The 256,315-nt window shown below is 43.4% G+C and overlaps 1 protein-coding gene and 1 non-coding gene across 6 annotated transcripts; one reads left to right on the forward strand and one right to left on the reverse strand.

Moving 5' to 3' along the window:
- Positions 1 to 57,151: 57,151 nt before the first annotated feature.
- MYOF (myoferlin) lies at positions 57,152 to 236,090 on the reverse strand. 5 transcript variants are annotated; one of them, XM_061402819.1, is made up of 55 exons: positions 235,760 to 236,086; positions 207,677 to 207,732; positions 205,197 to 205,288; positions 184,466 to 184,574; positions 181,585 to 181,672; positions 162,495 to 162,658; positions 161,515 to 161,643; positions 157,508 to 157,570; positions 157,376 to 157,426; positions 156,192 to 156,222; positions 155,605 to 155,720; positions 154,852 to 154,978; positions 152,756 to 152,859; positions 150,176 to 150,244; positions 150,038 to 150,081; positions 147,477 to 147,559; positions 144,242 to 144,280; positions 142,107 to 142,231; positions 139,248 to 139,364; positions 126,501 to 126,678; positions 125,222 to 125,346; positions 122,943 to 123,049; positions 120,393 to 120,585; positions 118,730 to 118,885; positions 115,899 to 116,030; positions 113,841 to 114,004; positions 111,233 to 111,347; positions 109,505 to 109,610; positions 107,963 to 108,108; positions 105,400 to 105,573; positions 104,296 to 104,404; positions 102,895 to 102,972; positions 100,267 to 100,448; positions 100,015 to 100,173; positions 99,791 to 99,889; positions 98,687 to 98,848; positions 96,619 to 96,784; positions 93,196 to 93,272; positions 91,253 to 91,309; positions 89,864 to 89,875; positions 87,599 to 87,697; positions 85,733 to 85,858; positions 83,437 to 83,592; positions 82,935 to 83,026; positions 78,946 to 79,116; positions 77,842 to 77,990; positions 75,555 to 75,694; positions 72,935 to 73,023; positions 72,749 to 72,844; positions 69,100 to 69,241; positions 66,526 to 66,625; positions 62,831 to 63,021; positions 60,622 to 60,731; positions 60,118 to 60,265; positions 57,152 to 57,700 (listed from the first exon to the last, which is right to left on the reverse strand). In XM_061402819.1, the coding sequence occupies exons 1-55, from the start codon at positions 235,845 to 235,847 to the stop codon at positions 57,662 to 57,664; spliced, it is 6,240 nt and encodes a 2,079-aa protein (XP_061258803.1). In that variant the 5' UTR covers positions 235,848 to 236,086; the 3' UTR covers positions 57,152 to 57,661. The 5 variants fall into 5 exon arrangements, with proteins under 5 accessions (XP_061258803.1, XP_061258804.1, XP_061258805.1 ...); XM_061402820.1 differs by lacking the exon at positions 144,242 to 144,280; XM_061402821.1 differs by lacking the exon at positions 91,253 to 91,309 and having other exon boundaries at positions 235,760 to 236,085.
- On the forward strand, positions 136,815 to 136,887 carry TRNAE-UUC (transfer RNA glutamic acid (anticodon UUC)). Its single transcript has one exon. It is a non-coding gene; the product is annotated as a tRNA-Glu (tRNA).
- Positions 236,091 to 256,315: the final 20,225 nt, after the last annotated feature.

The raw sequence follows: 256,315 nt of genomic DNA on the forward strand, positions 1-256,315 counted from the left end.
ATGAACTCCTTATTGCCAAATTCAGACTTAAATTGAAGAAAGTAGGGAAAACCACTGGACTATACAGGTATGACCTAAATCAAATCCCTTATGATTATACAATGGAAGTGAGAAATAGATTTAAGGGCCTAGATCTGATAGATAGAGTACCTGATGAACTATGGAATGAGGTTCGTGACATTGTACAGGAGACAGGGATCAAGACCATCCCCGTGGAAAAGAAATGCAGAAGAGCAAAATGGCTGTCTGGGGAGGCCTTACAAATAGCTGTGAAAAGAAGAAAAGTGAAAAGCAAAGGAGCAAAGGAAAGATATAAGCATCTGAATGCAGAGTTCCAAAGAATAGCAAGAAGAGATAAGAAAGCCTTCTTCAGCGATCAATGCAAAGAAATAGAGGAAAACAACACAATGGGAAAGACTAGAGATCTCTTCAAGAAAATTAGAGATACCAAAGGAACATTTCATGCAAAGATGGGCTCGATAAAGGACAGAAATGGTATGGACCTAACAGAAGCAGAAGATATTAAGAAGAGATGGCAAGAATACACAGAAGAACTGTGCAAAAAGATCTTCATGACCCAGATAATCACGATGGTGTGATCACTGACCTAGAGCCAGACATCCTGGAATGTGAAGTCAAGTGGGCCTTAGAAAGCATCACTACAAACAAAGCTAGTGGAGGTGATGGAATTCCAGTTGAGCTATTTCAAATCCTGAAATATGATGCTGTGAAAGTGCTACACTCAATATGCCAGCAAGTTTGGAAGACTCAGCAGTGGCCACAGGACTGGAAAAGGTCAGTTTTAATTCCAATCCCAAAGAAAGGCAATGCCAAAGAATACTCAAACTACCACACAATTGCACTCATCTCACACGCTAGTAAAGTAATGCTCAGAATTCCCCAAGCCAGGCTTCAGCAATATGTGAACTGTGAACTTCCTGATGTGCAAGCTGGTTTTAGAAAAGGCAGAGGAACCAGAGAGCAAATTGCCAACACCCGCTGGATCATGGGAAAAGCAAGAGAGTTCCAGAAAAACTTCTATTTCTGCTTTATTGACTATGCCAAAGCCTTTGACTGTGTGGATCACAATAAACTGTGGAAAATTCTGAAAGAGATGGGCATACCAGACCACCTGATCTGCCTCTTGAGAAACCTGTATGCAGGTCAGGAAGCAACAGTTAGAACTGGACATGGAACAACAGACTGGTTCCAAATAGGAAAAGGCTGTATATTGTCACCCTGGTTATTTAACTTACATGCAGAGTACATCATGAGAAACGCTGGACTGGAAGAAACACAAGCTGGAATCAAGATTGCTGGGAGAAATATCAATAACCTCAGATATGCAGATGACACCACCCTTATGGCAGAAAGTGAAGAGGAACTCAAAAGCCTCTTGATGAAAGTGAAAGTGGAGAGTGAAAAAGTTGGCTTAAAGCTCAACATTCAGAAAATGAAGATCATGGCATCTGGTCCCATCACTTCATGGCAAATAGATGGGGAAACAGTGGAAACAGTGTCAGACTTTATTTTTCTGGGCTCCAAAATCACTGCAGATGGTGACTGCAGCCATGAAATTAAAAGACGCTTACTCCTTGGAAGGAAAGTTATGACCAACCTAGATAGCATATTCAAAAGCAGAGACATTACTTTGCCAACAAAGGTCTGTCTAGTCAAGGCTATGGTTTTTCCTGTGGTCATGTATGGATGTGAGAGTTGGACTGTGAAGAAGGCTGAGTGCTGAAGAATTGATGCCTTTGAACTGTGGTGTTGGAGAAGACTCTTGAGAATCCCTTGGACTGCAAGGAGATCCAACCAGTCCATTCTGAAGGAGATCAGCCCTGGGATTTCTTTGGAAGGAATGATGCTAAAGCTGAAACTCCAGTCCTTTGGCCACCTCATGCAAAGAGTTGACTCACTGGAAAAGACTCTGATGCTGTGAGGGATTGGGGGCAGGAGGAGAAGGGGACGACAGAGGATGAGATGGCTGGATGGCATCACTGACTCGATGGACGTGAGTCTGGGTGAGCTCTGGGAGTTGGTGATGGACAGGGAGGCCTGGTGTGCTGCGATTCATAGGGACGCAGAGTCGGACACGACTGAGCGACTGATCTGAACTGAACTGAACGATGACCCTATATACAAGACAGCAAAAGAGATACAGATGTAAAGAACAGACTTTTGGACTCTGTAAGGTGAGGGTGGGATGACTTGAGAAAATAGCATTAAAACGTGTATATTATCGTATATGAAACAGATCACCAGTCCAGGTTTGATGCATGAGACAGGGTGCTCAGGGCTGGTGCACTGGGGTGACCCTGAGGGATGGGATGGGGAGGGATGTGGGAGGGGGATTCAGGATGGGGAACACATGTATACTCATGGCTGATTCATGTGAATGTATGGCAAAAATCACCACAATATTGTAAAGTAATTTAGCCTCCAATTAAATAAATTTTTAAAAAAGTTGTAGAAAAGCTACATATAGCATGATACATTTTTTATAAACTCAAAATCAAACCAGATAGAACAGTATATTGCTTAAAGATAAATCTATATAATAAAGTTATTTTTAAAAGATAGTAAGAAGCAGTGTTATTCATAATAGCCAAAAGGTGGAAACAAGGCAACTGTCTTTCAACTGATACAGTGTATCTATACAATGAAATATTATTTGGTAATTTTAAAAAACAAAGTCCTGATACACGCAACAGCATGGATGAATTTTGAAAACATTATACTAAGTTGAAGAAGCCAGTCACAATGATTTCATTTATATGAAGTTCCAGAATAAATAAATCCATGATAGTAGAAAGTAGGTTGCTGGTTTCCTAAGGGCTAGGTGGAAGATACTTCGAGGGAATAAGAGAGTGACTACTGATGAGTATAGAGCTTCTCATGGGATTAATGAAAATGTTCTAAGATTGATCGTAAGATTGTAATAGTTGTACAATTCTATGAGCATAGCAAAAGCCATAGAGTTGTATACTTTAAATGGGTGAATTCTATGGTGTTTGAATTATATCTCAATAAAGTTGATATAAAAAGTAGCAAGAGTATAGCACAGAGAACTCTGCTCAATGCTATGTGGCAGCCTGGATGGGAGAGGACTTTGGGGGGGAATGAATGTATGTATATGTATGGCTAAGTCCCTTTGCAGTTCACCTGAAATTATTATATTACAGCATTATTAATCAGTTATACTCCAATAAAAAATAGTTTTACTGCAGTGTATTGATAATTTACATAACATAGAACTGACCTGTTTTTAGTGTATAATTCAATGAATGTGAGCATATTTACAGAACTTTACAAACATTACAGCAATCTAATTTTAGAACATTCAGTAACTCTAAAGATAAACCTCATGCAGACTTACAGTCTTTCTCCATCTCCAATCTCAAGCAACAGCTAATCTCTTTTCTGTCTCTACGTATTTGCTCTTGTGGGATATTCTACATAAATGGAATCATACATGTTCTTTTGTGACTGGCTTCTTTCACTTTTTGAGATTATCAGTATCGTACTTTTATCAGTACCTTATTCCTTTTTGGGCTTCCCTTGTGGCTCAGTTGGTAAAGAATCCACCTGCAATGCAGGAGACCTCGGTTCTATCCCTGGGTTGGGAAGATCCCTGGAGACGGGAAAGGCTACCCACTCCAGTATTCTGGCCTGGAGAATTCCGTGGACTATACAGTCCACAGGGTCACAAAGAGTCAGACACGACTGAGCAACTTTCACGTCACTTCACTATTCCTTTTAATTGGCAAATAATATTCCATTGTATGGATATATAATATTTTGTTTATCCTTTCATCAGTTGATGGGAATTTTGGGTTGTTTCCACTTTGGGGTCATTATGAATAAGGCTGCCATTACATTTTTAAAAAACTATTAATTTTTGGCTGTGCTGTGTCTTTGTTACTGTTAGTTATCTCTGGTTGCAGAGCAGTGACTGCTCTCTAGATGTGGTGTGCAGGCTTGTCATTGTGGTGGCTTCTCTTGTGCACTCTAGGGCACGTGGGCTTCAGAAGTTGCAGCTTCTGGGCTCTAGAGCATGGGCTCACCAGTTGTGGCCCATGGGCTTAGTTGCTTCACAGCATGTGGGATCTTTCCGGATCAGGGATCAAACCTGTGTCTCCTTCGTTGGCAGGCAGATGCTTTACCACTGAGCCACCAGGGGAGCCCATGTGTTTCATTTTTAAAGACACTTCCATATTGTTTTCTAAACAAATTTGCTTTAAGGGGGAAAGTCAATTTGCATATCATATGGGTGTTCTTGGCTTGTATTTATTTTTCTCCGGAATAAAAATCGCTCAGAAATTTCTTGATCCAAAACAAAAAAAAAGTAGCAAGAGAATAATAGGCATGAAATTTAGGAAAGTGATGCTTGTGGAGGAAGAGGGGATCTAAGAATTGGGTAGAGGAGGACCCCACATGTGTCCTTTATGTAGCTGAAAATATTCTAGTGGAGAAGTACACTCTCCGGGGGGATTTACAGGTATTTTTTATTTTAAAAAATTATAACATAACTTACATAGGTGTTACACATATTCTTTTGTAGATATCAAATAATCCATAATAAAAATTTAATACAAAATGCACAAAAATGCATATAGTAAGAGTAGACACGATTCCCTTTGCCCAGGTTGGAGGGCAGCTGCTGCTCTCTGTTTATTCTGTGTCCTTCCAGAGAATCTGTGTGTTTACAAACATGATTCCTGTGTACATAACCAGAAATGACTGCATGTTCTCACACTGCCTTACACATTGGTTCAGAGAGAAACTTGGAGAGCCTCCCCAGCCTGTACACAGAGTGGCCACAGTGTTACTGACTCAGAGGCTTTCAGTCCTCTTAGGGAAGAAGCGGTGGAGTGCTTCTGGAGTTGTACTGCCCTGGGTGAGCCTGTGCTGCCGCTCCATGCAGACCCGTGAAATAGAAAGGCCCCCTCACCTGAAAGGGCAGCCTGCCATCATCCTCTGTCCACTACCCTGTGTTGTTATTCCTCTCAGTACAACTTGTCTGCATGTGTATAGTTTACACTTCATCTCCCGACTAGACAGCAAGAACTCTGTCCCATTGTCACACCAGGTGCATTGCCGTAGACACACAGTAAATATTGATTGACGGCCAAACTAATAAACACGTGGATGAATGAATGAATGAATGAATGCCTGGTTTGAAATTCCAGCTCCATCTGTACTAAAAATCTCAGGTAACTTACTAAATCTCTTTGCTTCAGGTTCCTCATCGGTATAATAGTATAATAATAGCCATGAAGATGAAATAAATTTATGCCTTCAAAACACTTAGAACAGAGCCTGGCACTTGTAACATTCATTTTATGTTGGTTCTTACTATTAGAGTATCCCGATGTAGGGATGTACAATCATCATTTCTACTGAGACTATTTCCAAACAGGGTTGTACTGCAGAACTTTGTGCATCATATGACGTTTGGCCTCTGAAAGTGAAAGTGTTAGTGGCTTAGTTGTGTCCAACTCTTGCGACCCCATGGGCTGTAGCCCGCCAGGCTCCCCTGTCCATGGGATTCTCCAGGCCAGAATACTGGAGTGCGTTACCATTCCCTTCACCAGGGTGTCTTCCCGACTCAGGGATCGAACCCAGGTCTCCCGCATTACAGGCAGAGTCTTTACCATCTGAGCCACCAGGGAAGCCCATTTCGCCTCTAGGCAAGTCTTATGGTTGGATGAATTTCTAGAAGTGGGGGTTTCTGGGTCCAAGAGTGCCTGCATTTGTGATTCTGAGAGATGATGCGGACTTGATGAGATCAGTAATAGTGAGCAAAACAGGACCACAGTGAAGGATGCTGCTCCTTCACTAGATGTGCTTATGTAGTCCCTAGGCTTTGCGACTGGCTCTCAGGGATGTGGTGGCAACAATTCTTTCTGCCGATGGGAGGTCAGGCTCTGAGTCTGCAGAGTCCCTGCAGATCTGGAACAGAGTAGTGTGTCCCTAAGGATTATTGGCTAAATGCCAGACATATTTGTAACAGAAAAATGCAAAGCTAAAATGTTCCATTTTATGTCCAGTTGGTGGCAAGGGAAAAAATACTCTGTTAACTTATTTTTAAACTAAGAGCCAATTTTTGATTCACATTGTAGTGTTTGTTTTTTTGCAGGGAAAGAAGGTTTGTTTTATTTTTGGACCTTTTTGAAGATATTTGGTGTAAAAAAAAATTTTTAAACGTCCATATATCTTTTTAAAAAATGTGTGGTCAACTATTTGAACTTTCCCCATACAAATTAAATTTTTATATAATGATTAGGGTGGGGGTGGGTCAAGAAATATTGTATTTCTTTAAAAAAAAAAAACTTTATTCGTTTTTTTTTTTTTTTGCCCTGTTGAGTCTAGTCAATAATCCACATTCTCCAGCCACTCAAATGTCAAAATGTTTCAAAAACATAAAAAAATAAAGAAATGAATAGAAGCGTCCTTGTTCTTTAAATTATTTCTGTGTTACCCTGAACTGTAAGTGAACTCTCCTTGCTTATAAAAGAAGCAGCTGTTCATGCAATTGAAACCATGGTTCATTACAAGCTGACCTCGGATTCAGGAGTAAAACTTCCTCTATTTTACTACGACTATTCAGACAGGGACTGGAGATAAACAATAATCAAAATCAGGATGGAACTTGACTGGGAAACCCTCTATGTTCTTTGGCAGAATTATAGCAGCTCTCGAATTGCCAGGAATGAGGCAATGTGAAATGACCCTCAAACATTCCCTTCTGAAATGCAGTGGGTCCAGGCTGCCAGCTCTGAGCAGACAAAGGCCGATTGTAACGACTTCTTAAGCATATACTTATAGAAACATTAATTATCACCAACCCTATTTTAAACATTTATAGAAAGTCAAGATGAAAGGGCCCTTTTATATCCATTTTTATAATTCCCCCTTGCAAGAAACTATGATTACAGTATTTTCCCTCCCTCTGTCTCTTGTTGGAGTTCTCACTTCTAGGTCTTATTCTTAAAAGACTAATTTTGGTTTGAAGCGTATGTGCTCATCAAGTTAGATATGAGAGGATGCAGGGAAATGAAATGTGTTAGTGGGTGTGATGAGGGAGGGGACTAGCTGCAGTGTGGGAGGTAGGGACACCTGGGGTGCCGAAATGACCTGTTTTGGAAAGGTGGACGTTCAGTTCGCTAAGGTGCCAGTGGAAGCCAAATTGAGGTCAAATTAGCTCAGCAATTGGGTCTAAACTAGTGATTCTCAAACACAGGAGTTCATCAGAATCTCAGGGAAGGGCTCCTTTCACAATGACCATCATCGGAGTCCCACCCCTCAGAGATGTTGGTTCAGTGTGTCCCAGCCGTGTGTCCTCCAAGACTCCTGGTAACTCGGATGCAAGTGGCTTGAGGTGATACTTTGAGAGGAAACTGACTTGAAGATTAATTATACCCAGCCTATCCCTCACCTCCAGCCATTATGTCTACTCAACCTGCTTGAATCCAATTTACTGTCCCCCTCCCAGGTCCCCTCCATGGCACATGGCATTACATGCTATAGACTTGGCTTCAAAAATGGTGTGTGGCAGCTGTGTGCAAGGGTGTTCTTGGCTGAGGCTGTCCTTAAGAATGCTTTGACCTCTTAAAGTCAATCGTAATTCTTTATAGAGTCACGAAAAGAAAAGAGAGACAAAAGAGAGATCACAGGCCACACTGTCCACTAATTGGGAGCAGATATCCTTGGCATGCAGAAGGCTGACCCAGGCATGATGGGGTAGTGGAGAGATCTGAACTTGCCTGCAGAGCTGGCAGTGCAGTGAATGCAGTATAGATGTGGGGACCTATACCAAGAGCCAGGCTGTTTGTTTGGAGGAATCATGGGGCTGTATGAATTCCACTGAGGCTACAGAATGAGACTTGGTTCTCCTCTGGTTTCCCAGTGCCCACTCTCTCCTCTCTCCCTCCTTCTCCTGCACTCCCATCCCTAGGCCAAGAGAACATGCGTCTGTGACTACTTCACCTTCTCATCCTCTGCTCCGTGCATGAGAACATGAACTGGAAATCCCAAATGGGGTTTCAGGAGGCCAGGACTTTGCCTTCCATTGGGTCCAATTCTGTAGTGTCTTGAGAAAAAGCTGCTGGACCAGGGCTAGCATTGACTGTGGCCCTTCTCTTCTAGCTTCCTGCTGGTGATATGGGTCTTCCATCAGATAGGAACCAGTGATTCATTCAGAACACTCTTTTCCAAGATGGCCAAAGCAAGGGGTTCCAATGTAGGACTGAGAGAGGGGACTGTTATTTATTAGGTGCCTACTGCATGCCAAGTGCTTTGCATCTTTATTGCATTTACTCCTCACTGTAACCCTGGGTGGCGTTATCTTGTGGCAAGTGGGAAATGGGCTGAGGATTCTCCAGCTTGTCCAAGATTGCACACAGAGGGCTAGAATGTGCGAGGCATAGAGAGGGCTTTTTGCTTTCTGGTTCTTGTTGCTTTAATGATTTGTCTAGTTCTGAAGCATTTACTGTAGCTGTACTTCATGCTCACCTAGAAGGCAGTATGGACTTCCCTGGTGGTTCAGTGGTAAAGAATTCATTTCCCAGTGCAGGAGACATGGGTTCGATCCCTAGGTCAGGAAGAACCCCTGGAGAAAGAAATGACAACCCACTCCAGTATTCTTGCTTGGGAAATCCCATGGACAAGGGAACCTAGAGGGCTATACTGCATAGGGTCACAAAGAATTAGACCTGACTGAGCAACTAAACAGCAGCAACAGGAGGCCGTATAGTAGAGAGGTTAGGGGCTCTGCAGACAGACTGCCGAGGGTTCTACCACTCATTAACTATGTTCTATCCTTCAACTCTCTTGGGATAACAAGAATAATGATAATATAATACTTCTTCGAGATTTGAAAATTAAAAAAGGTAATAAGATGCTTAGCCCAGGGCCTGGTATAGTGTCAGTGCCTCAGCTAATGACTGATTGTTATCATTACCATCACCACCACCATCATCATCTTTGCAAGTCGCTTTATACATGTGTATGGGATATGAATGCATGATAGACAAACAGCCAAGTGGTGGCTGGGTGAATTCATGAAAGACGCTTGAATGAAAAAAGAGAGTAAAGTTGGATGGTGAGAGGGAGGGCTGGGTCATAGGATGACTAAGGTGAAGCTGAATCTTGGCCCTCAGTGACCTGCTGACCCATTTTGTGGCCTGAGGAACTCCCCACCCCCTAATGGCCCAGGCAGGTGATCCAGGGTAGAACAACACTGGTGGCCATTAATTACTTCCCAGCTGTGCTGCTGTTGCTGGGTGGGTGGAGGTAGGGTGTTTCTGAGATGTTAAAGAGGTGGCATTTCCAACTGCCCAGCTGGTCAGGTCCTTGATCAGTTTTGATGGTCCCAGCCCTGAGACTGGAGTGTGCATCCCGGCCTGGGCACCCTGGTAGGAACTCTGGGACTGGATTGAGGAGAGAGATCCTGAGGAGCTGATTAGACCAAGTCCAGAAGGTAGAGGTTCTTCCCAAGAGAAGGGTTGGGGAGGGTTGACCAAAGATACCCATGGTCGGTCCTCATTGTCCAGTTGGTAAGTCAGAGGTTAGAAAAGGAAGTTATTTACCCGTGCGTGAACTCAGAGGTTGAGGGCACTTAGAAGGAAGGCCTTGCTTCCAGGGGGTGGGGAGGCATCCTAATACTTGCTTAGTGTGCATCATGAGCTGTGATAACCATCAAAGGAGTGATAACTATTTCTCTGTCCTCATCTTTCATATCTCCAGTATTTATTGTGAGCCCATGAGCCAGGTAAATTCTTATTACGTCTATGGTTCTGTGGGGAAATACACATTTTCTATCCACATCCTGAAGATATTTATTGTCCAAGAATAATACCTATAGTAAGAATAAAACTACTACCGCTTACTTAATATCTGCTATGTATCAGGCATTTTATGATCTTTAGTTCACTGAGTTGTGGCCACAGCTGTCATGGAGTGGCTATTTGTCAGCCTGTTTTATGTATAAAGAAACTGAGATTCAGGGAGGTTAAGTAGCTTGCTCTCCATCAAGGACATAGAACTGTGGGTCAGTGCCAAGGCCAAGGTTCTGAACCAGACTCTGTCTAACCGCAAAGTCCTTGGTGTTAATTACTGGCCAAAGTGGGGAGTATATTTGCCTGTGAAAGATCACCCACTAATTGAAAGTGGATTTGAAGCCACTCAGTCAGGCAGAGTGATCCGGGAAGGCTTATGGAGGGCCAGGATGAAGGAGGATTCTGCAGGCTGAGGGGAGGGGTCGGTGAGGAAGTGCAGGGACAAAGTGAACGTGAGGACAGTCACGGATGCTACCATCTCCCTTGATCTCCTCCATAGCCAGTGAGGCCCAAGCAACAGGGGTGACCCTTCCATTCTGAAATTGGAAGTTCAAGTCCAGCTACTAAGTGATAGAAATCGGTCCTCAGACTCCTGGACTCCTGCCATTCAATGAGCAGGGACCTATGGAAATTTCATGGGTAGAATATCTTGTATCACTAAAGGTGGAATTTTCATTATTTGTATAACAGCAGCTTTCTTCACATTTTTTTGTGTCACAGACCCCTTTAGCAATCTGATAAAGTCTGCGGATCCCTTTGCCAAATAATTTAAAAATTTTTTAAATTATGGTAAATACATAAAATATATTGTCAGCCACTTCTAAGTGTATAGCACAAGAGCATTAAGTACATTGACTTTGGTGTGCTACCGTCCACAGAACTCTTTTTATCTGTAAAACTGAACCCATTAAATGCTAATTCCTCAGTCCCTCCTTCCCCCACCATTTTGCTTTCTGTCTCCATGAATCTGACTATTCTGTGTACCTCATATAAGTGGAAACATACAGTATTTGTCCTCTTGTGACTGGCTTATTTCACTTAGCATAATGTCCTCAGGGTTTATCCATGTTATAGTGTTTGTCAGAATTTCCTCCCTTTTTAAAGTTGTAAGTCTATACCACTTTTTGTTTATGTTTATCCATCAAGGACACACAAGTTGCTTCTACCTTTGGACTATTGCAAATATGTGTCAAATAATATTTTAAGCATAAATTTATGTTTGTGTGTATATATATATGTATGATGGATATAATTGTGTGTCTATATATAAATTAGATGTAACATGATTATAAAACAGTTATATTGATATACAGTTATCTATATATATTTTAAAGACAAATTGTGTCATAGAAATATGTCATCTTCTTTACTAATGTAGTAAATAAGATCTAGGAGCATGGACTTCCCTGGAGGTCCAATGATTAAGACTCTGTGCTTCCATTGCAGGCGGTGTGAGTTTGTTTCCTGGTTGGGGAACTAAGATCCCACATGCTGCAGGCCAAATGACTCTTAATTTTGAAACAGTGAGGAGTGTAAATGATATGTTGAGATGTGTGCAGTCATTAGAATATGATGTAAATGATTTCAGTGACAGAGTCCCATGTTCTGCCAACATTCGTGTAGTTTGTGGTCTACATTGATCATTAAAGGAAATGCTAGATTTCAGTTAGAGATTCATGAAAGAAAGATGTAATTATTTCCCATAAAAGTCTGGGACCCCCTCTGGAATTCCCTCTGCAGGTCCTAGGAAATTATACCCTCCTGGGGGCTTGATGAGAGTTCTGCTTTAGAGGTGGAAGAAAAGTCTTTTAATCATTCTGGCCTAAAGTGACAGCTCCAACTTCTAACTTTTTGGTGTCAGTGAACTTTTCCTGCCTTGATGCATCTTTGTGAACTTGGACAGGTTATGTAGCTGTTTTGAGTTTCAATTTCTCCAATACGTATGCTACAGAGGTAGCAGCGTCCTATGACTCCTGAGGTTCCTTTAAAAGATAAATAAAACTGGGTGAGCATTTTGGCCCAGATTTATCTAAATCTCAAAATCTCCTTCTCCATCCATGATGGATGACAGGATAACAGGCTTGTTACATCCATGTTTTCCAGAACCTTATTTTCTTCCTGCTGTCTTGGGTAAACAACACAACTAAGCCAGACCCTGACTTGTCCTAGCATCCTAGCCTTTTGGGAGCCAAGATTGGCATCTGTTTTTACAGACTCTAAGTTGTCTAAAACTTTTACAAACCAAGGGTGGTCTGGGATCCTATCAGGGGTCATAAAAGATGATAGCCAGCAAAGATAGGAGCTCAGAAGGGATCATCTTAAACAATTAGCTGGAAAAAGGAAGCCGCAAAGGGAAGTTTATATCCAGGTGTCCAGGCATCCCGGCAATGTGCCTTTAGATGGCCAGGTCCCCAGCCGGGGATGACAGATGGCGATTCACTGCATCTGCTGCTTGTTGGATAGGCCTGCTCATTTTCTGCTTTAATACTGAGCATCTCCTACTGTAATCCTTGAAATGGGATAATGCTAGCTAGTTCCCAAGACTGCAGACAGATTGAGATCATGTGTATGAAAGCTGCTGCCCAGGTTGAGCTGGAGCTGAGCCACAGCTGCGAAGGGAGCAGGGGCCCCCCCTCACCCTAAGGCTTGTTTGTATGAGTTGATGTGCACAGCAGTTTAGTTCTTGGTCGACAGAGGAGGGTGGAGGGTCTTCTCCATTGCTGTATTTTATCTTCGCCTCTGGGGTGCCTGGGAAGAAAGGAAGAAAGGAGGAAGTGACCACTGTTTCTGGCCCCCTGTCACGGATACGGGTCCTCAGCAGTGGGGAAGGAGCTGTGTTTATAGACTTTTGGAGACTGTGCCCAAGCACTGTTGGTTCAGAGCCTAAGGGACAGAATGTTACCTGATCAGGGAGAGAGGGCCCATCTCCCCCATACTCTTCCCTTTCACCCAGACTGCGGGGCAGCACAGCAGACCCATGGGGGCCACCAGCAGAGTCCCTGTAAGGGCAGTGGCTTGGTGGGGATAGGGCACAGTGCCTCACAGAGGCAGGAGACCATGAGCAGACTGCTTGCTGTGCCCATCGAGAATTCTGGAAAACAAGTGTTAGGAGAGAAGGGAGATGTCAAACAAGGTCAGATTTGATGAGCTGATGGGGCTGGAAGCTAGCAAGGGTCAACTCTTTACCACGTTTGCACTACTTCTATTTTGAGCCTGGGTCATAATAAGTCAGACCTCGTCCTCATAAAAAACTGAGAAATTCCTTTTTTTATGAGTCTGGGACACAGTAAACTATCACACACATAATTGCTTACTAGTAATGCTGTGGTTGTTAACATATTGCTCTCCCATTAACTATGTAGCAGAAAGGTTAACAGGTCGACCAGCTACTTGCCAAAGAGCTGGGATTCAATCAGGTTTCTCTGCTCATGCTCTTTATTCTAAGATAACTGTTCCCTTTTACCAAAAGTAACTTTGGTAAAAAAAAAAAAAAAAAATCTTCAGTAAATGAAACAGAACTACCTACCATCTGCCCCAGCAGTTCCACTCCTAGGCATAGCCCCAGAAGAATCAAAGGCAGACGATCAAACAAAAACGTGTACATTAATGTTCATAACATCCCTGTTCACAGTAGCCAGAACACATAAATACTTCCAAATATCCACAAAATGACTGGATAAACAAAATGTGGGATACACATACAGTGGAATATTATTCAGTCATAAAAATGAATGCAGTTCTGAAATGTGCCACAACATGGATGAACCAGAAGCACATGATGGTAAATTAAAGAAGTCAGCTGCAAAAGAACACACACGATATGATTCCAAATATACGTTATGTCCAGAATAGGCAAATCCACAGAGACAAAAAGCAGATTCATGGATGTCAGTGGCTGGGAGGTGGGGGAAATGGAAGTGACTGTTCTTGGGGACAGGATTTGTTTGAGAGATGATAAAAATATTTTAGAATTAGATAGCTGTGATGATTGTATAGCAGCTTCCCAGGTGGCTCAGTGGTAAAGGATCTGCCTGCCAATGCAGGAGACACAGGAGTTTGATCCCTGCGTTGGGAAGATCTCTTGGAGGAGGAAATGGCAACTCACTCCAGTATCCTTGCCTGGAAAATCCCATGGACACAGAAGCCTGATGGGCTACAGTCCATAGGATCACAAAAAGTTGGACACCACTGAGCATGCATACACGATGATTGCACAATATTGTGTGCGTATGAAATGCCATGGGATTATGTGCTTTAAAATACCTGTGGCGGATTCATTTCGATGTTTGGCAAAACCAATACAATATTGTAAAGTTTAAAAAAAAATAAAATTAAAAAAAATAAAATAAAATATACTATCCTACAAAAATAAATAAATAAAATAGTTAAAGTGGTGAATTTTGTATTATGTTTATTTTATCCAAATTAGCATAAAAAGAAAACAGCAAGGAACAAATTTTTAAATAGAAAACAACACATTTCAGGTGCATTCTTTTTCAGCAACCTATTTCCTCAAGTTTTAGTACAATAATATTTTTCCCATCTTGAAACTCTTTAGGCAGCCTCACCTCAAGCAGAACCCATTTGAGAATCCGAGGGCAAGCGGCTCTAAGAACCTCTTTCTGTGCCTGTGAGAGGAAGGCCTGAAGGGGGAGCCTGTGAGCTTATTCCATCCAGGTATTAAAACCTAGGACAGGCCTGCATCATGGTGACTCCCTGAGCTGACAAGGATAACCCCACTCTAGGTCTCTGCAATACAATTTAAGCCCTCACGGTTTGCTTTCTGCCTTATTATATAGCAAACTGTGTGTCTTTGATTCATTTCTGAGAACTTCAAAGATTTTAAAGGAGTTTCAGGAATAGACTCAATTTAGTGGCTCAGATGGTAAAGAATCTGTGTGTAATGCAGGAAATTCGGGTTCGATCCCTGGGTCAGGAAGATCCCCCAGAGAAGGGAATGGCTATCCACTCCAGTATTCTTGCCTGGAGTATCCCCATGGACAGAGGAGCCTGGGCGGGCTACAGTGTGGGGTCGCAGAGAGTCGGACTCCACTGAGCAACTAACACTCTCACTCTACATAAGCACACACACATGCATATCCTCCAATGTCCCTGGTTAGAACACAATTCTGAAGCTAAGACCAAGTGCTGAAAGACAAGAGTTTAGCCTAACAGCCACAACAGTTCCAATATGGAGTTTGTCAACTGTAGGGCAACATGGTCTTAACACAGGACTCTTCTGAGAGTCAAGTACAGTTATGTGTGGAAAAGCCTTTTATGAATGATGAGATACTGTACATATGCCAGCTACTAATTATTGTGTTGTCAGCAAGAAGTCCCCATGCTAGCTCACTGCTAATAGTAATAGGTAATGCATACTACACATATGGGCCATCCACAAGGCTAGCATTTCACGCACTGTCTGTATACAGACAGAAGGTAATTTTAGTGCCAGTTAGCAGTGAAGAAACTGACAGAGAGAGGTGGTAAAGGTAAATAACTTATCCACGGTCTCAGAGCCAGTTCATGATGGCGTCAGGATGTGACCACAGCAGGCTGGCTCAGTCTTCACACAGCCTCCTGGGTATATCTCATTCTTCATAAGATGGCAAGGAAGAAGTCAAGCAGAACTGAGGGATGTGTAATCAGCACTTTAAAAAATAGGTATCATTTCATCCAAGGATACTCATCATCACTGGGACCAGCTCAAAGATTGTTGTTAGCATCCCCTTCCAGACTCCACGTTCAATGACACTGATTTCAGTAGTTTAAAATCAACCATGGTGGGAGTAGTTACACCATGGAAATGAGCAAATGCTCTGAACCGGGCATTTTCTTTCCTTTTGAGAGCCTGTTAAATACTGGGTTGGCCAAAAGGTCCGTTCAGGTTTTCCATACCACGTTATGGAAAATCCTGAACAAACTTTTTGGCCAACCCAATATTTGCCAGTGTACCATTGGCTATAACAGTTCCTATTGGCAGAAAGAATTAGTAATAACATCTGATAATGATAATAAAAGAACATGGGGTGCATATATCTTTTTGAGTGTGTCTTTCTGTTTTCTTTGGAAGTGGAGTTGCTGGATTATATGCTAGTTCTATTATGTTTTTGATTTTTTGAGGAACCTCCAGACTGCTTTCCACAGTGGTTGCATGAATTTACCATCCCACCAGCTGTGCACAAGCGTTGTCTTTTCTCTCTGCATTCTTACCAACACTTGTTATTGCTAGTCTTTTTGTTGACAGCCGTTCTGACAGGTATGAGGTGGTATCTCATTGTGGCTTTAATTTGCATTTCCCTAATGATTAGTGATGTTGAGCATCTTTTCATGTACCTGTTGGCCATCTGTATGTCTTCTTTGGAAAAAAGTCTATTCAGATCTCCTTCCCATTTTTTTTTTTTTTGGTGGTTCAGTCGTTCAATCATGTCTGACTTTTTGCAACCCCATGGGCTGTAGCACTCCAGGCTGCCCTGTCCTTCACCATCTCCTGGAGCTTGCTCCAACTTGTGTCCATTGAGTGGGTGATGCCATCCAATCACCTCATCCTCTGTCGTCCCCTTCTCCTCCTGCTGTCAGTCTTTCCCAGCATCAGGGTCTTTTCCAATGAGTTGACACTTCCTGTTTTTTAGTTGGATTTTTTTTTGCGCTATTAAGTTTATGAGTTCTTTTATACGTTTTGGATATTAACCCCTTGTCCTATATATGATTTGCAAACATTTTCTCCCATTCAGTAGGTTGCCTTTTCATTTTGTTGGTCGTTTCCTTTGCTGTGCAGAAGCTTTTTAGTTTGATATATTCCCGCTTGTGTATTTTTGCTTTTGTTGCTTAAATTCTATGAGTAATGCCATTTCACAGATGTGAAACTGAGGCTCACATTTCACAATTAACACTGAACACTGAGTGACACTGCCCTTGGAGTATCAGAATGGGAGGTAAGGAGGGGCTGGGTGGAGCAGGCTGGATGCCACCTGCTGACTTGGAAGAGAAAAGGGGAGAAGGGTGAGGCAGTTTGGGTGCCTACTGCCAAGAGTAAGTGACCCCAGAAAGGCCAGGCTCTGTGGTGGTGCTGAGCTCTGGGTCATCCTTTCTGGGAGATCTTTCCTCACTGCTCCACTGTGTGCCCCCTTTTCCTGTGCTAGCCTGGATTAAGTTGCCCTCATCCTCCCACCTTCCAAACCCCGCATTCCTGCAGCCCCAGTAGGTTACATATCTCTTTAATATTGAGTTAGCCAAAAAGTCCATTGGGGTTTTTCTGTAGGATGGTATGGAAAACCTGAGAGAACTTTTTGGCTAGCCCAGTACACACACTACCTCGCACTAGGCTTGTCTGTCTGGGTTTCTATGTGCCTTTTAAAGGCCAGCAGTCTGATAAACCCTCTAGTCCCAGCACACAGCACTCCTGACTAGAGCTCAGTAATGGCAGTTCCTCCAGGCTAAAGACTCCATTGATGATCAGGAAGAGAGTCAGCATCAGATCTTTCACCGCAAGAAGTTTCACAGGTGAAAGTGCTTATTGAGAAGAGCGAGGGGAGCATCGTGGCCTTTCCTTACTAATATCTAGCATGGAAGCTCATGCTTCTGCTCCATACAGAGAAAGCTGTTACAAAGTTGAGGTCTCTCAACAGGTTTCTTGCTGTACGGGAACCATCCCTCAAAACCATGTGTTTTCACACATCACAAAGTCCAGAGGGGCTGCCTGTTGCCTGGATGGACTGTGATTTTTCTAACCCTGGCAGAATCATGTAGGTTGTTTCCATTTTTACTCTTTCAAGCACTGCTGCCAAGGTCATTTCTGGACCTGCCACCTTGCAGTCTTGTGCAAGTGAATTCCCAGAGGGGAACTGCAGGGTCAAAAGCATTCCCATAAAGGTTGCATCTTAAAAACTCAAATATTAGAAACTGCTCATGCTAATGACAGTTACCTCAGAGGCAAATACCTCGAGTACCTTTCCCATGACGTGTTATTTATCTGTTCTGACTCAACATCAGGGTTCACAACTCTTGGAAGCCAGTTTTCTCTGAGATTGACATTGCAGTAAACAGCAGGAATGCCCAGGAGAATGTGTCAAGAGAAAGGGACGACAGAGTCACGGGCAGCAAGAAAAACAACAGCAAAGAAACTAAAATAGAAAAGACGGCTTGTAACCGAAAGTATGATAAAATCAAAGAAAGAAGGAAGAAAAAGCTAGTCTCTACCTGCAAAAGGATCTTAAAAAAGACTTCCTTTGAAAAAAAAACCACAGTGCTAATAAATAGCAAGACTTTGGTAGGAAAAGCAAGTGGAAAGAGATCCTCACAATTCATCTCGTTAATTTGTAGATGAAGAAACAAGGGTAGAGGGATAAACTGACTTGCTCGAGGACATGTGGCTTTAGTTAGTAGCATTGCCAAGTACCAGAGCCCTTGCTTCTTAGTCATGCTGCATCATGGCTTTTATGTTTCCTTCCATTTTTCTCCACTTATCCCTTTGTAATTACTTTACTTGGGCAATATGGATAATTCATTCAGAGCTGGAACATCATTTTCTCATTTCACTGAGTTTAAATAGAGATGACAGGGCCTATTCTTAATGTTTAACAATCAAAACCAATTATGACTCTTTCTTTCCCTCATGCAAAAAACACACTGCCCTTTTCAGAAGGCAGTGTTTTCATTCTATGGCATAAACAGGCCAATGAGAACAATAACATAGCAAGAAAACCTCCAAAGAAGGTAAATACGAAATATAATCAAGTAAGCCCAGTTAGTCAGGGTTGGGGAAATAATGCCATGGATACAAGATAAAGAATGAAAACAGCTCCAAGGACACTGAACTCATGGGTGTGAGTCAGGGCATACTCATGTGTGTTCAGCCCAGTGATGTGACCAGCACCAACAAGCTCAGTTTCCTTCTAACATGTGGAGGGGACCAGAAAGCCCCTAGGTACTTCCCTGGTGTAGAACTAAATCCCCTAAACTGCCCACGTGATGCTTGACTAGACTAGGGAGACTTCCCACTTTGCCCTGTAACAGGATAACTGAGTCAAGAGCCACCCTTAAACATTAAGTTCAATTAATTACACACCTACTGACCCACCTATCCTTCCCTCCATCCATCCCTCTATTCTTCCATCTAACAATCCATATATGTTGAACTCACACCAAATTGGAGCTCAATTTGTGAATTTTGAAATAGCTTTCTGATTGGAAATAAGAGCCAGGTCTTGACTTCCAGTTCCACAGTATCCCTGGGTGTTTGTTCCTTGTTTATACAAAAAAGTGAAAGAGTTAGTCACGTCTGACTCTTTGTGACCCCATGGACTATAGCCCCACCAGGCTCCTCTGTCCATGGGATTCTCCAGGCAAGAATGCTTGAGTGGGTTGCCATTCCCTTCTTCAGGGGATCTTCCCAACCCAGGGATCAAACCAGGGTCTCCTACATTGTAGGAAGATTCTTTACCATCTGAGCCACCAGGGAAGCAGAGAGACAGCCAGTTTTCTGAGGTTTTTGTCTATCAATATGATTCATATGGATGTGGTTGCTCTTCTTTTTGTCATCCTAAATAGTAGAGCTAGAGAACTGAAGCCAGACCAATAATTAAATGTAAAAAGGAATCCTGTTTTTCTTAGACTCCATCTTGAGGAAGCCATTCATTTGGAAATCCTCGGAAAAATATTGGCAGTAAACCCTTCAAAGAGACAGAAAGAATTCCAGTGCACCCAGGGAAGACAGTCTTTGTTTATGAAAGAAATCCTTTTGGAGGTATTTCCTTTGACACGTATAGATGCTACCAGCTTAATTCAGCATTAGAGGTTTTTGACACCAGTGCCATTGCAAAACTGCATCCTCAAGACATCTAGGGGGCTCTGGCCATGGCACTGTCCTTGTCCCTTTCCTTGGCAAAATGCTGTGTTTCAGGTTTTAAGGGACTGAGAACCCAAACAGAGCCATTGCCTAAGATCCTTGGATAAGTTCATAAAATGTGACTGTCAGAACTTAAAGAGAGGAAAGTCTTAAAGTGAAAGTGTTAGGGTTAGCCTGTCAGGCTCCTCTGTGCATGGGATTTCCCAGGCAAGGATACTGGAGTGGGTAGCGATTCCCTTCTCCGGGGATCTCCCTGACCCAGGGATCAAACCCGGGTCTCCAGCATTGCAGGAAGATTCTTTACCATTTGAGCCACCAGGGAAGCCCCAAAGGAAACTGATGCAAAATGGCTAAGCCACACCACCTCCTTGAGTGTGAGCTCTGTAAGAAAGGAGACTGTATTGACCATATTTGTTGTTTTATCTCTCAGTTCAGTTCAGTTCAGTCGCTCAGTCGTGTCCGACTCTTTTCGACCCCATGAATCGCAGCACGCCAGACCTCCCTGTCCATCACCAACTCCCGGAGTTCACTCAGACTCACGTCCATCGAGTCAGTGATGCCATCCAGCCATCTCATCCTCTGTCGTCCCCTTCTCCTCCTGCCCCCAATCCCTCCCAGCATCAGATTCTTTTCCAGTGAGTCAACTCTTTGCATGTCTGGCAATATGATATTCAGTGCTCAATAAATGGGTTTAATTAATAAAATCATTGTTACAGTCTTCCCAGGAAATCCTGTAGCACTTAAACTACTAAACAATAAAAAGTACATTAGATTAGAAGTAAGAAAGCCCAAGACTGATTTTTGGCATTTCTAGCTTACTCCTTGGAAGGAAAATTATGACCAACCTAGATAGCATAGTCAAAAGCAGAGACATTACTTTGCCAACAAAGGTCCGTCTAGTCAAGGCTATGGTTTTTCCAGTGGTCATGTATGGATGTGAGAGTTGGACTGTGAAGAAGGCTGAGTGCTGAAGAATTGATGTTTTTGAACTGTGGTGTTGGAGAAGACTCTTGAGAGTCCCTTGGACTGCAAGGAGATCCAACCAGTCCATTCTGAAGGAGATCAGCCCTGGGATTTCTTTGGAAGAAATGATGCTAAAGCTGAAACTCCAGTCCTTTGGCCACCTCATGCGAAGAGTTGACTCATTGGAAAAGACTCTGATGCTGGGAGGGATTGGGGGCAGGAGGAGAAGGGGACGACAGAGGATGAGATGGCTGGATGGCATCACTGACTCGATGGACGTGAGTCTGAGTGATCTCCAGGAGCTGGTGATGGACAGGGAGGCCTGGTGTGCTGCGATTCATGGGGTTGCAAAGAGTCAGACACGACTGAGCGACTGAACTGAATTGAACTGAGTAACTATCTGTGAGCATCAGTTTCCATATCTTTAAATGGGTTCAGTAGCATCTAGCTCACAACACTACTGGTAGAGTTAAATGGAACAGCATATTTAAAAGGCTTGAGCACAATACCTGATACAGTAAAGTGTGCTTAATAAATATGGAGTCTGTTAAATAAAATTGGAGGACTGCATACATCTTAGCAAGATGACTACAGTGACTCTAAAAAGGAAGCACCAACTTACAATGTAACCAATGAAAGAGAAGCCAAAATCATGAAATTTCCAGTCTGTCCTAAGGAAGTGTTATAATGACAGAAACATTTGGTGATAAATACAAAGAATATTTTAAAAAGGGAATCAATTGATAAAGTTTTGCCAGTGTTTCTTTGACAGTTTTCGATGCCAACTTTGTTTTCATATGAACAAAACTGCTTTCCTGAGTTGTCTAGTGCCAGCTAACTAAAACTTGCTTTCAAAGTTCTTGCTAAGAAAAAATTATGCAAAATTTGGAAATAAGGCAAAGAAGTTATTGCATATTTTTGTTTCAATGTCATACTAGAAAATTATCTAAAATACTCACTTAAGGATTAGCTGAGGCTCTAGGAAATTATCATTTTGTTTGGCTTACTATTTATTATCTGTTATAGGCTAAATGTTTGTGTGCCCCCAAATTTATATGCTGAAACTCTAATTACTGCTTAAAGTCCAGAGTCTATAACTTCAGCTGTTAACTTGTAGAAATTCAATGTGTCGTTTTCCCACTAGGCATATCAGTGGTTTCTGTTTGTAGAAATGAGAGCCCTAAAGATTACAGTTTTATCAACTGGCAGGGCATTAATCATTTTTATCTAATGTGATCTGAGCCTCAGTTTTCCTGCTCTGTAAAATGGCATTAATGTTTCTCCTGTGCAATTAAATATAATGCATATAGCACTTATAAGGCACTGCCTAACACATAGCAAACTTAATTAAGTGATTCTATGATTATTTAGATCAGAGGTTCACAGCTGTGTTTTGTTGGGTGTGTGTAGTGTTTAAAACTATTGGTGGCCAGTAGGTAAAATTCAGGACATTGCATTTAATATATACATTGATTTTGACTTCTCTTAAAAAATCAAAAGGTCTTACAGTACAAGGCTTAAATGCCTACATGGCAACCAACAGCTCAAAGTGGGTGGCATCTTGTCTTTGGGACGGGCAGGTATTGTCCCACTTGCCATGGCCACACCCAGGTCTCTTTGTTCCTTTCCATTCCCTGCCTGGCCCTTGAGGCTTCAGTCTCTGGTTTAGAGCATCATCTCCTTACTCCTCAATTGCACAGGAGGTCTTCACAGAGCATTGCTTCTTCTCCTCTGTTCACCAGCCCTGCAGGAAGGGCATGGCGTGCTCAGGCTGAGTGCATGGATAGTACGTCTTCCTGAGGTTGTCTGAGATCGTCATGTCCTGCTAGAGACTCTCCACGGCTAGTAGAACAGGCTGAGCGCCAGACTAGCTGATAATGACAGTCAGCAGTCATGTAGAACTCCCACTTATGTCAGCCACTTGATGTGAGTTATCTTGTAGAATCTTCTGGACCGTCTGAAGTCAGCATCACCAGTCCACAGTCTAAAATTTTAGAGCTCTTAAAACCAGAATAATTCTTGTGGTAAAATCTAACTTGAACCAAAATGAAGGTATATACAGCCTTTATTTCCCCGGCCTAATGAAAATACCTCATTTTGCTGCAGAAATACTAATGTGTTTGGTTAGTAGATACTGCCCTAGACCCCACCGGAGGGATGATATTCACCCCATCCTAACTTTCTAAGGTCTGAATACCTGGCTCAAAGGGTTTCAGATACGGTGTGGAGGACATGTGTTATTCCCATATTAAAGACAAAGAAATGGAATTCTTGAGAAGTTAAGAAAAAAATCCATGTAAGTGCTTAATTGTAATGATACTCATCAGATAGTGTTTCCTTGGTGACCTGAAACAAGTCACTTTTGTGGACTTCAGTGACTCCATTTGTATTGGGTTGGCCAAAAAGTCCACGTGGGTTTTTCCATAAGATGGTACAGAAAACCCCGAATGGATTTTTTGGCCAACCCAACAAAATGAAGGCTGGCACTGCTAGCTCTATGCCCACACTTAATAGAGTTTAGGTCTGATGTCCTGTAATGCAGGTGGTGTTGTCATAATCCCCATTTTGCTGATGGAAGGTACTGAAGTTCAGAGAGCTTAAATACCTTGCCCAAGGTCACCTAGCCGGTGCCTGGAGAACTGGCTGGTGAACCAGGTCTGTCTGACTTTGGCATCGCACACCCTTTCATGGAGTTCAGGCGTCCTCTGAGCTGTAAAAAAAAAAGTCCCTCTCTTGTATCCCTATCAGATTTCTTCACTAAAAAAATCATGCCCAGCCCATTTTATCTCTCGTTCCCCACATTCCAGCAGTCATCGGCTTGACGGAGAGGCCAGGAAAGCTTTGAAAATGGTGTTTACTGTTCCCTACCTCCCCCACCCCAGGGGAGACTTCCAGCCATGCCGAAATGTCCACTTTCAGATGATTGCAGGCACTTCCTAGGATCTCATTTTCTAGAACCCAGTGATCTGTCTCTCCCTCTTCCTGCTGTAAAGATTTCTGCAAGTAGGTGCAACTTTTCTCTAGGGACCTTCAGCCCCAATAAGTCTGAGCTCAACAGGCTCAATTCTCCAGCTCCTGTTAATGAGATCCGTCCCTCCTCCTTCCTTCCATCTCTCCTGTATAATTACTGCTCCTCTCACTTAGGGGACACAGGACAAATCATAGGAGCTCCTGGGCTGGGCCGTGCCCGGGGACCTTGGCCTCACTGAACAGGGCTGGGGGGCCTGTGATCTTCCAGCCAGTCCAACTGACCAGGGAAGGTGTGGCTGTTTTCCATAATGTCATGTTTTTCAATATCTGGGTGATAAATACAGTGGCTTGTGAAGTCTGCTGTCGTTAATCGTGGGCTCTGGTAGATTCACTCTCTACCAGAAAAGAGATGCTACATGGAGACAGAAAGCACCAGGGTTTGCTATCTCCCTCATGTTCATTACCCTTCTGGCTTTGGGCAAGACACTTGACTTTACTGAAACTGTTTTATTATCTGGAAAATGGAAATGAAATGATCTAGTTCTGCCTATCCCAAAGGACTACAGAGAACCATAGTGTGAATAGTCATGGATGTGACATCCTGTGCTAACATCACATACAGTCCTCACGTAAACCTGAGAATAGTGGGTGAGATATAGCCAAGGATGAGGAGAGAAGGTCACAGGAGGTCAGATCTACAAAGAGGTGAGATGGAAAGTTCAGTAGACTGAACTCCAACAGACCTGGAGAGATGATCCTGAGCTTCTACACATGAATCCAACATATATTCCTTTCCCCCGCTTCAAAATGATGGCAAGTAATTGGATTTTATGAATGATTGGGAATTTTGTTTTGGCATGTCTTTTAAAGCATCTATATCCCTTAAGATCTTGGGTAGTGGAAGAAATGCAACAGGAGTAAAAATCGAGAGAAACAACATGTAGCAGAAACAAACCTGCACCAACTCTCAGTAGTGAAATTAGACCATAAAATTTATTTATTATATAAATTATAAATTCAAAAATATTTGCAGGGAATCAGTTCAGTTCAGTTCAGTCCCTCAGTCATGTCCGAGTCTTTGCGACCTCATGAACCACAGCACGCCAGGCCTCCCTGTCCATCACCAACTCCCAGAGCCCACCCAAACCCATGCCCATTGAGTCGGTGATGCCATCCAACCATCTCATCCTCTATTGTCCCCTTCTCCTCCTGTGCTCAATCTTTCCCAGCAGCAGGGTCTTTTCAAATGAGTCAGCTCTTCGCATCAGGTGGCCAAAGTATTGGAGTTTCAGCTTCAACATCAGTCCTTCCAATGAACATTCAGGACTGATTCCCTTTAGGATGGACTTGTTGGATCTCCTTGCAGTCCAAGGGATTCTCAAGAGTCTTCTCCAACACCACAGTTCAAAAGCATCAATTCTTCCATGCTCAGCTTTCTTTATAGTCCAACTCTTATATGCATACATGACCACTGGAAAAACCATAACCTCGACTAGATGGACCTTTGTTGACAAAGTAATGTCTCTGCTTTTTAATATGCTATCTAGGTTGGTCATAGCTTTTCTTCCAAGGAGTAAATGTCTTTTAATTTCATGGCTGCAGTCACCATCTGCAGTGATTTTGGAACCCAAGAAAATAAAGTTTCTCACTGTTTCCATTGTTTCCCTATCTATTTGCCAGGAAGTGATGGGACCGGATGCCATGATCTTCGTTTTTTGATTGTTGAGTTTTAAGCCAACTTTTTCACTCTCCTCTTTCACTTTCATCAAGAGGCTCTTTAGTTCCTCTTCACTTTCTGCCATTAGGGTGGTGTCATCTGCATCTCTGAGGTTATTGATATTTCTCCCGGCAATCTTGATTCCTGCTTGTGCTCCTCCAGCCCAGCATTTCTCATGATGTACTCTGCATATAAGTTAAATAAGCAGGGTGACAATATACAGCCTTGATGTATTCCTTTTCCTATTTGGAACCAGTCTGTTGTTCCATGTCCAGTTCTAACTGTTGCTTCCTGATCTGTATACAGGTTTCTCAAGAGGCAGGTCAGGTGGGTCTGGTATTCCCATCTCTTTCAGAATTTTTCAGTATCTTGTGATCCACACAGTCAAAGGCTTTGACATATAAAGCAGAAATAGATGTTTTTCTGGAACTCTCTTGCTTTTTCGATGATCTAGCAGATGTTGGCAATTTGATCTCTGGTTCCTCTGCCTTTTCTAAAACCAGCTTGAACATCTGGAAGTTCACGGTTCATGTATTGCTGAAGCCTGGCTTGGAGAATTTTAAGCATCACTTTACTAGCATGTGAGATGAGTGCAATTGTGCCATAGTTTGAGCATTCTTTGGCATTGCCTTTCTTTGGGATTGGAATGAAAATTGACCTTTTCCAGTCCTGTGGCCACTGCTGAGTTTTCCAAATTTGCTGAGAATGATAAACCCTAAAAAAAATCTAGCAGGTAAAAAAAAAAAAAAAGCCAAATAGAACTTCCAAAACAGAACCTATAGGAACTGAAATTAAACACACCACAGTTTCATAAATGGCTTCTCTGGTGGCTCAGACGGTAAAGAATCTTTGCGCAATGCAGGAGACATGGGTTCAATCCTTGGGTCAGGAAGATCCCTGGGAGAAGGGAATGGCAACCCACTCTAGTATTCTTGCCTGGAGAATTCTATGGACAGAGGAGCCTGGCAGGCTACAGTTCATGGGATTGCAAAGAGTCAGACACGACTGAAGTGACTTAGCATGCACGCACACTAGCTGGGAAAAGATTAGAGGCAAGGCCTCCCATGGAAACGAACAGTAGGCTAGGTGTAACTGGAGTTGTGGGAGGTGGGGGAAAAGAAATATACAAGACCTCTGGAAGCTAGACCTCTCCCTTGACAACAATAGTAGCACCAGCATCAGGGCCAGATTGTCAGGAGCAGAAGCTTGTACTTCTTTGGGAAAAATAGAAAAGGGATGGGAGAGGGAGACATCACCAGCTCTTACCTAGTTGTTCAGAAGTAGGCGATGTCTGTCTGTCATAAATTCTAACTATGATCCAAAACAAGAAAGTGTAATTAGCAAACTCAGGAAGTATTCTTGAACATCAGCACTAATTAAACAAAGGTCATTTGTGTTTTCCAACTGCATAGTCTTAAAATTGAAGCCAGGAATCCAGGTTCATGAAATCTTTTTAGGAGGTGAGACCTCTTAGCAAAGCAAAAGGGTGTAAGAAATGAATGGAAATATACATCAGAGTCCAGAATCCGAAAACTTGGCACTCAGAAGAAACCACAGAATTACAGTGGGGCAATCCCTTTATTCGAAGGAGAGGGAACTAAGCCTTAGAGAGAGTGGCAGCCACGGAGCACACAGTTAACCTCCTAACCTCTACTTTGAAACAAAAGGAATACCACACACCAAAGCAGTCTCCCTTGGCTCAGCTTTCCAGAAGGAAACATTACTGTGGGTGGGATTGTGAACCGGGATTGTGAACCCCGGGTCATCTGGTGAACGGTTGGCCAAATCAGCACACACAAGCTGGTGGAGCACAGGGAGGACAGCTGGTCAGAAAAGGTTGGTGGAGATGAGCTTTGAAGCATACCCTACCGCAGCCCCCTGGCAGGTTGTGCCAGGACTGAAGACACTTAAGTGAAGAAGGAAAAGGTACTTTAGGCCAGGAAACGACATAAGCAAAGGGCCAGAGGTGCGGCTATATGTAGACTGACTTGGTTGATTGATTTACTCAAAAAGCACTTGCTGGGACCTGGTCATGTGTTGAGCTCAGCACAGGCCAACTGGACATGGTCCCTGTTGTCATGGACTTTATGGTCCAGTGGGCTGGGGAGGGAGGGAGAAAGATGAGACAGCCAGCAGGAGTTTGAATGTCAACTGTGGAAGGATTTTTGATACATTCCTGGGGAAAAGAAAGAAACCAGAAAACAAACAACTTCCTAGTTGCCATTATTACTGTTACTGCCAGAATGCCTACCTCTCAGGGTTCTGGTTATTCCAAGCTGTTCCTTCAGGAAGCAGACCAAGCTGAGAACAGTGGGTGTTCCCAGACTGGGGATTTTAGGGGCTTCTGTCTTCTTCCTTGTACTTTTGTATATCTTTCAAACTTTCTCCCTTAAATATGCGCTACTTTGAAAATCAGGAAAATTAAAACAATAAACCCTGTACTTTTTATAAAGTATTTAAATGACTGATATTAACCATAGGTATCAAATATATAGATATGGAAAAAACCCATAATATATTACTGAGTGGAGAAAAAGAGCAAGCAGGTGGCCACAGGGCAAAATATATAAAGTGATTTCATTATTGTTAAAAAAAAAAACTATGTATGTTTGTATTATACATGCATATAATACATATAAATATTATAAATATATATATATACACATACATACATACAAAGTTCTGGAAGAACCTACACAAAATTCCAATGGTGGGGGCAGAGAGTCTTGCTTTCACATTCTTCTGTGATATTTGAATATTTACAGGAAGAATGCTTTAACTCTTGCAATTTTAAAGTCCCAAAATAGATAGCTATAACGTCTCATTTATTGAGGGGCTTCCCTGATGGCTTAGCAGTAAAGAATCTGCTAAGAATCCAGGAGACACTGGAGATGCTGGTTTGATCCCTGGGTCGGGAAGATCCCCCGGAGGAGGATGGCAAGCCACTCCAGTATTCTTACCTGGAAAATCCCATGGACAGGGAAGCCTGGCGGGCTACAGTGCATAATGTTGCCAAGAGTCAGACACAGCTGAGCACACACATCATTTTCTGGGGGTTTTTTTGCTCTAGATATTGTGCTAGCATATTCCTTCTCGCTCCTGGTGGCTTCTACTCTGTCCTACTCTCTGGGCACCATGGAACAACTCACTCAAATCTGTGCCCACCCCTGTCTGAAGACAGATCCTTCAGATGGAATGTATCTTGGGCTCCTTGAATCTTCCCTCTCAGACACTCCTCCAGGGGAGATCGGGCTTTGTGGAGCAGGAAGCCTGCTGGAATTATTTTTCTGCTTCCTCTGTGGAGCTCCTTTGCCTGAGGAGGTGTTTGCAGTGGGGATGGTGACAGGGCAGTGAGCCCAGAAGGTCAATGGAATGAGGATGGGGCCATCTCTGGCTAATCCTGCCCTAAGAGGAGGGGAGGGAGGGAGAAGGAGGGCTAGGGAGGTGTCCCCACCTCCCCACTTGGCACCCACCTGTGGCTGACAGCCTTTCTTCCTTTCACCCTGCCCAGCCCAGGAAGGAGGTTGAAATAATTAGCACCTAAGTGGAAACTCTTTTACAAGGGAGTGTGAACTTCTCCATGATCTGCATTTTAAACCTTCTGTCACTAATTGCGGAACGCAAGCTTTGTCTTCTCTGAAAGGAAAAAAGGCAGTGGAACTCAGGTGAAGAGGGCAGGGGGTCCTTTTTGGGTAGGGCCCCCAAACATTCTCCCTCCAAGCTTGGTGTAGATGAGAAACCCCCGAGTTGGGGGAGGGTGACAGGGAACAGTTGGTTCCCCCCATCCCCAAACGTTCTGGAAATGAGCTTTTCAGTAGCCCAGGCCAGGGTCTGCTGCCCGTCTGTGACCTGGGGCCCAGCCATCTCCTTCCTAAAGTGGGTGAGGCCAGATGAACTGTGTGTAGAAGAAGTTGGGGGCATAGAAATAGGTCTGAGAAGGATTAAAGTGGTAGAGGACTCTAGAGGAGAGTGATTCAGCATGAGCTGGGAGAATTTTTCAAGGGTTGATTAATTTGGTGAATGGGTAGACCATTTAAAGAGTTCAGGAGAGAAAAGTAAGTTTCCCTCTTATCCCTAGCCCCCAAGGTGGCTCTCTCTCTTTATATATCTGTATGTGTGGTGGCGCCAGTGGTAAAGAATCTGCTTGCCGATGCAAGAGACACAGGAGACATGGGTTCGTTCCTTGAGTCAGGAAGATACCCTGGAGTAGGAAATGGTAACTCATTCCACGATTCTTGCCTGGAAAATTCCATGGACAGAGGACCCTGGCGGGCTGCAGTTCCCGTGATCAGAAAGAGTCAGACATGACTGAGCACGCACACACTTATGTGTATTTACATATAATGATTCTCCATGAAACATACTCTTGTTCATCTTTATTTTTTCAGGAAGCAGTACTTTTCGGGCCTACTACTTGCTGTGAGACCTGTTAATGTCATTAATTTCCTTAATGCTCAACTTCCTTCTTTGTAAAATGGGGGATAAGAAGATTACTGACCCCATGGGGCTGTTGTGAGGAATAAATGTGTTAATTCACGTAAAGTCATTAGAGCAGTGCCAGCACACAGCGAGCCCTGTCCCCTGTCGAGCATTAGCTGTTATTATCATCTGGGGCATTGAGAACAAAGACCTTTAGCCTGTGATCACCCCCAAGAACTTGAATCTTTGTCTTTTAAGGTATGTAATGAGCGTGGGGGCAGGGGCGGGGGGAGATCGAGATAAAGAGATGATTCAATGTTACAAGAAAAGAATAGTGATTGGTTCTGGCATTCTGATTCTGGAAACTGAAAATTAACATGAAGAGAAGACAACAACGACAAAAGCTTCTATTCATTACCTGTCTACCGTGTGTCGGATGCTCTCCTGGCCCTGACACACCTTATTTCAGACCTGCAGCAGAGCTTTGAGGGTGGGTATTATTATTCCCAATGCACAGAGTGGGACACTGAGACTTTGGTTAATTTATAACGAGAAAACAAAGTCATGTAAACTTAGCCTTTTGAGTGTCCTGTTTACACCGACCACATAGTAAGGTAGTTGTCGTGTGTTCGTGGGCAGGTCAGCGCCGGTGGTTTTATTCGATTCTACCCTGTGCTCTCTGCTTGGCTCCTGTGGTGTGGTCTGTGCTTAAACCAAATAAGTAAGTAGGTGGGTTCCTGACCTCGAGCCTCATTAGCACCTCACTTATTGATACTCTATGCGATGTGATTGAAGGCCTTCCTTGAAGCTGATTGCTTCCAGGGTAAAACATCATCCTGTTTCTTTCCTGAAACATGCCTGGGAAACTGCATTTGATTCTTCTTTCAATCTGTCCCAGAGGTGTAAGAAATTAAACACCTAAAGCGGTGCATTTTCAAGAATGGCTGGCTTCGAGTGACAGCTTGCTGATGTAATAGCTGATAGTCGTAAGGGTTACAAAACTAGAAAGTCCAGGCCAACAAAGGAAGGGCAGGATGCCTAGGATTTTCGCACGGGTTCATCCTATTGGTGAATTCAAAACATAAGAATGGAGATCACTTCACAGGAAAGGAGGAAACAAGATGTCAGGGAGGGGCCAGCCCATAAAAAGGGAGGGAACAGACCTAGGTGACGTCCTGGAAGATGGTTCACCCCATAATACTCAGCCAATGAGGAACTGAGGGAAGGACTTGTGTGCTAGGGATAACTTGCTCTATGTACTGCCTCTGGGTATGCCTGCTCACCAGACATCCGATTGTGCAAGACTGTCATTAAAGCCTCACTTCCCACTGCACCGCGTGTATCCAAGTCCATTCTTTGAGTTTGGGCTGGTGAGTGTGTTTCTCACAGAGACATCACCTGAGGGTTGCCCTCCACCTGCTGTGCCTTTGACCAGACTTTGTGCCATCAGTTAGCTTCCTGTGGCACAGCCCTGGTCACGTGTCTATCAGGCTGAAAGCAGCAGATGACTGGTCTTGATAGGGTTGTACAGAAAGCCCAGACTGACAAAAGTCAAGAGAATGTCAGTCCCGTGGGGTAAAGAGTGGCAACTCTTGGAGGCATTTTATGCCAACCTTCTGGGTTTTCTGCATTCTAGTTGGTTGGAGTTGCAGAAACCTAAAACCATGATGGGTGATCACAGTCGATACCATGTTTCAGACTCTACTGGGAGCCAAGAATAGTGAGGGAGGAGTTGGCAGAAAGCAGCACCAGTGAATGTCTGATGACATTTAAATCGTGTGGGTTTTGTCTCTTTCTTTGAGTGCAGTGGTCGCCTCCTTCTCCACTCCAGCATGGAGCCCAGGCACCCACGGGAGGGCTGGCAGGAGTTTTGGGCACTGGCAGGGGAGGGAGGTGGCCCCCTGTGTTGTCCTGGCTTTGCAGGCTGTGTTGAGAACTCTTCCCCTTAAAGAGCTGGCTCAGGAAGAACATAAATAACAATGACAATCCTAAGCAAATACATAACTGAAAATTCCACCGATGGAGTTTCTACTGAAAATAAGTCACAATAAAGATTGTTCAGTGAGCTGAAGTGATGCCATTGTAAGTGCTGCCCAGTCACCCTGGGTCTTCTTTCTCTGAGCTGCCTGTTCACCTCTGGCTCCTGTTTTTCTACTGATCTACCCTTACAGATCTTGCTCATTGAAGTGAACTCTTTGTAAAATAGGAAACTAACCTTGTATCAGTGGTCACAGGTTGCAAACAATGTTCTCCAGTGTTATCGATCTTGTTTGTGGCATTTATTTTTGCCATACAGAAATGGTACATTTTTACGTAGTCGGATGCATTTGTCATTTCTTTTAAATTTGGGGTTTCCTGGTCTGCTTGAAAAGTTTTTCTCTACTCTTTTTTTTTCTCTACTCTTAAATTACAAATTTTGTATGCTTTTTGGAGATATTCTATGGTTTCATTTTTAAAATATAAATCTTTGATCCTTCTAGCACATTTTTGGTGTTAATAATTAAGGTAGGGGTCTAACTTCATGATTTTTTTGGTCCCTCCAAATCATTTATTGAATTCTCTCTTTCCTCACTAAATTGAAGTGCCACTTTTATCATAATCTAAACGTCCATGTGTATTTCAATCTATTTTTGGTCCTCTCCTATTCTGTTGCCCTGTTTTTTTATCCACTATAAACCTTTAATTATTGTTGATTCATGATGCATTTTAATATTTAGTGGTTGTGCTAAGTCATTATTTTTCTTTGGATTTTTCCCCAACTATTTTCACATGTTTATTTTTCCAGATAGATTTTAATATCATTTTATAGCCCTCCTTCCTTGGTGGCTCAGCTGATTAAAAATCCACCTGCAATGCAGGAGACCTGGGTTCGATCCCTGGGTTGGGAAGATCCCCTGGAGAAGGGAACAGCTACCTGCTTCAGTATTCTGGCCTGGTGAATTCCATGGACTGTATAGTCCATGGGGTCACAAAGAGTTGAACATGACTGAGTGACTTTCACTTCACTTCACTTCCATCTTCTTGGTATTTTATTTGTAAATGCATGGAGTATACACATTACGTTAGGGAAAATGGCATCCAAAAGAAGCCCATGTCTTCCCATTCAGTTTTCTTTTAGGAACCTCTTTAGAACTTGACACTTTTTTCCTTATGGATCCTATATTTGCTTGGTTAAATTTTATTGCTACGAATGTTTTCTATCGTTACAGTAAATGAAATACGCACTCCTCCTGTTTTCTGAGTGGCTGTGTGACTTTAGGTCATCACTCACCCTCTCTGAGCCTCAGTTCTCTTGCCCATAGAGAAGGGAGCATGTCTCTAAGGCTCTGCATCTCAAACTAGCCAAGGAGTTTATGGAGTAGTCAAGGACTTTGTGCAGGATGCTGGTATTTTCAGGGGCAGCTTTGCCCTCATTGCATTTTCATGAGAAAACCCAGGGTCAGCTAAGTTTCTCTGGTCCCAGCTGTGCAAACAAATGCCTAGGTCAACCCTAATTGGAGCCTCTGTGAGCCTCCTGCCCCCTCCAGGGATTCACCAAGACTCAATTGCACCTCACTCCTCTCGGCCAGCAGGCTGGGCACCCCACAGAACGGGCAGCAGCTTTATCCCACACCAATCTCTCTTTACTGGGCATCTGCCATGTGCCAGGCACTGTGCTAGCCTCTGGACGGGGCCCCTAGCTATTTATCCGATGGGGGCACAACCGCTTTGAATAATTCACACCTCCAAGTGTTGCGGAAAGAGTGACCCCTTCCATGGCCTGAAAGTGGACTCTTACCACACATTGGGAAATGAATTGTCCGAGGAGACACACGTGCTGACAAAGCAAGAGAGTTCGTTGGGAAGCCCCCAGCCCCCACCCACCCCCGTCCCCCGGCAGTGAGCAGGAGGGTAAGGGAACCCAAGAGAACTGCTCTACCACGTAGCTTGAAGTCTCGGATTTTATGATGATGAGATTTGTTTTGGGGTTGTCTCTGGCCAATCATTCTGAAGGAGGAAACAGACAGAGCTGGACTCCATCTTAGGCCAGGCTGCAAACATTAGGCTACATGCATGGCCACCCTCCCAGTGGACTCTGAACGTTGTGCCTGGTGTCTATAGAAATGGCATACCAATGGGAAACCAGGCCCCCGCGGATAAAAGAGCCCCAGAACTTGTACTTGGATTCTCCGTTGCCTAAAAGAATATGCTAATTATCTCTGTAACAGAACAAAGTCATAAATTCCATTATGTTTATCGGGATCTGACCACAGTCCTATTGATAAATGCCCACTGTTTATCTAGTCTTGTGGTACATGAATCACGGGTTAACTTTGATCGTATCTCTCTTTTACCTTGTCCAGACTAGTTTCAAGGAGTTTGGGGAGGTGGGTTTGAGCAAGTACACTTAGGGTATATAAGGTTTTCACAAAAACTGGTCAGGGTCCTTGGCTAAGAGGAGACTCTGCCTTGGGCCCGCCGGTGTAATAAACTGCCCTCCACTATCTGCATTGTCCTTCTGAGTGAGTTTGTTTCCTGAAACACGTGGCTACAACAATTCTGTTTTTAAAATTTATTGATTTTTCACTGAAGGATGATCGCTTTATAGTATTGGTTTGATTTCTGCCATACATCAACATGAATTTGCCATAGGCCTATATATGTGGCCAATCATTTTGACTCAGGGTCCTTCCCAGTGGCGCACACATTGCTCAGCCAAGATGGATTCCAGCAAGGAGGATTCTGGGAGGTGGTAGGACATGTGGTGTCTCCTTTTGACCTTTCTTGAATTCTTTCAGTTGGTAGTGCCTTGTTGAGTCCGTGTTCCTTACCAAGACCTCCTGTCGCAAAATAACTCATACGAGTGGTTACTACTGTGCCCTGCCAGGGTGGGCGGTTTTAGTCAGTGTTCCCCCTAAGCAAGTACAGCTTGCATCTCCCGGCTGATTCTGAGTTGGTTTGGGCTTCCTTGTACCCTGCGGGACTAGATAAGGGCCTTTCCTCCAGGATGTGAAGACAACCCAGCTGGCAGGTGTGGTAATGGTGGGAGAGGATGCTCCGAGAGAGAGCATTTCCTAGAGAGACTGAGAATTGCCGGGCTGGCCAGCCCAGGGGAAGCCAGCTCAGCCTCCCACCCTGCGGTGTGTCTCTTCCACACTTTCCAGCTGCCTCGCACCCCACTGTGCTGGGTGACAGGCTCACACTCCTTGCTAATTCCAGGAGGGACCCATGTGGCACATTTACCATTTAACCTAATTGTTGCTTTAATTGAAAGTCAGCAGATAAGCACAGGTTTCTTTCCCATGCAAAAGAGGTTTGAACTACAAGAAACAAGCCCAGGGCATAAAAAAACAAATGCCAGCTTTAGTCTGACTTGGAGGAAGGAGGGCTTTGTGCCTCTGGTTCTTGCATCATAATGTGTTTGAGTTAATTTGACTGGTAGGGGGGCTTAGTTAGCCAAACACTTTAATAGGATTGAAGTGAGATTGAGGTGGGCGACTTTCAGGCCCTGCCTGGATAAGAATGCGTGGGCTTAAGCCCTCTTTTCTTTAAGGAAACAGCCCCCACACTGGTGCAGGCCAAAATAATTAAGTAATTAGCAAAGGCATTTGTCAAAATGCCCAGTGGGGCTGACGAAAATGACAGCTTTGAGAAGGATGAAGAGCTTGCAAATGGCATTTTCTCCAAGCTTGGGGCTGGGGTCAGGCCTGGAGCCTGTGAGGAATATGCCTGCCTGGGACTCCAGGGTCCCAGCTCAACCTTTGGGGTTCAAGTTCACTTCCCTGTGGCAAAAGCCAAGCTCCTATTTCTAAGGAGGCTTTCTTGAAACATCAAAGGGCTCTTAATACGCAGCAAGCAAGTGAAAAATAAGGGAGTCATTTTCCTTTTCAAAGGATTGAGACTGTTAAACAGCCAAGTCCGTGGTAGAAAAAGCATTTGTGGTTTACTGAAATTAAAAGACTGGAGAAATAGCTGGAGGTTATAAGCCAGTCACCACTGTTGGCAGTGAACTGATCCTGTACCTACTGTGTGCAGGACAAATCCCTGGGTTTTCTTAGGGCCATAAGGATATCTATCCTTAGGTGTATCATATTTGCTGTTGTAAGGATACTCATGTGCCTTCTCTGATGACTCAGTGGTGAAGAATCCCCCTGCAATGCAGGAGACATGGGTTTGATTCCTGGGTTGGGAAGATCCCCTGGAGTAGGAAATGGCAACCCACTTCAGGATTCTTGCCTGGAAGATTCCATGGACAGAGAAGCCTGGCGGGCTACAGTCCATAGGGTTGCAAAGAATCGGACACAACTGAAGCAACTTAGCATGTATGCACAAGTGAACACATAAGTGCATTCACAGTTACAACCACCTAGGAGCCCCTTCGATGTGCCAGGCACATGATACCTCATTCAACACTCACAGCAACCCTATGATGCTGGCATCCATTTTCCTCCTTTAATGGATGGGGAAGGGAGGCTCACTGAAGTTGGGTGACTTACAGCTGAGAAGCAATAGAAAGGAAAGGTTAGGAGCAATGGAGTCACAGGGATGTGGTTTTGATCTCGGGTGGCCTCAACCTGCAGCGGCTCAAAGCAGGATTTCAGTTCTGGCTAGAGACTGAAGTCAGGCCATGGCAGTAAGAGCGCTGAATCTTAACCACTAGATCAGTGGCCAATGACAAGGCTCCTATCCCTTTAGTTTTGCAGAAATGAATTCCCACAAAAACAGAGAGTAGTGAAACAAGTCAAGTGTTTATTAGGAAGAAAAAGAATACGTGTGGATAGATACATGGGCAGACTCATACATGGGCAGAGAGAGTCGTGGCTCATGGTAGTTTAAATCACTTATACAGGGCATTTCTTCTGGGTTTCCTTTGGTCAGTCATCTTGCTTTGCCTGGTTCTGAGTTCGTATTTATATATCTCAGGATCCTCTGATGTACGCGTGCCTACCTCTTAGCCAAGATGGATTCTAGTGAAGACACCTGTGGCTAACCTGGCATCACTCCCTTTTTGACCTCCAAGGAGCCTTTCTGTGCACTCATAGTTGGGAAGGTCTCCTTGACCTCAGGAATGAGGAATATGTGATCTCTATCTTTAGCTGGGCAGGGTTCAGCCTCTCCTATTATTCTCCTGATAAGAAGGCTGAGCTCTGAAGAATTGATGCTTTTGAACAGTGGTGTTGGAGAAGACTCTTGAGAGTCCCTTGGACTGCAAGGAGATCCAACCAGTCCATTCTGAAGGACATCAGCTCTCGGTGTTCTTTGGAAGGAATGATGCTAAAGCTGAAACTCCAGTACTTTGGCCACCTCATGTGAAGAGTTGACTCATTGGAAAAGACTGTGATGCTGGGAAAGATTGAAGGCAGGAAGAGAAGGGGATGACAGAGGATGAGATGGTTGGATGGCATCCCCAACTCAATGGACATGAGTTTGAGCAAGCTCTGGGAGATGGTGAAGGACAGGGAAGCCTGCATGCTACAGTCCATGGGGTCGCCAAGAGTTGGACATGACTGAGCAACTGAACAAGAACAATCTTTATCTTGGAATATCTGTCCATAGGGGACACACTCCAGCTACTCTGCCCAGGGCCCATCTATCTCCTGCCTCAGTTTGACAGCAGATTCAAATGAAACAAGAACAGAGAAGCGATCTTTCAGTTTAGAAGCTAGGAGCTGGTGGTGGCAGGGGAAAGGTGTTTCACTGCAGTGACATGGTTAGTCAGACATGGTGAAAAGAGAGTATGGAAGACTGAGTCTTCCAAAACCAGCCAAAGGAAGAAACATCACCATTGTTGCAGCTGGGGAAGTCGCTCAAGCTAGGGGGAGACGCTACAAGAGAAGGAGAGTTTAAAGATGCTAGGAAGTGAGGGAATATTTGAGAAAGACAGGTTCTTCTGGAGGAGGTGGCCCAGAGAGTGCCAAGAAGCTTAAAGAGAGGGTAGGCTTGTGGAGGTGGGAATGGAGTGGTAGGGAGAAGAGGGATGACTGTCCCTGAGAAGGGGAGAAAATGAAGGAGAGGTTGGATAAACTTATTGTGGCATTTAAGGTTAGAAAGAAGGGAGTGGATTCAGAGGGGCTTTGGGGGGCAGGGGAGGAGAGTGGAGAGGACTTAGGTGGAGAGGAAGTAGCTGATGTGGGTGCTGTCTATGGTGGAAGTCAAATTAGGCCAAGAACCAGTGGGATTGGTGAGAATGGTGATGGGTAGAAGGTTGCAGTCTGAGACAGGAGCTCAAGATCTTGGAGGCAGAGCATTTCCATGAATATAAATGGTGTCAGGGCTGAGGGTTGGAGGTGTCTTGAATGGGAGAGAGATTGAAAGGAGAGGGACTTCCCTGGTGGTCCGGTGACTAAGACTCCATGCTCCCAATGTGAGGTTGGGTGGGGGTGGGTTTAATCTCTGGTCAAGGGGAATTAGATCCCACATGCTGCTACTAAGACTCAGCGCAGCCAAATATATAAATAAATATTGGGCTTCCCTGGTGGCTCAGCTGGTAAAGAATCTGCCTGCAATGAGGGAAACCTGGGTTTGATCCCTGGGTTAGGAGGATCCCTGGAGAAGGAAATGGCAACCCACTCCAGTATTCTGGTCTGAATTCCATGGACTGGATAGTCCATGGAGGTTGCAAAGAGTCGGACACGGCTGAGTGCTTCCACTTTCGTTGGGTTGGCCAAAAATGTTTGTTTGGGTTTTTCCGTAACATCTTACTGAAAGCCCCGAATGAACTTTTGGCCAACCCAATAAATAAAAGATCTTAGAGGGCCAAAAGTCAGGGGGTCATAGGTCTCTCCATGAGTACTAAATGAATGACGACAGGCAAGAGTGTGTCAGGCGCCAAAGTCCTCCAGGAACAGTGCCAAGGAGGGTAGAAGAGATGGTGACAGAGACGAGGTGAGAACTGGACAAGTGGTCATGAGGGCTTCTGGTGGGAAGAGTTGAGGCAGTGGTAGTGCCTGATGGACAAAGAGTAAACATTTGCCTCCTCTTTTTTAGAGGTGGTGAGAAATACTGAGGCTTTTGGGGTCAAGACGAACTTGGCTTCTAATCCTGGCTTTTAGCTTTCTAGTTGTGTGACCTTGGAGACATCACCCCAGATATTTCTGAGTATTCAAGCTCGTCTCTGAAATGGAGGTGCCACTCCTGCTGGTGAGGTGTGAATGAGGATTACCTTATGTTATGACCGTAGAGAATATGGAACTGTACGTGGCATACAGCCAGGGCTCAGTACATGGCAGCAGCAGGAATGTTGGAGCCAGAGGAGCCCTTTAGTCATCTTGGCCAACACACGAGGAAAAGGAAGGCCAGAAAGGCCAGAGATTAGGGACAATGATGGAGTTCCCATGAGATCCAGGACTCTGGTGGAAGTCTCATGGGGGAGGGCATGCAGAACCAGAGGGATTCTGGAATCTGCTAGATCCCCAGCTAGCCGCCAGCTTGGGGTACAGGCTAGGTTGTGTGTGTGTGTGTTAGAGGCAGCAGGGCAGCTCTTTCCAAGGTGAGGAGTGCACAGGGGGATGTAAAGCTTGCCTTCTAAGTGTCTGTGACAGTATCTCCTAATCAGCCAAGTAAGCATGTTGCCTGTAAGAGAAGAAGTATCCTCATCCATTTGCTCTTGATCTAAGCTCTGGGCATTGGCCCCCCTCTTTGGTTGAAGGGATATTCCAGGTTTGTTTATACCTCTGGTCTCTAAGCTTAGACCTGTTATGGCAGCAAGTTCTTTGTGTGGAGATTGTTTTGCGTGTGGCAGTGCTCACCTTTGCACGCCCAGTGTCTGATGGGAGCGGGTGCTCTGCAAATACCAACTGAATCGATGAATGCATAACTTCTTCTTTGTCTTTGGTGATGACACAGCTCTCTGTCCATCTCTGCAGCTGGCTGACTGTGCAGAGATGAAGGACCCAGGTTCAGGAGTTTGACCAATGAGGGTTTAGATCCCATCTTGATCATGTACAACCAGTGACCTTCTCCAAACCAGTTCACTTCCTGGACCCTTGACTTCCTCATCTATAAAGTGAAAACAATATACCTCTTTCACCTCTTCTGGTGATTCATTTGGTGATACATGGCTGTGACCTTAGCATCGTGTCCGCCCGGCCCTCTCAATAACACTGGTTGTTTTTTTAATTGTCATCAGAGCATTGGGTGTGGCAGACACACACGCACATTTATCTTCATTTGTTAAAAAAGCTGAATGCCATGTGCCTGGCTAGCTCAATCGGTAGAGCATGAGACTCTTAAAAAGCTGAATGCCTCTCTTGTCCCACATTCTAGAAGTGCTATGAGGGACTGGAGATATATCCCTGTTTCTCTCCTCCAGACCCCACTTCACGGCCACTGGGTTTAGCACTTCCATGAGAGAAGAGCCAAGCCAAAGGTCCTCGGATACCGTGATTACAACCTTGAGGCACCTTCATCCTCAGGTGGGTTTGCCCCAACGCGGCGGCCAGGCAAAAGCTTGCCGCTAATAGTCCCGGCCTTTTTGGGGTGCTCACCGCCAGCAGGAGAAACATTCTGCATGGAAATTACTTTAATTTGCAGTTGACAAAAGGCAAATTGTTGGCATTTTTTTGCTTGGAGCCTGGAATGTAACCTTGCATGGCTGCCCTAAACATTCCAGGTGACGGCTTCCATTAGACCGGCCCAGATTTCTAGCTTAAAGGAGGGGGAGTAAGCACTTAAGTAATTTTACAGGGGGCAAAACCCCCCATCTGATTGCATTCCCCTACCTTCTATCCCTTGGAATTCCCTCCCACTCTTGGCAGCATACAAAGCGGAGTCAGCGTGACTTCCGACCACGTGCGTGTCTTTCTTCGCGTAACCTTCAGTTGTGTATGTCCACCGTCCACAGGCTTGTCCTTATTAGCTGCGGGGAGACTCCCTCCCATGATCTATCTGTGTGGTTTGTGTGTCAGGTCATGAGAGCAGGGCCTTCTCTGCTTTATTTCTTTGCACAATACCTGGGAGGCAGTAAGGTCTCAGTCAGTACGTATTTGATGAAGGAGTGAATGAATTAATGGGTGGCTTCTAGTTTTTCCCAAGACCAGAGCATCTTTGTCTGTCTAACCATAGACTTCCATAGCATTCCAGAGGAAGGGCATCCTTTAGATGCGGTGCTGGTTGCCTTCCACTTAAAATATGTCCCAGGGATGCCTGTCTCGGGTGGGGTTCCTGGAATGCAGGCTGAATGGAATGCCTTGTAGACCCAGGAGGAAACCGAGGCCGCTGCTGCCATCTTGTGGACAGAATTTGAAACATAAGTGAAGTGGCGGCAAAGTGGCCCTTATGCCCTTCCATTTCTCCCAAAGAAATCTTGGCTAACTCTATGATGGAATAATCTCCTTTGCAATGCAGTATTTCCAGATCTATGCTTAACCTACTTATAGTCTCTGTTGAAATCATCATAATTATAGCAACAGTAATAAATCACATTTATTGAGTTCTAGGCTCTGTGCTAAGTGGGGGGGCAGGGGAGGCCTTCTGATGCCTGTGCTGCTATTACCATCTCTACTGTAGAGAAAGGAAATTGAGACTGCACACCTTGTACCTGGCTAGTAAGTGGGAAGAGAGAACCAAGATTTGACCTCAGCTGACAGTCTCTGGGCCCAACTCTTGGTTGTTATACCAAACTCTTTCCTACTTTCTTTTTAAAGTTCTTCCTCCCTTTCCAACCCTCTGTTTTGACAATACATCAGCACCTGCCATCGTATCAGGTCTTAATGATTTATTTATATGTTTGGTTCCCCAGCAAGAAGACAGTGAGCCCCGTGGGAGTTGGTCAGAGCTGTTGGAAAGGGATTTTATGTATCTCTGAGCAGCAGCTATGCACTGGGACTGCGCTAGATTAAGAGAATAAAAGATCTGTTAAACTAGGGCAAAGACCTTCCTTGCCTGCCAGGGGGTTGCTAAGCCACAGGAAAGACCTGGAGTATGCTCCTGGGATATAGTTTGTAATGGAGATGACAAAGGTAGTGAGTTGGGGTTGGGGGGGGATTAGTCATTTAACCAGTTCTTATGTGTGTGTATTAGTCGCTCAGTCATGTCTGACTCTTTGCAACCCCATGGACTGTAGCCCTCCAGGCTTCTCCACCCAGTTCTTTACAACCTGTTTTTATATGAGCTGGCCCCTGCCCCAGCCTTCTCATGTAAGTCTTTGCAGTATTTCTGGGACGAATAGATAGAAAGGCAGGTCTCAGCTCCTGTTGGGGTTGGCAAATTTCTCAGCTGTAAGTACCAGTGCCCTGTGAAGTGACACCCATTCGTGCTAAAGACATACATACAGGGGATACAGAGAGGAAAGGAGAGCATAAGGGAGAACTGGAAAGGGGAAAGGGGAGAAGCTAAGAAAAGACAGACTCTAGAGGAAGTGATAGGGATCCAGAGGTCTTGGAGGCCCCGTGAAATATACAACCCAGGAGCCTGGATTCAGTCAAACAAGCAAGTGCCCTCTTTGGTCTGTTCCAAAATGCCTGGCGGCAATCGTCTTCCTGTGACTACTGCAAAGACATCTTCCAAGCTTCATGGGTGTCCCCAGCACGGCTGCTTTTCTTCTGAAGTCAGAGGTCTTGTGCAGAAAGTATACCACCATTATTAGTACCTCCACACCATCCTGCTGTCTGAATGTGCCTGCCTTCTCAGGTAGCAGGTGCTGGGTGTGCAACCAGGTCTGGAGGGATGAAGCAGGTGCTTACAGTGGTAACCCAAAGTCAGAGAAAGCCCCCAGAACAAGGAAGATGGTGAGAAACCCTCAGAGCATGCGGCCAGGGCTTGGACCCACTTCCGCAGGGGTGGCGTGGCTTCCATCCAGGTGTGGCTCCTGGATATCACTCCATCTTCATGTGGGACACATGGGGACATCCTGTCCCTAGGCAGTAACAAAGTGGCCTCCTCAAGAGCATGGCTTTGATCTTTTTGCTGTCCTCATCGTCTAGCTTATTATCAAAAGCCTGGTGAAAAGGAAAAAAGACTTGGTCAAGAATTGAAAAGCTGTATGCTTCATAATATTGGGTTGGCCAAAAAATTCGTTTGGGGTTTTCCTTAACAGCTATGGAAAAATCTGAATGAATCTTTTGGCCAACCCAATAGTTGTCTATGTCAGTTGTAAGAGTAGTCTTCACAGGACTGTGCTTTCCTATTGCACTCTGACTTGTATCAGAAGTCATTACAAGAGGTATTTCTGCACTTTACAAATAGTGACAACATAAGTTACCATACAATTGTGGATGTAGCAAATGTCACGAACTGTTCTTAGATCCTGGGGGGGACTTTAAAAAAATTTTTTTTCATTGAAATATGGTTGATTTACAGTGATTCAGGTGTACAACAAAGTGATTCATATATATATGGGCTTCCCCGGTGGCTCAGAGGGTAAAGTATCTGTCCACAATACAGGAGACCTGGGTTCAATCCCTGGGTTGGGAAGATCCCCAGGAGAAGGGAATGGCTACCTATTTTAGTATTCTGGCCTGGGAAGTCCCATGGACAGAGGAGCCTTATGGGCTACAGTCCATGGGGTTGCAAAGAGTTGGACTTGACTGAGTAACACACACACACGCACACACACACACACACATAGGGACTGCACTAGATCAAGAGAATATAAAGATCTGTTAAACTCGGGCAAAGACCTTTCTCGTATATGCCTGCCCGGGGGTTGCTAAGCCACGGGAAAGACCTAGAAGCCTATATATATATGGGCTTCCCTAGTGGCCTAGAGGTAAAGAATCCACCTGCAATGCAGGAGATGCAGGTTCTTCGATCCCTGGGTCAGGAAGATCCCCTAGAGAAGGGCATGGCTACCCACTCCAGTATTCTTGCCTGGAGAATTCCATGGTCAGAGGAGCCTGGTGTGCTACAGTCCACGGGGTCATAAAGAGTCAGACACAACTGAAGAGACTTAGCACGCACATATACATACACACACACACACGCATGTATCTCTGCTGAGTATATATTTATATATGATGTATGTGTTTGTGTATGTATATATACTTCTTCAGATTCTTCTCCACTATAGGATATTACAAGATATTGAATATCTTGTGTATACCCCTGTGCTATACAGTAGGTCCTTGTTGTCTGTTTTATATGGTAGCGTGTCTCTGTTAGTCCCCAGTTGCTAATTTATCCCTTTCCGCATTTCCCCACTGATAACCACTAGTTTGTTTTCTGTGAGTCTGTCTGTGTCTTGTAAATAAGTTCATTTGTATCATTTTTATAAAGATTCCACATGTAAGTGATATCATATGATACTTGTCTTTGGTATGACTTAGTTCACTTAGTAAGATAGTCTCTAGATCCATCCATGTTGCAGCAAATCACATTATTTCATTCTTTTTTATGGCTGAGTAATACTCCATTGTATATATGTACCACATCTTCCTCATCCATTCTTCTGTCGATGCACATTTAGGTTTCTACCATGTCTTGGCTGTTGTAAATAGTGCTGCAGGGAACATTGGGGTGCATGTGTCTTTTCAAACTAGAGTTTCTGTCTTTCTGGATTTATGCCCAGGAGTGGGATTGCTGGATCATATGGTAACACCATATTTAGGTTTTTAAGGAACCTCCATACTGTTATCCATAGGGGCTTATCAATTTACATCCTAGAGAGATGTTTTTATCCCCTTCGGGTGTTAGAAATAAATTGCATTTTTTCTTTGGACCTAGTATGTTTTTATGAAATAGATAAAAGCAGCCACATGAGATTCTTCTAACCTCAGTGTCCTAGACATTCCAAGCCACATTTTAAACCTAAATAAGAGCAACTGTGCTGTCTTAGAATTGACATTATTTTTCTTCTGTTACCTCTGTTTCAACCTCCTGAAAATTTCATTTGCTCGATTCTGCTTTTGTGTGTGTGTGTATGTGTGTGTGTGTGTGAGTTAACTCAAAGCCCCTTCTTCCTCTTTATAAAAAGAACACAAAGAAGTTTAATTTAAAACTTAGTGAGGTTTAAAGATGGACTTAGATCTCAGTTTATTGGTTGGGGACTCTTGCCTAGGTTATTTTAAGCACATTGAGAGTTCTTTAGCAGAATTTACATTTTCTAAGTGAAAAAAAAAAGTCCTTTTCCTGAAGGGTGTTGGAGGATTTTTCTGCCTCTCCAGACACAGAGGGGAGACTCTGTCCTCACAGGAGGTCCTCAGAGAGGACTCACGGCAGCCTTGTTATTAAGCTCTGGCAGCAGCCCCTTCTCCCCACGCTGCTCTAGGGGATGTCCAGCAATCAGGGCTTGGGAAAGGCACCCCATAGGGCTGGAGAGCAGCTCAGGAATGTCTATCAGTTCTGGCTTGAAGCCTCTCAGACTCTGCTGAGAGTGGGGTGGAGCTGTAAATTGGTACTACATTCCAGGAAAGCGATTGGTAATTTGTCTTAAGGGTCTTAAATATGCTTCTGCTTTTTGACTCAAGGATTTCTCTTTTTTAGAGATTTAACTTAAAAAAACTGGCGAGAAATGCATTCATTCATTCATTCAACAATGGCCGCTCTGTGTCATCTACCAGCTTGGGTGAACAAAACAAACACTATCCCGCCTTCATAATGTTAATAGCTTAGTAGATCTAGAGGCCTTGAACTGCACGCAAAGATCTTTGTTGCTTTGTTTAAAGCAACATTACTTAAAATAGCAAGGAATTAGAAGCTACAAATATCCAATGATAGGGGATTCGTTCAATTATAGTAAATACATATCATGGTATTTTAAATGGCCATTATAAATCAAATTTTTCCCTGATGTGGAAGAAAAAGTTTTATGAAATACAGTTTCAAGAAGGGGGAAGAAAAGTAAGCTATAAAACCGGTGTGCTGTGAAGACAAGGCCAGGGAAGTTCTGGGGATGGGATCCCAATTTTATATCTTAAAAAAAAAAAGACTATGTAGAAGGAAGTAATACAAATTATTAATGGTAGTTATCTCATGATAATGAGATTATGGATATTTTTTATGCTTCTTTTGGCATTTCCCAAAGTTTCTACAATGAATATAAATTAATTTAGAAATCTTGAAAGCAATGAAGAGAAAAAGGAAAGTAGTAGGAGATGTGTTCAGCCCTTCTATGCTGCCGGTATATGGAGAGAATTATCTCCCAGACTCTTCTGTCTACAACATTCCTGCCAGAATCTTCCTCCAGGGCCGAGGGAGCTTGTGTCTGAAACCTTCATTATGCTCACTGCATGAACCAGTGGAAACCAGGAGTGGAAACTCATCAAGGACATATGTGAAACTGGTGTAACTGGGAAGGCCAGTTGGTTTCATTCTGGAAGCCCTCCTTTTATTCACTGGGAGAAATGTGTAGGTTTGATGCAATGCAATAAAATGAAAGGTAATGGAATGAAAATTACACAAGAAAAACATAGCCCTTTGGGGAGAAAGACAGTCATTAAATAACTTGTTCTAAAGATTTTGGTCCCTTAGTTTGATGTTGTTATTTCACCTGACCAAAGCCTAAATAGGATCTTAAGGAGTGGGAGCAGCAGAGAAAGTGGGTCTGGAGTAGGACTCTCCAGGTCTAAATCCTGGCTCCACCACTAAATTGCTGTGTGATCTTAGGCTGGTTACTTAACCTCTCTAAGCCTTCCTCATATGTAGAAGAGGAAAAATGTATAACCTACCCAACTAAATTGTTGCAAAGATTAAATAAGAGAGCCCAGACCCAGGAGGCGGGTGCTACAGCTTGTCCCAGTTTGTGCTCAGAGCCATTCTCCACCCTTCCCTGTGCTCGTCTGTACTGCAAGGGGGCAACCTATGCAAGCTCTGTTCCTCGGGCTAGGAGACTGGAGGCAGGAGGAAGGGAAAGACAGGGCACTGTCCCTCTCTTGCTGTGCTTTGGGCAGTGTTGCTGACAGTCCGTGCAATTTCCTCGGAGGAGCCCGCCTCCTCCCTGCCCCTGTCTGCCTCAGGGAAGTCCCCTTTGTAATTATAGTTCCCTCTGCCGAAATCTCTGATGTGGACTCAGTTTTCTGATTAGACCCGGACACTCTTCCAACCTTTGCTGGACTTGATGTTTTGAATGACTGTGATAAACAACTTTTACACAACTTCGTGATCACCTTTGCAATGAGTTTGATTACTTCAAAAAGAATATCTGCTTAACCTTAGCATCCTGTCCAATTGACGTAATCATTTGGGGAGAGGAAACCAATTTAAAAAATTATATATTGGATATGGGGCTTCCCTGATAGCTCAGTTGGTAAAGAATCTGCCTGCAATGCAGGAGACCCTGGTTTGATTCCTGGGTCAGGAAGATCTGCTGGAGAAGGGATGTGTTACCCCCTCTAGTATTCTTGGGCTTCCCTTGTGGCTCAGCTGGTAAAGAATCTGCCTGCAATGCAAGAGAACTTGGTTCAATCCCTGGGTTGGGAAGATCCCCCGGAGAAGGGATCGGCTACCCACTCCAGTATTCTTGAGCTTCCCTTGTGGCTCAGCTAGTAAAGAATCCACCCTGGGTTCAATCCCTGGGTTGGGAAGATCCCCTGGAGAAGGGACCGGCTACCCACTCCAGTATTCTGGCCTGGAGAATTCCATGAACTGTATATCCATGGGGTCGCAAAGAGTCGGACACGACTGAGTGACTTTCACTTTCACTTCTATATTGGATATAAAAGAATATCTTCATAGGATATACGCAATATAAAGAATAATGATACAATGAACAGACCCCCACCCCCTGTATCCATATCTTTGGACTGTATGTCTGGACCAAGATCCCCATATGTCTTTGGACCCTTCTGTGAACTCCGTCCTGATTCCATCACCACCTCCTCATCCTTAACATCTCCACCTTCCTGAGTCTGTCACCCCTTTGCTGTTTGTGGATTTACCGTCTCTACCCCATAAACAATATATTTGTGTGTGTGCACACGCGCATGTGTGTGTACTCAGTTATGTCTGACTCTGCGACCCCATGGACTCTAGCCCACCAGGTTCCTCTGTCCATGGGATTCTCCAGGCAAGAATACTAGAGTGGGTTGTCATACCCTCCTCCAGGGGATCTTCCTGACCCAGGGATGAAACCTGAATCTCTTGCACCTCCTGCAATGGTAGGCAGATTCTTTACCACTGAGCTACCTGGAAAGCCCAAACAATATATTTAGTTTAACATGTTTTTAAATTGTGTATGTGAGAGGTAATGCATGCGCACGTGCTCAGTCACTAAGTTGTTTCTGACTCTTTGCGACCCCATGGACTATAACCCGCCAGGCTCCTCTGTCTGTGGAATTCTCCAGGCAAGAATACTAGAGTGGGCAGTCATTTCCTCCTCCAGGGGATCTTCCTGACCCAGGGATTGAACATGCATCTCCTGCATTGGCAGGCGGATTTTTTTTTTTTACCACCGAACCATCTGGGAAGCCCATAAGAGACGTAATGCCTCAGGTAATCTCCCTCCACTTAGCACTGTTTCTAGGGTTTATTCATGTTGCCATGTGTAGTTGCAGTTCATTCTCTTCACTGCTTTATAGCTTTTTGTGCTGGATCCGTGCATCAGTGTACTGTTCAATTACTGTTCATGGCCACAGGGGTTCCTCCAGTGTTTGCTATTTCAAACATTCTTGAGTCCATCTCCAGTGTGTGGATGTTTCTCTAGGGTAAAAACTGAGGAGCAGAGGATGGGTCACAGAACAGACTGTCACCCTGAGCAGATGCTGCATTCTTTTCCACGGTGGTTTTACCAACTGTACTCCCACCAACTGTGTAGAAAATACGCAACTGTTCACATCCTTTGTGGGTCCTTGATGTCAGGCTTTGAAATTTTTTGCCAATCTGGAGGGTGCAAAATGATCTCTCATTGTGGCTTTACTCTGTATGAGTGAGTTTCCTTGCATATTGGCCATTTGGATTTTTGTTTCTGACTGAAGCCCCTTTGAGAGCAGCTGATCGTATTTCCCTGAACCTTGGGGTCGTGGCTGACCTGGGGCAGCTGGGGAGGTGAGGAGAGCCCAGGAGTGAGGGAGGTGATGACCTGAAGTCCAGGGTGGAACAAGGCAGGGGCTTGGCTGCAGTGGCAGAGACAGGCTGAGAGAGCTCCCCAGCCCGGGGGGCTTACAATTGATCCCATGCCTTGGTGCCTTTGACAACAAAATGTGTATCTGAGTCCCACACTCAGCCTCTCAGAGCTGGGTAAGAAGAGTCCAGGAAGTGAGGGGCATTTGGTAAGGCTGCAGGGGGTGGGGGTGGGGGGGCTCTGCGGTGAATGGGCAGACATGTGACTCCAGCCAGTTTTTGCACTCTGAAGTATTCAGTGAACTTACGATTGGTAGAGAAAAGCTCAAAATATCATTTTTTTAATATGAATTTTTTCCATTTTTTTTTAACACTTGGCAGCTCATTATAAAAAGCCAGTTTGGGCCAAACAAACTGTGTCTGTGGCCACTGGATCTAGTTGTCAGAAGGCCCCTTTGTGATCTGTTTGGTCATGAAACAGGATTTATCCCTTGGTCAGTCGGCAAGTATTATCTGCTGCCTGGGGCCAGGATCCTGAGGGAACAGGTGAAAACTGACTTCCTGGAAGGGGCTGTGTGAGGGGACCTTTCATTCTGTCAGTATTAATCTATGTGTATGTAGATAATATATATATATGTTATATATATATAACAGAACTGACCATTTTTAGGTGTAGATACAGCTCAATGGCATTAAGTACTCTCATGCTGCTGTGTTACCATCATCATCCCCATGGAACGCTCTTCATCTTGCAAAACTGAAACTCTGTACCCATTAAAAACAACTCTCCATCCCCTGCCCCACCCCTACCCCCAGCCTCTGCAACCAACATTCTATACCTTCTGAGTTACGATTTGGCTACTCTAGGAACCTCATGTAAATAGAATGATATTAATATTTGTTCTTTTGTATCTGGCTTATTTTACTTGGCAGAATGTCTTCAGAGTTCAACCATGGTGTAGCATGGATCAGAATTTCCTTATTATAGCTGGTTAATACTCCGCTGTATTTATAGACCACATTGTGTTTATCCATTCATCTGTTGACAGACACTTGGGTTGCTTCCATCTTTTGGCTACTGTAAATAATGGTGTTACCAATTGGGTGTACAAATACCTGTTTGAGTCCCTGCTTTCAATTCTTCGAGGCATATACCCAGAAGTGGAATTTCTAGATTATATAGTAATTCTATATCTAATTTTTTGAGGAACTACCTAGCGTTTTTTGTCTGCTGCTGCTACTAAGTCACTTCAGTCATGTCCGACTCTGTGCGACCCCGTAGACGGCAGCCCACCAGGCTCCCCCGTCCCTGGGATTCTCCAGGCAAGAACACTGGAGTGGGTTGCCATTTCCTTCTCCAATGCGTGAAAGTGAAAAGTGAAAGTGAAGTCGCTCAGTCGTGTCTGACTCTTAGCGACCCCAGGGACTGCAGCCTACCAGGCTCCTCCATCCATGGGATTTTCCAGGCAAGAGTACTGGAGTGGGGTGCCATTGCCTTCTCTGCATTTTTTGTCTACTTTTGTCTAATTAGGAATATGCAGATAGAACTTGAGGGGGAAAATCAGTATCATTTTGGATAGTGGTGATTCACATCCTTTCAAGGATGACATTTTAAAAGCAGAACATGTCTGACACCTTCTGGCCCATAAGTGTTCAGTTGTTCTTGTCTTGTTGATGATGATGATAACTAGAATGTACTGAGTGCTTACTTTGTCCCAAGTTCTGTTCTAAACACTTCTGCATCTCTTAAATCATTTTGTCTTCACAGTCATCCCATGGCAATTAGTATCTCAGTTTTACAGATGAGGAAACAGAGCCGTGGATAAGCAGAACTGTAATTCTGAGTTGGCCAAAGTGCGTTTGAATTTTTCCATAACATCTTATGGAAAAACCCAAATGAACTTTTGGGCCAACCCAGTAAAATTCAAGGTCATTTAGTCCAGTGCTTAGTTTCACTAAAGAGAGAAGGGAGGCTGGAGAGGAGATACACAGAGTCACAGTTACGTTGTGACCAAGCCGGGTGAGCTCATGGGCTTCAAAACATCTGGAACCCCCAAGCCCCATGTTCTTGCCACCCCTAAGACAGGATTCCGTCTATCCATTTTGTTTATCCTGTTGACCCAGGTGAAACCTCATCTGAGAGGCTGCTTTGGAATCCAGCTGGATATTCTGGGTCCTCCTCCTGATAATTGCTGGGGCAGGACTTTGCTGAAATATGATGGGGGGAGGATTACGGGTTTGGCTCTAGGATTTTGTGAAAACACGGGAGTAGCACATTAATATTAGTCAAGGACTAAATGGGCCTTTTTAAGAAATTGAGATAAATTTCAGCAAAATCAGGTTGCCCCCGAGAAGCATTCAATTTACTATGAGGGAGTTGCTCAAAAAGAATTGCGGTTTTTCTCTCGTGTTAAGTTTATTTAAATAGTAAGAGTCTAGAGTTTGCGTCTCCTGCAAAGTTGCACCCCTGAGGTTCTGAGCTTGACCATGCATGTGGCGGGGCTGTGTTTTTCATTATGTTCCCTTACTTGTTAGGCTTTGCACTTAGTCTGAGTTACACGTTTCTCTGGTGTTTTTCTTGAACTTCATGAACTCTGGCATTTCACTTCAGGGATGGATATCCAAGGGAAAAGCAGCCTTTCTTTGATCTTCCTTGGGACCCCATTATGTTTAACCTAAGAAAGATTAGGGAGTTGCCATTCAACGCTGAACAAACACAAACCTCAGCTGCCAAGATGGCGGGTGCTTAATCTATTTACAACATCGACTCCATTATGAACTAATTCCACATCAAGCTGACTTATGAAAGGCATTGTTTAGAATGGAATTCCCATATGCCTTGGGAGGCTATGTGCATATGGTCCACAGTACTAAATGTATTGACCTAATAAAGAAATCTATTTAGCATGAAATATTTAAACTGTAGAGGGTTTTTAAACCTTGAAATTATTGTCATCATTGGTTCCCCATATGGTAGTCAAGTTGTACTTTCTCTGAACTGAACAGCCATTTCTGGAACACACCCTCACCTTTTAGCTGTGTTTGTAATAACATCTGCTCAACGGTGGTAAGACAAGTCAGCTCCAGTCTTTGAACAAACAAAATCCTCTGAGCCTGAGTGAGCTCTGAGGGGCAAGGAGCTGCCACTTGGCCAGCACCTGGAAAGCCAGACTACTCTGCTCCCCTCGGCTTCCTTTCCAAAATGGGTTTCAGAACTCTGCCCATAAATAGCTCTTTAAAGTAACATGCAGGTCTAATTGTGACATTTTTCCCCCCTTCTGAAAATGAGAAAGGAAGAACAAAACAAAATCAAGTGTTAGCCTGTCAGGATTTTCAGTTCCCTGTCACTCTCAAGACATTGATGGAGATTTATTTTCCTAATGAAGGCTCCAGCATTAATGGCGGCACTTGCTAGAATCAGTTAGGACTAAGTGTTATTTAATTCACAGTGAAGCGACAATCTGACTGGACTGTGATTAGTTCCAGCTTTTAGCTATCATTTATAGGTCACCGGGCGGCTAACAACCTCAAATGAGGGACCATTATCTTTTGACAAGATGAAGTGTTTTCTGGGGGGATGGGATGAGGGGGAGGGGTGCTACCCAGAAAGCCCAGCTCAACATTTTCTTTGGGAATTACTCATTCCTGATAGGGTTTTGCCACCAGTTTCTCAAAGGAACTTCACTGGTGGATACCAGTTAGGTGTGCTGAAGGCAGAGGAGGAAAAGCCTATCCTCAAAGCCATTCATGTATCCATTCAGCCTACTTTAGTGAGGCACTATGGGAGAGTGTGTTGGTGGGGGTCCCTGGAAGGAAGGCTAATATTCTGTCTGCACATACTGGTATGGCTGTTCTAGTTTTTTCACGGCCATTTCTCCATTTTTATGGGGTGAAGCATCTGTTCAGATTAGTTGGTGCCAGGGCCATGTGCTGTGCTTAGTCGCTTAGTCGTGTCCGACTCTCTGAGATCCCATGGACTGCAGCCTATCAGGCTCCTATGTCCATAGAATTCTCCAGGCAAGAATACTGGCGTGGGTTGCTATTTCCTTCTCCAGGGGATCGTCCCAACCCAGGGATCAAACCCAGGTCTCCCACATTGCAGGCAGATTCTTTACCGTCTCAGCCACCAGGGAAGCCATAATGATGGTTGCTGCTGCTGCTGCTGCTGCTGCTGCTAAGTCACTTCAGTCGTGTCTGACTCTGTGCGACCCCATAGACAGCAGCCCACCAGGCTCCCCCGTCCCTGGGATTCTCCAGGCAAGAACACTGGAGTGGGTTGCCATTTCCTTCTCTAATGCATGAAAGTGAAAAGTGAAAGTGAAGTCGCTAAGTCGTGTCCAACTCTTAGCGACCCCATGGACTGCAGCCTACCAGGCTCCTCCATCCATGGGATTTTCCAGGCAAGAGTACTGGAGTGCCATTGCCTTCTCTGATAATGATGGTTAAACATTCCAAGTAACAATCTGGTCTGGAACCCTTTTTCATTTTCTTGATGGCTTTCTTTGCTGTGTACTTAGCTTCTTTTAACCACAGTGCTATACCACCAGGGGGAGGGCTGTCAAGAGGAGCATGGACCTGAGATAGTCAAGCAATGAGTGACAGAAAACCCTGTGGCTCCACGCTGAAACCAAGGACAGTTAGTGTGTCTTCTATAACATGTTGAGAACATTGTCCTGTTAATGTATGAGACCGTGGTGAGATCAGCAAACACTTCTATTCAAAGAGCAACACAGAACCAGGGGGGCAAGAAACAGTATGGTAATGCTGATGCTTTGGGACATTTCGAATGTCTTGCAGTGGTGATTGTCTCGGCATTATTGCTGAGTTGTGCATTGTTGGTAAATTGGTGTAGACATTATGGAAAACAGCATGGAGGTTCTTTGTAAAGTTAAAAATAGATTTAAAAAAATTAAAAATAGAACTACCATACTATCTGCCAATTCCACTTCTGGGTATTTGTCCAAAGAAAACAAAAACATTAATGGAAGAAGATATATACAGCCCCCCATGTTCATTGTTCAGAGAAGGCAATGGCACCCCACTCCAGTACTCTTGCCTGGAAAATCCCATGGACGGAGGAACCTGGTGGGCTGCAGTCCATGGGGTCGCTAAGAGTCGGACAGGACTGAGTGACTTCACTTTCACTTTTCACTTTCATGCACTGGAGAAGGAAATGGCAACCCACTCCAGTGTTCTTGCCTGGAAAATCCCAGGGACGGGGAGCCTGGTGGGCTGCTGTCCATGGGGTCGCACAGAGTCAGACACGACTGAAGTGACTCAGCAGCAGCATGTTCATTGTAGCATTTTTCACAAGAGCCAAGCTATTGAAACAATCTAAGTGTCCATTGATGGGCAGATGGATAAAATGTAATACATATACTTAATGGACTATTATTCAGCTATAAGAGTAGAGCCTTGCCATTTGCCACAACATGGATGGACCTTGAAGGCATTATGCTAAATGAAGTCAGAGAAAGACCAATACTGTATGATCTCACTTATATGTGGAATCTGAAGGAAAAAAATGCGAAAGGTCATAAGTAGAGAAAATATATTGGTGGCTGCCAGAAGCGGGAGGGAGGGTGGGAGTGGGTAAAATGGGTACAGGGGGTCAAAGGTACGAACTTCCAGTTACAAAAGTCGTGGGATGCGATGCACAGCACGTGAGTATAGTTAATAATACTGTATTGCCTATTTGAACGTTGCTTCTTTGAAAGTTTCTAACAGAATAGGTCTTTAAAGGTCTCATCACAAGAAAAATATTCTGTAACTATGTATGCTGTCACAGGTTAACTAGACTTATGGTAGTCATTTTGCACTATATACAAATTCAAATCATTATGCTCTATACCTGAAACTAATATAATGTATGTCAGCTATTTCTCAATTTAAAAAAAGGCTGCTGCTAAGTCATTTCAGTCGTGTCTGACTCTGTGCGATCCCATAGATGGCAGCCCACCAGGCTCCCCCGTCCCTGGGATTCTCCAGGCAAGAACACTGGAGTGGGTTGCCCTTTCCTTCTCCAATGCATGAAAGTGAAAAGTCAAAGTGAAGTCGCTCAGTCGTGTCCGACCCTCAGCGACCCCATAGACTGCAGCCCACCAGACTCCTCTGTCCCTGGGATTCTTCAGGCAAGAACACTGGAGTGGGTTGCCATTTCCTTCTCCAATGCATGAAAGTGAAAAGTGAAGTTGCTCAGTCGTTTCCGACCCTCAGCGACCCCATGGACTGCAGCCTTCCAGGCTCCTCCGTCCATGGGATTTTCCAGGCAAGAGTACTGGAGTGGGGTGCCATTGCCTTCTCCATTAAAAAAGGCAAATACATACAAATACTGAAGTGAACTGTCCAGACCCATCACCCCCCTGCCCAAAAAAAGATGAAAAGAATCCATACTGCCTAGGTTCAAATTCTAGCTCTTTGATTTATTAGTTGTGTGACCTCAAGTGAGTTACTTATTCTCTTTATGCCTCAATTTCTTTAGAAAATCTTTTATTGTGTTAGTTTCTGCTGTACCACAATGTGAATCAGCTCAAGTATACAGATTTCCCCTTCTAAATTTTTTTGAATTCTAATTTTTGTAATTGAAGTCTAATTGATTTACAGTGTTAATTCCTACTGTACAGCAGTGATTCAGTTATTCATATATGTACATTCTTTTTTTAGAAAAGATTCTTTTCCCTTATGGTTTATCATAGGAAATTGAATATAGTTCTGTTATACAGTAGGACCTTGTTGTCTACCCATTCTGTATATAAAAGGTGACATCTTATGGCAGAGACCACTACAATATTGTAAAATAATTAGCCTCCAATTAAAATAAATAATTAAAAAAAAAAAAAGCTGACATCTGCTAACCCCAACCTCTGACTCCATTCCTCCACCAACCTCCTTCCCCATGACAACCACCAGTCTGTTCTGTGTCCATGATTCTGTTTCTGTTTTAGCTTCATTTATGTCATATTTTGGGAGAAGGCAATGGCACCCCACTCCAGTAATGTCTGGAAAATCCCATGGATGGAGGAGCCTGGTGGGATGCAGTCCATGGGGTCGCTTAGAGTTGGACACGACTGAGCGACTTCACTTTCACTTTTCACTTTCATGCATTGGAGAAGGAAATGGCAACCCACTCCAGTCTTCTTGCCTGGAGAATCCCAGGGACGGAGAAGCCTGGTGGGCTGCAGTCCATGGGGTCGCACAGAGTCGGACACGACTAAAGCGACTTAGTAGTAGTATGTCATATTTTAGGTTATGCATGTAAGGGATATCATATGGTATTTGTCTTTCCCTTTCTGACTTAGTATGCTCATCTCTAGATACATCCATGTTGCTGCAAATGGCATGACTTCACTCTCTTTATGGCTGAGTAGCATTGTGTTGTAATATGTACCACGTGTTCTCCATTCATCTGTCAGTGGACATTTAGGTTGTTTCCATGTCCTGACTATTGTGAACAGTGCTGCTATGAACATTGGGGTGCGTGTATTCTTTGACTATATGAATTCAAAGAATATACAAATATATATTCTTTGAATATATGCCCAAGAGCGGGACTGCTGGGTCATATGGCTAGTCTATTTTTAGTTTTCTGAGGAACCTCCATACCATTTTCCATAGTGGCTGCATCAATTTACATCCCCACAAACAGTGCACGAGGGTTCCCTTTTCTCCACACCTTCTCCAGCATCTGTTATTTGTAGACTTCGTAATAATGGCCACTCTGGTGTGAGGTGGTACCTCACTGTAGTTTTGACTTGCATTTCTGTAATAATTAGTGATGTTGAACATCTTTTCATGTGCCTATTGGCCATCTATATGTCTTCTCTGGAGAAATGTCTCTAGGTCTTCTGCCCATTTTTGGATTGGGTTGACTGTTCTGTTGTTGCTGAGTTGTGTGAGCTGTTCATATATTTTGGAAATTAAGCACTTGTTGATCACATCATTTGTAAATATTTCTCCCATTCTGTAGACTGTCTTTTTGGTTTGTTTATGGTTTCCTTTGCTGTGCAAAAGCTTTTAAGTTTGATTAGGTCCTGTTTGTTTTTATTTCTATTGAACATTGGTACTATTTATGTCAGAGAATGTTTTTCCTGTGTTCTCTTCTAGAATTTTTATGGTGTCATGTCTTATGTTTAAGTCTTTAAGCCATTTTGAGTTTGTTTTTGTGTATGGTGAGAGAATGTGTTCTAACGTCATTGATTTTCATGCACATATCTCAATTTCTTCAGCTGCAAGATGGGGTTAATAATGTTACCTACCTTTTACTGGATTACCTTGAGGCCTAAGTTAGTTAATATGTATAAAGCATTAGAACAATAGTGTGCATAGAATAAATGTTAATTTATTATATTGGCAAGATTTGGCAATATGCTTATAAAGGAATTATAGCTAACTGCCAGGGCATACCATTCTATCCACTGACACCCAGACTAGAAGTTGCCTCTTTCTCAGTTTGGCCCACAGCTGCAACAAACCAGTATATGCTGAAGGTGAAATGTTTTTATTTGGGTTCATCACAGAGGTTGAATACACTCTTAAGACATTTATCCATACAAAATATAGCAATGGTTGCAAGCATAAATAACAATTCCTCTAACTATTCTACTATTTTATAATGCACAGCCCTTTTTGTGGACTACAGGTAAGAAGTATATGAAATCACAATGCAGAAATTCTCATGTTTGATTTCAGCAATTTACAAATTGAATTATAGAAGGAGGACACATAAAAAAAGATTTTTAAATGGAACCAGCCACCTTGAAAATTACTATGAAAAAACATGGTGAAAACTTTTAATACTTCAAAAGGTAAGATAAAAATGTTGCCTGTTAGCCTGACCTGGAACCTAGACGCTCTGGGAAGTGATGGGGCTCTGTGAAGTAGTGTAATATCCTCTGCAGTGTAGTCTCAGACACAGACTCATTCTTGGTTTTGTTCTGTTAATAGAGACAGGATTCTCTCGTTGCTGGATGACTCTTGAAGACTTTGCTTCTGTTATGCATTTGGTTTCACAATCTTCATTGACAAATAGTTCTGGAAAGGAAACAGAAACAGGGTTATATATATATATATACATACACACATATCTTAGGGATTATATAACTTAGGGATTCTTCATCATGGTACCATTGACACTTAGGACCAGATGATGCTTGTTGGACACTGCATTGCAGGATGTTTAGCAGCATCCTTGGCCTCTACCCGCTAGATTCCAGCATCACCCCCAGTTGTGACAACCAGATGTCTCCAAGCATCCAAATGTCCTGGGGGGCAAGATTGCTCCCAGTTGAGAACCACTGCTTTAAATCAACAGAGTCTAACTCAAGAAGAATAACTATAAGGGGTTTTCTAAATGGTCAAGACATATTGAGCTACCTACAATAAGAAAATATTGGGTTGGCCAAGAAGTTCATTCAGGTTTTGCCATAAGATCTTACAGAAAAATCCAAATGAACTTTTTGGCCAAGCCAGTAGTATGCATGTACTCACAGTTAACAAGCTGAAAGTATCTGCTGGGGGAAAAGGAAGACCCCAACTCCCTGCTCTTGGGGTTGTGTGACTATGCTGCTGCTGCTGCTAAGTCACTTCAGTCGTGTCCGACTCTGTGCGACCCCATAGACAGCAGCCCACCAGGCTCCCCCGTCCCTGGGATTCTCCAGGCAAGAACACTGGAGTGGATTGCCATTTCCTTCTCCAATGCATGAAAGTGAAAAGTGAGAGTGAAGTCGCTCAGTCGTGTCCGACTCTTAGCAACCCCATGGACTGCAGCCCACCAGGCTCCTCCGTCCATGGGATTTTCCAGGCAAGAGTACTGGAGTGGGCTGCCATTGCCTTCTCCGTGACTATGCTACTAAACACAAAATAATCTGTATTATTAATATGAACTGAAGGAGTGGTTTCTGAATGGTTGGACTCTCACTTCTCCACTGGGCAAACTAAGCTTAAACGCCCCCTCTTTGGTACAACCATCCTCAGCAATGGGGTCTGATGGTCATTTTTTCATACCTCTGGGCCAGCCTGCCTTTCATAGTAATTTACTTGTTCATATCCTGCAGACAAGCAGATCCGTGATTTGCTTGTGGGCAGAAGTCCTGCCTCGGGCATCTCTGTATTCTGATTTCTACCCTACAGCAGATGCTCAACTAATTCCTTGATTCTCAGAGGAATGAAGGCACTACTTCCAGGCACCCTGACAAACCTGCCATTTGAACTCCCTTTATGACTGTGGAGATTAAGGGGGATGTTATGTGATGTGGGCCTTAAAGAATGAGGGAGCTTTTAACAGACAGAACACAGGTAAAGGAACAGTCTTGGGAAAGGCATCCTGGCAGGTTAGGGCAATACTTGTTCGGGGAGGCCAACTCAATTTGGATGGAGTTCAAGGGTGTGTGGTAAGTCCCTCTAGTTGTGTCCAACTCCTTGCAACACTGTAGACCATAGCCTCTCAGGCTCCTCTGTCCATGGGATTCTCCAGGCAAGAATACTGCATTGGGTTGCCATCCCCTCCTCCAGGGGATTTTCCCAATTCAGGAATTGAACCTGTGTCTCCTACATTGGCAGGCGAGTTCTTTACCGCTGGTGCCACTTGGGAAGCCCCCAGAGTTCAAGGGTGGTGTAGGCTTCTAATGAGCCCAGGATGCATGAAAGGTCAAGAGTTAGGATGTAGGATGGTTTGGAACAAAAAGTCTGAAGGCAGAAAGATCCATCAGAAATGCTGGCTCTGGTTCAGACCCACAGTGATAAAGGCCTGAGGGATTTCTTCTAGAATTCCTGAGACCAAAGTTTTGTTTTGTTTTTAATAGACCCTGAAGTTCTACCTGTAATTCATAAAACCTGGAGAATGTAATTCACAGAACATAGTACTTTAAACTTTCCTAAAGCTGACAGGTTGTAATACCACAACTGCTATGTAGGTCATTTTTGTTGTTGTTTAGTTGCTAAGTCATATCCTACTGTTTTGTGACCCCATGGGCTTCCCTGGTGGCTCAGATGGTAAAGAATCTGCCTGCAATGCAGGAGACCTGGGTTCCATCCCTGGATTGGGAAGATCCCCTAGAAGGGGGCATGGCAACCCATTCCAGTATTCTTGCCTGGAGAATTCTCATGGATGGAGGGGCCTGGCAGGTTACAGTCCATGGGGTCACAAAGAGTTGGACATGACTGAGCGACTAAGCATAGCACAGACTATAGCCCACCAGGCTCCGCTGTTCATGGGATTTCCTGGGCAAGAATACTGGAGTGGGTTGCCATTTCCTTCTCTAGGAGATCTTCCCAACCCAGGAATCAAACCTGAGTCTCCTGCATTGACAGGTGGATTCTTTACCACTGAGCCACCAGGGAAGCCCCAAGGTAGGTCATTTTACTGAACAGCAAAAAAGGCAAGTACCAACTGAGATGACCAGCCATAATTCACACCCAGAAAGCCAAGACAAGAGGCCAAGGACTCATACCGGTAAGGAATACAGAAACACAGCCACAAAGAACAGCAGGATCAGCAGGATCAGCAGGGCAATGATGACCCACTTAAATCGGCGCCACACGATGAACTTCATGGTCTTGCACGGGTTGGTGAACCAGAGGAAGGAGGTTTCTGGTCGGCTGCATTGCAAAGAAATGGTTTTACCTACCCAACTCAGGAGGGACAGATATTTTACATCTCAGAGCGTAACACAGTTTAAAGAATAATTAATAATGTTTTACAAAGCCAAGGAAAGATATTATTCCCCTTAGTTGGCTGAGAGAGTCTTTAACCTTTTATGACTTCTAAAGTTGCTGAAGACACACTGGACTTTGGTTTCACGGAAAGGAGAATGGTTAAAATGAAGCCAGATCATCCCCCATCCCGCCTGTTCAGTACAAAATTAAGACAACAGCTAATCCATTGCATTAAGTCAAGTGGAGGGGGGCTTTCAGACTGCAGGTGTTTGGGGATCAGAACAAAGAGGGCCTCTCACTTTGGTGGGTCCAGCTTGGGGTTCATGTTGGGTTCATCCCGTCCCTTCCCAGCTGGCCTCTCGTCGGCCTCCTTCTCATTGAGGACTTCCAGCGTCATCTCCACTTTCCCCTTCAGTAAAGCAGAACACGTTAAACACATGACATCACGTTTCACAAATATTTTCACTTCGACCCAAGGCATATTCCCCGAGCAGTGATTTTTATTCTTGTAAAACAATCCTGAGATCGCCTTAAATCTTCCTCAAGAGATCTCATCACATTTCCTCTTCCATGTGTTTCTGAACTGACTCCTTGTGGGAAACTGAGAGGACAAATTGCTTTCCCTCCTCCCTGCTTTCCAGTCTTCTCGGATCCCCATCATTCTAACTTTCTCACATCCATCTCCTGGCCTGCTCACATTATCTCCCTTTGTAACTGTGCTTGGACCCAGATTAATTTGAATACTGCTAATGACAACAGCTAACACTGAGCATTTGTTGTGGGCTCCAGGAGAGCCTCCGTGCTTCATGGGACCCCTACTGTATGGAGCAGTGCTGGCACTTAGTGAGCATCCACTGTGTACCTGCAGAACAAAGGCATAAGTGAATGAATGAATGCTCCTCCCTGCTCACAGGTGCCTGAGTGGTGCCCTGGGCACTGCTTAAGCCTTTTACAGGGACACTCTCGTGTGATGCTCAGGACAGTCCTAGAAGTCAGGTACTGCTGTGATCCTCCTATGCACACGAGGACACTGAGGCTCCAAGAGCTCTAGAAACTTGCCCTCTCTGATAACCAGGCTTAACCGGGGTGGCAACAGGCTTTCTAGAACCCTGGAACCCACAAAGTCACCAGCAATTTGAGAACTTCTGATGTTGATGCTCATTAGGTGATGAAGCACAGATGCCTCCTCAGTCGACACGTCAAAGATGGGTATCTGTCTATGGCAGTGAAGTTGTTCAGTCATGTCTGACTCTTTGCGACCCCATGGACTATACAGTCCATGGAATTCTTTAGGCCAAAATACTGGTGTGGGTATCCTTTCCCTTCTCCAGGGGATCTTCCCAACCCACGGATCAAACCCAGGGTGGATTCTTTACTAGCTGAGCCATAAAGGAAGCCCAAGAATACTGGAGTGGGTAGCCTATCCCTTCTCCAGGGGATCTTCCTGACTCAAGAATTGAACTGGGGTCTCCTGCATTGCAGGTGGATTCTTTGCCAGCTGAGCTATCAGGAAAGTCTGTCTATGGCAAGGTAGTTCTTATTTCTAAGCCTGTTCTTTCAAATCTATAAAATGGATTCTGCTTCATGGGGTTATCAGAACTAAATGAGATTATGTACAACCTGCTCTAGAGTGGCAGGAAGCTACGCCAGGGACAGAGGAAGTGATAGACTGCAAAGGGCACAAGGAAACCTCTGGGGATAATGGGAATGCTCTGGAGCTTGATTATGGTGGTGGTTTCAGGAGCATATACATCCGTCAAAACTCAAATTGTGCACTTTTGTTGTCTTTTGTTTTAAGCTGAGTGCAGTTTACTTTATGTATTGGGTTGGCCAAAAAGTTCATTTGGGTACAGAAAAATCCGAATGAACTTTTTGGCCAACCCAATAAATTTTAAAGTTGTTTTAAAACACAAGATTATGAATGTAAGACATTTAGTATGTTGTCTAGTTTGTAATAAGTAGTATAAAAATGTTTATTATTAGTAATACACAATGAATTAAGAATTAAGTAGCCTTTTTGTGACAGGGCATGGCAATTCGCATTATTGCTTCTATGTTGAAATTATCTTGAGTTTCCCAAATGTGCTCATAACTTATGGCCTTAAAGTTCAATGGATGCTCACACTCCTTGCTTCTTCCATCTTTAAATTTTAATTTTTTCAAGATGAGAACAGCTTAAATTTGAAGTTGCTTTTTCTGTACTGAATTGTACTGGAAGCTCAGCGTAAATTAGCATTTCTGGTGAAAGAGAGTCCCACAAAAATATAGTATAATCACATGCACTCCCAGTTTTTTGACAATTCCAATCCTTCTATCTTCCACTCAACCCCAAACATATGTTCGCAGCATCTGCCACCTTCTCCTATAATCTCAGGTACAACCTGTTCCCAAAACTTAAAAGTACCACCAATTCAACCTTCCTTATCTGGAGCAAATCTACTCACAAAGGGCAAAACCTAAAGAAGAAAAGGAATAAACAACCCCCAAGCAGGAAATACTCATACATACAGCCATCACACGGGAGCCATCTTTCTCTGTGTAGCAAGGCCACCATCCTTTCATGGACTTCTGCTCAAAGAGAGAGGCAGTTTTCACTTTCAGGGGGTTCATGGCTTTGAGGTCTGGAATCATGTTCAAACTGCATTTCTCTGGTGACTTTGCTGGAATGATGGTATGATGCAAATCAAGTTCCAGGAAACCTAGCCAAGGAAACATTAAACCCAAATAAATTTCAAGTGGATCAGGCGATGTTCACAAGTAAACAGAATGTACTTGTCAGAAGAGAGGTCTAGACTGGGACTCTGAACAGGCGACAGGTGAGTTAGAGAAATGGAGCCTGGTAGACAGCTAAAGTTCTTTCCAGATAGGATGGAAAGTGCAAAAGCATCTGTCCTCTGCTCTGCGTCTCACAGAGGACTACCTGCTTTACTTCTCAGAGACAGGAGCATAAATAGAGTTCTTCTCCAAGCTCAAACTAATTAAACATCTAGGAACACAATTTCCACTGAACTTGGAATTTGCTCATGTTGGTTGTAAACTTCCCCGAACATTGTCATTTGGCTTTGGGTAAAGATAACTGGTACTTGGAACATGGGAAGCGCCATCGAACAGTCAAGTTCAAGTCTCTCCTAGTGTAACCTCAGAAATAAGAATTTGAAAAGGAACATTGAATTCTCATCAGAAAATTCTTCCCAGGAACTAGGAAGCCCAGCTCAGGGTGCCCAGAGAAGCACAGGTTTTCTTCCATGATGTGAGGTGTGAACTCTCTTGTAGTTAAAGACCATCTTTGATTGTCTTTGGGGCTTGGGAACCCCCGGGACCCCTCTCCTTCAGATAATTGTCTGGGTATGCTGGGTCAAGTCTATGAATTACTTACTGGGACAAAAGGTGGTCTTCAACAGGGATAGCAAAGAGCACCAGGGAGGTGGTGACAGGTTCTCTATAAACTTTTGGACTCAGAAACTGTCCTTCATCTTAATGTATCCATAGCCACAAGCCTTTCTGGAGTTTATGCCTGTTTTTATCTTGCCTCTCTCCGTTTGGTAATAACTGCAACCATTTACCCACTAGTTATCAGAGATACAGTCATCTCCTTATTTGTTGTCAGACTGTTTAGTTTCAAGGGAAAACTCTCTCCTGTTCTTCATGCAAATTAGCACACTCCTGTGAACAGGGAACACTGCCCGGCCTTCCAGTAAACAAAGTGCCACCCATTATCCCAGTTCTACAAGGGTCAGGACCCTAGTCGCTGCAGCCCCCACCTGAGTCTGTGACCCAAGGGGGATTCAAGATGCAGGGGGAAGCATTCTGACCTTTGGGTCTGGCTCTGGCTAGCTAAGATCCATATCTAAGGCAAAATTTCAATAGGTCCAGGATCTTGTATCTCTCCAAACATAGCAAAGCACTAAAATCATTAACTTGAGATATCTGTTCTTTGTGATTAGGCGTAATCTTTTGATGTTTGCCTGTTTTTTTCTTCCCCCCAGCCAAAACCTCTTCTATCCTGGCTCCTCAGAGCTCTCTGAGAGGTGGTGTCCTAGGTTGCAGTCCTCGGTAAGATGCCTGGACTCACAACTTTTAGATTGTACGTTTTTCTTCAGTTCAACACTTTTATACTCACTTGTCTGTTCAATTCTTTTTTTTTTGTACAAATCCATGTACTTTTTTTGTTTATTTTAATATTTTCTTTTTTTAATAATTTTATTTTTAAACTTTACAATATTGTATTGGTTTTGACAACATCAAAATGAATCCGCCACAGGTATACATGTGTTCCCCATCCTGAACCCTCCTCCCTCCCCATACCATCCCTCTGGGTCGTCCCAGTGCACCAGCCCCAAGCATCCAGTATCATGCATCGAACTTGGACTGGTGACTCATTCCATATATGATATTATACATATTTCAATGCCATTCTCCCAAATCATCCCACCCTCTCCCTCTCCCACAGAGTCCAAAAGACTGTTCTATACATCAGTGTCTCTTTTGCTGTCTCGTATACAGGGTTATTCTTACCATCTTTCTAAATTCCATATATACGCGTTAGTATACTGTATTGGTGTTTGTCTTTCTGGCTTACTTCACTCTGTATAATAGGCTCCAGTTTCATCCATCTCATTAGAACTGATTCAAATGTATTCTTTTTAATGGCTGAGTAATACTCCATTGTGTATATGTACCACCGCTTTCTTATCCATTCATCTGCTGATGGACATCTAGGTTGCTTCCACGTCCTGGCTATTATAAACAGTGCTGCGATGAACATTGGGGTACACGTGTCTCTTTCAATTCTGGTTTCCTCAGTGTGTATGCCCAGCAGTGGGATTGCTGGGTCATAAGGCAGTTCTATTTCCAGTTTTTTAAGGGATCTCCACACCATTAATTCTTATTAAGAACCAACTAAGCCAAAGCCACTGCACTCTGTGTTGTGAAGGGCAGAGGGATGAACAAGATGTAGCCACTGGCCACCGTGGGCTTCTCCTCTGCCAGGAAAGATGCTCTAGAGGCAGGGAAATGAGTTCAGGGCTTCTGTAATGCTGGCTTCGAGAAAGTTACGTCTGAATTGGCAAGTAGCAGAGATCATAGAAATAAGAAAGTAAATGAGCGTGATACAGCAGGTTACATTGTTTAGGAAAGAGGGAGGAAAGGAGAGGATGGCTTCAGAGGACTCTGGGTGTTTCGGCCTGAGCTACTGGGAGAGGCTGCGAGCAGGTATGAGGTCAGGGAAGAGAGGCTGAGTTTGATCTTAGTCACGATAAATTTGAGGTGCCAGCTGAACATACAGGTAAAAGGTTCCGGTGGGGAGTGGGGAATAATCATCGTGTGTCTTTTTTTCAAACTGAGACATAAATGACATACAGCACTGTGTAATGTAAGATGTATAGTGTGTTGATTTGATACACTGCATACAGCAGTCAGTGTGAGTCATCCCAGTATTTCTTGTTACTGTACGGCAGGCACCATGGCGGCCAGGCTGCACCTCCAGGTCTAGGAGTCATACCTTGCACAAAGCGAGAATGGAAGCTTTGCCTTCAACAGAGGAGAGGGTTGGTAAGTCACTGAGAGAGCCTGGGGAGGATCCACAAAACCCTAGGAGAACAAAGGCCTGTGTTTAAAGAGTGAGAGGAAGAAACAGAGTGGGCCAGTGAGACACCCAAGGCCTGGGAGAGAGAAAATCTGGACTGTGTGCTTTGCAGGGACTGGGGAGAGGGCTCGGAAATGGAGGGGCCCGCAGTGCAGGGAGGGTGCTTAACAAGGGCCTTTTACCACAGAGAAGGGTGGGGAGGAACAAGGGCTGGGATATTAGAGGACTGCAGTGACTTCAAGCCAATTCTGAGGTGTTGATGGGAGGGAGAAGAAGAGAGAGGGAGAAAAGGAAAGAGGTTTGGAAGTGAACGCAAGGCTGAGGCATACTTGAAAACAAAATTTGTGTCTTCATAACATGTCAGAAGCTGGGGCAAGAGCCTACACCAGGACCCTGAGGGTGGATGGGGCCCACACAAGGGGTGCCATTCACTGTGCCCACTTCTCAGAAGACCTGGGATAGTGCCCGGCAGGCCACAGTGCCCAGAGGCCATCCAGGCAGTGAATATGACCCCAGCCCCACAGGACTGAAGATTTAAATAACTGATTCCAAGTTCTAGTTGATTTAACTAATTTCAAGTACAATATCTTAGAGAAAAGTATCCACATGTCAGCCTTACCCAAGTAGTCATCCAGAGAAAACTTGTCATTGTCCCATATCTGAATGACCAGTCTGGGTGGGACCCGAAATTCAGTTTGGTCAATACTCCAGAAATGCTCCTAAAATGCCAAGAGGAACAGACAAGCCAAAATGACACAGATTACTGGACTCTTAAAACCCTCCCCTGGGGGGAGCCAGGTGGGCGTGTGGAAAACGCAGCCTCCTGGAATTGGGGGGGCGAGGCTTCCCCTGTCCCCAGCCCTCCCCCAACTCTCCCCCGCCCTCCAGTCCGTCTCTGGGACTGCTGCGCTGAGCAGCTTGGAACGTGGCAGTGGCGGCGGCGCACTTTCCCGGGCTGTGGCTGGATCAGCGTTGTGGTGTGTGCGCCCGGACCGGTTGACTGAGGGAGAGTGGGAGGGATAATAATTAAAAAAAAAAAAAAAAAAACCCTCCCCTGGGGCCTCTTGAAAATGCAACATCAAGGCACAGGACCTCTTGTCTCCTTTGCATCCCCACCCAAAACCCCATCTTCTAGCCTGCTGCCCCCGTTCCATGTGTATTATGTAAGGCAGGCAAGCACCCCAGGAAATCTCAAGACCACCAGCTGGGCGACAAAAAGGTTGTCCGAGGCAGTTCCCAAACAGAAGGTTTCCCCACCGCGTTTCTATCAGTGTGACTTCCTGCTGCCACTCCTGGGGTTTGGGGGTGGTGGGGAGGGTAATTCTGTCTCCTAAACACCACGGCCTAGTTAGATTATCCTCCCAAAGCCAAGCTGTTCTAGGCCAGACTGAAATATCCCCTGCTGGGGTGTTACTTCTGCCCAGCAATCTCCCCGCCCCACCCGCAACCGTCCCAAGGATGTCTGAGCACACTCCACATGGGGATGAGAGATGGCGGCCCACATTTCACTCTTATCAGTGCAGATTTTAAATTCCTGGCAGTTTTGGTTTTTGAAAAATACTGCTAGTTTTACATACTGTAAAACTAAGACCCTCTGATCCTTCAGACTCGAGTTAGGTGCACAGAGGACGGGGTGAGGTTCCTCCAGGTTCTCACCTCTGGTCCCTGCCTCTGCTCAGACAGTATCAGCCCAAGGATCATGACACCTCCAAGGCCTGATTACACCTAAGTTCCTCTGGCTCCAGAAGAAAGGGAATTCCCCCAATGCTTCATGAATTTGAAGGAAGATTATTGGGTTGTTGGTTTTTCAGATGACAGTCTGAGATGTTTCCCTTTGCAGGACTTAGAGGGCCTGGCTCTGAGGAGCCGAGAAGCCCGCTCTACCATTGTCTGGCCTCACCCAACTGTCCTGTGTGGGGTTACTCAGGATGCTGAGAGGTCCAGCTTAGATGTGAATAAATAGGAAAGGACACTTTACCTAAAGGCCTACCTGACCCCAAGCCTCTCACCTTCCCCCGGTCTGTCTCAACATTTGAAAGTATGCATAAGCACCAGGATGAGCCTCTGCATCTTTAAAAAGTGCCCTTGGAAGGCATGCATCTCACCTAAATGGAAAAAGTGCTCATTAGAGCATCAGCAGCGGGTAGGGCCTGGCCTGCGGGGACAGAAGGGGCTGCATCCTGATCCAGGTGTAGGGGAAGAGGTGACTGGGACAGAGCTAGGAAAAGTTTATGGAATGTGGTTGGGAGGGGAAATGGGACAAGGGCCTATAAAAGACAGCAGTTATTCTTACCGGCCCCACAGATTTTTCTTAGAGATTCTATTCCTCCAGTCCATGCAGTTTGGGGAGGACTGACGTTACCCTTAACTCTAGAGCTGCACCACTGGCTGGCTCAGAGAGGGGCACTCGGCCTCAGACAGGCCAACTCTAGGGTCCAATCTCAGAACCCTGGTTGGCGCCTTTGGGGACTTGATCTCTCTCTACTGAGACCTGCTGGTAGCCATCCTACCTCCACCAGGGAGTGAGGCTCATGGGTGAAGGCAGAGCAGAGGGGTGGAGGAGGTGACTGCAGTTTCTAAAGACATCAGTTCAACCTGGGCTCCAGGCGTTCCTTAAGCCAGTCAACCCTGGCCTTTTTAGTAATGTGAACCAATAAATCACATTTTTGGTACAAGCCAGTTTGAGTTCAGTTCTGTAACCCAGAGTCTTATAAATTAAGACCAGGAGGGCCCTGAACCCTCATGGAAGTGCTCCTAAAGGAAGGAAGGCAGATGCTTAAGTTTAATAAGGAAGATAAGTGGGAAATTGCACCTACATTAATATTTTGTCTCTGGCTAGCTAGTCCAACAAATCTCTTTATCAGGGGAAGAAATCGGTCTCCCGTGACATAAATACATACTTAGGTTGGGGTATGTATGGACACAGGGGGTCTTTAACCAGATCCTTCCCCCAGCTGCCAACATGTCAGGGAAGAAAAGCTGTGTTCCTTTTACTCCTAACTACACAAATACCTACCAGAGTTGTGTGACCTTGGGCAAGTATCTGCACCACTGGGGTCTCTGAATCCCCACCTCACCAAGAGGGAGCTGGACCCATGACCCCCAAGGTGCTGAGCACCTCCGACCTTTTCTCAGTGTCCACATTAAGAAAGACCATGACGTCCCTGCCCCACTGGCACATTTCAGAACTCACTTTTTTAGCAACGAGACAGAGCTGTTCAGCTGGGAGGTAGTCAAAAGGGAAGACGAATCTCCAGTTAAAGTTCCCTACGCCATCCAAGGACCTGTAATGGACATCTGTTTTCTGTTTGTTTTCTTCATTGCCAGGAATCCAGCTGAAAAGCAGAAGCAAACAGATTTAGCTCCATGTGATTGACAAGTAATCTAGCCGCAAAATCGTGCAGTGATTAGGAGAGTGAAGGGCAGGAGAATTAATGCACTTTTCTTGGGCAGGTTCCAGTTATCTACAGAGATGGGGAGGCTGGGGGTGGTGATTTATGAAGGGGAGGCACTCTGGTGCATCCGACACAGGTTGTAGCCAAATAAAATAGAATTCCTCTAAAACCAGTGCAGGAAACCCTTTAGACTTCAGTTAACAGGGATAAGGTGAAATTTTCTGGAAAATATCAACAACTTAGCTGCTATTTTGGGAATGGTGAAGCTTGCCGGTTATGATTTTAGTCTCCCTAACTATAACTCATTGCTGTCTGTCATCACCGCTGATAGGCTCAATGAATGTGGGTTAGTTCAAAATTTCAGCATTTCCTTTTCCATGTTTTACTTAAGCAAACAAAACAGGCACGACTCAAGTAATCTTACAGCTTCCTTTTTAAATTCTTCTTAAATGTACTATGATCACATTAATTGAGACGAGCAAGGGAGATGTAAGCTGCTGCATCCATATTCCTATCTATGAAAATTCATTTCTACCAACAAGTGAACATCTTAACTTTTGACACTTGGAAAGTTCTCTTTGGCCTGTGCCTGGCAGATGGGTTAGAGGGATGAATGAGCATGTCTGGGAGAAAGTGTTACCACATCCACCAACTATGGGGAAGACTTCTTTCTGGTTTGGAACCAGAGGCACACGAGATTTGAGACGGCAAAAGTGGTGGAATGCACGGATCTCAGTACCGACTACACATTGGCATCAACTGGAGCAGCTTTCAGAAATACTGCTGCCTGGACCCCCTAGATAGAGACTGTCAGTAGGAGGCAGGCCTGGCTGTGAACCTGCTCTGCTACTGACTCTCTGAGCTTCATTTCCCATCTGTAAAACGAGGCTAATGATACATGCTTCCTTCACATGGTCAGCCTGAGGACAAAATGAGAAAGGCCAGAGTGGGAAGAGGGAGATCCTTAACACATGTTAAGGATCAGCTACTATGAACCAGGTATATAGCATGCCTTCTTTTATTCTTTTCAACTGATAACTAGCTCCGTCTCACAGATGAGGAAACTGAGGTTCAGAGAGGATCTACGTCTCATATATCCAGTAAGGGGTAGAATTAAGTATAACTCCCAGGTCTATCTGACTCCTAAGTACAGGACTATTACTCTGCCTCAAAGGACCATGGAGACTAGAAACTCATGTGCTAATACTGGGTCCTATTATTAGTAGTGGTATTAATAGCAGTCGACTGGTAATTTTACTTTTTCTCGTCAACTGACTAACCAAGTAACTGAGTTGAAATACTCCTTTTGACAATTAACACTTAAGCTTTTGAACTAGCTCAATGAAGAGAGACCACACTTTTTGGCTATGACCGTGGTAGCTTCAGCTTATAACCCAACCCTATTGGCACCATCATCCTTCCCCAGATGGCTCACCCCTGTAGCTCTTCCCTCTCCTTTCTTATGAATCTTTTCACATTTTAATTTGAAAACAAGGTAAACAGCCACTCTCGGCGTATGTACTTGGATGTAATACCCATGTGTGTACAGTGCTAGGCATGTTATTTGTGCATTATTCATCCTTTCACATACAGTATTTTGACTTTTCATTCCAAATGTGACATGGTACTTTAAGTTTTTTTTTTAATATTTTGGCCATACCATGCAGCCTGTGGGATCCCAGTTCGCTGACCAGGGATTGAACCCATGACCCCCTGCTTTGGAAGCATGGAGTCCCAACCACTGGACCACCAGGAAGTCCTGACATGGTACTTTAGGTTGTATTTTATTCTTTGATTACCAGAGTTATCTCAGTCCAGTATTACTTGAGTTTGTTTCCCTGATTGGAAAAAAAATGCTTATGATAGTCAAATAAATTTGCATATATATAATTAGCCAGAATTAGTTTTCCTTGGGGAATGGTAATAATATCCTGAAATGAGAAAGAATAATGAAGTACTTGATGAAACATTCCCTGTGTAGAGTGAACCTAAATGACAATAATTATGTCTTTAACAAAGGTTTGATTGAAGGCCACTTGGGATCATAAGTGAAACTTTATTCTCACTTTATGAATATATTAAGTTTCAACAAGTCTTATCTTTTACATATCAAGGAACCAAACTCAATTCATGTGGAATAGTAAGTTTATGGTGTGACTGTTAATTTTATGTGTCAACATGACTGGCCGTGGGGTGCCCAGATTAAACATTATTTTGGGGTGTGTCTATGAGAATGTTTCTGGATGAGACTAGAATTTGAATCGATGGACTGGATAAAGTAGATGGCCCTCCCAAATGTAGGTGGCATCATCCAGTCTATTGGGGACCTAAATAGAACAAAAAAACAGAGGAAGGAGGAAGTTACCTCCTTTTGCTGTCTCACTGATTGAACCAAGACATCTCACGTCATCTCCTCCTGACCTTAGACTGGGATATATACCATGGGCTTCCCTGATTCTGAGGCTTTGAACTCAGGCTGAGTGACATCTCCAGCTTTCCTGGGTCTCTAGCTTGCAGGTGACCGGTTGTGGGACTTTTTAGCCTCCATAACAACTCTCTCTCTCCCTGTCTTTGTTTCTCTCTTTCCCTCTTTCTACACACACGTGCCTCCTACTTGTCCTTTTTCCTGGCGAATCCTGGTTAATGCACATAGTGGTTACTATCTGCCAGGTGTTATCCTAAATGCAATCTTCTGAATATTCCAGAGTGGTGGATACTGTCATTATCTCCATTTTACAGATGAAGAATAGTGAGCTTGCTAACTTGCCCAGCTAGTAGGGAAACCACCAGATTTCAATCCAGCTAATTTGAATCCAGAGTCTGAATTCTTAATCCTTGGGTTCTGTATGCATCAGTGTGTAACACAAAACTGACACCAACATGGATTATTTGGAATTGAATTATGCAAGTAACAGAATAATGAACACCTATGACACTTTACACATTGGATGTAGGCTCTCAGTAAATGTTGCTGGAATAAATGTTTTTAAAAAAGCTCTAATGTTTCTTCTTGTCCATGGATGTTAATAACTTCAGGTAATATAATAATAAAAAAAAAACACCTTGGGAGCTCTACTTCTGTCTCTAAGGCTTGTTACTCAAAGTATCAAAAAGGAATAAAAATGAACTGCATGACTCAAAAGTCTCATAAATAAAAAGTCTGCTTAATAAATGAAATAAAACTTTTCTTATAGGTATCAGATGCCGCTGCTCATAAATAACCTCCATACAGGCTTTTCTTTGTTCTCTCTCTCTGTCTCCCTGGAGCTTTCTTCCTAAGCAATGGCAGGCGGGTTCTTTACCACTAGCACCACCTGGGAATCCCAGTAAGACATAGTATCTTCAATAATCAAGATCCTGTAATGGACACCCTATAATGCAACACTCATGAAGGAGCGTCTGCTTTGTTCTCTGAGTCTGTCAGAGGCTCTTGCATGCCAGCCTTACCCTTTCACATAGATGTCGCTCATTTCCTCTCCTGTGATGCTTTTCTCGTCCAGGACAACATCCTTGGTGTTCCAGATAATCACACGCAGGTAGTATCTACGAGAAGCACATTTTGAAGGTGTTTTATCCTCTCAGGTCCTGAACCAAGACCCCAGTGAGACACAGCAGGGTCTCAAGATTACTTACTTCTTGGCTTTCCGGGGTGTGATGTTGAAAGGAGGGCCTGGTGGCCCCAGATTCTTGGGGAAAACATCCACCCACATCTGAAGTCTTCCCTAAGCCATTCAAAAATGAAAAGAGAAATGAAGTTACATTATGGGTGGTAGAGACTACAATCTTCTTTCAACTATCTTCAGTGAAACTACTGCGGGTCTCCTAATTTATTAGTCCATATGGAAGGCAAGAAAAATGGAGTAAAAGAGCAAATTGAGATGAATCTTCTACCTTCAGTGTCACGTAGGCCATCCACCCTCCGTTCTCTCCCAGGAGTCTCTACATGTGCCTACTTTATCAAAATCTGAGTCTTCCCTGGTTAATGAAATGAGGGGCTTGCCATCACTAACACAACCCCAAACACACATACTCCCTCTTACAGTGACTCTCAAAACAGTTTTCACACCATCTCTCGTCCATCATCAGACTGTCTACTTGCTATCAGTGCCAGTTTTGTGACACCCAAGGGTTTCTCCACTTACCTTGAGAGAGAAAATCAAAATAATGTAAAAATGTACTTAATTTTGTAAAAGACAGCCTGGCACTTTCAAAGCAGAGACTCAATGACAAAAACATTACCATTCACCAAAGGGAGGGCTCCCTGCATTGGCTTGCTAGGGCCCACCACCTGGAAGGGGGCTTGCAGGAACTTGGAGGGTGAAAGCCTGGACTGACGCCTGTGCCGCCATCTTGGTGAGCTCCCCTCACCTCCCTTTATATCTCTGACGGCTACAGACCAGGCCCATGTATCTGACTGGAATATTCTTCCAGACAGCCTAGGAATGCTGTTAACACACTGTATCAACCATACAAACCAATTTAAGTTCCCCAGACTGTTTCTGGATGTTCTGTATACTCTGCCTTCATGACAAAAACAGACTTAAAACTTCTTAAAGACGGTTGCCAAGGAAACCACTAGGTTGGCTTCCTAATGCATTGTGATCAAAATGAATTAACCGGGGCTCTTGGAAAGGGATATATTTTACTGTGATCCTTATTCTCTTCCAACTAATCTCGAGGGCTCAAGGGTCTAGCATACATCTAGCACACTGCAGAAATTAGCCATCTCCTAATTAGCAGTGTCTCCTAAGACCCAGCCAGTCTGTCCAATGTGGTAGGTAGAGGTGATGGAAGTATCGTGGATGCCCAGGGAGAAATCTTCCTTGCTTTGTTATGTTTTAAGACTATTCAGTTGAGAGGTGGGAGGGGAAAGAGGAGGAGGAATGGGCTCTTTGAGGGGAAGGAAGAATAATGAGAGAAGGAAGATACGAAAATAGGGAACAGAATAAAAGTGAGTGACAAAATAATCTAGTAAGCCCAGCCCACTTGTACTCACTTCTTAAGAGACCACGGTTCTGCTATCCGTATCAACAATATTTGCACCCATTATATTAATATTTCTTAAAGTGCGATTTCCTAACCATCTGCATCAGAACCTTTCTAGATACTTGTTACAAATTCAGATTCCTGGCCCCACCCCAGACTTACTGAATCTCTGCAGGCATGGTCTGGGAATCTTCATTCTAACAAGCTTCCACTTAGACTGCTACTGCTAAATCACTTCAGTTGTGTCCGACTCTGTGCGACCCCATAGACGGCAGCCTGCCAGGCTCCGCCGTCCCTGGGATTCTCCAGGCAAGAACACCGGAGTGGGTTGCCATTTCCTTCTCCAATGCATGAAAGTGAAAGGTGAAAGTGAAGTCGCTCAGTCGTGTCCGACTCTTAGCGACCCCATGGACTGCAGCCTACCAGGCTCCTCCGTCCATGGGATTTTCCAAGCAAGAGTACTGGAGTGGGGTGCCATTGCCTTCTCCACTTAGACTATTTTGTCATTTTCCGTGTCTCCCCTTGCTTCTCTGGGAACTGACCTTCCCCGTCACTATCCACATGGTGCCTGTGATGATCCATCCTGTGCACTGTACTCTGTCCTCCTGGCTAGAGCTTAGTGGTCTAGTGGTGGATGAAGGGACCAAGTTAGGGCAGCCCATCCTTTCCACATTTGGAAGCAGGTGGGGCTGCATTATAATATACAAAACCCAGAAACCGTCCACAATATTCTGACACATGGGAAAGTGCTCACAGGAAAACTGCAGGCTAAAGGAGACTCAGAAATAGACAAAAGACAGGGCAAGATCCTGGCCCAAGTTTGTTCTGAGTCACTATCACTCTCCTGTCTGGATTTAGTGAGTTACCTGAAAATTCTTACAATAAATCCCCCTAGTGTATGCATGGACGTGTGCTCTCAGTCACCTCAATCGTGCCCAACTCTTTGCAACCCCAGGGACTGTAGCCCACCAGGCTCCTCTCTCCATGGGATTCTCTAGACAAGAATACTGGAGTTGGTTGCCATTTCCTTCTCCAGGGGATCTTCCCGACCCAGGGATCGAACCTGCATCTCCTAGGTCTCCTGCATTGGCAGGCGGATTCTTTACCCACTAAATTCCCCTTGGGAATGAAGACAATCTGAGCTTCATTTCTATTTCTCGTATAGTTTAAAGTATCCAAAAGAGATAAACAAGGCAAGTCTGTGTCAGCTACTGCCACCACCTTTGGGGTGTGGATGATGCATGTTCAAAGGTGGAGGGTGCTTTACCTGGGAGATGTTAGGCTGGAAGCTGCTGTGCAAAGTCCTCGTTTCCACGTGTTCAGGAACCAGCCCCTGAGTCCTGAGGATGTAGAGGGCAAGGCGCTCCTCGGGGGGCCCAAGGTGCTGGTGCAGGATTTTGTTTGCTTCTGCAATATATATATATATTTTTTTTAAAAGGACAGTGAAACAGGGACAGAGATCCAGAAACAGTTCAGCCTTGAGGGATTCTCAGCACTTCGGCCCAGACTTTGCAGACACAGTCAGGCAGTGCCAGCATGTGAACTGTAGCCTGTGAAAAAGCTGTTGACAGAAACAGCCCCTGACCAGAAGCCCTGCCCAACCAAGTTCATTCCTGACTTGTGGAGACCGAAAACACTCCAAACTGCGTAAGAGCAACCCCCATTTGTGTTGGTGTCAGGGGCTCACGGCCGGACTCCTGTGCAGTTAGGTGTGGCCACGCGAACAAGGCAGGCTAGACGGTAACATAGGTGGAAGTGACAGGCGTGTCCTTCAAGGTCCAGCTCGTAATACCCTCTCATGTAGGATCACCTCTGGCACCTTCTCTTCTGGATGCAGTGACCTTAGACACCTGAGGTGATGACGGGCAGAGTTGCAAGGTGAAAGAGTCTGGTCCATGAAGGACTATTTGGAAGAGGGCCACCCACCTGTAGGAGTACCTGTTTTGAATTTATGAGAAATAAACTTCTATTGTGTTAAACCACTAACATTTTTAAGCTTAACTGTTACAGTAGCTAGTATCACTGTGGCATTTAAAAAACACAGACTCCCAAATTTTCTGTCACTCCTCCCATTGAGAGGTGGGGGTCTAAGTCCTCTCCTTTGAATCTGCAGACATATTTGATCACTAAAGAAAGGATGCTGTGTGACTTTTAAGGCTAAGCATGAAGGACCACACTGGTCTTCCTGGATCACTTGCTCTGAGGGAAGCCGGCAGCCATGTAAGGAGCCTGGGCGCCCAGACAGTGCCCTATGGGAAAGGCCTGGGTAGGTGCTCTGGTCATCAGTCCCAGGCGAGCTCCCAGCCAAGGGCCATCCTGGACATCAAGCCTTTGGGTGACTGCAGCCCCAGCCAACATCTGACAACAATCAACTGCCACTCAAGTGAGAAGTGCGCAGGTGAGCCCTTCCTGAATGGCTAACCCCCAAGACTGTGAGCAAAACAAAATGGTCGCTATATGGGGAAAGACTCTAAAAAAGAGTGGATATACATACATAACTGGTTCACTTTGCTGTACAGCAGAAACGAACACAACATTGTAAATCAAATACGGCAATAAAACTTTTAAAAAACATAAAATGGTTTTTTTTCAGCAGCTAAGTTTTGGGATGATTTGTTATGGGGCCAAAGTAATGGGAACAACCCTGACTGATACAGCTTTTGGAGGGTGTTGTTTGATTGCTGGGGTAGTTGTCTCCATCAGGCCATGTTGCTTGCTAGTTTATTTCCAATGCCCTTTGCAAGTTCTGATGTAAACAGCATCATTTGTTAAATATCTAATAATCCCTGATATTGACAAAGTCTTCAAGTCTTCTTTCAGATAGAAAGACAAACACGGTTTCTTACAATGCCAGGAATAAACAGTTGAGGATCAGGAAGCACTTTGATTCCCATGTATCTTTGTTCAGCTTTCTCTAGATATCCCATGTGCCCTCAAAGCCGGCCCCATGCCAGCCCCACCGGGAAGCCCTCTTCCCTACAAAACACTGAATCATGTGACAACTCGAACGTTCTATTAAGCTGATTTCAGTCTATGTCATAATGCAGTTAGCTGTGTATGTGTCAGGACAGACTGCCTTATAAATTACTGCTCAGGAAAGAGCAAGACCCCAAGTTCGGACATGAGCCAGATGTGAACTCAGCAGATTCTTCAAAGTAGCCCCCAGCATCCCTGAGCCTTCCCAGAGAGGGTTGGGAGAATGATGGAATAATATTGGAGGAGAAATTCTTGCACTACCATCTGAGCACTTCTGAGCTAATTATACATCACATGGAAATAAGTTAATTATTAGAACTTTGTGTTCAGAGCTCAAATGGCTATGACCTAAAAAGGTCAAGTGAAACATAAGACAGACAAGAAAACGTGTCCATTTTGACACCTGACATGTCTGCAAAACCCTAGTATAATGGGGCTTTTGTTAGACAGTCACGTGTATGAATTCCCTACGGTTTTAGGGTACGACTCTGCCCACACCCCTCCGTAACGCAAACCCAGCAGCATAGACGTGTTGCTGTGCCTTGCAACCAGCCTGCAATCCATGGCGGTGTGCTTACCAAATTCATCTAGGCTGTAGTCTTTTCCTCCATATCTGATGCTACTTCCATCTTCAGAAAGAACGGGCGGTGGGAAGCCTTTGAATCTGGCCACATTTTGAAGCAACTGTGTTGGTTTCAATTGATCTCGCCAGGTGTTTACTCCAGAACTGTGAATAATAATGCCACACTCAGAGTTACCGCAGGGCACACACGTTCTTCTTAGGTTTATACACACACATACTTAAAGGCACGTTCATGTAATGGGGGAACGGGGAATGCACTCTAGACACTGGCTTTTGCCTAGAAATCTATTTAGGATTTAGAGACTTAAAATCCACAGGTATTTTGGCCTCAGCCAACTGGTCCTCCCCTTCTCTGCTGCTGCTAAGTCGCTTCAGTCGTGTCCGACTCTGTGCGACACCATAGACGGCAGCCCACCAGGCTCCCCCGCCTCTTCTCTGGCCTTCTGTAAATAATGAGTTTGAGATCACCATAATCATAATAGGCAAACATAAATTAGAAATCACAAGCTATATCTCACTGGATAATACAGAGAGACACTGTTTAGCACTTAAGGAAAGAGGAACATCACAAAACTGATCAGCTTGTGGGCAGGGGCAGGGAATTCCCACCATCAAACATTGCTAGCTCTCAGTCCCTGGCATCACGGAGGAAGGGGGAGAAAGAAGGGGAGGGGAGGGACTGGCTCCCCAGGCTTTGCCACCTCACTAAGTGCCATCCTCACTGAGCACCACACTGCCTCAGGGGCCAGTGCGGTACACAGATGCAATGTGAATAGCGCCCCCTGGAGTCGTGCAGTGCTATAGCCCTGCTTCTTCCTAAGTGTTAGTCACTCAGTCGTGTCTGACTCTCTGTGACCTCACAGGCTGAAGCACACCAGGCTCCTCTGTCCATGGTATTCTCCAGGCAAGAATACTAGAGTGGGTAGCCATTCCCTTCCACAGGGGATCTTTACCATCTGAACCACCAGGGAAGCCCAATTCTCCCTCCTGACTTAAAGGGTCCGAGGCTCAATGAAGACAGGCCTGAGGTAGAGCAACAAAGCTTTCCCAGTACTAATGTTAGATGGAACAGCCAACGTTTACATCCCAAGCCACTTACACGCAGTACTGCTCAGGAATGCCACAGTGGGACCCAAACCGGGAAAGGAATCGGTTTTCTAGGTCAATGATCGTTTCTCCTACTTTTTCATCACGGGTAAAGGTGTCATAATCGTAGACAGAAATTTTCAGGTCCTTTTCTTGAGGTAAGTAGCAGCTCAGTTCATACATTCTGAATAAATGAAAGTGAGGTTAGAATTGCATGATCCCCCTTCCCCCTGATTATCTTGCACACTCTATAGCTCTGCACAGACTCCTTGGGCCATGGGAGGAGGCTGTCATGGCCAGGATAGCTAGGTGGGTGGTGGGCAGTGAGCGGCAGGTGCTTGAGAAGTACTACACGTTAGTAATAAGAACATCAGCAGAGTATATACTTGCTCAGGAGAAGATCTGGGGCTTTAAGTGCCTAAGGAAAATCCCAGTTTTGCTGCTTACTAGCTGTGGGACCCTAGGGCAACTACTTAAAGTCTCTGTGCTCTGTTTTCTCATCTGTAAAATGGGGATAATAATCCCTACCAGCTCATGTTGTTGTTGTAAGGGTCAAAGGAATAAATGTTTAGAAAGCATTTGGTATGAGGGCATTACTCAAAATCCACCAGCAATAATAATATTATTATTATACATTAAATAATACTTATTGTTAAGAATTATACCAAATGCTTTCTAAACATTTATTCCCTTGACTCTTACAACAACATGAGCTGGTAGGGATTATTATCCCCATTTTACAGACCATGGAACATCCTGGGCTAACCCCACGGGAGCATGGGGATCTGGAGGAGGGCAATGGAAAGCTGCCCAGAAGGCTCCCTCTCTCCTCCCAGGCTCTCTGGCTCTCCACTGATTCTCGAAGGCTTTCCTATAGTATCTGTATGAAAACACAAACCCTTCTGAGAGACCACGAGATAATCAAACAGTAGTTTCTGTGGCAGGTGAGCAATGTGGCACCACTTCTGAGAGGGTAATGACTGTATGGCATGAATGCAGATGGGTGAGGTTTGGGTCTGTACCTGCACACAGAGGGGCGGGTCCCCTAGGAGGTGCTCAACAAACTCTGGACCACAAACTGTGAGCAGCCCCTCAAATCTCTCCTCTCCCCCTGTGCCTCTGCCCCTCCTCCTGTCACTCTGGTGTGTGGTCCGGTTCTTGCCTAAAGAGCCAGAACTACTAAGCTCTGGAATAAAAGGGTGTACATCAGTGGGGCTCTGGATACAAGCTTCCAGGGGTCTCCTAGACACATCTCAGTGACTTCCCCAGACTTCTGCAGCCAGGCGGGGCCTGCAAAAGGCAGGCATCCCAGGAGAGAAGGGGCTATAGTCCTGACCAGACCCTATCCACACATGCCCCCAAATTCTATTACTGAATCCCAAGGGACAGGTAATATGTGTCTGTTGAGAAAAAATTCTTTGCTCAAATAAGGCTGAGAATCACTTCTTCCAGTGTTCCTCTGGGCAAACTGAGGGCTCTGAGAAATCCTGCAGTTATCTTTTTAACCCAGGCATCCTGGTTTGATGAAGAAATATGCTTTTCCTTGGAACACCAATTAACATCTTTTTGGCAGACTAACATTCCATTGAATGTGATGTGATAACAGTGCCATGCATATAGGAAAGGTTGCTCTTTCCTGAATCTCTGTCCCAGAATTCCTGAGTCTCCGCTGAGAAGAAAGTCACCCAGTAAGACTGAGGCCAGGGCCTGGAGCCTAGGAGGGGTTGTGGAGCTGGGGTCTCCCTGGCTCCACCCTGCTGGATGGAGCCAAGTCTGAGTTCACTGGACGGGGACTGGCCACATGGAGCCTGATGGCATCACTTCCTCCTGAGGTGGCTTGACCAAGACTTTTCCTGACACTTAATTAAGCTTGTGCTTGGCTTCTCCAAGACAGTGATGTAGGCAGTGCTGCTTTTCTCCCATAAAAGCTGGCTTTCCCTGCTTCCCTGTCTCCCTCGCATGGGGCCCTCCTTCCTGCACTGCATGCCTTTTCCTGTCTAGACCTCAGGGCTGGATCAGCGGAAGAAAAGGAAAACGATCATATTGCCATGCCAGAGGATTATTTCCACTGCCTGGCTCCAGCACATGGCTCCGGGATGTGCAGCACAAAGGGTGTGTATGGGGGCGGGGGGGAATGGGGGTGGGGGAGTGTGTATGTGTGTGAGGGGGTATGTGTGGGGTGTGTGGGGATGTGGGTGTGTAGCTGTGTGTGTGTGTGTGTGTGGCTGTGGGTGTGTGTGTATATGGCTGTGTGTGTGTGTGGGGTGTGTGTGTGTGTTCGCATGTGGGTGGATGTGGGTGTGCGCGCACACTCACACGTGAGAGAGGGAAGGAATGTGTAAGGGTTCCATCCACCACACATGAGAAGCAGCAGATGGGCACGATAATAAAGCCAGAAATTAAGATACCAGCCACACATCAAATAAGAACAAGGTGTTCTCCTCGCTAGTGTTCTGGGGAAAACAATGCAAATGTTTTTAGCCAAGAACATTTTTCTACAGGTGATGTGAAAGCTGCTCAGTCATGTCCAACTCTGTGACCCCATGTACTATAGCCGCCAGGCTTCCCTGTCCATGGGATTCTCCAGGCAGGTAGCCGTTCCCTTCTCCAGGGGATCTTCCCAACCCAGGGACTGAACCTGGGTCTCCTTCATTGCAGGCAGATTCTTTACTGTCTGAGCCACCAGGAAGCCCTGCAGGTGATGGCTTGGCTATAAGCACGAAGCAGTACTAAGTTGGTTGGGAAAGCCTGGGGCTTGGTCAGGATTTCTGCCCAAGTTTAGGCTTCCCGTGCACGCAGCTCGGGTGCCGTTTCCCTCACTGTGACGTGGGGCTGAGACCCCCTGCCCTGCCGGCTGCAGGGTCTGACACGGAGGTGAATATCAGATGGCGGCGGCTGCACAGAGTGCAGCATGGCAGCCATGCAGACCCTGCAGTCAGGTGGCCGGGGCATGGGCCCCGGTTCTGCCACTCCCCAGCGGGGTGAGCTGGGTGTTCATTCCCTTTGTGCCTCAGTTTCCTCTTTGTCAGTAGCCCCTCAGAGTGGTGGGATTCTTGAGATGTTTTCTATGAAGGGCTCACTATAGTGCAAGCCCTCAGTAAAAGCTTAGCAAATAGTTTAGTTGCTCAGTCGTGTCCGACTCTTTGTGACCCCACGGACCATAGCTCGCTGGGCTCCTCTGTCCATGGGATTTCCTAGACAAGAATACTGGAGTGGGTTGCCATTTCCTTCTCCAGGGGATCTTCCCAACCCAGAGATCAAACCCGCATCTCCTGCATCAGCAGGCAGATTCTTTACCACTGAGCCACCAGGAAAGCTTGTAATAGTAGCTATTATTAAATGTGGAAGAAGTTTATAGCTGACAAAACTAGTCCTCTTTAGAGGTCACTTGGGTTTGCCTTATCCTTGAGAAGGTTCTGATGAGATCAGTGTAACCATGCAGAAACAAACGTCAGATGGCAAGGATGAAGATAGTAATGCTATTTCAAGAATCTTCTTGAGCAGAAGACAGAGAGCAGGACATCTGATGCCATCATGTTCTTCTCCCTTCCCTGTTTTTGGTAACAGAGTCAACAACATTGGCTCAAAACAATGGAATCAAAGCATCCCAGATAAGAGAGCTCAACAGGATCGGGGTGTGAGAACCACCCTGTCACTCCACGGAAGTCACTGCCTATTCTTCTTGTCTAGAAGCCACAAATTCTCTGGACTTCTGGGCCTCCTACCATCCACGTCCTGTTACCCTTGCCCCCCCAGGTCTTAGGGCAGGTCTCGCAGACTTGGTTTTATTTTCTTCATGGCACTTTTTGCTTTCATGAAATGCTTTTATTTATGTATCTACATATTCATTATCCGCCCCACTGACTTGGATATCTGAATAGTTCATAGACATGGTTTCACAGCTTCTGGGCCTAGAGCAAAGCATGGCGGCACGTACTGCATCCTTAGCATGGAGGCCATGGAGGAAAAAAACACAGAAAAATGTTAGGAAATAGCTGTTACCTGCCGAACACCGGGTTGAGAGTGTTGGGGATGTAGTTGTCTCGGTCTTCAATTACTTTTTTGCCCAGTGTTATTTTTATGTAAGGGTCACACTGTGGGGACAAAACAGAGGACAGGTTATGTCACTGTGGGGTGCCAACTTCAGTCAGTGTCTGGGACAGACTCGGGGCGGCCTCAGATCAGGTCTGGGTAGTGCTCCCTCTTGGCGCCATGCACCCAGCGCGCCTTTGGAGGAGAGGCGGTGGCCGGGAGCGGTGACAAAGCAGTTCTCTGAGGTCACATCTGTAAAATGAGAAGGATGATCCAGAGGCTCCAAAGCCCCTTCCCTTCAAGCTCTTAGGTAAATCCCCATTGGGACCGTCCTCCTGAACAGATTGTTTTGATAGAGTATCTTTCCCCTCGAGAGATAACAGACGCCCAGAAAGAAGGAACATGACAATTATGGTGGTTGAAGACTGTAATTATCTTGCTACAGGAGAAGGCCCCACACCCAGACTCTTACCAGGCCATTGTTGTCCTGGGGCTGGAGCTCTAAGCCTCGAACAATGTAAATCCTAACCGTGCATTCCTGCGGGACGCTGTCAGGTAACTCCCGAAACTGCCGGGGAGGGGCCGGCACGCTGGGGTCATCCGGCAGTGGGTAGATTCGGAAGGAGCCCTATAGGAGAGAGACACACAGATGGAGCCCAGGGCCCTGGGTGACCAGAGCAGAGGGCCCAGGGCAGTGGCGTCCCCCCAGGACATGAGGGACAGCCACAGAGGGCTGTGGGATTGGGGGAGGAAGGACCACTTTTGTGAAAGAAAGCTATGGTGCGCTTTGCAAGTTTCTGATGGGGAAAGTGAATGATGATAAAGTAACTAATAGATCACAGGAGAGAAGGAAGGGCAGGGCAGAAGCTGGGAGGCCTGGCAAAAACCCAGGGGAGACATGGAAGTGGCTTGGACCAATACGATGGCAAAGGAGGTGGTAGGAGTGAAATTCTGCACATTTTTTGAAGACAGGAATAAAAATGATTATTTTTAAAACCCAATAAAATACTAAGGTGATTTCTCTTTTTTTTTGCATTACTGCATAAATCCCCTTCCACTCCCAGGCAAACTCCTGTTCACCCTTCAGGTCTCAGTTGAAAAGTGTCACTTCTTCCATGAAGCCTCCCTGACTGCCCCCGGATTGGATAAGTTTCCTAACATTGTCTAACACCACATTCATCCATATTGCAGCAATGACATCTGCTTCACTAAAAGTCACTCAGTCGTGTCTGACTCTGCGCCCCATGGACCATACAGTCCATGGAATTCTCCAGGCCAGAATACTGGAATGGGTAGCCTTTCCCTTCTCCAGGGGATCTTCCCAACCCAAGGATCAAACCCAGGTCTCCCACATTTCAGGCAGATTCTTTACAGCTAAGCCACAAGGGAAGGCCAAGAATACTGGAATGGGTAGCCTCTCCCTTCTCCAGTGGATCTTCCTGACCCAGGAATCAGTCTTCTGCATTGCAGATGGATTCTTTACCAACTGAGCTGTCGGAGCGTCATTCCTATTTATTGTCTATATTCCTCACTAGACTGAGCTTCCTGAAGGGGGGAAATATTTCTTGTTTGTCACTGTCTCCAGGACCTAACACGGGGCTGGGCGTGAAGCTGGGCACAGTAAGTGGTTTTTGAATGAGTGAGTCATCAGGTCAGCTTGAGAGGCTTTATATTTTATCTTGAAACCAGCTTATGTACAAGAGTAAGCACTAAAGTTGGATTCAGAATACATGGGTCTTAGGATCCAGCTACTTTCATTCAGTAAAGCAGCATGAAGTGAGGACCTACCATGTGCCAGGTACTGGGGGCCCAAAAATGAACTCAAGGAATCCAGTCTGGCACAGGGATGACTCTCATGCTATCTTCAGTCAATGGAGTGGAAGCTCTAATGACAAGGATTTTGAGGCCAAAATAGGGTAAACTGGTCTGATTGATTAGTAATGTCTGCTATTGAAAGGATTAGAAGTAACATAGATTTGCTACCTGTGGTTGGGGGGAGGTGCAGTCGTGAAAGCAGATACTTATGATGTGAAAGGCGCTTTACTAGTGGTGGGGACCCAGGGAGCCTGGAGCAGGAGTGAGTCACCCTGCCAGGAGCAATCAGGGAGCACTTCACAAAGCATTTGACATTGGAGCTGGCATTGAAAAGAATGAGTAGGAGTTTGTCAGACCACAGAGCAGGAAGGAAGGGCATCCAGGGAATGAAAAGCTTGTCCCAAGGCTCCAAGTTGTGAGAGGACAGCATGTGTTTGGGGCTTGGAGAGGGTGTGGTGGCAGGGGAGACAAGAAGCTTGTGAAAGGCCAGCTCCACCCTAGGAAGGAGTTGAGACTTGACCAAGTGGAAACTCAAGCAATGCCTTTAAGTGGTCAAGAAACATGATCGTATTTGGTTGTATGGAGGATGGACTGGATCGTGAATGAGAAAGGGAACAAGGACAATGGATTGGGAAGGTGTTGTACTGATGATCCAGCTGAAAGCCTGGGAGGGGGTGGGGGACGTACGTGTGTGCACGCACGTGTGTGGTGGTGCGGGGTAGGACTTAGAGAGGCTGACTCTACAAGATTCAAGGCTGGTTGGCATCAGCTTGGAAGACTGGCTTTGAGGATTCTGCCCCCAATCCCACTGCCCTTTTCCTTGTTAGCATTTCCGAGCATCCTTCAGGTGTCAGAGGATAGGTCTCTGACCCAGAGACTGGTGGTCCTTTATCCTAGGTCTATAATGAAAATAAATATGAATTTTAAACAGGATGGACATACATTTTACTCACCTTAAACTCCCCTACCACAGAAGGGTCTTCATTCTCATCTGATTTGCCTCGAAACAGCTTGAAAGTATCTGAGAAGTCCGTCAGGCCCTCGAATTCCTCTACATCCTCTAGTTCACAATCATATATCTGCAAACCATCAACAGATTCTTAATTTCTCATTATAACACAGGTGGGATCTAAAATCAAAATGACTGACAATACCAAAGGCGCACGAGATGTGGATGGAGCAACTGGAACTCTCACATTGCCAGCTGGAGTGCATAACGATAAAAACACTTTGTCAAAGTGGCAATTTGAAGTTGAATATCCAGCTACACTGTGATACAGAAGTTGAATTCCTAGGTTTTCATCCAAGAGACATGAACACATGTCTGCATGGTATAAGAATGTCCACAGCAGCTTCATCATCAGAGAACGGATAAACAAGTCATGATACATCCATGCAATGGAATATGACTCAGCAATAAAAAGGGGCAAAGTACTGATATATGACAAACTACTGATATATGACAACCTGACTGATCTCAAAACTACTGTCTTGGACTACAGAAGCCACACACACAAAAATACACACACACAAATACGTATTGTATGAGTCCACTTATACGCAGTATGAAAACAGGCAAACCTGATCTGTGATGATGAAATCAGATCAGCTGTCAAAGAGGGTTGGAAGGTTGTTAGGAATTGACTGGAAAGAGGTACACAAAGGAGTTTTCTGGGGAGAGGGGAATGTTTGTTGCCTTGTTTTGGTAGTGGTTTATGTAGGTATATGTATATAATCATAACTCACTGAATGAATCACTTTACTGTATATAAATTATACCTTGATAAAGAGCTAGAAGAAGAGGAGGAGAAGCAAGGAAGGAAAGAGGGAGAGACGGAGGATGGACTATGGGGCTGATCCACCAGACTAGTCTATTTCTCTAAATGAGAGGTTCTTTACATGCTGGTGTTTCTTAAGCTACATTGAGACGTGATGACAATCACATGCAAGAATGTGGATTTTCCCACTTTGATGGAGAAAAACATTTTTTTAACTTTTAATTAGTATTGGGGGTATGGCCAACTAATAATGTTGTGACAGTTTCAGGCGAGCAGCAAAGGGACTCAGCCACACATATACATGTCTCCATTCTCCCCCAAACTCCCCTCCCATCCAGGATGCCACATAACACTGAGCAGAGTTCCATGTGAGATGATTACTTTAATGGCCTGATATTTCTCATTTTAAAGTTTCTCTTTCTGCTATGCATTGTTCTGAAAATGTTAGCCTTCGCTTTAGCTTTACTACTGGAAAACTGAATAAAGAACTAGAAAACTAAAAAAAAAAAAAAGAACTAGAAAACTCAAACCCTTAACAGAAAGATCATCCATAACCAGATCTGCCTAGTGCAAAAGCTCATCTCCCTCCTGGACACCCAGTTGTGACTGTATGCTGCATGCATGTAAAAGAATCAACTGCTCAGCTAGTAAAACTGAGGCCCAGAATGGAGGACAGAATGAAGCATGCTGATGTTTCATGCTGTTTTGCAAGAGCACCATGACTTCTAAGGTCTCCCTTGGTCAAATTGGACAGCTGTTTACGGCTCTAATTAGTGCAGTGCCAACCCAATCCAGCCCTCACTCAGCCAGATGTCCTAAGCCCCAAAGTGGCAGTCACAAAAACCATAAATCAACAGCTGTTCTCAAGCCCTGGAAATCTCAGCAAAGCCAAAATCCATCACAAGACGGCTCCCCTAGAGGTGCTCCTGGCCCCTCCCCTTCAACCCCTACCATCGACCTTTCAGGTTTTCACTCAGCTCGGCATGCAACCAGTCTTAACGCATGTTCATCCCCCACCCACAGTTGCACAGGCCTAGGTACCTTGAGTTTGGAATAACCTTTCTGAATATATTGTCCACATTTTTCATGTTCCCCTGTGGAAGCATAAAATTTACTCCACCAGTCAACAATTTCTTCCTCCTAAAGAAAGACACAACAAAATGGCAAAACCTTAGTGATGACCTGGATTTCCAATCATTGCAGGAAAACTATGTAATAGAAAAGAGAAACAGGTACTTCTGAACCTGAAAGAAGTAAGATTATGTGACTTTTGTTTACATGAACCAAAGCAATAAGAATTCTTTCACCTGGAAGCTGGAGGTGAGGTGATGATCCTTGGCCAATGAAATGTGTGTGGCTTTAATGGCCACAGCTATACTGGGTGATTTTCTAACATTCTATGGATACAGTCTATTCATTTGACTGTTTTTACTCTTTTATCCTGTTGATATTTACATACCAGCCTTATGTATGCAGGGTGAAGAAGAACTAAAGAGCCTCTTGATGAAAGTGAAAGAGAAGAATGAAAAAGTTGGCTTAAAGCTCAACATTCAGAAAACTAAGATCATGGCATCTGGTCCCATCACTTCATGGGAAATGAAGATGGGGAAACAGTGGTGACTTTATTTTTCTGGGCTCCAAAATCACTGCAGATGGTGATTTCAGCCATGAAATTAAAAGATGCTCACTCCTTGGAAGGAAAGTTATGACCTACCTAGATAGTATATTCAAAAGCAGAGACATTACTTTGCCAACAAAGGTCCATCTAGTCAAGGCTATGGTTTTTCCAGTGGTCATGTATGGATGTGAGAGTTGGACTATAAAGAAAGCTGAGTGCAGAAGAATTGATGCTTTTGAACTGTGGTGTTGGAGAAGACTCTTGAGAGTCCCTTGGACTGCAAGGAGATTCAACCAGTCCATCCTAAAGGAAATCAGTCCTTAATATTCATTGGAAAGACTGATGTTGAAGCTGAAACTTCAATACTTTGGCCACTTGATGCAAAGAGCTGACTCATTTGAAAAGACCCTGATGCTGGGAAAGATTGAGGGCAGGAGGAGAAGGGGACCGATGAGATGATTGGATGGCATCACCAACTCAATGGACATGGGTTTGGTTGAACTCCTGGAGTTGGTGATGGACAGGGAGGCCTGGCGTGCTGTGGTTCATGGGGCTGCAAAGAGTCAGACACGACAGAGCAACTAAACTGAACTGATTTACATACACAAAGGAGAAGAGGGCAAAAGAGGATGAGATGGTTAGACAGCATCACATCCATGGACATGATTTGAGCAAACTCTGGGAGATAATGAAGGACAGGGAAGCCTGTATGCTGCAGTCCATGGGGTCGCCAACAGTGCGACTCAACAACATTTGCGTACACAGGTAAAGTGAAAAAACAACCCTGTAGTATGTGTTGACTGTTCCATCCTCCAGTATGTGTTTTCCTACTATTTCATTTTCTTAGCCTTTTGAGCCAGCAACACATTGCAAAACAAAGCTCACTAAGCTAAGCATGGGAGAAACTGTTTCTAACTCAAGTTCTATCCTTTACATTATAAGCCATACCCTTAAGTTACAAACCACGCTGCATTAGATATGCTGTTTAAAATCTCTGAGCAACATTTTCTTCATCCACTGAATTGGCTAACACTGTCCTTCCACATCATTCTCATAGGGTTGTTCTGGACATCAAAGAAGATGATTAGGAGGAGGAACTTTGGTTATAAAATATGAAGCAAGAGTACGGAGGCATTATGCTTTGTTCAGACCAGTGGCTCCCAATCTATTCTTGAAAATTCTAATTCAATCAGCCTGGAGTGAGACCTGGCGTCCAGGATGCTTTCAAAAGTTCCCCAGGCAATGTGCAGCCAGAGTTGAGAACCTTTGGTGGTTCTTTGGGCGGAAGGGATGGCATTTGGAATCACTTGTGAAATATTCTCAAACTCCAGAAGGCTGTAGTTTATAGTAGGCTATGACTATAAATTCCATTCAGATTTATAACAAGAATAGATCCTCATCAGACCCACCTGCATCTTAATCCACCTAGTAAAGAGGTTGCCCAAAATAGTATGTCATCGGCAACACAGCTCCTATTTCATCAGGGGGTAAGACAGAAGAAATACTCAAGAAAAGCTACTTCTTCTCTGTGTATAGTACACATATGTTTACACATATAGTTATTTCCCCTCTGTGGATCAGTAAACCCAATCCTGGATTTAAAAACAGTTTTTTGTTTTTTTTTTTACATATCAGCCATAGGAAAAATACATGAATTATAAATCTAGCAAATTGTATAAAACAGTTACCTTTTCTGTTAGCTGTTCATCACATATATGGCCAGGAAGAAGGCAAAACATGTATAGGTCACCCGGAGGTAGAGAACCATGAGCATTAGGTTGAACAAGAAAGAGAAAAAGAGACATTATTTTCAACCATCATTTATATTATCAACATTTTGATGGTTTATTTATTCAAGATGATCTCATTATTAAACACATCTTTTTGGTTTCTTCTCTGAAAATGTGCAAAAGAGTTACAAACAGTATTAAAACAAAAGGCTTGGAGGTAGTCACCCACATCCCATTTTAATAGAGTTAGACAATCTCTGTCCACCAGCACAGTGATTACATATGGCATTGGGGGATTAGCAGGGTATAGTTGTTCTCCTTCCTGCCCCAAACCTTTCATTCCATTTAGCTTTTAAAGTATATTCCCAGCTGGCTTAATTCTCATCTCTCCAAAAACTCCTGTTGCAAGATGTTTATACCCAGCATGATTGCAATATCATTATTAATAAGCATCTTTTCTTGCTTTTTCCCCATGTTGATGTTAAAGTACCAAATACATATCCATCCATCAAAGTTGTTCTATGATGTCAAGTCTCTCACTGACCAAATCCTTCCCTTTTGAGTTTTCGCATGGAGAATCTACCAGGAGATGAAAGAATTGACAGCTAGGATGTTGGGGTTTCACTTTTCTCTTGGTACCTCCTGGAACATTAGCCAAGCTCGCCCTCAGGGCAGTTTGAAGAATTGTGGCCTCCTAACTTCATTTCCAATATAAGGGAACTGTGATTACTTACTACAGGCACTTCCTGCAGGGAGTGCGGGATGGCTATGAGGCTTCTTTTGCAAGTGCCCCTCAGCATTTTCCAGATCAACTTTTGTTCAGCACACAGAATTGCCAAGAGAAGCAGAGAGGCAGATGTAACAATTCTATTAGATTAGTATCAAAGTGCGATTAAGAGTTAAATTATCACAACTGAAATGAGATTTTGGAGAGAGGGATTTTATACCAAAAGTGTTTGCACATTCTGAATTCAGATTTTTAGAATCTTTTTATTCACATCTATTTTCATCTATCCGAAATCTTTTCAAAGAAATGAGCAGTTCATGATTTAAAAAGCATTTTCAAAACAGATTGCTGATGTTAAAATCTAGAATACAGGAAAATATATTCACGTCCACTTGCTCATAACTTCACATGAAAAAGTAACTGAAGCAACTTGAAGTAACTTGCTTCATTACATCCACAGGGCACAGCAGATTCTCCCCTGAAGCTTCAAACAATCACATTTGTTTAAAGATCATCTTTCGCTCCAAAATCTAGAAAGAATCTGAAAAGGAGAATTCAAGCCTCTAGAGCGAAGTCCCTGCAGCCCCAGGCAGCTCCGTGCGTTTTCTTATCATACATACATGCACTGTCCTTGGAGAAGCCATTTTGCTGAGTGCTGTTGACATACTGCTTAAGCACTGGAATTGGAAGGTAATCGTTGAAACGGCCATGTAGGAATGTCCATGACACCCAGCTAGCACTTAGTGATCCCCCCACCCCGCCCCGTGTGTATTTCCCACTTTACTTGTGGTGGTGCTGAGCCCATCGCACGAGAGCTCTCAGTCACCACAGGGTGGTGGTGTGAGTTTCTGTGAGCATGAGGCTGTCACCTGAAGCCACAGCCTCCAGCTTCCATCCTCAGCACAGTGTTGACCCAGTCCCTCCATTTACCCACATAAGAGGATCGAACTGAGTTAGTGGTAATAGACGTTCATCACACACACAAAGCATGTACATGTAACATACACAACACACACATTACATGCGTGTATGTGTGTTACATGTGTGGACATATTTTACATGTACATATAACCCAGGACATCAGCAAGCTGGTCATTGGTTCTTCCAGAGCTCAACTTTGCTCATTTGACTTTGCATAGATGAGCCCTGTCTTCCCCAATGAACAGATGGAATCAGACTTTCAGAGGCCATTCTGAATAGTCTTTCTTATCAACCCAGTATACATCCACTAGGTGTTAGGAGAGCGGCTGATTAAAGTGATATACAGTATGTGAGAATGATACGACCTTCCTCAATCCCACTGGGCTGCAACTTAAAATATGCTGTAAATTCAGCTTTCACTGTGTGTTGCTACAGCAGCCTCATCTCTTAACTACTGGGAAGAAATGAGTGAGATTGGCGCATAGGTGACTTTATTCTTTTTCTTGATCCTCCACACCTGGGGCAACCGGGTATACAGAAGGCACAAAGACCTGATTGGCAATGGAATCTGGAGGCAGATCACAGGGTAGTATCTTAAACTGGCTTTTTCCAGAGTAGTTGTGAAAATGTACTTAAAAGATCTTAAGTATATTATACTTCTCCCTGGGCTACTACTGTTTTATTGAGAGTATCTGGGGTTGTTTATAAAGTAAACACAGTGGTTTTGCAAATTTGATATTGTCATTTCTGACTGCAGAGGGTTCTCAGGGAATAGAATCAAACGCACTGCTAGCGGTGCTGGCTGTGGAGCCCACATTTAATATGGTCCAATTGTTAGTGAGTTTAATGCAGTGGGAAGAAAGTCGATTTCTTTAAAGGCACTGTTTATGGATCTAACACATTAAAGTGCAATCATGTGTACTTTCTGGCCAGTTTGCACATTAAAACATGCTGTGAAAGTCCATCATGAATGCCAACAGAAACAGGGAGATATTTGATGTTTTCTTTTTTCTGGGCTGAGAACTCCCTCCCGCCAACCCTTTCCTTCTTGTCAAACTGGATGGAATGGTTTTAAAATAGGGTCCTGAGTGAGCATTTCCACCAATGTCTTCATTTCAAAACCACAGTGAATACAAAAGTCAGGGATATCCCATACACTGACAAATAGAGTCATTAAAAATCCATGACTCCTCTGTTTCATTTAGGGGGAAAAGAACTGGTGAGTCAGTCCATGAATCTCTCTTCTGAATGTTGTGATGCTTGTATATGTGGTCCTGAGATTGCTCTTGCAAATGATACCACTCAGACCATCCACATCAACGGTTCTCACACCTGCCTGCACGTTAGAATCACTTGGGGAGATTTTAAAACTTATTGCTGTCTAGATTCCCCTCCCTCGTGCAGAGTGCAGCACGGTTCCAACTATTATTTTAAGTATCCTTGGTGACTGAGGGGAGAGGACAGGAGTTCACACAATGTCACCAAAGCTACTGATGAATGTAAGAGCCAGGTTCTTTACCGTGATAAGTTCGTTTGTTATCTTTAGTCGCATTGAATGGTTGTTCGACTGAATTCATCTAATGCTTAGATACCTAGAAGATAAAGCCAACATCATTCAATGAACGATCAATTCTAAGCCTACCTTTGAAGCTAGTAATGGCTTGGTGTCCTCTATTTCAATAACAATGTCCCGGCGGGGTGGGGTAGACAAAAAGGAGGCTGCAAGACAGACAATTTCATAATCTCAGATACTTACAAAAATATAGTGGTAAGCTTTCTATTTCAAGTTTAACAGCCACACAGTGGATGGTAGAGTTTGCTCCTGGATGAGACTTACTAAATGGAGAAGACCACACCGGACTGTAGAAAAATAACCCAACCATTCATCACTTTTCCCAAAATATGATTGGTTTGAGACATTTTAAGGGGATTATCTGGCCTGTTTTTTTTTCCTTTCACCTTAGTTAGCCCAATGCCTGTAGATAGGGAATGCTCAAAAAAAGCATTTTATCAACACATGTCTTTAGAGGATACAGGAGTGATATTGGGGCCCTGGGGGGCTACAGAAAAGGAGCCTCCTTTTCATGGGATCTGTTCTAAGACACAGAAAAGCAAAGCAGGGTGAATAGGCACATTTCACGGCTGAAGTTGCAGCGGCCTCTTTCAGCCCCAGTTCTTACAGTATGCTGCTGCTACTAAGTCGCTTCAGTCATGTCTAACTCTGTGCGACCCCACAGACGGCAGCCCACCAGGCTCCCCCGTCCCTGGGATTTTCTAGGCAAGAACACTGGAGTGGGTTGTCCTTTCCTTCTCCAATGCATGAAAGTGAAAAGTGAAAGTGAAGTCCCTCAGTCGTGTCCGACGCTTAGCGACCCCATGGACTGAAGCCTACCAGGCTCCTCCATCCACGGGATTTTCCAGGCAAGATTACTGGAGTGGAGTGCCATTGCCTTCTCCCTCTTACAGTATATGTAGAGGGAAAAGGCACCCATCCTGACTTTAAATAATTCCCAGAATATGTGTGGCTCTAGAGTCTGGGGTTAGAGCGAGGGCTCATGAGTAGCCTCCCAGGGCTCACCAGATTTGGTTCAGCTGAATGGGGTGCCAAAGCTTCAGCTTGGGGCAGGATGGAGTGAGAAGTACAGATGCGCTTTATGAATGAAGACATCAGGCAGACAGACATTCATCAGAAAGCCAGAACCCAGACAGAACAAACTCTGCCAAGGCAAAAGAACATTTTATTTGACCCAGCAATTGATGCATAGGACATACAGGAGGGAAAACACATTCTTTAAGCACCTGCCATGTGCTGGGCAGTGGGCTAAACTCTTTACATACATGATCTCATTTAACCCCTCAAAAATCTTGTAGAATAAGTGCATATGTGGCATTATACCCATTATAGAGATTAAAAACAAACAGACTGAGGCTCAGAGAAAGCAAGTCTGCTTCAGGTTGATCAATCACAAGTGCAAGTAAGTAACCTAGGGCTCTCTGACGTTAATGCTTGTGTTTTAACTGTCATACCAGAGTACAGAGCAAAGCATGCCCTTTGTAAATGTCAAAGAAACGATCAGGGGAACACTGGGGAAGCAGAGGAGACTGACACTGAGAATCTATGATGCACCAGTTGCTATGCTGTTGCTAGGTGGTTGAGTATCCATGTGGCACACCCAGATCTATCAGCAGTCTCTATGCTTCCAAGATAGCTTCCCCCAACTCCTAACAATTGCAGCAGCACAGAAGGGTGAGTGGGCAGGCATGCTGGAAAACCGCACGGGGGATCCTTTCTATATCATCAGTTCTCCACGTCACAGTCCTCATGTCAACAACACCTTGGGGATGGGAGGTGTGTGCCTCCCCCACCAGACCAACCGAGCATATCCCCGCACTCTTACCTCAACTTGGTTTAAACAAAGTATCAGGTGGATCTAAAATAACAGCTTCTGGTCTTGGGAACACTGTGTTCCCCATTCACCCATTCCCACACACCTTAATGTGTTCCCCATTTCCTCTTCAGTGACTCTCTGAAGCCTTGAGTTAACTCCATAGAATTATGAACCAGGAGGCCTCTGTCTGCCCCTGACCTACTGACATACATAGGTCCACTCAGATTCTGAGGCCAGAGAAAATGTGCATCTATACCTTCCTAATGATTTCACATATTTGTGTCAAAGAGTGTTCCCTCATGAAAGCAGTAGAAAACACACCAGGGAAACACTTTCTCTCCATTATATAATCCCAGATCAAAGAACGCCTGCAGTTACGTGAATCCTTGATATAAAAATGTTGCTGTTTAGGCACCATCTATTCAGCACAAAATGCATTTCACGGGAAATGTGTGGATAAACACATGTAGGGTTTGGCTCAAGTGTGACTGTGGATTTTTTTCTCTCTTCTCTGAATCAGGGATTCAGGATGCTCAGACCCACAATGCAGATAAGTTTCAGAGGCTCTGTAAAATCAATACCAAACCTTATGGAAGATTACACAGAACCAGTTAGCAGCACAGCTGCTCAAACAGAAGACATCTGTTTCAGTTTTGAGGCCATCAGCGATCAGCTGAATGGGTGACAGTTCTCCGCTGGGTCTAATCTCACAAGCCTAGGGATCTTGCTCATGGGTGGGATCCAGTCCCCAGCCCCTAACACAGTCTCTGGCACATGGTAAACTAAAAAACAAGTAATTCTTGAATAAACAAGTGCAAAATGCTATCCATATAGTTATTCTTTCATACAGAACCCTAGGATAATGCTATAGCCTGCTCTAACACTTACACATTAATTATGTGACCTAAAGCCAGGAATTAAACTCAGCAGGTATTATTTTTTCCTCCAAGGGTAACAATGAAATCATATGTTTCAAATCACATCATAAGGATGTTGTGATGCATTAATGAGGTGGAACAATAGATAGAAAGCAATTTAAAAATTCCCTGCTCCTTCAGTGCTCACAGAGGGGCCCCTGTATCTCCCATCAAAATATTTATCATGGCAAACAGCAACCACCCATTGTCCCGTTTGATTTTTCTGCTGGACAACACAAAAAAGAAATGTTTTTTCCCAGGAGCAGGATATTTCAGAAGGTAGCAGTTTGAGCACTGGGCCCCTCCAAACAAGGCCAGGATTCAAGGGGCGCTCTGCCACTTACTAACTGCATCACCTTGGGAAGGTTACATAGCATGCTGTCAATCAAACTGTTCCCTCATCTGCAGAACCTGGAGAATAAGTACTTGCACCTTGAGAAGTTGGTGAAGATGAAATCAGCTCAACATGAAAAGATCCAAGATGTTATTTAGAGACTTGGATTTCCCTTTTTTAAAATTTGGAGGATAATTGCTTTACAGTGTTGTGTTAGTTTCTGCTGTACAACGTGACTCAGCTGTAAGTATACATATATGCCCTCCCTCTCGAGCCTCCCTCCCACCTCCCCATCCCCCCCTTCTAGGTCATCGCTGAGCTCTAAGCTGAGCTTCCTGTGCTAAACAGCAGCTTCACATTATCTGTTTTACACATGGTTGTGTAATTATGTCAATGCTACTTTCTCAGTCATCTCTCGCATTTACCTTTTAGCTGTGGCACGATGTCCTCCTTTCCTGCATAAGGGTCACAGCGAAAGCGGTCCAGGCGATCAATGGTGCACTGGCCCACAACGGGCTTGCGCCCGAACTGCCGGTGGTCGATGACCTTGATCACCAGTGGAGGCATGTATAGTTCCTCCTTGGGCAAGAACTGGGGAGGGAGGTGGGTCACAGAGGTAGGTGTCACTTCTCTCTACAAGTCCTGACAAGGGCAGCTTTGCCAATTAACCCCCACCAAAGGGACCATCTCAGGCTCTCTCTGCCCATTTGGCATAGGCTCAGGGCCCCACAGTGAGCAGCTAGCAGCCTAGAGACGAAGGGCCTGAGCTCTGAACCAGATGCCTGGGGTCAAATCCCCGCTCTGCCACTGATAGCTGCACGGCATGATCTTAGGGAACCTTTCTGTGTCCCAGGGATCTCAATAACAGTCGGGTTGCTGAACTAATGAACGAGAAGTGCCTAAAAGTGTACCTTAGTCCCTGGCTCTGCTCTGTTAACAGGGTGTGAAGTCAGCACTTTGTTAGAATTAGTTAAAATCTAGAAATGATTGAGATAAAACTGAACCTTCACAGGAAGTAACTGTAGCTTGGGAGTCTTTCAGCCCTGGAAGTTCAATGCCAAAATAGGACGCTCTTTTCTCATTGTCTCCTGGTTCCTCTATGTACAATCTGGTGACCTTGGTGACACTGTCTGATTGAGGAATCATGGGCTGGTCTCAGGTCTGCCTGGTGTGTGGTTCAGATTATTTCCACCTCTGTCCTTGCACAGGAATAGAAGTTGGGGTCAACTGAGAGGCTTTCCTCACTTCTGCTGACCAAGGCTAGATCCCAGACTAGAGCCTGGGAGTCAGGGGAGGGAGCTGGCGAGAAGACAAGGATGGGCAGAGTGGCCCCGGGATCACTCTGGGATTCTGGCTTGGAGCCTCCAGGGGGTGCTCACTGGTAGCATGGGCTTTGAAGCTGGAGGGACCTTAAGTCTGAACTCTAGCCACCCACTTGCTAGCTGTGTCTCTTTGTGTAAATCACTTAACCTTTCAGTTTTCTCCAAAGCACACTTGAGAGGGATGAAAATGCCTGCCCTGCAAGCTTGAAGACCGATGCAGGGAGTGTGAACGCAGCCAGCACTGGGCTCTATGTAGCTGCTGCTGTAGTCTTGACAGAGTCTCTGAGCACAGCAGGCCGCACCTGGCACTGGTTATGGAACTTGCAGAGGGCGTTTTTCCCTCCAAGCCTTGGTTTCCTTATCCGTAAGAGGAGGAGTTAAGCCACATGACCCTAGAGTTCAAGAGCCGTGTGTTGGAGGCCCCAACGTCAGAAAAATGACTGGGGTGGGAAAAGGAATGGGAAGGTCCTGGAACTTCCACCCCATCAAAACTGAGGAAATGCCTTTGTATCTGTTTTTATAGTAGAGTATTAAAAGAAAGGTTTTTCCATTTTAAAAAGTTAAGGATTTAACTGCTTTAAAGATAGAAAAATGGAGTAGCCTCTTCTTGCTCCAGAGTATTATGGGGTCTGCAGTCGAGGACTGTGAACCAGATCTAAGGCTGCCAAACTTCTAATAACCAGAGGGGAACATCGATGGAGCAAAAGTGGGCACCATCCCTAGGGGCGCCTGGAGGCAGGGCAAGCGCCATCACCTCATTACTCTGCAGCTCCCTCTGCAGCTCCCTTTCCCAGCCAGCCAGTCACTATGGGGGATTCTGGTTCACACACCTACAGGGGCATGCCTGGGGGTTAATATTCTGTTCCTGGAGGACTAAGAGCTTGTCATAGAGAGCTGACTAGATGGAAGTTTTCTGGAGAAATACCTTAGGATTGCTCATAGATACTTGTGCGTCACTGGGGCTCTTTGAAGCTTTAAGGAACTATCGCTACAGTGTGAGAAGATAAGGGAGGAGAGCCACTGACAAGCAGACTAAGGCAGGGTTTTTCTATTTGTTGTCGGACTTTAGAACTATATTAATATATAATGTATGGATTTGTATATATTCATTTTTCAAGTACAAGTCAGCAATTCAATACACATGGACTAATATGGAGTCTTGATACAGTACCACTCTCATGAAGAGAACAGAACTTGGGAAGTTGGGTGTCTTCTTCAGGTTTTTGATCACCACTGACTCGACCCTTTCCCCTCCACACTCCACAATGAGACTGGGGGAGGTGACAGAAGCCATCTGGTAATTCTTCATATTTCTTAAGCCCCAAGCTAGAATCTAAGAGAACAATATAAAGAGAAGGGAAGAAAACCCAGCATATTAAAAATATTCAAAAGGAAACACTCTTTCTTAATAACTGGTAAATTCTTTAAGATGGACTTGTAACCGATTTGCCTCAAATCTCTGAGAATGTTATCCTAGAAAGCCTGGAGGTCAGACAGAGAAAGTGTCTTTGCCCATTTTCTTCCCTTATCTGAGCGGATAAACAGCAGAGCAGATAAGAGCGCAGGGATCAAATCCTGGCTGCACCACAGCTCTAACTCTGGCAAGTTAGTAACCCCTCTGGCTCAGCTACAAAAGGAGCTGAGAGTATTCCCCATCATAGGGTTATTCTGGGGATCAAGTGTAAAATTCTTAACACAGAGTCTGACCTGCAGGCATTTATTCAAAAATAAGAGCTGTAGTTTAAAGTCATCTGTCTCAGTCTTATTAGCAAGACAGCCCGAGGATGGAAACCTCCAAGTAACAGCTTGTTGACTGGACAAACAGGGAGCCCTCACTAGTAGGCAGGATGCCGTCCATCAAGTTCCCTCCACCTGTATCTGCTCAGACTGCCCGACACGTCACCATTTCCCATTCTTCCCACCCCTCCCCTCCACCTCCCCCCTCAGGTCCCCTTTTCTCAGCGCACACACAGACATGCTGCTCTGAGTCCATCTCCTCTCTCCCAGTTCTCCAGTTGACCCGGGAAACTTAGAAATCCACTGGCTCCCAGTAAATGGGAATTCTAAATTCCCTCAGCAATATTGGGATTGACTTGTTTTTATTGCTTTGATGAGTATTCTATTTTCCATGAATATTTCTGTTTTGTGGACAAATTCTAAAGGAAGTTGGAGATAGCAAGAAAAGACACAGCAAGGTTCCATGTCTATACAAAAGATTCCAGTTGGGTGGCCACATCCATTTGATCTGACCAATGAAACAGGGCAAGCAGCATACCTCAATAGCAGTGAGCTGAACCACAGGCCTGATGCCCTGGGGGACCATGTACAGATTTGGTGCCCTTTGCGAGGGAAGAATGGGAAGGTTGGAGCCATCCTGTGAAACAAACAAGGCAAAGTCAATGCCTCCCTTTGGTTCAAGTAAACAGTGCCTGGAGTTGTTAACAAGTGTTTTAATTGGCTACTCTGAAAAAAATGTATGAGTGAGAACTCAGTAAGTACCTTGTGCCTCAGAATCAACTCTGCAGTTACAAGGACATCCCCACAGGTTTTGTCTCCATTCATCACTGGGTACCAGAGAAGTTTGGGAGTGATGTCCATTTCTGAGTCTAGTTTCACCAGAGGAGAGCACATGCTTCGTCCTAAAAATTCATCTTTGCCCTAGAGAAACAAGCAATCCTGAAATTCTCTGACAAACAACCTTATAGAGCTCCATCATTCCCTAAATCATCTTAGAAATGCTAAATTACCTACCACTTGGTCATTGTCAAAAAGTTCGATGATAACCTTGGGTGGGTTCTGTAGGATGGTTTGGGGTTCCCCATAAATTTCAATTTCATCGAATATAATCGTTTGGTCCCATGTCGGGTTCAGAGTTGAGTGGATGATCTCGGTGGTTTTACTTCGATGAAGGAAGGAGACATGAGCATATGGATCTAAAACAGAAAAAGAGAGTAACAGTGGGCCATGGCTGAGGTCTGAAGCCATAAAACTCCTGGAAGAAAACACAGGGGTAGGCTCCTTGACATTGACTTGGCCTGGTTTTTTAATTTGACACAACAAAAGCAACAGAAGCAAAAATAAACAAATGGAACTACCTCAAACTAAAAAGGTTTCAGTGCAGCAAGGTGAATCACCAACAAAATGAAAGGCAAACTATAAATGAATGAAGAAAAAATATCCATCTATATAGGTAGATACATACATACAATAACATATAATTCAGCCTTAAAAAAGAAGGAAATTTTGCCATTTGTGACACCATGCATGAACCTGGAGGGCTTAAGTGAAATAAGCCAGACACAGAAAGACAAATACTACAGGGTATCATTTATATGTGAAACAAACAAAAAAATCTTAACTCAGAGAAACAGAGAGGAAAATGGTGGTCCCTGCGGTGGCTGAGGGCAGGGGAAATGATGTGAATTAAAGAGTATAAACTTCACCTGCAAGATGAATAAGGTCTGAGGATCCAGTGGATAACATGATGACTACAGTTAATACTTTTCGTATAACTGAAATCTGCTAAGAAAGTACAACTTAAGTGTTTGCACCAACTCACAAAATGTAAATTTGAGAGACGATGAATATGTTCACTCAATTGTGGGAATCTTTTCACAAGGTGTACATATGTCAAATCATCATGTTGTTCACTTTAAACTTTGTCAACTATGCCTCAGTACTGCTGAAAACAGCTAAGAAAAAAAAAGTAACCCACTTCTCTATGCTTAATAATTTCACTAAACCTTTTTACAACTGCTTGGGAGCTGACCTCTGTGAGCAATACCCTGCTGTCTAACTTGAAGCTTTTGCACAAGCTGACAGGATGCCTGGCTTTTAGCATTGCAGCATCTCATGAATGGGATTCCTTGCTTTTACCCTGATGGTATATCTTCTGTATCAAACTGCAAGGCATGTGCTTTAGTCAAGAAATTAACTTTGACTTGCAATGATTGGGTGCCCCCTGGTGGTGAATATTCAAAAATGTCTTCAAAAACCATTCTGGAGCGGTATTAGAGATAACCTTAAATCTGCCTTAATTTGTCAGAGAAGGAAACCATTCACAAATGTTGGTTAATATTAGTGCTCGGAACACACCTCACAACTGATGTGAGCATGCCAGAGTGTCAGGCAACTGGTCCTAGAGCTGGTTCCATAAGGGACACTCTGCTGGCCTGCAGGTCCTAAAGTGGAATGCTCCTCCTATAGCTCAGGGAAATTAAAAGATGCTTGCTCCTTGGAAGAAAAGCTATGAAAAACCTAGACAGAGTATTAAAAAGCAGAGACATCCCTTTGCCTACAAAAGTCCCTATAGTCAAAACTATGGTTTTTCAAGTAGTCATGTACAGATATCAGAGCTGGACCATAAAAGAAGGCTGAGCACTAAAGAATTGATGCTTTCTAATTGTGGTGCTGGAGAAGACTCTTAAGAGTCCCTTGGACAGCAAGGAAATCAAAGCAGCCAATCCTAAAGGAAATTAACCCTGAATATTCATTGGAAGGACTGATGTTGAAGGTGAAGCCATCTGATGTGAAGAGCCGACTCATGGGAAAAGACCCTGATGCTGGGAAAAATTGAGGACAGGAGGAGAAGGGGGGACACAGGATGAGATGGTTGGGTGGCATCATCAACACAATGCACGTGAGTTTGAGCAAACTCCGGCATATAGTGAAGGAGAGGGAAGCCGGATGTGCTGCTGTCCATGAGGTCACAAAATGTGGGACAGGACTGAGCAACTCAACAACAACAACACTAGCCCAGGGAGACCAGGAACTGGTTACATCAGCAACAGCACACAAATTCCCAAGCAGCAGGCGCCCAGAACCTTCCTCTGAGAACCAGTCCAAAGGCAGCAAAACTAGGGTGTCAGTGTGAGGGGTGATGAAGTCTCATGGTTTGTTGGTGCTGGAAATTTGAGGAGCAGGCAGCAGAGGAGGTCAAGATGGACTCCAAAGTAGGGAAATGGGTGAACTGGTGGTAATCATTTTGTCAACTTAGAGAGTTACAAAAAATATTTATATTTACATAAATGTGCTGACTTGCCAATCAACCCAAGAGTTCTGGGGTAAAAAGAGTATAAGTATAAACAAGAGAGCAGAAACTACTTTTCTTCTTGGTGATTTTCATCACTTAATCCCTTAATGATTATTAGTATTAAAAGACCATATATCTTCTTCGTCACTCAGCAACTGTGCTCGACAGACTCAGCCATTGTCTAATGACTGAGCCCTTGACTTCATGCATATCAAACTACTTACTCTCAATAAGGAAAAGCTTTCTGTTGTTGTGCAAAATAACTCAAAGCATCCACTCGATGAAAAGTAGAATCAAGCTAGCCTGCTGTGTAATAACATGTGAGATGGAGTTTTTTTTTCTTTTACCTGAAAAGCTATCCTTGTCTAGAGCCATGAGGTTTCTGGCTTGATAGATGTAGCAGCGCAGGTGGTAAATGTAGACTCCTAAAAAGAACAGGATGCAGGTTACTTGCAAGAAACGGAACACCGTAAACTCCTATTTTTCTATTGGACATAACATGTTTCAGATAAATGGGTTACCCAAATCCATTTCCCCACAATTTATATTGTATATACAGAAGGTATACAACGGTGACGATGTGTCTTCCAAGTGTTTCCTGCAAAATGAAGCATTGTAAAAATGCCACAGGAAGTTCATTGCAAGTGTATCAGTCAGGAGAGCATACTCCTGGTATAAACTTCCTGGATTTAGGGTACTGCTTGTCATTGCCGACCTTTAAAATGACACCGGGTCTCTAGGAGTTACTGAAATAGGGCTTTCTATACCATTTCAGCACCAGATCTAAGAAACAGTTATCTGTTAAGTTTTTCTTTGGTATTTCAAAGACTTTATACTTCTCATTATTATTTTAATACATAAACGACCCTCCCCACCACACTGCTACCCCATCCTGCCCCTGCAAACACACATAATTTGAGAAGCGGTAGAGTACTGTGATTCACTACACAAATTCTGGGCTTCTCTGGTGGCTCAGACAGTAAAGAATCTGCTTGCAATACAGGAGACCCAGGTTCAATCCGTGGGTCGGAAAGATTCCCTGGAGAAGGAAAGGGCTACCCACTCCAGTATTCTTGCATGGAGAATTCCATGGACAGAGGAACCTGGGCGGCTACAGTCCATGGGATTCCAAAGCGTCAGACCAAACTGAGCGACTAACACTTTCAGAGTATTGTGATTCACTATGCAAATGCTAGGAACCAGGATACTTCAGTTCAAATTTTATCTCTAGTGCCTACAAGCTACAAAATCTTGGTCAAATAATTTAATCTTTCTGTACTTGATTTCTTCCTGTGAAATTGGGAACGATAATGGTACCTCCCTTCTAGGGTTGTTATAAAAATTAAATGAGATAATATATGCACAGTACCTGGCACATACTAAGACTAATGTAAGTATTTGCTATTATTATTATAGAGTAGGTCTGCTTCATTCCAAAATTCCTGAAGGGTATCACTAAAACCAACCTTAACTTTCTGAACTTTTTCAGTAATTAAAATAATCTTTGGAGGGCTCTTGATAGAATGAGTAAATATCAGACAGATTATGTTAAGATTAAATATCTGACCATACTCTACCCCAAATATAGTTATTAAAACTGCATTTTAAAAAATCACATTCATGATATGATGAAAATGCAAGTCACATTTACATAAAAGGATTTTTAAAAAATCACATTTGGTGAGTCATAGTTATCCTGAGATAAAAGTCACAGAAGTGAAATTCACAAATCCACGTTTAAAACTTACTGTCAAAATTACAGGAAACAATGGGAGTGTTTGCTCCAAATACAGTGGTGGCGCTGTGCTTCTGCTTTTCTGCGCTCTTTTCCTCTCCATCGTCGGTAGTGTCTGCGCCCTAAAATAAGAGGCAGGAAAACCAATCAGTAATGCCTAAAAATGAAGAGGTAAGAATTAGAAACAAATGGAATGGTCAGTTTTAAGAGCTTTTCTTAATTCAATCATTCCATTTTTAAAAATGAATGACGCTCAGCATAGTGACAGAGTGGGAAGCTAGAGCCAGCCTTTCTATCTCAAGTCTAGGCTTACCAAACCCCTACCCCTTGAGGGTGGAGGGGTGGGGGAAAGAAAAGTGAAAGTCACTCAGTCTGATTCTTTACGACCCCATGGACTGTACAGTCCATGGACTTTTCCAGGCCAGAATACTGGAGGGATCGAACCCAGGTCTCCCACATTACAGGTGGATTCTTTATCATCTGAGCCACCAGGGAAGCTCTGGGAGGTGGGGGGAGGAAAGCATAAAGGATACATAAGAGTATTAGGAGGAAGGGAGGAAGAACAGAGAAAGGTTAGTGTGTAGAAATATAAAAATAGGTTGTGTCCAAACACAAATTTCCAAAAATGGTCCCTGACCACCTCACTGATTTAAATCAACCACCACCATTTTCTTAATTCATTCCTTCTGCCATTCTGCTTTTTTCCTCCCTGCCTTTCTATTGTGCTTGCATGTGAATCGTTCTCTGACTTTGCGAGCCAATCTTCTGTTTTCCTTCCCCTCACACCTGTATATTTAACTTTCTTGGCTTGCTGAACAGTTGTAGTTTCCAGAGTATGATCCAAAGAATCTAAGCTTGGAATGTTAACAGATGTCACCCACAGCAAAGGCTTTTGAACACTTGAAGAAACAGTTAGGTGAGCCAATATTAAACGGGCTTCTTAGAACCTTCCACGTGTCAATGGTCTATTTATTCCACATTGCTGAACACCTATGATGTGTGGCTTTCTACCAAATTAGGTGCAATCTTTCAGTAGTGGAGTCGGTGGCCTTATGTCCAACACGCATGTGTCTTCCCTCTGTGAATATAATTTGAATTTTGGCTATTCATTACTTACAAGGGCCCCTTCAAGTTTAAAGATGGCAGCTGCACCATGTGTTTCTGAAGGAGCCATTTTTCTCCTCCAGCGTCTGCGGCGAAACGTATCTGAACTACGCTGTTTCCAGTGAAATTTCCAGCCAATTAGAGAAGCGTATTCCCAGCCCTCCCGGTCTTCAAATTCTGCCATGGCCTAAAACAGAGGTAAAACATTTAACGATAATCATCACCATAACAATGTTCCTTATATTGATAAAGCAGTTTACCTGATCAATCAACAAATACGTACCAAAAGTCTACTCTGGGCCAAAGCACCGTGCTAGAATCCAGGGTACAACAGAGAACAAAATAGAGTCTCAGGACTTCCCTGGTGGTCCAGTGGTTAAGAATCTGCCTTGAAATGCAGAGGATGTGGGTTCAATCCCTGGTTGGGGAACTAGGATCCCACATGCCACAGAGCAACTGAGCCTGTGTGCCCTTGTGTGCCACAACAAAAGATCCTGCATGACTCAACTAAGAATCGACACAGCCAGATAAATAAATAAAATACTAAAAAAATAACAGACAGGTTCTCTGCCCTTGCAGAGGTGATGGACTCTGGGGATGCAGAGAGAACAGCAGCAACTGAAGTGAAATGAGATTTTTGCCAAGGTGATGGCTATACCATCAGGAGGAGCCCCTTATTTAGACTTGGTAGCAGGGATGGGTTGGGGCATGAGGTCAGGGGTAAACCAAATGGATTCTTTTGCAAATTGCTTTCTATTTTCTCACTTCACTAGCTCATAAGCACACTGCTATTGTGATATAGTTTGGAAAACATTATTATCTCCACTTTACATATGGAGGGAAGAAATGATGCCACCCTCCCCAGGGCTTAAGTGTTTAAGATAAAAACTTCTATAGCTAATAAGTAAATCAGGGTATACTACTTCTAGAATAACTACTATAATGACTAAGGTAGCTTTTATCGTAAAATCTATTTCTATTTAATTATCTCAGTTTTCAATGTTTTCTTCAATTCGTTCAGCAAATATAAGTGCCTACCATGCAGCACTGGGTTAAGAGCTGAGGAAGCAGTGAAGAAAGAGACAGGGTCCTTGCCCTCCTGTAGCTGACATTTCAGTGGTAGAAACTTTACATAAATATCTTAAAAGTATGACTAGATTTAGTAGTTGTAAAATAATACTGAATAATATTCATGATTTCAGAAATAAGAGCTTCACGTAGGTTATTAATGTAGGGGCTATTTTTTTCAACTTTGAATAAACAGAAAATCCAGGTCAAGGAAGATCTTGTAATTAACCCTCTAGCAGTCACTAGTGGCATCGAAAGAGTTCATGAAGCCAGGAGTGAGGCAGGTTGGGGAGCGTGATCAAAGTCTCTCGACAATACTCTTTGTAGAACTGGGCCACGCTTCCGGCCTTCTGACGTGTCGCTCAGTGATCTTTCCACCTCTCCTTGGCACTCTCATGTGGAAGAACGGAGTCAAAGTGCCTCTAGAAACTTCTCACCCCATCAGAATAGGGCTGATTGCAAAACAAATATTCATTCATCAGCTCATTCATTCTACTCCATTATTAATTAGGAACAAGGTCCTAAGCTAGCAGAAAAGATATGATAAGAGGATGAGAATAGTTCCATCTTTGGAAGCATAGAAGAACTGAGAAGCTCACTGGCTAATTAAAAATCACTTCATCACATCTACTGTAAGCTGGGCAGTTTGTGGAATAGAAAGAATTCCTATTTAGAATGAGCTTAGCCTGAGTTCACTCTATCACTTACTAGACATATGGTGGTGGTTTAGTTGCTAAGTTGTGTCTGACTCCTGTGAACCCATGGACTATAGACCGCCAGGCTCCTTTGTCCATGGGATTTTCCAGGCAAGAATACTGGAGTGGGTTGTCATTTCCTTCTCCACAGGATTTTTCCTGACCTAGGAATCGAACCCGGGTCTCCTGCATTGCAGGCAGATTCTTTACCAACTGAGCTACGTGGGTAGCCTGAAGCAAATCCATTTAACCTCTGTGAGGACTGTCTGTACAATGAGAATGAAACGCAGATTTTGTGGGTTGGAGATGATATATATTCAGTACTTACCATCATAGAAGGAACACAAAACATACCATTTACTATTGTTATTAGGATTATTGTTCCACTCAATTTATTATTATTCCATTTAAGCTTATAATACTCTAAGTAGATGCATGATATTATACCCATTTTGCAGATGAGAAAGGAGACGAAGCCCAGATTTGAATCCTTAGATGTCTTGTTCAAAGTCTTGAGCTACTTCCACTACTACAATATGCTACCAAAATAATTTCTGCTTCTATCAGTGCCTCTTGAGTGGTTCTCATTATTTAGCCTGCTTCAGAATCACCTGGAAGACTTAGTTGTTGAAACATAGAATGCTGGGCTTACCCCCAGAGTTCCTCATTCAGTAGGTCAGAGGTTCGGGCACACTTTTAGAACCCTTGAGCAGGGTCTCAGGTAAATGGTTTCTGTAGAAACAGCTGGATTAACTGTGATTCTCAGTGATCTAGAAGAAAGAGCCACCTGCTCCCTCCCACTGCTCCTCTTACCCTTGCGGTACTCGAAGTGGATTGTGTTAAATCTTTCTTGCGTTTTCGGACCAGCCTTCGGCGTCTATGAGTATGATACATTTTTTCTGCTGCAACCCAGGATTTGGGCTTATTATCAGGAGGAATGGTAATTCCATATTCCCAGCCTGGAATAGAGTTGGTGAATGGTTATCCAAAAGAGATGCACTTGCCAGATTGCCAAATAAAGTTCAGCAATAAAGTTAAATAAAGTTCCAGGAAACACTCAGTCACTCTCTGCCCCCTCCCAACATTCTCCACTGTCCTGACTGAATGCCATTGCTCCTTTCACTCTTGTGCAATCAGCCAAACAGAATAAAGCCCTGTTCCCCTGGATTCTTCCTCAAGAAGCTTCCTTTGTGGCCATGGGGTTCACCTCCATGTTTATACTTTCCAACATTCATGGAAATTGAATGTATGTAAGAATAAAGTGGGGCTTCCCAGGTGGCTCAGTAGTAAAGAACCCACCTGCCAATGCAAGGAGACAGAGGAGACGCAGGTTCGACCCCTGGGTTGGGAAGATCCCTGGAGGAGGGCATGGCAACCCATTCCAGTATTCTTGCCTGGAGACTCCCAAGTCTGACCCAAGGACAGAGGAGCCTGGTGGGCTATAGTCCATGGGGTTGGCAAAGAGTCAGACACGACTGAGCATGCCCTCACACAAGAATAAAGCCAACTATGAGAGGCATTTGGGAACAGTGATAGAGGGCATGGCCTGCGTAGTAACAGACTGGGTTCAAATCCCAGCATCTCCTCATGTGGACTGTTTACTTAAAAAGTTTCTTGCAAGTTGGTAAATCTGCTGGGGACCAAATGTCCCCAGCATAAAGGTAAAATATACCTTTTTCAAAAGAATTAATCAAAATAATGCAAGCAAAGCACGAGGACCATGATCAGCACACAGTTTGCACTCTAACAATGTTAACTAGTATTAGAAGGGCTGGTGTGTGCATCCAGATCAAGAAACTTATAATCTATTTGAAATCTTCCTTATTAATGGTAGTTCTTTCTGCATACTAGTTCTTCAGAAGAAATTTAAAAATCAAAGTTTCTATTTGGACAATTCTAAATGTTTTAGTTCCATTTAATGTTAGATTTCTAGCCATAGGAAAGGATAAGCATCATTACCAGAAGCTATGTCAATAATCTGCCTTACTGCTGAATAGGATGACTTTTAAGGCATTCTGCAGTTCTTCTTTCCGAGGTAGGGGGCTCCTGAGTTAGTGTGATGTTCCCAGGGAGGGTATGGCATGGTTAGAACAGAGAAACTCGAAACTCCAATCCCCTCCCAAATTCTCACTGGATCCCTGGCATCTTGAAGTCCAGCTACCCGCGAGCCTGTCACCTTGTATCTTGAGAGCCTACCACCCTGCCCTTGTCCAAGCACCTGCTTGTCTTCCAAACACCTGACCCGCCTCCTGTCTTAGACCAGAAGACGGGAAACTCTTCCCTCCAAAGGCAACTTGACTTTAACCAAGGCATTGCTGGAGAGCCCCTGGTCAGGTAATAGGTCTGAAATGTTACCTCTCTCATCCACTGCACGATTAATGTCATAGACCCATGCATCATCCTCCCATTCCCAGCCTGGAGGGCAAGTGAGCTCGCTTGGTGATGCTGCTTTATCGCCGTTCTTTACAAAAAACAAACAAACAAAAACAACAAAGAGAAAGAAGCCACAGTGTTACATAAGAGGCAAATGTGAGATAGGATTCCTCACACTTAACTATAGATTCACATACTAATTTGATACCTTCATAGGCAATCTTTTCAGAAAAATTCCTAATCTATACACAATTGCCAAACAGTAACTCGTTGTTAAAAGAATACTTTCTGTTTCTACTATTAAGGGATATGTTATGCTAAACCACGGGAAACTGTTTTTTGTAAGTTAAAAATGGTCAAAGATCAGCAATTTCATATGGTTCAACTTAGTATTATGAAATGATGCAACTCTTACGAGGGGTTATATTGCAGAGAACCCATCAGAGATGGACAGAGCATGAAAAATAGGTGTTTTCAAATAGGCGGTAATGCTACAGGAAGCTGTAGATGCGAATCATGTAAGACTGAGCAAAGTTTATGTGAAAATATTGACAAGTTCTGTATTAAAACTGATAGAAGTATGAAAAAGAAGTACATAGTAAAAGAAATAAAGGAGATAAACAGAAAAATAGTTTCACTTTAAGAGTGTGAATATTGATCAACAGGAGACCATCTGTTCATGTACTGACACAGATGTGGGATGGTGTGTGTCTACAAAAAAAAGTCCTCTCTTCTGTTGCTGGAAATATAAATTTGTACAGCCTCTTTGAAAGTGATTTGCCAATATTTGTCAAAATTTTATATGCACTGAAACCTTGACCAAGCTAGGGACCTCTCCTACAGGCAAACTTTCCTAAATGAATAAGAATGTATGTAAAAAAAAAAAAAAAAAAAGAATGTATGTAGAAGGATGTTCATTGTCACATTACTTATAAAAAACAAAGACTGTAAAAAAAAAAACAAAACAACCTAAATGTCAAAAAGAGGATCAGTTAAATTATAGAGGGGTGCATATAATCAAACACTCTGCAGAAATGTTTTAAAAAACTCAAGATGAAAAAAAAAAAAAACTCAAGATGTCCAAGACACATTATAATGAAAATACAAGTGAAAAATACAAGTTGTGGAACTGTGCCTTTGACACCATTCTATTCAGGGGGGTAAAAAAAGAAGTTATTGTATAGGAACAGAAAACTGCTATCTTTGGTTCAATGGTTATCTCAAAGTGGGGGGTATGGATCAAGGAAAATAATTACTTTTCATTTCCTTTTATGCTGTTTGACTATTCCAAAGACACGAGAATTCAATTTATGATTTTAAAAGCTAGTTACATAATACAGTAAAAAAAAAAAAAAAAAAAAAAAAACCCTGCACAACCCAGACTTTGAAAGTGACAGTCACTCAGTCATCAACTCTTTGGACGCCACTGACTCCATGGAATTTTCCAGGCCAGAATGCTGGAGTGGGTAGACTTTCCCTTCTCCAGGGGATCTTCCCAAACCAGGGATCGAACCCAGGTCTCCGTGTCCCAGTACCTAGTTAAAATAGGCTCCATGTATTCTCTATAGGAAATAGTTATGGATGTGCTCTGGAGGCTTAAGTTATAAAGGAAGGACTGTTCAGAACGTGCAATGGGGCAGAAGAGCCGGGGAGCCCCGCCTTGTGCTTGGTGACGGTTTCTCGGAGCTGACACGGGAGAGGCGCTCTCACCGCATCGGTGTAGGTGTCCTCCGCCGGCTTCCACTCGCCCCCGGGGTAGCGACTCTCGTTCTGGTACACTTCATCTGTGAACTCTGTGTGACCCGCATCCGCCTCGGTCAGCAAGCTGTGTGGGAAGAGGCTCGTGTTACCAAAGGAGAAACCTTTACCAAAGGTGGTCGCTGACCACCCCGGCTATTTCCAATGGCCGGAAAACATCTACACCCCTGGGGTGGCCCCCTGTTCCTTCCTCGCCCTTACCCTATTGGGTTCCCCACTCCAAACTCCTTTTAGTACTAATAGCTTTTGACATTCCTTTGAAGAAGGGCGGCTGGAACAAGGAGACCTAAATTACAGAGAACGTCTCAAATTAGCAGCGTTGCTTCTGCTCAGTAATTAGGGTGGGACTGGGAAAACTGCCGTTGTGGGCAGCTCCTTCTAGGGACCTGGCTTCTGTTTCTGGGTCAGGTCAGGGCCCTTCAGCTTTTTCTCAGCCTGACTCTTGGCTAACAGTTCAAAAGAACAGAGAGTCATCTTCCCTCTTTCCTCCTATTTTAAAAATGGAATGGAGACGGTCTCATGGGCCAAGTGTGGAAACCTTTCTCTCGGGGTTTGCTTGGTCTAGGTAACACAAACTGAAGGGAGGGGTTTACATTTTCTGGATAGTTCCTTGGTAGGAATGGCAGCCAAACCAGGTCATTTTAGACTCTATGGTCTATTTGGCCAGTTGAGAAATCTATATTGCCTCCCTGTCATGCCAACTTTCCTCCTGGATTTGGAACAACCCACAGAGGAAAGTACAGAGGTTCCAACTTTGGCTTAAGTTTTCTGCCAGGTATCTGCTCAACTGGGGTTTCTTTTTTCCTTTTACTGTCTCTACATCTTTGCCCTGCTGTATCCTCCCCTAGAATCAAGTGCTGGAGGGAAATCAGAAAACAAAAAGTTCCCACCCTTGGTATAAGCTGGGCTTCTCCATCGCTTCTCTGACTGCTGCTTCTGGGGTCCCATCCAGCTCTGACAGGCTCTGACCTTCAGCTTTTCCAGTTCCCCTGACCTTTTCTAGTCCTCACTAACCTTCCTTCCTTCCTTCTAATTCAAATCCCATTTCCTTTCTTCTCACCAGCAACCCCAATTCTACCCCAAAAAAGGCCATCTTAGGTTAAAAGTGAAAGTCCCTCAGTCGTGTCTGACTCTTTGCGACACCATGGACTATATATACAGTTCATGGAATTCTCCAGGCCAGAATACTGGAGTGGGTAGCCTTTCCCTTCTCCAAGAGATCTTCCCAACCCAGGGTTCAAACCCAGTTCTCCCACAATCCAGGCAGACTCTTTACCAGCTGAGCCACAAGGGAAGACCGTCAAAGGTTAAAAGTAATTGTATGCAAATACTTAACAGACCAGACCCAGCACACTTCTTTCCCATTCTTCCCTAATCCTGTGTGCTTATAGGAAGCAAATGTGGACAAAAACAACAAACTCTAGCTTGAGGTCTTCAACTCCAACTTCACAAGCTTGTTTCCTCCAAAAGTAAGTACGCTGTCCTGAGGTGGAAAAAAGAGGGTGTTCTGGCTCCAAAGCTTTTGGCAACACTCAGAAACCACCCTTTGGTTTCCTCCAGACTCCAGGGGACACATACTTGCCCCCTCTACTGTTTCTTTTGAATAATAGCCTTTGAGATGTAACGCATAGACCATCCAACTCATCCATTTAAAGAGGGCCATCTGTTTTCTGCAGACCTTCCAGCATATTGGTTTAGAACTGCTTTTGGCACCCAGGCTAGACTTGGCTTCCAGCCCTGTCTATACCACTCAGCCACAGGCTGTATGCCTTTGGACAAGTGACTTGGTCTCTCCATGTCTGTTTCATCTTTAAAGTGGAGATAACACTGTTTTTTTTGTTGGGAGATCATTCTTTGTGTGTCTTGCATTTCTAAACATAGGCTCCATAACTTTTGTTACAAACTATCTTTTCAAGGATGTTTATATGAGGAACAAAGTCAAAAGACACAGTGTTTCTCTCCAGAGCAAAGGGCCAGCGTGCTTACTACACATTATAAATGATTTGGGTGCCCTAAGCTCAGGATTCCTGTTGCACAATCCTCTTCATGTTCAAGTGTCACCTGGCCCTTTTTTATCGCCCTCTAGGAATTGGGGCTCGGAGAATGAGAGCAAATATTGATACTCTGGTACTGCTCTTTGCAGTGGGTCCTTTGTCTCTGGCTTTGGGAGTCTAAAGTCTCCTGCCAACATCCACAAAATTGTGGCAGATGACTTGCTAGCTTGCAAGGAAGATAAAAAAATCTCAAGCTCTTCATGATTTTTGACACTACCTATCTTGTAAGATTGCAATCCAGATTTTTTAAAAATGACACATTGCTTGACACATTTGCATGTAATACATTCTCAGCTATATTGGTACCAAGTGCTTTTTAATATTTTGTTGTTTTATTATGAGACATTGATGACATCATTCAAGCTTCTATGCATTTCTGTGGATTACTTCTGCTCAGCGAGTGTTATATAAATTTGATCAAGAATGATGATGGAGAAGATTCATTTATCAGTTTCTCAGGAAAGACCCCATTACCATCCTTTTTTCTCAGAAAATAGAAAACTTACCTTCTTTCAGGATCAACTATCCAGTCTCCTTCCCATTCCCAGCCTTTTGGAGGCAAAAAGAATTCCCTCTTGAGTTTTATTTTTCCTGTGACATCGGAAAATTTATGACGACCCACTAATCCGGAAGTGCCCCATTTTCCAAACATGAGAGCTTGATTTTCATACTATTAAAAAGAAATTGGAGAAACATAATCAGGGAGCAAGAAATAAAGCCAACATATAAATTTTTAGGTCCATCTAGGACTTAGGCTAAACAATGAGAAGTGAAAAAGCTTTATATTCAGAAGGTATGGACCTAAATCGGACTATTACTGATTTTGCAACCTTGGGTAAATCATTCATCTTTCTAAGACTCAGTGTTCTCATCTGTAAACTGAGGATAACACTCCCTTTCTCATAGGATTATTCTGAAGTTCAGGTGTACAAATGATTGTAAGAGTGCTTCATAAACATTGATATATCATGCTAGTTGTTTCCACTGTTATTTTGAATGGCTCCAAATAGTTCTCTGAACCTAATCTTTTAGATACCTACAAAAATCCTCAATTTATGAACATGTAGTCTTCTAAAGTTTGTTTATAAGTCGGCTGCCTAAAACATGGGGCACGTTTCCCCACAGAAACAATATTAGAATTAATGGTATATATTTCTAGGCAGCACAAAGGACCCATCTGAAACATGAAGGTCCTTTAGTACCCAGCCTCTATGTGGTCAAAAAGTTCTGAGCCCTCATTGCTTCTTGAGTATGGTGAGTAGGCCAAGACCTTTCTGGAAGCAGGTTTTGTGGCAATGGCAGATCCAGGTTTATAGGGCATTCCTTTCTAAGTCAGGATTTATAGATCTACAGTCTGGTCGGTTTTGCACTATGCAAACCATAAAGAGGGCTGAGATTTGCCAGTGGTGAGAGTCTCTGTGTCCGAGCCGACATCTCCATTTGTTGCTGATGAGCTCACTGAGAACATGATTTACATAAGTAGCTGGGGACTTTTTGGCTAAAGAAGGATGGAAGACATTTGAGTAGGGGCCTGATGAGGGACCTGGTTCGATTCCTGGGTCGGGAAGATCCTCTGGAGAAGGGATAGGCTACCCACTCCAGTATTGTTGGGCTTCCCTTGTGGCTCAGCTGGTAAAGAATCTGCCTGCAATGAAGGAGACCTCGGTTCGATCTCTGGGTTGGGAATGTACCCTGGAGAAGGGAAAGGCTACCCACTCCAGTATCCTGGCCTGAAGAATTCCATGGACTGCATAGTCCATGGGGTCGCAAAGAGCTGGACATGATTGTGCGACTTTCACTTTCATTTTCAGGAGCCTACTATGTGCCAGGTAAAGAAAAGCAAAACTAAAAGATGGCCATGGGTTTTCTTGCCCAGCAAGAAGATCAGAGCTATAATCCTGAACCAGCAGTCAGGTATAGATAGTAGAAACACAATTACAATTTAGCTAGAATGAAGATAGTCTTCTCCTCAATTATTTGAGCATGAAGGCCCATCTGTAAAAGAATGGAATTCATCTGAAAATTGTCAGAAGACATCCACTGACTATATCTAATACATTTATATCAATAAGCACTTTGAATAAAAGAAATACAACTAACTCCACTTTTAGATGTAACAGTTTGTGAAAATTGTTTTCAAGGGTTTAACTCTAATGAGACCTTGGATAAACTAAGTGGATTTTTAACCCAGTGAAGGATTTACAAATTATCTCTTACTGTTTTTAAAGTATTTTCTTTGCATTTTCTTTGCCCTTGGGCACACCCCTCTGAGGAATGAGTCTTCTGTGTTTTAAAGACTCCAGACACTTTGCTATACGGCAGAAAAGAGACCCCAAGCAGGTTCTCGAGGTTGGCACCTCTCAAGCATTCTTCACTCCTGGGGTGCTTGTGTGTGAATCACACTGGGGTGTCCCAACAAAGACCTCCAGTCAATCATTCCCAACCCCCTTAGTGAAGGGCCGTTGGATGGAATTTTAGTTAGCGATTATGCTGGTGGTTGATTTGACATCTGAACTGAAAACATAACAGTGCTCCCCCACAAAAAGGAAAAGATAATCAAGTACCATTTCAGCAAAGACGGTGAATGTTCCTTCTGCGAAGCTATTGAACTTCTTCTCAACAGCACTTAAGCCCAGCCAGATGTTCACACGCAACTCCACGGGCACCTTCGGTCCGTTGTTTTTTTCTTGTGGATACTGAGAGATGTATAATAACATGAGCCGTTATGCCAGGCACAGCACAGACTGTGATATTAAGCTGAAAACAAAAGTGGACTGAACATCTAATCATTGTTTTCAACAGTCTAATTTTGTTTGTGCAGCTAAAATATTTCCAAATGACCCGTCTACAAAGAGTAAAATAACAACTAAATCAGGAACGCCTGGGTGTCCCTGAGATCTTTCCAGGAGGCTCATGAGGTCAAAATTATTTTCCTAATAATACTAGGATGCTACTTGCTTTTTTCACTGTACTGACATTTGCACTGATGGTGAAAAAAAAAAGCAAGCGTGGATAAGACTCCAACCTCTGTGGCAGGAATCAAGGCAGCAACACCAAACCGCACTGGTAATAATAGTTTTCTTCATCACTCTCAATGAAAAAAACAAAATGCCAGTTTCACTTATGAATTCCTTTGATAAAGCAGTAAAAATGGCTAATCCTAAATCATGATATCCAAATACATGTCTTTTGTATGATGAAATTCTGCTGTGTATTTGTATCTATTTTGAGAAAAGATTCTTATCCAATCAAGCTGTGAATTGAACTAGACTTTTTTAAAAATGAAATATCTTTTCTTTCTGAAACAGCAATTGGCTGCCCAGTATGGTTATTCATGCTTGGATATGGGGCAGATGTTTTCTTGAACAAAAACAAGTGAGCTTGTCACGTCAAGGACAATAAGGGACTGTATTTTGTTGCCAATGATCAAATTCAAGGTTTCAAGTTAAAAATTAGAATTTTGGAAAGTTAGTTTCTGCCTCAGTGGGTGAACCGGATAGCGTCCCAATACATAAGAGCTTTTATTGTAAGTGATGTTAATGTGACTTTTTATTCTATGATGAAACGTGTCAACATTAGGAAGATTTGCCTAACTCAGGGAACGAATATTTTCCAAATGATGAAAGCTTTCTATTACTAAAATCAGGCATGGGTAAAAGAGCCATTCAAAGTACAAGGTAGACCAATGGATTTTAATGTAGCAGAGAATGGAAAGTTCACCGATATGGTTTCAGGTTCCATATGGCAATTAATCTTTTAAAAGCTACCACTTGAATTTGGTGTTGTATCAAAGATAAGTACCCACAATTATCTGTAAAAGTTATTCAAATACTCCACCCTTTTCCAAATACGTATAATATGTGAGGTCAGATTCTTTTCATACACTTCAACCAAGCAACTCAGAGCATCAGACTAAATGTAGAAGCAATTTTGAGAATTTAGTTATATTTCTGTGAAGCCAGGTTTGCAAAAGTGCAAAACAGTATCACTCAGCATTCTGATTTTTAAAAGGAAATACAGTTATATTTTATAAAAATACATAGTTTGTTAAAATATAATGGATTTATTATAGTTATCTTAAAATAGATAAATACTTTTTAATGTCAGTTTTAATTTCTATTACAGTAAACATTGATAGATAGAACCATGTACACAAATGCGTTTGGGGTCTCCAGTGATTTTTTTTTTTTTTTGAGAGTGAAGAGAGGTCGCAAGACCAACAACAACAACAAAAAAAAACACTGACTTAAATGACTACCTAAACTAGATAATGAGTATTATCAATACATATATTGATATATGTATGTACATATATATACATATCAATACATATATACAACATTCTCTTAAAAGCATTTTGCTGTTTATGCACTGAGTTCTAAAACCCAATACAGAGAATACCACTCTGCCTCCTCTCCCACCCGCTGTGAAGTTTTACTTATTAATCAGTTTGCTTCCATGCAGTGCTGAGGTCAATTATAATTGTGGTTCTATCTTAAGTAAAATTTATTCCACCAAGAGACACTTGAAAGAAGATAATCACCTTGGTTCTATTTTCACCCTCTTGATTAAAGAGCAAAGAGTGCATTTATTAAAAGTTAGCAGATATCTCCCTGTTTTAATGGAACATTCTCCCGTGACTGCTTTTCTCTCTCTCGATTTTTCCCCCATTCCTGATATTCTAAGGAACTCAGGAGGAGTCTGGAAGGGAGAGGGATGTCAAACTTGTATCTGACAACTATTTGGATCTCTTTATTTCCATCCCCAGCCTCCTCTGGTTCTTCTTATGCACACAAGGGAAGTTCTTAATCCAGGGTCCTGGGATGAATTGATGGGTTCTACAAAGCCCCTGAATCATATGCAGAATGTTGGAGACATCTGAGATGTGTGTTATTTTGGAAGACAGAGCCAATAGCTTTCATCAGACTCTTAAAGGAGTCCGTGTCTCCAAATATGTTCAGAACCCCAACCCTAAAGTAGTAATTCTCAAAGTTTTTTCAATCTGAGGACCCATTTGATTAGAGCATAGATTGCATGGACTACCTATGTTACCTTTGTTTTTTTCTGCTTCCCACTCACTCACTAGTAGGGAAGGCAAGAGTGGCATTGCCTCACAAGAGACATTAGAAGTGGAAAAATTCATGCCAGAAAGCAAAGCATTCACAATGCCATATTAATATTAGTGTCACAGAGACCTCTACGGAAGTGTCCTTGATTGAAGCCAGCAGACCTCAGGGCACTCTGGTAATTACCACCCTAGAGGAAGGACCAGAAGAAGCTGAAATGGATCAGATCACCCTCGCCATTCAATGGCAGGCAAATTATAAAACAGCCCTTCCTGGGAACATGGGGTTTGCACTCAAGTACTTCACGTTGCACAGTGAGGAAGCCATACCTTCAGAAAGATGGTCTGGGTTTTCCCACAGTACTTCCCAGACGCATCCCCGCCGCTGGTGGAGTATAAAACCTGATGCGCGGGAATGCGTGCGTAGGCCAATCTCTTCTCTCCCCGGATCATCCAGATGATGATGTCAGGCATGCTGTTCTGAGGCTGCTCACAGGAGGGGATGGAACAGGAAGCAAAGCTAGAGTCAGTTCAAATGCAGAAAGGCCACAGAGCCTGCAGGCTGGACCCTCAGGGCTCCATTTATCGAAGAAACAATGTGGTTAGGGCGCTGCCGAAATTTCCTCTGAGGCTCTTGGCTTCCAGGACCACAGGTTGTTGGCCTGTGACTGGCCAAAGGGAACAGAGGGCCTTCACTTGCCAAAGACCCTTTCGGCAGAGAAACTGTGTGAAGTACCCCCTTTACCTCTCCCATCATTTGAAGACAGACATCCACAGCAGTCAAGGGGTTACGGGCTTCATCTATTTCACAGGGCATAGACAGAGCATCTCTACCTCACAATCCGACATTTTCCAAATGTGCAATATTAACTTAGTTATTTAAAACCTCTTTTTTTCTGATTTTAAAGCTGATATAAGCTCACCATAAAAAACTTGGAAAGTAACAAAAAACAAAAAAACTTGGAAAGTAACAAAGCATAGAAAGTGAAAAACAAAAATGCCCTGGCATCACATGTGTTTTTCAAATGTACCTCTACTCACAAACGTATTACACCTTGCCCTCCACCTCCCCATCTGTGAAGGTCAGGAGGGAGGGGGCTCCTGCTCCCTTGTTCTTCCAACCCACAGAGGTCAGTGGCAGCCGACAGTAATCCAGCACTCGCTGGGTGCCCCACACCAGGCTAAGGCCTTTTCATTCTTCATCTTCTTTAACTTCGTTAAGCAGTGCTGGAAACTGAGTACTACTTCTCTCCCCATTTATTTATCTATTTTAAATATGTCTTTCTTTTATTTTTGGTTGCGCTGGGTCTTCATTGCCACATGCAGGCTTTTCTCTAGTTGGGGCGAGTAGGGGCTGCTCTTTGTTGTGGTGGGTGGTCTTCTCATTGTGCTGGCTTCTCTTGTGCTGTTGGGGAGCATGGGGTCTAGAGTGCATAGGCTTCAGGGGTTGTGGCACTCAGGCTCAGTAGCTGTGGAGTATGGGCTTAGCTGCTCTGAAGCCTGTGGAATCTTCCTGGACCGGGGATCGAACCCATGTCCCCGTGGCAGGTGGATTCTTAACCACTAAACCACCAGGGAAATTCTCTTCATTTAATCTATGGGAAAACTGACGCTTAGAGAGATTGAATACTTTGCCCAAAGCTACGCATGGTAGATCCAGGATTCAAAGCCAGGTCTTCTTGATCCCAACCAAAGGTACTACACAGATTTGCTACTGTGTCACTCTAAGTGAAATGTTCTCTGGTTGTACCACGACAATGACAGCGTGTCCATTATGAAGACCTTTCCAGGACAACCAACTCGAAATTCTTCTACCCTGACCTCAGTGATGTTTGTCCATTAGCATCTCAGTCCAGTAACTCCTTGATTTCATCATCCATCAGGTCTGCTCAATGTCTAAGATAATGTACTAGATTTTCCCAACACCATCTCTACCCCTGGTGCCATTCTGCAGAATCCCACTTCCATACCAGATGAAGTTTAAAAGCCCTACCTCCTCAGTCAGCTGCATTAATTTATCGAGCCAGTCCTCAATTTCCACCAATGTGGACTTGACGTCTGGGACCTCAGACTGCATCCTCACAGCTGCCTCATGTATCTGAGAGAGAGCTCTGGATCGCAACTTTCGGATCTGAGTATCGAGAACCGTGACATTAGCTTTTCCTTCTGTGAGAGGCAACGTGTATCTAAAACGGGAAAACAGAATATGCAGAATGGCTTATTGGGTTTCAGAACTATCAAATTCATTTATAATTGGTTTCAATCTTGCAAACCACACCAATTTCCTAACAGACTCTACAAGAGTTACCACATTAAAGCTGAAGGTGAATGTACGTGGCTTTGGCAGAGCAGACCTGCCAGACAGACATGGGCATGCAGGGGGATGAAAATTCCAAAGCAATTCCTTGGGTTTGACCCAAGACCTGTGGAATCACTGGGAAGAAGATGAAAACAGAAGCGACAGCTGGAAAGAACTGGCCTTCCCTTTTTTTGCTTCCTATGATCACTGTACAGACCCACAAAATGAAGAAGGAAGGGACATTTGGAGATTATTTAGCGGAAGACTTCTTAACCTAGGGCCCATGCACCCCTAGGTAGTCTTCAGGAGGCCTCTGGAAGTCTGTTGACTCCCTGAAACTTACAAAGAAAAGTGTCTGTCTGGGTTGGCATGCAGTGTGACATCATGATAAAGATGGCATCATGATGAAAACCAGAGGCTTTAGAGAAGAATATCTGGGTACAAGTCCTGACTCCATCATTTACTACTTTTGTGATGTTGACCAGTTACTGAATCTTTTGTTTTCCTATCAAGTGTGGAAAAATGATATCTACCTTTAGAGTTGTGGTGAGAAGTAAGTAAATTAACATATGGCGAGCCTTTAGAGCAATGTCTACTGCAGAGTATGGCAACCCACTCCAGCATTCTTGCAAGGAGAATTCCATAGACAGAGAAGCCTGGTGGGCTACAGTCTGTGGAGTTTCAAAGAGTTGGACACGACCGAGAGTGTGCGCACACACACACAGTCTAAATGATGTTGCCATCATCACTGTCATCTCATCAGATAATCATAGGGGCCCATTCCCTCCTAAAAAAGCAAGAACCCTTTGTATAGGTCAAGCTCCCACTAGAACAGCTGAGCTGGAGCCAGAATTAGCCTTTTTCTGCCAGGGCCTCCCTCTCACCAGGGCTACTGATGGGGTCAAAGTGAAGTTGTCACCTGTTCCAGGAAATTCTACTCTCACTGTTTCTACCTAGAACTTTCATTGGTTAGAATTTCACCCAGACTCTTAAGGAAATCCTAGCTGACTTCCCTAAACATAAATTTCCGAAAATTAAAACACATCCAATTTGATTCTTCAAAAAAAAAGTATAAATAAATATTTTTGTGTTTTGCTCAACAAGCCTTGAAATTCATAGGCATTTTCTACATGAAAGGTATTACCAAATGTTATTGTTTGGCTTCACTGGTAATTATGGCAATACATTAGAAGGGTGAAGTCCCTGAAATGATTCTTTGAGGCAAAAACATCAATGGAAGCTGTAGTTCAAAGGCCACACATAAGATGTTCAATAAATAGATACAGCAGTGGGAACCACGTGGTAGGAAAAGAAGTTAATAAACCCAACTCCGGGCCTCAGATGAGTCACTTCACCTCCTTGGGCTTCTGTTTGTTGGGCCTCTTTTGTAGACAAAATAAGAAGATTGGAAGAGATGACCTCTTAGGACCCAGATATAAATTCTCTGCATTTAAACAAGCTCCCCGAGGCGCTTTAATCTCAGCTGCATCACAATTACCTAGCCAAACCACTAGAGGGCGCAAGGAGACTGGGAGACAGTGTTAAGGCATTCGCTCAGAGGCAAGGAGGGTGGCGGGGGTGGGTGGACAGCCCTGGTTCTTACTAGTAGTGTAAGTTCTGAAATACTCAATATGCTTTTCTTTGGGGACTTCCCTGACCTCTGCTTTATTGGCCAACATTTAAAATGAGTTCAGAATGATCACTAATGCCCAGAGATCTGAACAGTTTCCCCAAGTCATAAAGGTTCTCCAGCTTCACCTAAGGAAGGCTTGGCCAGGGGACTCATTAGCCATCTGACAGTAAAGTAAAACCGCTGTTTCTGAAAATGTGTTTATGAATTAAGAACGCTGTTCTAAATGGCTCTAAAATTAATGCCCCACCATCAGATCCCATTCTCTGTGGGAGCCAGGAGTCACCTTTCCTGGGGTGGTGGGCACACCAGGGCTGCCTGGAGGCAGAGGCCAGACAGACCAGCCCTCCCTGCTGCCCAACCCTTCCCCTGCGGCTGCACCCGGCCGACTTCCTGGAGGGGGCCCCAGCCTCCCTCCTCTGCTTTGCAATTGGCACCAGCAGAAAGCAGAGCTTTTCCTGCTGGTGATTCAGACTCTTCCCTTTTGAGAAACTTGGCTGATTCAAATTATTTTTCTGGCAAATGCTAGAAAATTCTAGAGACTCTTCTGGTCTTACAGTTTAAGAGAGGGGAGCACAGCTGGGGATTCTAGAGTACAAGTAAGATCACTGTACCTTGTGTCTTCGATAACTTCATCCATGAGCTTATGCCACATTTTTGCCAGTTCGTTCGAAGGAATTTTACCTTGTATCCCTGCTTTTAGAGCCTCTATGTTTGATTGCTGAAGAATATGGAGAGGGGAGAAAGAATTGGTAATTGTGCATTATACCCAACAAAGGTTTAACTTTTATTTTCAAGAAAAATACACAAAAGGATTTAACAGAAAAATGAATTTTTTTCCTTCATTTAACATGTTCCCCACAAATTAACACTATTTTTCCTCAAAATGAAACCAACACCAATATATAAAGTAATAAGACAACCTTTTCCTGTAACTTTGACCTTTGAAATGAAGCAAATTTTATATATTCAGAAAGTAAATAAAAGAAAAACCAACAAGGATGGGGGAAGGAACCCTAAAATGGAATGTAGAACACGAACAAGTGAACCTAACTATATTCCACATGAATAACATAATACACTGAATTAGCCCAAGTAACTTTTGAGCACAATGATTCCCTCAGTTTGAAGGAAGGAAAGAACTGTAAGTATATCAAACTCTAATTAGATCTGTTTTATCCCAGTACTTTACCTATGAAGAACTAAACAAATGAGTAAATATACTGACGATAATGGAAGCTGGAGAAGGGAGCTATAAATATGGAAACAGGGAAGACTAGAATAAACCCCGTAATACTATCAATAAAATGGAATTGAAGTCATCCTTATAAACTCATTGCATTCAGTATACTGACAGATATAAAACATACATGTGTATACACACATACGGGTTTGTCTGCTGACAAGGCCTAGAAGCAAAGGCGTCTCAGTAGTAGTGAACACTCCAGGACCCTACCAGATATTCTTCTTTACATTCCTCTCCCACTCAAAGGAACCAGGGCTCCTTAGAGCAAGTGTGCTTCCAGAGCTGGGCCACAGAAAGTATAAGATAAACCCAGCACGTATTACTGTGTCACTTTGAGCATCTACCAACAGAGAGCTTGAGGGAGAGCCCACCATGGTCCCCAGAAGTCTGACCATGGAAATCCACCCTCCTGTCCAGATTATTATGGAATTAGGACAGTGAAGAGAGCTGATGAAAAGACTGAAGATGAAAAAGGCTGGAAATACCCAAAACATAATTAGAATAGAGGTGTGACCAATTCCCACGAAGTCCCTTGAGATGGAAACTTGGAAATTAACACCACAACCACACTGTGCATCAATTGTAACTTTGTTATGTGGACAATTATGCCTAAGTTAAATGTACAGTTCTCTTCAATATTGTCTTTGAAGCATAAAACAACATTTTCAGATTTTGCCGTGGGGTCTTAGCTCAAGTATATTCCAGGACCCCTCTGCACCGTGATACAAGGCTGACAGAGGCTGGAACACCTTAGAGAAATTAATACTCATAGAATTTGGAAATCAAAACACTAATCCCAGATGGATTCTATCAGTACCTGACAGAAATAACTTAGCATCTTTGACTTGATTAGAAATATCCCAACCATGTTTTCCTCCTCTCATTAACATCAACCAGATGGATAACCACAGATGTCACATCTATGCAAGTTCCCACCAGAGGGACTCTCCCACCTCCAACAAGAAAGTCCTCTGAACCCACTTCTTCCACAGTAGGGATTTTTACTGCTTTGACAGCAAAGCTCTAAGGGGCGCAACATTTCTATTGGAATGAACCATTCTCCACACCATATTCCACATACAAATTATGGAACAAAGTGTGAGCTGTCCTTCTACTTCAACATCCATCCTCTCTTTTCCGCAGTAACTGAACTTGCGCCTGGACACACGCCTGTGCAGGCCTGAGACTGCATTTCCCACTCTCTTGCAGTAAAATGTGGTTGCATGACTGGATTCTGGCCAGTGGGAAGTGAGGAGAAGTCAAGTGTGTGACTTCTGGGTCTTTCCCTTGAAGGGAGAGCCTGGGTCATCTTCTCCCCTTCTTTCCCCTTCCTTCCGACTGAAGGGGTGGTGTAGTGGTGAGCTGCTTCTCCCTTGCAAACAACGACAATGCCATAGTGATAGCAGAGCAACAAGGTGGAGGGGGCAAGAGCCTGGGTACCCCAGAACCACTGAACCTCCATACCAGCCTTGGATTACCTACCTCCACTGTTACTAAGGAAATAGTGTTCACCTTGCTTACCATTACATTCTGAGGTCTTGTGGTACCTCAGATACCACCTCAGTAGCCTAACTGCATTCTAACCCGCATTCTAACTAATACATAATTCACCCTTTGGTGAAAAGGAAATGTAGAAAAGAAACTCACCAGCCTTTCTGCCATGACTAGGAGCGTGTTCACAGCATCCAGGCGATGACTAATATCCTCCCAGTAGGAAGTCAGTGTAACAACTGGCTTCGTGTGGGCCCAAGGCAAGTAGTAATAGTAATTTCCTGGTGTAGAATATTGAGGGTCAGTGAACACTGGACACGTAACATATTTATTGAAGAGATGTACAAACTGGACTGCTTGGTTAATCATAGGCCTGGGGGTGTGGTTCGGAGTAGTCTGATGCTTTCATTTTATTTAATTAAGCAACTGAGGGATAAATAAAAAGTCCGTATTCGTGCAGCCTGCTTTGAAAAATCTCTCTAAAAGGCCCTGGTAAACCTAGCACAATGATCTCAGGATCTTTTGGTGATTTGGGACCATGCATCTGAGCATCACTGATAATTACATAACAGGGTAGCAGAAAACAGAGCATAAGAGATTAGATTATATGTATTTGTCCCTGAAAATGGTTATCCTAAGCAAATATTTTTTTGGAATGGGACAAGAAAAAAAAGAATTTCCTGTTTTTTGAAAACCTTAGTTGGATACATGGAATTTGGTATTGCTCAGAGCCTTATAAAGATTAGCCCACATTTGCTAGCTTAACACAACTTGCATAAAAATTAGCTAAAAACTGTGGCAACGCTGTTGAGACATTGGATCAGAATTTCTTCCTCCCTTCTCTTTACTCTCCAACCATTTGTCTGTATCTTTATTAGGGCATTCTCATACTCTGACTTCTATTACGATTTATTTTATACTCTAGAATGTAAGTTCTATAAAAGCAGGGACTATTTTCCATCCATCTTGGTTTGAATATAGCTATCTAATCCTCATGGCAACTCTAGAGAAGATGAGGGATAGAATGAAGTGATGTGCTAAGGTCATAGTGCTGGGGAGAAACAGAGCGATGACCAGAAGCTGATTTTCCATCCACTTCAACTACTCAAACTAAAAGCAACTTGGGGCCAGGCAGGGCAGAGGCGGGCAGGGGCAGGAGCTGTTTTAGGGGAGGCTCAGTGTTCAGCTAGCTGCCATCTTATGACTTTACAAAACAGAGCCAGTGTCAAAATTGCGCATGGGAGAAGCCTCGAGATGCAGCCCCTGGAAAAGGGTCTGCGTCTAAACTCCAGCCACCTCTCTTCCCCATTCCACCATTCTACCACGCATATGCTGGGAATACCACCTGCCGGAGAGAGAATGCACTGCGTGTCTCTCATCGCGTGGTGCGCCCCCTGTAAACGTGTGCAGGAGGGACAGCCAGCGTCAGTCTTACCATCAAATACAGCACGGCTATACTGAGTGGTTGATGCCAGAGGCTTACAAGTCGTGTCAAACTTGTTGCCGTAGTTCCCGATGCTGACTTCAAACTGAATGGCCTCGCCAATGTCTTGCAACATGGTGGCTGAATGGAACACAGCAGACAGGCTGTACTTCCGCCTTCGCTGATATTTCTGCAAAGCACCAGCAGACACAAGGCTCAGAGAAACTCCTTTTGCTCTTATTTACACATGGAACTCTAGCAGATATGGTTCTAACCCTAATAATTAGTGCTGAGTTAAATGCCAGGGGATACTGGCTCAGTGGTAAAGAATCCACCTGCCAATGCAAGAGACTTGGGTTCAGTCCCTGAGTTGGGAAGATCCTTCGGAGGAAGGCATGGCAGCCCACTTCAGTATTCTTGTCTGGAGAATCCCATAGACAGCGGAGCCTGGTTATAGTCCATGGGGTTGCAAAAGAGTCAGACAGGACTGAGTGACTAAGCACAAGTAAAAAATGACAGTGGAGAATGTTCTTGGATGTAGCAGTTCCCCTCGTACTCACACAGAGGGCAGAGATAGAAATACCAGGATGTTCTTTGCAGAGTTGATTGAAATAGAGGAAAAAAAATGAAAACAATACAAATGTTTAACAACAGGCCACTGGATAAGCAAATTATGTTACATCTGTGAAAGAAAGTGAACATTGCTCAGTCGTGTCTGACTCTTTGCAACCCCATGGACTATATTATAGTCCATGGAATTCTCCAGGCCAGAATACTGGAGTGGGTAGCCAGTCCCTTTTCCAGGGGATCTTCCCAACCCAGGGATCGAACCCAGCTCTCCTGCACTGCAGGTGCATTCTTTACCAGCTGAGCCATGAGGGAAGCCCACGCATACTAGACTGGGTAGCCAATCCCTTCTCCAGTGGATCTTCCCAACCCAGGAACTGACCAGGGTCTCCTGCACTACAGGTGGATTCTTTACAAACTGAGCTATCAACATCCATGCAATGGAGCAAAAGTTCATAAAAGGACTTAGGTAGATACATATGCACAAACATGGGAAAAAAGGTGTATTTTTAAAGAAAAGAAAGTGAAGTTGCTCAGGCGTGTCCGACTCTTTGTGACCCCATGGACTGTAGCCCACCAGGCTCCTCCATCCAGGGGATTCTCCAGGCAAGAATACTGGAGTGGGTTGCCATTTCCTTCTCCAGGGGATCTTCCCGACCCAGGGATCGAACCCAGGTCTCCTGCATTGCAGGCAGACTCTTTAACCTCTGAGCCACCACATTAGATTCTTAAGTGAACCCAATAAATATATATTTTAATACTGTCATATACAAATAATATGCAAATAAAGAATATAAATCAAGTTGTTAACAGTAGTTACGTTCGGGAAGGTAGAGAGATTATGGTTAACATTACTATCTAACTTACACATTTCTAATGATTTGAATTGTTAGGTATTCTGTAGTCACAAATGATAAGACTTTCACTGTCAGTCTCTTCAGCAAGTGGTGTTGGGAAAGCTGGACAGTCACATGCTGGAAAGCATGCACATCAATGAAGTTAGAACACACCCTCACACCATAAATTGAACACGGCCTAAAGGCTTATATATATAAGACATGACACCAAAAAACTCCTAGAAAAGAACATATGCAAAACATCTCTGACATAAATCCCAGCACTGTTTTCTTCAGTCAGTCTCCCAGGACAATAGAAATAAAAGCAAAAGTAAACAAATGAAGCCTAATCAAACTTATGAACTTTTGCACAGCTAAGGAAGCTGGATCCTATGGCAGTTCTAATTTTAGGAGGACCCACCATGCTATTTTCCATAGTAATTGTGCCAATTTACATTTCTACCAACAGTACATGAGGTTTCCCTTTTCTCTGCATCCTTGCCAACATTTGTTTTATTTGCTGCTTGTTTTATTACTGGCTTACTGAGTGAGGGAGTTGAAACAGGGCCAACAATGACCACGTGGAGTATCAATCAGCCTAGCAGAAATGACCATGAGCCCTTCAGGCCTTCCTTCATTAGGGTACATACAGTCTCTTGAATCCCCATCCTGCCCTAAATCCTTGCTCAGATAGCATCTCGCCTTCTTTATGGATCATATTACCACTGATCTTCAGACACTTTTTTTTTTTTTTTCAGTCAAAGAGACATGAAATGGTTTAAGTTGCTGTGCTTCATTATGTCTTGAGCTTTCTGCCATTTAATTTTGTCCACATCCAGAGTCTGTTCTGGGTTCTTACTGGAACTCAGTCTCTATATACTTGCTCAGCTTGGAGATGAGAACATGTGTTTACTATAGAGTAACCACATTGGCTGTGTGCTCCACTGGGAAATGTGTGGGACCTACAAATGGTAATATTCAAATTGCTTAAAAAATTTCTCAACATAGCAAGTTTTGTTCAAAAACCTCTAAAGACGGAACTCCCAGTTCCGTAGTCCTTTGCGTTTTGGAGGTCACATAGCTATCTTACTTTGACAACTGGTGACTTTGTTGTTGTTGCGCTTTTTCCCTATGACTTCTCTACCAATTCGTGTACCACCATCTAAGTAGCAGAAGAGTGACGACTTTCACTTCTAAAAAGCTAATAAAAATTATTTCACGCCTGAAGGATATTTACTAACTGATTTTCCTTCCCTTGTTATTCACTCATACCATGCATGACCTTAATTCTGTAAAATGAATCACCACCATGGGTGGGTCTTCTGCCCAGTATGATGCAAGAATGCAGAAATTCATTTGCAGAAGTACTTAACCAACTATTTCTAAAACTTTAAAAAAATTATGGTAAAACACACATAATGTAATCCAACATCTTAACTGTTTTTCAGTGCACAGTTCCATGGCATTGAGTACATTCATGTTGTTGTGCTACCATTACCACCATCCATCCACAAGAACTTTTTCATCTTACAAAACAAACTCTATCCTTTCAATATTAATTTCCCATTTCTACCTACTTTCTGTCTCTGTGAGCTTAACAACTCTGGAGTACTTCATGTAAGTGGAATCAAACAGTACTGTCCTTTCGTGACTGGTTTATTTCACTTAGCATAATGTCCTCAAGGTTTAGCCATGGTGTAGCATGTATCAGAATTCCCTTCCTTTTTAAGGCTGAATAATACTTCATTGTATTATTGAATGATAAGCTGAGACATATTAAAAGACTTAAGTGTTTATGTAAGCAAACATCCATTGGAATTGGCAGCAAAAACTGGAATTGCTTACGAGCACTCCAGGACAGGAGTGAAGAAAAAACCTTTTACAGCACACAGGCAGAAGGAAGGCAAGGAGATTATTTGATTGGCTATAGCTTAAGTGGTTGCATTATTTGGGAAAGCCCACTTGGATATTTCTGGTTTGTTGTCCTTTGATTTCTTAATCTCGAAATATTGCCAAACCTCAGTTTTGGTTTGCTTAATGTAGGTTGCCAAGACATCAGAGCCACCTCTGTCTAATGGCCTCCTTGTTTGGTGGCTTAGTCGCTAAGTCATGTCTAACTCTTGCAACCCCATGGACTATAGCCTGCCAGGCTCCTCTGTCCATGGGATTCTCCAGGCAAGGATACTGGAGTGGGTTGCTGTTTCCTTCTCCAGGGGATCTTCCTGACCCAGGAATCGAACCTGGGTCTATTACATTGTAGGAAGATTCTTTATGGACTGAGTTACAAGGGAAGTCCTAGCCTCCTTGTTTAATTAATAAAATAGTATGTATATACCACATTTTGTTCATTCGTTCATAAATTTATGAATTCATGGATGCTTCCACCTTCAGCTACTGTGAATAATGCTGCTATCCATTTGCTGTACAAATATCCACTTGAGCTCCTGCTTTTGATTCTTTTGAGTATATAACCAGCAGTGAATTCCTGGATCATATGGGCTTCCCTGGTAGCTCAGCTGGTAAAGAATCCACCTGAAATGCAGGAGACCCCGGTTCAATTCCTGGGTCAGGAATATCCCCTGGAGAAGGGATAGGCTACCCACTCCAGTATTCCTGGGCTTCCCTAGTGGTTCAGCTGGTGAAGAATACGCCTGCAATGCGGGAGACCTGGGTTTGATCCCTGAATTGGAAAGATCCCCTGGAGGAGGGTAGAGCAACCCAAGGTAGAGTATCCTTGCCTGGAGAATCCCCATGGACAGAGGAGCCTGGCGGGCTACAGTCCATGGGGTCACAGAGTTGGACATGACTGAGCAACTAGGCACAGCACAGCACAGCCATGGTAATTCTATTTTACACTTCTTGAGTACCATTTTAAAAACATCTGACAGTGACTGCAGTTTGCTGTCTTAAAGAAACTTGGGTAGACTGATCAAGATGGCAGAGTAGTAGGCCATGACGCTCACCTCCAAGATATATAAAAAATGCATCTACGTGAGGAACAATTCCAACAGAGTATCTACTGAATGCTGGCAGATCTCAGACTCTGAAAGGGCAAGAAAATCCCCATGTAACCAGGTAGGACAAAGGGAAAAAGGGGGAAATAGAAGAAAGTAAGAAGGGAACCAGGAGGGGAATGTGCCAACAATGGGAGAAAGTCTTTTCAGCAACTGTTGGTGCTGGGAAAGCTGGACAGCTGCATGTAAATTGATAAATCTGGAACACACCCTCTCATCATACACAAAAATAAACTTAAAATGGCTTAAAGACTTAAAAGTAAGACATAACACTGTAAAACTAGAAGAAATCACAGGCAAAACATTCTCTGACATAAATCATACCAGTGTTTTCTTACCAATGCCTTCAGTCTCCCAAGGCAACAAAAATGAACAAATGGGACCTAATCAAACTTAAAAACTTTTGCACAGCAAAGGAAACCATAAAAACAGAAAAATAAAAAGATAAGCTATAGGAGAAAATATCTGCAAATGATGCAATCAATAAGGGCTTAATTTCCAAAATATACAGACATATCATACAACATGACTACAATAAACAACCCAATAGAAAAATGGGCAGAAGACCTAGACATTTCTCCAAAGAAGAAATAAAAATGGAAGAAAAACAAAGAAATACAACTGACCAATGAGAACATGAAAAGATGCTCACCATCACTAATCATTAGAGAAATGCAAATCAAAACTGCAGTGAGGTACTACCTCACACTGGTCAGAGTGGCCATCAGTAAAAGCTCTACAAATAAAAAATAAATAAAAAAATAAAAGCTCTACAAATAACAAATGCTGGAGAGGATGTGGAGAAATGGAACCCCTTACATTGTTTATGGGAATCTAAGTTGGTACAGCCACTATGGAAAACAGTATGGAGGCTCCTTATAAAACTAAAAATAGAATTACCATATGATTCTGCAATCCCACTCTTGGACAGATATCTAGAAAAAACCCACATTCAAAAAGATACATGCACCCCTTGTTCACAGCAACACTATTCACAATAGTCAAGACATGGACACAACCTAGACGTCCATCAACAGAGGAAGGGATAAGGAAGATGTGGTACACACGTACAATGGAATACCACTCAGCCATGAAAAGGAAGGAAATTGGGTCATTTGTAGAGATGTGGATGAACCTACAGACTTCCATAGAGACAAGTCAGTCAGAAAGAGAAAAACAAATACTATATAATGTCACCTATATGTGGAATGTAAAATAGTACACAAATGAACCCATCTACAAAACACAGACTCATGGACATAGAGAATAGACTCGTCGTTACCAAGGGGGAGAGGGTTGGGGGTGGACTGGGAGGTTAGCAGATGTAAGCTATTACACATGGACTGCATAAACAGCATAAATATATGTCCTATGGTATAGCACAGAGAATTATATTCAGTATTCTATGATGGAAAATAATATTTTTAAAAAGAATGTATATAAATATATGTATAAATGAATCACTTGGCTGTACATAGGTAATTAGACAACATTATAAATCAACTATACTTTCAAAAAACAAAACAAAAAACCCTTGGGACATCCCACTATTACAAAACCTCCATTTTGGTTCAAGAAATTTTTGACATGGTATAACTGAAACATCCCAAAGTATTTCATTAGAAACCCCTCTGAGTCTCAAACTTTTCTGAAAGCCTTTCTAAAACATTGGTTTGCAACCTTAGCTACATATTGAAAGACACCTGAAGAGCTTTAAATTATACTTATAGCTGGGCCCCATCTTCTGGAGCTTATGCTTTAAAAGCTTCTCTACCTGAGTCCACTTTCACTTTGGTAGAGAGGGGACTGGAAGACTTTTGTCCCTTATCAGGAGTTTCCTTAAATACCTACAACTAAGTCCCCTGAAAAATCTATGGTTCCAAAGTGCTGTGGAAATTCTAGGTTTGGTTTAAATTGCATGAAAATTAAAAGTAGGAAGTTATTTGTATTAGTCAGACCTTGTATATATACAGCATGACTTGTTCTTTGTAAACCATCTAGGATCCTATCAGAGAAGGGAAGGAACAAAAATATGAAACATAATTTGGAGCCTAGGTCAGGGCTCAGAAAGAATGATCAGTATTAAGCTGGAGCCACCTGTTACTGCTCTAGCTTAAATAGACAGGAAAAAAATGTAAACAGTGATAGACTTTATTTTCTTAGGCTCCAAAACCACTGTGGACGGTGACTGCAGCCATGAAATTAAAAAGACACTTGCATCTTGGAAGAAAAGCTATGACAAACCTAAACAGCATATTAAAAAGCAGAGACATTACTTTGCCAACAAAGGTCCATATAGTCAAAGCTATGGTTTTTCCCATAGTCATGTATGGATATGAGATTTGGACCATAAAGAAGGCTGAGCACTGAAGAATTGATGCTTTCAAACTGTGGTGTTGGAGAAGACTCTTGAGAGTCCCTTGGACTGTAAGGAGATCAAACCAGTCAACTCAACACTAAAGGAAATCAATACTGAATATTCATTGGAAGGACTCATGCTGAAGCTCCAATACTTTGGCCACCTGATGCAAAAAACTGACTCCTTAGAAAAGACTCTAATACTGAGAAAGACTGAGGGCATGAGGAGAAGGGGATGACAGAGGAGGAGATGGTTGGATGGCAACACTGACTCAATGGACATGGGTTTGAGCAAACTGTCAAGGACAGGGAAGCCTGTTGTGCTGCAGTCCATGCGGTCATGAAGAGTTGGATATAATTGAACAACAATAACTTGTTACTGCAGAGAAAAGAGAAGTTAAAAGGGGAGGTGCTGCAAAGAGGTGGGGACACCACCTCTGGTCCAGCTGGCTCTGCCCTGCGCATCTCTCATGGCCAGGATTCCATTAGCTCTCTCTGGATTTTCCTGTGCAGAACTCACAGTCACCTACAGAACCCTGATTGGATCCTCACCCTGGAGGGTCTGAGCTCTAAGACAATAACGGGTTTCTGGCCATCACAACTCCTAACAGAGCAGGTTCTCACTCTGAGCAAGATTCCTGGGCCACTGTGCAAGTCAGAGTCCATGAGGGGTGCCCAGACCATCTGCTCACCTGCCCAGAGCCCTGGGGTCCTGGAGGAACAGTGAGGCTGAGAATTCTCTCCTTCCCCCAGTCCTTTCCCACTTCCCCTGTGTTCTTAGAGCACAAAGAGGTGTAAGAAATAACCAGCAACAGTTTAGACCAGTCTGTAAGCCTCAGCTTCTGTTCCCTGTCCTTAGTAGCCTTGGGGAAAAACCTCCTATAACAGGGCAAGTTGAAGAACATAAATTATAGTCTATTGACTATCTCCTGATGGGTGTTTAACTTTGCAGGGCCTTCGGGCTTTCTGATTATCCATGATCAGTGTGAGCCAGTCCTGTCTGACTCGTTGTGACCCCATGAACTGCAGCACACCAGACTTTCCTGTCCTTCACTATCTCCTAAAGTTTGCTCAAACTCATGTTCATTGAGTTGGTGAGAACATCCAACCATCTGATCCTCTGTTGTCCCCTTCTCCTCCTGTCCTTAATCTTTCCCAGCATCAGGGTCTTTTCCAAGGGATGCAAGGGACTCTCAAGAAGTATAAGGTACAGTTTTAGAAGTAAATTCGGGGAAGGGGATTGTCAAGCAGAATACCTGATAAGAGGGAGAAAGTTAACAAGCTCTTAAAAGTGGCTGTGGGCCCAGGAGACATTAAAGGACAGGGGACATTAAAGGACAAAGACAAGGAGACTGTGCCAAAGAAAACTGACAGCTCGCCACCTTTGATCTAAAGGAGCTAATGGATGAATCTCAACGTACTTACTCAAGCAATACTTACTGACACTTAACGTGAGCCAGACCTATGGGAGAGCTAAGGCTGAGGATGCAACAGCGGATCTTTGACCTGCCTGATTGCCTAGGAAAATACCCAGGCTACATCCTTCTACCTATCTTTGTAGGGTCTCTTGACCAAGCCCATCTGGAGCACCACATCAGCTTCTGCTCTAGAAAGATGGGAAACCGGGATTTTTGGCAACTGAATAGGAAAAACTCACGCTTCCTCCTGTGTGTCTCCTTTACTCTCACACTACAATCACACAGTTAATACTTCTGATGCCAGATGTGCATCTCTGCACTAAATCACTTCAGTCATGTCTGGCTCTTTGTGATCCTGTGTACTATAGCCTGCCAGGCTGCTCTGTCCCTGGGATTCTCCAAGCAAGAATACAGGAGTGGATTGCCATACCCTCCTCCAGGGGATCTTCCTGACCCAGGGATCGAACCCACAACTCTTACATCTCCCGCATTGGTAGATGGGTTATCACTAGTGCCACCTGGGAAGCCCAACTCTAGGTGGGTATCCTAAAGTTTAACTCAATCCTGACTCTATCCACTTGGAGATAGTATCAGATCTCACAGGGTAAAAGGCTCAGTCCCATAACTCTACCCCCATCCACTTCCTCTGTGCTTTTGACCTATCAACTACAAATTGGAGGTTCCCATAATCCCTTCTTTGGGTTAGATTAATTTGCTGGAGCAGCTCAGGAAAACAGTTTAATTACTGTATATGTGCTGTGTGCTTTGTCACTCAGTCATGTCCGACTCTTTGTGACCCCATGGAATGTAGCCTGCCAGGCTCCTCTGTCCATGGGGATTCTCCAGGCAAGAATACTGGAGTAGGTTGCCATGCCCCCCTCCAGGAGATCTTCCCAACCCAGGGATTGAACCCACGTCTTCTGCACTACAGGCGGATTTTTTCCCATCTGAGCCACCAGGGAAGCCCACTTACTGTATATGGGTTAGTATAAAAGGATACGATAAATGATGCAGAGGAACATCAAGATGGAAGAGATGCACAGGGCAAGGTCTGTGGGAAGGAGCTCTCTTTGAACACACCACTCTCCCAGCACTTCCATGAGTTCATCAACCCATGTACCCCTCCATAAAATCCCCGAACCCTGTACTCTGGGGATTTTATGGAGGCTTCATACTACAGGCACGATCAACAATTAACCCAATTTCTAGCCCCTCTCTGAAAGATGTGGAGGGGTCGGGCTGAAAGTTCCAAGCTACTAATGATGGCTTGGTGAGCAGCCCCCATTCAGGAGCCCACCAAGTCACCTCATTAGAACAAAAGACTTTATCACCCAGGAAAGCCAAGAGATTCAGGAACTCTATGTCAGGAATCAAAGACTAAATATGAGAACAAAAGATGCTCACAAGTGCTCTTATCACTTAGAAAATCACAAAGGTTTTAGGAGTTCTGTGTCAGGAACCAGAGACAAATATATATTATATTATTTCAGGGCTTCCCTAGTAGCTCAGCCAAGAGATTTAGGAACTCTATGTCAGGAATCAAAGACCAAATATGAGAACAAAAGATGCTCACAAGTGCTCTTATCACTTAGAAAATCACATAGGTTTTAGGAGTTCTGTGTCAGGAACCAGAGACAAATATATATTATTTCAGGGCTTCCCTGGTAGCTCAGACAATAAAGAATCTACCTGCAATGCAGGAGGCCTGGGTTTGATCCCTGAGTCAGAAAGTTCCCCTGGAGAAGGAAATGGCAACCCATCCAGTATTCTTGCCTAGAGAATTCCATGGACAGAGGAACCTGGTGGGCTATAATCCATGGGGTCGCAAAGAGTTGGACAAGACTGAGTGAATAACACTTATTTCACAGGGACCAAGTTGCCCTTTTGTTGAAGCCTCTTCAACTCTACCAGAAAGTTTCATCACTTGTAAATAAATCACAAGATCTTTTTAGGTGTGACAAAGGTCATGATTACATTCCAGGCTGACCACTGTCATGAAAGGATCCTCCCAGCAATTGCACAGATCTGCTCATCTCACTCTCTTTCTGGACTCCTGGTAGCTTGAAGAGTGAGTGTATCCTTGGAATCTCAGCTCCTCTCCTGCTTTTTAATATTGTTGGGACGTGGGGGACTTCCCTGGTAGTCCAGTGGTTAAGACTCTGCACTTTCACTTCAGGGGACCCAGGTTTAATCCCTGGGCAGGGAACTAAGGTCCTGCATTCCTCAAGGTATAACCAAAAATAAATAAATAAATAAAAATCTAAAAAAGGCAAAAACAAAACTCATTGACTGGGCATGAAACAAACTCCCATAATTTGGGAGTTTTAAATATTTTGGGGATTTGGGTTCATGTAGGTCATTTTTATTTTTATTACATTTATGTAATATTTTATTTATTTATTTAAAATATAAATAAATATTTATTTATAAAATTTTATTAAAAATTTTGTGAGCTGGGGAGGAGGTTGGATGGGGTGGTATGTGTGTTAAGTGTTAGTCCCTTATTATTTAATACTAATTAAATTATTGTTTAATTATTATTGATTTAATAATAATTAAATTACTATTTAATTAAATCCAGGTCTCCTGCAATGGAGGCAGATCCTTTACCATCTGAGCCATCAGGGAATGGGTGGTAGAACCCAGCAGAGAGGCCTGAGGGTGGGGGTGGACATCAATGAGCTGGCTGCTCTGAGAAACAATTCAGATTTCTAGAACATGTACTGACCCACCCACGAGTCTTAGAAATAATCAGAGAAGAGATGGCATATATATATGTATGTATCCACACACACACACATAATGCAGTATTACTCAGGCACAAGAAGGAAGAAAATTCTCTATTTGCCTAACAACACGGATGAACCTTGAGGGCATTATGCTAAGTAGGGTAGACTGAGAAAGACAGATACTGTGTGATACACATACATGTAGAATCTAAAAATGCTGAACTCCTAGAAGCAGAGAGTAGAATGGTCATTACTAGGGGCTGGGAAAATTGAGGAGATGTTGGTCAAAGGGTACAGAGCTGCATTTAGAAGATGAGTAAGTTCTGGAGATCTAATGCACAGCATTGTAATACTACATTATATACTTCAAAGTTGCTAAGAGACTAGATCTTAAATGTTCTCACCACAAAATATGATAGTTCTATGACACGAGAGAAGTGTTAGCTAACAGTAAGGTGCTATTCATACTGAATGTATGGGCTTCACAGGTGGCACTAAATGCATCAAACCAGCACACTGTACATCTTAAACTTCCATAATGTTATATGTTAGATAATATTTTTAAAGTTCAAAACCAAAAAAGTAGACTACCATGATTTATCAAAAACAAAAAACAAAAAACCAGCAACAGTCATAATAATGGTATAGAATGTACTAGAAACAATTCAGTGAGTAACAGAGACAGGGTTAATTTAACATTGAGCTATCACACATGCTAACAAATCTGTACTGCATATGGCAATTAGTTTACAAGGAAAATTGACCATTTAATTGTTTCATGATGGGAATGTTTTTCTTTGTATTTATTGCCTTGAATTAATTACACTATTTGAATTTACTAGGAAAAAAAATCACATCTGTGGCTCTCTGTCTTGCGAATCATGGGTGTTACGCAGAAGTGTCTCCATACTGGGGAAGGAGCTGATTTATAGAAAGAAAAAGAAATAAGGACTGGGTACTTCCCTAGCGGTCCAGTTGCTAAGACTCTGCGCTCCTAATGTACGGGACTTGGTTTCACCCCTGGCCAGGGAACTAGATCCCACACATTGCAAATAAAGATCCCACATAGCATAACTAAAAGAACCCGCATGCTGCAACTAAGGCCCGGCACAGCCACTGAAATAAATAAATATTAAAAAACAAGGACCTATTGTATAGCACAGGGAACTATACTCAACACTTTTATAATAACCTATAAGGGAAAAGAATCTGAAAAAGAATATATATAACTGAATCCCTGTGCTAGACACCTGAAACCAACACAGCACTGGAAATCAAACATACTTCAATTAAAAAAAATTTTTTTAAGAAAAAAGGAAAAATATAAGAGTGGAAAAGGTGAGCTTGGAAGACTTCCTGTCTTTGAGAAGGACTGGGGGCTCAATGTCTACTGTAATGTGGGCATTAATATAAACATGGCCTCACATGCTACAAAGCCTGAGATATGGTAGTTACTTCTGAAGATGGAAGTGACTTTTAATGGCTGCTATACCATCTGGAATGGCTCTTGCGGCCACGTCCCCATGACACACCCAAGCCCAATTAGCACACAAGGCATTCTGTTTGGGGGGTATCACTGCATTTGCCAGCTTTCAGCAGGGTATTAACATCTCAAAGCAAGTCTCATCACCCCCATAGGCTATGATAGACAGACCAAGAGGGTGTTGAGGGGCTCTTGTTATGACTCCTGTCTCTCCCCCTCTGCCACAGCTGACCCTCCAGTCCCTGGACATCCCCTTCAGACCTGCTGACTAAGGCAGGCCAACACTAGCCCTCCACCACCCTCTCTCTACAATATCCTTTCCATACCACATGCTATTCACACACCAACATTTACCTCAACAACCAGCAGGTCATCATGCGAAATGGACTCAAGCTTTTTATCTGGTGGTGTCTTTTCAAGTAAAGTGCTTAATTCAACCAAGATTCTGCCTCTGTAGGCAACTCCTTCCCCCTGAAAGGCAACAGTGCAGGATTATTCTTCCAGGCATGAACAACAATCAAAAGCTCTCTCTAGCGGGCTAACCTAGCTACAACTTCAAATTTCTCCTTTCCAAAATGAACCAGTCAGTAACTCTCTCAGCTGGTCTTTGTTATCTGAGAGAAGAACCAATGACTTCAGGAAGGATCCCAGAGACAGCCAGGGTAGTCAGGGCTAAAAGGGATTTTAGTCATGGCTGGGGTCAGAGGCTTTCAAGCCTTGCTTAGATCTGAAAGGGGTTCCCAGGGGCTGAGGTGGGAGTGGAAGGGGCTTGAAATCTCCCTCACTCTACTTCAGGTCTGCATTTGTCTGCATTAACTTGGCTCCTTTTCTCAGAATAGGGAGGCAGCCATGTTGGCAATCAGGGCAAGTCTCAGAGGAGTCAGGAAATAAAAGAGGAAGATGTTCTGGGTGTGGTGGAGTGTGAGGATGAATTGCGGATACTCCTTCCAACACACTCAGTAGTGTTAGCAGGAGAACCCTCTGTAGAGGAAGGGAAGGCTTCCACCTCCACTGCCAGCCCTCTACCCCCACCTTCACCCCCAGGGCTTTCTCTCTACCCTAGTTCCCTTCTTGGGCTTTGGCAGCTAACCAAAAGACAGTACTTGGGCTTCTAACGTGGTGGAAAGACCACCTCCCACCTCTGGGCCTCCATGTCTTCATCTAGAAGATGAAGAGGTTGGATAACATCAGGGATAGCAATATCAAGCATGTCACTTTCAATCTTTCAGCAAATTCCTAGAATATGGCATTCGACAGAATTCTGAGATAGCACTTTTGCTTTTTGGAAAGAGTCAACATTGATTACTGACATCTGCCCTAAGTCTAGGAAGGGGGAATGGCCATGCTCAGTTCAGTTGCTCAGTCGTGTCCGACTCTTTGTGACCCATGAACCACAGTATGTCAGGCCTCCCTGTCCATCACCAGCTCCCAGAGTCTACCCAAACCCATGTTCACTGAGTCAGTGATGCCATCCAACCATCTCATCCTCTGCCGTCCCCTTCTCCTCCTGCCCTCAATCTTTCCCAGCATAGGGTCTTTTCAAATGAGTCAGCTCTCCACATCAGATGGCCAAAGTATTGGAGTTTCAGCTTCAACATCAGTCCTTCCAACGAACTCCCAGAACTGATCTCCTTTAGGATGGACTGGTTGGATCTCCTTGCAGTCCAAGGGACTCTCAAGAGTCTTCTCCAACACCACAGTTCTAAAGCATCAATTCTTTGGCGCTCAGCTTTCTTTATCGTCCAACTATCACATCCATACATGACCACAGGAAAAACCATAGCCTTGACTAGACAGACCTTTGTTGACAAAGTAATATCTCTGCTTTTGAATATGCTATCTAGGTTGGTCATAACTTTTCTTCCAAGGAGTAAGCATCTTTTAATTTCATGGCGGCAATCACCGTCTGCAATGATTTTGGAGCCCCCCAAAATAGAGTCTGACACTGTTTCCCCATCTATTTGCCATGAAGTGATGGGACCAGATGCCATGATCTTCGTTTTCTGAATGTTGAGCTTTAAGCCAACATTTTTACTCTCCACTTTCACTTTCATCAAGAGGCTCTTTAGTTCCTCTTCACTTTCTGCCATAAAAGTGGTGTCATCTGCATATCTGAGGTTATTGATATTTCTCCCAGCAATCTTGATTCCAGTTTGTGCTTCTTCCAGCCCAGCGTTTCTCATAATGTACTCTGCATATACATTAAATAAGCAGGGTGACAACATACAGCCTCGACGTACTCCTTTTCCTATTTGGAACCAGTCTGTTGTTCCATGTCCAGTTCTAATTGTTGCTTCCTGACCTGCATACAGGTTTCTCAAGAGGCAGGTCAGGTGGTCTGGTATTCCCATCTCTTTCAGAATTTTCCACAGTTTATTGTGATCCACACAGTCAAAGACTTTGGCATGGTCAATAAAGCAGAAATAGATGTTTTTCTGGAACTCTCTTTGCTTTTTTGATGATCTAGAGAATGTTGGCAATTTGATCTGGTTCCTCTGCCTTTTCTAAAACCAGCTTGAACATCTGGAAATTCATGGTTCATGTATTGCTGAAGTCTGACTTGAAGAATTTTGAGCATTACTTTACTAGTGTGTGAGATGAATATTTTTGTGCAGCAGTTTGAACATTCTTTGGCATTGCCTTTCTTTGGGATTGGAATGAAAACTGACCTTTTCCAGTCCTGTGGCCACTGCTGAGTTTTCCAAATTTGCTGGCATATTGAGTGCAGCACTTTCACAGCATCATCTTTTAGGATTTGAAATAGCTCAACTGGAATTCCATCACCTCCACTAGCTTTGTTCGTAGTGATGCTTCCTTCCTAAGGCCATGCTATGCGTTTGCAACTGCTATGTGAGATGACCTCAGGATCCTTGCCTATCCTGCATTCTAAGACTTGAGGAACATGAGATTTCCATCCTTCAACACTTAATCAGAGACTTCCCTGGTGGTCCAGCTGTTAAGACATCTTGTTTCTACTGCAGGGGACACAGGTTCGATCCCTAGTCAGGGAACTAAGATCCCACATGCCAGGAGGCCAAAAAATAGAAAACAAAACCAAAACCAAGAAACAACCACAAAAAAACACCCTACTGGTCATCTGGTGGGCCTCTGAGGGTAGGGAGGTCTCCTAAATATGAGACGTAATGATAACCATTAGAAAAAGGAATTTGGAATCAGTGCTCATTAATAACACACCTTAATTGAAGAACTAACCTTTCCAGAATTTAGCTCATCATAGGGATCTGGGAATCCCGTGTACTCTCGGGGGCTTCCATAAAGGTTCAGATAACATGGTCCAAAAGTTGGAACAAAGCCCACCTCTGTTTCTCCTGTATTCGCTGAGAAATAACATCATCGTTAGTATTTTAGGCTTTTAACACCATTCTGTTGAAATAAATATTAGTTATTAGTTAGCTGGGTGAGACAGTTTTCCTCCTTTTTGTGTTAGTTGTATTAGCGCAAATTGTAAACGCTTGTGAGACTTGCCATATTTCTCTTATCACTATAAAACACTAAATAAAAAACATTGAGGGGATAGTTCAGGTAAACATAAAGGTGATACTATTCAAATGAAAGAAGTTGATCTTCACATTTTTTGCAAGTTTATAATTGGCAATTGTAGCAAGCATGTCACTGACAACTGGGGTAGAGTATATTGTTTCAGGAAGTCATTTAAATGACTATCAGATTAATTTTATTTGTTCCTCCAAAATATCATTTAGTCTCAAGTAGTTAGTATAAATCTGGCAGATGATTTTAAAAATACAAGACATTTAAAATTTTTATATATAATAGTGAACTGTCTGCTTATGGTTATGGCCCTATGATATTCATAAGCAATGTGAAATTTCCATTCATGACATTCTATCTCTGATGAGGATCCAATATGCTTCTTATTTCTGCTACCTCGTCTCAGCAAGACTACTCCCCAGTGAAGGGCACTGAAGGCAATGTAAGAAATAGTGGAGTCAGAGAGACTGCAGGTGAAGACAGGGAAACACAAGAGCTGCCTTCAGCCATCCGAATGGCTCCCACATGGAAGAGGGATGGACCTGCTTCCAATAAGCAGGGGAAGGACCACTATTGGGAGCTACAAGGCGGCCAACGGTGGTTCACTCGATGTAAGGGTGATCTTTCTATGAATTAGTAGTGTCACACAGTGGGACAGATTGCATTGGGAGCAGAGGAAATATTAAGGCCAAGAGTTGTATTTTATCTTTCAGGATATAGTCAAAACTCTTCCTCTGTGGATGAGAGGTTGACCAGATCAACTCTATGGCCCTTTCCAACTCTATGTTTAAAACTAAGGCAGAAGGATAAATGTCAAGTAGTAGGTGAGTGGAGTACCTACTCAAACAGTTGAGCAAACTGTATACACTTGTAGTTAGCAATCTTTTTCACCTTTTTGAGGCTCTTTTGCATTTTGGACTTCTATTAAGTTGTCACTTTATATTTCCATTTTTAAACTTTAAATAGCTGCTATGTCTGTGACTACACTATAAATTCCTTTGGTGGGTGGGTAAGAATCAAGTGTGTTTTATTCTGAATCCTTAAACTCTTAGTCCTAGTTCTATCTTGGAGTACTACCACATAAATATTTTTTGATTGGTTGAATGAAGTATGATCAAATCTGCCATGTTTGTTACACACCTAAAGACCACTTAATAGTCATATAAAGTATGACTATAAGATAATGAAGTTGGATTTTTATAAACAAACAATAATGAGGCATTGTGCCAATAATATAAAGGCAGATGATAATACCTTAATTTTGCAGTTTGCAAGCTTTCTTGTATGCAATCCCTTTTTCCCCTCTCACTACAACCTTGGGTGGTTAGAATGGCAGGGAGTATCAGGGTTTGTTTTTTTTTTTTTTGAAAGAAGGCAAATTTCTCTAAATCACAAAGTCTTCATCTATTAGGGAAACAACATCTGCTGTAAGAGGGTTGTAAGGTCAAGTGTGAGCACATTGAGCAAACTTGCAAAGAATGGCAAATGTTGTGCAAACCAAGGACATGCTATGATCCCACAGAGTTGGAAGATGACTCTTCAAGGTACAAAGTGGGAAAAAAAATGTTATACAATTATTTACAGTGAAGCCAGGAGGGTATATATCTAGGTGAAAACATGAGGCATGTAGCAAAGCCCAGTTAGCCCATTTGCTTAAACTCAGCTTTGCAGGACAACCATACAACAGTAATACAAAAATTGTTACTCTAACACAACTATATTTAAGACAATAAAATGTAAGTAAAAAAAAAAGTGCTAAAGCAATCAGTTGATAAGTTCTGAATAAGATAATAATAAACAGAAAGATCTAGAAGATAGCAAAATTACAAAGCATAAACCTGTATACGATGCAGCCCCAGATCCCGAGGATGAGAAATCTATGTAGTAAAAATACCATTGGTTAAACAATAAGAGAAACACAGGCATTATAAAGAGACATTGAAAAAGTTAATCAAATCCAACAATAGGTAAGCGGTTTAGCAACACCAGGAAAATCCCAAATCCAGACTCAAATCACATGACCCTTTTGTCATTTATACAAATATCACCAGCAGTTAAATACAAAATGGCTCGAGACTCTGACACCCGGTAGCATGGCCACACAGGAAATAGCCCAACCTCATCAGCCCCAAAGCAGTGAAGCATCTGAGAGCCAGCTTCCCACCATCATAGGAGGCCTGGGGAAGTTACCAACATTCCATAATTTTAATAAAACATTTACATGTCTCATCTCTGACTTAGCTAGGACTAAGACCAGACAACCCAAGTTAATTTAGTAGAAGGCTGTGTAAACAAAGGCCTATAGTTACCAATACATTATCCTGTTTCTTGGCAGGGAATGGCTACTGCTCACTGTTACTCTGAGACCCTATCATAGACTGTCTTGTAGGGCCTGCAGTGAAAGAAGGTCTCAGAGACAGAGGCTGGCACTGCTTGTAACAATTCATTTGTAGTTCTTCTGGATATTACCATCATACCACTAAGGCAAATGTTTATTCCATTATTTCTTGGATAATTATTTTTAGGTGATATTTAATGACTTCCTGCTAATGATAAATGAGTTAAAGTGATTTTTACGCTTCCTCCCATAGACTTCATAGCGTGATTTTAATTACTCTATTGGTTGCCTTTGACCAATAAATTCCATCTAATCTTTAACCAGTTTATCTACCCAATATTTAATCTAACCTTTAAAAACTTTTTTAATTGGAGGATAATTGCTTTAACAATATCGTGTTAGTTTCTGCCATACATCAACAGGAATCAGCCATAAGTAAACACATGTCCCCTCCCTCCTGAACCTCCCTCCCATCTCCTACAGCATCCCACCCTTCTAGGTTGTCACAGAGCACCAGGTTTGAGCTCCCTGCATCTACAGAAAATTCCCACTATCCCACTACTACATATAGTAGTGTATATGTTTCAGTGTCATTCTTTCAATTCATCCCTCCCTCTCTCCCACTGTGTCCACAAGTCTGCTCTCAGTGTCTACAACTCCACTGCTGCTCTGTACATAGGTTCATCCGTACCATCTTTCTCGATTCCATACATATGCATTAATATGTGATATTTTTCTCTTTCTGACTTACTTTACTCTGTATAATAGGCTCTAGGTTCATCCACCTCATTAGAACTGACTCCAATGTGTTCCTTTATATGGTTGAGTAATATTCCATTGTGTATACGAACCAGCGTTTCTTTATCCACTCATCTGTCTAATCTAACCTTTACATCTGGATCCTTCACTTGATAAGAAGTTAATAGCATGCCCACCCTCTCCAACCTTCCACTTCTTTTCACTTCTAAGCTCTATCTCCTGTACTTTTACATTGTAAGAGGTGCTATTTACCTTCTCTTTAGAGCTTTGACTACAAGTTTTTTTTTTAATTTTTTAACTTTACAATATTGTATTGGTTTTGCCATATATCAATATGAATCTGCCACAGGTATACACATGTTCCCCACCCTGAACCCCCCTCCTTCCTCCCTCCCTGTACCATCCCTCTGGGTCGTCCCAGTGCACCAGCCCCAAGCATCTAGTATCGTGCATTGAACCTGGACTGGCGACTCGTTTCATATATGATATTAGACATGTTTCAACGCTTTGACTACAAGTTTAACAAAAATATTTTAGAGACAATGAATAGTGCTCACATTATAACAACCACATAAGTATTCTCTGCAGTGAAAAGAAGAATTGTAATTACATTTCTTTTGTTACAGGTCCAGCAACATGGTCCCCTATGCCACTTAGCAGACAATGCTTAGATGGACTGTCTGTCTCACCTTCTACCAGTTGCTTAAAATAATGCTATACCTGACTTTATATTTGGACTATTATCTTCTTGGTTCAACTCTTTATTTCTCTCAAAATTTCTAATGCCTTTTTCTTCTTCTTGAGAAAGAAAATCTATATCTTTTTCATCAAGTCTCTATTATATTTCAGATTCTTTTTCATATTATCTATTGCTTGGCTTACAGTGTCTTTTTTAAAAAACCTATAATGCAGGAAACCTGGGTTCAATCCCTGGGTCAGGACGATCCCCTGGAGGAGAAGGGCATGGCAACCCACTCCAATATTCTCGCCTGGAGAATCCCCATGGACAGAGGAATCTGATGGGCTACAGTTCACGGGGTCGCAAAGAGCTGGACATGACTGAGTGACTAAGAACATAAAGTCCTCTCTTAAACAAGATGAGGATAAGAGAAATCTTAAGTTCTCTAAAACAAAAATTTGCCTCAAATTTTCTCATTTTATTCAATATGTTTAATCAAGTGATAATTATAGGAATTTTTGTTATTTTTATTTTAGTAACGAACAATAAGCTGCTGATGATAGTAATGGGTTAACACTAAATTTTTCTGATCATCTTAATTTATTCCTTCATTCCCTATTACAGTTTCACACATATGCACAGAACTAGAATACCAGGTATAGGCAATTAGTTCTCAATACATAAAACAACAAAAAGAAAAGTATATTGGTTATCAATGCTTGTTAGCATAAAATGTATGAAAACGAAATACACAATATCTAGAGTGGAGATTACACGGTTCAAATGCCATCTGACCTCACTCCTGCCTAGGAATATTGTTATATATATGGGTGGACTGATGTCAATGCCACTTGAAAAGAAAAAAAAAAAGGTGCTCTTTATATTGACACTCAAAAATCTGCAAAACACCTACTGGGAAAGTTTTTGGATTGAAGTAAGAAAGTTAAAATTTTTAAACTCAAATCATTGATGTCTTGTCTTAGTCACTCATTGTGTGGGACTCTTTGTGACCCCACGGACTGCAGCCCGCCAGGCTCCTCTGTCCATGGGGACTCTCCAGGCAAGAATACTGGAATGGGTTGCCATTTCCTTCTCCACAAATAGTTGATCGTTACCCCAGTTATTAATTACTAATCTATTATTTTGCTGATCACCATCAAAACATCACTGAAATGGTTCACTAGACTCATCTCATTTGGCTTTTAAGAAACCAGGTCTGTTGCCAGGTGGCTGCCCAGTTCATTCTCTCTCCAGAAGTTCTCCGCCCTGTCCCATTCCTGCTCCCTGTGTGACTCACCTTCCACTTCCCCACCAGAGGCAGCAATTTTAGAGAGGTGCAGATACGTTGTTCCAACAACATCATTTTTGGTAAGACGGTCCCTGTGTTAAAAAAACAGGTTAAGACCTCCACCTATGAAGACAGATCTTTGTTTCAACAATAGATCTGGAAAAGACCCTAGATCTCAGAAATCACCCTGTCCAGTGGGCCTCAGGCGTCACTGCACTTTAAAATCACCTGGAAACCACCACTGCTCCCCTGGCCCCCACCCCACACCACCTCTAATTTCCTATTGAAGCTTTGACTCAATGAAAGCAGAGATGAAGAACAAGAGTTTGCATTTATAACAAGTATATATCCCAACTTATTCTTACACAGATGGTCCTCCAACAACCCTCTGAGAAATGTTGATCTAACCGGACAACTAATTTCAGCTGGAAACAGATTTTTATAGAGGCCCAGGAATTTGCCTATGGTCACACTCAGTACTGTTGTCATGAAGTGAATGGGTCAGTTATAGGCACCTAACATGATGAGGGTAATAAAAATCTCACTACACAGAATAAGTGTTTGTATCTTATTTTATCACGTTCATACTGATTACTATGATGGTTTAAAAATTACAACAGGCTTTTCTAAGGGTCCCTCATAGGGGAAAAAATTCCCTTTCAATTCAATTCAAATATTTCTTGATTATCTACTGTGTGACTTCATTTGCTTGTCTATAACCTAAATCTTATCTATGTTGTTGGATAAGTTTGCTCACTGTAAGTACATGCAACTTTGTGTATCTGTCTGTATCGTAGAGAGTTCGTGAGCCTAACTCGTGAAGTGGTCTCTAGCTGGGCACACAGTAAGTGTAACAAACAGGTTTATATTAATAACATCTTCTGTTTAATTTCTTCTCTTTATTTCATCTAGTGTCATACTCACTCTGAAGTTTAGAACTCCACAGAAGGGAGGAAAGTTTGACTCAGTATTTTGAGGAAAGATTATACTATAGTATATTATTATATATTATAGCAATACTATGTTATATATATTATATGGTTTAATAAAATTAGGTTACAGAAAGTGACTAACAACAGTATACATGAGGAAAAAAAGTTATTATTTGGGGGTTATTAAGCCACATGTGTGGAACTTGCATCCTCTCAGTCCGTCCAGAAGCCTCTAGACTACATTTCAAGAATCCTTAGCTTTCCCTCAGTTGTGCAAACACCTATAGGGTATATAATGAAAGATCTGGATCCAAGGAGTCCCCAGTTAAACAGGGTCTCTCTGCACATCTGAATCTACCATTGCTTTGGAGAGGGCCGACTAGATCAGGGAAAAACCCACATCTGCTGTGACCATGGGGGACTCTAGGATGACTCAGCCAGCGATCCTCCCACTCTGGCATCAGCAGGCTGGAGTGGTCGTCTGCGCTATATAGGGCTCAAACACACTCTGGAGAGTTCTGGAGGCCCCTGGAGCACCTTTGGGGTGTCAACTGAGGGTCCAAGTGACTTAAAACAAGCTCACACTCATTGAAAGGGGCATTTTGTCCTCAGACCCCTTTATGGACTTCAATGAACTATGCTGTGGCTACTGAACAAAATAAAGCCTTCTCCCCTCCTCCCAATGTGTCCTGTTACCATAGTGCCAAGAGGGAACTAACATGGAAGTCAAATACATTTAGCCAAAGGAAAAATCAGGGCCAGACAGGTTGGGAACCCAGCTGAGTCACTGAGTGACTGTGGGCAAGTCACCTGACCTCTCTGAGCCTCAGTCTTCATCTGCAAAATGAACTAATAATAGTCTCCATTCCATAGGGTTCCTCTAAAGAGTAAATGGAATAGTGTAGGGAAGGCAAGAGGCCAGCACCTGCTACTAGTAGTGCTCAGAACAAGCGGCTGACATCATAGCAAACACTGATGATGGTGGTGCTGTCGTGATGGTGCCAGCACCAGTAATGATGCCAGCACCAGCGATGGTGCCAGCATCAGTGATGGTGCTATTTATCTTTTCTACTCTCGGGGAGCTAAGCGCTGCCAACTGAATGCCCCATCCAACTAGAATACACCCAAGAATCGCCTCATTACGGCTGATCGTTGCTAGGATGTTGGTCTAGTATAAAGTCCATCAGAAACTTTCAACAAATTTTCTCTGCATTCGATCACATAGGAAGCTCTGTCCAATTTCCCTTCTAACAATGACAGAGAACAGCTCTCAATGTTTTGATTAATTCGTCCCTAGAAATAGTTTACTCCATTTCTGAAGTCTATTTTGGACAGCCCAATAGTATTTAAAGCCTTAATTTCTTATCTTGGGGTATATTCAGATCACTTTTCCTTCCTTTTGTTCATGAGCAGTTGAACCAAGATATCCAAAGCTTTTCTGCAACAGCTACTGTTACTATTTTTACTGTTACTATTTTTAAAGAAAACACCTGATTCAAGGAGCAGTGTACCACTTCTGTCTGGAAGAAAAGCAAATGTCCTGAAAAGTAAGGGTTAGACCATCTAAAGTAAAGTTTCTTCAAATCCAAATATTTACCTCTCCAATTTGCAATTAGACACAAGTCTTTTTTAACTCACCAGTCATATATTGTCAGTTTTATTTTTTCACACACTGAAGGAAACTGTTAAAAGAGAAAAAAAAAGTAGTTATTTCTCAACTTATTCAGTACCTACTAGGGTATCCTTACTTTTTTCTAAAAGAAAAGAAAGCCAAACCTTGATCTGAAGATTAACGACTTGATTCCACTCAGGGTTTGCATTTTTCTCAATTATGTTCGTGCAAACCTGTAAAATCATCAAAACAGAGTAGGTATTCAAATTTCTAATTTTGGAAAGTTTATAATATATGCACAGTGGATTATGATTCTAGCATACTTATGTTATAGACTTGGTCACTCAGTCGTGTCCAACTCTTTGCAACCCCATGGAATATACAGTCCATGGAATTGTCCAGGCCAGAATACTGAAGTGGGTAGCCGTCCCCTTCCCAGGGGATCTTCCCGACCCAGGAATTGAACCCAGGTCCCACACGTTGCAGGCAGATTCTTTACCAGCTGAGCCACCAGGGAAGCCCATAGACTTGGTAACTGCATTAAAGTTTTCTTAATGACAATTTGGTAAAATAGGACATGGATTTAGTATACTGATCTTTGCCTCTTCTATGCACTAAGAGCTAGTTTCTAATTGCCAAATTTTAATATTGGATTAGTGTAATGATGCAACAGTTGCTATTTAGTGAGCCCTTGTTCTTTAGTTGTTAAGTGGTACCCAGCTCTTTTGCAACCCCACAGATTGTAGTCCGCCAGGCTCCTCTGTCCATGGGATTTCCCAGCCAAGAAAACTGCCGTGGGTTGCTGTTTCCTTCTCCAGGGGATCTTCCCAACCCAGGGATCGAACCCAGGTCTCCTGCATTGGCAGGTGGACACTTGCTACATACTGCCTGATACACATCTCTTCACTAAAATGTCCAAACATATCTTTTGATCCTGCCCACCAGCCCTTCTCCCTGCTCCCCAAACTAGCTGCTGTCTTTCCATTGTTGTTCGCAAGGGTGTTCAGATTTGAACCAGAATCAGTCACAACCCCTCTCTTTCCTTCACGTGCCTCATCCAATCCATCAGAAAATGCTGACATCCCTATTTTCATCTGGTCTTGCCCCAGATGCCTGTGGTTGGTTCCCATCTGGATGCCCACTTCCTCTCCTGCCTCCTCACTTTCATGTCATTCCCCGTGTAGCATCATCAGTCAGTTCCCAGGGGTACTTAGGATACTAAGTCCTGATTCATCCTCTGCCTGATAAAACCCTGCCTGCCCACCTCACCTCATCTTTCTGAGCTCATCTCTTGGTTTCGTCCCTTTCTTGCTCCACCCCAGCCATGTTGGCATTCATCCACTGTGAACATATCTCCTCCCTGGGGTCTTTACATCTGCTCTTCTTTCTGCCTGGAAGCCCTCCCCCTGCCAATATCTCTGCATTTTCCAGGCCTCTGTTCAAATGTCACTTCCTCCAAGATATCCCACTTGATAAACTAACTGGAAACCCCTCCAAACACCCTGCACCCATCACTTCTTGTCCCCTGCTTTATTTTCTGCTTAGTACTCAGCACTAACCGAAATTACACAACTTTTTATTTGCTTGCTTATTGTTGTCCCTTCTCTCACACAGTAAGCTCCATGAGAGTAAAGACTGCTCCACTCACTTCTCTATCTCCAAAGGGAGGGACAGTGTCTGATACTTAGCAGGCTCCTGCTGTTTACTTCCTGAATTAATTAACTCTTTCAACAATCCTATGAGATTATCCTTATCCTCATATATAATTCAGGAAATTGAGACTCAGAGGTTAAAGAATTTGACTTCACTTGCTATGGAGTGAGGTGAAGTCTGAATTTAAATCTGGCCTCGTTTAGCTCTAGAACTGAGACTTTTTCTGCCATCTCCCACTGACTCTCCTGGGACATAACTCTGTGTGTGTGTGTGTGTGTGTGTGTGTGTGTGTGTGTGTGTTGCCTTCACATACACTTGGTTCCAATATGTAGTAAATGGTACTTCCTCACACCTAGAACTGATTGTGGTACATCGTTATTCTACTATGGAATCCCACTCTACAATCTTTGACCATTTTTGTAGGTAAAAGTGGTAGTTACATGTGTTCCTACAACAAGAGTCCCTCAGCTCTTATTAGAGGACTGAGATGGGTTCCCCTGCCAGACTCTCCAGTTTCTGCAGCTCATTGGAACATGGTGAGTAATAAACATGATAGAAATGGGTACCCGGGTACTGGAGGCTCTCCTCTACACAGCGGTCCCTAATCTTTTTGGCATCAGGGACCAGTTTTGTAAAAGACAATTTTCCCATGGACAGGGGATGGAGGTGGCTTCAGGATGATTCAAGTGCATTACATTTATTATGCACTTTTTTCTGTTGTTATTACATCAGCTCCACTTCAGATCGCCAGGCATTAGATTTCAGAGGGTGGGAACTCCTGCCACATTGACCAGGGATCACTGTTGCTGGTTAGGGACTTTACCTAGGAGTAAGATAACGCTGGGGCCTGGGAATTGTTTCTACTCTTACAAAAGACCACGTCTTTCTAACCTGAGTCTGGCATACTTTCCACTCCAAAATAAACCTCTAAGATGACTGACATGCTCAGAGTCTGATAATCTGTGTTCCTGCACAGTGCCCAGCTCATCAGGGGGCTACTTAAAAAAGATTAAGCAGGAAATCAGTCAAAGAAAGCATGGTGGTTTAAATACATGTTTCTAGAGGCATCGACACTGAGGTCACATACAAACCTTTTTTCCGGCAAAGGAAACTTCTACAAAAGGGTCCACTAGGTTCTTCTTATCAGCGACGCCTCCAAATATTTCCTTCACTGTCTGTGAGAAGGCATCATCCACTGGAAAGGAACACGTCACAGAAGAAATCAAATCTGATTCTCTTAAGAGAACAGAAATCACTCAGCAAAATTAAAAATTGTCTCCTGTATGGAAAAACCATTGCAACGAGAATCATTCTGAAAAGTGGCAAGTACCAGTGGCACTGGATTGCAGAAATCCTTTGTCTTAGTTGAGAGAAAGAGAAAACATGTTCTCCCCACAAAATTTAAAAATTAACAGGAGCGTCTCAGAAAAAACAAATCAATAAATTACTATGTTGAGAATCAATCACTTACTGAGGAAACCAACAGAATAAAAAAGTCCATCCAAACAGGGTAATTAAAAACTGAGGCCTAGTTGTGATTTGGAAAATGTTCTTTAGGTCAACATATAGGCTTTATCTTTTCTTGAGTAACTCCAGGAAATTTAGCATAATCGTAATGTGTTTAATCACCTACAAACAACAGAACTCTGTTTTAACAAACTTAGAAGTGAATAGATCTTGCACTGTTGGTGGGAATGTAAATTGATACAGCCACTATGGAGAAGAGTAAGGAAGTTGCTTATAAAACTAAAAACAGAACTACCATATGACCCAGCAACCCTACTACTGGGCATATACCCTGAAGAAAACCATAATTCAAAAAGATACATGTACCCCAAAGTTTACTGCAGCACTATTTACAATAGCCAGGACATGGAAGCAACCTAGATGTCCACTGACAGATGAATGGATAAAGAAGATGTGGTACATGTATACAATGGAATATTCCTCAGCCATAAAAAGAAAAGAAATTGGGTCATTTCTAGTGATGTGGATGAACCTAGTGTCTGTCAGAGCTAAGTAAGTCAGAAGAAGAAAAACAACTATCATATATTGACACATACATATGGAATCTAGAAAAATGATACTGATAAACCTATTTGCAGGCAGGACTAGAGATGCAGACGTAGAGAATGGACTTGCGGACACAGCAGAGGAAGGGGAGGGTGGGTCAGAGAATAGCACTGATGTGCATACACTACCACGTGTAAAATAGCCAGTGGGAAGCTGCTGTATAGCACAGGGAACTCAGCTCAGTGCGCTATGAGGACCTAGAGGGGTGGGGGGAGGGGGAGGGAGGCACAGAGGGAGGGGGTGTATGTACACAGACAACTGATTCACTTTGTTATATGGCAGAAACTAACACAACATTGGAAAGTAATTATACTCCAATTTAAAAAAGTCAACAGAGTTCAGTTGAACAGGCCCAGCAGGTATTATAATGTGAGGTTTAATTTATTTACTTCATTTAAGATATTTCCAAGGGAAGGATGCTCTGGGGAGTCATTAGAGGGGAGGGGTTCCTGGAAAAGTAGCAAATCCTGAAGAGTTCCATGGCCTGTACAGTGGTGCTCCCTCCTGAGGATGGGGAGAGGGTCCTATGTCCCAGGGCCCAGCAGGAAGCAGGCACACCAGGCAAGGCAGAGAGGATGCCAGGTCCTTAGCAAGGACAGGCGAGCGACTAGATTAGCCTCTATGAATGGAAGCACTCTAAGTAATTCTCTTAAATGCACCCAATCTCTTAACACACTAGTGACAGACTTCTAGTTATTGGCACTTGCAACTTTGGCCCAGTCATTTTTAATACTCTGATAGAAAATACATTTATCTGTTTATAGAACTTCAGTTTCATTTGGGATGAAAGGAGTTGGCCATGCTGACTGCTGACCTCTGTTTTGGTATCCTTTAGAATAAGGGGAAAGTGTGGAACCCAGAAGAGAGAAAGAACAGAGATGAACGGGTCAAAGGCTCCATAAGGGCCATGGGTCAGTGACCAACAGGCTTCCCCATGAATCTGCTTAGGTAGTTTTCAATAGGGCCAAAATGAATGAAAATAACTCTATGAAGGCCTTTAAGGAGACAGACATATGGCAGGGAGCACTGACATGATTTGGAGTATGATTACTTTTATCACATGTAATCATGCAGGCAACTGACAATCCTGGGGCTGGATTAAATCAATACATACTCTGGGGGATGTCCTCAGCTCTGTAGATCTTCAGCAGGAAGGTCACCCACCGCAGGGCAATGCCAGCAGGGAGTAACAAGTTACTTTCCACGTCATCGCTGTCATTATCACGATCTTGTTTCTCAGGCTATTGGGGACACACAGTGGCAAATTATACACATAGGAAAGCAGCACTTCAAGAGGCCAAATCTGGGATAAAACCCATCATAACTGTTTTCATTAGGATTTCCTGTGTTTTGAGCTTAAGAGTTTGGCACCAATTCAACCTCAAAACTGCCCTACAAAATCAATGCTCATGTTTCTTTGACCAATACACGACAAGAAAATAATGCGTCCTTTTTAATCTTCTGAGCGCTAAATAGAGAGACAGTTACTGAAGCTCTTTTACTTTCTTTGTGGCTACTGGCTTGCTGCCCAATTTTCTAGAATAACAACCATCCTCTTAGGTAGCAATGCCTGATTCTGCAATGGAGCCAGGTTCTGTAGAGGCAGTGATGTGGGGAACTCTTAAAAACACACATATCTTTACTGAATGAAAGACCTGCTCACAGACACAAGGAAGGAGCTAAGTGAGCTGGAATAATAATTCTGTTGTGAAGAGAGTAACAAATTCCAGAAAGTTGGAGGAATTGGAGGATTGGGGTTGCTGATTGGAAGCTCTGCTCCATTTCACAATGACTGGTGCCCACTTGCTTAACTCTGGGTCCTCTTTCTTAGTGAAAAAACAGAGAGGACAGAGAATTTGGAGCTTACAGGAGGCTCGTCTCCAGTTCCCAGGACGAACATGCTGACTTTCAGGTAGCCTTTAGCACCCGAGCTGGTATCTTCAGGGTCATTGAGGAGAAGCCATTTCCTCATGACAGCATGACCTAAAATAAAGAAGGCGTAAAAGGACAGGAATACTCTAGAGAGAAGCTGACAAGTCCATGATTCCATCTGCAGTAAGATAACCAAGTATTTCCTCCAATGTGTCTTCATGACGGGCCATACTCCCCAGATGAGGCTCCCTTTTAATGCTCTCTCCTTCACACTGACTCTCCACCCACATCCTGCCCTGGGGTGACTGAATAAGACTCTCTAAGCTCTAGTCACTGATTCTATAATTTGATTTTGATAAGGTTAAAGTAGCCTCACAGAACAGAGAAATTATCTATTTGTTTCTCTTAGGATGATTGCCATTAGATTATTAAAAAAGACACCCATACTAAACTGCTGTCATCATTCCCACTGGGTATAGCCGTTCTTTTTCTCAGTCAAGAAAAACATCATTCTTTATTCTTTCATCCCTCAAATTTTCTTGATTCCCAGAGTCTTCCAGTTCATGGGAAAACGTTACTTACCAGGTTCATCATAAACAAATCCAACATCGATCTGGGAAAAGATAATTTAAAATAGTTCAAACAAATTTTACAATCAGTTCAGTCACTTCTAGAATCTATCATTATTATCACACTTAAAAAAATAAGGCTTTTGACTACTTGCTTTAAGATCCACCATTTCCATCTTACTGTCTCTGTATATCTGATGCCTCCTCTGAGGTGTGATACATAGAAGGCTCTCAATCCATCATTTTGAATGAATGAGCCAGTCTCACAGCTGGAACAGACACAGTGACCAATGTGGCCTGGTTTACTTGGGACTTTTCCAGTAGCATAGAAAGTCTCACATTCTGAGGAAACCCTCAGACCCTAGCAAACCCGGACCATGGCCACCATATGGGACTTCTTACTGAGTATTCCTCCACCTTTTCCTCCAATTAATTCTAATACTAACATTAATAGACCCTTTGATCGGGCACTCCAATGTGCCAAGAGCTAGGTGCTTTATATATTGTATCTCACCTCATTTTCACAATAATCCCATCTTACAGATGAAGAAACTAAGCACCAAAGAGGTTTACAAGTGGCTAGTTAATGGCAGACAGAGTATGAATTGACCCAAATCATCTTCTAAGACTCGCTTCAAGAAGCAGCCCATTCCATGTGGAATCGCTAAGCAGGCACAAGAAGTCTTTATCAGTAAGTCCAGTGTGAACTGCTCGGAAAAGCACCTTGATCCTCTTCCCTGGTTTGGCTTGCCTGTCATACACCAGATTTATAATAACTGACTTAGTAGATAGAACTCTGGGCTACTGACAAGTGGAGCGGGGTAACGGGCTTCTTGCCACAGGCAAGTACTCTTCCCTCTGTAGCAGCACTGGGCTTCCAGCCACAACAGGCACTCTGTGAAGGGCCCTGGTATGGCAGCTCCCAGGCATCTTGCTCTCGGACTAAGTGCGGGACTAAGTGCTAAGTGCTGTACTTTGGAAGTTGACTAGACTCCAGCCAGAGGACACTCAACTGGCTTCTTGACCCCACAGCATTTGTGTCCAGCTCTCAGCAATGATCATGGCATCAATGCCTTACATATAACCTTCTGATGTCACCAAGATGGGTACCCTGAGTCCTGGCCAGGAACCAGATTCCTCATCATGAAAGTGCCCATGTTTGACCTAAGTTGAATGAAACAGACAGTGGACACCCACCTTAAACTCCCCCATCAGAGAATCTGCCCGCAGAGAATGGGAATTGTAAACCTGGAAGAAAGGAGAGTGGTGAGATTACCGGCTTCATCTGGCAGCTAGTGAGCACTACCCTCCTACTCTGTGGCCCCTTACCCGAATGCTGATGATCTCATCCATCAGTTCAGAAGGAGTCAGGTGGACATTGTAGAAAAATAACTGTTGAAACAAAAAGGGAAAATGTTTGAATGTCAACAGGGGTGGAATAAGGTTTAGTGGGATCTGACGCTAGAATTTGAGGGGGCTTCCTAAAAAAAAAATACAAGACACAACCTCAAATCAGGTGTGACTGCATGAACCCACTGTAGGACCTCAGAAAAGGCTCTGAAGCTTAAGCATCATGAGCTTCAAGGTAAACTCTGTATATCAGAAAAAGGGTTAAGTAACAATTATGCATAGTGTTTCTTTAAATAAATATAATTGTTCATTTGGCACCAGATATCTGGTAGCTAGGGCTTCCCAGGTGGTGTTAGTGGTGAAGAACCTGCCTGCCAATGGAGGAGACATAAGAAGACATATGATCCCTGGGTTGGGAAGATCCCCTGGAGGAGGGCATGGCAAACCACTCCAGTATTCTTGCCTGGAGAATCCCATGGACAGAGGAGCCTGGAGGGCTACAGGACATAGGATCACACAAAATTGGAAACGACTAAAGTGATTTAGCCTCTAGTAGCTAACTGACGCAACTTAGCAGCAGCAGCAGCAGCTAACTAAAGATCAAGTTTATTTCATGTGCTTAGAGCTTGGATGATCTGGAAAGTTGAGGTTAATTTTCTTCCATTTTTAGTGCTATTACCTGTAACCAGTCACTAATTTTGCTCTTTCTAACAAAATACTTATAAAGCCAACACTGCATATTAGATACTGTTAGAGCCTCGGTAGAGTCAGTATGGACCACATTTTAACTCATTGTAACAGCTAAGTTTAAGAAGGTTGACTCTTGGAAGATGAAAATTGGGTATGTAGAGGTTTTACCATAAAGTCAAAGTTTTGTGTGCCAATAGACTTTAATCCTAAGAGAGAAAGATGGAGCATTTACTTAAACTGAGACTTTTTTCTCCTACATTTTCCTTAGAAATATTTAAAATTTACAGAGAAAAAATGAAAGAATCATTGCTATAATTTTGTCACACTGGCTTTTGGCTTTATAACTCTTTTTTTTAAACTGAACCATCTGAAAGAAGGTTCTAGATAATACAATACACTCCTTAAAAGTACATTTGCGTATGGCTGAGTCTCTTTACTGTTCACCTGAAACTATCACAACATTATTAATTGGCTATACACCAATATAAAATAAAAAGTTCAAAAAAAATTGTTTTAATAAATAAATAAAACACTCATCAGTGGTAGGGGAGGGGATTATTTCCAAAAAGTAAAAACAATAAAAGATTATTTTCAAAAAGTAAAAAAATTTGCATTCATCTCTGAAGTGCAAAAACATTTTTCTCTATAATGGACTAAGGAGATCAAACCAGTCAATCCTAAAGGAAATTAACCCTGAATATTCATTGGAAGGATAATGCTGAAACTGAAGCTCCAATACTTTGGCCACCTGATGCAAACAGCTGAGTCACTGGAAATGACCCTGATGCTGGGAAAGATCGAAGAAGGCAATGGCACCCCACTCCAGTACTCTTGCCTGGAAAATCCCATGGATGGAGGAGCCTGGTGGGCTGCAGTCCACAGGGTCGCTAAAAGTCGGACACGACTGAGCAACTTCACTTTCACTTTTCACTTTCATGCATTGGAGAAGGAAATGGCAACCCACTCCAGTGTTCTTGCCTGGAGAATCCCAGGGGCTGCCGTCTATGGGGTCGCACAGAGTCGGACACGACTGAAATGACTTGGCAGCGGCAGCGGCTAAGAAAGATTGAAAGCCAAAGGAGAAGGGGATGACAGAGGATGAGATGACTAGATAGCATCTCTGATTCAACAGACATGAATTTGAGCAAACTCCAGGAGACAGTGAAGGACAGGCATGCTGCAGTCGATGGGGTCACAAAGAGTCAGACACAACTTAGTGACTGAACAGCAACAACACTATTATCACACCCCAAAAATTTAACATGTAACACAGTCGATTTTCAAATTCCTACACTTGTTCTGAAAAAAGTTCTTTTTAGCTTTTTTTAAAAAAAATTTTGGATTCACTCGAGGATCTTACATTGTATGTGGTTGTTGTATCTCCTAAGTTTCCTTTTATCTAGAACAGTACTCCTGGCTTATTTTTGTTATTTATTTCTATCAAGACCAGTTGCTTTGCAGAATATCTTACAATCTGGATTTTTGTCAGTGTTTCCTCATTGTTAGATTCAAGTTGACCACTGGACAAGAAACGACACAAGTGATGCTGATTACTCCCATTATATCACATCAGGACACACATGTCCATTTGTCCCTGGTGATGCCAAGTTGAATCACTTGGTTAAAAATGTGTGTGTAAACTAGAGATTTTTTTGTAAAATCTTTTTATTGATTTATGGTCTTTTTAGAAGCTCAGTTACTTGATTCTTCCCTTTAGCTGAGAAATCTAATTTCAAAAGTATTTATTAAAATGGTAAGTTTTGAGGTGGACTTCCTATAGACGTAGTTGAGTAAATGTCCCACATTATAAATGAAGGGTAAGGGAGTTAGAGAAGGCGAGGTTTGGGAAAAAAAGGACACCGCACTTTACAGGAACAGATCATATTTAATGAGGTGAGAAGGGGCAGCAGCCAGATTAGTGAGCTTCTGCACTAACCCAAGAAAAGAGTAAGTATATATAGGCATACATGTGGAAATCTACAGTCTTAAGGGTGCCTGTTCTTCTCCAAGGTTGTCTGGAGTAGTTATCTCTTAAACAGCTGTGGCAAAGAATTCTGGAGATTGGCCAGAGGCTGGACTGGCTGGGAGCTGAGCATAATCAACCTTTATGGCCATTTTTTTTCTCCGGGTGGGAGAGTTCTTTGTTTTCTTAGAACAGTGGGGAGGACTGGGAGGGGAGTTTTAACTCCAGGCTATTTTGAGCCTTATAACTTCCTTCAGTAAACACCTGGATGGGTTCTATGCTCTAGGCATCAAGGGTCCCATACTTTGTCCTTCCTGCAATCCTGTCTTGTCCCCCATCATGACTTTCACCCAGCCTTCCCTAAAGTCCACTTCCAGTGCCCATCTCTGAATGCGCCCGCCTCTCAGGTTAGCTTTGACACTACCTGCCTGTTGGTGTCTATGATTCATCTAAGGAGAAGCCCAAAGTGAGAAGAAAATGGAGCCTCTGAAAAGCTGGGGGCCAAGAAAACACAGGAAAACAACCAGGAGCACCACACAGAAAAAAACCCGTTCCTTTTGTGAACAGAGAAAAAAAGAACCAATACCAGGGCTGGGATTGCAAGCTGTTGGGAACTAAAAGGAACTGTGAGAGGAAGCTGTGGTAGGAAATGCCTGGCCTCAGAGATCAGAGCATGAGGCCCCAGGAATCTCAGAAACGTGGCTTCTCGGCGGAGTAAGGCTGGCATGTGATAAATTCCCCAAATTTATCATTTCTCTTCACAGTCCTAAATGTGGAATTTTGTGGCATTGAAGACAACCGTCAAGGTATTCAGCATTTTTGAAGAGTGTTGCAGAAGAGGTCATCAGAACAGGGTATAATCTCATCATGGAGGAAAAAACCCTTTCTGCTCATAATTGCTTCTTCTAACCTATATTGTTTTTATAGTCAAGTAGGTTTTGACACCTTTATAAAGTTGGGTTACTTAAGTCACATGGAGTCACCCCTCAGAGACATCTGCTAATTAAAAAGCACAAAGGCAGGTCCTAAGTGTTCTGTGTGGACCATAATAAGAGGCGCAAGGACCCATTTGGAAGGGCCCCCTCCAGAAGTTGTTGTAAAACCATCAGAAAGACACCGGGCTTCTCTGAGAACCAATAATGAAGCAGGCCATGTGACTCCAAGACCCAGGGGTTCTTCCACAGAATGTTTAAGGCTAGAACTCTGTCCTCTGTGTACAGTTGAGCCTGCACATGTGTTCCTCTCCCACTTGGGACTGTAGAGAAGTGGGTGGAAGCTGAGAAGGTACACGTAAATAAAACAGACGTGCCAGGACATGCATTTGCCCGTTTACCTCATCAAAAAATGGATTGTTCCCTCGCTTGATTCTTGTTCGGTGCGTCTGGCCACAGATGTGGACTTTGACCACAGGCTTGATGTTGTTGCCACTTAACTGCCGGCCCTCGATCACTCGGACCCGGATCTGCAAGTACAGAAGGGGAGTCGTCACTGAACCTTTCCCAGCATAATGTGTAAGAGAATCCACAGGTGTCACCTTGGCTCATTCGCCCGTAAGGACCACTGAAACCAGGCCAGCGCAGCTTTGCAATGTACTGGGGCTCAAGGACTGGGAGTGTCCACCTGCGCCCATTCTCGTGATGGGAACTGGTATCAGGTTGCCAAAACCAAGAGCGGTCATGGGCTTGCAGTAGTCTAGAACTGGCCTGGGAAAGTGAAGGGCAGGGTGGAGGCTGCTGCCCAGAGTCAGCCTCCTACCTGGTCTTCCTGATCCCTGGGAGGTACTAACACCCTCCATGGCTATCTCCCAAGGAAGCAGCCAGAGCTGTGAGAAAACACAACACCTGTGCTTCCATTCCTTGATTAGCTCTTGGGCTTCCCTAGTGGCTCAGATGGTAAAGAGTCTGCCTGCAGTGTGGGAGATCCAGGTTTGATCCCTGGATTGGGAAGATCCCCTAGAGGAGGGAATGGCAACCCACTCCAGTATTCTTGCCTGGAGAATCCCATGAACAGAGGAGCCTAATGGGCTACAGTCCACGGGGTCACAAAGAGTCAGACATGACTAACTCTCTCACTTCCTACCACAAAAGGGAATTTTATTTCTCTGAAGAGCCTCATCCGGATTGACAACACTTACTGCTGCTTGCAGAAGAAAGATGGGGAGCTCTTCTCATTGAGTTTATGCCCTTACATCCCTTTTTACTGGTTAAGCCACTGCCCACAGGCAGAAGCTCTTCTAACACCACCACAGATGCCAGAAGCTGGACAACACGGTGTTGGTACAACAGGGATGTGGGGCCCTGGGGCTGTTCCTACCTGGAAGTCCTGTGGCTTGTTAGACAGCATGCGGCGGCTGCTCTTCGCTTTCGTGAGCCTCCGGGCAAGGTGAGCTTCCGGCACGGTCCCTCCTGGCCCCCTGGGCCCTGGGCCCCTGACCGTACTGTCCAACATGTCCTCATCACCTCCATCTTCCTCTTCTTCTGAAATACCAAAAAGGGATGCATTCAGAGACAGTCCTCATCCTGTATGAGTCTCAACATTCCAGAGAGTTTTCCATGCTGCTGAGGCAGCAGGTGAGGGAGACGCTTCTTGGTGACAGTGACTTGGGACAAGCTGTGACTCAGATCTAGATTCTTTAGGCACATGTGTTCACGTGCAACACGGCATTCATTTGGGCTGTTTTCAAGGTGACTAGGAGAATGCCAGAGGCCACGGGGAGCTGAGAAGAGGAGATGGTATGGATGGACCCAGCCAGACCACCATCACTCAGTTCTGATCTGGGAACCAGCTTGAGGTCAGGGATCTGCCTGAGGTTAGGACGGTGATGTGTGGAAATGCCGGGGAAATTGGAGACTTGGGGAGACTTCCACTCCACCCTTCCCACTGCAGGTCTTTTCTCTAGAACTTTCCTCGTGAGGTCTTGCACTGTCTCCTTTCTGCCTGAGTTTCCTGATCTCGAATGCCCTCTCCATCCTCATGGTAGGAGAGAAACTGGCCTCCAGTTTCCTGCCAAGCAGACCGAGGTGGTCATCATACTCTCGCTCCACCCTCCCGGTCTGTCACCTCCACACGCAACTGTCCCCTAGCTTCCCTTCACACTCAGTGGGGAAAACACGGTTCGAGTGAACCCCCTCCCATCCCTGAGACCCCACTTTCTTTTGATTCTTTGAGGACCCTCTAAATGGTCCCCCCTTCAAGTACCTCCAGTGGCTCCTTCCCCATAGGGACCTTCCCTCTGCCTTCAAATATGCACGGATCTTTCTCTCCTATCAAAAACAAACATCAACTCCGTCTTCTGTGTTTCTTCCTTTTATTACTCACAAACTTTTTAAAACTTAATGACAAACTTCAGTTATTGTTTTCTTAATACACAGAAAGTTTAAACTCCTGATAACCTGTACAATATAAGACTAGAAGACCAACTAACTCCCTTGTCTAAAAAATACCAGCATTTGTACTCCCTGCCTTTGGATCCTGAACCTCCTCCTTTACTGATGATCCCATATGGAAATGGTAGGAGACAATTTCCATATGGAGTCATCTGCCAGTCACTCACATCATAGTATGAATTAGTTCCATCCAACTGCCCCGTAGCATGGCTCTTAAAGCTTGGGCTTTGGAGTCATGCTGTCTGCGTGGGAATTCCAGTTTTGAGCTATGTGACTCTGAGTAGTCTCTCAATCTGTTTCAGTTTCCTCGTTCATAAAAAGGGGGAACTAATGGGATTTACCAAAAGGTTATTGTAAAGATAAAATTAATCTATACGCAAGGCCTTTAATATAGTGCCTGGCACAAAACAGCTCCCGACAAATTAATCTGTTTTTTTTTCTTTAAACTTTTATTGAGAAGTCCGTTTTATTGGAGCACTTCCTAAAGAGCAGTAATGGGGTAGGGAAGGGAGGCAGTCAGTGAGCAGCATGGGGGACAGGGCGCAGAGTGAGAAACGGACAACCACAAGGAAGTAAAGGGTCTCCCCAGCACTTAGCCCAGGGAGAACATTCCTCCTCACCACCCCTCCATTCATGCTCGTCCCATCCGAGTCTGGCTCCTGTTCCACAAAGACCAACCACGACCTCTCCTCGATAAGCTCAGGACCCTTCCCGAATGCTCGTGCTTCACCTTCCATGGCTTTGGACACTGGGGATCACACAGCCTTCTGTGAGTTGAGAAGCTCTCCTCCTGGCACTTTGCAGGGTCTTCCGAGGCCGCACCCTTCCCAACCCCGTCTCCAGTTCATCGCGCGTGCCTTCCCGCTCTGTTCCTCTGCTCTCTGCTTCTTTGACCCAACATTCTCTGGAGCCACACCTCAGTCTTCCAAGAAGTCACAAACTCACAGAATTTTGACAAGAATGGACCTTAAAGACCTTTGATCCAGAAACTTCCCTGGTGGTTCAGCAGTTAAGAATCTACCTGCCAAAGCAGGGGACACGGGTTCAATCCCTGGCTCAGGAAGATTCCACATCCCATGGAGCAACTAAGACCATACACTGCAACTACTCAGCCTGTGCCCTAAAGCCCGTACTCTGCAACAAGAGAAGTCACCGCAATAAGAAACCCATCCACCACAACTTGAGTGGCCTCTGCTTGCTGCTGAAGGAGGAAACAGAACAAGCTCTATCTTGAAAGCAGGACTCCATTTAGGGCGGGGCTGTGGCCTTTGAGCTATACGCTCAGTATCTATGGAAATGACATACCAACTGGAAAACCAGGCCCCTGGAAAAGCCCCAGGGCTCCTACCTAGACTCTCCATCCCTAAAAGAATACCCTAATTATCTGTGTAACCAAATAGAATCATACATTCTATTATGCTTACTGGGGTATGACCACAGGCCTATTGATAATTGTCCACTGTTAGCTACCTGGGCTTAAGGCATATGAATCACGGGTTAACTTTGATTTTATCTTTCTTTTCCATTGTTCAGACTAGTTTCAGGGAATCTGGGGAGGTGGGTTTGGGCACGTACACTTAGGGTATATAAAGTTTTCACAAAAACTGGTCGGGGGTCCTTGGCTAAGAGGAGACTCTGCCTTGGGCCCGCCGGTGTAATAAACTGCACTCCACTATCTGCATTGTCCTTCTGAGTGAGTTTGTTTCCCGGAACGCGTGGCTACAACACTGCAACTAGAGAAAACTCACACAGCAACAAAGACCCAGCGCAGTCAAAAATAGCTATATAAAAGAAACTAGAAAAATCAAGAGCATAAAGATAAAATTTTTTTTTTTTTTTTCAAAAAAAGATCTTAAATCCAACCTGCCCCTCACCCTGTTTTATAGGTAGAAAAACTGAGGTCCAGAAAGCAGAAACAACTTGTTACATTATTAAGAACTGAGCTAAAACCAAGACCACATCCGCGTTCTCCCTCACTGGTTTATGACTGGATCTAGTAAAGGCAATGCTCTCTTCCTGGTTCCTCAATATCTTTGTCAGGACACCAGAAAACCCCAGAGAAGCCACAGGTGAAGAATGGCTACCTCTGCCACTCCAGTACTCTTGCCTGGAAAATCCCACGGATGGAGGAGTCTGGTAGGCTGCGGTCCATGGGGTCGCTAGGAGTCGGACACGACTGCATGACTTCACTTTCACTTTTCACTTTCATGCATTGGAGAAGGAAATGGCAACCTACTCCAGTGTTCTTGCCTGGAGAATCCCAGGGATGGGGGAGCCTGGTGGGCTGACGTCTATGGGGTTGCACAGAGTCGGACACGACTGAAATGACTTAGCAGCAGCAGCCCTCTACACAATAATCTGGGTCTCTTCTTCCCTATTCTTTTTTTTTTCCTAAAAAACATTTTATTTCTATAATTGCTAATTTTACTGACAATTTTTGGCAACATTAATAAAACAGTAAATTTTATCTGAAAGAACAAGCAAAACAGACAAGGAAACTCACAAAGGGCAATAACAAAACAGTAATCTTAACAGATAATCAACGTACCTGTTAACAAAACAAAGTGACATTGCCTCAAAAAACACAGAGGTTATCAATAGAAAAACAGAACTCCTGAAAGAACTCAACTCGCTATTAACTATCTTTTACTTGCAGGCACAGAAACTGACTCTAGCTAACTCAGTTCTAAGAGAAGCAAAACCCTTGATGATTATCTCTTCCCAGCATTTTGAAACACTGGCCTTGCTTTTTCCTCAAGCAAATTCCATTTCCTCCCAATCCAAAGAATTTGCAACTGCTGTTCTCCTTCCTTAATGCTCTTCCTCTAGGCCTGCAGGGCTTGCTATCTGCTTAATTGTTTGACATTTCCTTTGATCTCTCCAGTTTCAGCACTGTTAATTCACACAATGAAATCTCCAACCCTCTTTTTTTCCTCCTTCTCCTTAAAGGCGCTTTTAAGTTTCCACACTATTCGTCATTCTCCAGTCTAAATTTCCTAGGTTTGGGACTTCCCTGGCAGTCTAGCAGTTAAGACTCTGTGTTCCCAATACAGGGTACATGGGTTTGATCCCTGATCAGGGAACTATGATCTCGCAGTTTGCATAGCGCTGCTGCTGCTGCTGCTAAGTCGCTTCAGTCGTGTCCGACTCTGCGACCCCATAGACGGCAGCCCACCAGGCTCCCCCGTCCCTGGGATTCTCCAGGCAAGAATACTAGAGTGGGTTGCCATTTCCTTCTCCAGTGCAGGAAAGTAAACAGTGAAAGTGAATTCGCTCAGTCGGGTCCAACTCTTCACGACCCCATGGACTAGCCTACCAGGCTCCTCTGTCCATAGGATTTCCCAGGCAAGAGTACTGGAGTGGGTTGCCATTGCCTTCTCCATTGCATAGCACAGCCAAAAGAAATAAAGTAAATTTCCTAGATTTTCTTCTTCTCTGTTCTTAAAGAAGCATCAAAAGAAGGGCTTGCCTGCTGCCTGGATGCAAGTTCTCAGGATGCCTTTCCTACTGTTCTCCACCAGGTGGGCTCCTCACCTCCCTCAAGTTCCAGATGAAACAGTCTTAGTCTGTCCCACCCATCCGCACCAGATGGAAAGAATCCCTTCTCCTGCTAGCACACATAGTTCTATCCTGTCCTCACCACGTGATCTTGCATCTGTTGGACTGTGGGCCTCCTACTACCATCCACTATTCAGAAGCAGGGGGCTTGCCCTTCTCTTCTTTGTACCTGCCCCGTGCTGGACACACTCCCTCCTTGTCCACAATAGGGGCTTGATGAATGTGGAATGAGGACATCCTGACCCTTACTCCAGCTTTCTGGTATCGTTCTCCAGCAGTCTGGCAAAGTTCCCACTGGGAGCTCAGGCAAGAGCACACTGTGGTTAGGGGTTGCCCCTCTCAAACCTGGCTCCAGCCTTAGGGAAGCCCAGAGGGTCAGGCTCCCCTTGTGCAAACCTGTTTCAGACTGGGCAATGGCTGGGCCACATGCTTTAGGTTTCCTCCATCTAAGACAAGGGCTTCCCCGGTGGCTTGGTGGTAAAGTATCCACCTGCCAATGCAGAAGACATGGGAAATGTGGGGTTAACCCCTCGGTTGTGAAGAACCCCTGGAGGAGGAAATGGCAACCTACTCCAGTATTCTTCTGGGAAAAATCCCATGGACAGAGCAGCCTGGTGGGCTCTAGTCCATGGGGTCCCAAAGAGTCAGACAGGACTGTGCACACACAACAACTAAGATGAATGTCCTTGGGCCATTCTCGGCCCAAAAAGGATTTCCTCCCTGCTGTGGACTGTTCCATGTGGGGTTGGTGGTTATTCATGGCAGTTGTTGTTGCTGTTGTTCAGTCGCTCAGTCGTGTCCAACTGTTTGGGACCCCATGGACTGCAGCACGCCAGGTTTCCCTGTCCTTCACTATCTCCCAGAATTTGCTCAAACTCATGTCCACTGAGTTGATGATGCCATCCAACCTTCTTCTCCTGCCCCCAATCTTTCCCAGCATCAGAGTCTTTTCCAATGAGTCAGCTCTTCTCATCAGGGGGCCAAAGTATTGGAGCTTTAGCTTCAGTCCTTCCAATGAATAGTCAGGGTTGATTTCTTTTAGGATTGACTGGTTTGATCTTGCAGTCCAAGGGATGCTCAAGAGTCTTCTCCAGCACTACAGTTTGAAAGCATCAGTTCTTCAGTGCTCAGCCTTCTTTATGGTCCAACTCTTACATCTGCACATGACTACTGGAAAAACCGTAGTTTTGACTATATGAACTTTTGTAGGCAAAATGATGTCTCTGCTTTTTAACAATGCTGTCTCGGTTTGCCATAGCTTTTCTTCCAAAGAGCAAACATCTTAATTTCATGGTTGTGGTCACTGTCTGCAGTGATTTTGGAGCCCAAGAAAATGAAGTCTGTCACTGTTTCCATTGTTTATGGCAGAGGAAGTGGTAAATCATAGCCCTTTGCAGTGCTGGGCTCTGAACAAGCCCTAATCACTAACCTCTTGATGGATGCTCCAGAAAGAGCCTGCAGGAGACAAAGAGCCAGTTTATTCTGCAAACACCTTCTGCTAGTCAGACTTTAGGTTGAAAGGAAGGATCAGCAGGAAACTGCACCAAGTGACCCCTACCACCTGCATCTCCGAGTAGCAGGAGAAAGTTTATTTGGGCAGGAAATCACCCCTTTATGTGGGGGGAAGCTGCACAAGATTAAACAATGCTGACACCCTAAGTGTTCCAAAGAAAGACCAGGGCCCTTAGGGCACTGCCAAACTTCACACAGCACAAGCTGTTTCACTACCCAACTTGAGCCGCTGTGCTGGCGTGCTCTGTACTGAGACCCAGGCGTAAGCTGAAGAACGGCTAAGAGGATCTACAAAGTATGAGTGTTTCATAACCACAGGGAGCAACAGTAAACTAGGAACTGCTGACTGAATAGGAAGTTGCTGGTGGTAATTTATTCCTAGGACTGTTGTAACCAAGTAGCACAAACTGTGCCTGGAAAATCCCATGGAGGGAGGAGCCTGGTGGGCTGCAGTCCATGGGGTCGTTAGGAGTCAGACACAACTGAGCAACTTCACTTTTCACTTTCATGCACTGGAGAAGGAAATGGCAACCCACTCCAGTATTCTTGCCTGGAGAATCCCAGGGATGGGGGAGCCTGGTGGGCTGCCATCTATGGGGTCGCACAGAGTTGGACACAACTGAAGTGACTTAGCATCAGTAGCAGCAGCAGCACAAACTGAGTGGCTTAAAACAACCGAAATTTATTCTGAGAGACCCAAATCCCAAGATTCTAAAACCAAGGTGTTGGCAGGGCCATGCTCCCTCAGAAGCCTTTAGAGAAAAATCCTTCCCTGCCTCTTACTAGTTGGTGGCTCCTGGCCTGTTCCTTGGCTCATGGCTGCATCACTCTAATCTCTGCCTCCTCCCGCACGTATCCATGGGTCCTCACCTTTTCTCACAGGACACCAGTCATTGACCTTCGGGTCCGGTCTATTTAAGGATGACTTCATTTTAACAGATTACATTCTGGAAAGACCCTGTTCCCAAATAGTTCACATTCTGAGGTTCTGTGTAGACTGGAAGTGGGGAGTGGGGGACACTGTTCGACCCACTACACTGGCCATCTTTCAGATCTTTCCAGTTTGGTCCTTCTGGCACTCCAGTCCATAGTCTGCAGCCACACATGCTGCCACAAGCTATGGATCACATCGTGTCCCCACTCCCACTTCCTTCATGTCCTTGCTTTTCTCCCAACCCCTCAGGTTATGGGATCTAACACGGCAACTATGCCTCTAGGTGCCCCTCAATCCCTCCCTTGATCGTATTCACCTGGTTCATTTGACTCTCCACTGACTACACTCATTCACAAAGATAACTGAACTTGGACACACACCTTACTGACTGCTACTGCTAAGTCACTTCAGTCATGTCCGACTCTGTGCGACCCCATAGACGGCAGCCCACCAGGCTCCGCCGTCCCTGGGATTCTCCAGGCAAGAACACTGGAGTGGGGTGCCATTTCCTTCTCCAGTGCATGAAAGTGAAAAGTGAAAGTGAAGTCGCTCAGCTGTGTCTGACTAGTGTCACTTTAATTTCATGATCTCAAACCTTCAGCGGACTCACAGGATTGACCAGGTATCGTACCAAGGCATCTACCTCCAAGTTGTCCTAAATCTTGGTTTGAGATGGCCGTTGATTGGCCAAGACGGTCAAATCCCTCTACCCTTTTGAACTCCCACCTACTTTTACCTTGAAAGTGTCCAATGCTCTGTCCTCCTCACCATGAACTAATGATCTTACTTCTTATTTCACAGAGAAAACAGGCAATCAAGGTGACCAGGACCATCCTGACCAGCAAGCACCTTTATCCAAACACTTCCCATGCCTCTCATCTTTTCCACCTATGCACTTCTTGGGTCACCATCCCAGCTAATCTTCTTTCATTCCTTGATGGAGACTTCTTTCTATATGAATTTTTTTGGGGTCAATATATACTATTTCCTGTTCCTAAACACAGCAACCTTGTTTTTCCAGAGTCCTAGAATGTCAATCTCTGCCTGTGATACTAACTATGCTTCTCATGACAAGGTCTTGTTAAATGGTGGTACTGGTTAAGGCAGAATTTAATTACCCTGGGCCAAAGGTCATGGCAAAATCAGGACCAAGAGTTGGTATGATACAATCAGAGCAAGTTAAAAAGTATGAAGCAGAACAGGAGAGAGTAAATTTATAAGCATGAAAATATTTTGGAGATGACATGCTGATTTATCTGGAATGTTGAATAATAACTTTGCTGGGTTTCTAACATGCTGGAATAAATGTCTGCATTCAAGCATGAGCAATTCATTCTCTCTACTCTGGTTTTTGGGGTAAATCACACTATATGGGCCCTAAGAATCTTATGGAATAGTTCCAATACATTGACCAAAGCAAAGGTACCATAGAAAGGTCTGTAACTGAACAGCGATACAAACATGGGCTTGCAGGGAAAGTCTGGCAGCATCTGCCTTTGATCGATGGACACGGTGAGCCCATCTAGGAAATGCTGCCCAAGAGCTCTGAGTCCGGACAAGATAACATTAACCAGATTAAAATGCTCAGCTCTAGGGCTTCTCAACATGAGCTTCAAATCTGGCCTTCAGGAGCTTCCCTGGTGATCCAGTGGCTAAGACTCCATACTCCCAATGCAGGGGGCCTGGATTCAATCCCAGGTCAGGGAACTAGATCCCACATACTGCAAATAAGAGTTCATAGGCTGCAACTGAAGATCCTGCAAGCCGCAAGGAAGACTGAAGATCCAGAGGGACACAACTAAGAAACGGGGCTGCCAAATAAATTACTGAAATGAATAATATTTAAAAAACAAAAACAACATCAGCCTTCATCAGGATCTCCTGGAAGTTCCTGTTAACCATACAGACTGGAGGGATTGCACTTCAGATCAGTCTCTGAAGCCAGGTGCTGGAAATCTGTACATTTAAAGATTTCCCCTGATGATTTTACTGTGTCTAAAATTTAAGAACCATCTGTGTATTATGATCACTTTGATTTTCCTAAACATCCTCAGTGGGAGAAATAGTCTAATACCATCAATTTGCTGGATAAAGCCAATTAGAGACCCAATCATAGAAAGAGTACCTACAGTTGATGTTCTAACACATTGGTCATGTTTCAGGGCAGCTCTGAACAACAGTCCCTTGTCCAGAACGTTTTCCATGGATCCTCAAGGTCTATTAATCCTCAGTCTGGGGGCTTCCCTGGTGGCTCAGTGGTAAAGAATCCACCGGCCAATGTGAAGCGGTAAAGAATTCACCTCCCTGGTCCAGGAAGATCCCACATGCCACGGAGCAGCTAAGACCATGTACCACACCGACTAAGCCTGAGCTCTACAGAGTCTGGGAGTTGCAGCCACTGAGTCCACTTGCCCTAGAGCCTGTGCTCCGCAACAAGAGAAGCCGCTACAGTGAGAAGCCTGCACACCACAGCTAGCAAGTAGCCCCCACTTGCCACAACTAGAGAAAAACCCAAGCAGCAACAAAGACCCAGCACAGCCAAAAAAAAATCTTTAATTTAAAATAAATATTCCATTGAAAAAAAAACTATCCTCGGTCTGGCACTCCTAGACCTCAGGAACGTGCTTCCCTTTTATTACTCTCTGGATGTATCAGTCACTTTGGCCTGTACTCTGGTGTTCGCCAAAATGCCCTTCTTGAACAAAAATTTAAACCATATATATTGCTCATCCACCATTCACTCATTCATTCATTCACTCAATCAACTGAGCATTTATTGAACAATTATGGTTTTCCAAGTGCTGTACTAAGTAATAAAGATACACAGTTGAAATATAGCCCCAAAAGTATTTTCTCTAAGAAATTGTTTCCCATGTAATAATTAGCTTAGTCTTCCCTTGAGGAATTTATTATATTTAGCTCTGATCTACAATTATGTTTATATCTTACCTCTGTACTGAAACACAAGCTCCTTGGTGGCAAATAATTCCTTTCTCTCTTCTGTATGCTCCACAGACAGGTGTCAGTAAGTGTTTTCTGAACTGGACTAAATTTAATTTCAAGCAAAATGACTTTGGCATCCGTGGAATGGAATGAATTTGAAGCAGCCAAGTCTAGCTACTTTTTTTTTTTTTTGCATTTCTAGAACCAAAGGATATACACTTTAAACAGATTGTTCTTCAAAAATAGATGTGAGATTTTAAAAATAGTTTATTCTGGCCATGGGAATGTAGGTTCCAGTCAAACTAAATGACATCTGGCAAACCAAGTCAGCAAAATAACAAACTTTCAGAATGTCAAGCTTGTGGTCTGAGTCAGCCCACCCCTCTGTCATAGGAACAGTCTCAAGAGGCAAGCAGAGAAAAGTGGACTTTTTGACACCATTCATGTTCAGTTAAGTCACCAAGGCCCCAGGGTATGCAGCCTTTGTCATTTTGACATTAAGAGCTTCAAGGAAGCCTTCCTTAAAAATGAACCTCTTAAAGAATTCCCTGATTGTCCAGTGGCTAAGATTCTGTGCTCCCACTGCAGGGAGCCAGGATTCAATCCCTGATTGGGGAACTAAATCCCACATGTGCAACTAAGAGTTTGCATGCCACAACTAATGATCCCACATGCAGCAATTCATCGAAGATCCCACATGTCACAACTAAGACCCAGTGTAGCCAAATCAATTAAAAAAAAATGAACCCTTTAGATACAACACCAAAGATCTGATCCACAAAAGCCGTCATTGATAAGCTAGGCTTCATTAATATTGAAAACTTCTGTTCTGCGAAATACAATATCCAGATAATTAGAAGACAAGCCAAGACGGTGAGGAAACATTTACAAAAGATACACGTGATAAAGGACTGTTACCCAAAATATACAAAAAACTCTTAAAACTTGACAATCACAAAATAAACAACCTGGTTTAAAAACAGGCCAAAGATCTTAACAGAAACCTCATCAAAGAAGACACACAGTTAGCAAATAAGCATATGAAAAGATGTTCTACATCATACGTCATCAGAGAAATGCAAATTAACACAATGAGATACCACTACACAGATATTAGAATGGTCAAAATCCAAAACACTGATAATACCAAATGTTGATAAGAATACGGAGCAACAGGAACTCTCCTCAATTGCTGGTGAGAATGTAAACTGGTACAGCCACTTTGGATGGCAGTTTGATGGTTTCTTACAAACTACGCATACCTTACCCTGCTGCTGCTGCTAAGTCGCTTCAGTCGTGTCCGACTCTGTGCGACCCCATAGACGGCAGCCCACCAGGCTCCCCCATCCCTGGGATTCTCTAGGCAAGAACACTGGAGTGGGTTGCCATTTCCTTCTCCAATGCATGAAAGTGAAAAGTGAAAGTGAAGTCGCTCAGTCGTGTCCAACTCTTTGCGACCCCATGGACTGCAGCTCACCAGACTCCTCTGTCCATGGGATTTTCCAGGCAGAAGTACTGGAATGGGGTGCCATTGCCTTCTCCGATACCTTACCCTATCATCCAGCAATCATGCCCCTTGGTATTTATCCAAAGGAGTTGAAAACTTATGTCCACACAAAAATCTGCACACGGATATTTATAGCAGCTTTACTTATAACTGCCTTGCAACTTGGAAGCAACCAAGATGTCCTTCAGTAGGTGAATGGGTAAATAAATTATGGTAAATCCAGACAATAGAGTATTATTCAGAAATAAAAAAAAAAGAGCTACCAAGTCAAGAAAAGACATAGAGGAAGCTTAAATGCACATTACTGAGTGAAAGAAACCAATCGGAAAAGACTGTATACTGTATACTGTGACTGATTCCAACTCTATAATATTCTGGAAAAGGCAAAACTATGGAGACAATGAAAACACCAGTGGTTTCCAAAGGTTAGGGGGTGTGGCTGGGGAGAAGATGAATATGCAAAGCACAGAAGATTTTTAGGGCAGTTAAAATATTCTGCATGATACTATAACGACAGATATATATCATTATACGTTTGTCCAAACCTTAGAATGTACAACACCAAATGTGAGCTCTAAGGTAAACTATGGACTTTGGATGATTATGATATGTCAATGAAGGTTCATCCTTTGTAAATTAAAAAAAAGTACATTCTGCTGAGTGACGTTTATAGTGGGGAAAGCCATGCATAGGCAGGGGCAGAGGGTATATGGGAAATCTCTGTATAGTTTGCTCAATTTTGTGGTAAACTAACATTGCTCTGAAAGATGATGCTGTGAAAGTGCTGAACTCAATATGCCAGCAAATTTGGAAAACTCAGCAGTGGCCACAGGACTGGAAAAGGTCAGTTTTCATTCCAATCCCAAAGAAAGGCAATGCCAAAGAATGCTCAAACTACCACACAATTGCACTCATCTCACACACTAGTAAAGTAATGCTCAAAATTCTCCAAGCCAGGCTTCCGCAATATGTGAACCGTGAACTTCCTGATGTTCAAGCTGGTTTTAGAAAAGGCAGAGGAACCAGAGATCAAATTGCCAACATCTGCTGGATCGTGGAAAAAGCAAGAGAGTTCCAGAAAAACATCGATTTCTGCTTTATTGACTATGCCAAAGCCTTTGACTGTGTGGATCACAATAAACTGTGGAAAATTCTGAAAGAGATGGGAATACCAGACCACCTGACCTGCCTCTTGAGAAATTTGTATGCAGATCAGGAAGCAACAGTTAGAACTGGACATGGAACAACAGACTGGTTCCAAATAGGGAAAGGAGTTCGTCAAGGCTGTATACTGTCACCCTGTTTATTTAACTTATGCAGAGTACATCATGAGAAACGCTGGGCTGGAAGAAGCACAAGCTGGAATCAAGATTGCCGTGAGAAATATCAATAACCTCAGATATGCAGATGACACCACCCTTATGGTAGAAAGTGAAGAGGAACTTAAAAGACTCTTGATGAAAGTGAAAGAGGAGAGTGAAAAAGTTGGCTTAAAGCTCAACATTAAGAAAACAAAGATCATGGCATCCGGTCCCATCACTTCATGGGAAATAGATGGGGAAACAGTGGAAACAGTGTCAGACTTTATTTTTCTGGGCTCCAAAATCACTGCAGATGGTGACTGCAGCCATGAAATTAAAAGACGCTTACTCCTTGGAAAGAAAGTTATGACCAACCTAGATAGCATATTCAAAAACAGAGACATTACTTTGCCAACAAAGGTTTGTCTAGTCAAGGCTATGGTTTTTCCTAAGGTCATGTATGGATGTGAGAGTTGGACTGTGGAGAAGGCTGAGCGCCAAAGAATTGATGCTTTTGAACTGTGGTGTTGGAGAAGATTCTTGAGAGTCCCTTGGACTGCAAGGAGATCCAACCAGTCCATTCTGAAGGAGATCAGCCTTGGGATTTCTTTGGAAGGAATGATGCTAAAGCTGAAACTCCAGTACTTTGGCCACCTCATGCGAAGAGTTGACTCACTGGAAAAGACTCTGATGCTGGGAGGGATTGGGGGCAGGAGGAGAAGGGGATGACAGAGGATGAGATGGCTGGATGGCATCAGTGACTCAATGGACGTGAGTCTCAGTGAACTCCGGGAGTTGGTGATGGACAGGGAGGCCTGGCGTGTTGTGATTCATGGGGTCGCAAAGAGTCGGACACGACTGAGCGACTGATCTGATCTGAACATTGCTCTTAAAGAGTATTTAAGAAAAAAAAAAAAAAAAAGCCTCCAGATTGTTTCATTCCCATAATCTATGGTCATAATTAGTTTCTTCAATTTGCAGAGCTGAATTTTTCTGAACGTCTGCACTTCTGTGTTCTATCCTTAATATTTCCAACCACTATGTGGATGGTAACCTTAAAAATCAACATCAGTAGTGGTCGACAGTGGTTACCACAGGAGGGTGGCACTGTGAGAGGTCTGTATGTTCTTATGTCTTATATTCCCTGTGTTTATAATTTTATAAGCAGATACTGCTTTTGAACTGAAAAAACACCCCCAACAAAGTCACATTTTAAACTTTGAAAAGATGTATTTAAATTAGAGGGAGTGGACTCATTACTTTTATATAAAATTGTAACATTTTTTAAAGAGTCAATTTAAGGGAAGTGATGGGACTTTCCTGGCGGGCCAGTGCAGTAGTTAAGACTTTGCCTTTGAATGCAGATGGTGCTGATCTCTAATCAGAGAGCTAAGATCCCCAAAGTCTCATGGTCCAAAAGCAAGACATAAAACAGAAACAATAGTGTAACAGATTAAAGACTTTAAAAGTGGTCCACATAAAAAAAAAAAAAAAAAAAAAACTTAAAAAAAAATTTAAGGGAAGTGGAAAAACCAATTTCTGGGCCTGATCGTCTGTATGTTAAAGTCTGTGATGGCAGGAGGTACGGTTGCCCTGCTGTCATTTCTCTGTCTCACGTTTGTCAGACCTATTTCCTCCAAGACTGTAAGCTGTTGGTTTTTTGTTCCTAGGGTCTTCCCTAGCATTGAGTTGTACTAAGGACTCAAAGATATCCTTGCTTAGTTGAATTGTCATATTAAGACAAAAAGAGTTTTATCTTAACACATCCAGATAATCTAGAACATTCAGAGTTTTTTAAGTGTTGAACAAAAGTTTCTTTTAGCCAGATTATGAAATCAATATTCAGAATGCTACCCTTAACCCAGTCATGGTGAAGGTTACTCTTGTAGAACAAAGGCAGTACTTCCGGATCAAAGAAACCTGTTCATTTTTTGAATAGAGAAATTTCACTCTGTCATTTCACACTTTAACACACAATTGTCCTGTGTACACAGCTCATCAACATTCTTTGTTTGAAATTCAAATAAACAGAACCCAAGTTCTGGCTCATTTCCTATCTTCATCCAGCAGTATCAGATATTAAAAAGAATTTATGAAGCAGATCTTGGCCACCTGCCACAGAACCTGCTGGGAGTCAGCTTCCTAAGAGGATGGGAGACTCAATCCATAAGCATTGCTGGAGCTCCGTGCTACCCAGACAACCCACGAGGAGAAGGAGCCTCGGGCAAAGGGAGTCTGGATGCAAGGGTTTTCTCCCCAGTGAGTTTAAAAGTTCAAGAGTTGATGTTTTTCTCATTGCTAAGGAAGCAGCCTTTGCTCCAGGGAAATGGCATGTTTTCTGACCTTGGGCTCACAAGGGTCTGTCTCAGGAGATGGGACCTCTGCCTGTACTCCCAACAGCTTGGTAAACTGCTTATTCTCAAAATCTTCCTGGTCCACTAAGACACAATCCGTTGTTTTTTTTTTCCTGATATTTAACAAGAAAGCACTTAGTCATCTCAGCGTGACTCAGATCATTCTTTTCTAATAGCTCTCCTTTTTAGAAGAAACAATTTGAATGTTCATAAAGACTGAGGCACTCAACTGAGCTCATGACTACAAGTCATCCAGAATTATTTTTTGTACAAATAAAGACCACATTCATGTAGGACTTACTCTAGGACAGGCACTGGGCTGAGTGCTTTCTATGCATTATCTCATTTAATCTTTCCAGACGATGTCCTACTATGTTCCTCACCTTACAGTAAAAGAAAACAGAGATTCAGAAAGGCTAATGACTTAACCAAGGTCACATGGCTAACTAACAACAGACAGAGAATCCAGCCTGTGGAGGCCGGTCTGACTCCAAAACCCTTGCTGTTATCCATAATGTTATACCTTCAGGAAAAGTCTTGTCTCCAAACCTGGCTGAAAGTTCCTGGAGAGCAGGAGCTGTATCTTAAAGAATTCACCACCCTCAGCACTGCAGCACCAAGCAATGAATCAGAATACCCAACAACCAATTTCTTTACTCCATAAATATTCAATACTAAGAATCTGTGTGGTGCTAGTTCACTGTAAACTATAAGTTTATGCTTTCTACTTGAATGAACCTCAGAGCTATTTTTCCCCCCCCTCTAAAGGCCCAGCTGAAAGGGTATCACAAAAGGGCCCTTTATCCTGGCTCTTGAAATGGAATAAAGACAATGAAACTGCCTTTTATCTACCAGTATACAAGGGCTTCCCTGGTGGCTCAGACAGTGAAGAATCTACTTGCAATGAGGGAGACCCAGGTTCAATCCCTGGGTTGGGAAGATCTGGAGAAGGGAGTGGCTTCACTCCAATATTATGGCTCCACTAAATACTGGCTCTGCTTCTTTATTCTTGCCTGGAGAATTCCACCAACAGAGGAGTCTGCAAAGAGTCAGACTCGACTGAGCGACTTTCACTTTCACTATACAGGGTTGAATAGTGTCCTCTCAAAAGCCATGTCCATCTGTAACCTCAGAATGTGACCTTGTTTGGAATAGGGTCTTGCAGGCATAATCAAGTTAACCGGAGATCACACTGGATTAGGGTGGACTGAATCCAATGCCTGGTGTCCAAATAAGATGAGAAATTTGGTCACGGACATGCAGAGAGCACCATGTGAGACTGAGACACCAGGGAGAACATGATGTGATGACAGAGGTGGGGATGGGAGTGATGCGTCTACAAGCCACGGGACACCAAGAACTGGCAGCAACCCCCAGAAGCTGGGACAGAAACACGGAACAGTCCTTAGAGGGAACCAAGCATTGGACACTTTGACTCCAGACATCTAGGCTCCAGAACTAGAGAGGACACATTTCCATTGGTCGAGCCACTAGTTTCTTATTACCTTATCACAGCAGCCTTAGGAAACTAAGAAACAGGAAACAGGGAGTGGCTTAGGGAAAATATCAGGGTAAGAAAAGGCACCCTGGTTCCCCCAATTCAGTGGCTCCAGCAGACAGCCCACCAGTTGAGGGTGCATTTTTTGGGCCAAAAAGTACCCACTGTCCTTCCCAGGCCAGAGCAAATGCTGATGACTGTAGGCATCGGCGGAGGCGGCAGGAAGGATAGGGTTGGACCACTCGGTCCATCCCCTCATGGAGTGCTGCTCAGGACCCCACTTTCCTCTGTGGTGCATCTGTCATCACTGCTGTGACAGCAAAGGGAGCCACAGATGTTCCTGAGCCATTGCCAGGCCCTTGTGAGGCCGAGAGAGTTAGAGGACCAAGCAGCGTGCCTGAGGTGCCACTGGGAAGAGGGTGAAGGCAGAGGGCATTGCTGGTGTGTTGGTGTCCTTATAAGAGGTAAGGGGCTATGTCAGTCATAACTATCTCTGAGGAGGAAGGAGCCAGGTAACTAATGCTGAACACACAACTTCCGGGTCAATAAATAGGTCCAAACCATAATAGTGAGCCATCTGCAGGGTGGGTGAGTGGGGGCAATGGCTGGGATGAGACTGAGGCAGACAGAAAGTCACACAGGAAGGGGACAGACACTACGAGACAGGAAAGGAGGTGCTGCTGCAGGTGCTGAGAAAACCCGTTAGGTGGTCAAAGCACTGAGTTCTGAGAAATGCAGAGAAGGTAGGTCCTGAGAACCAAGACTGGCAGGAACCAGGGTTACGGCACCCCCCCCAGGAAGGAGAGTGCCCAGGTGGCAGTGAGCATGGCGGGGTGAGTAGGCCCTCCCTTCCTGGGGTGCACGGCAAGGCTGGGGTGACACACCTTCAGGCAGAAGAAGGCACAGAGAGACATGAAGCATCGTGTCACCCTGGAAAGATACCAGGAGGAGGTCGGACTCCGCTGTGTGAAAGGCCTGACTGTCTTATAGATGTCCATCCACCTGCAGCCCCAAATTTACCCTGAGACCCAACCCCATCCAGAGCAGCACCCTGAATGACGCACAGCCCACGTCCAAGAACAAGGAGCACAAGGTGGGTTGTGCAGCCAGAAGCACTTGGTTAAAAGAGAGGGGGGCTGTTGGGAGGTGGGAAGGGGTTGTGGCCAAGGGGGAGAGAGGGGCTTCAACCCGTGAGACAGGAGACTGAGCGCACAGCCTGGTGATGGCACATTTAGGAGGTGCAGACATGTGAAGGGAGAGACCACTCCTGAGACTCACAACCAGCTGACATCGTCCAGGGTGCAAGCTACAAACCCTAAGCAAAGCCTTGCCTGGGATGTCCTGCTGGAGTCTGTGTGCTGGGCGGTCTCATGAGGCTGCTCAATCAGGTACCCAAGCAGGAACCTAGGAGGCTTTCCAGAATAGACGCCCCACTTATGTCCTGCCTTTTGTCTGTATAACAGCTTTAGTCAAAGAACAAATTTCATCAGAGAAGTGAGAACATGCAGAAAGAACAGTAAAGCCAGACAAAATAATAATACTTTAGCTATGAAGCAAAGTCAAAGACCTTTAGTTCTTCAAGGACTATATAGATAATATTCTGAGCCACGTCCTTTGAGCTGTTTTGCAGATACTGGAACCCCAACCAGGAGGAAGAAGCTCACTGTATGCTGCCCACAAGCACATGGACCCCAGACCGGTTGGAACCAGAAGGTCGATGATGCTGACTCCCAATTACCTCACCACCAACCAATCAGAAGAATGTCCACGAGCTGATCACACCCCACTCCTTGAACACTGTGACTCCTCACTACTTCCTCCAGGGTGAGACACACAGTCTTGAGGCATTAGCCAGCTGTGGCCCTTTCGCCTGGCAAAACAATAAAGCTATTTCTTTCTACTTGATCCAAAACTCTTTAATCTAGCACCCATGTACAGAGGCTGAATTTCAGGAACAGCAAGGAACTGTCTCAGTCTCTTCTCCTTTAAAGGGTATTTGGTAGACTCTTGTAATGTCCCAATTCAGGGCAGCTCCACCTGCCTCCCGGGGCCCTGTCTAGCTAGGCAGGGAAGTTTAGAGATTCTGAAAGTGAATAGTGAAAATGTTAGTCACTCAGTCATGTCCAGCTCTTTGCGACTCTATGGAAAGTAGCCCACCAGCCTCCTCTGTCTATGGAATTCTCCAGGCAAGAATACTGGTTTGGGTAGTAATTCCCTTCTCCAGGGGATCTTCCCAACCCAGAGATGGAACCTGGGTCTCCTGCATTGCAGGCAGATTCTTTACTGAGTGAACCACCAGGGAAGCCCATAGTGTCTAGTGACAAGAAAGCTTTCCTGGAGAGTCCTTGTGTCCCTTTAGTAGATTCCCCTACTAAAGGCATAGGCTGGGCCTTCAGGAGAGTCAGCTTACCTCCCGTGCCTGGCACGCTGGTCCCACCGGGGTCATTTGGATGTGGAGCTGAAGGTGGATGATAGCCAATCACCAGGTCAATTGTGGCCTGGGTAGAAAAATTCATTGCAGATAGAATCAGTGCAGGGCATCAAAATGCTTCAGACACAACACAAATCAATTCAGCAGCAGTAACAGTTTTCAAAGGAGTGAGCAGGGGGATAGGAAAGTGAGAAGAGAGAGAGAAGGGTGACACACCCTCCTTGTCTTCCCAAACACGAGCCCAGGTGAACTGGAAACACTTGCAAAAGCAGGTACCGCTACAGGCTGCCAAGTGTATTATTGCTAAGGGGCAGCCTCATAAACCGGAGGAAAGCTATGACAAGCAAGCAAGAACTTGTCACGAGCCTCCTTCCTAGGCTGTAGATGGCCTCCAATCACAGAATGACAGTCCCAGAGGCTCATTCTAAGTGATTAAGGTTTTTGTTCACTCACTGACATCTTTGCTAGTTGCTAAAATTAATTTTTACACTTCTTTCCAAAAAGATTTTTATGTGGCTAACAAAAAGTAATAGAATAATGTGATTCATAAAATGGGGTTCAAAAAGGGGAAACAAGTCTGATGAAAGAGGAAACAAATAGGCAAAATATGAAACTGAACATAAGTACCACTCCTCTTGCATTAAATATGACCCCAAGTTGGCTAGAAGCCAAGGGAAGTAGAAGATCAGAAAATGTTACATAAACTTTCATTATCAGAAAGGAAGAAACATACTAAACTCATTATAGGAAATAAAATTATGTCCATTTAAAAAATCTGAGTTAAATTTCTCATGTGGAGCATTATTTTAGTGCAGAGTTTCCTATACTTTCATATTTAGTGAACTGATAAAATTTCAAAAGAGTTTGCTAGTGGGACTCAACATTGGGTCACTAATTTTATTTTGTCAAACGCATGCCCACAACTACCATCTACTGTTATAAGCATTTCACAAAATAAAGGATCTCAACAGCAAGAATGAGGATGGATAAATCTCAGAATAAAAGATGTCCTTTGAAAATAAGAATGGGGCACACTCACACTCTACCCAGGTTATCAGATAAAATATAGGGCATAAAACTGGGGACATACCTATCCTACAAAATGACTCATTGTTTATCTGAAATTCAAATTTAAATGCCATCTCCCACGCTTTCATTTGCTGCTACTTTTGCTACACCTGGTAAACTCTAACACACACACATTTATTATGTATTGCCCTGCTTTTTCCCACCTGTCTAGTCATCAGTGAATATTCCCACATGGATCAGCACATTCTTTGCCAACTTAGGAACTATAACCTGGGAGACACTGAACAGGAAAGCAAATGATGTCTCTGGCAGCAGTCTCTTGGCAAATACAGAATTGGAAGAACAGTGTCTCATGGCTACAAGTGAACAATAGGAAAACTGAATGCAATGAGGAGCTCAACTGCCAAACTTAATCCAAGAATTCAACCTTCAAACCCTAGAAGAGTCCATGAATGGCTTGACCATCAATGGTTTCCCAATAACCTCAGGATTCTCAGAGGTGCTGAAGGCCCCCTAATAGGGGTGAGATGATACCAGGGGGCCAGGACCTTACACTTCCTTACTCCATTCAGTCACCACAGTTCTGCCATTTCAGGGTTCTACATACACTTGCCTTCTCTGCTTTAAAGAGAAGAAAAATACCCAGAAACATCACTGCCTTGTTACATCTTCCCTTAGTATCATTTCTGACAGTCAGGTTTTGGGTAGACAGATGAGAGCTGACATTCTGAATCCACGTTTTATGATTAAAAGCAAACCTATACGTTTTGGAGACTAGACTAGCAAAACCGACATTCCTAATGGGCATTAACGTATTCTTGCCTACAGGGAGGGCCTCTTTTACTTTAAACTTTCTCCCATTTGCCCAGGCTCCCACGCAAAATAAATTGTTCGGAAAATGAAGGCATCAGAGGTTAACAAGGCAAGCTTTATGAGTGCTTGTTAGTAATCTTAGAAATCTGATTTAACTGGTGGCTCAGTAGCAAAGAGTCCACCTGCCAATGCAGGAGACATGAGTTTGATCCCTGGCCCAGGAAGACCCCATGTGCTGCAGAGCAACTAAACCCATGAGCCACAACTACGAAGCCTGTGCTTTAGAGTCTGAGAAACACAACTACTGAGCCCATGTGTTGCAAGTACTGAAGCCTGGGCACCCTAGAGCCTGAGCTCAGCAAGAAGAGAAGCCACTGCAATGAGAAGCCTGTGTGCCGAACTACAGAATAGCCCGCATAGCAGTGAAGATACAGCACAACCAAAATATAAATAAGTACACTTTTTTTTTTTTAAATCTGAGAGTTGTGATACTTGAGTCAAATTTTTTATAGCACATTTCAGAAAGTCTCTCTCTCTCTGCTGGTCTTATATCAGACAATATCAGTGTATACTTATTTAGAGAGGCTGTGATCAGAAAACATTCAGCTGCCAATACAAGTATAAAAATCATGATATGAACATCTTGATATTCTGGTCTAATATTAATGAATTACCTTCTACAGAATGTTTCAAAGTGTGTCTGACACACGAGCTACACTCACCACACAAATGTTAACACCTAAGTGAATACGCACAGAGCTGTACCAAGCGAGGGTCCCACTCGAGCTATAGGATTCTGCCACAGAAAATCAAGTTTATCTAACCTGCAGTATTGTCAGTAAGAGTATAGGATGAGGCCATATCATTTGCAAATACACCTATTTACCTCAAAAACAATAGGTTTGTATATGTGTGTTTGTGTGTGTAGTGAGCTAATTATAATGTCACACTTATCTTAATGAATCTTTGTGCTTAACCATCTCACTCCAAAGCCATTCAACAAGAGGGAAATGCTCACCCCAGTCTCTTGTCCCCTTTCGTTTAGCAGGGAGACCAGTTTGTAGGGCAGTGATCTGCTCTGGTCACCCATCAGGTCCTTCAGGGCTATGGTGGCCGTGCCAATTAACCTGCAGGGAAAAGAGAAAGTGCAAAGTAAACTACATAAGAGGCGTATTTCCATTTATTCATTGGACCTCCCAATTCTCTTACTGTTCATATGTCATCATTAAAAATCACTCATAATGAAACGTGGGCCATTTTGTGCTCTCCTTAGCAGGATATTTTGACAGCAATCACATATTAGCTATTACTTCTCCATAACAAGCAGTCATTTCAAGAATCACACTATGATGCCTGTGAAATTTCAAGTCACAAATGAAATCAATGGGTGAGAGACAAAGCCCTGAAGAATCCAGGGAGAGAGAAAAATAGGACAAAATTTAGGCATTCTTCTGCAATGGAAATTTCAAAGAACTCATAAAACATTGCCTACTCGAGGGTGGGACGATATGAGAGAATAGCATTAAAACATGTATATTACCATATGTAAAATAGATGACCAGTGCAAGTTCGATGCATGAAGCAGGGCACTCAAAGCTGGTACTCTGGGACAACCCAGAGGAATCGGATGGGGAGGGAGGTGGGTGGAGGTTTCAGGATGGGGGGACACCTGTACACCCGTGGCTGATTCATGTTGATGTATGGAGAAAACCACCACAATATTGTAAAGAAACTAGCCTCCAATTAAAATAAATTAAAACAAAAAACAACAACAACAAAAAACTGCCTACTGTAAAAAACATCCCAAGTTGACCTTCTTGAAGTGTAAATAGGTTGCTAGTTTACTGACGGGGGAGCTTGTTAAGCAAATGCTATGGAGCATCATTCAAAAGTTGGATGTATGTACTTATCTCTCTTCCAAGACCCAAGGGACTATATTCAGCCTCTACCACTTAGCCATCCACCTCTTGTATTTTTTTGTTATATTCATTCATTAGTTTTATTCATTCGTTAGTGATAACATACAGTATATTTGCCTTTTTCTCTCTGACTTTTTTCACTCACTAAGCATAATACCCTCTAGGTCTGTCCATGTTGTGCAAATGACAAAACTGCATTCTCTTTCATGGTTAACATTCCATTGAGTGTGTGTGTGTGTGTGTGTGCGCCACATCTTCTTTAGTCATTCATCGGCTGATGAACACTTAGGTTGCTTCCATATCTTGGCTATTGTAAATAATACTGCTACAAACATGGGGGTGCAGATATCTCATTGAATTAGAGTTTTTCTTTTTTTTGGATATATATCCAAGTAAACTTGCTGGATCCTATGGTCGCTCTATTTCTAGTTTTTTGAGGAACCTCCATGCTGTTCTCCATAGAGCCTGCACCAATTTATAATTACAACAGCGTACTGGGCTTCCCTTTTCTCCAGATCCCTGCCAACACTTGTTACCTGTGATCTTTCTGATGATGGCCATGCTGACAGGTGTTGAGTGATATCTCACTGTGGTTCTGACCATCTACCTCAGTGCACACAGCATACTGGTGCGGAAGTACACCTGTGTTTCTCCTCACCAGAGTAAAGCTCCTCGAAGTGTTTCCTGTTGTTCATTACTCTAACCCCAGAGCTTGGGACATAGTTTTTTTTATTAATAGAAATTTACTGAATGAAGGAAAGAAACATTTTTTGTAGTTAGGACACATGATCAAAAAACAATTTTAGAGAACACACAGCCCCAGGGAGTTAGTCAATACAAAAGTGTAACCTGTGAAATACAGTCTGTAAATTGGAGGTTATAAAGTATTACATGATATAAAAGTGGGTGAATTGAAGGAGATCCTTTCATGAGTGAAAGTCACTCAACTGATTCCAACTCTTTGCAATCTCATAGACTATACAGTCCATAGATTTCTCCAGGCCAGAATACTGGAGTGGGTAGCCTTTCCCTTCTCCAGAGGATCTTCCCAACCCAGCAATCAAACCCAGGTCTCTCGCATTGCAGGCGGATTCTTTACCAGCTGAGCCACAAGGGAAGCCCAAGAATACTGAAGTGGGTAGCCTATCCCTTCTCTAGCGGATCTTCTCGACCCAGGAATTGAACTGAGGTCTCTTGCATTGCAGGCAGATTCTTTACCAACTGAGCTATCAGGGAAGCCCTTTTGTAAAATGTAATCAAAAGCAAAGAGAGTCCAGGGGTGTGCTCTCAGTATAGATACTGAAAAAGGAAAACAGACATAGTAAGAATTTTTAGATGTTATTTACTTATATCTTGTCTATATTTGCAGTGACTTATACCAACCAATAGCAGATATGATAGCATGGAATATCATTAGAATAAATGAGAAAGCTAAACATCAAGTCTTCAAAACAACAGAAGAAATTCCTTATATCGAAAAACCCATTGTGAGGAAACTCTAGTTGAGAATAAAAAAAAACTTTGGGCTTTCAGGCAAAAACAAATTAAAAAATGTTCCCCCTGTGGAGAAATATTCATTGTATTTAAAAATGTAGTACATTTCCTTTTAAAAATCAGGAAGTGAAAGTTGATGTCAACATAGATACATTATTTTTAAACTGACATATATCTGTATTCTCCTCCCCGACTCGGACCTCAGAAATTGGACCAGATTGTAGATATGGGTTCTGTCATCCAACCACATATGTCCAGTGACTCGGAATAAGTGACTTCACTTTCTGTGCATAGGTATATTGTGCTGTGCTTAGTCACTCAGTCGTGTCATATTCTTTGTGACCCCATGGACTGTAGCCCACCTGGCTCCTCTGTCCATGGGATTCTCCAGGCAAGAATACTTGAGTGGGTTGCCATGCCCTCCTCATAGATATACTGCACAAGACCAAAGATTGCGATGGGGCCCTGTATCACAGAATTTACCCAACAATGTGAACCATTTGCACATGGTTTCTTGGAAGAGTGCACCAACTTGGACCAGATACACACACAACATTAAATCAACCATGATGGGTTCTCATCTCTTCTAATATCACAAGTAGAGTCAGTTAATGACAATGGAAAAGAAAAATTTTGCTTCCAGAAGATTAAGAGTGAACTTTTCAGCCCTTTTAGGTCAATATAGAAATTCTCTCTGTTAATGCTGAGAATTGATGGGACCTTTACAGAGTAATTTTTCAGATCAGTATGTTCATTCAGTATGTTAGCTTGCTTTTTTATTTTAACATGAGTATGTTCTCTTCTCACTTGGATTTTTATTTTCCTGATATATTGAGGACAAGAAGCTGTCCAGGACTCCATTTCCACCTGATGAAACAGGGAATCATCACACAAAGTGAGACCACTTGAAAATCTCTTCCACGTCTCCCTCAGCTGCACAGGGTGTGAGTTTTCATGAACTTTTCCCCATATTTTAAGACAGTAGGCCAAGGGGTTGGCCAACTTGTTTTGTTTTTTAAAAACAATAAAAAATTTTGAAAACTTTCTCCAAACATACAATACATACAGATGGCCAACACATGAAAAAAATGCTCAACATTAATTATTAGAGAAATGAAAATTAAAACTACAATGAGGTATCACCTCACAATGGTCAGAATGGCCATCATCAAAAAATCTAAAAACAATAAAAGCTGGAGAGGATGTGGAGAAAAGGGAACCCTCTTGCACTGTTGGGAATGTAAATTGATATAGCCACTATGGAAAGCAGTATAGAGATGCCTTTAAAAACTAGGAATAAAACTACCATATGACCCAGCAATCCCACTAGTAGGCATATACCTCAAGAAAGCCATAATTGAAAAAGACACATGTATCCCAATGTTCACTGTACCCCTAATCGCAATAGCCAGGCCATAGAAGCAACCTAGACATCCAACAGCAGATGAATGGCTAAAGAAGTAGTGGTACATGAATACAAAGGAATATTACTCAGACATAAAAAGGAAAGAATTTGAGTCAGTTGAAATGAAGTGAATGAACTTAGAGCCTGTTGTACAGAAGGAAGCAGATCATAAAAAGAAAAACAAATATCATATATTAACACATACATATGAAATATAGAAAAAAATAGTACTGATGAACCTATTGCAGGGCAGGAATAGAGATGCAGACATAGAAGACAGATTTGTGGACACAGTGGGGGAAGGGGAGGGGAGAACAAATCGAGATAGTAGCACTGACACATATACACCGCTGCTGCTACTGCTGCTAAGTCGCTTCAGTCGTGTCCGACTCTGTGCGACCCCATAGACGGCTGAATAAAATGGGAAACCACTGTATAATGCAGGGAGCTCAATCAGGGGCTCTGTAATGACCTAGAGGGGTGGGATAGGGTGGGTGGCTGGGAGGGAGGCTCAAGATGGATGGAATGTATGTATACTTATGGCTGATTCACATTGTTATATGGCAGAAACCAACACAACACTGTAATTATCCTCCAATTAAAAATAAATTGAAAATAATAGAGCCCAACAATGAGGAATTTGAATAAGAAATTGAAATGTCATTTGTCAAATGTCTGATGGAAAAATCAATCAAGTGGAATTATTTACTTTGGTAGCCAACTGTGATAGCCTGAAAAGATATGTTTTTGTTCCTTCAAAGTAAAATTAAAGTTAGAAAATGTTCAAGTCTAAAAAATGTGACAACTACAAGTTTAAAAGCTATATAACTGGTACTCACCCTGAAAGACATGGAAACAACAATAGATTTTCTTCCTCATGCTTCCATGATTCATAACCTAACTTTATGATTAAAATCGTAATACTGTACATTGAACATGTACTAATCTGCTTTCGCTAAAGCTTAAATGACCTGAATCTTTATTAACAATATATAATTCCCAGAACAAAACAAAAAACACATGATGGACACTGCTGAAGTAGAAAACGGGCTGGTCTGGAGTTGGATGGAAATTTATTAACATCCACCCCAGGTCAGTAGGTGCATAATATGCTACTGGAGATCAGCGAAGAAGTAACTCCAGAAAGAATGAAGGGATGGAGCCAAAGCAAAAACAACACCCAGTTGTGGATGGGACTGGTAATAGAAGCTAGGTTCAATGCTATAAAGAGCAATATTGCATAGGAACCTGGAATGTTAGGTCTATGAATCAAGGCAAATTGGAAGTGGTCAAACAGGAGATGGCAAGAGTTAACATCGACATTCTAGGAATCAAAGAACTAAGACGGACTGGAATGGGTGAATTTAACTCAGATGACCATTATATCTACTATTGTGGGCAGGAATCTCTTAGAAGAAATGGAGTAGCTATCATAGTCAACAAGAGAGTCTGAAATGCAGTACTTGGATGCAATCTCAAAAACGACAGAATGATCTCTGTTCGTTTCCAAGGCAAACCATTTGATATCACGGTATTCCAAGTCTATGCCCCAACCAGTAACACTGAAGAAGCTGAAGTTGAACAGTTCTATGAAGACCTACAAGACCTTCTAGAACTAACAGCCAAAAAAGATGTCCTTTTAATTATAGGGGACTGGAATGCAGAAGTAGGAAGTCAAGAAACACCGCGAGTAACAGGCAAATTTGGCCATGGAATACGGAATGAAGCAGGGCGAAAGCTAATAGAGTTTTGCCAAGAGAATACATGGGTCATAGCAAACACCCTCTTTCAACAACACAAGAGAAGACACTACACATGGACATCACCAGATGGCCAACACCAAAATCAGACTAATTATATTCTTTGCAGCCAAAGATGGAGAAGTTCTATACAGTCAGCAAACACAAGACCAGGAGATGACTGTGGCTCAGATCATGAACTCCTTATTGCCAAATTTAGACTTACATTGAAGGAAGTGGAGAAAACCACTAGACCATTCAGTTCAGTTCAGTTCAGTCTCTCAGTCGTGTCCAACTCTTCGCGTCCCCATGAACTGCAACACACCAGGCCTCCCTGACCATCACCGACTCCCGGAGTTCACTCAGACTCACATCCATCGAGTCAGTGATGCCATCCAGCCATCTCATCCTCTGTCGTCCCCTTCTCCTCCTGCCCCCAATCCCTCCCAGCATCAGAGTCTTTTCCAGTGAGTCAACTCTTCGCATGACATGGCCAAAGTACTGGAGTTTCAGGTATGACCTAAATCAAATCCCTTATGATTATACAGTAGAAGTGAGAAATAGATTTAAGGGACTAGATCTGATAGATAGAGTGCCTGATGAACTATGGATGGAGGTTCGTGACATTGTACAGGAGACAGGAATCAAGACCATCCCCAAGAAAAAGAAATGCAAAAAAGCAAAATGGCTGTCCAAGGAGGCCTTACAAATAGCTGTGAAAAGAAGGGAAGTGAAAAGCAAAGGAGAAAAGGAAAGATATACCCATTTGAATGCAGAGTTCCAAAGAATAGCAAGGAGATATAAAAAAGTCTTCCTCAGTGATCAATGCAAAGAAATAGAGGAAAACAATAGAATGGGAAAGACTAGAGATCTCTTCAAGAAAATTAGAGATACCAAGAGAATATTTCATGCAAAGATGGGCTCAATAAAGAACAGAAATGGTAGGGACCTAACAGAAGCAGAAGATATTAAGAAGAGGTGGCAAGAATACACAGAAGAACTGTACAAAAAAGATCTTCACGACCCAGATAATCACGATGGTGTGATCACTGACCTAGAGCCAGACATCCTGGAATGTGAAGTCAAGTGGGCCTTAGAAAGCATCACTATGAACAAAGGTAGTGGAGGTGATGGAATTCCAGTTGAGCTTTCAAATCCTGAAAGATGATGCTGTGAAAGTGCTGCACTCAATATGCCAGCAAATTTGGAAAACTCAGCAGTGGCCACAGGACTGGAAAAGGTCAGTTTTCATTCCAATTCCAAAGAAAGGCAATGCCAAGGAATGCTCAAACTACCACACAATTGCACTCATCTCACATGCTAGTATGGACAAGGCAATGGCAACCCACTTCAGTATTCTTGCCTGGAAAATTCCATGGACGGAGGAGCCTGGTAGGCTGCAGTCTGTGGAGTCCCTAAGAGTCGGACACAACTGAGTGACTTCGCTTTCACTTTTCACTTTCATGCATTGGAGAAGGAAATGCAACCCACTCCAGTGTTCTTGCCTGGAGAATCCCAGGGACAGGGGAGCCTGGTGGGCTGCCGTCTCTAGGGTTGCACAGAGTCAGACACAACTGAAGCGACTTAGCAGCAGCAGCAGCACATGCTAGTAAAGTGATGCTTAAAATTCTCCAAGCCAGGCTTCAGCAATACGTGAACCCTGAACTTCCAGATGTTCAAGATGGTTTTCGAAAAGGCAGAGGAACCAGAGATCAAATTGCCAACATCTGCTGGATCATCGAAAAAGCAAGAGAGTTCCAGAAAAACATCTATTTCTGCTTTATTGACTATGCCAAAGCCTTTGACTGTGTGGATCACAATAAACTGTGGAAAATTCTGAAAGAGATGGGAATACCAGACCATCTGACCTGCCTCTTGAGAAACTTGTGTGCAGGTCAGGAAGCAACAGTTAGAACTGGACATGGAACAACAGACTGGTTCCAAATAGGAAAAGGAGTATGTCAAGGCTGTATATTGTCACCCTACTTATTTAACTTATATGCAGAGTACATCATGAGAAACGCTGGGCTGGAAGAGGCACAAGCTGGAGTCAAGACTGCCTGGAGAAATATCAATAACCTCAGATACGCAGATGACACCACCCTTATGGCAGAAAGTGAAGAGGAACTAAAAAGCCTCTTGATGAAAGTGAAAGTGGAGAGTGAAAAAGTTGGCTTAAAGCTCAACATTCAGAAAACTAAGATCATGGCATCTGATCCCATCACTTCATGGGAAATAGATGGGGAAACAGTGGCTAATTTTATTTTAGGGGGCTCCAAAATTACTGCAGATGGTGATTGCAGCCATGAAATTAAAAGACGCTTACTCCTTGGAAGGAAAGTTATGACCAACCTAGACAGCATATTAAAAAGCAGAGACATTACTTGGTCAACAAAGGTCCATCTAGTCAAGGCTATGGTTTTTCCAGTGGTCACTCCAGTGTTCTTGCCTGGAGAATCCCAAGGACGGGGGAGCCTGGTGGGCTGCCGTCTATGGGGTCACACAGAGTCAGACACAACTGAAGCGACTTAGCAGCAGCAGCAGCAGCATGTATGGATGTGAGAGTTGGACTATAAAGAAAGCTGAGCACCAAAGAATTGATGCTTTTGAACTGTGGCGTTGGAGAAGACTCTTGAGAGTCCCTTGGACTGCAAAAAGATTAGTCCTGGGTGTTCATCGGAAGGACTGATGTTGAAGCTGAAACTCCAGTACTTTGGCCAACTGATGTGAAGAGCTGACTCATTTGAAAAGCCCCTGATACTGGAAAAGATTGAGGGCAGGAGGAGAAGGGGACAGCAGAGGATGAGATGGTTGGATGGCATCACCGACTCAATGGACATGGGTTTGGGTGAACTCCAGGAGTTGGTAATGGACAGGAAGACCTAGCGTGCTACAGTTCATGGGGTCACAAAGTCGGACATGACTGAGTGACTGAACTGAACTGAATACCACTAACAATTTGAACTAGATATTCTTTGTTTTGGAGAGCTGTCCTGAACCTTGTCAGGTGTTCAGCACCCCTGGCCTCTACCTACTAGAACATGCCTATAACATTGCCAGTTGTCCCCTGGTGAAACATCACAGGTTGAGAATCATTGGATTGGACAAATTTTGTTCTAGACCTAACTCAGTGTCCCAGCTTCCTTTGAGATCTTGGCTAAGTCACCCAAATCTGAGCCCTCTTCATTATCTGCAAATGAGTAGATTGAAATAATTCCTCACACACTTTTTAGCTCTGGAAGTCTACTACTGGCTTACACATCAATGCTCCTAAAGTGAAAGTGAAAAGTGTTAGTTGCTCAGTCCTGTCCAACTCTCAGCAACTCCATGGACTGTAGCTACCAGGCTCCTCTGTCCATGGGATTTCCCAGGGAAGAACACTGGAGCGTGTTGCCATTGCCTCCTCCAGGGGATTTTCTCAACCCAGATCTCCCACATTGCAGGCAGATTCTTTACTGTCTGAGCCACCAGGGAAGCCCCATCAATGTTCTTGTGTATGTCTATTCAGAAGACTATCTCATGTTACATATTTCTCTTAAAGGCTTTGTTGATTTGTACGGGTTGGGGGGGGGGTGGGGGGGGGAATATCTAGAATATCTCCATAATGAACAATCCAGAATAGTAGGCAAGCTTTCTGCCTTCAAAGGTATTGGTCTATAACATTAGGAGTCAAATGTAGATTCCCACAGGGTGTCAGGAGGAAAGGTGAGGCCAATAACAGAAATGTGGAATACAGTGAGTGTTAGGTAAGACAATAAGGAGTGATGGGATTGTGGTTAACTGGGGAGAGCAGGCTTGCCTAAAACACAAAGCCATCTGCTGGCCCTTTATGGCCCTGAAAGGTTTTACAGCCTCCGTTCTGACTCATCCAATATCTGCTCCTTTTCCTTCCCCATGAGAGGGTGTAAAGGGTGGAACACATAACAGACCAGGAATGGAACGAAAATTTAGCAAATCACAAAGTCTGACCACAATTCCTTCCTCCAGGAACCTTTAGTCTCCTTTCTTAAGATTTGCTTTTTCATTATAAAATTCTTAGGTTTGGGGGTCTGGGGGAAGGAGATGTGAAAGAAATCTTACATTTCTTTTTATGCAGTAAAGATGGTGTATGTTTAGATGAAAGCCTAGAAAGAGTTTAATCCCCCAAATATTTTTCACAGTACAGTGAGCCGAAGAAAAACGTAAATGTTTACAACTTCTAAGAGATTTCACTGTAAGTTGAAGAACACATCCCCTATAGTGAGTCTGAACTCTAATAGGACTCTGAAGGCAAGGCTGGCCTGGCCTGTTTTCTATGATGTTGCCTGGATACAAAATACAGTGAGAGACTGGGAAATGATGACTTGGCCTCCTACACAGGGAATAACAGTTCAGTCGGACCACAAGCCAATTTCCTTTAAAGGCGGTGACATTAAACCAAAAGCCCTTTTTCTTTCATATTAGTAATGCTATAAATAAGCTAAAATGTTATGGTGTGACAGTAATGAGGAATCTTTGCCCTGTGTTTTCATAGAACAATACGAGTCTCCCCCATTGACTCCACCCAACACTAAAACAGATGGACCACATCTCAAAAAGAAACTTTATAGTGAAAGAATCTCAAGGCTCTCCCCTTTCCCCGTGGAGTTAATAGACAGCAGATGAATTCTGAAATGAAGAACCAGTCCTGCTCCTATTCCTTCCAGCCCATGATCACTCATATAGTTTGTTGTTGGTTCTCTATGTGACATCAAACTCATTCTAAGCCATAGAAGCGACTACTTCAAAGTTAGATGTTAGGTTTGGGGGAAATGAAGAGTTTAAACCAGTCAACTCAATCATGCAAGTGTTGGTCAAGAACTTTGTTTTCTTTCTTGTTGAAACTGAGTCTAGTGTGTTTAAAAGAGAAATGGAAAACATTCTCCCCCCTGGCCTGAACGCAAATGTTAACAGCCGCATGCCACTGCCGTGAGTAACGGCTTTGCTGGCCGAGTTCTTAATCAGGGGAGCTCACATCTAGCAAGCTGTTCTGTGCACCAGGCCACAGCATAGGAAGGTTTACTGGAAATTCCCTCATGAAGGAAAGGAAAAATAAGTTGGAGGCTGGAAAGTAAATCACACACTGTTTCTGCTCCCTGGGGCTGCAGTACTCCAACTTTCCATCCTCCTAGGGGGAATGACAAGCCCCAGCTCGGCCAGGGACAAACACTTTTCTGAACAGCCCTCTGGTCTCCTGCAGGACCGTGATCTGCCCACCCTCTGAGGCACTGGGCTCTCTGCCAGCTGGCCTTTGTCATGTGAGCCAGGGTGGGAAGGCCAGTGGGGATGCTCAGCTGGGTCTGCTTCCTTCTACACACTTCTCCCCGCCCTGGCCGGTATCAGTCAAGCTCTTCCCTTGGTCCCTGAGCCAAAAGGTGGGACAGCCAAGTCCCACACCTTGCTTTCTACCAGATGGGCAGCCATGGCAGCCAATCCCATCACAGGGAACCCTGGCAAGCTCCTTTGCTTGTGGGGAGCCCTCTGAATTCCCCAGCCAGCCTACCCTTTCCCTCTGGATTAGCCCATAAAACTGTTCCTCAGAGTGTGGCTGCCCTGCAGTAGAGTCAGCAGGGCGGTTACAGATTCCCAGGACCCTGAGTCACACTTTTCCTTTAGTTAATTCTTATAACCAGGAAGTTTGAGGAACAATTGTCTAGAATAGGTGGAGGGGTGGGTGGAGGGCTGGGGGGCAGGGAAGGCAGTGGGCAAAGCCAGATCTGGGGAAAGGGGGACGTGTGCAGTTTTTGTTAAAGTACATCCAGTGTGACCATACAGGTTCACATTTGAGAAATGGACATAGAAATCAATAATTTAACAGAATAAAGTAGGAAGCAGAACTCCATCAAAACCTACTCAGCAGGCCTAGTTACCTGCACCCTCCCATGGCTTCCCCTCCTTACTCCACACTGAGACTGTCTAAGGGCCTTGAGGCCTTTGTCCTGCTCATCACGAGGAGGCAGGGGTTTCAGAAAACCTAGAACCTCCTAGTCCATGCAGTGGTTCCCAAACCTAGCCATGCACAAGCCCTCTGAGTTGGGGTGTAACAAACTCCATGTCCAGATTCTGGAATCACTGACCTAGCCTGGAGGCTGCAGTAAGATTTGCAGGATTCAGGGACAGCCCCTCTGCATCATAGCCCTTGCTACAGACGGTGCCACTTTAACAGGGGAAGGAGCTGAGTAGAAGCCCAACTCTCCTCACCAAAGCCCTCCAGGGCAGAGAGGCTATGAGGCCAGGGGAGGGTTAACTAGCCTAATTCCTGGCGTGTAGAAGATGTCCAAGAGTTACTTCTTGAATAAATGATGTAACTGGCTATTTTGCTATTTGCTCCTGACCAATTCTGCTATTCATTCAGTCCTCAAAGTTCTGACTCTATGCATGCCTGTTCTAGAGTTCAGCAGAACTCCCAGGCTCTGTCTCTAATGCCCTCATCCATTAGAATCAAGGTTGAGTTTTCATTCATTCATCTATCCATCCATTCATTCATTCATCTATCCATCCATTCATTCATTCATCAATCAAGCACTTGGACCTTATAAAGGGGGCCAACATAACATAGTGATTAAGACTGATTCAGACTCATCCTTGTACTACAGATTGTGTAACTTTTCTGAGTCTCAGTTCTTTCATCTGCAAAGTGGGGGTGATGGCAGCTCCTACCTAACAGTGCTGTTATTAGTGATTAAAGGGATGATCTAATAAGTGGTTAACATTGCTATTCATTATTATTTCAGACACTATTCTAGAAAAAGGGATCTTAAAAATCACACGACTCCAAGTCAGTGCTTACAGGGAACGCTTGTCTGAACTCATGCACAGCATAAAGCACAGGGAGGTGGGTTTATCTATGTGGAGTGTGGGCAGGCGGGCATGAAGACATGAATGAACAGATAAAAATCATTTGTAACTGCCCATAGTCATTTCTATACAATCACTGTGCAGAGCTCTTAAAACTAATCCTTTCTCTTATATACATCAAATAGATCCCTCCCCACGCTCAATGCTATATATACTGTGAATCTGCATGGAAAACAATTTTTATTTTCAGGGTTAGACAGGAAGTAAATTTCAACTGTAGCTGAATTCTCATTAAATCCAAATAGTGGAATCAGAATGAATTTTTAAAGCCATAGGTCTCATAAGACGTTTCATTATAAAACAGACCCCGGAACAATCCTTATATAAAAAGCCTTTCTAAACCAGCACATACACACACACACAAACACACTTTACCCTATCTTTTCTCCCTGTTTCCCCTACTTCATTCTTCTTCATCATACTTACAACCATCTGATAAACTATATGTGAATTTATTTTTTATTGTCTGTTCCTTCCACTCAGATGTGAGCCCCATGAAAGGCATGTAGAACCCCAGTACCTAGAGCAGTATCTGACACAGCAGGCATTACCAAACATTTGTTGAATGAATAAACTGATACATCACTGAAGACAGTCCAATGATCTATAGGTTATAAAGCTTCCTCTCCTAAAAGATAGTCCTCCAAGTGCAATTAGGAGATAATTACAACTCTTGGCATTATGAAATGCCTTTCTCTTTCAGTCTCTCTGGGTGATTTTCTCCAGGGCTGTGATCCACCTTTATTTACTTGCAAGATGGTAACGGATGCCAGTAGGGCTGCGGCAGCTACTCAATTGGTCTCCCCAAACAGCGGGTTCAGCCTTTCCAGTACCCAGAGCCGGCCAGCCCAAACCAGCTTTGATCTTTGCATAGCTCTGCCGCTTCACTGAAAACACAGTTTAAAATCAGAATTGGGAATTCTGTTTCAAGTAACATCTGCCTCCAGTTTAGATTTTTACAGAGCCTCAGAAGCTACTCTAGAAGCTACCTGAACCCTTCTCAACAACCACAGTGGGGAAACGAAAAGGTCACGGGGACAGCCTCAATAAATCCCCCTGCCAGGTTTATATGTGGCAACAGCAGAAACTAGGCTCACTATTAGGGGAAATAAAAGTACTGAAAGCTTGAACACAAGGTCTTTTGTACATCAGAAAATAAGAATTTCTCATAAGCAATACCACACTGTCCCATCAAATTAATTTCATTCCAAACTGCAATTCTTCTGTTTTCTCTAAGAAAAAACAACAGAAAACACACACAAAAATACCCTTGCCTAGGGAGTCAGTACATTTCATAGCCCAGGCTTGGCCTTTTTCTAATGCTATAGCCCTAAGTACCACTCTGTGAGTCTGTGTTATTTATGATAGTCACTCACTTTCACACCCTGGCACCCTGGCCCTCACCCAAACACACATACACAGGAAATAAATAAACCTTGGAAAGTCTGAGGTTAAATTCTGGATTTATCAGGTTAAATCCACGTGGTTCCAATTAAAGAGCTGGGTGACTTCAAGAAACTTGGTGAACCTCTCTGAGCCATATTTTCCTCAACTTCAAGATGTCAATAAGCCTGTCTGACTGAAAGTCATTATAAAGATTTAAACCAAATATGTGTGGAGCAGTTTTAACACAATTCCTGGTCCAGGGTAAGCCCACAATAGATATTAGACATTATATTGTTCATCATGAAATTTATGTTTTTCTTAGTTATATTAAAATTTGCCCTTTATTGAGGAAGTAATCCAGCGACCACTATAAAGACTCTTGCCAAAGGCCACCCAACCAGTAGGTAGCAGAGCCAACACCAAACTAATCTCATGATCACACAGCTGACCACTTGTCTCCATCACTTCTTATGCAAGAACTTGGGTAAATTTCCTCTTAGATATATTGTGAAGTTGTTATCTCCTTCTTACACATAAGTAAAACAGATGATTTACTCTCAGATGATGTCTCCAACTTCACTCTGCATTTGTGTGGGGATATATGTGACGGTTTCAAATATACAAGTACACACATATGGAGGGGGAAGAAAAAGAGTACTAGAAATGCAAACTCTTAATTATGGTCATTTTATCTCAGACATTGTAATTTGCATCTCTACCCATTCAATTTGGATTTTTTTTTTTTTTATCTTCCACTTCTCTACTTTACATGCTCAAGCTACCTTCCCAAACCTGTAGAATATGATAATACCTGTTTCACTGTCTATGCCTACTCATAATACCCTAATAATGTGTGTGTTTAATAATGATTTTTCTGTTTTTTTTTTTCTTCACATTACTGAGGTAAAATCCTTCTGAGTACCTTGTTGTGGTTTAGTTGCTAAGTCATGTCTGACTCTTTGAGACCCTAAGGACTGTAGCCCGCCAGGCTCCTCTGTCCATGGGATTTCCCAGGCAAAAACACTGGAGTGGGCTGCCATTTCCTCCCAGACTACTACCTACTGCTCATGAATTAGGAGGTTTTCCCACTCCGGATGGTGGGAATATTAACTGTTCTCAGCCCTCGGGTAGTTGCCTCATTGACTAGTACTCACCTGAAGAGTCAAGAGGAACCCTTTGCAAACCTTAAGAATGGTGTGGGGGGTGTGTGAGTGTTACACGGCTGTGTGTATGACTCTAGACTCCCACCTGTACCTCCTCAATTTGGAAGACAACTAGGATCTGCCCATTTAGCACTGCAGCCTGGAAATACTCTCCAGGCCAGAAGCCGGGTTGCTCGGGGAACTCAGCTCATTCACTCCCCTCCTGGGGATCACTGTCCTGTGCTGCCAGTGCCCAATACCTGAAGCCACTGTGGCATGTATTTCACCTACTTTTTTGATTGTGTCAGCAGAGAGGGCAAGCCTGGTCCCTGCTACATCATCTTGGCATGAGCAGCACACATTTGAAAACTTGTAAAAATCTTTCATTCCTACATTTCCAGGCTCCCGAAGACGATTTTTCTTTAGAAACTCAAGCGGAGTGCCAGCAGGGTCCGGATGTCAAGGGATCAGGGTCTCAGCCTCAACCCTTCTGAGCCTCAGGTCTCATCTCCACTTCTCAAGGTCATTGTGAAGATCACATGAGATGAAATACCTTCTCTGAACTCATCGCGTAGGGAATGAGCTTAAGTGATTATTCAGTAGCATGAAATGACTGCTTAAACTCTTACCTAGGAAGGAGGTACCAATATTCTGATAATGAGTGGGGGTTTCTTTTTTTGGGCAAGATTAGAAAAATTTAAGCTAGGGAGTTCCCTAGTGGTCAGGATTCAGTGCATTCACTCCAGTGGCTCAGATTCAATCCCTGGTCAAGGAACTGAGATTTTGCAAGCCTCACAGTACAGCCATGAAAAGGTAAAAGATAATCATTCCACCTACATTTTGGTTCCTCTAGGTGGTCAGAGGTTCTCAGTATAATGGAAAAATCAAGAGTACAGGTCTGACTATAAAAGTTAAGAATACACCTGACATATACCTGCTGTGTGACCCTGAGCAGATGACTAAACCTCTCTGAGAAAAAATCTGCGTGTGTGTGTGTGTGTGGAACTGGTGGGATAAAGTGTTTGAAGGGTTCATTAAGGGACAGCCACATTGCCTGTCTGCAAAGGGAACTCTCATTCTTCAGCTGCTGGGAAAAGCCTTCCACTCTGACATTTCAGCTAAATATACCAGTTCATGTTCATCATGTGACCAAGGGTTCCTCTGGCTCTTCCCTCACTTTCTTTCAGTTCACAAGGCTGGTTGGATGACTGTAAAATGAGGAAAAACAGAGTCTGCACAGAACAGCCCCACCAGCTCCCTACACCTGGGGAGGAACACTGCTGATGCGCCAGCGCTGTGAGTGCTCAGACTGCCCAGTCCAGTTCCTGTGGGTGTGGGCTCCGAGCTCAGGCAAACCCAGGCAGCCCAGTGCAGTTTGCTTACATGCCTGGGGGCTGCAGACTCTGCAAGAGAGCTCTGTTTACATAGTTGGTCTCCAAGGCAACAGGAAAGTCCACAGGCAGGACATGCCTTACACCTGTAGAAAATTCCTTTGCCCCCACCCAGTGCTTCCAGGTGAAGAAGACGTTCCCATAAGAGCAGTGAACACAGTCCCAAAGCCAGATCTTTAGTAGAAAAGCCTAGCTGAAAACACAAGGCCAAAATACACAAATATTTTGGATAAACAAACCTAAAACATTGCCCTGCTGTCATCCAAGAGGCCCCTGTGTCTTCATCAGGTATAAAATAAATATATAGTGTTCTCCCAGTATTGTTTTCCCTGCTTCCTAACTGATTGCTACATCCAACCTCCCCACAGAAAGCTTAAGCAATATTTTAAAAATGAAAGGTAGATCATACTCAGTACTCTTTAGTGGATTTCCATCCTGCTAGCAATGAAATCCAAAGCTTGCACCATGGCTCAACAAAGCCAGGTATGTTGTGGCTTTGCCGATCTCATCTCCTTCCCTGTCCCAGCCCTCTGACCTCCTGATCTTGCTCCAGTACCCCCAAGGACACTTCTGCCTCAGGGCCTTTGCACGTGTTCTTCTCTCTGCCAAGAATATTCTTTCCCCCAGAAAGCTGCACGGCTCATTCTTTCACTTTATTTAGGTGTCTGCTCAAGTGTCACCTTATTACCACCTCATATAAAACTTTCCCCCACTCTCAATAAACTATCCTTTCACTCTAGTTTTATTCTTGGGCTACGACAGTTTTCTCCATAGATTACAGCACTTCAGATGACCTGATCTATTATATATTTCTTCATATATTTGTCCGGAGAAGGCAATGGCACCCCACTCCAGTACTCATGCCTGGAAAATCCCATGGATGGAGGAGCCTGGTAGGCTGCAGTCCGTGGGGTCGCTAAGAGTCAGACATGACTGAGCGACTTCACTTTCACTTTTCACTTTCATGCATTGGAGAAGGGAATGGCAACCCCCTCCAGTGTTCTTGCCTGGAGAATCCCAGGGACGGGGGAGCTTGGTGGGCTGCCGTCTATGGGGTTGCACAGAGTTGGACAGGACTGAAGCGACTTTGCAGCAGCAGCAGCATATATTTGTCTTTTTGTTTGTTTGTTTCCTGTTTCTCTCTCTCCCCCAAGTATGTAACATTCAGGAAAGCAACAACTTTGTTTGAAACAAATGAGAGCTCTCAGGCCAGCCTGCCAGGCTTTACTGCCATGTTAAAATAAAGGAGGCATCAAGTAACAAGGCCTGAACCAGGCTGGTAGGTGTGACCAGAAGTAAGAAGCACAAGGCACAGCAGAAAGAAAGGAAAGGAAGATCTGGCAAAACAGATTGGATGGGAGGTAAAAGGTAGAAGATCCAGAGAGACCCGACTGAGGTTTTGAGACCAGTGGTCACTCTCCACCACTCTGGTGGCCACCAGCCACAAGTGGTGAGGAAACACTTAAAATGTGGCTAGTCTGGACAGAGATGTGCTGTTGGTGTGAAATACACACTGGATTTCAAAGACTTAATAAGGAAATATGTATGTGAAATGTTTCAATGATTTTTAAAATATAGATTACATATAGAAATGATAATATTGGATATATTCAGTTAAATAAAATATAGCATTAAAATTCTCATCTGTTTCTTTTTGTTTTATAACATGATTGTTAGAAAAAAAAATTTTTTAATGTTTATTTCTTTAGCCGTGTAGGGTCTTGGTTGCAGCACACAGGTTTAGTTGCCCTGCAGCATGTGGGATCTTAGTTCCCCAACCAGGGAACAATCCCAGGTTCCCAGCAGTGGAAGGTGGATTCTTAACCACTGAAACACCAGGGAAATCCAGAAAAATTTTAATTACACATGCAGCCTGCGCATATTTCTATTGGAGAGGGCTGGTCTAGAATACAAACAGTGGTACCACTTGCAGAAAGAGGAGAAGAAAAGAGAAAGGACTGTTCGTACTAATAGATAGAAGGTTATAGTGAGGCTCAACTACTTGCTTTCCTAGAACTTTGAAATGAGTGAAATAAAACTGTCCTCTGGGAGTTGGAGTGAAGCTAGAAAATCACATACTTGCTTCAAAGCTGAGATGTACAGCATAACATTCAAAAGCTAGAATGTTTTTTTGATCTAAGAGAGTAGGGCCAAAACCTGCCAAAATGTATTTATGTACCTTAAGGGGGGAAAAAAAATGCATCGGTCAAAAGAGGCATTGGTTAGCAATGCTACACGGGAGAAAGGAAGGATCTTGTGAAAAGTGACATAGGTACTATCTATCAAAGCACTGTCCGGGCTATCAGTCTGACGCCAGGAAGCAGAAGACCCCAATGACTAGGATGACCATGTATCTCACTGTCCAACCCAAGTCACTGTTGACAGCAAAAGGGACATCATAAATCATTGTGCTGGGATAATAAACCAGGACGATCCAAAGTAAGTCAGAGTATATAGTCACCCTATCTCAACTAATTTATTCTAATTTATTGCTCTCATTGCAGCCTTCTGATCCTACCAAATGTACATGAGGCTAAGACATACATCTGAAAAGAAATTCACATTACTAAACACCGGGATGCTTCTTCAACTGATGTGGGCATTTAGTATCAGGAGTCTTACCCTCTCCCCCAATCCCGTTATTAACAGTACATCTTACAGTCAATGATGTCTTATAACCAAAAATACAGAGTAACTTGGTTTCCTATGTGGTACGACATGAAGGAAAATAGACATTTCTCCAAAGAAGACAAACAGAGGGCCAGAAGGCATGTGAAAAGATGCTCAGTGTCACTAATTATTAGATAAATGCAAATCAAAACTACAATGAGATATCGCTTCACACCAGTCAGAATGGCCATCATCAGAAAGTTTACAAATAACAAACGCTGGAGGGAGTGTGGAGAAAAAGGAAGCCTCCTCCATTGTTGGTGGGAATGTAAACTGGTATAGCCTCTGCAGAGAACAGTTTGGAGTTTCCTTAAAAAAAACAAAAATAGAGCTATCGTATGATCCAGCAGTCCTACTCCAGGGCATACATCTGGAGAAAAGCACACTTTGAAAAGATACATGCACCACAGTGTTCATTGTACAATAGCTAAGACATGGACTCAACCCAGACGTCTACTGACAGGGACAAATGAACACAGCAGATGTGGTACATATATACAGTGGAATATTAGCCATTAAAAAGAAGGAAATAATGCTATTTGCAGCAAGATGGATGGACCTACAGATTATCATACCAAGTTAAGTAAATCAGAGAGATTATTGTATGGTATCACTTAGATGTGGAATCTTAAAAATGATACAAATGAACTTCTTCACAAAACAGAAATAAACTCACAGACTTAGAAAACTTACGGCTACCAAAGAGTAAAGGTGGGAGAAGGGGAGGGATAAATTAGGAGTTTGGGATTAACATATATACACTGCTATATTTAAAACAGATGATCAGCAAAGACCTACTGTATAGCACAGGGAACTCTAGTCAATACTCTGTAATAACCTATATGGGAAAAGTCTGAAAAATAGATATATGTATAACTTAATTATTTTGTTGTGCACTTGAAACTAACATCGTAAATTAACTATAATACCTTAACACTGTAAACCAACTATACCCTAATATATAAAAAATTTTTTAATTTAAATTTATTAATCAGAGAGCAGGAATGCCCTCCTCAACCAGGCAATTAATTTCCACTGGAAAATAACAAGTATTATGATTTTAGAGTTGAACAATTCTTACTGAGCTTAGTTAATTTGAATTGATAACCTAAGATTGCATTCTGAGTCTAAGGCCAGAGTCTAGATCAAGGACTGGGGTGAATTTACTGGGGTCATTCAGTCCCATGGGAACCTCACCTTTACCCAGGAGACAACCTTCTGTACCACTCCTGGGGACTACCACGACTCTTCCCCGTCTGAAACTGGTAGAGGCAGTAAGGCAAGGAATCTGGTTTCAATTTGTGAGACATTAAAATGGAAGCAGTGCTGGAAAGAGAACCTGAATGAGATGCACGTGGGGCACACGTAATCAGAAGAAGAAATGATTTTGTGTCCAATAAAGCTACAGTTTGGATAAACCATCAGTGCCTACATGTAATTAACAAAGAAATTGCAGGAGTGTGAACAGGTTTCTCTGTAAGTACCTGTTGGATACAAATTGGATAGACTAGTGGTGGCTTCATGTTTCCAACCTCTTAGGAATACAGCAATCACAGTGATTGATTAGCTACGTCTGATGTTGGCTCATAAGTGGGAAGGGGGTCAGTGGACAGAATTAAAGCACAATGATACTGAAAACATTATGTTATTAAAGATGTTTTCCTTCAACAAAACAAACAATAGTACAACAATATGTAAAATGACAAAAACAATCAAAATCAACTTACTTATTTTGTCCAATTGTCTCAAAATCTTTCACAACAATCTCAAGGGATGATGAAAAATCCAGCGGTATACCCCGCAAGTCAAACTCCAAAATCTGTCCACAGAAAGGTTATGGAGACAAAAAGTCTGTTAAAAGGATCTGGGAATACAATAAGATGCACCAATACTATTAATAAACACTGGTTCATCTTCACCAATGACAATCTTTTCAAGTCCTCAATTCTACAGTGAGACAGAAGTGATCAAATTCTGAACCTGGAAGCTGCTGAGACTTGTGGGAAAGCACACCAGACTTAGCCTCAGAGGGCCTGGTAGCTACTCCTAGCTCCCTGTTTTCTAGGCTCCTTAGCTTTGAACAAGACCAAATCCATCTCATGGACGGAGATCTAGACTTAACGCCTACCACAACTGTCGCATGAATAGAATGAAATCTGTATATGAAAAATGCTTTAAGGGTTAATTTTAAATCAATCATATTACTAGTGAACAAAGAGATGAATAAATCTAAGAAAACATTTTCTGAATTGCATCAGCCCCTTATTTTTAAGCCCCACCACAGTCAGTGCGGTAGTCAGGCAAGTCTCTCATCTTAAAGCAGTAAATTGCTTTCTAAGGGTAAATATTAAAACAAACAAACAAACAAAAAAAGAAATCCACTTAGCACCACTGATGCCTTTAATTATGTAACAAATGAATTCAATAAAGCAGTTCCTGATTATGTTTGATATGGATGGAGGAGGCATCTCACAGGTCATATTAGAAGATGCCCACCAACCCCAATGGGTTTGGGATTGGCATTTCATTTAGGTTTGGTTTCAGTTATAAAATTTCAATTGGGAAATTTCCTTGATAAACATATATGCATTATAAGGAAAAATGTGTCCGAAACAAAATAGTGTGAGATGGATGATGCCCTGTGGAAAACAACCCCACTCATGTGACCACACTCCTCTCTGCCATTGGCCACATGGATTGAGCACAAACTTAAGTGGTATGCTACCACTAAAAAAAAAATTAAATTATTGGACTTCCCTGGTGGCTCAGATGGTAAAGAACCTGCCTGCAATGCAGGAGACCCAACTTTGATCCCTGGATCAGGAAGATTCCCTGGAGAAGGGAATGGCAACCCAATCCAGTATTCTTGCCTGGAGAATTCCAAGGACAGAGGACCTGGTGGGCTATAGTCCATGGGATTGCAAAGAGTCGGACACAACTAAATGCATACATGTATGTACTTTTTGTTTTAGTCTTGGAGCTGTGTGTGAGGTGCTAGGATCCCATAGTGCCCACAGGGATCAACCCGACAGGCCTCTGCTCTCAGGGAGCTGGTAGTCCAGCTGGCTGTATTCTGGGTTCCAGTGAAACTACAGCAGTGGAATTTCCTCTCAACCTATATGAGACCAGCAGGGCTTTTCAGGAAGGCACCAGGAAACTTTCAGTCTTGGCCTCATCCAATGAGAATGAGTAATCTTTATCTTATAGGGATACTGAAACTAGTTAGGAGGGAACAGGGGAAGAGGTTTGCAGTTGGTGAAGGGGAAGTCTTCATAGCCTGGTAACTTAGCAAAATAACAAAGATATTTATCACTGTACTTTTCCAGAAAGGTTTGACCTAGCTTTTGGAAAAACAATGGGGTGGATGATAGACTTTTCAAAAATTAGTCAGCATAGGAAAATCCTACTCAATGAAAAGAATTTAAAACTTCACATATCTATAAATATATTAAACACTGAACCATTTATAAAATAAAGTCAACAGGCAGAGGAGCTATATAAATTACATTACTTCAATACAATATTACACAAGTAATTAAAAGATTTTCAAATGGAATGAGAAAGGTATATGCTCAGGATATAATAGTAAGAAAAAGATAGGAAACCATACTCACTATATACTTATTTGCTGATTTTAAAACATAATAAATATATTCACTCAATAACATTTATTGATACCTCTGAGATGTTATCAACAGTCACTTCTGGATAGTAGGGTCAAAGGTAATTTTTTAAAGCTGAAGTTTTCAAAATTTCTACATTAAGTATGTATTACTTTTATCAACATAAAAAAAATGACTTCCAGACACTCCAAGTATCATGGATTACACTCAATTAACCACATGCAGATATGGTTTTAATTACTGAGCTTCCCTTCTGGGGCTCTGGAGAGGATCTAATCCCACCCCCTGCTCTAATTTGCAGCATAACTGGAAAAGGTCACACAGCAAGTTCATGGCTGCACCAAGCTAGAACCCCAGCCTCCTCACCCTATCCAGGCTCCACTCGCCACACCACCACTGTGCAGACGTCACTGTTATGTCTCCTTGAACTGCTCTGCTGTCTTTGGGCCACAAAGGGAGATGGAGGGGGTGAGGGCGAAAGGGCAGAGATTCTCCTTCCAAATGGAAGGGTTAACCTCTGACCAAAGATGAGCAATCAGAGGTAGCTTATCCAGTGAAACAAAATTGTAAAATAACGAAGATACCTCATTCCAGACAGGGTTGAGTTCATTATCGACTTTCTTTGTTTTCTTTTTCTCATCTGCAAATAAAAAATAAGAGATAGCAATCAATTAGAAGTATCTGAAGATCCAACACTTTGGCCACCTGATGCAAAGAGCCAACTAATTGGAAAAGACCCTGATGCTGGGAAAGACTGAGGGCTGGAGAAGGGGGCGACAGAGGATGAGATGGTTGGATGGCATCATCACCTCTAAGGACATGAGTTTGAAACAACAACAGAATCAGTGTCATTCACTCATTCATTCAAAGAACCTTCCCTGAGGGAAGGTACAATGCCTACATTTTACCTTCCTCTGACTAGGGTGGGGACTACCTGAATCAGTTTGCCAAAGTGAACAGCATTTTTGGCCTAAAAAAATGTTTTCCCATCCCTAAAGAGCCAAGAGTTGGGAGACTCAAAATCACAGACATGCCATAAGCCTCTGCTTCTCTCTCACCAAATCCTGCAAACCAAAGTCACCCAGAGCTTGTGTGTCTCCCCAGCTTGTTGTGGAAAGTCAACAAAGGTAACCTTTGACCCACAGGTATCCCATTTGATAAATGAGGATACTGAGACTCCAAGGAGTTGAGAAACGTGTCTGACCTCATATGCAGGAGTGGTGCCTAATATAAACCTGGAATTTCAGCTCTGAAGCCCATGCTGCCTTTGCAAGTGATAAGACCCCAACACAGCTTAAAGATTAAGCTAGACTTGCTCACTGACATGAATCTGAGCAATCTCCGGTAGATAGTAGAGGACAGAGGATCCTCATGCCGCAGTCCATGGGGTTGCAAAGAGTTGGACATGACTTCGCGACAGATTTTTAGACCCCTTCTCAGAGACTTAATACAAGGTAATAATTAGTAGATGAATGCTTTCTAGGACCAGCAGAGAATGGGGGATTTTCCTTACTCCTGGATCATTTTTTTCCTGAAGACACAAGGTGTTCTTTCTGTGTGTCTGAGACTGGACAGTATACCTACCCAGATGAGCAAATGTTAATCCAGCTCATGCTTAAAGTTTCCTTGGAGCAAAGTCCAAAGAGCAGGGGCTTCTATTGAATCCCTAAGTCCCCAAATACGTAACAAAATAAAAACTAATGTTTGAGTACAAAAGGTTTTCTAAGCCTTAGCTCATCTGTTTTCAGGGAGGAAAAAACCAGTTTTTCTTCCTGTGTGTCTCCTTTACTATCACACAGAACACTCACAACATTCTGACAGCAGAATGTTGCTGCATTGGGCGGGGATTGTTCCCCTACCAAGCAGTTTTCTGCGACAGCAGCTGGGTGTTCCACAATTTGACTCAGTCCTGACACTTTAGCATCAGATCCCACCGGTTAAGGGCTCAGTCCCACAAGACTGCCCCACCCCCACTTCAGTCCAGATTGTCATCTGTGCTTCTAACCAACTGGAGACAAATCTGAGGTTCCTATGACCCCATCGTTGGGTTCAATTAATTTGCTTGAGCAGCTCACAGAACTCAGGAGAACAGTTATTTACCAGCTTACTATAGGATTTGATCAATAATATAGAGGAACAGCCAGCTGAAGAGATATGCTGTGTGAGATCTGAGAGGGTCCCAAGCACAGGGGCTTCTGTTACCATGGAGTTGGGGTGCACTGCCCTACTGGTACATCGATGTGCTCACCTACCTGCAAGGTCTCTGAACCCCATACTTCTGGGATGCTTAATGGAGGCTTCATCACATAGGCTTGATCAATTATTAACTCCACTTCTAGCCCTTCTCCCCACTTGAGAGAAGTTGGGGGTGGGGCTGAACATTCCAAACTTCTAATCATGGCTTGGTCTTTCCGGTGACCAGCCCCCATCCAGGAGTCCACCCAGAGTGGCTTCATTAGAACAAAAGATGCTCCTACTGCCCTCTCTTATCCCTTAGGAATTTACAAGGGTTTTAGGAGCCCTATGTTAGAGATGGGGTCAAAGATTAGAACCAGAAATGTTCCTACTGTTCTTATCACTTAGAAAATTACAAGGGTTTTAGGAGCTCTGTGCCAGGAACAATGAGCAGCAGGTCAGGGCGATGTATATTTTTTCTATCATCTCACATGACCCAATGTCCTGAAAAATCCTACGTACAATCATTTCCATCCCCCTTTCACAGCTAAGGAAACTGAGAAGTCAAGTAAGGAATTCCAAGTTACATTGCTATTAAGTGGGTCAAGGCTAGGTTATGGACCCAGGCAGTCCCACGTCAGTGGCCATGCTTTGAACCACTCCACAGCTTCCCCTCTACTGTAGTGGAATGCAGGAGGTAGTGGCTTTTGTTCGGCTGAATGTCACATTGCTAAGGCTCCCAGCACACGGCCAGCTATGGGACTAGCCACCACATTCTTCCACGACCTCAGCATAGCAAAGCTGAGGCAGCACCCTCACGGCTAAGCATTAACTTTTCCACTTGAGTAGGCTCCCATCGCCCTGCTGGCTTCCCTTTTCAAAGTTCAGCAGGACTCTACTCATCGGCTCATGCCTGGATCTATCCTGACTATGACTATAGGCTTTCTGTGCAGAGCCCCTCACTGGATTCTGATGTCACCTAGAAGCGGTCCTCATTTCCCCTCCCACACTTCCTTATTGAGTCCACTCACTCTTCCCCTCATCTCACAGAAGCCTCTCAAGCTTTCTCTCTGGTTACAGTACCAGAAAGTGTGAGAGACAAAAAGGAGCCCTGCAAAGGCTGTTGAAATTGGAAACGGAAGAAATGGCTTCTCTCCACAACTGCAGCTGCTCCCTCTAGAGAACGATCTACAGGTGCCAGGCTGTGCATTCTACTTCGGTGTCTCTAAATGCTTACCCTAACCCTGCAAGGTAAACATTCTCAACAGGAATCAAGAAAAGCTGGTTAAGTTGTTCAAGCCACAGCTAACAAGGAAACAGAATCTGCACCTACATCTCCTAGCTTCAAACCCAGAGTGTGTGTTTGCCACCACCGATGCCGCACTGGAAGCTGTCAGAAATATTGACTAAAGAAGATGCACAGGCACGATGTGGATAGTGGGCTTGGGATCCTGGGCAGTGGCCATAGGAAAAGTCCAAGGTCAGGTTTCAGGGTGTCCTAAAAGTGTCCAAGACTGTCTGCTCCAAGACATAAAATATGACATCTGAGAGTTCTTTTGGAGACAGAGTTTATTGTTCTGATCAGATTCTCAGATGAATTAGGGACCCGGACAAAGGTTAGGAATTTCTGCCTTTGACAAGCATGAAAGGGTTACCATTAATCTCACTGCAGCTCACCACCATGCTGGCTGGCTGCCATATCCTGGGCTTAGGCTAGGGGAGGTGGGAGAATGGAGTGGAGACCTGAGTCAGGAAGGAGTGAATTTGGACCTTGAAGTCATGGCAGGCCTTCAAGAGAGAGATGGGCAACATGAGGTCCCAGCCAACAGGAAAAGCAAGAAGGCAGCAAATAACTTATAGAAACTGAGCAGAAGCCTTAAGACTGGCAACACTCAAGGATGGTCTTGAAGCAAAATTCCAGTCTCCTCTAAGTCTCTAAGATCCCAGACAAGGAGCTAAGACAGGGGCTCCAGGGAAGCTTTGAATAGAGCCAGCATTTACTCACTTGAGTTGAGTCCCAAGCCTGGTTACCAACCTGGGGATCAGTGTAGGAAGGCATGTTGCAAGGCTGTCTTGATGCCAAGCCTGGTACTAATGACTCTCCACCCCCAGTGGGGATTGTTCCAGAGTCAGCAGCTGAAGAGTGTGATAAAGGTCACCTGTTCATTCATTCTCAAACATTCATTAAGCACCTACTATATGCTAATGGAGGGCTTCCCAGGTGGCCCAGTGGTGAAGAATCTGCCAGACAATGCAGGAGACACAGGAGATGAGGGTTCCATCCCTGGGCCAGGAAGATCCCCTGAAGGAGGAAATAGCAACCCATTTCATTTCTATTTCCATTTTCTATTCTTGCTTAGAAAATTCCATGGACAGCGGAGCCTGGCGGGCTACGGTCCATGGGGTCCCAAAGAGTGGGCCACAACTCAGCATAAGGCCTAACAAGGATGTTGCTAATAACTGAAGAAAAAGAGTATAAGATAGTTCCTGGTCTCAAACATTCCATCAATGTAGTTTATGGGTTACTGAATAGAAGAACCAAACAAATCTTCCTGCGTGTTTTCACCCAGTATAAAAAGTTCCATCATGTTTTATTTTTATCTTGGAGTTTCCTCCCATAAGAAGGGTAATAACGGGAATGATGACTGGCCAGGTCAGGGACCTCATAGCTCAGTCCACGGAAATGGTCTACTAAGTGAGTTCTCCCATGACATTAATCAACCTCCTGATTCCTCCATCCAACAAATATTTCTGAAATATCAGTTGCCAAGCACTGAGCAGGTTGCTGTGAGAGATACAAAGATCCCCAAGACCTTGGGGTCCCGACCTTGGGGAGGTAGATATGGCTACAGGTGTCTGATACAGAAAGAAAGCTTCTTTCAGACAGAGGGGTATAGATGAAGATGCAGATTCAGAGGAAGTGGAGGTAAGTGGAGGAAGTGGAACCTCACGCTGGGGAGCAGAGGCTGAGTAAGGGTTGGAAGGAACTGGAAATGGGGAGCTGGGAAGAAAATGTCACTCCAGATGAGGGCAACAGCATGGTGGGTCAGCCATGGATGGAGAACAAGTAATGTCTGAGGACACTACACAGCCCAGTGGGCTGGAACCACAGGATGTGTAAGGGAATCAAGGCAACCAGGCTGTGTGGGAAGGTTATGGTCACACCGTGAAGCCCTGAATGACAGGAAAAGCATCATTTGGCTGATTCAAGTCACTTAGGAAGGAGGATATTAGAAACTGACTCCATAACTTCAGGAATTCATTATCCAACAGGAAAAACTAAGATTTGCTCAACGAATCTGCCAAGACATACTCCTGAACACATGATTCAGCTGTCTTGAGAACAGAGCAGAAGGGCCGAGTCCTAGCAGATGCCACTGGTAGGGCTATCCCTGTGGAATTTCCTGCCACACCTGGTACCTACGCATAATATTGAAACTAATAGTGAGACTCTCCCTCCCAGCCAGGTCTGTATTAAATCCTTCACATACCTCACTTCATTTAACTTTAACCCTTGTATCAAGCCGAAAAAGTAGGCACTGTTAATATCCCCAATCTGCAGATGAGCAAAGCAAGCCCAGAATGTTGGGTAACTTGCCCAGGGTCAGGGAGCTAGGAAGAAATCCTCTAACTCAGGACTAGTCTGCAACTACCCTCCTACCTCTCTGGCTAATAAGGAAAGATTAAGAAGTTGGCATTAGCTCCTAGCTTTCTGGAAAAACCCAGCCCAACCCCTTCCAAGAAGGCGGCTTTGATTTTTTAATCAAGATGTGTCCACATTACATTTTATTGAAAGCCTATTTTCACACATAAACATGTCAGCCAAAAAAGAAAGTACATAAATTCCTGTCTTATCAACAACCACAGTTACACACTTATTCAATTATTCAATTCCATGTCTTTTTTTCAAAGGTCTCAGCCACAGGCACTCATCAGTAGATTAAATTACCAGAAACTCTTTCCCCTTCTTCACACTCCTACCTCCCCCGTTTCCACCTCTAATGTTATGAAGATATGTTTCTTCCTATGGTAAAGAATTAAAAACTTTCAACCTGGAATATAACAATTGATTTAAATGCAGGATACACTCTGGACTCAAAGGCATTCTTTGAGACATTTCCTGTTTTTTTTTTTTTTTTTTTGTTAACTACAATTACTTCTCTCTCGGATCTGTGAAGGTCAACACTGCAGTAATTAACTCTCATGCCAACCTCCCAGTAAGGTTTCCGAAGAACTGAACAAGCACTCTTTACCAAGCCACCACACCCTCTGGCACGGAAACTTTCCTTTACTGTCCACCTACCAAACAGTGTGCGGAGCCCTTACTGAAGAGGTGAGAGTGACACCATGACTCCTAGTCTGTACTGGTCCATCCAGGCCGAAAGCACCAGGGTGCCGGCTAATTTTGTATCAACTTGACTAGTCTGTGGTGCCAGTTGTTTGTTCAACTCTTGTCTAGATGCTGCTGTGAAGGTATTTTATAGATGTGATTAACAATGTATAAAATTGTTTTCAAGTAATTTCAATTGTTTTCAAGTAAAGCCGATCACTCTCTGTAAGGTGGGTGGGCCTATAGCTGATAAGCCTTAAGAGAAAAAACTGAAGTTTTCCCTCTCTTCCTGGAGAAGAACGAATTTTGCCTCAAGACTGTATCAGGCCCACTGGCCTGCCCTTGAGGTTTCAGTCTCAAGACTACAATGTCAACCCTTACCTGAATTTCCAGCCTTCAGTTGGGCTGCACCCCACAGGCCTATGAGGCCCATGTTTGACCAGCTTCAAGACCAGGAAAGAGCCTGGAGTCAGCAACAGAGACATCATCAGTGGTTTAATGGATGGGGGAGCTCACACGTCTGAAGCCAGGTCCTGGAGCAAAACCCCACTGCATGCGGCAGACAGAGGGGAGGACGTGGAGGCAGTCTTTGCTTCCTGGGCAAAGGGGAGCTTATTAGTTATAGGGGAACTGACGTCAGGTGGTCTCATTTGTTACCAGGGAAAGGAGTGTGTCCCTCACTGCCCCTTTCAAAAGAACAATCAACACCTGGGGCCTGGGGCAAGCACCTAGGAAGGTCAGTCAGATGACTGGGATACAGGTGAAGTAGGCAAGGGATGGGCAAGGGATGTGCAGAGAGCAAGAGAACAGCCATCTTGAGTGGCCTGTCCATACATCTGCCCCACAAATTTCAACCTTGCTGACTCTACAAATGCATGAGCCCTCTCCCTCCCCACTCTCTGCCTCTGCCTCTTTCTCCATTTATATATACATGTATACTATTGGTTCCCACAAAATGGGACCAACTGGTAACACTAAGTGGCCATGGAAGTAACAACATTACAATGGTAACAGATTTTACATACTTCAAAACCATACATCTCATTGATTCTAACAACCCTGCAAGGAGAAAGCAGGTATTGGTCCAGCTTTTCTGACTGGACTTTCAAATCAGGGAACTCTCCATTTCTCTGAGCTGTTATCAGGGAGACATAAAGCTCAACCACTAAACTCGAAGTCCCTCTTCGATGAACTAGGGAATTTAGACTAGAGGAGCTCTAAGTTTTCCACCAGGTCCAATAGAACCTGAGTTTTATGAAGTCCCCCCAAGTCCTGACTGGTTAGACTGCTGCATCTCACTGAGATAGCCGCAGGAGAAGTGGGGGTGCTATTTACAAAGCTTCCACATGTAACTCAGGTCTTTGGTGAAAGTATTAGTCACTCAGTCATGTTCGGCCAGGCTCCTCTGTCCATGAAATTCTCCAGCCAAGAATACTGGAGTGGGTAGCCATTCCCTTCTCTGAGGATCTTCCAGACCCAGAGATAGAACCCGTAGGCAGACTGCATTGTGGGGAGTCTGCATTCTGCACTGTGGGCAGACTCTTTACTGTCTGAGCCACCAGGGAAGCCCCAGCTCTTTGGTAGGCAAGGTAGACCAGCCATCCATCTAAACTTGACTTCTCATTCAGAAATACTTCTGCATCTTCTCTTGGTCCTTAATTATGCCCCCTTTGTTTTGAGAAATATTTACAAACACAAGACATCCACTATTTGGCCTAAAATTTCAGATTCTCCTTGCCTCCAAGCCTTTCCACACATGGTTAGCAATTATTAAGTGCTGTGAACTAGTCACTGTTCCCAGTGCTTCCCGTGACTGTCTCATTTAATCTTCACACCAACCCTAAGAGGCAAGTTCTATTATGATCATCTCTAGTTACTGAGGAAGAAACCAAGACACAGAGAGGGTAAGCCACTTCTCAGAGGCAACACAGCTAGTGAGTGGCAGAGCAAGGATTCAAACTCTAGAAGATAAAGACACAAAGCAATTTCCAAAATTGGGGGATTAAGATCAGACAGTGACTCCTTAAAGGATGGGACTGTATTTTATTAATATTACTATCCCCCCTGCCAGAGTCATCTCTCCACGATCTGAGCGAGCTGGACTTGATAAGCTCATGTAAGTCTTACGACGCAAGTTGCTTTAGTGATTAAGGGAATAAATGCAAAGTGCTCAACACAGAATCCAGCACAGGGTAAGCACTGAACCACCAGGAACTATTTCTTCTCACAGCACCCAAGCAGCACTCCTTGCAGACTCCAGAGGATTTCCCAGGTGTGGAGCCCTCCCTGGAGGTCAGGGCCCCAGTGACTAAAGCAAGTGGCCTGGGCACAGACCCGGAGGAGCAATTCTGCCACATGGCTCGGTTCCAGGCCTCTGAGGCCTGCCAGAGGCAGCTGACATGTGGGTAGTGCTCCTCCCTGGCAGTGAGCCTGACAGCTAACAGCCTCTGAAAGAACTTTCACAAGAATCAGAAGCAGGGAAACTTCGGAAAGGGCCAACAGGAGACTCCTCTGTCCCTCGGATCTTAGAGGGACTCAGGGGAGCACAGAGTCGGGGGCCCATCCCAGTTGAACTGGCTGAAGGAGCATCCCTGTTTCCCAACTCTGGCTGCACTACTCCTGCAGGAGATGTTGCTAAACGAGTTCGAGGAGAAAGGCGTTTTGGCCAAATGGCAACTGCAACACAAAGTGAGCCTCTTTTGTATATTTCTGAAAGCGTCACTGATATCTGCTGATAAAAGGAAAGCCCAGACAGAAAAGCAGGCTGCTCCACTTTCTGCACCCAGTGCCCCATTGGCCTCTGGAGCTGCCCTTTCAGGTACACAAACTCTTGGATCAAAGTCAAATCCTGCAGGGAGTTGTGGTGAAGCCCAGTCGAGCAGAGTCTGCTTCCTAAAGGCTGACCCTGGGGTGTGCTCCAGCCCTGCCAACCGCCCAGGAGCCCAGGTGGGCCAGGCACCCGGATCAGCTGTCTCAGTGGAGAACTGAGCCGTGTGCCTCTTCAGTGTCTTCGTTTGTGTATGGTAATCCTTTCTGTGCCGGGCACTCTAAGGTGCCTATCAAATCCTATCTAGTGCCTACACAGTCCTACCAAATCCTTCTGAGAGAGTGTTGGGCTGTACCCCACAGGCCTACCAGGCTTGTGCTTGCCCAGCTTCAAGACTGAAGAAAAAGCCCACGGTCAACGACAGAGACTGTTGGTTTAATAGATGGGGGAGCTTACACATCTGAAGTAAGGTCCTGGAGCGACACCCTACTACGTGCCATGCACAGTGGGTAGAGCATGGCGCAGTCTTCCCTCCTAGGGATGAGGAGGGAGGGGAGGGTACCAGTTATAGGGGAATTGACATTGGGTGGGCTCATTAGTTACCAGGGAAACCAGCAGAAAGGCATGCCCCTTTGATAAGAACAATCACCAGCTGGGTCCCTGGACAAGTAAATGGGAAGGTCAGTCAGATAAGTTTAGATAAAACAAGTACTGGTCAAGCAGGGGATGTACAGAGAGCAAGACAACAGCCATCTTGAGTGGCCTGACCATACCTCTACCCTGACATACCCTGCACAACCCTTACAATCTTGGTCTGCCCCTCTTTGGCAATATCCCTGGGGTCAGGTATGTAGAGGGCGCTGCAACCAAACACCACAGATACAGACAGGTCAGCACTGGTTTTCACATTAGAGGAAAATAATCCAATCTCATGAACAGGCTCAGAGGTATGTTAATGGGGAAACATGTCATAGGCTATACATTTTATCACTTATATCCAATTTTCAGGGCTTCCCTGGTGGCTCGGTGGTAAAGACTTTGCCTACCCATGCAAGAGATGTAGGTTCAATCGCTGGGTCAGGAATATCCCCTGGAGAAGGAAATGGCAACCCACTCTAGTACTCTTGCCTGGGAAATCCCACGCACAGGAGCCTGGCAGGCCACAGTCCATGGGGTATAAGAGAGTCAGACATGACTTAGTGACCAAACAATGACAACCACCCAATTGTCACACAAACATTGTACATATGCTTTTATTGTTTTAATATTTATGTTGCTGTGCGAGGTCTTAGTTGCAGTACATGAATTCTCAGTTCCCGCATATGACATCTAGTTCCTTGACCAAGGGTGGAACCCGGGCCCCCTGCATTAGGGGTGCAGAGTCTTAGCCACTGGACCACCACAGGGAAGTCCTACCTGTGCTTTTAGCAACAAACTTAAAAAGCAAGCAGTGTAACACTTCATAGGTAGTTATACCCTGGCAATTTCACTAGATAATTTTCTTCACAACCAGAACATCAGGGCAAAAGTACGGCTAGCACAATAACTTTCATAAATACAGACCTCAATTAACAGAATTAGAATGTAACATTCACTGAGACAGAATTTTACTCTCTTTAAAATTACCCTCATCTCCACCAAACATAATCTAATCAAGACTAATTTGTTTGCAAAACAAGTCTGGTCAATTGACCACAGCAGCTCCTCCAAACTGGCTGCGGTGTAACTCCTCAGAAGGAGTGTCAGACTGAATTCCCAAAAGGCCTCTCAGGGCCACGAAAGCCACGCCAAAGACCTGCTATCAGGCTCCATCTCAGGGGAGTTCTCTGTTCTAGAGGTCCCCAAGATATTGAGATTCCTGCACATGACGGAGAGTCTTTGCCATTCACCTGCTAAGGTGGCTCAGAACCCAAGAGTCTCCAATTTCTGGCAGAACCAGGCAGAGAGAAAAGAAAAATGATTCAATTCTACCCACAGGTGTAGTTTACAAAATTGTTGTAAGTCATAACTAACTTAAAGGGAAGGGCTTCCCTCTACCTGGAGAACACAGATCAAAACCAGTAACACTCCAGACAAAACCCATAGACATTATAACCATATTCACCAGTTCACTCAATAACCAATCCTTTTGTTAACTTCTATGAAGCCATCAGGTTTTCTATTAGAATCCTTTAATTTTTTACACAGTTCAGCAGTATGATCTGAAATTTATTAGAGGCCTACACCTGTCAAAACATCCTTCCTATGAATCTTCTTGAAGACAAAGCACTTTTGCAAAAGCATCAAGTAAAACAATGCTGCTGCTGCTGCTGCTACTGCTAAGTCGCTTCAGTCGTGTCCGACTCTGTGTGACCCCATAGACCGAAGCCCACCAGGCTCCCCTGTCCCTGGGATTCTTCAGGCAAGAACACTGGAGTGGGTTGCCATTTCCTTCTCCAATGCATAAAAGTGAAAGTGTCCGACTCTTAGCGACCCATGGACTGCAGCCCACCAGGCTCCTCCGTCCATGGGCTTTTCCAGGCAAGAGTACTGGAGTGGGGTGCCATTGCCTTCTCTGAGTAATACAATAACTTCATAAATGACAAAAAAGTAAAAAGGCACAGTTAAACACCTGATCACAATGTAATTGATAAGGAAACAGTTACAAGAGTTAAGATTGATTATAATCTTAACCCTTGAAAACCTCAGTCTCTGGCAAAATCCAAGAAGTAATTGTGCATTTCCTGATTGAAAAACTTAATGCTTCGGTCTCCCTCTTGTAAGCAGGCAAAGGTAGATAAACTTAGACCTGCCCGGCAATTAATGTTCCAATATTTTATCCTATTTGAAATGACCCATGAACACTCGTCTTTCAACTTTAGTTTCAAGCCTAAAATCTTCAAGTCACTAAAATCTGGAGAGACTATTTCAGATAGACATTCCCAAAGTATAATTATTTCTATAGAATTTACCTAAAAGTTATTTTTACTCCTTTACTCTTAAAGATCACATAAGATTAAAGTTCCAGAGAGGCCAGATAGATAATTGACATATAAAAGGCACATGAGGAATACCAATTCCTTCTAGAAAGCTGACTCAACCAATTACCAAAGCCTCCCTTTAATACAACAGCAGTCATTAGAGGCCATTTTTCTATAGATCTCTTGGCAGCCCCCATTCACCAAGGACAGCCCACTGCGTCCCCTCATACTAGCGGATAGCCGCCTCAGAATTTCCCCATCACTTCTGGGATGACCCCCTCAACTTTTGGGCCCCACACGCTCGTGGACGACGCCCACAACTTTCCATTCCCTGTCCTGTATTTCCCAACATCTCGGCACTCATGGGAGTTTCCTCAGTCTCCTGGCTGCTGTGCCAGTTGTTGGGCTGAACCCTGCAAGCCCACAAAGCCTGTTGCTTGCCCAGCTTCAAGACTGAAGAAACAGCCAGAGTCAACAACAGAGACATCAGTGGTTTAATGAACCAGGGAGCGTTCACGTTTGAAGTAAGGTCCTGGAGCAACACCCCACTGTGTGCAGCAGACAACAGGCAGAATATGGCAGCAGCCTTGACTCCCAGGGCTGGAACTGAGGCCAGGTGGGCTCATTAGTTACCAGGGAAACTGCAGAGGGGCAGGCCCCTCACAGCCCCTTTGATAAGAACAATCACCAGCTGGGACCTAGGGCAAGTAGTAGGATGGTCAGTTGTGTGCATAGGGTACAGGCGAAGCAGGAACTGGTTGGGCAGGGGATGTACAGAGAGCAAGAGAACAGCCATCTTGAGTGGCCTGACAATACACTCACCGTTACATACCCTGCACAACCCTTACAATCTTTGTCTGCCCCTCTTCAGCGATATCTCTGGGGTCAGGTATGTAGATGGCACTGCAACCAGATACCACAGATACGATACAGACAGCCACTGTGGTTTTCACTAAAGATGGCTGTTGTCTTGCTCTCTGACCATCCCCTGCTTCACCTATATCTTACTCACCTGACTGACCTTCCTAGGTACTTGCCCCAGGCTCCAGCTAGCCATTGTCCTTATCAAAGGGGCAATGAGAGACACGGCCTCCTAGGTTTCCCTGGTAACTAGTGAGCCCACCTGACATCAATTCCTCTATAACTGGTAAGTTCCCCTCCCTCTCTCATCCCCTGGAGCAAAGACTGCCAACACATCCTTCCAGGCACCCGCTGCATCAAGGTGGTGAGTGTTACTCCAGGACCTGGCTTCAGACTCCGTTAAACTCCATGTCAACTCCCCTCTCCATTAAACCACTCATGTCTCTGTTGCTGACTCTGGGGTCTGTCTTCACCCTTGAAGCTGGGCAAGGCCTGTGGGTGTGGTCAACAGGGAGGTACTAATATCTCCATTTTGCAAATGAGACTGAGGTTCAGGGATGCTAACTGACTTGCTCAGGATCACACAACTACTAAGTGGGAGAGCTCAGCTTCAGCCCCAAGCCTGCCTCGTTTCCAAACCTGTGCTCTTCATCACCACCTCAGGCTGAGGGTGCCGGTGACCTGCCACATTTTCACCACTTACCAGCTGCATGACCTTGGGCACTGACTCCAACTCTCTATACCTAGATTTCCTCATTCATAAATATTGGGACCTAATGCCCAGAAGAAATGGGTACCAAATCTGGGGGTTCATAATATGCCAGGGATTCTTCAAAGGGCTCTGTATGTCACCTGTTGCTATTATTATCCTTATTTATGCCCACTGGCACAATACAATTAAGGAGCTTCTCCAGCCTCACCTACTAGTAAGAAATCCAGAATCTCCATGCAGGTGTTCTAGCTCCTAAGACTCTTAAACTCTCATACCTCTGCCTGGCATGTTTCTGAGACATAATTTGCTAGTCAGTTAAGCCTGGTGCTCTGCAGATTCACTTCGGACCCTGCTTGAGGAGATAGGCATTCCAAGAGTTTCAGAGGGCTTCCCTGGTGGCTCAGTGGTAAAGAATCCACCTGCCAATGCAGGAGATGTAAGAGACGTGGGTTTGATCCCTGGGTCAGAAAGATCCCCTGGAGAAGGAAATGACAACCCACTCCAGTATTCTTGACTAGACAATTCCATGGACAGAGGAGCCTGGTGAGCTATAGTCCAGTTCAGTTCAGTTGCTCAGTCATGTCTGACTCTGTGACCCCCAAGGACCGCAGCACGCCAGGCCTCCCTGTCCATCACCAACTCCAGGAGTTTACCCAAGAGCTACAGTCCATGGGGTGGCAAAGTGTCCGACAGGACTTAGTGACTAAAACAAAGTTTTAAAGCAGTTTCAAAAGGGCTCCTCAAGGCCTCAGTGTCCTGCAGAGGTGCATGTAAAAGGCCTTGTTGCAGCGCTGAGGATCAAAGGAGAGAGAATGAAAGTGTTAGGACACAGGGGACACGCCTCTGTGTAGGATTAGAGTCAGAATCATAAACATGGATCCATGCTCTCTGGGCGTCTGACTCCAAGAAACTGTTATCAAGAGAAAATAGTCACAGAAAAGAATTTTGAAAATAAGCACAAAGCTTTGAATCAAAATCTTGCTAACTCCATCCTTACCCTCCTGGGCAATAATTTTAGCTGAATTATGATGCTCAGCCTCAGGTCTCGGTGTTCCATAATTAATCATGTCTTTAAATGAGACTTGTGCCATTGCCAGCACTGCACCCAGCCCTCCTCTCCATGTTGAGAATGGCTGTGGCCCCTGGGCTCTTGAGCCAGCAAGGCTGATCAGCTGCTGCAGGTATGAGGGAGACCTGGGAATCGGGGGTGTCTGTGCATGGCTGCTTGGTAGTGGGAGGGCCTGGAGGGTAGAAACGCAAGAGAGATGCCAAGCACAAAGAAAGCCAGACACCCACAATGCAGTGGGAAGGCGCCTGGGCGAAAGTCTTGGTCTGGGCTTCTGGTCACTGCCTTTTCCTGGTCACCCTGCTTTGGCAACTCTTGTCCTCTCTGAGACTCAAGGTCCTCATCTGTGAAAGGGGTATAAACAATCACGTCCTGGACACCTGCTACAGTTATGAAGAACAAACACAAGTAAGCCCAAGAAACGGCTCTACACTGTAAGTGCCCTAGGAGGAGGCTCCTTCCTCAGGCCATGTCACATCTGGAGGCCATCTTAACCTACCCTGGGACAAACTGGAGGTCATCTGGGGCCTGGAACAAGGCCTCTGAAGTCTGAAGTGTCTGGCTCCAAGGAACCACTGCCCCAGGCCCTATCGCTGGTCTGATTGGATGCCCTCAGGGCTGAATTTGCCCAAGGAAACAGAACCTGGATTGTCAGGTTTAGGGATCTAAGTTACCCCAGGGTAGGTCAAATGCAGGTGTGACCAAAAGCCAGTGTCACCACAGAAGAGTGAATGTTACAGCCTCAGGGTGGGCCCCGTAAGCCAGCCCCACCTCAAACCTAGTCTGGGGTCTCGAACAAGGCAACTTATTCTCCCCAACACTTGGCCTCTTCAGCTATAAAATGAGGGATTTCAATTTTTTTTTTTTTTTGGTGTGAAATAAATGCATCTATGTGAAGCTTTAGTGCAATGTTTCATAGCTGGTCATCAATATAATCTGAAAAAATAATGCTTCCTTTCCAAGAGATTAAACTTCTTTAACTCTGAATTCACTGAACTCTTCCTGGACCTACAGCTAGACTATAAGCTGCATGCATGCAGCGGTCAAGTCTGGCTTGTTTCCCATCCGACTTGCAGTGCTGAGACCACAGCCTGGCCAAGTACACTCTTGACCAAGATCTGCTGAATGAGTTTATGCTTAAGAGGAGCAGTGGGAAGAAACAGAAGGAAAAAAGAGGGTGGAGAGAGACAGGGACTGCCCAGGCAGTGAATTCCAACAACGAGGAGAGGTAACCACAAGGAAAATTTTTTTCTTTTTTTTAAATAATGAAAGAGAGATAAGGGAAGGGATTAAAATAAAAAACAAAATGTAAGTTATCCTATTGCAATGATAAGATGATGAAAATAAAAATCCAGAAAACTAAGGTAATGAGAAGTGGAAACTCACCCTGCCGTTTAGGATCTTACTATTTTATATAAGATAAGAGTTGTGATCTCCACTAATAAAATGGCTCCCACTTGACTCTCAGAGGAACTGATTCACTGAGAAATTATGTTAGCTCTGAGCTTCTGAATCACAGCACAGTCCTAAAGACTTATGTACCCTGTGGAAACTCACCACAGGCGAGCCGGGTTTTGTTTTTTCTTTTTTTTTTTAAGTTCTTTTGTTCTTGGTACACAGTCTTCCTCTCTTAGACTGAGTTCAGATGACCTGGCAGACAAAACAACTCAATTTGTTCAGAGGAGGGAGGAAGGATCATAATCTGACTTGGATATTTAAGGCACACATTGTGTTTTTTCTGTGTAATTACAGTGACCTCCAAGAAGACACACTGGAGGCTTTGGAATCAGAGTTCAGGGTTGAATTCTAACCTGTCTCTGCCTCAGTTTCCTCATGAGTAAAATGAAGATCATAATAATACCTTGTTGCTGTTGTTGTTCAGTCGCTAAGTCACGTCTGACCCTTTGTGACTCCATGGACTGCAGCACACCAGGCTTCCCTGTTCTGGGCTATTTCCCAGAGTTTGCTCAAACTCATGTTCATTGAGTCAGTGATGCCATCCAGCCATCTCATCCTCAGTTGCCCCCTTCTCTTCCTGCCTTCAATCTTTCCCAGCATCAGGGTCTTTTCCAATGAATCGCCTCTCTGGATTGGGTGGCCAAAGTACTGGAGCTTCAGCTTCAGCATCAGTCCTTCCAATGAATATTCAGGGTTGATTTCCTTTAGGATTGGCTGATCTCCTTGCAGTCCAAGGGACTCTCAAGAGTCCTCTCCAGCACCACAGTCCAAAAGCATCAGTTCTTCAGTGTTTAGCCTTCTTCATGGTCCAACTCTCACATCCATACATGACTACTGGGAAAAAACCATAGCTTTGACTATACAGACCTTTGTCGGCAAAGTGATGTTTCTGCTTTTTATGGCAACCCATTCCAGTACTCTTGCCTAGAAAATCCCATGGACAGAGGAGCCTGGTAGGTTACAGTCCATGGGGTTGCAAAGAGTTGGACATGACTGAGCGACTTCACAGGTTATCATAGCTTTCCTTCCAAGTAGTAAGCGTCTTTTAATTTCATGGCTGCAGTCACCACACACAGTGACCTTGGGGCCCAAGAAAATAAAATCTGTCACTGCTTCCACTTTTTCCCCTTCTATTTGCCATGAAGTCATGGGACCAGATGCCATAATCTTAGTTTTTGAATGTTGAGTTTTAAGCCAGCTTTTTCATTTGTATCTTTCACCCTCATCAAGAAGCTTTTTAATTCCTCTTCATTTCCTGCCACTAAAATGGTAATATCTGCATGTCTGAAGCTGTTGACATTTCTCCCAGCAATCTTGATTCCAGCTTGTGATTCATCCAACCTGGCGTTTCACAAGATGTACTCTACATATAAGTTAAATAAACAGGGTTACAGTATACATCCTTGTACTCCTTTCCCAGTTTTGAACCAGTCAGTTTTTCTATGTTTTGTTCTAACTGTTGCTTCTTGACCTGCATACAGGTTTCTCAGGAGACAGGTAAGATGGTCTGGTATGCCCACTCTTTAAGAATCTTCCACAGTTTGTTGTGATCCACACAGTCAAAGACTTTAGCGCAGTCAATGAAGCAGAAGTAGATGTTTTTCTGGAATTCCCTTGCTTTTTCTATGATCCAACAGACATTGGCAATTTGATCTCTGGGTCCTCTGCCTTTTCTAAATCCAGCTTGTACATCTGGAAGTTCTTGGTTCACATACTGTTGAAGCCAAGCTTGAAGGATTTTGAGCATTATCTTGCTAGAATGTGATATGAGGACAATTGTGTGGTACTTTGAACATTGTTTGGCATTGCTCTTCTTTGGGACTGGAATGATAACTGACCTTTTCCAGTCTGTAGCCACTGCTGAGTTTTCCACATTTGCTGGCATATTGAGTGCAGCACTTTCATAGCATCATCTTTTAGGATTTGAAATAGCTCATCACCTCCACTAGCTTTCTTCATACTATTGCTTCCCAAGGCCCACTTGACTTCACACTCCAGGATGTCTGGTTCTATGTGATACTTCCTGAAAACGATGTGAAGATGAAATGGATAATACGTACAGGTCTGAGCACAGAGTGAGAATTTAGTAAATGGTGGTGGTGGAGTAACTGGTTGTTACTCACCGTGCCGACATCTCCAGAAGGCCTAAGCAGCAACCAACACTTAAAGCACTTCCTACATGCTTTCTCTTTTGTAATTACTTTCCGAGTTTTGGACTTTATCCTTTCCATTTTACAGATGAGACAACTGAGGTAAGAGATGCTGGGAACAGTGAGTGGGAGGACATGGTGAACTCTTAGCCACAGAGGCTGTTCTGTTCTCTGTGTTGTCCAACACAGCTGCCAACAACCTCATGTATCCATGAATATTTGAATGAAATAATATTAGCAATTCAGTTCATCAAGTCACACTGACCACATTTCAGTGATCACTACCCACACGTGTCTCATAGCTCTGTTAGAGACAGCAGATCTTGGACATCACCACTATCATAGAAGGGACTATAAGACAGCAGTGCTCTAGACAATCAAGCACACAGTAGGCACACAAAGACATGTCTGCCAAATGAAGTAAAAAACACTTAGTAAAATGATCTATTTTATTCTCACCGTAATGACTAGCTGTTCTGACAAAATACGAACCCAACTAGAGCTCCCTTCTAGGTTGTAGCTTCACCTTCTAAATGGAGAACAGGCAATTCTCTGGCAGTCCAGTGGTTAAGACTCAGAGCTTTCACTGCCAAGGGCCTAGGTTCAATCCCTGGTTGGGGAACTCAGATCCTATAAGCAGCACAGCCAGAAATAAACAAATTAATTAAATAAAAGGAGAGCAAACAGGTTCTGCCTCAACTGTCTTCATTCAATTTGAAAACATTTATTTAGTCCCTAAACTAACCTACTAATTTTTCACTTTGCAATGTGCAAAGGTAACAAAACTTCAGGAGGCAAGATGGCATTAAACATCTATTTTTAGTCCAGGTACCTTAAATACTCATTTGACTTTTATAACCTTCAGGGGTAGGTCTTATAACCACTTCACAGCTAGGAAAACTGAGATTCAGAGAGGTTTCTTGCCATTGATTAGACCAAAGCCCTAATATCAAGGTCAGAGGTAGGCTAGGACTCCCCCGCCTTCCAGTTTCCTTTGAGATGCAGCTTAATGGATCCCAAATAGCATGTGGAAACTCTGAAGGACTACACACTCAGGATCAGTTTTGTAGTTTGTGGGCACAGGGATCTGGTATCATTTGGTCCCATCTGCTTCCCCTGGCCTGTGAGATCCTAAACTGAATGACTGAAGGGAGGAGTCAGAATCATTCATTCAACACCACTAATTGGTCGTCTACTATCTGCCAGGCACTGAGCAAGGTGTTGAAGAAGGAGACATGGCCCCTGTGCTCAAGAAGCTTCTAGTCTCTGGAGGAAGCAGACAGAAATCAAATAAGCCAGTAAATACACAACTGCATATTCCACTAAGTGCCACGAAGGAGTGTAGAAGGTTAGGGGAGAGGATGACAGGGCACCTGATCTGGGGCTACTCTGATCTCCTAGGATGTTCTGGGGGCAGAAGCAGGGGGCCCTCTGGTTCCAGCCTTGCCCTGGGGAGTCCAGGCCAACTGGGAGACCTGGCACTGCAGGGAACCAAGGCTATTTTCTACTTGCCTTCTGCTCTGCTATGGCTGCCAGCACAACCTTAGCTACACAGCCACTGGTCAAGAGGCCACCAGGCTCTTGAGCTGCTGCTGGGCCCTGACAGGCAGGCTTCTGGTCACAGGAGGGCTGCCTCATGGCTGGCCACTAAGGCTGCAAAAACACTATGAATTAATGAGGCAAGTATGAGCTGACAATCCAAGTCAACAGAGAGTTCCTAAGAATCTACTGTTCACACCCATTAGGATGACTATTATCCCCCAAAAAACAAACCACAGAAACAAACAAAAAAACAAAAAAAACACAGAAAATACAAAATGGTGGTAAAAATGTGGAGAAGATGGAACCCTTTTAGCACTGTTTGTGGGGATGTAAAATAGTACAGCCACGATAGAAATCAGTATGGTGGCCACCTTGAGCAAATCTGAGTTCCCTGCAATTACATAACTGCTGACACTCCCAGGTGGCTCAGTGGTAAAGAGTCCGCCTGCCAATGCAAAAGACACAGGAGACCCGGGTTCAATCCCTGAGTTGGGAAGATCCCCTGGATAAGGAAATGGCAACCCAGGCCAGTATTCTTGCATGGGCAACCCATGGACAGAGGAGCCTGGCGGGCTGCAATCCGTAGGGTCTCAAAAGACAAGACTTAGTGATTGAGCACACACACAGACAGGACACCTTACCCCTTAGATGGTGGAACAACTGAGTCCTGAGAGAAGGACCTTCTACGAGACCACAGTTCAGTTTGGTTGAGGAAATACTCCTCATTGGACTTCTGGGAGAATGACAAAATGTGTCTTTGCTATCACTTTCCATTTCTGTGCTTTTCTTCTACCTCTCTGGACCTCCCTCTCCAGTCTCAGGCAGGTAAAGCCCTCAGGTCGCCGCTGGCAGGGCTGCCCCACCTAGCCCTGCAGGCCTGCACAGGCTGAGCACTCCCTAACCCTAATCCTATTTCACAGAAGAGAGTGAGAAAGCATGGTCCAGCTAGCCTGCCCAGTGCAGTTTTCTTATTAATTTAATTCAGTTGGGCTGCTTCCTTAGTACTGTTCACATTAGTTTCTTCCTTCTCATTCTAGCCATGAAATGAGCTCCCTCTGTCTTAGAAAGCGCTTGTCTCAACTAGTACACCCCTCACTTAGTCTTGTTGTTGTTCAGTCACTTAATCATATGCAACTCTTTGTGATCCCATGGACTGCGGCATGCCAGGTTTCCCTGTCCCTCACCATCTCCCAGAGTTTGCTGAAGCTCATGTCCATTGAGTCAGTGATGCCATCCAACCATTTCATCCTCTGTACCCCCGACTTCTCCTCCTTCCCTGAATCTTTCTTATACCTGACTAGAACTAAAACATCCACAATGCTACCTAATGGCTCCCAACTGGTTTATGAGTAAAACATAACCCTAATCACACCAATTACTCCTTGATCAACCTCACCCCACAGGACAGGGGCTCCCTGGCCCTTTCTGATATTTTTCCAAACCTGGAATGTCTTTCTTTTCATTATTTCTGTCATCCTTTAAGACCACTCAAGGACACCGTCTCCATGAAGATTTCCTCTCTTTCATGCCTATTCTGGTTTGTAACTCATTCTTGTGTTCCAACCAGCTGGTTCCCTAGACACAGAAGACAAACCATGTGATATGTATTTTTCTAGACTTAATTTCTGTTATACTGTCTGGCACATTTTAGGGCTCCATAAAAGTAAACGTTATCAAATAGGGAAGGAAGTTTAGGAATTCCCATGTGCAATTATATATATATATTCATTTAACCCTCAAACATCCCCGCAAGGTAGGAGATATAATAACTCCTAGTTGAACTATAATAACTCTGCAGCTGAAAGTTTTAATTCATTAGCTCATGAGCACTTAGAAAGTAAGAGGTGAAAATTGGAATGCTCATTCCTAAGCCTCCCTGGCTCCAAAGCCCAGGGTTTTTGCATCTTCATGTCCAATAAGCTTTTACCCTAATGCTCAAGGCCAAGTTTGCTGATAAAGCTTAAATGTCTAAGCAGCTGTTTCTAAGAGAAAACTGCTCAGAGTCTCTCAAAGCACACCCCCTACTCAACAGAACAGCTGTTCAAAAGGACTTACAAAGTAAAGTAATCACTGCCAAATTATGGCAAACACATTCTGTCTTACAGACCACTGAACGTTTCATGCACAAATTTTCAACATAAAACTGGCAGCTTCACAGTTTTATGTTGGATCCTTTCCCAGTCAGGATCAAGGAAGCAAAAAGTAGTATGATACTGATTTGCCCTTGGGTAGCAGGTGCTAGGGACTCGGTGTTCAGAAATGTATGAAGTGGCCTTTGCCAAGCCTAATCCACAAAGCATCTGAGAGAATAATAAATGTAATTCTTCCTGAAAGAAGAGAGAATGGTGGACTTCTGACCATTTCAAGACCAAGAATTAATGACTTTATTATCTTACATCTCCTGCCAGGGCATTGTTTCCAGGGTCAATCTTTAAAACATATATTTCAACATCTGTGATATGATAGAGTGGCAGAGGACATAAAAACTCCATGACTTCTTTTTTTGTTAATCATTTATTTATTTATTTTTGACATTGCTGGGTCTTTGTTGCTGCTCTGGCTTTTCTCTAGTTGTGAAGAGTGGGTGTTACTCTCTGGTTACAGTGCATGGGCTTCTCATTGCAGTGGCTTCTCTTGTTGCAGAGCGCAGGCTCTAGGGTGCCCAAGCTCAGTAGTTGTGGCTCCTGGGCCCTGGAGCACAGGCTCAGTAGTTGCGATGCATGGGCTTAATTGCTCCTCAGCATGTGGAATCTTCCCAGACCAGGGATCAAACCCATGTCTTGTGCATTGGCAGGTGGATTCTCTACCACTGAGCCACCAGGTCATCCCCCACCTCCTGCGTCATGCCTCTGTGGCAGAGCCAGATCCCATGGGGATGGAGAGACCCACTAGCAAACCCCAACCAATCAAAGACCAGCACCCCTGGACATACCTTAAGGGCATACACTTAAGATTTGTTGTGCAGGAGGAAAACAAGTCACACTGATTTGTTTTTCAAAGGTAATTGTGGCTTTGTAAATAACTGAGAGTCTATAAAATACGCCTTTGGAAAGTGTACCTTTCAGAGTTTCCATGCCTTGATAAGGTGGGGCCACTTTCCACAGATAGTGAGTCTCCAAACCCTGTTCTCCCAGAACTGATGGGGATGATTCAGTACCTTGAACACTTTTGCTTTCCAGAGTGTTTTGTAAAAACGACGCAGTAGTTCTAGCAGAGTACCAGTGTGGCATGGTTGTCAGTTTGTGCCAGTGGGAATCTTTGACTAGCCCTACAGTATGGGCTTCCCTGGTAGCTCAACTGGTATAGAATCTGCCTGCAATGCACGAGACCCTGGATTGATTCCTGGGTCGGGAAGATCCCCTGGAGAAGGGATAGGCTACCCATTCCAGTATTCTTGGGCTTCCCTGGTGGCTCAGATGGTAAAGAATCCACCCACAATGCGGGAGACCTAGGTTCAATCCCTGGGTTGGGAAGATCCCCTAGAGGAGGGCATAAGGCAACCCACTCCAGTATTTGCCTGGAGAATCCTCATGGACAGAGGAGCCTGGTGGGTTACAGTCTATGGGGTCTCAAAGAATTGGACATGACTAAGTGACTAAGCATGCACAGCACGGTATGGTCTGGGTAAACCAGGTCACCATGTAGGCCACTCACTAGGTACCTTCACAGATGATAGTGAATGAGACCCGCTGGATCTTTCTCCCATCATACTTCACCATTCCTAATTGGAATTTCGTAGCTTTTCCCTTTACTTTAAATATCACTTTTCTAACTCAACTATTTTTTTCAAATTTTCAAGTAGCTAAGTAGTTTTTGCTAAAAATAGTCAGAGAATTCTCTATTGCATAAATCACAACCTTTGGGGAATTTCACAAATCTACTTCCTTTCAGATAAGCCACCAGAGGCCCATTTTTCAAGAGGAAAAAGGGATTCTCAGAGAGGTTAAGTGGTTTCCTCAAGACTACAAAGTTGATAAGCTCAATGCAGGGGATACCCTAGAAATACCAGGATTTCAGTCTCAAAACATGTCCAGATGAAATAACAAATATCTGGAAAAATAAGCAATAACATGAAAATTCTTTAGTGACATCTGGACTAAGCAGTAGCTGTTCCACAAAGACCTCAAAGAACTACACAAGACCAGAAGTGAGAAAATTCTGGCTAATGGAATGGGCTTGATAAGGACAAATGAGACAACTGTTAGTAGTTGCTACAACTATGCTCTTTCGGAGTCAAATGTTGAATGTGGACACAATGTTGCCACATTGTAAAAGTACAATACAAAAGTGTGCAAGAAAATTTCCTTTCAACCAATCTTTTCAAGAGATTTGACACAGAGGCAGGAGACTAGCCAAATGGAAGTCATCAGCAATAGTCAGCAAGACTGCCTTTAAAAGAAAAGAAATGCACACATATACACACACAGACACACACACACACATACAAACACCAGGGAATCTGTCTTTCAGAAATGTTCACTTTTACAAGGAGATCCACTGTAAGGATGTCCACTGCAGCCTCCTTGCTAACAGGGAGTAGCTACTTACAACTTTTAGCAAAAAATTACAACTTTTTAGCAAACTTACTCCGAGAAGGCAATGGCACCCCACTCCAGAACTCTTGCCTGGAAAATCCCATGGATGGAGGAGCCTGGTAGGCTGCAGTCCATGGGGTCAGGAAGAGTTGGACACGACTGAGCGACTTCACTTTCACTTTTCACTTTCATGCATTGGAGAAGGAAATGGCAACCCACTCCAATGTTCTTGCCTGGAGAATCTCAGGGACAGCGTAGCCTGGTGGGCTGCTGTCTATGGGGTCGCACAGAATCGGACACGACTGAAGCGACTTAGCAGCAGCATTGCAGCAAACTTACAACTCTTCAGCAAAAAATCAGAAAGGATTCAAATCAAACTATTTAGAGTAGTTACCCCTAGGTAGCAAGACTGGAGAGAAAGGAGGGACATGGTGAGAACTGTCACTTTTTAGTTTTATAATCTCCTTTGGATTGTTAGTCGGTTTTGTTTCTACATGCATATATTTTTTAATTAAAAATCTTTAATACTAAACGAACTTTTTTGATATGTGATGTTTGGGGGAATCATAAAGTCTTAGCCTTGGAAGAGGCCTCAGAAGTCTGTCTAATCTAATTTCAACTAGATTAGTCTCACAGCCTGGCTGTCTGTATGAGACTCAAGGGAGAATGGCCAGCACAGACTGACAAGCACTCTGCTCTTACGATTCAGAGTTGGCTTGCAGAACCCAGCACACCCTAAGAATGTGAAAACTCTCTCCTTTTGCACTGCTAAATATCCATGACATCCACACCATAGGGACTTCAGTAATCCTCAGATCCTGCTGGTTCATACAAGGTCTTGAGTTCAGCCTCAGAAGGGGAATGAACATGAGAGATTGAGGTCAACTAAGTCAGTTGGCTGTCAGTACAGCACGTTCCCAACTAAAGTCTACAGGGGGGCTCAGTGTCAACACAGCCATCACCACTAACACTCCCATCACTTAGCCATTCTTCCTACAATCCTACAGCTTGAAAAGAGAAGTGCTGATTACTGCCCGATCTTGCTGTTTTATGTACTCAAGAGGCAAAACTGTTTACAGTTAGTAAACTCAGGGGCTTTCTTTGGTGCTGTCTTGAACCTCTGTTAGGGCTTTTCACATCTTACTCTCCTCATTTCTCACTCATGCCACCCCATGAAGGACATCTGGCTTTGCTCCATTCCAATGGATGGATTTATGGTGATATCAGTATCCTCAATTCCGTCAGAACGTAATGTTACTTAATCTTACCCAGTGCTCAAAATTGGAAGGCATGCCTGGAAAGGGTTTGCTATCACCAATATTTTAGACTATTGAAATAGACTGAAAGCAAGAAAAATGCCATAGTCATTATTATATCTGCTTTAGTGCCTAACGCAATGCCTTTCATACCCTGCTGAGAGCAGTTATTCAATACATGGAACTGTAAAATTATAGAGCCCTAAAACTGAAAGAAATCTCAAGGAGATCAGTTCCCATGATTCCACAACTGAGAAATCTGAGACCTTGGTGGTGAAATCCGCATCATCGGCTGTTCTATGAACATTAGCCAGAGTCCAGATACTCCTACTCTGGAGCTGAGTTGTTTCTTCCATTAGATTGCTTGTCAGGTGAATAAATAAATGACTTTACCATTCGACTTATACAACCAAAGGAGACTAGAAAAGAGACTGAAGCTAAATGACCTAGTAAATGTAATAATTTAGATAACCTATATTGGCCCACATGAACTGAAGTTTTCCACTTTCAGTTGAGTGTTTATGTTCACAGCCTTAGGCAGATGTAATTTTAGTCATGTAAAATTTTTGACCCATACATACTCACTCCAGACAAATAAGTCAGATTTCAATATAGTGTTACATTGTAGTTCCTTTACGATCTGTACGACTTGCCCCATGACATTACCAGATTGAACCCAACATATTTTTACATGTCTTTACATGTCAATGGCGAAGGAAACAAACTTTTCATCTTAGGTCCCAATTATGCAACTGCTTCAGGAAAAAATTTTTAAAAAGCCACAGTGAGATATCTGTCAGAATGGCTGCTATCCAAAAGGCGAGAAATAAAATGTGTTGGTGAAAATGTGGAAAAAGGGAACCTTCATACATTCTTGGTGGGGATGTGAACTAGTCCAGTCACTATGAAAAAGACTATAGAGATTCCTCAAAAAATTAAGAGTAGAACTGCAACATAATTCAGCTATCCCACTTCTGGCATTTATCTAAAGAATAAACAAACACTAATTTGAAAAGACATGTGCACCCCTGTGTTCACTGCAGCATTATTTACAATAGCCAAGATATAGAAATAACCTAAGTGCATACCAGTGGATGAATGGATAAAGAAGATATGGTATATACAGATATGCAATGGAGTATTACTCAGGAATTTTTTTAAATGGTAAAACCTTGCCATTGCAACAACATGGATAGACCTTGAGGGTATTATTATAAATGAAATACATCAAACAGAGAAAGACAAATATTAACACCATATGATTTCACTCATATACAGAATATAAAAAACAAACTAAAAAAACAAATGAACAAACCAAATTAGAAAAACAAAGAAAACCCAAAATATGTAGATATAGAGAACAGAGTAGCGGTTACCAGAAGGAGAGGGGTGGGGAGGAAGGCAAAATGTGTAACCAGGATCAACTGTAATGAAGAATGGAAATTAAATATTTGGTGGGAAGCATGCTGCAGTACATACAGAAGTAGAAATATAATATTATATAAAGCATAAAATGTTACAAACCAATGTAACTGCAATAAAAATAAATTTGGAAATAAAAAAGAAAAAGATGTTTTAAAAGAACACATGCAGGGGAACCCTGGTATAACATGAGTACGTGATATTCACTAACCAGATTCTTAACTACATTGTACATTAAGAATCCAAGTTTTGTCTCCCAAATCTTTTTTAACTAACCAATCATTTGGCAGCTTTGGGTTTCATTTCTCTGCTCATCTCAGAGGGGGAGATTTCAGAAGAGGAACAGAGATAAAATGGACAAAAGAAAGAAGAAAGGCACAGGTTACTCAGAAACTGGAAGGGAGAAGTAGTGAGTTCCCAGAGGAAGAGAGAAACGTGCTGAGGTTTGATCAGGATCCACACACCCATCAGGGCCCCCACTTTTTCTGCCCTCCTCTCTCACTCCCTTTCATTTTTCCTGCCAAGGAGTGAACTGGCAATCTTACCAATGACCTTGGACAAACAGAACCCACTAAAGCTCCTAAATTCAGCTTTAGACACATCACTCCAGCCCAAACTGGAATGACCTACCATGGCTGAGAGTGTGCCATCCCTCCAACCACTCATGTCCCCCTCCATTGCAATGAAATGTCAAGATAAATCACCTGTCAGAATTACAACAAGCCTTTTAAAGATGATCTACTCTACACCCCCCTCATTTGTTTTGCAGAAGAGAAAACTGACATCCAGAGATTTCTAAGTCACTAGGAGCAAGTCCAAACTAGATGCCTAAACTGCAAATTTGCATTGTTCAGAGCTCTTTCCTCTAGGAGCAGTTTAAAAGCTACGGAACACACAAAAAAACACCCTAACTTTGGAGAGATGAACAACTACAAAGAGGCACAAAATAACATGAAACAAACCAAAACAATACCTTTACTCCACCTCCCAGAAGCCCAGTGACAATAAAAGCAGCAAAGGGCTATTTTACCAAGTAATGGTACTTCGAACAACTTAATTGTGCTTTTTCCTCCTTTATCCATTTCTCACAGGCAGAGGCAATAAAAACGTATACATGATTACTGAAACTCCTAATATGAACCAACACATAACTATTTTTTTCCCAGAACATTTTGATACTTGAAATTTGGTATATGGTTTACTACAAGGGCTATTAGAATTCAAACATCCGGTCATACAATGAGTCTCAAAGCCCTGCGGAAAATCAAATGCCTTCCATAGAAATCGGTCCTCTCCCCTGACCTGTACAGGTAACAAATTCCAGCTATAGCTTCAGAGGATTTGATCGATCGCAGACTTTCAGAGAATGTGTAGACCCAAGAAACTAACATTCCAAAGCAGGACTGGAGAAAAAGAAGCAAACTTGGCCTTACCCTTAAAAATAACAGAAACAATAGGATCCGGTTTCCCAAATTTCGTCTTAGGGATATTGCTGGCAGATTCCACAATCACTCGAAGCATGGCTCTCAATGGACAGAAAGCAAGCTTCAGCAACGAAGTTAAGGAGGCTAGGGCTCTGGATCCTGGCCGCGCTGCCCGGGAGAGAAAGCGGGGGATGACTTGTCCAGCGAAGAGGGAAGGAGGAGAGGCAATGGGTGGGTCCCTGACGGATTATTTACTGAAGGTTACGTGTAAACTGATATCCAAACGCCCCAGTCTCCGCAGCTCCGCAGGCACCCACTTAAGAATTCGGGAAATGTGGAAGTGAAAAGGACAAAAGCCAGCTAAAAATAATTATGGGCAACAAATGAAACTGGAGCTAACAAATGTAGACAGGTCAGGAGACTACTAAAACGCTGCTGCTAATAAGTGACAATACTCGAAGCCCAATTAATTGGTTTTCTGTTACCCCTTCCATTCTTTTCTGATCTTCCTGGAGTTTTAAAACTTGACTGAATCAGTTTAAAAAAAAATTTTTTTTTTTTTAACTTTTGCTGTTTCTTTTCTCCTGCTGTTGAGCATACTCACTCAGCAGTAACTTACAGAACAAATTGTTTTGAATCAGTTAAAGGGTGCCCCCTATCGTATGGCAGAGAAATGAATGAGTTATTTCAAGCAAACTTCAATCCCGAGGTCCTATTAGGGGTTTACAAAATTGGTGTCCTGGAGGCTGATCCTTTTTAGTTGCAAAAGGGTTCTCCATAGACCTTTAAAAATCCTTAAGAGGTGAGAGCTGGCGAGCTAAGTTTTCCTGGTCCATCAGAAGCTGCTAGAAGTAGTATTCAGTGAAAATGGAGAACTGACTCTCCATTCTTCAGGGTCTAAACCCCAGCAGTGTCTTCCTTTTCTTTGTTAGAGGAAAAAAAAAACATTTGATGAGACTTGTTAAAGTGGCCCAGGAAGACTTCATTCAAGGGGAGGGGACTACTACACTGGAATCTTTCAGTGCATGAGAGAGTTTGGGCTCATATCGGAATAAGGCATGGACAAGGGGGAATTGGGGCTTTCCTGGTGGCTCAGACAGTAAAGAATTGCCTGCAGTGCAGGAGACTGGGTTTGATCCCTGGGTCAGGAAGATTCCCCTGGAGAAGGGAATGGCAACCCACTCCAGTATTCTTGTCTGTAGAATTCCATGTACAGAGGAGCCTGGCAGGCTATATTCCATGGGGTCACAAAGAGTCAGACAGGACTGAGTGACTCACACTTTCACTTTCAAGAGGGACTTAAAAGCCAATGAGCAGGCTGGGGGGTGCGGGGGTGGGAAAGGGGGGGGGGTGGCAGTCAGTGGATGGAAATTACTAGAAGAAAACATCAAGGATAAAGGTAATTCTGGTTTAACTGACCTAACAGGATTCTTACTGAACACAAGTCAGGGTGATGAGACATCACCTGGGGGTGATGGAGAATGAGAAACCCCCAAAGATGCAGAAAGTTGATCAGACATGGAGAGAGGGGCATTCTGGTTAAACCGACTCAGCAAGGTTCTTGTTAAAACTAGATTTTATAAGGAAGTACACAGATGGGTGTGACTAAAGTTTGGTCAAGGAAAAAAATCTTTATGGCCTAAGGGTGTGTTGGGTGGTACAACCTGGTGATTAAGATCACTAGAGGGAGCCTGGTGATAGTAGTCCTCCAGACCTGAATGTGGATCCCTGCTTAGTCACTCTTTTTTTTAAATTTTATTTTATTTTTAAACTCTACAATATTGTATTAGTTTTGCCAAATATCGAAATGAATCCGCCACAGGTATACATGTGTTCCCCATCCTGAACCCTCCTCCCTCCTCCCTCCTCCCTCCCCATATCCTCCCTCTGGGTCATCCCAGTGCACCAGCCCCAAGCATCCAGTATGGTGCATCCAACCTGGACTGGCGACTTGTTTCATACATGATATGATACATGTTTCAATGTCATTCTGAACTATGTCACAAACCCTCTCTTTTGCAGTTATCTGTAAAATGAAGATTGTCAACAAGGTCTTAGTGTGGGACCTGGCAAAAAGCAAGCAGTAAGTTCCACATGTCAGCAACCAGAAATTTATGCTTATTCAAAGCATTTCTGTTAATGCAAGTTGGGTTTAAATCAGAATATCATTGTGTTTCAGAAGAAAAGGCTAAAATAAAACTGAGTGAAAAAAAACAGAGGACTTCCTTTTGCTTTTGAATATACTATCAAGAAGACCCATCTGTAAGCAAACACTTCAAGTACATGGAATAAGTACGATTTACCTACACGAATTCTTCTGTCTGAGTAAATGTTTCAACTGCTTATACAAAGAACCAGGGAATCCGGGACTTCCCTGAAGGGAAGTTAAGACCAAGACCAGCAGCTAAGACCAAGATCCCACATAACTCAAGGCCAAAAAAAAAAAAAAAAGAACCAATGAACCCAATGTCATATACATTATTTCAGTTCATTTCAGTCTCTCAGTCGTGTCTGACTCTTTGCAACCCCATGAATCGCAGCATACTAGGCCTCCCTGTCCATCACCAACTCCTGGAGTTTACTCAAACTCATGTCCATCAAGTCGGTGATGCCATCCAGCCATCTCATCCTCTCTCGTCCCCTTCTCCTCCTGCCCCCAATCCCTCCCAGCATCAGAGTCTTTTCCAATGAGTCAACTCTTCACATGAGGTGGCCAAAGTATTGGAGTTTCAGCTTTACCATCAGTCCTTCCAATGAACACCCAGGACTGATCTCCTTTAGAATGGACTAGTTGGATCTTCTTGCAGTCCAAGGGACTCTCAAGAGTCTTCTCCAACACCACAGTTCAAAAGCATCAATTCTTTGGCACTCAGCCTTCTTCACAGTCCAACTCTCACATCCATAAGTGACCACTGGAAAAACCATAGCCTTGACTAGACAGACCTTTGTTGGCAAAGTAATGTCTCTGCTTTTGAATATGCTATCTAGGTTGGTCATAACTTTCCTTCCAAGGAGTAAGCCTCTTTTAATTTCATGGCTGCAATCACCGTCTGCAGTGATTTTGGAGCCCAGAAAAATAAAGTCTGACACTGTTTCCACTGTTTCCCCATCTATTTCCCATGAAGTGATGGGACCAGAGCCATGCTCTTCGTTTTCTGAATGTTTGGATTTAAGCCAACTTTTTCACTATCCACTTTCACTTTCATCAAGAGGCTCTTTAGTTCCTCTTCACTTTCTGCCATAAGGGTGGTGTCATTTGCGTATCTGAGGTTATTGATATTTCTCTGGGCAATCTTGATTCCAGCTTGTGCTTCTTCCAGCCCAGCGTTTCTCATGATGTACTCTGCATATAAGTTAAATAAGCAGGGTGACAATATACAGCCTTGACATACTCCTTTTCCTATTTGGAACCAGTCTGTTGTTCCATGTCCAGTTCTAACTGTTGCTTCTTAACCTGCATACAGGTTTCTCAAGAGGCAGGTCAGGTGGTCTGGTATTCCCATCTCTTTCAGAATTTTCCACAGTTTATTGTGATCCACACAGTGAAAGGCTTTGGCATAGTCAATAAAGCAGAAATAGATGTTTTTCTGGAACTCTCTTGCCTTTTCCATGATCCAGTGGATGTTGACAATTTGATCTCTGGTTCCTCTGCCTTTTCTAAAACCAGCTTGAACATCAGGAAGTTCACGGTTCATGCATTGCTGAAGCCGGGCTTGGAGAATTTTGAGCATTACTTTACTAGCGTGTGAGAATGGTGCCATTGTGCGGTAGTTTGAGCATTCTTTGGCATTACCTTTCTTTGGGATTGGAATGCAAGCTGACCTTTTCCAGTCCTGTGGCCACTGCTGAGTTTTCCAAATCTGCTGGCATATTGAGTGCAGCACTTTCACAGCATCATTTTTCAGGATTTGAAATAGCTCAACTGGAATTGCATCACCTCCACTAGCTTTGTTCGTAGTAATGCTTTCTAAGGCCCACTTGACTTCACATCCTCCAACTAAAAAAATTAATTAAAAAAACACAAGATCTGCAAAAAAAAACACACAAAGGATAAATAGAAACAAGCCCAAAATAATCATAATATTGTCTATAGTCCACTAAAACATGGACTGTATTTACTTTATGTGTCCACCGCTAGTAAAGTAATGCTCAAAATTCTCCAAGCCCGGCTTCAGCAATGCATGAACCGTGAACTTCCTGATGTTCAAGCTGGTTTTAGAAAAGGCAGAGGAACCAGAGATCAAATTGCCCACATCCGCTGGATCATGGAAAAAGCAAGAGAGTTCCAGAAAAACATCTATTTCTGCTTTATTGACTATGCCAAAGCCTTTCACTGTGTGGATCACAATAAACTGTGGAAAATTCTGAAAGAGATGGGAATACCAGACCACCTGACCTGCCTCTTGAGAAACCTGTATGCAGGTTAAGAAGCAACAGTTAGAACTGGACATGGAACAACAGACTGGTTCCAAATAGGAAAAGGAGTATGTCAAGGCTGTATATTGTCACCCTGCTTATTTAACTTATATGCAGAGTACATCATGAGAAACGCTGGGCTGGAAGAAGCACAAGCTGGAATCAAGATTGCCCAGAGAAATATCAATAACCTCAGATACGCAAATGACACCACCCTTATGGCAGAAAGTGAAGAGGAACTAAAGAGCCTCTTGATGAAAGTGAAAGTGGATAGTGAAAAAGTTGGCTTAAATCCAAACATTCAGAAAACGAAGAGCATGGCTCTGGTCCCATCACTTCATGGGAAATAGATGGGGAAACAGTGGAAACAGTGTCAGACTTTATTTTTCTGGGCTCCAAAATCACTGCAGACGGTGATTGCAGCCATGAAATTAAAAGAGGCTTACTCCTTGGAAGGAAAGTTATGACCAACCTAGATAGCATATTCAAAAGCAGAGACATTACTTTGCCAACAAAGGTCTGTCTAGTCAAGGCTATGGTTTTTCCAGTGGTCACTTATGGATGTGAGAGTTGGACTGTGAAGAAGGCTGAGTGCCAAAGAATTGATGCTTTTGAACTGTGGTGTTGGAGAAGACTCTTGAGAGTCCCTTGGACTGCAAGAAGATCCAACTAGTCCATTCTAAAGGAGATCAGTCCTGGGTGTTCATTGGAAGGACTGATGGTAAAGCTGAAACTCCAATACTTTGGCCACCTCATGTGAAGAGTTGACTCATTGGAAAAGACTCTGATGCTGGGAGGGATTGGGGGCAGGAGGAGAAGGGGACGAGAGAGGATGAGATGGCTGGATGGCATCACCGACTTGATGGACATGAGTTTGAGTAAACTCCAGGAGTTGGTGATGGACAGGGAGACCTGACATGCTGCGATTCATGGGGTTGCAAAGAGTCAGACATGACTGAGCGACTGAACTGAACAATTTGAGGATAATTGCTTTACAGTATTGTGGTAGTATTTGCCATACATACATCAACATGAATCAGCCTCGAGTGCACGTGTCCCCCAATCCTGAACCCGCATTCCACCTCCTTCCCACTCCATCTTTCTGTGTTGTCCCAGAGCAACGGCTTTGAGTGCCCTGCTTCATGCATCCAATTTGCACTGGCCATCTATCTTACATATGGTAATATACATGTTTCAATGCTATTCTCTCAAATCATCCCACCCTTGCCTTCTCCCACAGAATCCAAAAGTCTGTTTTTTACATCTGTGTCTCTTTTGCTGCCTTGCTTATAGGATTATTGTTATCATCTTTCTAAATTCCATATATATGCATTAATGTCCTGTAGTGGTGTTTCTCTTTCTGGTTTACTTCACTTTGTACAATAGGCTGCAGTTTCATCCACCTCATTAGAACTAACTCAAATGTGTTCTTTTTTGTGAAATATATTTACAGAAAAATGCATACAACATAAAGGTGACAGTTTAACAAACAAACATCCAGGTCCAGAGAGAGAACATTACCAGAACTTTGGAAGCCCTCACATGACCCATATGTCACAAACACCTCTCTTCCCCATAAGTAGCCTCTATCCTGACGTTTATGGTAATAATTTCTGTGCTTTTCTTTATGGTTTTTAATTCCCTCAAATAGTTTAGATTTGCTTGATTATGATCATATGAGTTATTTTATATATCACAAACTTTATATATATATATTTATACCTATGTGTATATACATTGGAGAAGGCAATGGCACCCCACTCCAGTACTCTTGCCTGGAAAATCCCATGGATGGAGGAGCCTGGTAGGCTGCAGTCCATGGGGCCGCTAAGAGTCAGACATGACTGAGCGACTTCACTTTCACTTTTCACTTTCATGCACTGGAGAAGGAAATGGCAACCCACTCCAGTGTTCTTGCCTGGAGAATTCCAGGGATGGGGGAGCCTGGTGGGCTGCCGTCTATGGGGTCACACAGAGTCGGACACAACTGAGGTGACTCAGCAGCAGCAGCATGTGTATATACATGCATACACACATAGTATGAATTCTTTGATATATTGTGAGCTTTACAGCAGTGGCATATAAGTAAATTCTTTTGTGTTTAGCTTTCTTTTTTTCCCACATCATATTGTGAGATTGATCCTTACAACTCTACTTTGTTGAGTGTACCATGTTTTATTAATCCACTTCATTGTTGATACACATTTGGATCATTCAGAATTTGGGTCTGTTACAAACAGGTCTACTCTGAGCACACTTGTACAAGTTCATGTACAAGTGTGCATAAGCAGATTTGGGGTCTAACCTATGACTGGAATTGCTGGAGCCAAGGGTATATGCATATTTTCAAAATTACTAGGTGATTCAACATTGTTTTCCACAGCTGTTGGACTGTTTACACTCTCACCACTAGTGGATGAGTCTCCCCATTCATATACTTGGCAGTGTTAGATTTTTAAATGTTTACCCATCTAGTGAGTATATGACATTATATCATTGGACCTTTAATTTGCATTTTTCAGATTACTAATAGGTTTTATGCCTTTTCATATTTATATTTCCTAATTTATGACATGCCTAGTCAAATATTTCATGGGTTTTTCCATTGAGTATGCTATGTTTTTCTTACTAATGTGCAGGAGCTCTTTATGTGCTTTGAATATTAATCCTTTGTGGGTTATAACTTTAATATAATTGACTTTATCAATATTTCATTTATGATTGGTATTTTTCTTTCTTCTTTTTTTTTTTTTGCCACACCATGTGGCTTATGGGATTTTAGTTCCCTGACCAGGATTGAACAAATTTGGGGCCGTAGCAGTGACAGTGTCAAGTCCTAATCACTGGGCCACAAGGGAACTCCCAGTCCTTTTTCATATTGAAAAATCCTTTCTACTATGAAATTGTGAAGATATTCCAGCATTACCTTCTAGAAACATTGTTTCATCTTATACCCTAAGATTTATATTCCATCTATAACTGATTATGTGTCATGTATGGTTAGAGATCACACTTCATTTTTTTCTCACATTATTCAATGGATCCAGTACCATTTATTGAAAAATTTGCCCCTTTCCCAAACGTAGGTCCTTTATCAGGTGTGTAGATGTTTCTGTGCTCTCTCTTCTGTTTCATTGCTGTATTTGCCAGTCTTTTCACCAGGATCATTCTGTCTTGATATAGCCTTATAAAAATGTCATAGTAAGATTTTTATCCTCCATTCTTGTTCTTTTTATTCAAGTGTCTTGGCTCCTCTTGAATTTTACTATACATGTTAGGATCAGCTTATCAAGTTTCAAATATTTTAAAAATCTGTTGGAATTCTGTCTTAAATTGCATTAACCTACAAATCAGGTTTTTAGGAATTGATGTCATTATAAGTATTTCAATTCAATAATTTATTATATCATTTCATTTACCTAGATTTTCTAAACATCTGTCAGTAAAGTGTATAATTTAGAAAGGCCTTGTGCATCCTTTTTTTAGATATGCTTCTTTCAGCTTTCAAATATATAAAAAATGAAAAAAAAAAGTACAATTAACACCTCTATTCCCATTATCTAGATTTAACAGCTATTCACATTTTGCCATGAGTATGTTATCTATCTAGATTTTTCAAATAAATTTATTTTAAAGTAATTACAGACATCATGAAATTTCACCCTTAAATGCTAAAAGACTGTACTTTGTAAGAGTGATAGTCACCTACAATATTGCAACCACACAACCACATCTGTGTGTGTATTCAAATTATCTAATTATGCTAAAAACAAATTATACTAAGTATCTTTTTCATTTTTTGTATATTCTCAAGTTAAGACCCAATCAAGATTCATGAGTTGCCTTTGTGCATTTAGCTGAAGAAATCTGACCAATAAGGTAACTGAGAGGGGCGTCCCAAGGTGGCGCTAATGGTAAAGACTCTACCTGCCAATCAGGAGATGCAAGAGACGTGGGTTCAATCCCAAGGTTGAGGCTATCCCTTGGAGGAGGAAATGGCAACTCCCTCCAGAATTCTTGCCTGGAAAATTCCATGGTCAGTGGAGCCTGGCGGGCTACAGTCAATGGGGTCGCAAAGAGTCCGACATGACTTAATGACTGAGCATGAAGGTAACTGAGATACAGTTGCCAGCTTCTATAGGTTTTCAGAGGCCCGAGAAAGTGTATGAAGCCAAAAATACAGTCAATTCATATAAAATATAATGAAACTAATACATTGAGAATTGATACCTTATCATTTATATGGTATTGTTCCCATACATCCATAACCCCAGTCTAAACAATCAAGGAATTCCCTGGTGGTCCAGTGGTTAGAACTCAGCACTTTCACTGCTGGGCCCTGGATTCAATCCCTGATTGAGCAGCTAATATCTCACAAGCCGTGGAGCATGGCAAAAAAAAAAAAAAGAGAGAGAGAGAATAGACAAAATCAACTGAGAGACAGTCTACAAAAATACCTGATAAGTACTCTTCAAAAGTGTCAAGGTCATAAAAATAGGGAAAGATTGAGAAACCGTCACAGATTGAAAGACACAAAGGAGACGTGAGAACTAAATGCAAGATCTTATCCTGACTCTGGTCCTGGAACAAAGAAAGAACATCAGTGGAAAAACTGGAAAAATCCCAAAGTTTGCACTTAATGGTATTGTGCCTATAATCATTTCTTAGTTTTGATAGATTTACTGTGTATGTAAGATGTTAATATGAGGTGAAGCTGAATGAAGGATGTGATGGAACTCTGCACTGTTTGCAACCTTTCTGTAAATCTAAAATTATTTCAAAATAAAATGTTAATAAAATTGAAATAAATTTGTAAATATTGGCTTAGAAGTGTGAAAAAGAAGCCTCTAAAGTTGAAACAATAATTATTCCATTAAAAGTGTATAGGCAGGAACTTCCTGGTGGTCCAGTGGCTAATACTCTGAACTCCTAATGCAGGAGGCCTGGGTTCAATCCCTGGTCAGGGAACTAGATTCTGCATGCCGCAACTAAAGATCCTGCATCCTGCAAATAAGACCCAGTGCAGCCAAATTTAAAAAGAAAAGAAAACAAGAAAATAGATTTTTTTTTTAAAGTGTATGGGCAAAACAAAATGCCTGTTTCATTAACTGTTAAGTTTTAGTAATGGTACCCCCACTCCAGTACTCTTGCCTGGAAAATCCCATGGATGGAGGAGCCTGGTAGGCTGCAGTCCATGGGGTCACTAAGAGTCGGACACGACTGAGCGACTTTACTTTCACTTTTCACTTTCATGCATTGGAGAAGGAAATGGCAACCCACTCCAGTGTTCTTGCCTGGAGAATCCCAGGGACGGGGAGGCCTAGTGGGCTGCTGTCTACGGGGTCGCACAGAATCGGACACGACTGAAGTGACTTAGCAGCAGCAGCAGCAGTACTCATAAGATTTTAATTTCAGTTGAAAAGAACTTGTAGTTAGATTTTCTCACTATAAAAAAAATTCCTGAGCATGCACGATAACCACCAAGAAATCATACCCTATCAGAAGTTAGTTAATCATAACCTAAAATTTTAACAATGTAATTATTAAAAGTCCTTTCCAGATTTTTACAGCAAAAATATATATATATTTTTAAATGTGGCATAAGGTACCATCGAATATGTTTTTGATGTAATATATCCAAAAGCAAGATTCTGTTAAATTGTTAAGTAAGCCCTGAAGCAGATTAATTCTCCAATCCCTAGCATTTCCTGGAGTCTTCTATTTGGCACTGATTTATATAACTTTGGCAGGCAGGAAAGTTTATATAACTTCCTGGCAGGCAGGAAAGAATAAGCTAACTAGCAGAAGTAGAACCTAGTAAAAGGACCAGCCCTCCTTTTAAGAAGCTCGGAATGGCTTTGCAGTGGAAGGAAACACTGTTGTCCTTATCCTCAGGGATAAATATTTGAGGAGAGGCAGGTTAGGATACTTGGAAAGTAGTAACTTAAAGCTAAAGGGTAAAAAAGATCAGGGCTTGAGGGGTGTGACCTGGTCTCAGAGCTTCTCTCCTGACATCGGGGGATGCTGCGGAGCAAAGTCATGAGCATTGAGATTCAGATTCCAGAGACAGCCATGAGCTGTGCTTCACTAGGGAGTGAGAGGGAAGGAGGAACTTTAAGACTGAAGACCTTTAAGTGGGAGACAGAGGCAGAAGTAGGGTAGGTGGTGTTTGGAGAAGCGAGGAGGTGCTCAGAAGCTGCCGGTCAGATTGACTTTACATCAACCTGGAGGGAGAGAGAGAATGTGTGTGTGTGTGTGTGTGTGTGTGTGTGTTGGGTGGAGGTGATTCAGTGGCGGGAACATGAGCTTGTGCTTTGGAGACCGCAGAGTTGCACACAAAGGTGGTTCGTGTGCTTACCTGCCATCACAACTGGCATCCGCACCATTAAGCCTTACCCTCTTCCTGTCACCTTTGGCCCAACAGTAGCCACTGGAGCCCCCATTCAGCAGGCTGCTCCTGTCTTAAGGGCTTAATTTTTACCAACTACATTGTCCCTAACAACAACCTTATGAGGTAGATTGTGTAATAACCCCCATTCGTAGAGGTTTCCCTCCTCATAGAGGGAGGGAAAGGAAACTGAGACACAGAAACATTAGGTAACTTGTTCTGGTTATACATGGCTGAGCTGGGATCCAAACCCAGGTAGTTTGGCTGTGAATTTTCCTGCCACACTCTATTGGAATGTGTCCCTTACAACATGCTTTCCAGCCTCCACACACCCTGGAGACAAGTGCACCAGTGTTGAGTCTGCTAAGATGTATCACAACCAGAGTCCTGAGACATCCCTGGTGGTCCAGTGGTTAAGAATCTGCCTGCCAATGCAGGGGACACTGGTTCAATACCTGGTCCAGGAAGATTCCATATGCCATGGAGCAGCTAAGTTTGCATGCCGCAACCACTGAAGCTCGGATACCTAGAGCCTGTGCTCTGCAACAAGAGAAGCCACTCCAATAAGAAGCCCACACTCTGCAACTAGAGAAAAGCCCACTAGCAGCAATGAAGACCCAAAGCAGCTGAAAATTAATTAATTAAAATATCCCATAATCACTTATTAAAAAAAAAAAAACAACAGCCCTGGATACCATCTGCTCTTAAGGACTTTATCCTCTGAGCTCTCCAGCTTCCTGCACCAGGAAGGCAAGAGTGACAGTTTCTGGTGGCCGCTGGCATTATCCCTGCACCTCATGGGGCTAACTCCTCTGTTCCTCTATCCCAGTGACCTCTCTTTGGACAATCCGTATTTTTTTCCCAGAGACAGGAAAGAAGAAAAGGATAGGAGATTTCTCCTTAGCTTCGCTCAAATACAAAAAGCTCACAGGGCCTCTTTTCCTTCTACAACCCAGTTTTGATGTAAATATTTAAGATTCCAATCAATACTGTAAGAAAAACACTTAAGGAAAAATATTTCCTCCTGGAAAAATTGAGGAAGATTGAGTTAGAGTTAAGAGTAAATTCACACAGAGGGGTCAAACCTTTATTCATTAGTAATATGTCCATTTGTTCAACAAATATTTGAGAGTCTACAAGTACCAGGCGTCAGCCAAAGAGCTTCAGTGGAGAATAAGCCGAAGTTCCAACATGATGCAGCTCGCAGCTAGTGGAAGCCACATGCCAGGTTTCACATGTCTATCATCCCCTGCTTTCAACAACTCTAGGAGTTTGGCTTCTGAGCTTCTTTTACAGTTGATGAAACTGAGGCTTAGAAGAATTAAAAACGTGAACCAGGATTCAAACCCAGTGTCTCTGAGCCCTCCTTCCTTTCCAACTGCACCTCAGCTGAGAGCACACCTTTTGCAATTTCATGATCCTCACCATTTTCGTCAAGTAAACTCAGGCTCCAGTCTAGGTGAGTGGCCTTGGGTCTGCCCTGGACAGTGAGGCAAAAGGAATAGAGAAAGAAGAATATTTCTGTGAGAGGAGAGATTTAGCAAAACATCTAGACCGGAGGAGCAAAATAAGAGAAGGTAACAAAGAGGATTTAACAGAAGAGAAATGAAGATGGAGTCATAATATCTTACTTCAATTCCAGTTATACGGAGTCCTGCTGCTGCTGCTGCTAAGTTGCTTCAGTCATGTCAGACTTTGTGACACCCCATAGACAGTAGCCCAGCAGGCTCCCCCCGTCCCTGGGATTCTCCAGGCAAGAACACTGGAGTGGGTTGCCATTTCCTTCTCCAGTGCATGAAAGTGAAAAGTGAAAGTGAAGTTGCTCAGTCGTGTCCGACTCTTAGCGACCCCATGGACTACAGCCTACCAGGCTCCTCTGTCCATGGGATTTTCCAGGCAAGAGTACTGGAGTGGGGTGCCATTGCCTTCTCCATACAGAGTCCTAGGTATTATCAAATGGCAGTTTTCAAATTGGCACACACAGAGGGTCCATTGTTGAGATCTGCTTGCTGAAATGCTTCTTCAAGAATTATTTCAGTTGATAACTAAAGTGCTTTTTAGAACTAAAATACTATTTTTAGTGTTTAATTATAGAGTTTTACCTATGACAGATGCTATTTTTAAATAACTTAATGTATAGTGTATCTAAATATCATTCCTTTAAAAACTACCTGGAAGTGACTAAGTCTACTTGGTGGGGGAAGGTGGGAAGAGCAGATAAATTATCTTATAACATTTGGCATCATTATATTATCATTATTCAAGACAACTGGAGGAGCTAAATTTAAGACAGGAATGAATCTGATCTTCTCCAAGTATTAACTTACTTAAGTATATTTTCTAAAGCAAACCTAGAACAAATCTTAAACCTTGCTTATATTTTCTAAAGCAAACCTGGAACCATCCTAAACTTGTGTTTACTTTTATGGAAACCATAATTCCTCATCAAAATGCTTGATAAGCAAGTGTTCCCCAGTCATTCTTCTGCAAGAGGTTGGATTCACTCAGGCACATGTGCATTTATTCAGCAAACCCTTACGGGAAGTCTACTTGGTGCCAGGTATGATGCTAACTACAAAGATGATATTTCCTCTCTGCAAGAAGCTGACAGGAAATCACAGCACAATGGAGAAAGCACGATGACAGAGGAGATAGGTGTCAACAGGGAAGGGTGGGCAAATAGAATAGGTTTCTGGAGGTGGTGAGAGATGGCCGGAGTATTAATGGTTGAATTGATGTCTATGTGTGTATGTGAGAGAGAGAGTCAGACAGATGAAGGGAGGAAAAAGGGTGGTGAGAGAGAAAAAGATCTGAAACAGAGTTAGACAAATCCATGTGATGAGCAGTGTCAACTTCAAACTTCATGTGGGTGAGAGATCACGTGGGAGGCGGAACAGTCGAGCAGGCCCCAGCCCAGAGAGCCCCGTTTGCTGTGTTAACAACTAACATCTACCAAGTGCTCATGACATGCCAGATGCTATTCGAAGCATTTTATTTAGTCTCATTTAATCCTTCCACCACTGCATCTTATGAAGTAAGTACTATTTTACCATCCCCATATTACAGATGAGAAAGTGTGTTAGTGTTAGTCGCTCAGTCGCATCCAGACTCTTTGTGACCTGATGGACTGTAACCCTTCAGGATCCTCTGTCCATGGGATTTCCCAGGCAAGAATACTGGAGTGGGCAGCCATTCCCTTCTCCATGGGATCTTCCTGACCCAGGGATTGAACCCTCATCTCATGTATTGAGGGCAGATTCTTTACCATGAAGGCCAGATGAGAAAACTGAGGCCTAATTTGGTTAAGTAGTTTGACCAGTTCTCACAGTATGCAGAGCTGAGATCTGAACACAGACAATCTTCCTCTAGAGTCCATGGTGGTTTTGGCTGGGACAGGCAACTTGTGGGATGTTACTTCCAAACCAGGGATTGAACCCACGCCCCTGCAGTGGAAGCATGGGATCCTAACCACAGGACCACCAGGAAGTTCCTAGAGTACATGCTTTTAACTCCTTAACCCAGGCCTCGCTGGCAGTGGGAACTCATTACAGATACATTTTGCAGCAGGGGAACAAAATGACTGAATTGCATACCAATTCTCTGAATACAAATGGAATATTTAATAACCCAATAGACTTAAATTTTATAAGGAGCTAAAACAGACAGAACATTCACTGCGCGGAGAGCTGCCGTCTCCAAAGAGGACACCCCCTGAATCAAGAAGTGAATTAGGAAGCATCACTGACTGGATAATGAGAATCCTCCTAACATAACATTAGGCAGTCAGAAGAAATCTGCTCCGCTTGCCCCTGAATTGGCTTTCAAATTGTCACTTACTAATAGGGCTGCTATAGTCTCAGCTAGATGCTGAGAGGGTCTCTCTATTGACCAATGTAAAATGCAGCCCATCCTGGCTGGAGAAGAACTTTAATCCAGGGAAGACCAGTGACTGGGACTGTGCTGTAAAATGATGCTTTTGATGCCTGTTAAGGAATATTGATAATGGAAAGGAGAGTAAAGAGTTTGTTTCTTCACAGTAGTCTAGGGCAGAGGAGACTGCCATTCATTCATTCATTGAACAAATATTTATTTATTATTTGAATTCTTTTTTTTTTTTTTTTGGCCACACTGTGCAGCTTGCAAGGAGATCCAACCAGTCCATTCTGAAGGAGATCAGCCCTGGGATTTCTTTGGAAGGAATGATGCTAAAGCTGAAACTCCAGTACTTTGGCCACCTCATGCGAAGAGTTGACTCATTGGAAAAGACTCTGATGCTGGGAGGGATTGGGGGCAGGAGGAGGAGGGGACGACAGAGGATGAGATGGCTGGATGGCATCACCGACTCGATGGACGTGAGTCTGAGTGAACCCCAGGAGTTGGTGATGGACAGGGAGGCCTGGCGTGCTGCGATTCCTGGGGTCGCAAAGAGTCAGACACGACTGAGAGACTGAACTGAACTGAACTGTGCAGCTTGCAGGATCTTAGTTCCCAGACCAGGGATTGAACACAGGCCCCCCAGCAGTGAAACCATGAGTTCCAATCACCAGACCCCCCCACCCCCCCAGGGAATTCCCTGAACTTAATTTCCTAATTTGTTCAAGCACTGTGATGGTAGGTGCTATGGATATAGGAGTGAGCAAAATCAGACAGATTCCTCGAGGAGTCTACAGTGAAGCAAGAGAAAGGGGCACCAATGAAAGAATCACTCACGATTCAATGTGCAACTATAACTGGAGTGAAGCCTTTGAAGAAATTTGAGGTAAAGAGAAGAAATCGCTTTCTCTGGGAGGCAGGAAGCCTTCCCTTAGGCAGTGAGGACTGAGCTGAGATCTGGGAGATGAGCAATTGTATGAGCATTCCAGACGGGTGGAACCTCCTGTGAAAAGACACTGAGGCAGGAATAAGAGGTGTCTTATGTGGGGGTTTGAGACTAGGTTGAGGAGATCAGTTTAGACCTTCAAGGCCTGAGAGGATACACTGGGGATTTGGTGCTTTATGCCGAGAAGAAACTGCAGGTCAATAAAACGTTTAAGGATTTTCACTGGGGAACATGATATGATTAGATCTACCCTATTAATGAGATCCTGGATCATCTTCACTAGTATTATTCTGGATTCTTTTTCTGGGAGATTGCCTATATCCACTTCATTTAGTCATTTTTATGAGGATTTATCTTGTTCCTTCATCTGGGACATAATCCCATTTCTTTTCATTTTAGCTAGCTTTCTGTGATTGAGGTGTCAGTTCTGAAGGCTGCTGGGATTGTAGTTGTTATTTCTTCTGTCTGCCCTCTGATGGATGAGACTAAGAGGCTTGTGCAAGCTTCTTGATGGGAAGGACTGGCTGTGGGGAATACTGGGTCTTGCTCTGGTGGGCAGGGCCATGATCAGTAAAACTTTAATCCAATTGTCTGATGATGGGTGCTGCTGCCCTCCCTCCCTGGCAGTTGTTTGGCTTGATGCAACCCAGTCCTGGAGTCTACAGGCTCTTTGGTAGGGCTATTGGTGACCTCTAAGAGGACTTCCTAAGTGGCTCAGATGGTAAAAAAATCTGCCTGCAATGTGGGAGACCCAGGTTTGATCCCTGGGTTAGGAAGATCCCTTGGAGTTGGAAATAGCAACCCACTCCAGTATTCTTGCCTGGAGAATTCCATGGACAGACCCACTCCAGCATTCTTACCTAGAGAATTCCATGGACAGAGGAGCCTGGCAGGCTACAATTCCACAGGGTGACAAAGAGTCGGACACAACTGAGCAACTAATGCACACTTCAGAGGCCTTACACCGAGAGGCATCTCCCAGGACTGCTGCTGCCAGTGCCCCCGTCCCCATGGTGGGCCACTGCCAACACATGCTTCTGCAGGAGACCATCACTCACAGGTAGGTCTGGCTCAGTCTCCTGTGGGGTCACTGCTCTTTTCCCCTGGTTCCTGGTGCATGCAAAATTTTGTTTGTGCCTTCCAAGAGTCTCCATTTCCTCCAGTCCTGTGGATGTTTTATAATCAAATCCCCCTGGCCTTCAGAGTTAAATTCCCTGGAGATTCCCAGTCCCTTGGCTGTGTCCCCAGTCTGGGAAGCCTGATGTGGTGCTTAGAATATTCACAATAGGTTCTAGGTCCTTCCATAATCAAGGACCTGCTATGTAGCACAGGGAGAACTTTGGTATTATTGTTCTCCAGTTTGTGGGTTCCCCACCTGGCCGACCTAGGATTTGATTTTATCATTATTGTGCCCTTCCTACTGTTTTGTTGTGACTTCTCCTTTGTCCTTAGGAGTGGGGTATCTTTTTTTGGTCTTCCAGTGTCTTCCTGTTTATGGTTGTTTAACAGCTAGTTGTGGTTTTGGTGCCCCGGCAGGAGAAAATGAGTGCACATCCTTCTACTCTGCCATTTTGAACCAATCTAGATATACATTAAAAAAAAATAACTCTGCAGATTGGACTGGAAGGAGGCAAAAGTTTACTAGGTTCTTCTCTTACTGCATTTAAAGAACATTTATTGAGCACAGGCCAGAACTGTCCAGTAAAAGCATAGTATTAAAAAATAACATAAGCCAAATATTTTGAATTTTCTAATAGTTACAGTAAAGAAAGTAAAAAACAATAGTAAAATTGATTTTAATATATTCTATTTGACTCAATATATCTAAAATATTATTATCTCAACATGTAACAATATTAAAAAGCTTAGTCTTTGAAATCTACTGTGTATTTCACATATCTCAATTGGAACACAAAATATTCATCAGAAATATTTCATCTGTATTTATCTTTCATAAAATTTACAGTTAAAAAAAATAGGCTTACACCCCAATGTTCACGGCAGTACCATTTACAATAGCCAATACATGGAAGCAACCTAAAGGTCAATCAACAGATGAATGCATGAATGCGTAAAGAAGAGCCCAGGAGCCATAACTACTGAAACTCACATGCCCTAGAGCCTGTGCTCTCGCATAAGAAAAGCCACAATGAGAAGCACTGCAACTAGGGAGTGGCCCTTACTCACGGCAACTAGAGAAAAAGCTCACACAATGAAGACCAGCACAGCCACAAATAAAAATAAATAAGTAAAATTATATAAAAAACTATCCATTTTAAATTTATTTATATTTATTTTTCTTAATATGAAGAACATTTTTCTTTATTGAAGTTGACTTACAATGTTTCAGGTGCACAGCAAGATGAGTCAGTTGTATGTGTGCACATATATTATTTTTGAAATTATTTTCCATTGTAGGTTATTATAAGATATTGACTATAGTTCCCTGTGGGTATACAGTAAACCTTTGCTGCTTGTTGCATATCTATTTTTAAAAATTAGAAATCTAGCATTCTATTCATACTAAGTCAAACAGGTAGAATCAAAATGTCATAAATTTTTTAGTTAGGCAAAAATTCATGTTTTCTAAAACATATATTATACATATTATTTATATGTGTGTATACAAAAACTTTCTAATATGCTTGGTAAAGGCTTGAGAAACAACATCAAAAAAAAAAAAAAGAGAGAAAAGATGGAGAATTTGGAAAACATAAGCTAAATGAAATGAGAGTACTGAATATGACATAGAAACAGTGAAACCAACCAGATAAAAGTAAAAGATCATCACACAGTCCAGTTGTTTTTGAACAAGCCTGCTCATTAGAAACATAACTGGAGCTTTGGAGGAAAAAAAGCAATACCTGGACATTTGTATTTTTCAAAAAATTCAAGATAATTCTGATATGCATCTGGGTTTTAAAAAGTGATTACAAGTTTTTCTATTAAATGGTAGTCTTAGTGATATAGAATTCTATTATTTTTCTGTTGACCAATCATGATACAATGGTATGAAATGAATAATAGTTACATAATCACAATAATAAAAGATGTTTATCAGTTTTCACAATAGCCAGACAAAAAATAAAAATAATTATGATTGTAAACCATAATGGGAACATGATTAGCCTAACAGTATAAAATAATTACATACAATTTGAGGGGTCAAGCAGAGTGATATGGTAAGTGGAAGTGCGTACACGCACATGTTTTCATCCACCCAGCCAGTCTATGTCTTTTGGTTGGTGCATTTAATCTATTTAGATTTAAGGTAATTATTGATATATATGATAGTATTACAATTTTCTTAAATGTTTTGTGTTTATTTTCTGTAGGTCTTTTCCTTCTCTTGTGTTTCCTTCCTAGAGAAGTTCCTTTGGGATTTGTTGTAAAGCTGGTTTGGTGGTGCTGAATTCTCTTAACTTTTGCTTGTCTGGAAAGTTTTTGATTTCTCCATCAAATCTGAACGAGAGTCTTACTGGGTAGAATATTCTTGGTTGTAGCTTCTTCACTTTCACCACTTTAAATATACTGTGTCATTTCCTTCTGGCCTGTAGAGTTTCTGTTGAGAAATCAGCTGATAGGTAGGCCAATGAGCCTCCTGCCTACGCCTCTTTCTCAGGGGGTCCCCAGTCATGGGGGAAGTCCCTGCCAAAAGAAGGGGTCCTGGGGAGCAGATGTGTAACTGGGGTGTCCGGCCCAGCAGGCCCAGGCACCAGACCCCTGTCTATCAGGTGCCTCCCTCTTCACACAGTTCCTACCAATTCCTGTCTTTTCTCTCCCCATTTGACACCAAGCTGAGCAGTCAGACCTTTCTCTCTCTCATCCAAGACATTTATAAATTTCTAGGGAGACTAATTTTGCCCTTGCTTTCAACTCTAGGCAATGCATAGAATTCACAGCTTCACTAATCGTTTGCCTCAACTTCCTCCCACTCTTAATTCCATTTGATAATACAACAGATATGAAAGAGCCCGATTCTAATTTTTCCATCAGAAATGTGAGCTCCTTGGAAGCACAGACCAAACGTTATCTTCTTGCCTTTTCTTTTATTCTTTAAAATTCTCTACATGGTTTCTCATCCACTCTATTTGACATAGGAGTTTGTTGCTTTCGCGGGGTGGGGGGGTGGTGTGGAGCTTCCCAGGTATCTCAGTGGTAAAGAATCCACCTGCCATGCAGGAGACTAGGGTTCAATTCCTGGGTTGGGAAGATCCCCTGGAGAAGAGAACCTCTATCCACTCCAGTATTCCAGCCTGGAGAATTCCATGGACTGTCTAGTCAGACACGACTGAATGACTTTCATTTGTTGCTTTTTATATAATAATGGCTGACATCAGTATTTACTAAACACCATACACCTCACATGGATTCTCTCATTTAATGCACATGAAGTAGATATCCTGTGAAGTAGATATTACTATCATTTTACAAATCAGGAAGTTGAGAGGCTCGGAGAGCTTAAATAATTTATTCAAGATCACACAGCTAGTAAGAGGCAGTCAGGCTAAACTCATTTCTAATCCAGAGTTTAACCCTTGTATGACACTACTTTCAGAGGATGGTTTGCTTCTGTAGCCTTTTCTCTAGAGTTTATGCAGCGGTCTGAGAACGTCAGGCCCTGCCAAACGCGTTCTGTGCCTGTTTGTTTCAGCGAAAGTCCTCAAAGTCCAGGTAACCATGACCCGGATTTAACCAATAGATGCCAAGCCAGAGGGCAGCAATCTGGAGCAAACGCCTGCCTAGCTCGCTTCCTCTAGAGCTCCTAATCTCAGCATTCAAACTGGGCGTGCCTATTAATCCTTCCACCTGCTACACTCCACATGGCTCCACCCTGATTTCTGGCAGGATGAAGGCTCACCCCAAGAGGAAAACAGAGAGGCTGTGCCCCCTTGTGGAATCCAGTTCTCCTATTTCTTAGAGGGCGAAACTGGTACTCAGA

Source organism: Bos javanicus, chromosome 26 (assembly GCF_032452875.1).
Source record: "Bos javanicus breed banteng chromosome 26, ARS-OSU_banteng_1.0, whole genome shotgun sequence".
Classification (NCBI taxonomy): domain Eukaryota; kingdom Metazoa; phylum Chordata; class Mammalia; order Artiodactyla; family Bovidae; genus Bos; species Bos javanicus.

What these genes read in the sequence shown, in the direction of transcription:
- MYOF (XM_061402819.1), bottom strand. Translation starts at nt 235,847, where the DNA reads ATGCTTCGAGTGATTGTGGAATCTGCCAGCAATATCCCTAAGACGAAA. An exon ending in AGCTGAGGACATCCCCCAGA is followed by an intron (nt 152,860 to 154,851) that starts GTATGTATTGAT and finishes GTTCCTTTCCAG; the next exon opens with TGGATGATGCCTTCTCACAG. An exon ending in ACACCCCGGAAAGCCAAGAA is followed by an intron (nt 72,845 to 72,934) that starts GTAAGTAATCTT and finishes TGCTTCTCGTAG; the next exon opens with ATACTACCTGCGTGTGATTA.